Source organism: Bombus fervidus, chromosome 1, assembly GCF_041682495.2.
Source record: "Bombus fervidus isolate BK054 chromosome 1, iyBomFerv1, whole genome shotgun sequence".
Classification (NCBI taxonomy): domain Eukaryota; kingdom Metazoa; phylum Arthropoda; class Insecta; order Hymenoptera; family Apidae; genus Bombus; species Bombus fervidus.
This window is the reverse complement of record NC_091517.1, coordinates 12,400,031-12,657,155: the sequence shown is the minus strand read 5'-3', so window position 1 is coordinate 12,657,155 and position 257,125 is coordinate 12,400,031. Positions and strand designations below refer to the sequence as shown.

At 37.9% G+C, this 257,125-nt stretch overlaps 5 protein-coding genes and 1 long non-coding RNA gene across 17 annotated transcripts; 4 read left to right on the top strand and 2 right to left on the bottom strand.

Annotated features, from left to right (window-relative positions):
* The first annotated feature begins 82,268 nt into the window (after nucleotides 1-82,268).
* On the top strand, nucleotides 82,269-83,698 carry Pck (Claudin superfamily protein pickel). The gene is made up of 4 exons (XM_072002094.1): nucleotides 82,269-82,586; nucleotides 82,649-82,715; nucleotides 82,859-83,196; nucleotides 83,272-83,698. Exons 1-4 carry the CDS (start codon nucleotides 82,550-82,552, stop codon nucleotides 83,532-83,534), a joined length of 705 nt encoding a protein of 234 aa, XP_071858195.1. The 5' UTR covers nucleotides 82,269-82,549; the 3' UTR covers nucleotides 83,535-83,698.
* A 755-nt stretch (nucleotides 83,699-84,453) lies between these two features.
* Kdsr (3-ketodihydrosphingosine reductase) lies at nucleotides 84,454-87,178 on the top strand. The gene is made up of 4 exons (XM_072002068.1): nucleotides 84,454-84,913; nucleotides 85,114-85,543; nucleotides 85,620-85,861; nucleotides 85,933-87,178. Exons 1-4 carry the CDS (start codon nucleotides 84,797-84,799, stop codon nucleotides 86,143-86,145), a joined length of 1,002 nt encoding a protein of 333 aa, XP_071858169.1. The 5' UTR covers nucleotides 84,454-84,796; the 3' UTR covers nucleotides 86,146-87,178.
* A 190-nt stretch (nucleotides 87,179-87,368) lies between these two features.
* On the bottom strand, nucleotides 87,369-111,484 carry LOC139986622 (neurotrimin). Its single transcript, XM_072002080.1, has 5 exons — nucleotides 110,450-111,484; nucleotides 101,828-101,979; nucleotides 97,225-97,435; nucleotides 95,804-96,100; nucleotides 87,369-94,985 (listed from the first exon to the last, which is right to left on the bottom strand). The coding sequence occupies exons 1-5, from the start codon at nucleotides 110,517-110,519 to the stop codon at nucleotides 94,801-94,803; spliced, it is 915 nt and encodes a 304-aa protein (XP_071858181.1). The 5' UTR covers nucleotides 110,520-111,484; the 3' UTR covers nucleotides 87,369-94,800.
* Nucleotides 89,063-198,782, top strand: LOC141445772 (uncharacterized). Of its 8 annotated transcripts, none has more exons than XR_012453378.1 (5): nucleotides 89,063-89,541; nucleotides 89,911-90,127; nucleotides 90,230-90,366; nucleotides 196,688-196,872; nucleotides 198,161-198,782. XR_012453378.1 is itself a non-coding variant. In XM_074111747.1 (4 exons), exons 2-4 carry the CDS (start codon nucleotides 90,098-90,100, stop codon nucleotides 196,731-196,733), a joined length of 213 nt encoding a protein of 70 aa, XP_073967848.1. In that variant the 5' UTR covers nucleotides 89,063-89,541; nucleotides 89,911-90,097; the 3' UTR covers nucleotides 196,734-198,782. The 8 variants fall into 8 exon arrangements, 5 of the variants coding, with proteins under 5 accessions (XP_073967848.1, XP_073967851.1, XP_073967846.1 ...); XR_012453377.1 differs by lacking the exons at nucleotides 196,688-196,872; nucleotides 198,161-198,782 and adding exons at nucleotides 173,210-173,944; nucleotides 174,030-175,767; XM_074111747.1 differs by having other exon boundaries at nucleotides 196,688-198,782.
* Nucleotides 198,783-227,982: 29,200 nt separating this feature from the next.
* Nucleotides 227,983-230,005, top strand: LOC139986676 (uncharacterized). The gene is made up of 3 exons (XR_011799695.1): nucleotides 227,983-229,104; nucleotides 229,212-229,323; nucleotides 229,674-230,005. It is a non-coding gene; the product is annotated as an uncharacterized lncRNA (long non-coding RNA).
* Nucleotides 230,006-232,611: 2,606 nt separating this feature from the next.
* On the bottom strand, nucleotides 232,612-253,603 carry LOC139986459 (unconventional myosin-IXa). 5 transcript variants are annotated; one of them, XM_072001817.1, is made up of 15 exons: nucleotides 252,863-253,603; nucleotides 251,204-252,098; nucleotides 250,815-251,116; nucleotides 250,102-250,719; nucleotides 249,726-250,024; nucleotides 249,399-249,658; nucleotides 249,018-249,325; nucleotides 248,596-248,933; nucleotides 248,440-248,500; nucleotides 247,160-247,486; nucleotides 244,985-245,908; nucleotides 244,821-244,898; nucleotides 242,506-244,751; nucleotides 241,431-242,438; nucleotides 232,612-241,110 (listed from the first exon to the last, which is right to left on the bottom strand). In XM_072001817.1, exons 3-15 carry the CDS (start codon nucleotides 251,105-251,107, stop codon nucleotides 241,013-241,015), a joined length of 6,858 nt encoding a protein of 2,285 aa, XP_071857918.1. In that variant the 5' UTR covers nucleotides 251,108-251,116; nucleotides 251,204-252,098; nucleotides 252,863-253,603; the 3' UTR covers nucleotides 232,612-241,012. The 5 variants fall into 5 exon arrangements, with proteins under 5 accessions (XP_071857918.1, XP_071857926.1, XP_071857946.1 ...); XM_072001825.1 differs by having other exon boundaries at nucleotides 253,074-253,603; XM_072001845.1 differs by lacking the exon at nucleotides 247,160-247,486 and adding an exon at nucleotides 248,078-248,125 and having other exon boundaries at nucleotides 252,863-253,601.
* Nucleotides 253,604-257,125: the final 3,522 nt, after the last annotated feature.

The following is a 257,125-nucleotide window of genomic DNA, read 5'->3' as shown; positions in this document are numbered from 1 at the left end:
AACCACGTAGTCGTTCATAGATAATTTTTTCACTCGGTTCTCCCGCGTTGATTCGTTGGTGATGCGATCATTTTCTATTATTATCTTTGTAATATCGCAATCAAATGGAGGAAGCGGAAAGTGACATACAAAAAAGGAGAAAGAAAAGAGGGAAAAAGCAAAATCAAACACATGTCAGACGCGACAACCTGACCATCCTGTTTTTTAATTATTAAAACAAATATATTTTACAATTATTAATATATCATTACGATTATAATTATCATTACTATTAAGTTTATCGCTATCATTATAATATATATATTATATATATTATTATCATCACCGATATTATATAGTTATTAACTATGCATACAATTATCAATTAACGCCTGCGATTATTAAAACTATCGAGTAACGATTATAATTGTTCATGATAAGGACACGGATCCAAGCTACTTATCGAAATGCATATTTTATCCCGTAATATATTTTTGTCGGATGATTTTTTATATTTATATAATATATATACATATATATAATATATATTATATTATTATATTGTGAAAAGAAAAAAGAAAAAGGTAGAAAACGAAGCATTTTTGAGAAATAATCTTGTAACACGATGTCGCGAGTGCCCGGAGACGTTGGATGTCGTATTTTTTCATAATTTGCATCGCGGACATCCCCGTCGACTGCCAATCCTACTTCCAAAATTGTTTATTTTTATACGATGCGAATAGAAACTTATGTTGAAGTATCCTGTTCTTTTGATTAGAACGTGGCTGGACACGTCGTGTGCTTTTCCTTTGTATCAAATTCGATCTTGCGAATGATGTCGGTTATCCGCGATCTCTTCGACAAGAGGGAGAAAACGTAAGAGGAAAGAATAATAGAACGAAATCGATATTTCTGTGGTCTAAATGTAAGAAGTAATTCCTACGAAGCGGTATCCGATATTTTATTAAACGAGAAAAGAGTAGGAAGGGTTCGAAAGTGAGAAAAAAGAAAAAGAAAGAAAGTACGAAACGAAGAAAGCAACACGTACACATGCATTACACCTACTGGAAACGAGTTTAATAAAATGTTACGTGATTTTTATACATCGACTGTTAATTTCTCATTTTTTCTTTTCGTGTGTTTTGCGTTTCCCGAACCGTTCACAGTTGCGTTTCTCATTTCTCCTCTCTCATTCTTATTTTCTGTCCATATTTATCTTATTTCTGCGTTTGAAATCGTTTTTAAATAAGTGCATAGAATTAAATTGAACGTGGAAATTCACGATCACGATAATGTATCTATTATTTTTATTTATTTTATTTCCTTTCTTGCAATTTCCATCTGCGTTTGTCAGTTTCTCCTTTTTTCATTTCAGACTGTTTAAACGCACCGTTTCGAACTTTATTAATCATCCAAGTGCATTAAATCTCGGACATCGTTAATCATCACTGTCGAGGATAAGGGAATTGTGGTCACGTGGGTTCCGCATTCGATGACGCGGTGGGGTCGCGTGTCCGCATCTAATTAGAAAATCACATTAACCTTTCGTTGCTTCCGTCTATATTCTTCACAGTTGGTCGTTCATCTTGTGTACTTTCCAAACAGAATGTCAATTTTCAAACATCATTTATTAATCTACTGCCTCTAAAGAACGAAGAACGTCTACCTATTTATATCGTTTTCCTCAAACAATCTCAACCACCTCTGTTTAAGCTCCATTAATTACGTTCAGCCATTATCAGGTTAACATCATGAAAAAGTGAAGAAATCGCCGCGTGGCTTCTGACATGGTCGTCACGGTCCTGGGGGTTGCGTGTCCACGATTAATTAAAAATCGCACGTCAACCTTTCCTTTTTACCATTTAAAAGCCTAGTTGTTTCTAACGCGTAAAATCACCTACCAATTTTAACTTAATTAATCACAAATACGTATTTAATATCTTTCTCGATTTCTAAACTGAATTTCATCAAACTTTTATTTCTCTATGATCTTTTGATTTTAATAACTCTCTCTTAAGTTTTATCGATTATTTACACGTTCATATTAGTTTAAGTTTATCTTACGTTTGCGTATATTAACTTTGTGAGATAGCATCGTGGAGTGTAAAGATGCCGGTGCCACGTGGTATCCGTGTTGATCGCGTCGGTCCTGGGGGTCGCGTGTCCTCACCGACCAATGACCGGACGCACGGTACAGGAGCGTGCCGTGAAAATCTGGCCATGCCACCACGGCCCCCGGCGCGGTTCGGCCGCAAGGGCTGTTGCCCGTTGGGATGGCAACGTCGCATTGCAGCGTTGGGGCTGCGGTCGATGCCGCCGTCGTGACGGTGGCGGCATGTCAGGGTGCGAGGTTGCCGTTCTTCGACACGTTCGCTATCTTTTTCTTTCTTTCCTCATTCCGTTCCCTTCTCTGTATCTCAGTGTATCTTTCGTACAAAAAATCTCCGATTTGGAAGGACCAACATCGATCGTCTCCGATCTTTTCCTTTTTGTGTCGGGTGTAACGGGACAGGTCAGAAGGACAGGTAGCTCGAAACAACCGTACAGTCAGGATAAACCGTCGAAATCGAGAGTTATTAATAACCGTGTCTCGAAGCGGTGTGTTTGACCTCGGCGAGTTTGAAAGTAGGTAGCTTACACTCTGAAACGATGCCAAGGAGACTCGCTTACTCTATTCGTCACTCGTGTAATACATTTATTTTTTCCTGGTGGATCGGTTTTGGGTTTACATTGGTAACCCCGAACGTTACATTGGTTGCGAGAAAGAGAACGAGAAAAAGGAAAAGAGAAAGATAGAGAGAAAGAAAGAGAGAATCGTCTCGGTTGCTTTTACCTATCAGGCAGAGAAAAAGCTCGAGAGGGATCGATCTTTCTCTCAGTCTTCAATCTGTTGCTGCTAGCTTTTCTCGAAAGCTCTTCGACGCGGCTTCGATCCTTTGTTCAGGCAACAACCCTTTTCGTAACAACACACACGCCGGTTGCCAGTTCATTCTTCGGTCGAGCCACCGAGTTCGTTCGACAAAAACGAGACAGCACGGCTATACGCGCGCGTTCGAAGCCCCCCCGATGGCCGCGCCATTGTCCTAGCTCAGGGCCGGGTGCCTCGACGAACACGAGTAGACCACGCAGAAAGACCTGGCCGCAAAAATAGCCCGATTCATACAGGGTGAGTCGAACTCGGTGCGACGGTAGCTGCACTCTTCCGGCGAACTCGACCGGCTGCCGCGCCATGCCGCGCGACTCGCCCCTTCGCTCTGGCGTTTCCCTCTTTCTCACTTTGCAACCCTCGAGCTTCGACTTTCTGCTCTCTTTCCTTCTCTCTCTCTCTCTCTCTCTCTCTCTCTTTCGAGACAGCCTCCGTTGCTCCGCAGTAGATCGATAACGGCGACCATGCTCTCGCCTCTCGCACTCTGATATATGTAGAAGCCGGCACACGTTGCTGGAAAATCGCAGAGAACGCTGCCAGGGGTTGGAAGGAAAAGAGATGCATATAGAGGAGAGAAGGGAACGTGAGATATACGGTTCTAGCATCTCGAGGCCACTCTCTCAGGGCTGTAGACGGTTGTTCGCCGTGCCCAGATTTCTTACTCTTTTTGTCTATAAGTTTCCTTCGTCCATCTTCCCCCGAGATTCGGGATATCGTCGAATCGCTGAATTTCTTTCGAGGTCATGAGAAAAGCGGTTGAGCGTGACGTTGAGGTAACGGTCTCGTTACGTAAGGGGCGATGTATCCTCGTTGTTAGAAGCGCTATTAAGATTATGACGGGTTAATCTAACGAGATTATATGACGCGTGAAAATTCAGTACCGTGTTGTTTTATAATTAGACTACGGATGTTTCTGTAAATTCATACTTTTAGAATTTACTTGTTTCGTTAGATATTATAAGGTGTGCTATACTTTGGATATTTTATATATTCTCGCATACTAAATCTTCATATATTTGTGTCTTCTATAAACGCATAAACATCCAAAGACTGTTGGTAATCATGATGATAAGGTAGATTTCTGGTTGAATTACAATCTTGAGAATACATGACACCTGCTGTGTTTTCTTCTAACATAAAGCTATAAAATTGATACAGCATTTTTTATATAAAGTTGGAATAATGAAGCTTGTTCATATGAATTGTTTCATTCGCTTATAATGCAGTTTCATTTCACACATAGATATTTCATAAAGGTAGATTCACAACTATCGGTGATTATACTTTCCAGAGAGAGAGAGAGAGAGAGAGAAAGGGAGACAGAGAGAAAGAGAGAGAGAGAGGAAGAGAAAGGGAGAGAGAGAGAGAGAGAGAGAGAGAGAAAGAGAGGAAGAAAAAGGGAAGACAGAGAGAGAGAGAGAGAGAGAGAGAGAGAGAGGAAGAAAAAGGGAAGACAGAGAGAGAGAGAGAGAGAGAGAGAGAGAGAGAATACTCCCGTATGAATATACCAAACCGTTCTTTTCAACCGGTTTGCATTCAAGGGTCGAAGAAGAGCGTATATCGAATATCTAATATTAACCGACGAAAAAGAGGGGAAAATATATTGAATTTTTAATATTAAACAACAGAAAAGAAAGAAGGAATCTATATCTGGCTGTTAGACAGGGGTCGTGGTTGTATAAAAATTGGGTTTTTCATAGCGAAATTAAACGCAAAGTATTTTTATAGAATTAGCATTCTGTTAAACAATTCCCGTCTGCTATCTGCTGCTGTTATTTTTCTTTATTCACCAACAAGATTTATTCATCGAGTAGATTTTACACATTTTACTTCAAATGCGTCAACATGTGCCGTTTACTGGTCAGTATTTCATTATTTAATAGAAATTCCCAATAAATACAATAAGAACAACATATACTTTATGATAAACACCATGAACTTACCGAACAGCCGAATAGATCTTATAGCATCTCTCGATGGATCTCGATTTTTGTACATAGCTCGTTGCCACGAGGGTCATAGAACGGGGTAAAGATCCTTCGACCTCTGTATCCGTGTCAACCGTTCGTTCTCTCTTCTTCTTCTTCCTGCACGACAAATCTTCCCCATCTCCATCATCGGGACACGGGACCTCGTTAGAATGCAGACGCGTCCAGGAGTTTAAGCCTGGTTTTCAAGGTCGGTACTGGCGGGTCAGCGTCACGACGCGGTTCCACGGCGCTGATCTGAATCGTGCGACGATCCAGGGTGAAGCCTTAAAACGATCATGGCTCTCTCGTGGTGAAACCAATGATCGTGCCGCGATCTCTAAGATACCTTACAGCCGGATACACTTTTAACGTTTTAACTGCCACGCTTTATCGGTAGAACTTATTTTTATTGCGGACTCCGGTGCGCACGAGATTCTCTCTGCCGTTTGGAAAAGCAAATCGCGCGAGCGATATCGTGTTCACCTTTCACATGTTCCCGCGTTTCCACCTTTATTTTTTCAAACTATCGCGTGGCTTCGAATCGTTTCTCTTCTTCTTTATTGTCCTTTGGTCTATCTTGCTTTCAGTCGTTTTCATGTTCTTCTTACAAATGGATAGGAGAATTTTGTGCGTTAGTGGAGATAATATGAAATGACAGATGATGATAGTTTGGATATTTGGCAAGTAAGTTCGATGGAATTCGCGCAATTGGAGGAATTTCATTGGTTTTATTCTATCAATGAAGATTACTAGGTATTATAATTATTTTTTTTATTTACTGCGGAAACTCGTCCGTATATGGACATTCTGTCATTGACTATAAAAACTCGTCTATATATATCCATGTTGAAACTTATCTATTTATCTATGTTACTTCGTGTCTTTAATTTAATATCTTTCTACTAACGATTTCATAAAAGGTAACAATAAAATACACACAAACAATAAAGTTTGTTTCAATAAAAAATTGTCTTCTATTCTAAAATGGATAACTTCTAATAGGGAACGTGTAACAAGAAGGTCTATTGTTTATTTAATCGGATACTACAATTTAAAAAATGTACAAATCTGAATGAATATTGTATTCTCACAGCATCTTCGTTAGTTCACCCCATTCGATTTAACGATTCTCCAATTAATTCAAGCACTTCATAATTCTTCCTCCACTCGTTTCTCTTCTTTTTTCCATCTTTCACAATCTCCCTTCATATTTCCAACGCTTACTGGCGTCTCCCTTTTCACATCACTGTAGCCATTATCCACAACCAGTATATCGTTCCCTTACGTAACACTCGCTATACCGTGTCCTCTAATTCCTCCCTGTAAATCTCATTCCTTTCTCAACTCTCTCATTCAAATTACGATTCCTTTAATATTCCATCTCTCTTTGTTCTCCACATCTTCACATTCATTCGTTATAGATTTTGACGCGTCATTTTTCTCTTTCTTTCTTCGAGTTCTCCTTTAAGGGTGCGAAGTGTTCCACGACGACGACGACTCACAAAATACATATACGTATATATAGGTTGTAACTGTTTTGCGCGACTATAGTAAACGCTGCGTATTCCCTTCCTGCTCGCTCCTGCACACCGTTATTTCTCTCTTTCTATTCACCCTAGGTCCCTCTTTTCTTCTGTCGTTGTTCCTCTCCCACTTCTCTCGCTCTGTCCGTCGATTCTCTTTCTCGCTTCTCTTTCGGTCGATAGCTCGTGGGGGTGGTGGAGACGCGGCGACGCCCTGCCAGACCACCCCCTTACAACTTCCCCAGTGATTCTCAATCTCGATCAGACTGACGTTTTATCGGATCGACGTTCACATGGCGATACAAATAATTCCAAATATCGCGTACGTTTCACCTGAATGAAATATTCCTTTTCTCTCGTCTCGACCGTTCTTCGAAGATGGTTCTTTTCATTTTGAGAATGGGCTTGCTTCTTGCCTTTCTTGTGTCTTTTAGATTGTCCACGTGCACAAAACTATTATGTTCAGCGACTTTCTTATAATTAGATATAAATTCTCGTTTGGTTGGAAATCATGCGGGAGGAAAGTTTGAACGTCGTAGTTCGTTACTGAGCTAACGTGGACGCTCTCCGAAGCGAGCGTCTAATGGGGAACGTTTGTAAAACGTATCGATGTCTAGGGTGCATTTATTAGTTGAGAGCGTGAGGCTCGTCGCCAACAGTGGTTCTCATTTATTAGTAATTCATTTCAGGAAGTATGCGTTCGAGTAATCGTGATCGAATAATGCGTACGTTGATAACGTTGCATATATGTTAAAATATTTTTAAGTGGTTTCCGTATATTATAGTTTCTTTATGCTTTCGTTCAGTTGATTCGCAAAAGGGAAAATCAATCAAACTATGGAAATTTGGCGATTTAAACGGAACCAATGTCTTTCATGGGAATAATTAAAGATATTATAGGTGTCTTTTTGTATTTTTTGGTACTTCGATTTTTTTTTACCGATCATTGAATACTCATTTCGTAGTTTGACATCGCGTATTTACGGTTCTGTAAGTGTTTAACGATGTGCAATGTTTACGAAGCAAACGACCGAGCATTTTTTTTTTATGGCGCAGATGCTAGTGAACGTTGAACGAACGGAAAGAGGGTTGCCCACCCCCGTCCGCATCCACCCCACCGAAGATAAATCGATGCTTTTTTTCTGACTTGCCATAATTAATCTTCGTGTTGCACGGTTCGCGTGATCGACAGTGTTGATGAAACAATTCGAAAACAAGCCGCAGTTTCTTCGTCTGTCTCCTTCTTTAGAAATTTAATTTATAAAATTCTTGCGTAAGTTTAATCTTATATATGTTTATATTTTATACTTTTCATGTGTAATTTCATTTCAGTCTCAGTTTGACGTTCGACTCGTTTAAATTTCTCGCGTCCAACAATCGTTCGCCGAAACGAGTCGATTCATTCGTCATGAACCTGTCTGCACTCGTGACTGTGTGATTGTCCAAATTCCGTGAAAGAAAGAATAAGAAAAAGAAGAAAGGGAAGAGATATATATAGAGAAAGAAAGGTTTACTTATACAAGGAAGGAAAAAAAAAAGAAATATAAACGACTTAATCGAACGATAAGATCAGTGGGGATGGCGATCTTGATGATCCGTCTCGATCGATTTCGAACGTTTGAATATTCACGAGCATTATTAGGTATATTAGTTAGATCACGAATACGCGAACTCGTTTTTAATTGCGTAGAATTAATCGCAGGTGGTTCGGAGCCAAAAAAAAAAAAAAGAGAAAAATAAAACAAAACAGAGAAAATAAGAAATTCGTAAAAAATCGTAGCTGGCAGAGAGGCGTATGCCAGAGATATCTGAAAGGTGCGAGGGAAAAGAAGATGAAGAAGAATAAATTTAATATTAAGCAAATACATAAATATATTAAAAATGAATATATGAATATAAATATAAAGCAAATATATATATATATATTAAAAAAAATTACATATTATGTATGTAAATTATAAGGCGCGTATTACATAGATATTTATATATATATTATATATTATATATATATATTATTATTACATCATGATTATTATTATTATAATAGTATAGAGCCGTGACCTCTGGTGAAAACGAGGTGTTTTCTATTTTATTATGATAACGATCCTAGACGATAGAATACATTTTTGTCTATGCAACGTGTTTTCGTGAAAGATAGAGAGAGCGAGAGAGAGAGAGAGAGAGAGAGAGAGAGAGAGAAAGTGTGTGTATAAGATGCAAAAGAGAGGAACGTACGCATATATAAATATATATATCAAATAATTATATTTGTCGGAGTAATTAAACGAGATGGGACACACGAACACGAGCGTGTAGACGAAGAGACGCGTAATACCGTGCAATTGACACAAACAGATAATATAAACATGCACACACACACATCCATATACATACATACACGTGGGCAGTTGAAAAATGTACACATAAAACACGAGAACGAGGAAAAACACGCGCATTCACGTTTATATGTAACATGTATCGATTCAAGTGTATCTGTATATACATATTACATATATTATTATATACACATACTGCGTAAATAATCACAGTCGTTTGGAGAAGAGAGAAAGTGGCGTGGAGGATCGAGAAGGAGGACTTTAAAAAAACAAAACAAAAAAAAAATAGATGATGCGAAAACAAGAAGCGGAGAATATTTAAGAAGAGAAGAGAGACACGTGCGATATTAAGCATCGAGCAAATTAATCGAAACTCGAATGGCTCGGAAAGATGGTGGTGAAAAATGGGGAGAATGAGAGACACCGAGTACGTGATTTAAAAAAAAGAAAAGAAAAGAGTAATTAATTAATTTTATACTTTCTCGTGAACGTTGCGAAATGCTCAAACAAAACAAAACAAAGCATAAGAAAACAAATAAAATGACAAAAAAAAAAAAAAGAAGAGAGGAGAAGTAAGAGTGAAAAGGAGGAAACAGTAGTAGATCTTATCGATCGTGATTAACGAACTGGCGCGTATGGCTCATTTGAATGTTGGACATGTGATTCGCGTTGGGCTCAAATCGATCGGTCGAGGATCGTCGGTGTGCTCGAGGAGCGTTTCGACGAATGGCGCATGAATAAAGTAACAGAAGAGCGACAGGAATGAATAAATGAAACGTATAGGAGAACGAAACGATAACCGCGACGGCGGCAAGACCAAATTTAATAATTAACAAAGCTTCGTTCGGTGAAAGTTGCATTCAAACAAAGTTGCAACAAAGTTAGAGGAAAACCGATGATTTATCGTTTCAACGGCAATACATAAAGATGCAAAGTAGAAAGACGTATGTAACTGCAAATATATAAATGCGGAAATATGTCTCGTAAAAGTCTGTGAACAAAGAACGAAGGAATCGCGTGACTCTTGAACGAACGCGTTGCTAACGATCGTTCAGCTGTGATCGCCGAAATCTGTCGACACAACATACGCACAAAAGAAAACCTCCGCAGGCGAACGGTGAACGAGTGAGGTGATAACGGTGTTCCAAATCAAAGAGCGTACGATAGTTTATGATAGAAAGGGGTGGCTAAAGAAATTTTCGTCGAATCATTCCTGGGTACACCGATGATTCGAGATGTAGGTGAATAAAGGTGAATGAGGAGAAGGAAGACAGTCAGAGAGAAAGGAGAACGAAAGATGAAATAGAAGAAAAGAATTGAAGGATATGGTATGGTGGAATTAGACGCAGAAGAGAAGAAGGGAGGAAAGGAACGGAGGAGAAGATGAGAAAAAAAAATTATTAATACAAAAATATTAATACCTAAATGCCCGGTTTATTTTTATATTTATTTTTCGATCTATGAAACGTTATAAAAGTTTAAAAGTAATATTTAAATCTAAATATATATGACGATAAATATTATATACTTACGCTCTGTGTATGATATATAAATATATATATGATTATTAATTACTATGATTATTATTATTATGATTATGATTATTACTTATTGTAATGATAATAATAACAACAAAGAGAGCAAAAAAAGCAACACGAATAACGGATGATTAAACATTATCCAGGACTGTACCGTATTATTACTAAACGGTACGATGCCATGTGAGCAGATTGATATTAAAAAATGAAAGAAAAGAAAAAGACAAAAAAAAAAAAAAAGAAAAGAGGGGAAGAAGAAGAAATAACGCGTAACCTTCCCCATAAATGGAAACACATGCCCTGCTATACCACCCCCCCCCCGTAAAGACAAGTCTACCATTTCCCTTTATTGATTCGTAATAACCCCTGTAAATGCGTAAGTTCGTAAGAGACATCGACCCGCTCGTGTAACATTCCCGACATTAAGAAGAAAAAAAGAAAAGAAAACGAAAAGAAAATTGTACTGTAGAATTAAAGAATCCTAGTTGCTGTAAAACAAAATCATAAACATCTATATGTATGTGTATATATATATATTTATATATTTATGTATATATATATATACACACGTATAAACATATACATATATATATTTATATCAATGTAGCGTGGTTAATCTTTTAAAAGAAAGACGCGTATAGTGAGACATCATAGGTTTTTAATTCACGTAAAGACTATTAGGAGGACGTGTTTTCAGTGGTCGGTCAGTAGCATCATAGCAATAAGGAGGAAAAACAAAGGATTTATCGAATCAAAGAATCGAATCGAAATGAGATTCGTCCGATCCGTTAGGGAAAATCGACGGTTTTCTAATCGATATTAGTTTACAATACTATTGCAATAGCTCGACGATTCTCTCTGTTCACTTTAGATTAACCATATTTGGTTTATGATTAGAAATTTTAAATTGAAATTAACAATTTACATAAGATCTGTAGTTGGTCATTTCGCGGAAAGTTGCGATAAATTTCGCACATTCACAAGTTGATATTTTGAAATTTTCACTTCTATATTTCTAAGCTTCTCCAAGTTTCTAAATTTCAAACTTTTGTGAAAATTCACACGACTATAAATCCAAACTCGATATTCAAAATTGTAATACCAGCTCCGTCATCTTTTAAATTTTCCGTATCGCGAGCGTAACTTTCGATCTGTGAAAACCTTGTTCGTCCCAAATTTCGGCGATCTCGGTCGTGGAAAGTCCCGTGGGCCCACGCCGGGACACGCTCTTTTTCCCGATTCAGGAAAATCCTGTAGTCATTAGTCGGACGACGGTCGATCCGGCGATTACCGGGTCGTGGCCGGTTTCGCTGCACAACGAGCGTAGTCAGCCGTGAAACGAGCGGCGACGGATAGTCCCGATGGGAACACGATGGTGGAACGAGGCCGGAACGGCAGGAATTCGTTTACCGATAAATCCGTTCGTCGTTGCCAGAACTGGATGACGGCCGAATGGCTAACAAATCGCAGCATTCTCGGTATTCGGCACACACTTTTGCGCCACTCGACTCGATTTCCGTGCCGTGGTTCGCGTATCCTCCTAGCGGATCGAACGCTCCAACTGGCCCGCAACAACGAGGATTAAAGAAAAAAAAAAGAGGCGAATAAACCGAATGGAAGAAGAACATAGGATACGAGAGGAATGATTCGTTTCATTCACAAGAAGATGCTACTAGACTCAAGTGACCACGATGAAACGCCCCGTGCTATTCGATAATCCAGTGAAATAAAAATAAAAAGAGAAAAAATCGAAAAAAAAGAAAGGTAACGGAGAACGAAAGATGACGGTAACGGGGAAAAGGGAGAAAGGTAGTAAAGGGATAGAGAGGGAGGAAATATGCCACGTAACTGCCCAACGCTCCTATAGCCTAGTTACTTAAGTAAGACCGCGTGTACGACGAACGAGAGACACTGACAGATCCGTTATATTTCGTATTCGCTAATCGAGTGTGTAAGGGACAGAGGGTGAGAAGGTGGTGAGAGGAAAGTAGGGCAGCGCGATGGTCTCGCGGTGAACGGTGGCACGCGTCGACCTACCCTCGGTGCTGGAGGCGGAAAAAAAAAAGGAAAAAGAAAGAAATAGAGAGAATATGAAACGGAGGAAAACGAGGAAAATAAGGACAAACGGGGATGGCCGTTGGAAGTTGGAGGTAACGATGAATGGTGAAACGATAGAGGCATAAAGGAAGGAACAATGAGGGTGCATCGGCGTGTATGGCGGCGAACGGACGTTCAACCGGGATGAATCGCGACGCGGAACTTTTAGATCGGCACACGACTCTCCCCGAGTAACGTCGTGGCTCGCTATAGAGTAGAACTCGAGAGTTTTCATATTCCCGGATCGCTCGCTCGCTCGCTCACTCATTTTCGCACTCGACTACCTAATGAACGTAATGGCTAAACGTACGATCGATTTCGCGCAGGTATAAGGTGATATAAACACGTAAAATACATAGTATATATATATATATATATTTAACGTTATCTTGTATATATATATTTATTTACATACGTATATGATATATGGTACATGATTATATGATATTACGCGCATAGCTTTTCGACTGATTATCATAACGATAAAACACACTTTGAAGGGACGAGAAGTAGATACACACACACGTATACACACGTATGCACATATATGCACGCGAAAAGAGGCAGAACACATACGAGACAAGAGAAACACACCACCCTTGTACGCGTTTCGAGTGGAACGCAAACAAGTACACGTTTCATCCCCTTAAGGTCGGTCCTCCGTGTGTCGGTTGTGTCGCACGAAATCTCTTTTTTCTCTTTTTTTTTTTTTTTCGTTCGTCGTCGCGAGGGTGTTCCATGAGATCGAGATCCTTGCTTGTTGCTGTTGACTCACGATTAATCGGCGGATAAACGTATGCCAGGAAGCTGTTTGCGAAGTACGTGGAACTTCGTTCGCATCTACGTATGTCGGGGTATTGATTTTTCAGTCGGTAGTCGAGTATTTTAAGACGCGAAGAAAAGAGTAGAAACTTAGCGTGTAAACTTACGAAAAAGGGAGGTCGTTTTCGTTCTTGTCTCTGCGGAAATCTTAGTATTTTCGTCCGGATACGAATAATGGCAGGAAGCTTCGAATGTTTGGAAAAAAATGGGAATATACTGATTTAGAGCTGCAATGTTAGAGCATGTAGAGAATATAAATAACGTTCTAGGTTTCTTCCCATATCTCTGCTATTAAACTATCTACTTGATCGCTAATATTTAGTAGTATCTTTCGATTGATACCTGAAGTGGAAAATATGATTCTTTAAATAGAAGAACAATCTTAAAATTCAGTGCGTTCGATCAATTGCATGTCAAAGCAATCTTTTTTTTTCTGATTTTGCGATTAGCTATGTGTTTTTATTTTCTCCGATATTTAGAAAATATAATAAGTGTTATATAAATAATACAAGTAAGTATTAATAAGTTAGTTAGACAGACTAATAACTTTTATATTTACCAAATGCTATAAAGTCAACAGAAGATCAAGAGAAATAATTTATCAGATTTTCTTAATGTGATCTTCATTTATAATTAATAATGAGACTTTATCATAGTTTTATATAGACGAATTTAAATTACCAACTAAAAGTCTACCATTATAATCTATTAATTATACTGTATCTATAATTCTTCAGCGTAATACCCAGGTTATTTATTGAAAAATCAATCGAAGTGATGCGTGTTAAGAGCCCCATTTATCTGTAGGATATTTGCCATTTCAGCGTCAAACGCAGATGGCGATGATCGTTGGTGCCGCTCGAACAATTTCCGCGCATCCGGACCAATATTGAGAAGTATTATTCAAATAAGTTCCAATAGACGAAACGTTCGAATAACGACAATATATATTTTTCTAATAAAAAGTACCATCGATAGTGTGCGCCACACTCGACATTGCCAATTAACCCGTATACTAAGGCTTGAATGGAAGAATCGAGAGAAATTGATTAATTAAACCATTGTCTTCTTCGTGATATTAAATCACGATTCATATTATTGCATACAGTTTCTATATTGAAGGCCACAAGCGAAAAACATAATAAGACACATTTCTCATTTTTTTTTTTTTATAGACAAATATAGAAAAATATTAGTAATATTAGACATATAGACTAACTTACCACTATTCGTTGCTTACAAAATATAGTGGATTCGTTATTTATTTTCACAAACTTAAACCTTCGAATCTATGAAAATACTTCGTCAACATTTTTCATATCAGAATGTTCCTTTTTAGCCACTAAGTGATAGAAAAGTCAGAAAATTAAGAAAAATTGATTAGATTATTAGAAATAATATAATTTATGTTTTATTTATTTATATTATTTATATTATATATATATATATATATAAAATACTCAAAATATAATATCCTTTACAATCTTTAGTAAATAAAACAATTTTCTATGTAACTTCCACTTTTTCTTATCTATCATATTTCTGTATATCTTTATACTTATCATATTTTTCCCATGTGGTTTTCGATATAAATTCGAATTTATAGAATCGATGCATTAATGGGCGATTTAATGGTAAACTCGTTGAAAATGAACATCATACCTCACTGAACGTATGGTTTCCATGAGAATGGTATAATTTCAGCAGGATCTCGTTTATCCACAAATTATCGTTCGGCGGCACGCGTTTCGAGTGATTTTCATCAGGAGAACGGATTTTCACGATGCGCGCGGATTGGCTGCCGTTCGAGCGGCTCCAATTAGTCTCGCTGTTTAATGGTCGACGCCGGAGAGACTCTGTTTATTAATTGCCGTCTCGCTCGCCGCGATTTCTGCTTATATAAAAATCGAGGGGGCTATCGGATTATATTTTTACGCGAGTAAAATTGTTACGCGGTAAAAAAAAATCCCGTCGCAGGCTGATGGTTTATAAATCCGTTGCCGGCTCGTCGATCAATCGATCGAGCTCCTCGATTCTAATCTCTCCGTATCGTATTTTAATATGTATCGTAGGTGTTTTGAGAATAAAGTTTCAGTTTGTTTAGAAATAAATAGGCTGCCGCAAGGGTGTATCTTGAGGAATACGGTTATTTATAAAAATGGGAAACTTTGCGCAAATGGTGTTACACGTGGAAAAAATATCTGTAAATTAATATACTATATATAGCAACATTTTATATGTGAAATTTCAGTACTTGAGAATCAAAACATTTGAATATCGAAAGATAAAAAATGTAAAAGTTTAAGTATTTAAAAATTATGATATCTGAAGATTTGAGCACTTGAATATTAGAAAATTTAAAAATTGTAATAATTAAAAAAATGTTAGACTCTTTATCTGTCATTGCTTAGCTTGTCTTCTTCAAGCTATCAGTTTAATATTTATAATTATTTTATTAATAGCGGAGAAGCATTAAAGTAAAATTTACCAATTAACTCTCATTGTTGGAACCGTGTTTGCCAATTCATCAGTTTTCGATTCATCGGAAAATTCATTTTACCGAGCTTTTACACTGGAATTTGCCTGACCAAGGTTACGGAGAAGTCCCGAATCTGACGAATTTCCACAGGATTTCGAAACTAATTGACCGGCAGAGTCGGTTACAAAAGCTGGAGCTTGAAAATCTGCCGAGCTCCTAAATCTGCACCGGCAAAGAACTAAGAGGATTCTAGTTTCACCCCCGTAATATCGCCACACAAAGAATTTAATGCTATTATTTCTGCTACCGGTTATCATTTCCACCAGTCACGCCATTAAGGCATTCTCGCTCAAACTTTTTTACACAAGGTTCAACGTACTCTACCGATGAGGAGGATCTAACGAGCACCATTTCCGCAAAGTGTCGTCATTAATTTCGATCTAGATTCTCCTGCTTTTCGTCCAAGGTATTTCGACGTTGATATGATGGAATTCGAGTAAATTCACTGGCGGTTCTCTTAATAAGACGATAATTTGTGAAGGCCCGTCGACTTCAATCAAGATTATACGTCCCCAATCGTTATTTTCATAATTTTCTTAATTTTCATCGCCAAGTGTGCTTAAATCGTAATTCGAGCATAAATCACGATAAACCGAAGTTGAGATTTCATTTTGCCGCTTTAAAACATGGATTTTCAAAATGAAAAGTAATAACACAATGGGACAACATACCATACGTCGAGACATCGACGAACAAGGATCGACGAACTTTGCGACACGTTTCCCGGTAGACAGCACCGATTAAGGCCTAAGAAGAGAAAGACACCCACACATGCGCGTGCGGGCCGACACACGTATGGATACATAAATGACACAATAAAGAAAAGACGATGATGTAACGCTATCAATTATAACAGTACAGAGTATAACGATACATTCGAATAGGTACGCGCACACACATACACACATGCACATAAACACCCATAAACAGGCGTACACGCAACATACACACGTAAAAGCAGAATATAAGAAGTATATATAATAAAGAATATAAACATTAATGACATTTAATAAGCTAATAATCAACCATTTTTACATACGTTACATGGTGTCATCGTTTACCACTTATCTAACGAATTTCCCTTCATGAATGTTCCCTCTGTTCTCCCTTCATCCCTCCAGCCCTCTTTACCAATCCCAATTGACACGGAAAAGCGAGACTTTTCAGTCACCCACATCCTCGTCTGCCTAAAAGAAAAAAAGAAAAAAAAAAATAAAAAACCCTATATCGCCCGTCCTTTCCCACACACGCATCATTCTCCACGTGACGTTTTATTCATCGGCTAAGACGAGCCGAGACATTTTGCGTCTTCAATACGGAATTTCAAAGCAATAAAAGTAAAAATGAGACTACTTAGGAGTAGGCGAACCATGTATGAATGTTGTGTTTTACGTGAGAGGAGGGATGAAAAGGGGCGGAAAAAATGGTAATGGAGAAAGAAAACGATGAGAAGGAAAAGGTGGATAAAGAAAAGACGGAGAAGAGAAAAGAGAAGTGGAACGAAAGTCAGAGAAACAGGCAGATATTTCACTCAATTTGATCGTTTGACGGCGAGTGAATGATGCGTACCATTGCGGGTTGCCCACGTAGACGACGATCGACGTAGATCGCGCGCCTAAACGCGGAAAGGAATTCCTTGTTTTTTTTCCTTTCCTTTACCCCTCACCACCCCTCCCCAAACTTCCTGCCCCCCCTTTCCCCGTTTGTCGTTCCCTTCTCGTTTCCCCGTCGAAGCAATCGAAATCGCCCGATCTTCCACAGCGACCCTAATTCCCCGAGGCTCTCCGCGTTTCTCTCCACCGGATTGCGGCTACGCGGGACCGACGTCGATCTCGAATCGCGACGCAGATTGACGAACGTCGCGTGTTCTCTTGCTTCCAGCAGCTAACGATCCGCTCTATACGAACGGAATCCACGTTGGTTCACGTAGAATGGAACGCAGTGGAGATTTTCTTTACAGATCAGATTCACCCTCTTGGTATCCAATCACAAAAAAAAAAAAAAAAAAACGCGAGAATCCTTGAGAATGTCTCTGAATTCTTTAGTAAAGCTACGGGATAATTTGGTATTTGGATTCGTGAAGGCAGTTTAAAGGGATTGTAAAGGATTTTCTCGCATATGGGAGGAAATGTTAAACCTTGTTTAGACTAGTCAGGTTGTTTGAATTCAAATGGTTTAATTCTATATGGAGCTGCGGTGGCGCTTTATGTTAAAACGAACAAATTAAAATTTATGCGAGGATTGTATCTGTTACTCTTTTCAAATTTTCTCCGAGATTGTATAAAATGGTATAAAATTTTAAAGGTGGTATAAAATGGCTACAATTTATGGATGCTGTATTAAACTAGGTATAGAAGAAATTTTGTCATATGTACAGCGAACTACAAACGAGTCGATAAAAGAGCATGTTCTTTTTTTTAAGTGATTTTCTTTCACTATTACCGATATTTTAACGAGCTCCGTCTCCTTTGACATTAATTCAGACGACGTCAATTCAGCATTTGAAATCAGTTCGCTTGAATTCAAGCTATTTAATTTGAGCAAATTAAACTTTTATGAACACAAACTTGAATCGAGGTTACAATAGAACTCCATTTATTGGAATGAAATTTCAGGTAGTGTCTGACTAAATGTACTCTTATCGATCGAATCTATTTATCTATATAACGTAGAAAATTTCTGATCTTCTATTGTGTAAAGTGTGCGCTTTCCAATGACATCATATAAATAATTCTACTGTGCTTGAATTTAACCAACTTGATTAACCCGAACCAGACTTTAACACGATACATCGATCCCCAGATATTAAAAGCCATTTCCAGCACCATAATTCCGCGACAATCGATTCTACGTAGCCGCAATCTTCCTTATCTGGCCGTTCTTTCACACGCATACAAGATGTCTCGTCGTGCATCCCCTGTCAATTTCCGGTCGTACCGCGAAATAACCCCTATAGCGATCGAGTCTTTGGAGCTTCTTATGCTTCCCTCGAAAAACGATCTACTTCCTTTTAATATCATCGCCGTTTTGGAGGCGATAGGAATGCAAAGAGGGAGAATTTCGACGACTCGTTGGATGTCGTAGTTCCGTACGACTACTCTAGAACGTTCGTGTTCCGAGATATTTATACTTGAACAACATTCGTGTTCTAGAAATATCCGTATCGTGAAATGTCTTTGTTCGTCGTGATGCGTCTGTCTTTGTAACCGCGATTGCTCGCGAATATTCTTAATATATTCGTGTTCACGGAACATCCACGTTACCAGGATGTTCTCGAAAAATACTTACTTTCGATGAATGCATGAATCATCGAAAAACGTATACGCACGAAGAATATTCATGTTGCAAGGATATATCCACGCTCGAAGTTAATATTCGCCTACAAAGCGTATGTTCATGTTTAAATGATCAATTTCACTTTACCGAGATCTTGTCGTTTAAAAGATATACACACTCAAGTGGTGCATACATATGTATATCCACATTCCAAGGATACTGAGTTTCGAAAGAACATTCAGATTCCTAATATATGTTCTTTTAAACGATACCTAGGTTCGAGAGTCTCGTTTAAGAGATACCTAGGAGATACTTAGATCCGAGAACACAGTATTCTCGTTACAGGACGTTCTAGATGCCGCCGTATGGACGCCCGAGAGAAGTGGATTGCGACGCGGAGGCGATTGCGAACAATCGTGCGAGAGGTTAGGGAAAAATGCAGGTGTAAACCGCCGCAGGCAACGATAACAGAAAGACAATCGTGGACAGCGGCATCGTCATCGAACTAAATTGCTCCTCTCTTTCAGGATATATACATGTATACGTACATTGAACGTGTACGTATCTGCAGTGCTGAACAAAAGTAGTGGTACAGATTTTTATGTGAAACTCTGTGTAAACTGTGAAACCTGTAATTCTTCATTTAGAACTTAATTTAGAACTTTTCATTTAGAATTTAGATAGTTCTGTAGAACTATCGAGTCTATAAGTTTAAGTATATATCACAATTGATAGCGATAAGTAATAAGAGATGCATAATGAACTGTCTTTTTAACGATTATAAAGTCAATATTAAAATTTGCCTAGATTCACTTTGGTAAAGGGATAGAGTCGGAAAAATAATGATTCTAGAGTTTATGTAAAAACTAGAGGGAAAGCGATAGTAGTAGATAAAGTTAGAATATTTTAGTTTCTCGTAACAATTTTACAAAGGAATTGAAGAATTTCTTACAAATTTACGCAGCAGTTTACAAGGAAATCTGGTCTGTGCCAATACTGTTTGCTATTCAGCGATGATTGCGTTTGTCCGATACTTCCTGTTTTCGTCGAGAAGATCTGATCGCACACGCGTAACGCGGCTATAGACTGGAACTGGATAGATTACTATTATAACGATTGCCGTAATATTTTTATAATTTCTCGGGAAATAATGTCGGCGAAAAGAGAAAACGCGAGAAAAGAAAATGATTTAAAAAGTACGGATTCAAAATGAAAAAAAATGCAGAGAGAGAGAGAGAGAGAGAGAGAGGGAGAGAGGAAGAAAGAGAAGAAAGGAACGAAAGGAGATCGGAAAGAAGGAAAAATTGAAGGACGGAGAGAATTTTCGTGTGCACGTGTGCGCGTAAGAGGAAGGAAGAATGTGGAGAGAAAGAGAGAATTTGTATATTAGAAGCGTGAACGTACTTTACGTAATTATATGATGTATATTTAACGAGTAAGCCAAGAGCGAGGCATCGGGATATTTTGTAAAATTTCTTAGTGATCGATTTTCTCGCGAAGAGAGTTTAAACAAAATAAACAGAAAAAAGGAGATAAAAGAAAGAAGAAGACGAAGAAAAAACAGAAAATGCACACGTACACGTATATACACGTACATATACACGTACACGTAAAAAAAGAGAATAAGAAGAAAAGAAAACAAGGAGAACATTGAAACGAGTCGTCATAGGTACTTCGTAAAAAGTTGCATAAAATTGCATATCCTGCCTGTAATAACGTATATGTGTTAATTTGAATGATTGTGTCGTATATCGATTATATATTTATATATTGCTTTATGTATGTAGGATATATATATATATATGTATATTTATACATATATATATATAATAATAATAATAATAATATATTGAAAGAAAATATATATTATCTTCTACAATACGGTGTAATTTTTCATTTCGTTCGCCACGTCTGACTGATGCAATCTGTTTCTCTCAATACGTTTCCGACGCAATATCTTGTATCTAGTCGAAGTTTCTTCGCTCGTCGATTATTCGACACAACTCATCTACGATGTTAGTAATTCTGATGCAGTTAAATTTTGGGCTATTATCATATACTGAAGTATCGATTTTAGTAATCGAGCAAAACTTCCACCGCTGCCTGCGATGCATCGTTGACCGCCACAAGTGGATTCTACATGATCTATAACCACATTTTCATCACCAAATACGATTATCAGCTAAATGGAAGGGTTACATTTGGAAATATTTAACGTTGTCGATCGAATTTTACTCTGTGGTTCGATGGATATCTTAAAATAGAAAATAGATACTTTGTAGTGAGAAATATTTAAAAGCTTCCTGTATCTTTTATTTGATATAATGATTCCTTTTATAATTATTTTACAAATTAAGCGTATCTTTAACATCCTATCATATACTGCGTTTCGATATCAGCAGTGCGTAACAAAATTTACCTAGCAAGTATCGTAGCAAACGATTCTATTATTTCGATTAGCTAGAAAATAGAAATCGCTCGAAAGAATCGACATTGTGGTTGGCCAAGTTCATCAGACTGCAAACGCATCGAGATTACGTCTCGAAGTCGAAACGCGGTACGGCCGGACGATAAGCACGGCAAACACACGACGATAAAAGCATCGATACGACAATACGCGACACGGACGGTGTTTATAACACGTTCAGACAATTTTTTCCCCAAGAGAACTTCGTGGACGACCATATCAAAACTCTCTGTGATCAACAAAGACTGATCGTCCATTTCCGCTAAAAAAAGAAAAACGAAAAAAATTTAAGGAGAAAAAAAGAAAGAGAGGAAGACGAAATGGATTCGAGACCGATTTCGAGATGCCGTGGCGACGCACAATTTTTCGTAATGAGACGAGCACGAGCCTCGTGGCTCTATTTAACACGTAGCATTAATAGCAATTAATGAAGTAATTAGGAAGTCGAGAAGTAATGATAGCGTTTCGAAGAAGCTGCCTACGATTCTCTCTTTTTATCGATTTTCTTCGTCTCCTCTTCGGTTTCTTATCTTTATTTTTATCTTTCGCTGCCCTTGCTTGCGACTCTTGCTTCTCTCGATGGTTGTAACAAGAAAATGGGAGGGCGAGTGACAGACAGGGGGTTGAAGGATGAAACGATGAAAAGAAAGAGAACGAAAATTCGCCGCATACTTGGAACGTGTGTAACACGTAAACGTGAGAGAGGTTCGAAGCAAGTATTCTACTTTCGCGTAGAGAGATATTAAAATAGATACGTACTTGTCTAACGAAAGAGCCAAGATTTAAATAATTACGACATATTAAACGAAACTATACGAGTTTACAAATATATAAATATATATATATGATTATTAAAAAAAAAAGTATATATGTATATGAAGTGAAAAATGAATATACATATAATATATATAATATATATTTATGAAGAGATGGTATATATCGTAACATAAAAATACACTCGTTTATGTAACAGCGATTTATACATAAAATCGTACGTATATATAAAGAGAATATAACTTGTGTATAAATCTCTGTGATTATATATTACACAGGATGTCCTATTTTAATCTTTCCAATTATATGCCAAAGCATTGGTTATCGTGAAAAATGTTTCAAGTAAAATTGATTGTGTTTCAAGAGGTACAACTTGTCTAGATAGACAATTTATGTAGATGGACGTGCCATTGAAATTTCGCGCTGATTGTTGCCTTTTTAAGTGAAATTATATATTTTTTTCATACAATCGATACATTTTTAAATTCTCTGCAAAAATGTATTAGGTACCTCTGTCGAAAAATGTTTAGTTTAAAAGATATTTTAACTTTAATCTTGTAAAACTTATCGCATGAGAGACAAGGAAAAATAACGCAGTACTTTTATGATCATGTTCTTTTTGTCTTCCATACACTCAATTTGACGAAATTAACATTGAAATATCTTTTAAATTAAATGTTTTTAAATACAAGTACCTCAATACTTTTTTTTTTTGTAGACAATTAAAAACTGCATCGAACAGTGTATGAAAAATGTATAGCTCTATTTAAAAAAGCCAAGTTCGCCTTGAAATCTCAGAAACGCCTGACAAATCTCGTGGTCATCATAAGGTGTCCCTGTTGAAACATAACAAGTTTTATTCGAAATATTTTCTCCGGTAACGAATACTTTGAGAGATAATTACGTGGAAAGACTAACATGAGACATCCTTTATATTCATAACATAATACGTATAATTCGTACGAAGCGTAAAACTATAAAACATTAATACATTCCATAGATAATAGCGTACCCCTAATTCTCCGACTTTATTATGAAAGAACCTAAATATTGTATTTATAGAAACTGTGTATAGTATGTGGATTAACATGGACTCCGTTTGTTTCACGTGACACGATTTCATTCAATTTCACGAGGCATTTACTGCCTTCTGTTCCACAATTGGAACGATTCCGCTCGAGATCTCGGATCGCGAAGAAATCGTTCGTTCGACAATTTCCCACAACAGGTTCCCACCTCGCGAAACAACAAACGGCTCACGATCGAGGGAATTACGTGCAAAACGACAAAGCAAAACACGGAGAAAAGGTAGGAAAACTGAGCGGCATATAATTTAGCCTCGCGTAAAGGTTGGTCGATGGGTACGCTCGAATTAAGAGTTCTCGTCTCGTTCATTAGAAATTAAGAATCTTCGCTATTTTTACGAATTTAAAACGCAAGACTCGAAGACGCGCGCCGTTTCAACCCCATTTTGCAGCGTATTCCCTCGTATTTCGATCGTCGTGTCATATTTTATAATCCTGCATTAGTTTTACATTTTCTTATTCTTATTACTAAGTTGACGAATATGGAATTTCGTTTCCTCTAAATAAAGAAATCTGACGTGCTGTTAAGTTTCGTACTATCGTCAATTTGATAAATTTAATACGAAAAGGATTTATGACAAAAACATGAGAACTCCATTATCAGCTATTATGAATAGTCAGAACGTTCACACGATTTTCTTACGTTGGTTTAAGTTTGGAATGTGTGACGTGAATGCGACTGGAAATGTAAATTCAGCGTTTCGGAAATGTCTTGAAAATTTCTTCCGCTCCACTTGGATAAATTTTTAATTTTACATTATTTTAAGAAGAAGGCGCGGAGAAAGCGAAGAAAAGTTCTTGAAATTTAAAACTAAATTATTAAATCGTTGGTAAACTATATCGACTCATGTAGAAATTACTTTGATTTAAATACTACTATTTAAATACTAATATTTCGTCTCCACCAATCTAATATTTATCACTCGAAATTTTCATTATATTATTTTCTCCTCCTTTCGATTTTCATAAGATACTTCACCTTTTCGAAATTTTCATTTGGTTCGCGAAAAGCAAAGGCTCTGCTTTTACGGCGTTGTTCGAATCGATTTCAGTTGTTCGTTGATTTCCAATCTATCCACCACCATGCTCGTCTCCCGTATATCAGCATAAATCGTCCGAGAATCCTGGCGGACTACCATTGCCGCGACCAACCCCTCGAGCACACCCTCGTCGCGACCAGCCAGACGCATGAATCTTTCCTCTATTCGTTTATCTCACAGAAACGAACAGTAAGAATTCTTTTTCATGACACGACTTCGCTTCGTGCTGCAATTGGGTGTAATTCTAAATGCGGGAAAAAGAGGGAAAAATTGAGAGAAATATTTTTCCCCAGGCTAAAGGGTATAATGAAATCTTGTTTATCTATCAAAGCAAGATTCTGAAGAAATTATCTTCAGAGATATTGAGCTTTTAGGAATTTAATACAGCGATATAGAGACAAATTTGGTTTTGGAAGATATTTCAATGGGAATACGTGAAAACGAAAATCGATTTTCACTGAGTTGGTTCTACTTCATAAGGATCAAACAGTGAAATAATTCGTAAACGTAAAATTACTGTGAGAGGTAGATAAAGCAACTTATATATTGTTTTATTAACATAAAACGAATAAATGTTTTACAAAAGTCTATCATACAAATTAGTTATACGATAAGAATTTTCCTTATTTGAAAATTAAATATACATAACTTCGATTTAATTTGATAAAATCCTAGAATCAATAAAATGCTAACCAAATCTTTTAAGTTTAATTTTGTAATTACAATGTTACAAACAGCGTACGTTAACGTAAATTGACTGAAAAAGAATTGCAAAATTTCAAACAAATATCGTACTAATGCAACGTTGGCCCTTAATAAGTTAATAACAAAAAGGAAATCCGCGTAAACGTAATCGTGTTCGATTCCGGGATCGGTAAACATAGTCAGAATCGTCTGAAATCGCCGAAGGGAATGTAGGAATCGAATGAAACTTCTGGAACATGGTTGGGAACCACATAATCGAAGGGCCTGCATCCTCAGCGCGATCTGTTCGTCTCTGTTATAATACAGATTTGTATACGCGTGATAAATGTATTACGTCTACACATACACGTATATATATTTTCTCGAATCGTCAGTTCCTGAGTCCAAGAGAAAGAAAGAGAAATTGGAAAGGAAAAAGGGAGAAGAAAAGAAGAAAAGAAAATTCGAACGGGCGACTAAAGCTGGAGGGTCTGGTTTCTGAAAGGTTCTTTACCTGGTGGGTTTCTTCGCTTTTCAAGTTCCTTCATCTACCCGTTCATTCGCCTCGCGTTTGTTAATTCGTCGTTCATTACCGTTAACGAGAGGTTATCGCTTTTCAGAGCTTGCCATAGCAGTCTATCGCATCGGTTGAAGTGCATTCGAGAATCTTGCGCGTATCCAACTGCACGAAACGAAGAATCAAAAGTCTCCGTCGATTCTTTTTGCATACAGCAATTAGGTCGTTTTATAAAGTTTAACATTTTTCTGTTATTACAAATTTATTAAAATTCTTGGTATGAAATTTCGTGAACACGTTCTGAGTTCAATTATCAAACTATTTTATCATTTTCATTTGCAAACTAATTTCTTTATCTCTGAATTATAAAATGTCTGTGATCTAGAAACCCGTTAAAATGTTTTAATAAAAATTTCTCTTCCAGAACGTGGCAAACCATATTTGGCACGTCCTTATATCTCGAATTTGCAGATATTAAACGTGATATTAAATCTTCGTGATACAGAATTTGGTTAAAATTTTATGATAATTCTCCTGGAAACTCGAGAATCATTTTCGCATGCCTTTACGTGTAGAGCTTGTGGATAGATTGGACTAATATTCTCCGTTTCCACTGTTACTGCCGCAGTATTGTAATTGCTATTGGTTTATGCTTTTAGTTTCCATTCTTCCGTCGTTTTCATAATCTTCTAGAAATTTACACATATTGAAGACTAAATTTATAAAACAACTAACAATGTTTTTTTAATCCTTTAATCGAACCGTATTCGTGAAACTTTCAGCCTGTAATGTCGATCGGTACTTGTTATTCGAAGCTTTTAAAATGATTCCGTACGCCCATTGTGTAATTTGATTTCTTCCTGTAAATCCTATTTTTTTCTCTGTTTTGGTCGAACAATACGCGTACCGCACGAAAAAGTCGCAGATTGAGTTTCCAACGAAACAAACTTCCAGAGACTCGTAAAATTCGCATTTGTTTTTTATGGAAACAGGAGAAAGAGATTTGTAGACGCGCTCTAGCGAAAGCTGATTTAATTTCCTGGAGAATAGGAAAGCGTGCGAGAATATGAAATTCTGAGGATATGTATATAATAACAATTTTTGTGGGGTTGTCGAATGCACAATGTTACCAGCCATATAAATAGAATTCTCGAATTGATCTAGCAGCGATGAAGAGGCTAGAATGGCGAAAGTAGAGCGCGATGAGGACGCGAGAGATCGTGATTAATTTTTCTGTCTCGCGTACTCCAACTAGAAAGCAATTTTATTAATAATCATTTTGAAATTTTTCTCCGAAATTCGATATCACGTAGCAATAAGCTTAATTTACACTGCGTGTGATCTGATCGTTCAACCATAACCAAACATTTAAATAAAGATTATGCTCATCCGCGAACTCCATCGCGAGGAATCAATCCTTTTCTTCTTCCAGATCCACTCGTGAAATAGAATTAAAGGAGAAAATAATCGAGCCAGAGATACTTCGATTTTTTCATATTCCTCTGTACTCGTAAGCGTGAAACCTAGGAGGCTTCAATCCGTATTAAATTAATCGATTTTTGCTCAGCACCGTTAGGATCGATCGTATTATAAAATATGGTCGCTAGAAACAAAAAGAATAAGAAGAAACACACACACATACACACATACAAGAAGAAAAGTAAAAAAAAGAACAAATATAGGAGAGAGAATAGACGAAAGCAATGGCGCGCAGAGTACTTTGCCGTATCCGAGCTTCGCTTATCACCAACATTGGCTAATTAGCGAGCGCTAGCTGGACGGGAGTATTCTCCCGCGATTACGTCGAACTCACCCTCTTCCTGTTTCTCTTCGCCAGTTCAGAAAGAGCAACGATGTACACCTGCGATACACACGTGTGTGCGTACCTCTATATATGTATGTGCGTGTATGGATGTGTACACCTACGTATATATAGGATGCGTGTATAAAAGAGAGAAGCAGATAATGGTTGTACAAGATGGAAGCATAACGTACGTAACAAAACAAAGGTAATTAAATAACTGGACTGAGTGGTAGTAAACATCGGGAGAAAGCAACGAGAGTGAAAGGGATTGGAATGAGAGGAGAGAAGAAAATGAAAACACGCAAACGAATACTCGGAGAAATCGCAGTCACAAAGTCGGTGCCAAACGCAGAACGCGATTCTTAAATGTTTTAAAAGGAGAAAAGCGTTCGAAAAAGTGGTGATCATCGTAGAAACGCGGGGGCAAGCCGGCTCGCGGACACATGCACACATTTGCACGCACACGTACCAGCGAGAGTGAGACGCGATATCATAATCGAACACGCACACGCGACTGCGTTTTGCTCGCGCGTTCAACGAACCCCGTGAGAATCAAACGAGCAGTAGGTCTGGGGAGGAAAGTGGTCGGAAAACGTAGAGAATTCGTCGAGGAGGGAAGTTCGATGTTGAAACTGAAATTTTAACACTATTATTTTTCGGTAAATGTATAGGCAGTTACAATATTTAGATTCGAAAGTTTATGCTGTCGATACGAAAGGTTTGGCGTAGGAAGAAAAAATAATTGTATTTTTTGTATTTTTGAATGAGAATGTTCGAACAAAGTATTATGGGTTTCACATTATCGAATTTTCATCCCCGACGCTTCTATATCCATAGCCTAAATTAGCCGATCATCTTCGAGGAAGCGATCAATCGGTTTAACAGGTTGTCGTGAATTTTGCAATATGTATACTCCTAAACAAAAACCGAAAAATACATCTATATGATTATATACATATAAATCTATATAAAAATAAATAAATAAATATATATATATAATACGTACACATACTTTCGATACCTGTGTGTCCACGTTCTATCGTATCCGTTTTCGTAAAAAAATAAAAGAATGCAACACGCATACACGTACGTATCTATTCGCATATATACACGTTGCATACACGCGTATATGTATGCGTCTGTGTTTCCAAAACACACCGGCATAATTATACACACGATAATTGTTATCATCTAATACGTAATTATTATATATTATATATAGATCATATATATATTCTTATATATACATGTGGGTGTATATGCATAAAAGCAACCAAAAGAAAAAAACAAAAAAAAAAAGAAGAGAAGAAAGAACAAGAACGTGTGAATGAAAGAAAGCAAAGAAACAGAAACTGAAAAAGGAAAAGAAAAATAAATATGTATATACGAATGTGTTCGTGTGACGTGAATGTTTCTTTAATTTCATCGTGCAAATTCGTTCGTCTCAGCTATCACGAGTCCCTCGATGATCACGAGGATTGACGTTATCTACGATGACAATGTCATACGTACGCAGTCTCGAGCCGCGAGTTCGTACAACGCGTGTAACTGCATCCACAATTAAGCTCGATGAAACAATAACATCGATATTTGAGCCATTGGCGCATGCCGTGACCTTTGAACCGATGACACGTGGCACCGACCTCCAGGTGCAACCGCACTTGCTCGCAACTTCGCCAATGCACCTGTCGAGACCGGTGCATCGTATACACGAGCATACGTTGTGCAGGTCAGGAGCGTTTGGTGCCGAAACGTCAGCATTGGCCTATTAACACGTTCCGCGTGCTTTGGCCGAATTTTAACTCCTCACCGTGACCAATAAAATTAAAAATATTCTCCAAAATGTTTTCTTTTTTATTCGTTAAATAGATAGTTTGTTCTGGAGAAAAATAACTTTTTGTCAGAGAAGATGATAGGAATTTCAGTATTATTTAAGAATGTAATTATGTCTGATATACTTTAAAATAAGCTGGGAGCAATTACAATTGCTATACCTGCAATGTGAATATCATCACTTGGTAAAGGGTTAAGTTCCAGTGAACAAATTATATCAAAATATTTATTCAAACAAAAATTGGGCTTATATTAAATTCCTATTATTATCTTCTTCTTCTTAATTAAAGAAAATTTTACATTTTTAGAGGAACGCAGTGACTTTTGAAAGTTCATATGACGTGGAACGTGTTAAGAACGCGCGTTATTTTGTCGCACCGATAGAAAATTGATCGACTCAGTTTTCCTGCGTTTCGTTCAGAGAGAATTAAAATTCGAACTCGTAGATATCATTTCGAAATGTCAATCTGGCATGTCATATCGACGTGATTTGGGCGATATTCAATATAGCAGGAGTCGTTGGCATTTTATTCGGACTCGGTGGTTGATATTTTATTCCAAGTGTTCGAGACTATTACGTAGCTATTTTCGAAATGGAATATTGAAATCGCTTTTGTCCGCATTGTATTATTTTTTCGTTCGATGTATGAAATTTATTCTTTTCATTTCATATATTTACTTTTGCAAACGATAAAGCGAGAAGTTTGCGAAACTGCAAAAAGAAAATTTTTCCGAAGAAATAGAATTTCGAAATAGAAAAATATAGAGAGAAGAGCAAACATTTTTGTGTAACATATGGAACGTCTATCTGTGAATGTATTAGAGTCTTCATCTACCTAGTACAATCGTAACATAATTGCATCAAAATATATATCGTATGCCTGTAGTATAATTAACACAAAATTGAATGTATATTTATGCTCTTTCCTTGCACATCCTTTCGTTCGGAACAATGCTAGACATTCTTCAGAATATTTTCTTCACAATAGTACATCTGAGTAACGCAGAGGAAATACAAATAATTTCCCTTTACGAATTTAAGATCGTAATAATAATATTATTTTTTAAAACCACTGTCCATTTACTTAATTCAAATATTTACTTGCTTAATACTTACTTTACTGAAATACCGATTTTCATTACCAACTTTCTAAATTTTAAGACAACAAATATTCTATAAAATCCAGAATAATAATATCTGTCTTTTAAAGTACCTCGAGTACAAAACTACTTTGTTGAAGAGCAAACTCTATTCTAACCAAAGAGGACAGACATTCCATGTGTTACGCTCACATAGAATCTCTCTACGCTATATTTAATACTCTAAAACCAAACACACACGATTTCCATTAAATAGCGTGGACTTGTATGTCGTAACGTGATCAACGATTGAATACACCCTCATGATAGGCTCTTGTTACGAGCCATATACACGAAACGCATTTCGCATGCCCTAGAATGGGAGTGCTCGAATAAACGCTCTTCCATTTCGAGGGTTCGATCGTAAGGCGGAGTAGAAAGATTGCTTTTGATCGCGCGCTTCGAATTATACGTCTGGAGCCGATCAATTTTTTATTTATCGTCGTTGCTCGTATTCCAGTGCTCTATCGGTATTTTCCATCTGTAGTGGAAAGCACTTGCGCTTATTTATCTCTGAAAACTCGTCCAAGGGGCTGTGTGCGTGCCGTGTGCGATCGAATGCGATTTTACTTTTTATTAAAGAAAATTCTATGGTCTTGATTGTAAAAAGAAATTGGACTCAACCGCTGCTCGAGGATGGTGAACGCAGGTAGAAGGACGATATTACCCCGTTTTAAGGCCAACATTCACATCGCGAGTCTACACACGAGAAATCTATTTTTGCAATATTATCACCATTGTACCAGGCATCTCGACGAAAGGAGGTATACATCAGGGGCGGCGATCCCTTCGGAGAGTCACTCTGGGAGAGTACGTTGGATGGGGCGTTCACCCTCGTAGGATCCTCGAGCAGCAAAAGTCTGCGTCGAAATCGGGCCTGGACGTATTTCTAGCTCGATTCTAATCAGCTTGATTAACTTCTTATTTATATCGTTTTAGAAAAAGAATATTAACCAAGCTTATCCTCATCTATACTTTGAACAATGCCCTCCTTTTCTCATATTAAACTTGGGAAGGAGGAGGGTGGTTACTTATGTTTTTAAGAACATTGAAATAATGGTGTATCGTTTGCGAAGGAGTGTATTTCGCCGAGTTTTTCTTAATATTTCTATTATACATGTAACATTAAAACGTCACTTGCAACACATACGTCTTCCTTATTATCCTAAACGTGTAAAATTTCGTCTGAAATATTCTGTTGTATATTTATGAAAATTCATTTCTTATATGTCTGTCTTAAGAAATTGCATTAATATTTAAAGTTCATGTGATTCTATGTCAAACAAATTCACCGAAAGTTCATGGCAAATGTAGTCAAGTCTGTTCGGGTGAAGCACGTCGCGCAGATCGCGCGAGCGGTGGAGGCAGGTCAGTTCCGACGAGCAGCGCTCCTCTATCGATCACTTCCGGGCAAGAGGAAGAGCACTCGAGGCTCGTTACGCGGCAAGCCTGATTTTTTAATCAGCTTTAATCATTCGCCGACAGAAATCGTCAAAATCCCTTCGATCGAGGACGTGTTCTATTTCCACGAATCGATACGAAAACTTTCGTCGAAATCTTGCAACATCATTTTTGTTCGATATCAAGTTGCTGTTTTCATGTTATAAAATGATGGATGTAGAAATTAATTCGGTAGCTTTACATTGAATTAATTTCCTTTTACACTTGTCCTGCTTTACGAGAATATTTGAATATTTATATTTACATTTTATATTTATATTTTTCAGACTTGTTCCAAGTTCCTTGCGTGTCTAAGAATGTTAATGTAATTTCACCAAAGGTATCTACGCGTGTTCCAATACTTTCATGAATCTTTACATATTTTTCTCCAATTTTGGAATTTTAAAATACCTACCAATCCTGTCATACGTAAAACGCAATATAAATACGAGAGTGAGTCAAAAATCATTTTCTATTTGAAGAAAGTAGCGCTAATCCGAAAAAAGAGCCGATAAATAAATGATATAATCGAACAAAAGCAGCCAATTAATTTCTATCTAATACTTCGAATTCGAACGAAGGTATCCTCGATCGTCGAAGACATGAAAATCACGAGCATGAGTCATCGAACAATTGAACTTAATTGCTCGAAATATTTCAATTTGACTGTCGCGCTCGCCTGTGTCACGCGACGTTTCGCTAATTCGACGGTTTGGTTCTCCATCGAAGGGAATCGAGCGGGCGTCTCGACGTCTGGACGTTGCTCGTGGTGGAACTTGCGCGCGCGTGCCATCGTCCCGGTGACGGTTCGTCGTGCAAAACGTGTTCCACGAGACGGTTCGTCGCCGTCGTTAAAAAAGTTGTTATTTAAGCCATGCATGTGTACGTATGCTCGAGCGTGCATGAAGCATGGACAGGGCGCTTGACGATGATCAGTATGAGCAACGGTGGCGACTCGCGTATGCAAAACGTCCCATGCACGCGGTGTGTGTGCATTCCTTACAATTAAACATCAAAAGCTATCGAGATTGGAAAGGAAATGGAAGGAGTGTATGTGTGCATGACAATGAGGCTATAAGAATGCGTGTATGAGTGAGAAAAAGGCAAAGTGTAACACAGTTAATCCCAATCTATCAGGGTTTCATGTATGTCTAACGATACGGAAGAGGATAAGATAAATAAAAATGAATAAATATATAGATATATAATTGAAGAATAAATTTACATACATACATACGCACCCACTTATATATGTATATATATATTACAAAATATATTATATTAATAAATAATACCATATCTGATGAACGTCTGGTCGATATTCTTTCCTGTCTTTTTCTTCTTATTTGTATCGAAATTCGATATCGCCACTGTGAAAGCAGTATCACAGCCTCGGTGTTTTTATCGAGTTATTTATTATAGGGTTGCCGAGGAAATTATATTTTTTTTTTTTTTAGAATAATGCGGAGAAATAAACTTTGACTCGAAGAAAGTCTTTTATTGATAATCTTCAAACGGAGATATTATGTGCTCTTCAGTTTTAATTTATTTGCCTCTATTCTCCTTTCAATATAGTTATATAGTATTATAATTAAAAAATTGGCTTTTATTTATTCCTCGATTCCAATCAGAACTGAATCGACGATATTTATTGCTATCAATGATGAGAAAGAAGATCAGCAGCGAGAGCCACTGTTCGGGGTGCAACAAACTTACCGGTTGGCAGGGTTGAAGCACCCGCCACGGTGGCTGTTACATTTCAACCGTGGAGAACCACTGGCCCGGCGGATTCGGTGCAACAAACGACCTGCCAGACAGCGGGGGTTGCAGGACGACGTAGGAGGGTCGGTTGGAAGTACAGCGGGTAGTTTCGGAGGGATGAAGAGTGACTCTTTCCGTTTCTCTCCTACCAATGCTCAGTTCATCCCTCTCACTTATTCCGCATCTCCTATTTCCATCCCTCTCGTGGCTACCCTACCTTCTCTGTCTCTTCTGCATCTTCTCTTTCCCGATATATCAATGTCTCCCTTACACCCTCTCTCTGTCCAGAGTTTCTCTCGTTCTCCACTCCACGCTCTCCTCTGTTACTCTTTCTTTTCCATTCTGTGCACCTCGTCGTCCCACTTCCTCTTCCTATCATAGCCTGTCGCTCGCTCTCTCTCTCTCTCCCACCCCCTTCGATTCTGCATTTGTGTGCCCATTGCCGTCGGTGAACGCGAATCTCTGTCTAGTCTGCTAGAGCGGAGGTTTCGTCGTCATGACAACGAACCCAGGAAACCCAGCCACTCTCTCACACCCTCTCTCGTATCTTCCGCTTCTCTCTCTTCCCTGTTCTACCTCGTGCCCACGACCTCTGCATCCTACTCCCCGCCCCACCTCTCAGCTACACCGATTCTCTTCTCCCGCCCCCGACCGCGATATCACCACCACAATCAGCGGCCGCCTCCCATCTACGCTCTCTGTCTACGTCTCGCTCCGTGTAACCGTGTTTTCGCGTGTCTGTCCCTTATGTACGCAACCGTAGCGCTGGCGCGCGCGTGTTGCCCCCGTACACGACCTCCTCTACGTGAATGCAAGGGAACGACGTGGTCGCCGTCGTCCCGGCGATGTCGTGGTGTCGGTGTTCCACAAGGATGTGTGGGTTCGTCGCTGGCTAGGACCGTTGTGCGTGTGTACCGGTGTGCGCGCAACTCTGCAGACTGCCGCCCGGTTCATCCACCTCCTCCACATCCTGCTCCCAGGCTGCTGCACCCCCGCCCACGAAGTCTGGCGGAGGGTGGCCGGTGCACGCAACCCTGCGCTACGCCGGGTCGAATGTGCGTGCTCGAAGAACGAGACCCGGTGTCTACGCTACGGGGAAATATCGAGCGGATTGTCCGGCTGATCGCCACGAAAAATGCTTTCGACGGGGATCGAACTCAACACCGATCGAATCTGCTGGTTCAGGGAATGCGCTCGAGGATGCGATGCTTCGCGAAGGTCGTGGACCGCGACAGGTTGTTGACACTTCGCGGCGTAGATACCTTTTGCAAGGATCAGTTTGCTCGTTTGCTTTGCGATCGTGGGATTAAGGTGATTAAGAAATTGGTTGTTTGAAAGATTTTAGAACGATCCATTATCTTTGGAGATAAAGAAAACAGCATGTAATGAGACGGTATATTTTAATGATACAATTACCATAAAAAGTTATATACCCTCATTTTTCAACGAAACGCTTTCTTATCAAATTCTATATTTCACTTTTGTAATATCAAATTTCTGTGACCGTGTAAATGTTATAATAAATAAAATAGTGCAATTTTGTTCAACCATTATATGCGATCGTTAAAATTTTAATTGATTCGGTCGTTAATATAATAACATCGATTTAAATCATAGTAAACTCATCAGCCCAAATATTTGAACAATTGCGCTCTCAATTTATATAGAATTAAATTCCGTCAAATTACTAACTCAAGCTCTCATTTTGCCTATTTGACTTCGCCTTTGTAAAACTTAGTTTTACAAAAGATTGTACCATCGTAATGAATTAAGATTATTACCAAATTAATCCTATCATTTTAACCCACTTATTCTTCAATTACAAAAACCATCTGTAACCTACAACACCACAAATCCTTGCCAGTCGCGATTAATCTAAAAGAACGTTGCATGTCGCGTCTAAGCTGCGTGACTCACGTCTCGCAGAATTATATAATTTTCTGATCAGGCAGTCCGACCGGTGCCTAATCAGACTCCGCGACGAGGATACATTTACCACGGGGGTGGTTCACGTCTGCCGGAATCTCCCTCGTCTATCCATCGTGCAAGCCCCTCAACCTGTTTACACACAGTCGCCAGTCTCGTGGTGACGGTGCTGAGACCAGAGGGGTAGATCGGCATTGTTCGAGATTCCGCTCTTTTTATTTACGTTTCGCCGTTTCGTCGCGCTGCCCATTGAAATAATCGCAGAAAACTTTCGCATTGTCCGTTCCACGACTCTGCCGTCCCAGGACGATCGCGTCCCTTTTCGTTTCGCTGCTACCCTTTCCACCGTCTCTCTCGCTCTCGATACCAGTCCCACCCTTGTCGCGCGTCTCTTTCTGGCCTTCGATGTTTCTACCCCCTCCTATGATTCGCCATTCACCGACCTCCGTGCGGTTCATCCACCTTCGCTGCCGGGTTATCCGCGTCGCACTCGATGCTTCTGGCACTCTCTGTCTGTGTCGGTGAGTGCCCTCTCGAAAAGAGGGTGGCTCCGTCCTATTTTGCGGATCCGCATCCGAAAACCGCAGTTGTTCGAGAGGGTGAGAGGGAAGAGAAGAGAAGATGCAAGCTCCAGCTCCTTCTTTTCTATATGTATATATATGTACATGTACATATATATGCTTCTCTTTGGCCATCTTAAAGCTCACAGTATTTTCGTTCGTTTTCTTTGTCCACGTTTCTTTTAATACAGAGATATCCAGTATCGGTGATAACGTGCACATGGCCAATTATGTTTCATCTATAGCCGTACTGAATTCCCTTTGTTCGTTTGCATATGCCACCCGTGTATCGATTAGGGAACTAACGGCCGTATCCATACGCACGCTGCATGGATGCTACAATTCGATTATAATTATTATTTATATATCTGAAGGGAAAAGGACGTTTATTCTTGGGATGTTTTGGACAAGGAGCGTGAAAACATGAAAAAGGAACGGGTACTGTGAAGTGGATATATGACGGATCGCGCTTTATTTTGTTGGAACAAAGCTTCAGACGCGCGGATTTTGGGCGAATGCCAAGCAGCAATTTGTATGCCGGCCATTTTTGACGGGTTTTAGTGCAGTTTTAAGTAAGGAACCGTGTGTTTCCTTGCATGCGGTTGACGCCAATTTTTACACGAAACTTTAGACGTCAGCGCTGTTAGCAATAATATAGTTTTATAAATGTTATTTTGTTTAGCTCCGTAATAAGTACGATATTAAATTAATTGCTACGTATATGGTAGATATATGATACTGTTGAATACGATTTAACTCCTGTTAACTCTTGTTCGATGATACGTATACGCAACATTGCACTTCAGTAAATCGTTAATCAACTGAACGATAAATGTATTCATCTTTGATCAAATTGCTTTACCGAATCTTTCTCTGTACGATCATCCGAAAAAATAAATGTGTACTATTAGTAATTAATAATAAAAGAAACAATCTTTTTACGGATAAAGCAAAAATTCAGTTAACAATTTAAGCAATCATGGAAAATTTGCCATTTGTGATAGACCGGTGTAATTATGAAAGCAAACATTTTACATGCGCTTCCAATTCGATTAACAGGACCTTCTTGCACAATTACACTTCATTTCTTTATATTTAAAACTTCGTCAACTTATATCACTTACTCTTAAAAAACACATCTTTGTGTATAACAAATTGTTTAATCGTAAACTGACATTAAAGCTAGGAAATCAACGAAAATATACACATCATGCTTTTCCCTATAATCTTTAATTTTGAATTTTCAAGGAAAGATATATACGCGTAAACGAGCACCTAATGTAGAGGTCATCGCATTAGCTTACTACCCGAGGATATCGACAGTTCAGGTATGCTTGAGATTAATTAGCACGTGCACGAAATGCAGATCTGCCGTTAAAAGAGCTGCTAATCGTAACTGTGATTTAATATAAATGCATAAACCACCCCATCGCGACGTTCGCTGCGCAGTCGATGTTTTCGCGGTTAATTACCCGGGGAAACGCGTAAATTGACTGGTCAATCGCGTTTGATCCGCCGCGACTCGGTCATTCATCTCGTCCACTTTAATATTTCCAGGTATTGTCGACAGACGAGTTTCGTTTCGAAAATGTAAATGAAAGACGAATAACCGCCGCAGGCCGATCTAATTACGCTGTCGGGCGTTATTAAGTGGCGAGAACACACGCGACATTATATTCGCGGCGCATTGAAGCCCGACGCCCGTCGATAGATGTAATTAATAATCGTCACTATCAGCGTTTAATCGATTGATTTAATCGTGCGTATCGATGGAAACTTCGTTTTAGAGCGACGTACGTCTCCTTTCCTTTTCAATCGTTAATGAACACCGGAGGCCGTGTTTGTTGCATGCGTTCAAATCGATTTTCAATTATCGAAGTTAGCGATTTTAGAGAGAAAAGGCGTGTATTCCGATTTCTCGAGTTAACGAACTTTCATTTAACATCCGAGTGGTTCAAATGAAATTCAGTAATATTCGAAGACTTCAATTAAAAAATCAAATAACGAAAAATATATATAAAACATAAGAACTAATAAACGATTCACACAAAACGATTTCACGTCCCAATTCGTGTTTCCGTTCTTAATAAGCGTTCCATTCTATTAAGAAATTACTCAGCTCATCGATCGCCGATTCTCCGTGCGTTACACACGTAATTCCGGTATATTTCGGGAAGCAGCGCGGTTCGCAAATATCACGTGATACAATAGCCGGTGCGAGCGAATGCGAGATGAACGTTCGCGGTAACAGTTGTCGATATTATGTCTGCGAACGGGAACAACGGAGACAGGTAACATCGAGGCTGATAGAGTAACAAAGAGGAATATCAATGATAGAAGGAGGGAGAAGGAGACAACAGAATGGCAGTTAGTGGAAAAGTGATACGAAACGGTGAACCAGAGTAACAGAGAGAAAGAGACGTGTCCACTGTATGGAGAAGGAGGAAGAACGCTGGAAATTGAGAGAGAAAAGCCACTGGATGGAAGAGAGAGTGGCCACGCAGTGTCAGTATCCAGGCATTCGCCAGCATCCCCCGTATCCCTTTGCATCCTCCTTCAGCGGCAACCACCCCTCTTCCAGCTTCTGGTTGTTCCTCTTTCTCCCGTGCAGCGGCATCAGCAACGGCAACATCAGCCGACGGCGGCGTTACATGCGCAGCAACCTCCTTTTTCAACCATCGAACTAAAGGGAGCTTTCACGCTGGGCCCTCGGTTTACAGCACAGCCGCCTATGGGCTACATCGTCGCGCTCGCGGCCAGCCACCGAGTACGACGAACTGCCGGCTGCACTACGCGCTGTTCCAGGTGCAATATCGACCAGCGTTCGTTCCACCTTCGATCGCGACACCAGCGTGCCTTTGCCGCCTCTGACGCTTCGCGCCTCGCTGACGCGCGATCCCTGGCCGACGCGCTCCACGCAGTGTATTAACCCTTTGCGCTCGTGTTCGGCTCTGATACCGATACTAGTTAGAATTTGTTTTCAATTTTGTTTTTTTATTTTGCAAATAGTAGCGTGTATAAGTTTATTAAAAACTTAGTTGGTATATAGTTGAAGCATAGGCGAGAACAATAGCTTAAATTAGGGTCGAGGTAACTTAATGAATCTCAAAGTATTTAATTTTAATTATATCAATAGTACATACTGATAGTCTTCATCCCTTGAAACGCAGAACGCGTATTAAAGTAATTGCATTTGAGATTTGCTATTCTGTAAGTGTATTTAGAAATTGACTATCTTCGAATGCATTTATTCAGAGGTGTCATCGAATTTTTCTGTTGCGAAACTTAGGTATGCATCTGCCTGTACGTATAATACTTAAGACAATTCACTTGGAATATCATCTTTTCAAAAATTCATCAAAACGAAGCAAATGATAAAAATTGTCCATACGACCGCAAAATGGTATTCTTTCAAACGACAAATATCATTGACTTCTATTTAAATACCCATGATAATACCCATAAACGATTTTTACAAGCAAATAATATTCTAGTTAGGAATCCTTAAAGATGTAGCAAGTAAAAAAGAAATAAAAATATATTAGATAATAAAAAATAATCAAAATTATGTCTTTTTTCCAGCCAAATAGCCATTCTAAGACACAATGCACGGCGGGGAAGCTCAACGACTTGCTCTTCCAGAAGACGATCGAGTAAATCAGCCACCGAGTTCGAGTAAATCTTTGTCTCCATCGCGGTGTGGAAACGTAAGATCGCTGGTCAGCCAGGGTTATAAATGGCAAGTTCGTATTGAAGCGTGATTGCTTGAAAGAGAATGAGTTGGTTTCTTTGCTTTTCATTGTGTGTACTTTGTTGGGTGGAGGAGAGAATAAAATCACGTAGAAGAATAATATTGACTATTTGTGGTCAAATAAATGTTAGAAATACGACTGCAGCGGATGTTCACCCATAACGTGAAGGTTCATCGTTTTTTGAACTGTAAAAGTTGCTGGGTTAATTACGAAGTTCATTTTGATAGGCAGACCCCTTGGTTACTACGAAGGTAAATTATCTTAGTGTAATTGTCTTGATATTAAATCTGAATACTATTGCTATTCAAACGATCATAGCACTAGCATCGTAGTCGCAATTAATTCAATTTGTATCAGAAATGGTTCACAATCTTTCTTACTTAACATCGTGAACACATTAATTTTGTTACTCTTCGTAAAATGTGGTTTCCAATATCATCTTATTCTTCCGATCAAATAGAACGAAAGGAAATGAAAATTTGTTAACTAAGCTTGTTCAGAAAGAAATACACAAACCACGTCCGTAAATTTGTAGCTTATTGAGATCTACCAGATCCCTTGGATACTTTGTTCAACTCTTAAGCTGCCTCGACCGCCGCCCCAATAGCAAAGTCGTAGGTTCACCGTTCCGAACTTCAAATTGACTTTCGAACTTTGAGTGGAAAATGAAACGTTTCTGCATTTCGAAAGCTCCTAACCTGTACTTTTACGATACTTCCTCTTCTCAATATTCCCTGACCTGGCCGCTTTTCGATCATGCTTATTTCCACGTCAATATAGCAAGCTAGCTTATTATCTTACAGTCTCATATCTTTATAATTCCCATTGTTTACATAAAACTTACACTGATTAAATACTTTTCCAACCTGTTTAACTTGTCAGTCGTATTAATAATCGCTTGGACACAATAACATTTCTCTTTACACATCTCCTATTTAAATTTCCTTTGTAACAGGTATCAGCTCATTTCTATTAAAAGTAAATTCTATCATATTTACATGTATAAGATTTGATTGACGATGTACTAACTGAGCCTGATTTTTCTGCATTAACTTCATCAACTTCGACTCTATAATTATAGAAATTTGTAATTAATAGACTACCTATATATAGTATATATATTATAATTGTAGACAATATATATTATATATATTATAATTATAGATAATATATATATAGTGTAAAAAATGTTTAATATACTAAAAGATAAGATATCATAAGGAAATATTACGTTAAAAGCATAAGTCGTCTGTTACGAACACAATACCATGATGCCAACTGAAGACGTTTCGCAATTCGTCCACTATGCATTGAGATCGGTATAACCCAATAACGAACGTGTGTGAGAAACGTTTCAATCAATGGATACCAAGTCGTACAAAACAGCAACGAGTCTTTCTGTCCGTGAAATCGACGGAACATCGGCAGCCGTGAAACGTATTCCAGTAGAGAATGCTTGTTCGATGTTGCGGAAGGTATTTACGATGAATTGAACGTCGCATCTGTCAGCATGAAATATACTTCTGCCGTTGCGTACGAGTCTCGACAGGTGCTATAAACACGTTCCCCTTGGTTCAGGTGCGACGTGCATCGTTGTCGTTCCCTTGATCGCGATCATCATCAACCCGGACCGACGCGATGAGCTCTTACTTTGCTTCGCGAGGCCACAACCCGATTCAAGCAACAACATCGCCGATATTCCACCGATGATTTACGCTAATGCACTTGCCGCATAGTTTGACAGTATCGGATATACGCCCACCGGGAGTAATCTATGACTTTCTTAGTTCCAACGAGACGATACTACTGGGGATTTTGCGTGGTCGCCTACGAAACCCGGCTGAAATAATTTACACCGCGAATCGAGTTATTTTCTGTGGTTGAAAATCATTTCCGATTCTCAATGATGTGATGGATGTGATTTGCTTTTATATCTTTTATGGTGTATATTATTTTTATGTAATAAAGGAAATGATTTTCCTCTTTGACTAATAAACACGTAGATTAACCTTTTCTGAGATAAATGGTCTTTGGAAATGAACGTATCTGAAGAATTTAATGGGACGAGTATTTTGTTATCGGCTCTTTGTGTTTATTTAATGTTATCTTGTTCAGTAATTCTGTCAACGAAAATGAAATCTATGAATTTTTTATGTTATACGACACAGAAGACGAAATGTTATATCAAACTTACTGGAACTGTAATCTACGGTTTAGATGTCTTTCTTACATGATATTGTTCGAAAGAACTCAACTGAATGCCATTTCTTCTCCAAAATTCATAGATGAAAGGATATTATGATTTCACGTGTCAACAAGAGAATAATAATAAACGAACACATATTAAATCATCCTGTATATATATTTTTTGTATTCTATTTGAGTAACATGTGTCTGACCAATTCACTGAAATGGTTAATCTCCTTTGAAATATATATTCATCTGCTACCAATATGTCAATATAAATTTCTGTTAACGTAAAAGATATCACCAGTAGAAAGCAGGATTAAAAATTCAGCTGAAGTTAAATGTTTGTTGTTTCTCTTACTCGATTCGCATGGACATTGATTTAGGACTTTTCGAAGTTTCGTTTACAAAGCACCATACATCTTCGTTTAATTTTAAAAACCGGACCTTGCGATACCTACTCTGAGATTCAATCAGTAAGTTTACCTCAGAAATTTCGTTCTGTATATGTATGTTTTACTAACAACATAAAATTACACATCAGGAATTTGTTACATAAGAAACAGTGTTGCATTTCGAGGCAACGAAATTTCATAACGTTTTCGTAATGCTCGATGCTCGATATCCTGCTCCAAATAAAATAATCATAAGAAACGCCGCAAACCCGTTTCGATATCGGCGAAACAATAAAACTGGCGTCGTTCGGCCTGTCGTGGCTGTCGTTTTGTGTACAAAGAAACAGCAGAAATGCGAATAAAATTCTCGTGACTATCGTACGATTAATTTTTACCATTAATCCAAATACCTACTGCTTCTTTAACCTATCTAGAAAGCTATTACTGCAATTTTCCGATTTTTCCCCATAAGAGGTATAAAACTAAAAAAAAAAAAAAAAAAAAAGAAAGGAAAAAGCAAAGCAAAACAAGAAAAAACGTACGTGTTTTTTCCTCTGAATCTCAACATTCTGTCCTATCTCTGCTTCATAGCGTGGCTCACGATACACATATACTATTAATTATAAAGCGGTAAGTCTACCATCGCGACGACGAGCTCTCGACTTCGTTACAAAATTAATTATCCTCTTTTCTCGTATTCGCGGCGTTCTTATTTATAGCCTGGTAATTAAGCAACTCTCGTACAGGCTGAATTCGATGCTGCAGTCACGTAAGGGGTTAACATCGTCGTGCGAGACGCAATGTTTTCAACCCTTCGCTATCTTCCACCATCGGACCGTTCACCAAAGTCTACGTTTAGTGAAAACGTAGTGGATCACCGGCGTGAACCCTTGCGTCTCAACTCCTCCCCTATAGCGGAGCGTTCCAAGGGCAGACTGCTGAATATTTCAAGGGGCAATTTCAACCCTCGCCTCCGGCTACGTTCCCCGCGACAAAGACAATGAAATTAATAGGCGCTGCCTCTCGCCGATCGTCTTTCTTCCTTCGATTCGCAAACGCGTTTCTCCAGCGAGAAACCTTTTAGCAAATCGATAACTCGATACTCAAAAGGAACGAGGTTGGTCCCAGTGTGCGCTCTTTCTTTGTATGCCGAGGCTTAATTCGATCGGTCGATGATTCCCGAGCGAGCGCTTTATTTTCGACTGGCGACAAAGGTCGTTGCTTTGAGTGCAAAGCGACTTGTCAAAGAGGTTTCTGATGCTCGCGTTTCTTCCATCGATGAAGCTGCATGATGCTGACGAAGGAATCGAGCTTTGCGGTTGATAGCGAGAACATGTTTCGAGGTAAAGTGGCAATTAGTACGCACGGCAAATAGGAGACGCGTGTATTAGCGGTGTCTCTTGTGTCATTGCGATTCCTTCCCTCGAGATTCTAGCTTTCTGGGAAATTTAATCAAAACGTTCGGAGAATTCAGCGTTCGTAGCTTACCGTTGCGTGAAACGGCCTGGAAGAGGCTATTAATACAAAATATGTTCGGTTTACGTGTTAAAATGGAGTATTTCGATTAAGAGGGGAGGGTTGGTTGGAAAGTTTGCTTCGTCGAAATAATTGTCATTTGTCTCCGGAAATAACCCTGGAACTAATTACGACTTTCCGAACGCTGTTTACTTTCCCTGCTAATTAGTTCCATCCTCTTGCCAACGAGATTGGAATTCCGGGCAAATAGGCTAAAAAATAAATTAAGAACAGTTTTTGCCAGCCGAATCACTGCATGCAAAGAAGCTGCAGGGAAAGAACGTTAATTCTGCATAATTTAGCGGATGAGTAGTAAAAAATTGAGATTCGTGAAGGGACTGGTTGAATATTTTCCATCCGACCATTAAAAATCGCGCTAGTGTTAATACGTTTCGTATAAATGAGTTCAATAGGAGTGAGCAAAGCTCGAAACATTCGAATCGTTGGAAATTGACCGAATTTACATCGGTTGGCATTTGGGTTTCGCGAATATTAGATTTTGCAGCTGCAGCTATGCTACAAAGGTAATTAAATGGCGAGTTATTGAAGTATTAAACTTCTTGTATATCATGTGATGTTAGAGAAAAGTGAATTATCGTATAGACTAATGAAAGAATAGATATGAGCAAAGTTTATTGTAACTAAGAGTATCTATTACAAATTGTAGTATTTGAAATGAAGAACGTGATACTTTACTGAAGAATCTTATGTCTTTGTTTGCTACAGAATTCTAGTACACAATATGTTAAGTATGGTTAGAATATATTTCAGTATATGTATATAGATTTTATATTGCACCAGAATATTTGAACACTGAAATTTAAGAAAAAAGACGAAAATTATGCAGCGATATTATTATACGCACTTGAATATTTGTAGATGTTATAAAATAATTCTCAATGTAAATTTTAAAATATTAAATTAGAAGGATATTTAATATCATTCTGTTTCTGATTTCCGAGAAAAAGCACACTACAACATTGTTAATTACCAATTATTTCAAAGTGCTAAGGATCTGTGAATTTTAGTTCACGAAAGCGTATATTATACTAATTCCAGGAATTCTAGCTTGGTTGTATAAGAGCTCTCGGAACATTGTCAGTAAGTATTCTCTTTTAAATTTCAAAAACCTTGGGCCACGTTAAAAGCTTTGTCTCGGCCAATTAAGCAGTAGCGCATCAGCAACTCGCATATTTACATATTAATACCTGCAACTATAATTCAAAAGCGCAGTGTAACGTCCACGTGTCATGACTTCATTTATCAAAACAATTCTTAAAATAACATACACTATATTAACAAATTACAACTTTTACTTCGTCCTGTTTTTCTACAACACACAACAATTACGTTGATAATTTTCAACTTCTGCGAACACAAATATAGCAGTATCGTGTGAAACTTCCTCAGTATCGAGACCTAAAAAAACATAAACTAGGTGCGTCAATTATTATATCGATCCTCTTAGAAGCCGAACTGATCAACTTTACTTTTTATTAACTTCCTAATTTTATTACATAAGTGCATGAATAATATTCAGTTGTCAAAAAGACAAATGATTTATTTCCATAAGTTCATCGTATTAATAATGGTAAATTCTAATTTAAGTTTCCCCTATTTTTCTCTATATCAACAATTTTTACGAGTTTTCAAACACATTCGTTTCATCGATCAAAATTTTCATACTCTTATTACGTATTATGGTTTTACTTACATTTATATTAGATATCCTATTACGCCTTCTATGTTATTTGTTATTAACGATTCCATAAATTGCATTAAAATTTTTAGCTATTTAATTTCGTTACTATTCTTTTTCATAATATTTAGATCAAAAATTGTATAGTTACCAATATACATTTGAAGAGCACAGACGAAGAACGTGACAAATCACATTTTCTATTAATTTTATAATTCAGTAGATTTAAAATTAAGTATGTTATCAATTCATCTTATGAAACCAAAATTTTCTTTTCACTTTGCTTGGTTTTGTATCTTTACATTCTCTTCATAATTGAAACGATATTACTTGTCACGACGTTAAAATATTAAAAGATATTCAAATATTGAACACATCAAATCTTTCCCCCCTTTTTTTTTTTTACCGTTTTCCAATATTGTGAACTTTATCGTTCCACGAAAGTTCATGTCTGCCCTGCAATACTTACGAATTAAGTACGTATCTATAGGTGATTTTTGCGAATGTAGACGTCGAGCATCGAACATCGAACATCGGCGTGCAACGAAAGGCAACGTGTAGAACAACGCCGGACGTGTGTAGAAAAGGCAGGGACGTATAAGAAAACGTGATGGGAAAACAGCGTGTGAAATAACGCTGGTCGACTGGAGGAAGGGTTGCAGAAAGACCAGGGGTGCCGGTTGCAGCTAAGGGAGGTGGGGATAATAAGAAGCAGGTGGTGGCGCGTGCTCGTTTATACAGACGGCGCTCATGCCACGTGGGAGCGATGGGGGGACCGGAAAGAAGAGGGTGCCACGAGAGACAGAACGGAACGAAGAAAGAGAAGAGTGGAAGGAGAGAGACGTTGGCCACCAAGACGAGCACCAGAAACCGAATGGAAGAAGAAAACGACGTTGCTCGACGGCTGTGCCAGCGTATAATACACTTTTTCCCGCGTCGGCCGACGAAATTGAGCCACGAGCCGGTCCAACGTCGGCCACTCGCGTTTTCTTGCAACCGTCCTTCTTTCCTCGGTTCCACTCGTTCGGTCTGATTTCAGTCTACAGTCCGGTTTTTGCATGGGAGGAGATGGATGTAGCTTGGAATTGTTCTCGAATTGTTCTGCGATTTTTGATGGATAGAACGCGACGCAACGACTTTTCCAAGTTTTGATGAATTGATCGGATTCTTTGAAGTAAAAGTTCCACTTCTTTTATTTTTGTTGTTGTAAGTCAGTGTAGATTTTATACAGAAGCAACATTTATTTATAGATCGAAAAGCAGAGGAAAGGGATGGTGCAACAATGATGCTATTTCTTTACCTTCGATTCTGTTAGATATTGTTTGCATTATCCTCAGACGACAAATTTTAGGGAACTTAATTATTTGGTTTTGTAAGTTGATCGGTAGTCGCTAGACAGCGGGAGTTTATGCATTCATGGGAAATTTAAGAGTATAAAGGAATTATACAAAATTTACATAAGGACAGAAATGTGAAAAATATTCATTGTAAGATACTTGTTATAATACTCAGTAAACGAGACAAATTATTATGTGGCATTTATTTCTCTGTTTATGTTCATAAAAATATGAGTTTGCACAAACGTTTATAATTTGCACAAGTTATATGGAAATCGCACGTCTAACGTTAATCGTGTTCCTGTATAAAAGAAAAAAAAAATTGAAAAATTAACAAATAGAGAAATTGAGGGACTCGTGTATTCAAAAGATACAGCTATTATTCTCAGAGATTTCAGTTAACGTACAATCTGTTAATAGTAAAAGCTCGGTTTGTAAAGCTCTGATATTTCCTCAGCATGGGATGAATAGAAGCTGTTAAAAATTTACGACGAGAATGAAGCATATATGTTGATAAGCATACGTAACACCGCTGTTGAATAATGAAAAGCAACAGCGAAAGAATGACGGCGAGTCGAGTAGGATGATGCAAGGGAATTTAACGTGACACCTGCTTTTTACCCGCATGAGGTAGCCCGCGTTGTTCTTCCTGTCACGGTACTAAAAAGTAAAGAGGAAGGAACAAGTAGACGTCTTAAAAGAAAAACATAAATAAACGCAATCTATAATATCAAATCTAACTATTCGAAACATTTTATATCCTGTATAATTAGCATCTATCAATAATACTAACGCACCACCTGTAATGATTCCTAGTAATTATCAACCCAGAATCCAGTCTTCAGTCTGCAGTCTGAAATTCATCGATATCATAAACGAAACAAAGGCTCGATACAAGCTTCATTTTCAGTCGTCGATTAAAAATTCGCCCAAGAGCTTTGCCCGCGGCCATTTAGCGCAGTTCGTATCCGGTATTAAGAAATGAAGCGGGTACCACGCGTCAGCCGTGCCCCGTGCTGTCGAAGAAAAGCACACTAATAATAGTAATGAAAGAAGCAGAAGGTAGAGAGGGAGGTGGTGCAAGAAAAATGCAGCACCTGCCGGTGCACCCGCATGCAGGAGGCCAACGGTGTACCTCTTCTCGAGGAAAAAGAGAGAAGATCATCCAGATGAAAGAAGCCAGGAAGAGAAGAGAAAGAGAAGAGAAAGAGAGAGGAAGGTAGGCCTTCGAGCAGATAGGCGAATCCCTTTTGGATCCTCGAAACGGGTCCTGTCCGTCCAAAAAGGAACGAAGAAGAGCAGGTGTTGCGGCCGCCTGGCAGCTGCCTCCCACCTGGGACTCGCCACGATCTGGCTTTGCCTTTTCCGTTTGCCTTGTTGTTGTTGTTGTTGTTGTTGTTGTTGCTGCTGCTGTTGCTGTTACTGTATTACCCTTGTTGTTGTCGCTGTTACCGCAACATGGTTACGTTCGCGTTGGTTCACGTGTTACGTGCGTTACGTACTTAAAAGACGTGGTGTTCGAGCCACGTTTGCGCAAACCTTGTAATTCGGCCGCCACCTGGTTGATGTCGCTGGCCTGGCACGTCCTTAACCCTCCTCACGCACGAAATTTCTACCTCACGTCGGAAGTTACACGTGATCCAATTGCTTAACTGCATGGATAGAGGCGAACACGCGTTTAGACGGTGGATTTTAAGCAGGCACTTAGGAATGCAGATAAAAGTTGTTTGGAGCGGAAAGGGATTGATCGAGGTGTAGCACAGGTGTATATAGTTATATAAGATGGATAGACGTGAGGAAGGAATTAAACGATTTTCGTTGGAAGGGAAGGATTGCATAGTTGGCTACTAATTGGATACACGTGGTTTGGCGATATGAAGATTGAGGTGTGAAGCATATGGGTCTGGTATCTCTGGTTTTGGGATAGGTGGCACGGTGAGATGATCGTTTGAATAGGATTACGAGTAAGCCTTCAAGAGTGGATTCTCAAGCGAGGTAATATAGTTAACGAGTACAGAATTAGTTTGTTATATTAAATTGGAATAATTTTTGTCGATATCATTATTTTTATATTACCAATTATTTGATAATAATGTCGTTTCGAAGATCAACTGTAATTCGACGAAGGAAATTCTATTCTTCTAAAATATATATAAAATATATATATAAACTATGCAACATAATTTTTACCGATTTAACAATGTGAAAAGATTACTACCTCATCAAGGTGATAAAATTTTACGGTGTACGTCTTATTTCGCGTGTGTTGAGACTGAAGACAGTTATTTCGACGATAATAGCGTCGACGTGTCGTAAACATACCGCTGCCATTTTCACGCGCGAGATTCGCGTGAACGTCGCGACGTCTTAAGAAATGTTACGCAATGAAACGCGTCAAATTCGAATTTGACACGCGCTACGTTGTAAATCAGCTGGGATTTCAAGGTTCTTGGTGGTTTTTCAGCCAGACGACGCCCTGTAGCGTTCAAGAACGAACTTGAACCAAGAATCGATCCAACTAAATCGGTAAGCGAGAAACTTTGTCTGTTCGCTTTTCAATATTTCAGCGTGGACAACTTCATAAATTTTCCACGTTCGCTTGACCAACCGTGAACAAATTGCTATTCGTCCCCTCTGTCGTAGCGTTTCATTTTATTTTTCCATTCGTTTTCCAGGAAAAAAGTAACGGTTTTCTAATTTGTGGAGAAGTCGTATCGCGGTTTCGCGGCTAAAATTTCGATCGGTTTCCGGAATGTGTTTTAATGGGTGTGCGCCACCGCAATTCCAATCGGGCGATTCTTTTCGCCGGAAGTACCGAAACGAATGTCGGTTTGGCGGTGATCACGCGCCATGTAGTTTTTGTCAGCGTCCGCGAACGTCAAATTGATGAACCGTTATCGACGAATTCGCGCGACCAAATTATTCGTAATGAACGATCAAGATTCGCTCAATGTTTTCAAAACTACCGCGATATCGCGAAACTTTCGTTTGGGTAAACCCAAATGAAGCTGAAGAGCGAAAATTTGAATAGATACGATTTTTATGGAAATAAGCTTAATGCTTGTTACGCTGGTAATTGACTTAAGAGGATTTGTTTGTGGTTCAATGATACTCGTTCGTGTGGTAGTATGCATACGGGAGATAGATAAAAATATGTATAGATCAGAAATTCTTAACATGTATGATAAATTATATAATACATTTCAACCTTATGCGTAGTATGATTTTTTATTCTCATATTATCAACTACGTACTCTTTTTTTCAAGGATACTACCGTACTTTATAATAGCAGGCATTAATAACGATTCCTTTCCATTATAAAATTGCGAATGTTGTAAAGTTGGAAGAAGAATCGTGTAATGACCTTCAAACAATTCAAGGTCGGAAGAAACAACAACTCCAGTTGGCTGTTGATGTCATAAACTTTGCACGTGTCATGCAAACGAAGTACAGAATGAGATTCCCTGGCTCTTCTAAATTACTTCTACTCTCTGGCGAATTTCCCGATGTGAGATATTTAAAAGTATCTGTGCGTGCATATGCTCAACCTACTTCTTTTCCATTGCGTCGTCGCCGGTATTAAAACCGAAAAAGCAGTATTTTATTTGAACAAAACAAAATAAAAAGAAGGGACGAAAAAGCAAAGCCAACACCGAGCTAAACAATTTTACGAGACAATAAGAGAAATTTCTTTTTTTTTTTTTCTTCAAACGTTCGATCCTCGATAAAACAAGATGTAACTATTTCACATGTGCTTTGAGATATCCCATATATCCGCCGACACATTTAAATATTTGCCAGTATTTTACCCTCCCTGTCGGGTCCTCCTCCATCTCGTACGCGTTTACGCGACAGACAAGCTTTTTCTATGGTAAACGAGATCCTACACCGTTTACAAAACCTGTCGTCTCTCTTGTGCACGACGACGACGATGAAACAGCGTCGCCCATTCCGTTAGACAATGAGGGAAAAACGTTTCAACCGTCAGATCGTTACAATGCATTTTCATCTTCGTGCGATACATTTTTCATCGGCGTTATCGCCTCGAAAATCCTGTCCTATTGTTGATGCGCCATCTCACTTAGGCGGAAACGTAGCCGTCCCTCCCGAGAAATTCACCGATGCGCGCACTGGTTCACCATTTTGCCATTATACGTCGTCCATAAAACTGATGAAATCTCGTGACAGGACACTCTTCCATATCGTGCCGTTCAAACAAATATGCGTGTGCAGTGTGCATTGAAAGGTGACAATTAATCTCTCTCTGCTCGGGCTAACGGATTCGCTCACGGTCGTGAGATCGTGTAAATGTTATTAATTCTTGCCTGATCGATGAAATCCAGCTGCGTTTGATGTGGATGATTGTGTGTCTCTTAAAGCGCGTTTACATCGTCAAAAGAAACAACAAGAATTCTTCAGTGTTTCCGTACTTTATTTTAGATTGAGACACGCGCGGAAGAACATACGCGACTGAGAATTTGAAAATATATTTGAAATTAGAATTAGTTGTTTTTGATTGAAAATGATTCGTACGTTATCCTTTTATTCTTTCTCAGTTTTCTTTAATTACCAACTTTATCCGCTAATGACAGTATTCTACACCTGCTAGTCATTAGTAAGAAAATTGTCCTTTCTTTAACGTTGAATTAATGAAGTGATTTGGCGGAGGTTATAACGCCTTTTAAGTAATTTAAGCAAATTTTTGTATCCTATCAATTATGCAAATTTGGTACATTTGAATTTACCCATTTGGAGCAACTACGTGTTACAGATTGAAACATCTATATGGTTTTGTAATTTCACAAATAAAGTTTGGATTTTGTCTTGAAAGGAAGCGAATTAAATAAAACACACACCACATTATACATTAATGTCCTACAGGAAGATATCGAACCTAATCCTATAGAATTTTTACAGAACAATTTTCTATAGCATCCATGTGACCAACGCACCACCAGCATCGATGTGTCTTTGATCAGTTAAGTAATTACAATGGTAACAAGCTTTCGAAAAGCACTTTCAAAAAGACAAATTACGTACACGGAAGTTTCAAACTGTTCCTATACGCGTATAGTGTATGCGTTGCAACACAATTTCAACCTCAAATGGCCCGTGTACTCTCAGCGTGCGTAACACGTGTGGAAACTCGCCTTAACGGGCAACAATCCAGGAACTCGATACGCCATCGACGTCCCTGTGAATCGTATACAAAATCGCACGCTTCCGATTAATTCCTATAACCGCTAATTAAAAATATCCCTTCCCTTAAACTCAATTTTTATCCGACAGGATCTCAAAGTACAAGGAAGAACCGTACACTGGATAAGAAGAATGTTCGTATCGAAGGTTGAACGAGTCTGAATATGCATACTCGCGGACGTGGATATAAAAGTCCTTAATGTACTTTCGATGCTAGTAACAGCATGGAAAAGAAAAGACGCGGCTCTTCGAGAGGCTTCCTCTTAGCGTACGCTAAAGACACCACGATCCAGCTGCAACCTTCGCCAATCGAACACTATCTCCGTCGTATTTAATTTCTTCCCTTCCAAAGCTCCGTATACCTTATACGATTTTCATGTAAATGCGACTAGGTAATGAATAATATTTAGTGGCGCTCGGCAAAATAAATATTCATGTTTACGCGTGGCTCTTGTGCATCTATTTATGCGGGAGCGCCGGTTTGACGATGTTGTCCGTGCGCTGGCGTGGTCGCGCGCGCATACGCGCAATTATTATAGAGGATGACACACGGATCGTATCGAATATGCGTCGGGCCACATATACGTGTAACCAAGTATCGACATGGTGTATACGAGGACTTGTAACAACGGTGTTCTCGTGCACGTGCACACACAGCTCCGTCTGTTTGCGCGCGGATCTGCTTGCTCAGTGTTCATTTGCGTATCGATACGTTTACGCGAGCACACAGACCTGCACAGCAACTGCGTCCATGTGTACTTAAGACTGTATGAATAATTCTTGCGACTTCTAGCGTTATTTAGTAGAGACGTGTAAGCTTCGAATTCGTAGTGTCGTATAGTGCGTGTGTGTCTCCGATTGATCGGCGGATTTGCATTTATTGGCATTTGATAGGTTTTATATTTTAAAGACGATGTAAGCGACGGGTCGATTCAGGTAGAAGAACGAACAAGAAAAAGTTTGAACTGGATGGCTTAATTGGTCGAGGCGAAAGAGATACAGGTTTCAAATTTCTAACTAGATTGGTATATTGGTTTCTCTTTCGGTCTTATTTCTTTAGGAAAAAAGAAATGATTGGAAAGTTGTTGGAACATTAGCTTTTACGGACGGATAAATCGTATTTCTTCGTTTTATTTCCTTGTTTTTATTTGCTTGAGAAGGTTTCAAACTTTGTAATACAGAGTAACTTACAGATTATACAAGTATACAAATATTCATATCTTTTAGGTTTCATTTTTATCTCTCTACTATTGCTTCTGTTTTATCGCTTTATTGTTGTTTTTTTTTCAATGTAGTATATCATCAACAAGAGCGACATTATTGTAACAATGTTATTTACTGGATATCGCATTAACACGAAGAACTGTAATTTCATAAGGAAAGAGAATATTTTGGTTGCGAAAGACTAATTAATCACCTACAAAGTAAATCATAAAACAAAATTTGAAACTTCTACAAATTGATATATATATATGCTATAATTAAATAATACCATAATTGTGCATTTCTCTCGTTAATAAATTTATCTTATTTGATTAATGTTATTTACGTTTTATTCCTTGCTGTATTAATTACTACACGAGAATTTTACACGTAAAGCATTATATATTCCATGAATTATGAAAAATTTTAATAATCTATTTATTTTGAATCGTTCATAATTTATGAACCTTCAGATTGTTTGCAATCAAGCTTCCTGGCATATAAAGTTTCGATAACAGCGTATTTATCAAAGCCGCACCTTTGTAGCAAAGCGATATTACTATATATCGTGGAGCAAACTTTTCCATCGATATTAATAAATCACTGAATATTCTTTTACGCCGTCTCTTGCGAAAAATCAATTAAACACAAATAAATATTTCCATTTTAGTTGCAGCGGTCCACTTAAACTGATAACATTTAGGTATACTATCGTTCTGTAAAATACAGAGACTCACAAAAATATTCGAATACACATGAAAACCTTTTATGAATATATTTTATCAATGTATGTTATACGAAATATTTTGAAATTTCATTAAGGTTGTAATGGGACCCGATTACTACGGTTATATTGCTAAAATTTGGAACAGATCTGAAAATGCATATAAAAGCTACAAGATATTTAATATCAGTAATAAGTACATATTTTGTAGAGATCGCAAAAGCGTTTAAACAATCCAATTATTCGTCATGTTAATAAGCCTGAATATTAAATGGGATCATTTTCAATATTTACTCGATGTTTAAAATGGCTATTATATTATATAGTATACTAATTTTATATTAAAAGTATATTTATAGTAAATATCTTGCAATTTCTATGTACATTTTCATATGTTTCAAACTCTGCCAATATAATCACAACAGTCGTATCTAATTACAGCACCGATGAAATTATTTGTATAATATAACGAATCAAATGAATATATTTATATCACACATACGATACATACATAAAAATGTTCCGCGGTAAATATTCAAATACTTTCGTGAGCTATTGTACGCTATAAAATTATTCTATTACATAATGTAAACTGGGAAACTGATGAGCAGAAATTTAATCATGCAAGAAATTAACGACGTGATATAATATCAACATCCCATATTTGTTAATCAATTTTCCAAATTAACTTTCCTACGTTCATTTATGTAATTAATAAATATATAGTTGAACGTTGAAGAGTAAATGTGCTTTATGTTACGTTCTCAGCTTCTGTTCTACAAATCTTTGGCTCTTCGATAACAATCTGCTATAATGTAATAATGTCATATCCCAAAGATGAGCAGTAGAGGCCAGAAAGGCGAGATGCAGCCAGTCGGCTTCTAGAAAAGGTACGCGCAGTCGCGTGTAAATCTTTGGCGCGTGAACCGGTAGGGTTGTATTAATTATTTTGCGGGGAACGCTCGGTCCCCGGATACACAGACTTCGATTTATAGGAAACGGAGTAAGAGAGTTCCTATGTTTAGAATTTAATTAATGGGGCATGGTGTTGCACCGCGTGAGATATTAGCTCGATTGGAATATATATTTCCAGTTGCGTTTACATTGCCGCCACTCGTTTCGCTTTATAATTCCGTTATTCGATCTGACTTAAGACTGCATCGTTCGTTTCTTCAATTTGGCGATTTTAAATTTGGCGAAGTTAAAATATTTATTCCATATGGTAGTGGAAGTCCAATAGACAATAAACTCCAGGTTCTTAATTAATTTCCACGTACAAAACAAAAGATTACAATGCTGTCTGAAGAAAAACCTAGAGATCTATCTTCTTGTCAAATAGCTATTATGAAATTTGTATTTATTTGACAAATATAGAAAGGATTATAATTATCAATTCAGACGTAGCTAATATTTTAAAACATAGAAGTAAAATTTGCGAGAAGGTCATTTTATCTTATTTTATTATTTCTCTGGAAGTTTCTCATTTATTTCAAGCAAAGCAAAATGATTAAAATAAATTGATTTAAATAAAAGTCGCAAGACGAAACCAAACTGAAAATGGTAACATATATCAATAGCAGAAAATATAATCTAAAAACTGTGTTACCTGTTAACCCAGGTCATGTTTGATGAAAGATACACCAGACGTATCGAATAGGACTTGTAATATTCCTTTTTCTCTTTCCATGTTTTTTATTTTAATATATAAAAAATATCACCCACGAGAGTTTCCAGGTTTTGGTTACAAATCTTTTTTCCAACGTAATAATATACTTTCGTTCGGCAGATTTCTGCCATCCAGGGACGAAACTATGTTCCCGAATGTTTCGCTGGCTGATCGTTCCGACAGGCGGTCGAACTTCGTTTGTCGGGACGAAAAAGAAACAGGAAGAGGGAAGAGAAAGAAGAGATCGTTGAGGAAATGGGTTTCATGCTCCGCGAAATTCGAAACTGGCCTCGAGAAGGCGGCCACTAGTTTGTTTTCTTTTTTCATTGGGCTTATAGTTTTAATGGACTGTTCGTTTTGTATTCGAAGGCTTTGGTCCGACATCTAGATTTTAATAATTACCGACGTGCACTATCCTAACCTTCGACCGTGAAAAAGATCGTACCATAATCATAACTATAATGGGGTTTTACGTATTAGGTTATCCGAAAAGTCTCTTTCGTTTTATGGGGAAATAATAGACGCACAACGTTTTTTATTTTATATTATTTTGTCGAATCACGTACGATCAATTTTGTGCTGTTGAGATAAACACCACGACATTTCACAGACTTGATTTCACGTTTGTATGAAGGTGCACTGTTGTAAAAAACACGTTTGCGAAAGAAAGACACTTTTCGGACAACCTAATATTTGTGTCATAAACAGATTTCGTGACCATTGATTTGATAGAGTAATAATTATTACGAAATAGTGAAATTATTACTATGAGATGATTATTATATTATAAATCATACAGATACATTGTAAATGTATATAGTGATTACTAATTGCGTTATGTTACGAGATGTATGGCTGAGTGTGGATGGATAATTGTTGGATGTCAAGCAAATAATTCTAAATGTTTTGACAAAGGTTTGTTCGTGAAAATATATAGGGTGTTATTAGCCAGTTTGAAAAATATAGAACATCTTGAATTTTGATTAATTATTACTAATAAATATGTGTTTAATTATACGCATTTGAAATTTAAATATCTTGTAAAATATTTTGAGTTAACAAAGAATCACTGATAAATAAAATCGATCTCTTTCACGGGTTATATCTATTTGATTACGAAGTTTGTTAAATGTAAATGGTGAAATCAAAAATTTGTGGCATGTCTATTACGCTCAGGATTAATTGAAATCGCACGTAAACATACATACATTCGACAAACACTGAAAACTCCTGTTGCGAAAAGGAAATTCAAAAAATTAATTAAATACTATTGTAAATATATGTACATGCATACACATTCAATATATTTTTTCCTATAGAATTACGTCCGTTGGTTTGATAACATTCATATTAAAATACCATATTTCTATCTAAATACACACTGTTGCTGCGATAGCTGTATTGTTTTTTCTCCAAATTTTATAAATATCAATCTAAAACGATCGTTGCAATATCAATCTTTATATTTATTGTTCCCACGGCAGATCAAATAAATCATCGTAACCGGCAAAAATCGTTCCCTGTTCCAAGAAATAAAACAAAATAAAAATGTTCACACTCCGTTTTAGAAATTATTAAAAAAATATCAATCTACGGAACGTAAACTGCAGGAAGGAACGCTTGTGAAAGCAATTGGTGACAACTTTACGGTGTACTTAGAGTGTTACCGCACGAACCACGACTGTTGCTAAATTTTATCGACCGAACAGGAGCACGAGACGGCGTGTGAACGACGCTTCGAATAATCCGTGGAAGTTCAAACTTCGAGAAGTTGGTACGTTTCCCTTGGAGGCAAAATGAGGCGAACAAAGGGAACGAACGAAAACGATGCCCTCAGAAATTGTGGGTTCCTTCTTGTTGCTCGATTGAAGAAAGAGTCTGCCGCCACGGGAATACTGGCTGAGCCTCCGGCGACGAAGTCCTGTGGCTAAGACAAACCCGAAACTCTTCACGGGCTTCGTTGCTACTTCGAGGCTTTCTTCCAAATCCTGCGCAAACACGAGAAACATGCAGGCAACCGACATCGATTGGGATTAAACGGCGCATTAACCGCAGCTAATTTCGTTTGTTATTAAAATATTTCGTTTTCTTTGGTTTAGCATTTTTGTATAATTAATTGTGATTTCTTGTTTTTAACATTGAAAATTCTTATAATTTAAAAAAAAAAATAGTTTCCAAGATCTTTAGATCTTTGGTCTAAGGTCGTTTCGATGTTTCTAATATATTCTAACTAACGGAATAAAATTTTCGAATGCAGTGAAGCAAAAACGAGAAAAGCCGTAGACAAAACCTATAAACCCGAAACGTGACACCATAATTGTTTAAACCGGGCTCGTGCACATGCACCAAAGCGTGCATATACATGTACACCAAAGGATAGAAGAAAAAGTTCTATCTGTGCGCTATCCTGAATATTCGTCGTGTAAAATAAAAATAAGGTAAAAAGTAGTACAAAGTATTGAATAACAATACAAACATTTACATCTCTATAAATTACCAACACATTGTCTCGTCGATATACGGTAACTATTTTTTTATTTACACATAGCCTTGTTTTCGAATAAAGCGTTTTTTAAATCAACTTCTACCGTCCATTTTCATAATATTCAACTTTTGTTGACATACTCGTATGAGTGTACTTCCAAATGATGCAAAATTTAATATACTTGGACCTAATTAATTAGTACGTAAATGGCGCACTGAATACAATGCTGCGCAATTTTTATAGCCACTATATTTCATACAACACGAACCGAAAGCAACACGACTACTACATACATGCGATTCGGCCAGCTGCTGAAAGGGGTTATAAAACCAAAAATATCATTTACATCATGCCGCTACCAGGCAAAAAGAGAGACAAATATAAAAAAAAAGAACACCAAGTATGTTAAAATAAACGGCCGCGCGTAGAAGATAAGGATCGATGCTCGATCAAGCTGGTAACGATAAGACACGCAAAGGTTCGCCGGTAGACGCGTGGCCGCTTTCCTCCTCTTTCCAATCCCATGTCCTTGAAAATCGTCCGCATGGCGTACACGATGTGACCGCTGGCATTCGTCGTCGGTTCGCATCGTCGTCGGCGACGGTGTCGTCGTCGTTGCTCTCGCGTGCTTGCATGCCGGTGCATTCGCGCGAAACGTACAGACGGACGAACTCACGGACCCGGGTATACACCGTGTACACGCTTGTGTGCACACACGCGTACGAGAAACGCGGGCACGGACGAGCGCGAGGTAGGTGTACTCCACCTGCACCGCGTACGCGCGTTTATTATCCCATATCGATGCGTGTGCATGTGCGGATCGAGCGAGAGGCAGACGCACTGATGACTCGGAGGGAGAAAGAAAGGAGAGTAGAGAGGGAGAGGAAAGGGAGCGAGAGGAACCGTGAGAGGAATCGAGAGAGCAAGATCACGAGCGGGGTGGAGAGAGCGCATGGAAGGTTGGATCGTTCGCTGCCGGTAGCAACGACCCTGGATGCATCGACTCCTGGGGTTGTTGGGTGGTAAGGGTGGTGGATAGAGCGAGAGGAACTCGTTGGTAGGAACGGTAAGAGCAACGGAGAAGGGTGGACGTAGATAGCAGAGAGACTAGGGGAGTCACCCTTTGTCTTCTGTCTTTCTCTCACCCCTTAACTAACCCCACTGTGTCCAGAATCCGGTCTTTTTCTAGCTACCCTCTCCGTTCTCTCTGTTTCCCTTTCTCGCTTCCTCCCTGTCACACGTACGCACACCAATACACGGACTCTTGCCAATCTGCGTTACTCTCTCTGTTCCTCTCCGGTCGTCTCCCTCTCTGCCAGCTCTTCGGCTCTCCACGCTATTGATCCCGCAGCATCCACCGCGAAATAACGACGTACGCCCCTGTATGCTTCTCTTCTCTTTTCTCTTCGTTTTCGGCTTTCTTCTTTCTCTTTGCGCCCGTTCATCGGCCAATCTCATCGAGAACCAGATGAGGAACGAGTAACGAGCAACGTATCGTCGCGTGGTGGCTACCACCGACGCGACGCCGCGCTGTCTTCCCTCGCGCGATTCTCTTTCCCGAAGCTTCAAACATACAGGGAGGGAGTTTGCCGGTCGGACGGGAACACGTTGAACTCGACACGGTTTCGAGTCGTCTGCGAAAACGAGGAAAGTTCGGGACGTACGCGCGTTGCCTGGGTATTCCCGGTCGTCGACACGACCGCCGGTGTTCCCCGGGGATCCACGCTCCATAACCATGCTTCTCCGGAAACTGTCCGCTACTGATTCCGGCTCGCAATTTCCTAGATCAGACGGTTGGTTTCGCCAGCGAAATCTGCTGAAACGAGACTGACGTCGAAGGATGGAGGAATCGATGCTCCTCGATGCTTTATAGAGAATCGATATTCGCTTGGAAAAATAGATTGGCTGGTAATACGAGCGAATGTTTATGCATTTGATGTGAATTCAATCGTATAAGAATACACAGAATTTATGTAATATGCAAAACTATGCAAAATATCGAGAGGAAAATATTTGTTAGAATATTTAGAGAAGATATGAATCGTTATTTAAATTCCATTTCTTTGCTCCTTGTAAAAAATTTGAATTTATGGTCTGCTTTGTACATTTATAGCAACTAATATTTCGTCTTTTTTTTTAATTATGTAATAGTTTTAGATTCTGAAATTCAGACTAGAAATAGAAGGTATTAATAAATTTAAAAGCGTCATAACGATGGTGCAAAAAGTGTAATTGCAATGAGTTCTTCACAACTTCGCTTTATTTTCTCTCTCGCACATTTAATGAAAATTACGCTTCTGACAAATACTACAGATTAGCGGCGTCCCATGTGACGTGGAACATGTTTAAATATTTAGTTACACAACATGTTTGATTACAAGAAAATTGTACACTTCATTTTTAAGTAAACGAATACAACACGAATTTCTCCTTGAACGTCTGTTCGAATCATTGTATTGGACATTGAAATAAGATATCTTAAACGAAATGTTGATAATAATGGTTTGTAATGTAAATATCATAGTCATGGGACGATACGAAGAACTGTAACAATTAGTGACAAAGACAAGATCACTGATTGCTGGACTTTAATCTCATAATGAGGTTAAGTCTTTGTGGACGAAGCGGTACCTGTAGTACCTTACAATCAGGTTTGATTGGATGACACTTTATGTCATCTTCTGTCTCTACCGGCGAGTGAATCTCTGAGAAGTATTAACGCTTTTATCCGAATACTTCTGAAAGTGTACACTATCTTGAAACTAGGCACTCGAATGTTTAACTAATGTCACCGGCACTGTTCTCGAATTTTATTAAACCTTAAAAGGTCTAAAATGGAAAAAAGTCAATCTGAATTCATTTTCACCACAGTATAGTATATATTTTTGTACATTTATAAAAGTTCCATTAGCAGAAAGGAGAGGAATCAATGACGAAGCGTCGCTTAAGAATGGATATGAATAAGAATCTGAATTTGACTTGCAAATGTTAGACACATATGCTTCTATTCTCCTCGATATTTATCATATATCGATAAAATATTCTATGATATTTGCGCAGTTCATAAACGATTCATGCGTGATATTTATAGAGTAGAACTGCACTTAATGGAATGAAATCTTAATTAGTGCCTGACTAAATGCATTTTTACCGATTAAATCTACTTATCTAAACATGAATTCCTGATATGTAAACGGGAAATCACAGATAATGAGGAGAATCAATGAACTTCAATTATAGAAAAATATAAAACTTTGCTCTCTGATAAGTGCAGACGGCTGAAATTCTGCCGTAAAAATATAAATTGACCGTGACACTCTATATATAGCCTAATTTATCATAGTGTAATATAAATAATAAAATACAATAACATCTTTAAAATAATTGTCTTACAGTCACTCCCATTGAAGGAAGCAATTTATAAATTATTTTTCTGGACCAATACCATTTCTCATAATTTCTTCAGAAGCCATAAATTTCCGCGAAGAACTTTATAACCACGGCGTCGAAGTGAAATTAAGCGAACAGGAGATGCATTCCATTTCCAATGCCAAGGATACCGGAAAACTCTACTCATCAAATAACAAGCGCTCGTTCTCGAATTATTTAAAGCTCCTTTCCCACACACTCTTCCGCGTACCTCGAATCACACCCTCGAAGCGACGAGCGGAACATGCATCTCTTTGTCGATGACTACCGGCCGAGGTATAAATCAGCCGGACGCGTATCCTTTTCACCGCTCGGAGCGTTTACTTTGTAAATAGTTCGGCGCGAGGGAACGCGATCGAAAGGCGAGGAATGCCGCGTCTCACGTCTACCAGTCACGTCCGCGAGCTCATTATCCTAGCCTGATCGCCCGGTCGCCGTTGAATTCCCGGCAATATTTCTCGTTTGCCTCGCGTGGATGACGATAATCGTCGGTAATTTCTTCTATCCTCCCTGCGGCCTGTCCTGCCCGCCCAATAAGACGACCTTTTCACCAACACGTGTGTATAGGAGCGCATGTTTCTTCTGCTCACCTATTTATCCTGAAGAAGACGAATGTCGACCGACGTCGCGCACACGGATCTTCGAAACAAGGGTTGAAAAGGCAAAAGGGGAGGAGTACGATTTTCCGGAACGAATTCTCGCGGTCGAGCAAACGACAGTTTCGTGATTTCGTGGGCCAGCCACGATGCGGTTAGGCCGTTGTTGGACTGGCAGAGAAATGGAAAAAGAAACGTGGAAATAGCGGAACATCGAGAGAAATAAAACGAAGGAAGAAAGAGAAGAGAGCCAGCCGAGCGTGGAATAATTTTTGAGCCTCGGTCGACTACCCCGAGCCCGACCGTTGACAAATTAGCATAACAGGGAATCGACCCAACCGGCGGAGTCAACCCCCACTGGAAACCCCCTGCCAGGTCGTCTCAAGTGCTAGTTATATAGGCATCGGTGGAAGCCAACATCCGACATTTAACGTTCGAAACCGCGACAAAGGTTCCCGTTTGCACCAACCGACTTCGTTCGTGGCTGCCGCCAGACTCGGCGAATTGAATTATTTTAGGCCGGCATTTTGATCTTTGACGCTTATCGCCTGTCGATACTGGTTGGTCTGCGGATCTAGATTGCAGGATCTACCTCCGAGGCTACCGAGATCACAGACCGTTATGCAAGCTCTGAGAATCGACAGTTCTGTGATTTCTGCTTGTAAAGATGTTTAGTTAGGCAAAGCGGATAGAGTTTCTAGGATTAGGTAATGGAATAATGAAGTTTCGTGCTTTGCCTGCGGATAATATGTCATTTATTACCATGTCTAAATGTCGAGGAAATTATTATAATGGCTTGTTCAACGAAAGGTTGGACGTTTAAGTATTTGAACACTTACCATGGAAAAGATTAATGTCTGTATTGTATATGTTGTACGAAACATTTTGAAACTTCATTAGCACCGAACCGAGATTTTATTGGTAACATTTGAAGGCAATCTGAAGATGTATGTAGAAATTGTGAGATATTTATTGCAAACATATATTTAGTAAAAAATTCGTATACACATAACAAGCATTTGATATGGCCCTACGGAAGTATCGAAGTTTATTAACACTTTGACTGCCATGTTGGTCATATATGACCGGCCACGGTTTCTCCTGTGACGCCACGGTGGTCATTGGTGACTGGAGCGCTTGAACTTCTTACAATTGTAAAAATTGTATGAAAATTGACAGTTAGGGCATTTTGAATATAACCGATAAATTGAAGATACTTTAAAACAGAAAGTGCCCCATTGAACAATTAAACATTTATTAGAACATCAATAAAAAAAAAAAAAAATGAGAACAAATCTTGCATCTAACGGTGCACTGTGTTTGCATCCATATCTTTGAGGAGTAATCTACGAATATTATTATAAACACAGCTTAGAAAATAATCGTAAATGCTGCTTTATAATCATATATATAATTGAAGTCAGAAGTGTGCACATATCTTACTATTATACATAGAATGAGCAAATACTGTTTACTAATATCTTCTACACGTTTCAACAATATATTCTGCGCGTTTTGTTTACGATGAAAGAACGAATGCGGATGGTTTGTTAAAACAAACGAAGCCTTGTTATAATATGTCGCTATCAATTGTTACCAAGGCGCCACGGTGGTCACCCGTGGCCACCAATAAGATAAACGGTCCATTGGGGAAGAATGTTGTCTTACATCATCAATTTATTACTATTTTGCCATTATATGCTTTGAATAATAAAAATACTCCCGTGGCGTCCTGAGCGAAACATGTGATTTCGGCGTGGCAGTCAAAGTGTTAATATACTTGTATTAAATAGCTTGTAATTTCTGTATATATTTTCAGGTTCGTTTCAAACTTTACCAATTAATTATTATTATAAATAATTAATATCGCAAAGAAATTTGAAAAACTAATTTGTAAACATAACTTTCGAAGCTTCTGATAAAGATAAAATTCTACATCTAATTCTACTATAGAATTCTACAAAATGAAATAATCTGAATCGTGAATGAAAATTTTTTACGCTTAGGTTTCCTAGACCTTTATGCCATTTTGACGCGAAGTTTTGATCGCGACGCGAAAAGGATGTCATTTAATCGAAAAATCAACGATTCTTTCTACTATTCCCCTTTGGTGGAAAAAGCAACGCCACAAAGCGAGACCTACTTTTCCCAAGAACGATTCTACGTCACGCAGTTTTATTTTCGCGCATGCTTTTCTTTCGAGTTAGACCGACAAAAAGCGACAGCCGTTTTCAGGGTCGACCACGAACGATTCCGAGAGGGTAGCGACCCGAGGGGTTGAAGAACCCGCGTGGACCACCGCGTTGCGACCGATACTGCGCCACTCTGAGATCTTAATCTGCCGATTAGGTGGATGCGTTGTGAGAGCACGGCTGAAAATTAAATGAACGCGTCCATCAATAAAGTTGAAAGCACTCGCTAGGCTTAAATCAAGCGTAAGAAGATTTATAATTTAGTTTCGATATTATCGTTCGTTTTCTTCTTTTTTTTTTTTTTTTTTTAAATAACCGATATCCAAAATATAAACTGGATTGTATCTTAAGAGACTTTCACGATTCCTATGTTTGATGTTTATGCAAATTCAGGTTTTTACGTACACAGCTAAGCTAAGAAAAGAGTCCTTCCATCCTGTAAATATTACGAGCACCTTACTTATATAGATCGTCTACTCTGCATATTTAAATTTCCAATAAATATATAAAATGCAAATGAAAAATTGAAAATTCATAATGATAAATCAATCTCGGATTAATAGGTATTTTCTTTAGAAATATAAATATCATCAAATTCATTCTCGATTGAAATAAAAAAGTATATAAAGAAATAAAGGATATGTATCTCAATAGTGAAATTATTATATCGAAGATATTGACGAATTAATCGTCCGGTTAATTCGTTCTCATTTCAACACAAGAATTTAATTAACCTAAATGCCAAAAAGAATGTTCTCGCTTGTACATTTCCGTTATACGATCGAGAACATATTGTAGAGATAATGAAATATCTGGCGATAAATACCTAATTTCGAAAGAATGTTCGATTCTCGTACAAACGCTAAATCGTAGGAAAAATTTCAACAAGCAGAGTAGATTCATTATTGCCGGACATTGGAGCGCGGAGCGGTTCGAACATTTCGGTGAGCGTCATCCGTCCGTACAATTGCTACTCTACAAAGTGGTGACCCTCGTGCACAGGGCCGTAACTCTGTAAACAAACGTAGCACGCGCGATTAACGATATCGTGATCGTTGTGCGGCGTGCACGTCCGTTATTAAAACGGCCACCGTCCCTCCATTAACGTTTAATTACCAATGAATAATAATCGACTTTCCAGACGACTAGCCGGAGCACGGGGACCCATTCCATTTACCAGCCACCTTTGCAGTTGCCATTCGGGCCAGGTCCAAGCCAGAAGCTTTATCGGTCGCCGAAGGCCCACGCGCCATGCATCAAATCATAGCACGGCAAAGACGAGCCACGCCGCGGTAAACGGTGGGTCCAGGTGATTTGTGAGAGGTGGATAATGGTTATCCCGGGCCACGATGCTGCTCCGTACCCTCGTCGACGGTAGCTACGCCGATATCGGTGCCGATACCGGGCTGACGTGGTGGTGGCGGCGCGGCGATGGTAGTGGTGGTAGCACAGAATCAGTCGATGTCGGCGGTGCTGGGTATAGAGCAACACCAAACGAGGGTGGAAGAGAGAGAAGGTATCCGGGGACGAGGGAGAGAAGCTGGAGGAGAGTGAATCGTCGGAGGGCTGGTTGCAGGGACCGGCGGGCTCCTACGTATACCAGGGGTGTAGCCACCTCGGTGCACCGATGGGTGGATTCTCCGGCTCGGGTCAGTGCCCTCCCGTAACATTGAACCACCCTGCGGTGCAGTCAGGGCCGAGGCAGGTACGCATGCGTCCCCAGGACGCCCCTCTGACATCGCAACGTGCGCCACCCAGCCAACTTCCTACCCTCCGGTCTTCCCTGCCCCTCCTCATCCCTCGTCGCGATTTATCGCGAACGCATATACACGTACATATTACGTACACATCCATTATACCAGCGTACGGGCCGGCACGTCTCGGCGTTTTAATTTCTTCCACCGTCCCGGACACCCTCTTCCTTGCTGTCTCTCTTCGACTTTACTTCGTTTACTTAACGTCTTTCTCTATCTTTCTCTGCGTCTCACCTTTCGTTTCGTCCGCCCCCACGGTCTTTTGCTCGATCCTGTTTCTGTTTATCCATCGTTCTCGCTTCTTCGCCAAGGTTCCTGCGTACGTCTCCGTCTCGCCTCCTGTGTTTCACCCCATCTCGTGCTTGTACGTCGGTGTACTAGTACGGCGCAACGAGCGCCACTGCTTCTCTACGTCCTCGCATTTACATACGCCTCTTCCGTTTTGTTTTGTAGCATATAATCGAAACGGAGGAAGATCCCTCTTTTTGGCGATCGAACTTTGTGTCGAATTTCGTACAGGGTGTTCCGAGGTGCGCTGATCCCGTTGCGCAGATTCGACCAGCAGAAGTCACGCTCGGCCGTTGCACCTTGCCGCGTGACTGTCGCCGCGCGCGCGGACACCTGTGCCCGTTGTTGCGCATAGACAGGTGTACCGGCCGGCGGAGAGTTTGCTCGGACCCGATAGAAATCCCCGGGGCTGATAAACAAGGCGGCGCGCTCTCCTCGTCCAGGGAGAGGAGGAACGTGTGCCGGATCGGGCCACTGCCGGGCCGAGTTACGACACGACGAAAGCATTAAAAATTCCTGCTCTCCACTGTGCCGGGCAATCGATATTATCGGGGAGAATGTGAGCTGAACGCGACACGTGGGACTTTGTAAACAACGATATTTTGCCAGGTGGCGGCGATGTCTAAGGCACATCTAAGACATCACGACACGATGTTTCAACGTATCGAATGGTCGATGGTGAGAGAAGAAGGGACGACGAACGTGGATATATCGTCCTGAGAAATTTAGATGTTGGAAGCAATGGTGTCGTGGAGATTTTATTGGTTTCACGGTTTTATGGCTCTACTGTTTTAGAGAGATAGCTTGAGTTGATTTTTATGGGAGAAGGAAGTGCGTTGGGATTTGCAGTTCTCTTTGATTCTAGGGTCAGTCGAATGTCTTATTTTTTGATGATTATATAGATAATGTTCGCAAATTATTTTTTTCAGATACAAATCTAGAGATATTAATATTAATTCTTATTTTAACGTGTTGTGGAAGATCGAAGGGATAAAAGAATCCATTCAGTACGTTGTTGGTTGATCGTTTGTAATTTTCGAAATGCAAGTTCAAGGGTCTGCCAGTTATCACGCTACGTGAGTTATGTACGATAGTTTACAAGGTAGCCGGATATCATCTCCCGAGATACTTGTTTGCGAATTGTTTGCAAGTTCATCCAACTCTCGGTTGCGAAATTCGTCTATTAACACCTGCTAGGAAGATCAAAGTTTTGAATTCTAAATCTATAAATCTCCAAAGTTTATCAAATTTCTCTTGTCTTTTGCAATTTTCACCGTCATTTTCATCTCTTCCAACACTCAAACCCTGTTTTTGCTGTCGAATTGAAAAAAAAGATAGAGAAGAAACAAGACTTCCCAAGCGATAACTAAACGAAAGCAACTTCTTAACGCGAAACCAAGCGTTATTCAAAATTACGCTCTATTTACCAACAAAAACGTTCATCTTCAATTTATCCAGAATAATCAAATTTCCCGCCAGTGAAGTACCCGGTAAGAAATCGACGTTGGCGTGATCGAAACGGTTCCGGTTTCGTGGATCCGCACGGCGATCGGATGCTATCTTAATTATTGATTCAACGTGGTTGCTGAGGCCGCGATGTCTGGGAAATGAGCGCATGCGAATTATAGGCGGGGCTGCGAGGCCGACCACGAGTTACGCTGACTGAAACTAGCGGGGTTGAATTACGATTCATGTAAATCATCGCGCAGCCGGTTTTCGCGTATGGTTCGGCCCGTCCGCGGCTGGCGGAGAACATGTAAATAATTCGCGGCCATTAACGTTTCTCGTAATTTTTCCTCTCCGCTAAAGGGACATAAGTTTTGGTAATGTTACACCGGCGCGTGATTACAAGCCCTATACGGTTGAGTGTCCAGCGCGTCGTCCCCTAACGTAATACCTTGTCCTCAGGCATTTTTAACAATTAATTGCCAATTCTCTTTTCATCTCTCTCCTCGTCCAGAAAAACGAGGAAAGAAAAGATTCGAATCGTCGGATAGCGTGGTAATAATTTCGATCAAACGTATTACCGTGCGCTTTTGCAGATGATCTTACGGAAGACAGGTTTCCGTAATCAATTTATTTCAGACTCCAAACATGAAGTTCGTAGATGTTTGCTTTGAGCGATCAGCAATAGGATCAGTTTGTAAAATGCGTGTGCAGAGCGAAACTTGTTTGATAATCAAAGAGTTACTTACATTTTTTTTATGTTACGACGAATTTTATAGGTTTTATTACGTAGGAGTTTCGTAAGGTCTCGGAATGAAATCTATTTTGTTGTTTATTAGTCTACAATTTGGTATAAAATATTTATCTGCCGTATGTATCACGAGAGAAAAAAAATTGTTCGATTCTAGGTATTTAGGTGGATTTAAACTCGTATAACATAAATTCCGTATGCATGTAATAGGAATAAAAAATGTATGAAATAATTTTCGTCTTAGAAAATTACTTCTTTTAAGTATTTATGGGATGTTATAGTCAATGATTACTGACGATATTAAGTAGATATGCAGACGATATCAAACAGAAGGGAAACAATACAAAAAGGAGGGAAACTTTTATCGGTAAAGGGTAACGCCCCAATGTACAACGACCGCTGCAGCAGTGCCATGACCGATCAGTTCGATTTAATTCGAAACGCAAATCCATTAAAACACCGTGATCTGTTCTATACGAAACGAAATCTGTGATATTTAAATTCCGCTGTAAACTGATCGCATGCTCTACTACCATAATATCTATTCAACGATCCATCGCTTAATTAACAAATGCAGTACAAAATCGATATAAAATGAAAACAAGTATAAATCTCAACCGACACGAAAGCGATCAATTTTTGGAAAAGCCAAAATTTACAAGATTATTCAAAGTTTCAGCTTTTGCATCAAAATATCAATTTTATATTTCCATTCGTATCTTTACGAATTACAAATTTTTCAATAGCTTCTTTTTTCTTTTTTTTTTTTTAATGAAATTAACACATTTGTACAATATATTCGTAAATATCAATTTTAAGACTTTTCGCCACCATCGATCGAGGAAAAGGTTCGAAAAAGTCGTCAACAATTCCGAACGATCTTCTTTCCGAGCAAGTTAACAAATTGAATACTTCGAACACCCTTAAAGTCCACTTTAACAAGCACATTTAACCATCTACACTCCTGTGGAAGAGATGCTCGTCCGGATCATGACCTTCCCTTATTAGTTTAAGCGTTAAGTCTAACCTAATAACTTTCGAGCAACCTTCACGTTCCGTTTACGTTTTGTCTTGGTCGAAACGTCCGGGATCTGCCCGTTCGCTCGTCGATCGAGCGAAAACCGGCGAAACTTTTCCAGTGCAATGAACTCCGAGCTACTCCGCTACAGACGCGCCCTTAAGCAGAGGCACGGCCAACGTTGGGGTTCGTTTTCAACGATGTGACTAAAGTGGAGGCAATCACGCTACCGTTATAACGCTGCGTATATTTCAGTCGCGTAATACAGCGCAGAAATGAATTTGAATAGCTAATGATACACGAGCTCCAATTTGGAGGGTAAAACGTTGGGGCGTGGAGGGTAACCGTGTGGAGCAACGGGCTTTCGAAATTGTGGCTAACGCGGATTAGGACATACACATGGCTGGTATATCGGCTGTTTGTATTTTTACTTTGCTGCTGCTTGTTCGCCTATCGATCGAACGATCGTCTTAGAAGCCGCTTATGACCACGCAGACGGAAGTTACCAAAGATTTCTGAATATAGCGTTTTCACATCCGGGTCGTTTGTGGGCTGCATTCGAAATTTCTGAATAATTTCCGCAAGCTTTATGACCGAAGGTTGCCTCGTCGATAAATTGTTCGCAACGAATTTGGTAATTTATTTTCGTATAAATACGAAGCGAGATTGAAACTTATATGACACATGTTATGTAAGCATTTTGGTTATATAGATTATGTCATAATGGAAGATTGCAAGGTAGTGCTGAGTTTGGGATTTGTTGTAAGCTTTATGTATGCGAAGATTAATCATCTGTTTTGATAACTTTTGGAAAACTATATGGTTTAATTGTGTTTTAGAATATAAATTAAAACAATCTGATATGGTAATCGTGATCCGAGTTGAATTATACCATACTGAAATTACAATTATTTTAGCATCGAGTCCCTAAGCATGAATATGGCTTTTCTCAGAACCTCATAACTGTGTTTAAATAACGATACAATATCATTCCGCTAAAAAAAGAACAATAACACATTGATAGCGAAAACTAAAGTCGCAACTTAGATCTTAGGATTGTAAATCAGTTATAGATCACTAAGAAATCATTTTCCAAGTCTTAATACCATGGAATCATGAACTATCCCAAACTTTAGATACCAGATCCTACATTCCACATTCCAAATATCAAACGTTAGTCCTGAAGATCTGAAACTACAAATTTCAAACTCCGAATCACAAATATCAAGATCGAAAGCTTCAAATCTCAAGCTACCAGCTTGTGTATCTTTTTACGTTTCGTATATCTTATAAATCGTTATTTTATTACCTGCTATCTACTATAACTAGGTTTCAGATAAACCGAGATTTCACGATTATCATGTACAAAGTAAGTACGCCATACAGATTAAACGATACGGATATCGATGTGTCAATGTCGATTTTTCTGCGACCGTGGGAAGTATGTCCTTACACGCAATTGATGATATTTACTGTTTGATCAAAGCGTTTACGATATACGCAATGTTACTATAAATAGTCATACTATGATATTTATTTATCGATACAAATTTTTAACTTGTTTTCTGATATTACCACTGTATTCCGTATTTCATTATTTTAAGCGTGGGCTCGTTTGTTACAAACGTGCGTCTTCGATATTAATTTTTCCTAGATAGTCGTGTTTTTATATATATTGTTACACGTATTATTATATACAGCTATTGAGTTCTCCGGAAAGTTTCTTTCGTTTTATAATGGATGCACAACATTTTCCGTTTTATATTATTATTGAGATATGTATAATTTTATGTGCTAGACTAGATTGAACGAGTAGTAGTGATACATGTATGTGCATAACAGTGTATGGAAGTATGTGTGTACGCGGCGTCTCGAAAACAAGGGAATGTAAACTGTTTAGTCGGTTAACAGTCTGGTATGGAAGAAGGTGAGACGCGTGCAAGTGTGTATCGATGAATATCTTTGAAATCGTTTATAAAATAAATATATAACTATTCTAATATAAATTCTAAGTGTAAATTTAGTATTCCTATACAATTATTTCGACTATTAAGATCCAAAATTCTCAATAATTATTTTATCGAATTACGTATGATTCATTTTGTTTTATCAAGATAAAAATTACAATGTTCGACAAATTAGGTTTCATGTTTGTATAAAGATGCGTTGTTGCAAAAGACGTGTCTGTAAAAGAAAGACACTTTTCGGACAACCTAATACATGTACCATTACACAGTTATTTAACACTAGAACTACCACACCAGTCAAATTGTCTGGTTTTACAATTTTATTTTAAAATTCTTACTTCATGTTATATTTTTTTATAATGAATAACATAATGAATTTTATTTTATTTTTTATGTATTTAAACCGAAAATAATTTTGTATCAAGGCTACTTATACCAACACCAGCCAAAATGACTGGTGCTTGTCAAAGTGTAAAAGGGTTCTGCAATCTGTTTATCGAACCTCAATTAACCAGTTTCCTCGTTTTGTACAACTTCCCACACGTTTTTACAATTTTTACTGCGTATCATTCAATATGATGATATCAGTTATCAGAAAAATTCCGGATAGATCGCTAGATGCTAACACTAGAAATGCCACATCAGTCAAAATGACTGATTCTACAATTTTATAAATGTGTCAACCCCTGTTTAGGGATCATGGTCGCAGATGGATTAATAATACCAAAAATGTACCACATGACGTGGAATTGCTTCTGTAAGAAAGTAATAAATCAATAAATATATAAATATTCTATTATTACGTATTTTTTAAAGACCGGTCATTTTCACTGTTTTTGGTAGAAATAGCATCGTGTTAACTATCGGTAGTTCTACTGTTAATTGTCTCAGATTTGAAAAGTTCTACATTTTGATCGTTATACTTCTCGACTTTCCTATTAGATAATTTATTACTTTGTTATAAGGTGGCTTGTTATAATGCATTGCTTCGTCATAAGATTGCTTCCGCTCTTCGATACCTTTAAAACTCACACCTACGAAATATATCAACATTTGACTTCTTCCTTTTCTACTATCGATACCATTAACCACTAATAACATCCTCGCAATAATTTTCCATTAAAAGTAGCACGATTCTACGTCAGATCACTGTGTCGTACATCGTCCATCAGCCTAGCGATCGATCGAGAAGCAGTGTCCGTTACGCTGGTGATAAGCCTCGTTTCCGCCAACAGGTCGCCGGTGTCACGATCTTGGTAGAAACAAACCCAGTGTCGCGCATGGTATCGCTGAAATTTCAGCGGCAAGTTTGTTCCAAAAGCGTGAAACTTCGTTATAGTCAATTGATATTCCCGCGACGAATGCGCATCCGCCGGGAAAAGGAGTTCGTGGAACTCCAGCCTGGTGCACTGAACTCTCTCCCCCTGATTGTTCTCTGCAAAGCGTTGACGTATCTCGAAGTGGAAAAAGGGGGCGCATCGGTGGCGTGACGGTGCGCGGCGACGACACAGGGGAGAGAAATGGCCTCATTTCGCAGCTAGAACGACGTGCGTCGCTGCTTCCTCGCGGAACTCTGAATCCGCGCACTGCTACCGCGCAACGTTTGCCTCGTTGTAAAACGCGCTCGTCAGAATGCGGACCGATGATGTCGCAGAGAGCTCGACGGTCGACTGTAACTGGACTGCGGATTTTGACGCATTTATGAGAAGTTTTCATTATTCGTTCGATTTGGCAAATGGCGGGAGTTGCAGGGTTGTTACGCGGCATCTTTATTTTACAGGGGGAGATTCTGTATTGGTTGACTAGAAAAACAGAGGAATTAAGAGGAAAATAAAGTTAGAGTTTCAGTTTGATGGTTATGCGCGACAGGAGATTTGAGCTTCCACTTTCAGATCGATATCACGTATTTCACTAAAATTATGTAACCCTTCGTTGTGTCATTGACATATAAAACTAGAAAATATAAAATTAGAAAATCGGCGGATTCGAAATCGATACTTATCAGTATCATTATCGAAAATCAGATTTGGTTTGAAAATTGAAAATACGATATCGTAAAACTAGAGTCGTAGTTTTTGGCCAATAATGAAACGTATTGCTTTTTATTTCAGTCACATATCCTCTACGTGAATATTGGCCATGGAAATTTATTTTTAGCCGTTTAAACGATAATTGACGAGCTTCATCGCAAGCTTCATTAATAATCATTTCCTTACTTCTGATCGTTCGGGTTAGTAAGCAAATTACCGAACAAAATATCGGAAATTAAGAAACTTAGATAAAGGTATTAATTATTTGATATTGCTCGATATGATTTTCCTATAACTTCTTTTCATCGCGATTTTTAATCCACGTATTTCCTTTTAACATCGTCCTACGTACAAGATAGGTCACCGTAGATCTCTTTTCAGCGAAGTCAGAAAAAGATGTTATAGAAGAATATGAATTAAATTCCTGGAACCATGCATTCACGGAAGCAAAGCTTTTTTCTTCACATTGATCGAGCCATCTCGTTATTCTGTGTAAAAGAAATTTTAGATAAAAGAGAAGAAAAATAATATTTTCTAGAAAATATCGTTGCATCTGTGCTTTGGAACGCATACTATTTAATATCTCAAGTTTATTGAGATATATAAAACAGAATGCTGATGTCGATAAAGCACATATATATAATAGCATTTTGAGATTGCGTTGGAACCTATACAGTAGGATTCATAAACTTTAAATACTTAGTGTATGCGTTTCAACAATTTAAAAACCCTATTGTATGGATTCCAAGGATCTGAGGATCCTATCATGATTCCAATGATCACGAGATCCAAAGAAGTAAAAGAGTTCAACAACCTCGAAATACTAACGAAATCTACTAGATCAAAAATTTACTAATATCTTACCAAGTAATGTCATAATACTAAATTCGATAATCTTCATGGTATCATAAAAGATACTAATCTAACGATGATACACTTTTATATATACATTATCTAATAATTCATACACTTTAATAATATATCCTATACATTAGGTTGTCCGAAAAGTGTCCTTTTTTTACAGACACGTCTTTTACAACGACGCATCTTTATACAAACATGAAACCTAATCTGTCGAACGTTGTGATATTTATTTTGATAGAAGAAAATGAATCATACGTAATTTGATAAAATAATACAAAACGAAAAATGTTGTCGAAATAAAATGAAAGAAACTTTTCAGACGACCTGATATATATATGAGGTTATCAATAACAAATAAAAGTATGCGGAAATGTTGGTCAAAAAATATTAACAATCTAAATATCTAAAATAGTAAGGTTCTAATTATTTCGCCGTTCGACTAAAACGACTGGCACAAATTAAAGAAACTATATATTCTTGAATTGTGTTTCACGTAAAAAAGTTGCGGATGTTTTTCATATCCGTTGATTTTCTGGGGGAATCACTCTAGATGAATGCGTTCTACTCTTCCAAGAATTCCTTCGTTCCTAAAAAATACTCAGAACCGATGGCGTTTAACATGTTTTCAGCATGATCACGTCGTGAGAGTGCATCGATTCAATTGAATTAATTACGGCCGGAACGTACGGCTTAAAAATAACGAGCAACGTGTCGCAACGAAAATCAATACACGCTGATGGTGTGTCGGAGACGCGGTGGTGTATTAATAAGCCAGTTATAAATAATCTATAATCGTAAAAAGCAATGCACCGAATAGTTACAGATTAAAGACTATGGTGTTTTTATTTTTTCAAAAACGCAGCGATAGTTGCAATTGTAAAAGTGCTGCGACAATAGCACGTGTTTCACGCACGCCGGTTCTGAAAATGATTTCATGAGCGATCGTAAAACGCGAAAACGTCCTGCGTGGACAAGTAAATCATCCAACGTTGCACAGACGATATCGTTCGTTCGAACGTATAAATATATACGGTAATTATTCAAGAGACAAATCCATCTACGCAGATTTCCACTTAGAAATTTAGATATACCGACGAGATGAATATTTGTTCGCAAAGATAGCTCAGAGATTAGGAAATTCTAGTTACATTCGCGACTTAGCTGTAATTGCGCAGCAAGCTGCTACAATGGCTCTGTTCGAAGCAAGAAACAAGAGTATTTCGTTGCATTCATTCCTTATGCGGAATGTTGCCAACGATATTACGGGAATTTTCATTCATCTTGGTTGATAATAGTAATTCATGTCTTGTACTTGTTGTTTGCTGTTTATCATTTGTCTCGTAGTTGATTCGTTATTGAAAATTTCGCAGAATTTGTTTGCAAATAGACGTTATCCCAAGCTATTTTTTATGAGTAATTCTACATGATATTCGTAGTTTTAAGTTGTTCCCAATATTCGATTAGATCATAGCCTGTTGTACTCAAAAATAAGTTTTTGATTTATAGAAATTTATGATTGAACACGGAATTTATGATACTCACCTTTCGTTATATGTAACTAATATCATATATAATATCTATATAAAGAATATTGTGTAATGTTTTCAAACATATCTACGCTATTAGCAACAAACTATTAAGTATCGAAATGTATTATATTCTTCGAATCAAAACCAAGATCTTCGCAATACCAAAAAAAAAAAAAAAATAATTTCAGATAATAACACCAAGCTTCGATAAGACTAGGTGATTAGCATCCACGGTTTCGCAGTTTGCTGCGACATAATCCCATTCGATCTTTTCCATTTCTGTTGCCTTAATCCGCTCCAGACATTCAGGAGAAATCAGTCACTGGCGTTACACCGGTCTGCTTCTTAACCCTCCATTCATTATGTCGCATCCATCAAAACGCCCCGTTATAAATAAATAAACAAGCAACGTCGTGTCGCGTTTCCTCCGAACCACTCCCACGAAGTTGGCTGAAAGACTGCGAGAGCCACGGAAATATCAGGACAAGAGGAAGGGAGAGAAAGAGCGAGACCCATCGAATCCAACCCCACGTTGCCGCCACCCCCTTTCCACTCCCCCCTTTCATCCCCCTGCTGTTTCTGCATATCTTTCTTTCCTCGGTCGTAATATTCCGTGGAAGCTGGCGCGCACAATGTCTCGCAGACGGCGCTGGCATAATGTTCCCGGCCACGATAGCGATCCACCCCTTCGAGGTGGCGAGCACCAGCAGCAGCTAGAAGGCGTAGGAACGGCTCGGCTCGTTAAAAAGTCCGTTGGACCTCTCGTAACGGCCACGGGAACCAAGAGAAAACCGAGAAGAATGCATCGAGCCGAGCTGCACTTACTTACTTACGCGGCGTTGCACCCCTCGCTCTCCTTCTCTATCTCTCGTTCGAGTGACTTTTTCTTCTGGTGCTGCCACCGCATCGCTTCTCTCTCCGGCGGCTTCTCACCCCCTGCGGATGGCGGATGAAATCGTTAGCTGGGGTAATACACGCACAGGACGCTTCGATGCGCGTCCCTTTGACTCGCGCCACTCCTATAATTCAGTCGCGACGGGGCCGGTAAATGACTTTCTTTCGCTCGCTATCGGAAGCGTTTTACGTGGGATATTATTTCCTGGATATTAATGGGAACAAAGACCAGCCACGGCTTCTGCTTTCGCCTTCTATCTCGTCTCTCTTTCGCCCTTTCGATGGGTTGGTGCTTCGTTTACGGGATGTACGGACAGTACTTAAGATGATGTACGAGTCGGAGGGACTTCGCAGGGATGTAAATGTTCTTCAGATGGATGCGAATGAGAAACGTTTTCGATGGACTTGGGGACTGTGTCTTTTTATTACTGCGCTGATTTTCTTTTACTTTTGCTTTACTGTTTTACTAATAGCGAATGATAATTTGCGAGATGGATTTGGAATTAGTGTCACTTTGTTTGATTGTTTAGGTTTTAATTTTGATATAGAAAATGCGGGGATCAGCTGCGGAATCGATATTATAACAGTTACATGTGTATAATAATTTTGAATGAAGAAATATTTTGATTACGAATAATGCGATGGATAATGGTTTAAAACTTCTCTTTGCGTAATATTTTAAGAGAAACGTGTGATTTCTTTCAAGTATATTATGCGAGAAAAAAAGAAGGAATGTATCGTTATGCTTGGAACTTCAAGTTCTGGTAATACTTCATATAACTCGATCCATAATTTTATTCGTGACAAGAAAATTAATTTAAATAGTGGCTCGCTTTCTTTCAATTTTAAACACTCGTAAGAGTGATAAAAGATAAACCGATCCCGGGTTTTGAGCTGCCTTTTTAATTCATCGTCGTATATCATGCGATGAAAACTTCCCACCGTTTCACACCCTGAGGACACTTTAGGAAGCCTGTCATTATCTTTGATTTATTTTCATTAGCCAGCTCTTATATAAAGCTCACGCTAATAATTTTATACGAAGTTACGGTGCTTCGAGTAAAATGACCGCGGTGATATTGCAGATAATGTCTCAGCTACAATGACGTGAAACCACTTCGATGTTACTTTTCCTCGTAAAGCAACTGTTTCATCCCTTGACATTCACGGTCGTTCAATAAAAAAATAATTCATCCATAACCACGTAATTCTGTTTGATTCACTATCATTTTCCAACGCTTTTTTCCCTTTGTGTATAGATTGTTTTACAAAAATGACATCCTTACGTCACTCAGATACCGAGAAGATAAAATTACGTAGCATCCTTAAGAATTTTCATGGCGATACGAAATGACACGCTGTCCAACCATTGTGTGACTATATTTGCAAGCAGCTTTACACAGTTACTTGGCTTACACTTGTTACTCGGTTTGAAATTACGCGAACGCGATACGAACACGTGGAACTGCTTACCAGGGGAAAATAGATCGGCGGTCGCTTTTACCCGGCATTCTATAGATCCTGCCAGGATGTTCAAAGCTGCGTTTAAGCCTATAAGAGAGAGAACGTTCACTGAAATAGCACCGTGTTAACAATTTACGAGCTGCAGAGGGGTACAAATAGCATATATCCATCCATTAAAATTCTTTCGCGTTATACGATCCCATGAAATCGGTTTCGATATCTGAAGGCCAATGATTTTCGAAGAAACTCGCGATTTTCTATCTATCATTCTCAGTTTCTACTGTTAGACGAATTTGCATAAATTCTCGGAATATCATCCGCGATTATCGACAGGGGTGAACGAACGTTGGATAAGTACAATCTCATTTAAGAGAAACAGAAATATTCTCCCTTCCCTGAAACATCGTTATAATTCTATCTCGTAGAAGATTCTAATCGAACATCTTTTTGAATTCTTGAAAAAATATTACCACCTACAGCCGTAAGTACTGGCCGTGGCGTAAAAACAAAAAGAACAGAACCGCAAATGACAAGGGTGGTTTTCTTCCGTAGCTCGAAGACAGGAGGCCCAGCCACCGTAGTTGGGTTTCTTTTTTTTTTTTTTAACGTTCCAGGGAGCTGGTTCCGTGGAGAATCCACGAGTGTGACGAGCCTCCCTGGGACAGAGGGTGCCTCGGAGAGGTGGTGGGGCGGGAGTGAGGGTTGCCAACAGTGCAACGAATGGAGATCGATTCTGAGTCTGGGTCAGGCGAGGGCGTTCACCCCCCGGTGCAGCCCGGGAGACACGGAACCCAGGGTCGTAGCTAGGGTATCACAGGAGGGGTACTGATGCGGAGGCGGTGGCGAAGGACGGAGGGGAGGGGTGGGTCGCACGGGACACTCCCTTCTGGCGAGTGCAATGTACGCTTCTCTGTCCGAAATCGTACCAACGCTGCTCTACGATCCTCTCCTCGTGGCCCGGCTCCGTATCGGCTTTACCCGTTCCGTAAGCCGGAACCGATGCACACAGGCAGCTCACCACGAAAGGGACAAGGTTCGCGTCGCGAATTCACCGCAGGATGTTCTCCTGTGTCGAATTTTCCGCACGATCGAAACGTTTCGACGACGGAGAATCGCTGCTGGTGACCGCTTAAGATCCATTCCGGATTTTACGAGGGCGTCGAGAGTCGGAAACTAAGTTGCCTCACCTCGAGGATTAGCGACTCCCGGTGGACGTAGGTTCGTGTTTTCCGGTGTTTGCGGTCCTCCGTCCGTTTACGGACATCCAAGGGACACAGAGAGTTACATCGTAACGCTGTTAACGTCACGTAATTTTCACATGGCCACCCACGTTTGACGCAATACCAGGAGTCGTTGCGTAATAAACGGCCATTACGTCCGAAATATACTCGTGACAAATATAAAATTCTAGAGTATCGAGCGAACGATAATTTGTCGCGGTCTTGAAATAGCGCGCCGCCGTGCCGCGCCGCGCCGCCTGCGCCACGGTGGCCGACGAGCGACACTGGATATTTCTTTCATCAGAACGGGGAACATAATACCGAAAGGGGTTCATTGTTTGCCACGTCGTATTATTCCTTGTCTTTGTCCGACGTCGAGAGTTTCGTGCTCGATCGTCCGTTCGGAAGGCACGAAACACGATATCGAAGTCCATCGAACTGCTCCTTGTTGGCCGTGAGATAGCAGGATCGCGTTTACGCGATGATAAAAATGCGAATGACACGTTATTGAGTAAGAAAGTAACGAGTAAAGTGCAGGGACAACTTAATCCGTTTCCCTCTTAGGATATTGTAAACGATATTTTGAAATACATTCCTTCTTACGATTTTTGAAACGTTTTTCTTTGTTTCGTATTGTTTTATTATTCTAAAGGAATATCATATGTATGTTACCATGCGAAACAATAATTCATAACATGGCGATCTGCGAATGGCGTACAATGTGTTAAAGAACTAATATATTATGCTTTTGCGCAATACGTTCAAACATATAATGGATAATTTATATCGCAAAGCGTACGTTTACCTTCTGTGAAATAAGCATCAGTGACAATAAATTTCTATCCCGTATTAGTACAATACGTAATCATTTATATAACACATTACCTTACACTTTCGTTCGCCTCAAATATCACTTATTTATTATTATTTATAATACATTTAATTAACATATGTACAGACATACGTATATGTGTGTGTATATATATATATATATAAATTATATTTTATATATAATTTATAATTGTATATATATATATATATATACAAATATAAATTATGTATACATACAATACATACAATAATAATTTCCATTATTGTCCTTTAAATATAATTCACGTGGTTATATTATAAACAAAATTATAATACGATTACTTTAAAAAGAAGTCATATAAAATCGTAATCCAAGCTCCTTCATTAGTATAATTAACCTAAACATCTTTGCAAATCCGTCCTCTAAAGTTTGTTATTTTGCAGTTTGAAACGACAGTGGTTTACATTTAATCAGGTAGAAATTGCTAGGAGATAATGCGACTCATCCCTTTTCACGTTCGCGTCGTTCATATCCCAAGTGCAAAGAGGTTCTTCATACCTTCCGCTTTAACCTGACTACCAGGAGTGACTCCCAGGACGAGGTGAACGATCGACAGGGTGGTGGTACGTGACCTTTTGCTCGAAGGATAACGGCAAGGGTGAAGCGGGGACTTTGCCCCTCGGTAACGGGGGTGAATGCACGTACGACCCATCTACCCCCACCCCTTTCTACGAGCACCGAACTATTCAAGTTCCCGGGGTTGGCTAATTAATAATCTTTCCGGTCAATTCGCCATCGGTCGATAATACGCGAGTTAAGGAGAAAAAGTCAGATCATGCACAGACAACAGGCTAATTTTATTTCAACAACTTTCTTAAGTTGATCGTATTCTGTCGGAACCTATTTATATGCAACCCGCCCTGGAGCCGTGCACCGAGCGCAGGATCGATCCGCATTTCGGAAGCTTTTTCATCTCGACTACGGTTCTCATGCAATGCATTTAAGCTACCCGTTTGAATAATGACACACATATTCGGACATATATTTTATTATGATTTATGCTTCAGATTTTTCTCTTCGTTCAGCGAATATTTGCCAAGAAAGGAAAATAACGAACATTGATAAAAAATGTATTTCATTTTATGTGACAGTCTATATTAAAAACAGATATATTATAACTGATCTGTGTGTTTATGTTTGATGTCTCGTGTATAACAGTTACGTTTAGAGATGAATGAAACAAAGAAAGATCATTAATTTAGAAAAGTTACTAATTTTATTGTGAAAGATATCTTTATCAGTGGATTATGGTTATCTTGAGAGCAAAGAGGGAATACCAAAGAAGTTTCTAAAACGAACGCATGGAGCCACCTGTCAATAGATATCTAAGATAAACATACACGACTGCAATTTATATAATATAATAATTAACGATGTATAAACACAGATAAGAATGGTATAACATAAACTTTAGGATGTTGTAAAGTAGAACAGTGTATTGTTTCGTTACACCATCTAGATTCTCTCATACAATGTTACAATTTTTTCTTCACTTCCAACATAAAGATGGTACGAAATAAACTTATTGAACAATATAATATAGCTTTGTACAAAGTAGTGCAACAATGTAGGGTGCAAGCGATATATAGATTTACAATTTTATGGAATCCCATGTTCTGAAATACCGACCGTGTTGAAAATGAGAAGCTTTCTTATGCGCTTTACATTTTAGAGCGGTGAGTTTAAGAATTATATTCAATCATAAACGAGATATATAATAGATTTGATACGCGATACTATTGTTTGTCACAAGATTTTGGGAATCACCAAACCCTGAGATCATTTTTGCGTTACATGCGACGTTATCCATTCAGCGTAAGATAAAATTTATGACTGCAGTGTATACGAATGTACTTATATGACCGTGGATCTTGCTATAGCATGTCAGTATCAACTAATAATAAGTTATATTATTACCATTGTTGGCAGTACTGAAACAATGAAAGGTGTGGCAAGTTTACGATAAAGAGAATATTTTTGAAACTTATAAATAAACGATTTGTGACGTCTATATACTGATAACATCAACAATCGGCATGTCTGTTGATAAACAAGATTATCATCGTGCGTCAAGTAAGCAATATCATTTTTTAGACCTGCATTGCATTAAAAACATACATAATCTCTTTTTTCAGACGCGGTGGTACTTGGTGGAGTAATTACATATATTGCAGGTTTATTGTTGGTTATGGCATTTACTAGGTAATAATTTTCAAACATTAAAATTTGATACATATTATTAGTTCTTTTTATAAAAAAATACATGTCTTTAAATACTATTCAATACATAATAAACTTTCTTTATTTTTGTATATATCTTGATCGTTAAATCAATTTAATTTCAGCCCCTATTGGATTGAATCTTACCAAGAGACTTTCAGTAATTTTAAACATATGGGACTATGGGAATACTGTTTCGAACAGTTTAGATATCCATATTATCAGTTTGACAAACAATTTGATGGGTGTCACCACATTTTCTCAGAAGAATATTATGTGATCAGAGAATGGTTATTGCCAGGATGGTTAATGGTTGTGCAGACATTTGTTACTCTTTCTCTCTTACTCTCGTTCTTTGCGCAAGTTGTGATTGCATTGACCTTAGTCCGTTGGCCTTTAAAATTTGTGTTGAACTATGAATGGTTGCTTTCGGCTTTTGCTTTTGTGTGTTGTCTCACAGCAGGTAAATGGAAATTTTCAATAATACAACTTCACTACAGCAAAAAAGTTTGACTTTCAACTAATCTTTAAATTTTAGGAACCCTATTATTTTTAGCAGTATCAATATTTGGAGGGCAATGTTGGCGCAGAGACTGGTTGATGTACCCAAACTTTAACCATTTATCATGGTCATATGGTTTGGCAGTTGTTTCATTCATGTTTCACTGGTTAGCTTCGAGTTTGTTGTATCTAGATGCGAAAGCCGGTTATAGGTTGCGTAAGGAATCTCGCAATTTAGTAATGCAAATGCAGCCCAATCTACAAAGTCATCAAGGATTATCAAGAGGAGGATATATATAATCACCCGTTAAATCAATAGTATCCAAATAAGATTTATTTACAGAATGAGTTTCAAAATATTTTTGGTAACGTTAATTTTAAGTAAATACTTGTAGATCTGTTTTCTAACTCTTTTGTTTTATATGATATTGTTGTATAATTAAGTTTTCAGCGATAATATTTAATGCCGTCCATTTTCTACAAGAATCTGTATTTGTAGATTAAGAGAACTATTTTTACATTTCTATATATACAATATAAATATATATATAATTTTAAAATATGTTAGAAGTTACAAATGTCTAATAATACAACAAAATGACAGATTAAAAAATCACAAAAAATAACGTACCTCCGTAACTATTTTTTATTGCACAGATTTTATATCATATATATGTTTTAAAAGTACAATAAATATTTAATGTACAAATAAAGAAAAATATCAAAATGAAGCAATATCTTGTAAAAATATCTACGAGCTATTCTCAAATTAGAAATAACCACTAGTTTCTCTCGTAATTAAATCTGAAATTAAGGAAGACGATTCGAGGTATGTTTTATACGAAATATGTACATGAAACCATTGACTGAATACTTCGTCAATGGTATACTATGGAATTTGCTATGGATATTAAATTCCGTGAACATGGATCTGATATGATGTGGAAGCGACTTGACTTTTGGTCATATCATGGCTTTAGTATGTGGCGCCACTACCGTTTGACTGGTAGTACTTCACTCTTCTGTATTCCCCTTCGCAGTCATAGCACTCAACACTTTGACACTAATGGACACGACGTGGACTTCGTGACGTTGCGTGCGCGAAGAGGAATACTAGAGAGTAAAGTACACCGGTTGAACGATAGTCGCGCTACATATTAAAACCAGAATATAACTGCGATCAATTTGTTTCACGCGGCTTCATGCGACCTCGTATCCACAATGATACAATTATGAGAAATATTGACATCGTAAAATTATATATCCGGGGTACAAAGATTACGAATTACATGAGATTATAATCCGTCCGTATACAATTCTACATACAAACTTAACAAAGTCATGATGATAAATGAATGTTATCAGTTTTTTATTCATTTTTTACCGGCATATCAAGAGATATGACCGCTCCAAAGATTAATTTTACTGCAGAACGTAATATTTAATATAAACGAAAATATTTATATAAGCTGTTTTTTAATAATAGTAATACTTGAATGTATGAATTGGATTTGTTTTTCTTCAGGAGTTAACATTGTTAAAAGGTTCATAGAACAAAAATAATGGTAGTGATATTTAATGTAATATTAATAATTATAGTGTTACTAATTGCTGTTTCGTTTGTGAGATATTTCTTTTGGCGAAGACGACTAAGAGATGTTAATAAAAAGCATGTTGTTGTAAGTAATTAAAAGCTAATGTATACCTAACCCTTATTAAGATTTCTTATTTTTAAAATATTTTTAAAATGTAAATAAAATTACTTCAAATTTTATTTTAGTAATAAATTACACAATTGTATTCAAAATAATTATAACTGCATGATTTTATAAGTTTTAAATGTTTGCTTACAAAAATATTTGTTAATATTTTATGACAGGTGACTGGTGGATCAAGTGGTATAGGAAAATGTGTTGCAATTCTTGCTGCAAAGTGTGGAGCACATGTAACAATAATTGCAAGAGATGTTCATAAATTAGAAGTTGCAAGAAATGAAATCATTCATGCATGCAAAAACAAGGATGTTCAAAAAGTTGAATATCTATCTTTAGATATTGGTGAAGATTATAATGCTGTTGAAAAAGCTCTGAGTGATTTAGAAAGAACTATGGGACCAATATATATGTTGGTGAATTGTGCTGGAACTGCAATTTGTGGCAAAATAGAAGATACCTCTATAGCAGATCTACAGAAAATGATTAGTATTAATTTCTTAGGAACATATTATTGTATCAAAGCTGTTGTCCAAAGAATGAAAGCTTCTCAGGAAGGAATTATAGTATTAACTTCTTCTCAAGCTGCATTATTAGGTATTTTTCAAATGTCTCAATTAAATAGATTTACATTATATGATATATTTTTATATATGGTATTTCTACTTTTTAGGTATATTTGGTTATTCTGCATATTGTAGTACAAAATTTGCACTTCGCGGTTTGGCAGAAAGTATATCTATGGAATTAGCACCATATAATATTTCTGTAACTCTTAGTCTACCTCCAGATACTGATACTCCAGGTTTTGCTATAGAAGAATTATCTAAACCACTCGAAACAAAGCTTATATCTGAAACTAGTGCTCTTGTCAGTCCAGAAGTAGTAGCAAATAAACTTTTTAAAGATGCATTGGTAAGTGAAAGCAGGATTGCATATTAATTAAATTAGGAATGGATAATTAATAAAATAATAATATATTTCAGGCCGGGAAATTTTTCTCTACTGTCGGTATGGAAGGATTTATGTTAACTGTTTTATGTTCTGGAATGTCACCGTTTAATTCGATTAGAGAATTATTTCTGCAATCGATGCTAATGGGTATTTTTCGACTTGTAAGTGCCTGCTATCTTGTACATTTTCGAACAATCATTCAGAATTGTATGAAGACACGCGATAGAAACAAAAAATCTGAATAATGATTTTTCACAAGCCTATGCGTATATATATACGTATGATAGATACCGAATATGTATGACGATTCTCGTGAGACGCAGTATCGCGATACTCATTTTGTGTATCTTAGCAATCTCGGCCTCTTGGTCGGTTTCACACGCTGATATATATATTGCGATATGCGTATGATATATACTGAATATATGTATGTATGTTGTACATGTATCACAATGGAATCGCGATACTAATTTCGTGTATCCCAAAAACCTTGGCTGCTGGCGACACTTTGTAAAGTCGGTAGACAAAACAACAGAACATCGAAACAAATTGTGTCATTCACATGAAAGATTCGGTATCGTTTTGGTCCTATAAAATAGCACACCTTTTAATTTTTATATTCCTGTTTTCTTTCATAAACTAAATACATTCAAATTCGTTGCTTAATAATTTTTGAGTAATGGAGTTTTGTTATTATAGTACAAAAATACTTGAAAATCGACGCGATAAATAGATTGAAAAATTATGATAAATATGCATGAAAATTTTGTAATATTTTATGCTTCCTTTTTTGAGAGGGATATATTTTGTTTATTAATGTATTTTGAAGAAAATTGTGCCTACTTTCTCACAATATAGCTTTTTCAATTTGTAATACTTTTCTTATAAACATTTTTTATGCGTTTGTATCCACTTATTTATTTATATACTAAATCCTTTTCATTCCTTTTTTTCTTTTATCTCTTTTATATAACATCACATAGATGGGATCTCAAACTTGCATTTCTAAAATAAAATATCTTCGTTTAAAATATATGCTCGAGACGAGCTACTCTCAATTTCAATTAAAGAATAAACGAAACAAATGATCGACACAAAGAGACAAATGAAATCATATTTCATATCTCATACGCGCATCGCGACTCGTTTCATACGATTCGGCGATATATGTATCGTCGTGTGAAATCAATCTACATGTAAAAGAACTTATATAATAGAAATAATACACTGCATTTGTAACTTTTACGGTATATGCATAATAAACAAGCGACTATGGAAGATGTTGTTTTTGTGTATTCTCTCATCAATGTGATCAGTTCATCTACTAATTTGTTATATCAAGAATTATGAAGCTGTTATATTAATAAGTAAATCGTCTATTATAAATGTCTAAAGATAGAATGAAAATGTAAATAAGACAGGAAACATATCGATTGATTACACGGAAGTAAAAAGACACATTGCAATCGTTAACGGTTTGGCTTACTTTTATTTAGTATCCCGTAAGTTCATAGTATAATGTTCTTCATTAAGCTTTATGGTTCTTACACACATAGAACGGGACTGTTCTCCTCGTCCCTGCCGTCACGATATTTTGAAAAAACGGAAACGCTGAGACTTCGTGTGTAATGTATATTTCAGTGTGGACGATGCCCCATTGATGATAACGCTTGCATCTGGTCACTTTCCGATGCATTAAAAATGTCCTGCGCACCGATGTTTGAATATCTCTAATAATTCAATACCTCTTAAGTCTTCAGAAAAGAAAAAAATCCACACAAGCATCGGTCGATTCAGTTGTGATTTATGCCGGCGGGAGGGCAGCGTCCAACGTTTGAAACCGAGGTTGAACTTATGCAGAGAAATGGCGAATAACGAAGATGTGTCTCTCAGAATTGTAAATTGGTAATGATCGGTTTAACATTGATTTTATTATCTTTCTCTCCGGCTCTCTCACTCTCTTTCTCTCAACCCGATCATTTTCTTCACGCACACATAGCAGCTACGCGTTCGTACTTCCCGCTCGTCATCCTTCGTACATCCACGCAGTTTTTTCCTCGGCATCATCTCGCGGATTCGTTAAAGTCTATTCCGATTTATCCTAAAGCGCTCAAGGTGTACATTAGGGAATCTGCGAGACGAGGCTTAATTTGAGGGACATTTTATTATTTTCTTTATCTTCGAGTTCTGTTTTCATTTAATTTATTTACGTTTATTTTAAATCGATGTTCGCTTATTCGGGCGCTCGACAAACGCTTTCATCATTCATTTTCCTCTCCGTCGATTATCATTTTATCTCCTCGATATACCCTTCTTTTTCCTTCGATCGTTTACATCTTAAATCGATTGTACATTGCGTGTGGTTTAAATTGTTATCAGCTTCGTCGAACGTTCGAACCGGCAAACGGCACGCGTTAACGATTAATTAGACCCATTGCTACGTGTGATCTGTCGCGCATTGTAAACGTAACTATCGTTATGGGAGGTTTCTCTGAAAACTGAACACGTTCATGATAGATTGATCTTCTCCTGCCGCGATCGAGACTCCTGATAAATTAAATCTTTCACTTTTTCCATCGAACAGAAGTCATTCTATTATCTTGCAAGTTTGTTGAAACTTCGTTGTGTATTCTTGACGAACGAAGAACCGCGGATGTCAATGAATAGTCAGGAGCCTCAATGGCTACCTATTTATTAGTCGTGTAACAAGGAAAGCGCGACGAGTCGTATATTAATATATCGCCGATAATGAGGGATTGATAAAATCTTCTCCGTCCCGAGGGTTTCGATCGACGACTGTATACCTTTTATTTATTTCTAACCCTCTACAGCTAAAATTATTTTTTGCCTCATTTACAGTTCATCTATATACAGAATCAATTACTACATATATACGAAAGATATAAACACAATGGAATATAAAGTAAAACAATTGTGTACATATAAGTGCAATGATAGATTTGTGACAGATGTAGGTTTGTTAAGACAGGAAGAAAATTAAAATTAATACGGATGAAATCAAGAAAAATATAATCACGTTGTTAGATATCAAATAGATATATGATTATATGGAATTTTCCTACAATATGTACTTGCGTTTCATTTTAAAAATTATTTACAAAACGTCAAGATATGGTCGCAAACAAGTATAGCATACTTTACTGATAATAAGCGGTAGAGGGTTAAAATCACAATAACCATTCATGCACACTCTTCACTTCACGAAATCAATAACCTATTCACTATTTTGCAGGGAATTAGTTCACGCCGCATCAGTATACAATGTTCTTTTGACAAAATTTATTTTTTTATGAAATTGTCTTACCGGTAATCCAGTTTCCACCATTGATCACGACTTTTATCGTATAACGCACTAACAGCATTATTTTTAATGTTTATCCTTTTCTTCTTTTAATAATTGAATCGGCAATTATTTCACATGCGAAACTGACTTCCGGCTCGTTGGTTCCGATTTATTTTCGGTAGAATCGCATCGCCATCTGTTATTCGTATTACTTACTATCGAAAAAACTAACTTTGAGTATCTACGCGTAAGAGCACATCGACGAACTGTCAGGACGGTCAATCATCACACGAAAAAGGATCTTTCGATATTCGCGTACCGCGACTCTCGGGAACGGGTACGTATTTGTCGCTGAGGCGGATTTGATACATGTAGTTGATTTTTGATTATAAAGATAGTATAATTATTCTTTATCCAAAGAAAAACTAACTTTCTTCAACATTATATAATTCAGAAAGAATTGTGACGAAACATTAAATTAATGAACTATAGATTGGCAGTATAAATCTTGCTTATACATCAGTGGTTCTCTATCCATACTTTCGTCTACATTTCTATCTTCTTGATTGTAAAGAAGTATATATTTGAAATAAAATAGGAAAATCAAAAGCCTAAATTCGTATTTAAATTTAATATATCGGAATGTTATAAATCAATTTTGGGTTATATTTTAATCAAAGAACCACTGATATAAATTTGATTTCAGAATAAATATTTGACGCAAATAATCGACTGAAAATCTCGATTGACGTCACTAGGAATGAAGATCAATATCCGCCCAGCAAGCCATCGACAAAACCGAGAATACATAAGTATGTATACGTACTCAAGCCTACAAAGGCGAGCATCTTAAGAACAGAAAAATTCGCGACACTTAAGAGCTACTATAGACAATGGTACAAAAATTCAATGCTGCCTACGACGTTAGTATACCTTAGACAACGTTTTTATTTAAATTATCATTAATATAATCACCACCAGCGTCGTCATCATCATTTTTATCTCTCTCGTCTCCTCTTTGTTAGCAATATTATAATAAAGGGGCGACGAGGACGAGCGTGGAAATTACAACTTCCTTCTTCCACCTGGCGAGTGGAGGCCTCGGCTGTTGTAAGAAGAAAAAGGGTGCAGGAAGCTGGCAAGCTTTAATTGTGGCCTTCAGGTGAGCCCTATCTTTAGCCCTTTCTTTTTATCTTTCGTCACGAGCGGCCTCGCGAGGCGCGGGAAGAAGAAAGGGAAGAAACGTTACAAGAAGGATTGTTCCCGGTCGTCCCTTTTTATCTTAAAGTGCGTCATTCGACCAACGCCTTAGCGCGTCAGTCCAACGAACAACCCTTTTTTACTCCTCGCGTGTGTATGCATTTCTTTTTCTTTTACTTACCCATTCACGCTCCTTTTTCTCTCTTTCTCTCGTTCTCTCCTTCACTTTCATTTCCTTTCGTTTCTTCTTTGTCTCGCATGTACACACATCGACCCATACACTCACGCGCGCACGCACGCACACGCACACATACACGCTCTCTCTTACCTCCAATTTTTCATTCGTTTCTTTGCACTCATATATGACACGCGTGCAATTTTTCATGCACGTACTGTCACCAATTACCGCGAAAAATTCAATTATACACGTGTACGTTCACACCTGGTTATATTATGTCAGATAATATAATCCTTCATTTATATCCGTTAGTTCTTACGCTAGGCGTTAATTAGTGTTACATCTAGTCGCGTGTGGCCGGCCCGTGCTATCCAGAAACGCTACTGCACACAGTTGCGCTCCTTTTTTGTTGCTCGATGCACCGATGTGCCAGAAAAAGCATGCGCGACGGTGCTACCCTCTATTCCTTTCCTTCTATCTTTCCTATCTCTGCACTGTTGTCCGTTAATTTCTTTCTTCTTTCTCACTTCGTTTTCATCCTCTTCTGCTGTATTTATTTTTGCAAGCGTCTTCGTTTAATTGAGGATCTTTTGAGCATGTTATGCAATAGATTCTAATGAATTCGTGGAAATTGTACATAAATGTTCAAGGGTTATCGATCGAAGTAATAAACAGAAGTTGGTGATGGTGCGACTATCTATTACAAAATCCGCGTAATTTAAGAGAATCGAACGGTACGAGAATTCTCGATCGTGAATTCTATGTAGCTCTCACAATCAGCTGTTGCCTTCAAAGACGATCTGAACGAGCCGGTTAGCACGGGCGGCCAGACCCATTCGAATGCGTTTACGATCCGAAAAATTACACAGTAACGTTATTTATTTTTTTTCTTGTTTGTTTCTTTAATGTAACACGTACGGCATATCGTTAATTAACGTTATGTTATTTATATACTATGTATTTACAATCACATAAATCGTAGATATTCTAACGTATCGTTCGTCTCGTTCGACTAATCTCCTATCCTTCTTTCCAGTACCATCTATTCTTCGACTCACTCTCTCCCCCCAAAACCCTGGATTTCTTTCATTTTCTTCACGGTTATTATTCACAGTTATTCCCGATTATATTCCCCATAAAACGTTTTTGTTTTTTTCTCCTAACTTTAATCCCATGTTGTATCTTCTCGCTATTTCCCCCGTGTTATTTATTGCGCCACTCTTTTCTAGTTCGAGCTGAAACTTGTTCAATATTTTAACACCGTTGTGCAACGTATTCTCGCGCGTACACACATATACATATATATATCTATCTGTTCGTTTGTATATATATATTTATATATATATTTATATATAATATAAAAAACAGTATTTCCTAATGCTTGCGAGAAGAAAGCAAATTTATAGGACGCCTCAGGCGACCCAAAAAGCTGTCCGTCCGTATGTTTATACAGCCGAACATGCAGAACGAGAAAACGGTCTGGGTCTTTGTTAGCTATAGCGATCATCCTCGTTATTTCGTATCGATCTCCACTTCTTACTCCCCATTATTATCAATTGATTAATAATGTATGAATTGTATTTTATGGATTATGTACTCGAAGCAGATTAGAATATGCAAATTACGAGTTTTCTCATATTTATGGGTACCTTTATCGATCGACAATGTGGACCCTTCGATTCAAATATTTATAAAGAATTTTAAGAATTAATAAAAAAGGTGAAAGAAATCGTTTATACTGTTTATAATATTTGAATGTCGCGTTGCAGCTTGTATAATGAACGTGTAACGTATGTACGTTTTACGTGATAGCGTTTATTCGATAGAAATTATTGGTAATTTTATTTTTCTCGTGCGACCCATTCCGTTACGAAACTTGACACGCATGCACGGATATATAACACTTTTTTATTGGCTTGTGTTTATACTCAATGCGCTTCAAGTACCAAAATTTGTCACCGTGGATCGTCTCGAAGCAATCGGTACGTTTCATTTACGTCCTCTCTTTTTATTCGGTTTTCTTTGAGAAAAACGACCAGCGATAGTAATTATAGAACCAATCTCGTTGAACGTATTTTGAAATAGAACACTTTTGAATAATTCAGGCAGTGATATTTTTCGTCGTAGAATCGATAAATATGACAAGGACAAGAGTTACCTTTTCAGTCATCGAACATCAAACGATTTTAGGTTCGTGTAAAAATATTCAGGAACTTTGAGAAAGAAGAGTCGATCTCGTTGTATGATATAAATGGCTTCTTCTCAATTAGTGAAAATGATCTTAACTTTACGTCTTTAAGTAAAATACACATAAAGTTACGATATACGATCACAAGCAGTTTTTAAAATTAAACAATTCCTATTCGTTTGATCTTTCGGAGAAACTTTTCACTACATCGACTTGAGACATAAACAAACAAGCGTAATTACATTCCAAAAATTCTAATACTGCAATACTTCATCATTTTTCAGCTTCTGCAAATCTCATTTAATCTCGAATGATAATTGGCAATCGTAACGTTACTCTATTGCGTTTCGAGTTACATAGAGAAGCTTCTATATTTTTATTAATTACGCTTCTTGTTCGATGTATAGAATGGCCGTGAAACATCCTCGTAGCTTAGAAAAAGGATTAGGAAAAACGAGGAAATTATTTATACCTCATGCTGTCGGATGATTTCGACGGACCGTCTATCGGAGACGATCGTCGAGATGCATCTCTTTCTTTCGAGACGATCCCGAGTGCATGCGGTACACGGTCGAGTATAGACACATTTCGCTAATCGTCTCTCTAGTCGAATATAATTAATCACATCGCTTTTAAAAATTTCATCGAACAAGTTTCAATTCTATCGAGCGGCGCGGACGAAGTTGTCTGTCGGGATTCTACGATTTCCTTGCGCGTATTTTACTTTTTTGTTACCGCCCCCCTTTCAACCCTCCCAACCTCATCCCGTCGATCTATATCCAACCTCATTTCCCTTTTCTTTCTGGCAAAGTCACACTCGTTCGTCGTCGAGTTAATCTCGATGTGAAAGAAACTACGAAACCCTCCCGACAGAATCTCGCGATCGATCACGAAGACTTCGTTTGGCTTCCCGCGAGAATGACACGAAGATCGCGAAACACCTCTGACAATGACGGATAATGAATAAGAAGGGTGAAACTCGTCTCTCAAACTTACGTCTTAGTCGTCGTTTGTTTTCAGCTACAGGGGGGTTTTACACGATCCATTCTCACGATGGCATTTCGTTTAGGCAAATATGTACAATGATCACGTATGATGTTTAGCGATTAGTTAGAATGATTGTTTAGAACGATAGAGTTGCGTAAAACTTGAGGGTATAAAAGGTTTCTATATCGCGCGTGTTTGAAATACTTGGAAGATCGTGTATTTATATATAATTCCTATAAAAAATTCGTCTTCTCGTCCCGCTTTTGAAGGAGAGGAAGGGTAATTCGCAAGCTTCGTGTCGTTCGTTTTCTTACCGCGACCAAGTAACCACTTTTCGACCGCGTGAAGAACTCGCGCCGAATTCACGGGTACTCCCCCGAGATTAATTAACCTCTAATTGCTAACGGCCGGATCATACTATCTCGACATGCTAAACGCGTTCCTTCTCGCCCTTACACCTTCGAGCTTCCCTCGTACACAGAGTAAAATCGTCGTTGGGACACCCGCGATCGACGATTGTCACGTTCACGGATGCCTCGATCGCGCACGACCGTGATCACGATCGAGTCGTTCGGAAAGCGGACTCGATCCTTCGTTGTGAAGATTTCTCCCTCGAAACACAGTAGTTTTCGCTGTACGATCATTTGTTGGTTAATCGTTTAGAGAAAGGAAACCTGTCAGTTATGCGTGAACGACAATAAAAATCGATTATTTTACTAGCTGACTGAGAATTTCAAGATCTCCTTTGGCTTCCATGTCTCTTCGAAAGTAAAACGATACAGCAGCTTGCCAAAATGACGTAGGTTATTACGTTGAGTTGTTCGTATTATTTTCTCGTGGTTCTCTTCTCGCGGTTGCTCGCGTCCTTCGATCAACTTCTCTCCTTCTATCGTTCATCGGGTCACGAAGTCTTTCCGAAGAAGCCTCGCACGTACACTTTCTCTCGTCTCTTGTCGCTGGAACGTTCCTCGAGGCGCCTTCCAGGTCTCGTAGCAGGAGATAATCGATCATTTTTCGACATAGTCCTCTCATATCGTTTCTGATTATCGTTCTGGCGCGAAGTAAGATGGATTCTTCGAATAAAGGACCATGAGGATCAAAAGGGCGAGGACGAATAGGCGACTGCCGTGACTCGAATACAGCGTCACGATGCCCGCCAGCCACCATAGCGTCGGACAGCCACCCGGTGCCGAGCTGATCCCTCTTTGAATCGCGGCAGGATGCTCGCCTATATCAGAGAATCGATTTTTATATAGCTACTTTTATCACGACGGAAATATGACGTATTTAACAATTTTCTTTCTTTTAACGCGATCGTCTTTTTTCGCAGACGTGCAATCATAAAGAATTTGGAAAACTTCCTAGATAGGCAGATCGATATGCTCGTTTGCAGTTAGAAAATTGACCTTCTTTCTTGAAATTTGAAAAATATGAGACTTCGAAGAGTGTTTGAAACTTTTAATAAAGTTGAGAGTTTGAAATAGCATAGTAAGTTTAGTAGAATTTGTCTTTTTGACGTTTCCATTTTTACTTATGTTCGTACGAAATACTTTTACATTTCATTATACTTACAAAAATTAATTAATTTTAAAGACATTCGTAGTAAAGGCCAGATAAAGATTAATGAACCGTTTCTAATTTCGCGTTGTCTAAAGATTGTATTTTATGTCCGTTCCGTTTGTACTCGTGATTACATTTAAGAAGTTGACGAAGGATTAAATAGAAACTGTGTTAAATTATTAGCGAACTAATTTTGCCGAGTTAGTCTCTTTAACAAATGCAATTTGTATTTACCATTATATTTCGTTATAGAACTTTTTCAAATAGAGAGTATTAAGTTTCAAAGTAAATCTTTAAATCAGATTGATTTTAGCAAAGTAATATCGTTAGAACGTAAAAAATTTCCCTACAAACCTTCCCTGGTAAAGTTCCACGTTTACCAGGAATGATCTATTAAAAAGGAAAGGATGCTTTTTCGTTTCGTGTCACTGCAACGTAGAACGATCACGAAAGTAATTTAAGTTACTGAAACGCGAAAATGCTTACCATTTAACACGTGAAGCTGCACGCTCGCGCTGTCCAAACTACTCGGACTGCAGGTGTAATTGCCCGAGTCTTCCCGCCTCGCTTTATGGATCACGAGACTGCTGACCGTGTCGTGATCGATTCTCTTCGTCTGGATGTCGATTTTGTTTAATTGGTAATCCAGAACGCGATCACCCTCGTGGTACCAGAAAACGTAGAAAGGACCCTCAAGGGACTGCTTGATCACGCACCGTATGGCAACTGTGCTTCCGGTCTTCACGTACATGTCGCGATCGCCTATGATTTCGATCTTTGGCACTGGAAAATCGGTAGCCAATATTTATCTTCTCCTTACGATTTAATGAATGACAATGTAATGAAATAACATGGAATTCGAAATAATTATTTTTTCATCCTTCAGATCTTTTGTATTTCTATTATCAGATATAAAAATTGCTATAGGGAATAAATATTAATGATTCCCATATATAATGCCATTTTAGATACGACATTCGGATTACTTATTATATTTGACAACACTCTCTCGTGCTAAATTATGGAATGTCTAAACAAAAAACGAAACTAATTCAAGAATGTTGTACTAAAACATGTTCTGTACCTTAGCAAATATTTAAATGAAATTATGTGAAAAAATTATACGTTATAATAAATATTTAATATAATATCGTACATAGAGAGAGCATAACAGTTTTGTTAAAACATTGTTATGAATAATCTTTTCTTTGACAATTTCAACATAATAATAAAGAATATGTTTGTTTTCGCGATGGAAAGCTTTATTTCTGCTGATTATCGTATTATTAACGATAACCAACTACATATCGTGAGACACGGAACATGTTAATCAGAGAAAAATAGCAAGTGTATTTTGTACTCACGATACTTTAATCTTTTATTTAAATCTCTTCTACTTAAACAATATATTAAAGAATATTTCTCTACGGGGTTAATGCAAGTTGAGAAGTGGTGACTGCCGTGGGTCATCCGTGGCCCATGTGGCATCGAACGTGTTAAATGTAACGCAAGAAGGTGATCGAACGACAAAGAAAATTAATTACTAAATACACCGAGCGATTATTCGAGCGAACATTTTAGCGCCTCGCACGTACGAGTTACGTGAAAGAGAGAATGTCTGTATTTTACGCTCGTATAATTTTTTATCACGTCGATGGAACATGGTTCGCGAAGTGTTCCGTCGATCGATGACAGAGCTCTTCTCTGACAACATAAAAATAACACTGGCGTAGAATTGAACGACGATGGTCAATGGTTAATTTCTAAATGTACCGGAAATATCGATATGTCATTGAAAAAAGAAAGGATATTATATTATTTACACTTTCGATCGTATCTTACTAATTATCCATGTTAATATTGAAAAATATTGTTATTGTTATCAAAGAATGTTCACGCGATCTCACCGACGATGTTGAGCTTGATGATGTGACTCTTCTTCGGATCGGTCGAGATTTGGCACTCGTACTCGCCTTCGTCACGTGCCTGCACGTACTTAACCTGCAGGGTCCAGGTGTCCGACGCGTCTACGAAAAGCGCCTGGAACCTTTCGTCCGGGATAAACATTGTTCTATCTACCGAGAGGATATGCGAGTCCCTTCTTCTGATCCACGACACCTTTCATATTTGGGGAACAAACAGATTAATTTTAATAATATCATCAATATATTATATTCGTCTGTTATCGTCTCATTAATATTATGATACTATGGTTTGCTATAAATTCCGAAGCTCACAGTATTAATATTTCAATATAATTATTATTAACTCTATTTCAGACCAAGTTTAATTAACCCTAATTCAACTGTGTCCAGCTAGACTTTGCAATGTTAATGTTATATAAATAATATTAAGGATTTAATATTGAAGATTATATATGTTAATATTAAGGATTTGATGTGCCATGTAGATATAGGTATGTGCTATAAATCCAAAATTTTCCGTCCGAGATACGTGACCGAACTTTAGAAGCGTGTCCTACTTATTTTAAAGCTAACAATAGGTTTGTATAAATATGAAGCATTTTTTAGAAGAAATACATTTTTCTTGGAAGATATTTACGGTCCAGGGGAAGATAATATGATCTGAATTATTTCGTGTGACAACATACAGATTATTTTTCAACGCTGTAACATATCAACACACAAGGTGATAAACTTGCGAAGTGTTCTTACGAAACTTTGACACAGACGAAGAGTGTTTAAAACTTGTTTAGAACTCGGACAGAAAGAATTTTCCGAGTCATGTTTCTATGGTCTTTTTTCATCTTTAAAGTGACTAGAACATGGTTTGAAAGTTTGGTCACCTACTTCAGAATATTCTATATTCTTATATTTGAACCGAGATAGTGTGTACTTCTATTTTGTGTTTTTTTTTTTTTTTAATCTAAACGTGTAAAGCGTATAGCAACGCTTCTATTGTGTTTTAACATGCCAAAAGAATATAAGAAATTCTATCTGCATATCTTATTTAACTTCGTCTTTATATAATATCGATCTTTCTCTTTAACTTTTAGTTCTTTCTATATAAATTACAGCTAACATAAATATTCAAAAATTTAACTTTCTACAAGTTATTCGATATTCATTGATATCGAATATACATTTGTTTGACTACTTTAACACGAATAAAGTTCTTACGAAGGTTTTATACCTTCGCAATTTATATGTTTCGAAACTTGACAATCCTTCATGTTACACAGTATTACACTTTAAAACTTTTTATTACACTTTTTACGATTTCTCTCGTTTAAAAGTAGACACTCTGTAAAACAAGAAAGTAACTGTAATCGAAAAACGAACTTACATAAAATACTCTAACTTCTTTTATTGTCCTTGCATATTAGGTTCGGCCGTACTTTGCATCATAAACATGTACTTACAGTAAGCTCGGAAATTAACAAACAACGTAAACACTTCGTCCCACTTTTATTTATCAAACTAATAATATTTTAGCGAAACGAAGCAATTAATATTCATTAGCGATTGAAGGAAAATTGAAAAGCAGGAAATAGTAGTCGTATATGATCCCCCTCATCAATCCGAGCAGAGGAAAAATCCGCTCCAATTCGATGCTTTTTGCTCGGCATGGACGCATTGCGAGAATTATTAATCCCTTCTCCAATACGTAGCGTGGCTCTATTGTTAGATTTTTGGTCCGGAGCGCGGCCGTTTCTTCCACGTCGTGGCGAACAAAAAGCGAAATAAAGCAACAGACACGTTTCCAGTGACGAAGTGAAATTCAACCGTGTCTGGCTGAAAATTCGTGAGCTCCTCCCTGGACTGAATACAGGACAGAGAAACCAGGCTGCGAAAAAAGCGCGGAATACGCGAACCGGCCGAGATGGAAAAAGAACCCCTGGCACGACTTCTCGATCTCGCTCGATCAATCTTCTTTCCCTTGTCTAGGGTTAATTTATCGTGCGTCGAACGGTTTCGCGGACTTCCTTTCTTTTACCGTCGATTCCAGGCAGTTACACGAAAGAAAACCGTATTAGAAGTACATTCAATCTATCCGCGCGATAAGTATAGTCAGAAACAGGTCGATTCGCCGCACGTTACGCGATGTTTTCCCTCGATGTGACGTCGACTTACAATCGGGGAAAGGTTGTAATCTACAAAGTAGAGTAATTGCCTCTTTGTTCGTGTCTTGCGATCCAAAGATCGAGGATAGAGCTTACAATTCAAGCCACGCGCGAAAAATTTGCAAGCAGTATATACTCGGCTGCATCGATAGTAATCGGCGAAATGTAATCTCTTGGTGGGTTCCTGAAGCGCAATCGTTATCTGGGAAATTCCAAACCGAACGGAATTCGTTTATCTCGGCGAACGGCGTGCGTTGAAACCGAGGAGAACCAACCTTTCTATCTCTTTCTATTTCTCTCTGCCTTTTTCTCTGGCTCAATTACGATTGTCGTGCCATTAATTTCCAGGAAGAAAGCAATAAATTAGTAAATCCCGTTTCTAGCTTTGCGTTACGTTCCATCGATCGCCTTCCGGCTTTTCTGGAGTTTCTTTCGAAACTTTCACGGGACTTTTAACTTCGCCGATCTCCAGATACGAAAGGGATTTAATTGCATCGACATGAATCTCGAAATCCTTTCTTCGAATTTCGTCGACCATTCGGTTGCGCACCCAATTCCACGAACATGGACCGATTATCCTATTTTATTCTCTATTGCAATGCGATATATGAGGTGTCTTATAATTACAGATCGATTAAAGGACGAATGGATGAACGAATGTTTAGTATGCATAATTTGTTTAGTATACATATGTCCGTTTTTGTTCTATACTTTACTGTTAAGGTAAAATTTCAAAAAGTTAAGTTTTAGGAATTTATAGATAAGCAACTGTTCATATTTCGATTGTCTTAGCAGAAGCTGATAAAATTTCATGTAAAAATAGATCTTCTATTCTTTGATATATCTTCTCATTTCTGGTCAAAATAAATTGCATCACATTTATACTTACGAAGACTAAAATCAATCTACCTAAATTTCGATTTTAATATTATTAATAATTTTTAATTTTACCAAGTATACAAGTATACACTGTAGAAGTTAGCGAGTTAATTGTGAAAATGAAACAACATAATCTTCGAATAAGTATATAACACAATACAAAATGTTTTATCTAAACGACCAACGTACAAGAATTGGATTTTTAAATTAGTTAAAATGTAAGGCAAGATCGAACATGTGATATTGGACAAAAATATTCCACCTTCCGCCTGATTGATTTATAGCTCGGGTACGTCTCGTATATTTCCACTCACATTCCACCGAACGAAAGACGTGGAAACAAATGCAAAGTCACCGGCACGACCGTGTTCCGCAAATCGTCCGTAGAGAGTAATCGCTTTCAATCGTGTTTCTTGGTAGCGTGGTACAATGGTCGCCGACAGAAAGTCAGTGGTAAAGGTACGTTTAATTTTACGCGCGATAAATATCAAAAGAATAAAAGGGTAAGGGGGTATAAAGGGGTCGCGACTCTATGGGTTCGCGGCCCTTAAGTACGCAATCGGACGATTATACAAGGGTCGCGTGTCGGCAGACACTTAGTCCTGCCTGTTTCGACATACAAGTTTCGTTATTGCACACACCAATGAAGGTAAAATCTCACTAACGAGTGATACAGACCGCGCACAAAAACATTTACCACTCTGTCTTCTCGTCAGTCTGCCAAAAGAACCAGCCCCCTGTCACCGTTATCTGGGTTACTTCCATGTGGGGGCCATTTCTCTCTCTTCTTTTCTTCTTTATTCCCTTTCAATCTCTATCTTCCTCTCTTTCTCTCCCTCGCCTCTCTCTCTTTCGTGAATCGTAAAATTCACGCGGCTCGTATAATCCGCCCTAACGGCCGTGAACGCAGACAGATTAGACTTTTATAGTTTCGCATAAATTCCCACGCAGATAGAGTCAGGATGTGTATCGGGATCGGCGGTTTATCGCGGCCATTTCGATTATTGTAATAGCGCGAACCGGACGGTTTAGCGACGTGGAATATCGACGGAAACGGAGGACCGATAGTACAACTTTTTGATGGCGAATCAGCGGCTTCATGGAAACCAACGGCACGATACTATCGGTACACCACCGTCACCTCACAGAAAACTGGGTATTCGCGTGCAAATAAATTCGCTTTATCTGCGAGCAGGCGGCGTCGGTATCCGGTCGTGCTTTTTGCAAGGAACTGGGATGAGATAACGGTTTTCCCAAAGTTTCTCGCCGAAGTTGAATCGAAATTAAGGAATCCGTAATTTAGGGATTCGTAATTTCGACCGCGCACCATCCGCAATCGTTCACCTGTTCTGTCTGCCGCAACTACTTCTTTTTGTACTTGTTTTGAACGTTTGCAAACGTTCGTAGAACTTTCAGTAAATTCTGTCTGATCTTAAGATTCGTATATAACGAGAGTTACGCGAAGTTCCAAGTTTTAATTGGTAACGTTTTGTTGTATGGAAAGACATAAAGGGGAAAATGAGAATAATTAGGGGCAAAGGACTTACCGATTTATTACCAAGCTGTCGCACTTTGCACGGCAAGTAAGCATGACTTCCCAGTTGAGCCGTGATGTTCGTGGGGGTGTTTGAATCGAAGTACGGCCCCGTGTAAATCCCGTCGAACCTCTTCACTAACGAATGGGATCTTGTGCTCACCCCTGCAAGATTTCATCGATTTTCAGACGAAGACGTACGTACACAGGCTAAATGTATATTCTTCACAGGTTTAATCAAAAACTTAAATATAAAGTAGTAAAGAAGTTCCATTTTAATAAATCAATTTATTTAACTCAGGTATTTTAGATATGTTAAAATTGTATCCATGTTCTATTAGACGGAATGTTTAATCTTCCACGAATGTAAAATCAAATATAACATTTTTCATCTGTAGGATTTGAAAAATTAAACAGCCGAAGAACGTATTTCTTTTTTTTATATTGTATCTTATTGTATTGTATCTTAATATAAGTTTCGGTATTTATATTCTGCTCTTCATTTATTTTACGTAAGGTACGTAGAAAATCCATCTCTTTGATCGCTAATTTAAAATAACCGTTTCAAACTTAAAAATATCTTCCGTGTCATACTCGTCGTATTTTTACCAAAAATTGCTAAATTCACAGAATGCCACTGCAACACTCAACACCTTCTCTTTCCACATAATCTTTTTACAGGCACGAAACATTTGCACGAATCTCCGTCAAAGTTCGCTTTTAATCCGAACGTTTGTTACGTTTAAAAAGAATACATTAACACGGCAGCTAGACCGCGAGAGCTGGTTATTCTTGACGAATTTACATTGTACGGATAACGTTTCCATGATGGAATAATAAAAGGATCGCGATACTATACTGTATTTTGCATTCGTGACGTCCATGTACGATGCCACCCTGTCTCGTTTTCTCTCTGTGGCCGCATCTATGCTCCTTTTCCCTTTACCTTCCGGAATAAATCCTATCAGAGAGCTTCTACCAGGCCATCGTGCATCGAGGAAATGGATACTAATCCAGGGGATTCCGATCCTGGGTATCCAAAGTCGGATCAGCATTCGCCCCGGGAAAGCAACCGTGGGCTTCGTTCCAACGACCTTGAGGACCCACTTCCGGACTAGCGTTCGAAGGATAAAAGGAAACCCGTACTCGTTCATGCGTTGCACTGCGATATGGTATCGTATGTATTCTGTGTTTGGCTACGTTTATTTTTTCGAACGTATCTTCCGGAAATGTAGTCGGAAAATCAACGCATATTCAAAAATTACTAGGTTCGAGATACGGGTGCTTCGTCGAGAACGTTCGTGGAAAGCTTAGAACGATATCACGGCGCGTAGAAAATCCATGCGTCCCGTGTATCTGCGGGGATTGAAAGGAGCCTTTCGACTTATCGTCGACTGAAAGTCTCGAAAGTCCACACGAGAACATGCGAGAAACGTCGAAGTGGAAGAACTCGATAAAACAGCTATTCGATGGAACTTTCTTGCACTCGCTTCGCAAGATACCATTGGCAACTCGTCGCACGCTTAACAGAGGTTTATTCGTTTTTAACGCCGATGCCAAAACGACTCTGCAGGATGTTATGCAGGAATAGGGGAAATATTCGATGAATGTCGACGCATCGTGATAAAGAGTTTATGGTAACAATGAATTGTCTGAGACCGAGGTATCAATTCTTGCTGTAACTCACGAATTCATAGTTATTTATATGGCATCCGTAACGAGAAAAACAATTGGCCGACGCGGGGACTCGGATACGGTTCCTTCATTTATTGGACGACCGCTCTATTGATTGAGTTATTCAGGTCATCAACAACTTTTTCTTCCCGGTCTGCTGCTCGAAAATAGCTGCTATCGACGTATTACTTTTCACGTTTCCTTGCTGTATTTTTGATGCCCCGGTGACAAATCGTGGAACCTACATTTTGCTGCTCTAACTGGTATTATTGTTCTTTCCTTTGGTGTCATATTTCTTTTTATTTGCTTTTTATTTTTCCTATTTATTCTATTCTAGTAGAAGAGTAAAGATGTTGTAAGTTTATCGATTAATTAATAACATAATAGGACGATTTAGTTGCTTAGTAGCATAGTGACTATTCCTCCAGATGCAGTTTTGCTTCCAGCAAGTAGTGCCAGTCATTGCCGCATTACAAACAAAAAGTTCCGGGTCGGCCGCAAATGACGTCATTGCAGGGAACGTGTTAAGGGAGTATAAGGAGAACGCATTAACCGTATTGCTGTATTATTCAACATATTTTAAGCGGCCGAATGAAAGAATGGTAAAAGAAACTGATATCGTGTTCGTACTTTCTCTTTACGTTGGCGCTGCTCCGAACGAAGTAGAATGAGAATGTATTATGACAGCCGACGGAGTAGATAAGGAAGTTGACGATATATTTCAGTTACACTAATTTCTACATATTACGCCTAAGGACTGAATAACATTCCTTCGTCATTTTGGATATCTTGTAATGACAGAACGTTTTCGTTGATAAAAATATAAAGAAAGCATTTCTATATTTAATCGAGAACGAAGTAAAATGTTAATGTATCATGACAGTATACATAAGTATCTGTTATATATCTACTGATTTCTACAAATCATATAGAATACTTGAATAATGTTATTTCGATATTTTAGAAATTGTATAATAATAAAGCCCATTTGCTGTTAAAAATAAGAAAGTTGATTGGCATTAAAATTAGTTTTATAAAATTTATCGCTGATAGATGACATTAATATTAAAATTCCAAGGTAAATTTGAAAGACTAATGTCACTAGATATTGCAGATATTTATGCGAATTCGTATTTTTGTAAAAATACAATTAATGAAATAGAATTTACATAGACATTTGTTTCAGACATTAAACTATTTATTTAGTGTCTAAACTAATCGTCCACTTTCCTCTATTTTTGAATGTATGACTATAACATGCGTGACTTTCGAACGACTTATATATCATACAAATACTAATTTTACATTATCGTACAGATCGATGTTACTTATATGATAGAATTATATAGAAAAGGATTTAGTAAGATCAGAGACAAAACAGGATCAACGAGACACGGTGAATTATAGGAACTCCTGCGACGTTCGATCGATTGAAAACGCGGCATCGCGCAGAGCAGTGTCTGCAAAAATCGAACGTCCGCATTGGCAAATAACATCCGGCCAGATAAATCCACACCCTTTCAATAATACCGGTATTCATAACATTTAGAGTGCACGGATTATTGCATTATTGGCATCGCTTGATCGGGGTAAACGTTCGAGCGGTCGGGTCGAGTGTGTCAAACCGGGCTCATGTCGGCGCGCGCGCCCGAGCTTTCGCCAGTTGCATATATCGAAGGTCCGTGATATCCGCAATTGGCCGGTGCAATTCTGGCCTGATATTATACGACTACGTTTCAACGAATGCTTAGCTGCTCGCTACTTACGTCCCGTTACGGAAGCGTTTCGTCGTCTAGAGCGCATCCGGTTTTTAACAGCGAGGCGAAATGCACCGATGTGACGCATTACGTTGTCGACGAAATAGCTCCTATTTTCGAATGTGATTTTAAACACACGGAAGTTATCGTTTCTGCCACAATGGCTCGTACACAACCGCGACGAGAATACAGGGCATTAAACGACGTTCATCTTGCTCATCGTTGTTTGAAAACGATTCGAACTAACTTCGAGCGAGTCAAGCCGCCTGGGCACTCGGAGGATGAAGTTCCATTGACCACTCGAAAGAATGAGAAGCTTAAAGGAACGTCGCTAGAATCCCGAGAACAAAAATACCATCGCCGACATCGTGAACGATGGCTTTTCTAACCAATAGAAAACCAGTAAGAGGGAACTTGGTAACAGAGAAGCGTCCAAGTCGTGCGAACTCGATGATCGATCCATGAACGAGTCTATCAGATCGTATCCCGCTAATTCACGGTTTCGAACCGATATCCTTTTAACTGCATCTCGGGCAATCGTTGCACGCTCGATGAATCGATTTGCCAACGCGTTTCCGTTCAGACGGCGCAAATTGGATTGGCAATCAGTGCGCACCGATCCGGTATCGCGAACACTGGAGACGCGCACGACTATCCTCCTAGGACACTCGGTCCTCCGGACAAAAGAATTCTTCAGGAATGCAAAATATTGGGCGCAAGGGTTACGGTTCGAACTGGAATCCCGCAAAGCTGAGACTCGTCGTAAAGTGATTATAAGTAGACGTGAACGTAGCGTTACCGTGTGTCTCTGTTCTTTTTCTCAGAGTCGTTCTAAGCTGCGAGTTGAATTATTTCGACGTGCTCGGTGATTATCGTTCTCGACATTCCTGGAAATCATGTTTCACGCCAAGATTACAGAGAAAGAACAAAGGTGGGACGGGAGGTAGAGAGAAAAGCAGGAGAGAAAGAGGAACAAAGCGGTTGATTGTGTGGTTGGTGCAACGCGTCGCTTATGACCGTTCGTAAATTTCAGAGGGAATGAATCATTCACGAAGGCAAACAGAAGGGGGTTGAAGTTGTTAGCGATAGAGCTGTGCACTACACTGAATCGTAACACGAATTGCACGTCTGCAGGTGTAATTATATTTCTATCTCTGCTGCATTTATAAGGAATATGTAACTAAGAGTACGTGCGTATTTCTTTGAAAGAAGATGAGTATAATTATGAGAGATTTTTGAAGGAAGCGTACCGAAAGAAAAGGTTAAGTACAAAATGAAATTAATAAGCGTTTGTTCTTTAAACAAAAGAGATATAGTTACCACAGAAATGTACTTACATGAATTGTATATATATCGGGTGATGAAACTACATTTCTATTTTTGTTACGTTTTAAAAGAAAGAGTGCAGCTCAAAAGAGAAAGATTTTTTAAGTAAATATTTACAAGATAGAGACTGACAAAAATTATTTGTTTTAAAATAAAACGAATATAATGTTATGAGAGAAACTTTGAAGTTACAATAACATAGCAATCTATGATCAACAGTACTAAGCGTATATTTGCAGAAATATGTAATCATCCTCTTACCCATTACGAAGAGTATGTGATTACAAGAGAGGTTCTTGAAAGGTATATTCAGGATAGAAAGATGAATTGCAAACTGAAGATTAATAACTATTTGTTTTTCATACAAAGAGAAATAATCGCGCATAGAGAATCGAATCTGTAACAACACAGGAATCTACGATCAAAACTATTAAATGTTTTTGATCCATAAATTATGTTGTTTTAGAAAATAAATGGCCCAACGATACTGCTACATTTCAAATAACCTGGTAGATCTGAGAATTCATCGGTACTACGCCAACACAGAGAGGTTTGCATATTCCATAAATTTCCTTGAGTAATGTCGAATCTAGATTGTTTTGACATGAACGATGGTTATCCGTGAGAAATTTAAACGCGCGTGTCAAAACGAAACTCTCGGCAAAGTTATACATACGTTGTATCTTGTTTCGTCGTAATTACGATTGAGCGAAATTACGAATTAAACCGATATGTAATTAAAACATGTTTATGGTTTATCTGCGTGTCAACGTACTGATTAATGTTAATGCGCTTATCGTGCGTTTGAGCGCAAAGAGAACGATGCACCGATAGATTATTATTAACTGTGAACCATTATAAATGCGGATAGGTTTCGGTTGGATGTTGCGCAATCAAATGAAATGGTCCGTAAAAATAATAAAAGATAAAAAAGGAGGGAGAGAAAAAAGAAAAATACCTGAACCTACGTCGAAAGATGGGTGAAAGTAGAAATAAATTTCTTGGAAACAGAAAGAGGATTTCTGACAGATATTTCCCATGAGACGATAGAGCGCGGTCGATGCGGAAAATCGAGCATCGACGGGGTTGCGTTTTCGCCGCTTTATTAGAACTACACGTACAAGTGTTCGATGTAATTTTACGACGTCATCGGACACTAATCTCAGACATAAATCTGGATTCTCGGTTCCCTCGAAGATCGTTCTTCCTAGCCCTCCCAGTGAGGCTAACTCGATTTTCTGTCTTACTAGTTCATCAAACATTTACGTTCCACTACTTCCATCGTACATTTTCCACGCTGCACGCCGAGTTAATGGTTATCGTTCGATTGTCGCTTAAAACCGCCGATATTAAGCGAATAATTATTTACGTTCCCGGCGATATCGTCCGATTTGGTTCAATTCAGTTAACGGTATTCCGTTATTGTGAGTTTTCATAAAAAAAATTTCTCAAAAAAGTTCAGAGTTCAAGTTCAAAGTTACGATCTTTAATTATATAAGAAGAGAAATAACAACGAATGCTCGACATTTTCATCTTTTTTTATTTTCGATCGAACATATTTGCTTGCAATATCTCGAAGAATATTTTCCTCACTTTCTAGTGATTACTACGAACGATCAATCACCGATACGCGGTGCAAAACGCGTTAATAATTACATTTAATTTCACGTTGTTTGATAAAAATCTGTTTGAACAAGAGCAATGTAACGTATTAACGCAACACAGAGTTCATGAATAATGGAACCGAAACATCGTGTAAGATCTAACCCCGATACAGTTTAGACGAACAGACATCCGAGAAAGCGATTTCCTGTGGCGATGGTTGAAACACCGAAATTCTCATTCGGAGGTAACAACATTGGTTGGTTAATCATCCTGGGGTATAATCAGTGGCTGTGCTATGATTATGTTACGAGTGGAAAGTGCATAATGTATCCCGTCGATACGTACAATAGAAATTGTTTTCGTGTTGCGGATTCGAGTACGGTTGGGCGTGTAGACGAATCCAATTAAGAGTATGAGATGGGGATAGAAAACGACGTGGGCCAGAATACGATAAATTGTTTAACAAAATTACCGACTGTACGTTAGTTGCGTTAATGGCATCGATTTGTGCTCCGTTCGCAAGTTCTACGAGTGTCGTTTAGTTCGCGGTTTGGCAGCCTTTCGTGTGTGTTTCAACGGTTCCCGCTTTCTCTCTTACTCCGTCACGGTTCGTTCGATAACAGCCGCGTCGAAAGCGACGAATGGAACGTATTTATAAAGCGACCGACGCGGATAATGAACGACCCGATCGACAACAACTTGATGCCCACTTTGCATACTGAAATGTTTCCACGTTACATGCATCTACGTCGATCGATAAGAAAAAAGCACCGTCTGATACGGCCGTGCTTGATAAATCCTTTTTATCGGGCCCCTTCTCTTTTTTTTCTCCTGCAAGATACAAGAGTCCTGAGAAGAGTTCTTCAATACAAAGGAGAAATTATTGCAAGACCGACGAGGGTGCTGGCAGTCTCTGTATCAAGGGGAAACGGTATCCTGGAAGATCATTAAGATAAAACATGTCGAGGGTAGCGATCCGTGAATTAATGGACTATCCATTGAATCAGCAAAAAAAAAAAAAAAAAAAAGAAAAGAACTAACGCGAGGAGGGAAGAAGTAATTAACACGCTTATGGCGCGACTAACAGGGATTTTCATAAGAGTTACATAAGCCTCGAGATCGACGCTTCGCTGCTACGAAGATGTGGGTAATTGCACGGTTATCGCGGCATGACCTGTTTAAGAGACGGACCATCGACTATATTCTTTTGATACCGGCGTAACACCATAAACGGGAAGCAGTAAACGCGAATAGCGTTTTAACTGGTATAATTAAGTTTGAAGTTATTATTTTGTCGTCAGGAAGGCTATCAGGTGCAAACTGAGCAACATAGATACGAGCGGTATCACGCGATCGACTGCCACGATCTTCGTTCGCATTACTCGTCTGTGATGTTAAAGTCGGTACGATCGACAAACTATGAAAATCTTCATTGAAAAGTGTATATAAAAAGGAGCTAACCGTATCATCGCGATGCAGCCGCGCGAGAGATGAAATCGATAGACACGTCCCTGAACGACGTCAGAGCGAAGATGAGGGAACACGCTACCCTTCTGTCATCATCTCGCCCCCTAGTTCACGATGATGGAATCATCGAGTCGACACGGTGACCCGACAAGGATGACGAAGAATAAAAAAAATCTAGCGATCTAAGGGACAAAGGGAAGAATAGGGAAAATACAATACTGTCGCCGCGACAAACAAGGGTGGCGCTAGATACAGCCCTGGACCGGGTCCGGAAGCAGCCCCCTCCCTCCTCCTGTCTATGAGTCCTCCTTTTTCCCTCCACTCGCGTATCTCGATCCTCTCGCCGTCCATCGATCGCGAATACACACGATCAGCTGCCGAATTCTTCACGTTCGAGTCGGACCTACACGACACAGGTTTGTATGCACGCGTGCTAATTCACGTACGCACAGTTACACCCCAAAATCTGATCGATCCATCCGCAGTACAAGTCTTCAGTACAGCCCCGCCTGGCCCCTTTCCTCCCCCCTCGTCGTTCTCACGTCACGCGGCCCCCCTTATCACCCTGAAAAGACGCGCGTGTTGCTAGTCCATCAGTAATCCGAACCTAGGGTACGCGAGATTCATGATTACCAGAAACCACCTGGTTAGGTGATTTGCCAGCCATTCTATGATGCGACTACCAGACGTCAACGCGTGTACACTTTCCCGCGGGAATCTCGAAAGATCGATGCACGATCCGCGAGAGCTCGAACCCTCTTTCGAGAGCGAACGAACATATGTCACGCGGGTGAAATTGATCTTACCGGTGATGCCTAGGAGAATCCAGCACACGAGGCACAGGACGTAGTAATTCACGTAAGAGGATCTCCTCATGATGACGAAGACAGTGACGACGACGACGACGACGACGAGAACGACGACGCAGTTGCCTTCGACGGGTCCACTGACATCTCAAAACAACCAGCACACCAAAGATCGGTGCACCCTCTCACTCCTAACCCTCCGTCATCACTCTGTTCATCCTCCTTGACTCGATGCTACCAGACCTCGTGCATAGTACGATTCTCTATCACCCTCGACGTTTTTTTTTTTCTCTTTCGTTTGTCACGCACAATGCCTCTTATACGGATACACCACCGTGGTATCGGTGTCGCACTGATCACATATTATCTCCCAACTAGTCGTCGATTAGGCACGCCAATCCTGAACGATGTACCTCTTATACACCGTGTCGTGTTTGCTTAAGGCGACGTGGTACGTTTTCCTCAACGTGTGTGTTCAAAGGTTCTAGCACGTTTCCTCTCGACGGCGGACAACTGAAACGCGACGTCGTATACGCGAGGCTGTCACTACGGGGGCTTATACGTCGTCGCGTGATATGGCCCCTTTTCCGACCGATCCTTCAAACACGGCTAACTACGACCGAGTTTTGCGTACGGGTCGTCTGCGGTTCGTCGTCCCGGGCGAAGCTCTGAAACCGCCGGGCCTCCAGTGGCACTGCCCGCGCCCGCCCGGGGATTCCGCGCAGGCGTGCTCTTTCTCCTCTACTCTGCCGATCAGTCAGCCTCCTCCTTCCTCCAGGCCTCCTACTCTCGTCCCATCCTTGTCTCTTCTTACTCCATTCTCCTTCTCGATCTTCTTCTCTGATACTACTACTACCGCTACTACTACCACTACCGTCGTTGCCGTCGTCGTCGTCGTCGTTCTCGTCGTCGTCGTCGTCGTCGTTCTCGTCGTCGTCGTCGTCGTCGTCGTCGTCGACGACGTCGTCCTCCTCCTCGCTGTTCTCGTTGTGTCGTCGTCACCACTGCCACCGACAGTGCTACTGCTGCTCACCGTACTACTACCACTGATCAACGTGGCTCCTGCTACTGCTGCTTTTGCTGCTTCTGCTGCTTCTGTCGCTGTCCCGTTACTTCGTCATCTTCCACGCTTCTTCCTCTTTCCAACTTCTACGACGCCTTTCGTGCATCCTCTGAACAAATTTTACGCTTCTTACAATGTTAATCTTCGTATTCTCATCTCGACTCGACCGATCAGTATTACCCAGCTTGAAAGTAACAGGCTCCAAAAAGTTTTTGTTGGTTTTCTTTTACGAAGTCTCGGGGAGATTTGTAAATTTGCGGTTCGATTGACCAGGAGCGGTTTCGTTAGTTAGCGGCTTCGAGTTTAAACAAATTCTGACCGATTGGAAGCAACTCGGCTTGCTCCGTCCTCTACGACAGTCTTTTAATCAGCTTTCGCTTTGGCTTGCCTGGTCTCTTTCGGTGTTTACGATTCTTAATTTAGCCAGCTGATTACTGTTCCCTGACGCTTTTAATACCACCTCCGTTTCCATGTAGCTTCCTCTCGTTCCTTTTTAACGTGGCATCAGCCTCCCGCGGAAGTTCATAGTTTCTTAGCGTCGTTTTATCCTCAACGAGTTCTCCACGCTTTGTATCATCTTTAGTAGGGAGAAACTGAAGAAAACGATCCGTGGGATTGCGGCCGGCCTGCCTGTCTCTTATTCGATGGAATTTTATTTCATCGAAAATATCGCGCGGCTTGCCGCGTCTATTTCTTTTTTTGTCGCCGGTGAAGATTAACTGGTAGACGGCGTCCATGAAAAGCGCAATGAATCCTCCTTAGAATTCTTTCGACCTATTTTTCGCCCACAGTCGAGCTGTCGCTTCTTCTTTTCTTCCGTTTCTCTTCGACTCCCTGTGATTACCATTAGTTTCGCTGTTGTTATCTCTCTCTGTCGTTTTCGGGTCGCTTAGGATTATTGCATTTTTCTCCGGTAGCTCGGCTCGCGTTGTTCCGGGTTCTCGCTCCTCCGCCCATACCGATCTCCAGCTTCTTTCCGCGTTAATCTTATTCAATTGGGAAAACCGGATCGGCCCACGGTATTAGAGATACCTGGCTAGCGAAATTAATTGATCTTCATCGGCTAGAATTCGAGGGTACATACGTTTAAGGTCGATCGTGATTAATGGCCGGTCTTTCGGCCCAACGAGAGGATTTCGAATTAATTTCGTTCTAATAAAAGTCAGACTCTGTTCTCTATTCTTTCTATCTTCAATTACGCTCAGTCTCTTATTCGATTCTTCTTTTCTTTTCTCCTATTCGCCGCTCTCTTCTCTCCGATATTTCTTCTTTTCTTTTTCTTTCGATTCTTTCTCCGCTACTGCTCTCGCGTCGACTCTCTTCATTGTGCATTATCCGTGCAAGTTGGATTGCACCGACTGTTTTTTCTCAAAAACAAACGCGGAGAGACCTCACCAGCGTAGACTGATCATTCCGCCGCTCGGTCGGGTGGTTTATTTAGTCCCCGGCTTAATTATGACAAACATTACTTCGAGTTCAGCATTTTGAGCGTTTCTCCGTTGCCGGTTTTTCTCCCGTAAGCCCCGACTTTCTTTTTTGTCGCGGACAAATTGTGTGTCCTTTACGACGTTAACCTTATTCCCGGTAGACCGAAATGCTACATATTTCCTCGTAAAAGAAGTACTTTCGTTTCTTCCTCTTCCTCTTCCTTTTTTTTTACTTCTGCCCCTAGCACCAGCACCTCTATCTTCCTGCCCTTTGCTCGACGAAACATATTTTAAAAATGTCTTTCCTAAAGAAACGCCGTCGCGTATTCCCGCGAGAATGAAATATGCAACGGTGTATTACATTCCACTGCGTTGCATCGTGAAACGCAGAAGTGCTTTAATTGTTCGTCATCAACTTCATTTTAGATGCCTTCATCGCGACAGCTTAAACGAATACAATGAAAATTTAATCATCCAACTTTTACTTCGTACACTCGCTTCTGCCTGTTTCTTCCGGAAATGTTCTGCCCCTTGGAAATTATTCTTTGCCACCGAGTTAATTCTATATACCCAGGTTTGTTTAACTCCTCCGAATCTCCGGCCCTTCGACAAACTTCGTTTACTCAGAGATAAACATCTACCGCGGGCTAGCGTTGCAAACGTTACAGGTGCCTACGGTTGATGTTAATCCGGCTGACAGGAACGTGGGTCCCATTAGGGCCTGCGAAAAAAGAGCCGACCAACCCCGTTCCTTTCTCACTTTCATTGTCGTTGCCCGAACACCCCTCCGTTCTTTTATCTTTTTCCTTGGTTCTTTTTTTCCTTCGTTTTTCTCTACTCTCATCCCGTTCGTCTTGCGCTTTTCTACAATCTTTTGTAGCCCGCTGAAATTTTTACGCTTCTTTCATCCACCACGCCCGTGTGCTATAATTATTCGGCGAGAAAAGACACTCACCCTTTTATACGGTTTATTCTTATCATCCGCATAGTTGATTAACTCCACGTTTTTTGTGTCTATGCAATGATTCACGTTCAAACGAATACAGGATCCCGGTGTACGCTGCCGACTACGTAAAACTTTCCCGTTTGATATAATATTTCGTGCAGCGATACGACGCGTTCTTTCCAGCGTGTACGAACTACGCAAAAGAAAAAAGGCAAGAAAAAGGACGCTGGCTGTTGACTAAACGAGAAGAAATATTACGCGCGAACAACGCGATAGAGTCGGTGATCGTTTGCTTTAAATTATCGGTTATTTGCGAAACCGTTCGTTCGAGCGTGCGTCTCGGAACGCGCCCCGCGTAATTTTTCACCACGTCGGATGATTACACGATAATATGCGAATTCGCTTGGATCACGGTGAAACACGCGAGAGTCGAACGAGCGAGCGAACATAAGGGGTCCTTGTCCGACATCAGGACCGCCACTGTTTTCGACAAAAATGGATTGGAACCCAACGTTTACTCTCGTACCGTTTCTCGGTGGCAGGTCAACTTGACTTCTTCGACCTTTTCGGCTGCCACGCGACGAAATGTAACCGTGAAGACATTAACTTTCCAGATACGGCGGAGACCGTCCGATCAGAATTCGTAATTTCGAATAATCGACGACAGAAGGCGGCCTGCTCTGCTCGCCGGGGAAATTTAGAGCGGGTGTCCCGAATATGTAAGCTCTTTCGTTCCGTTTCCTTCGACGCGGCCCGTCGAGATTAACCTTCATCGTCGGAAGTAAGTTTTCGAATCTCGGTTAAGTTTCCGACGTCAAGGAATTTGCATGGTGCGGTAGACTGGCATTTAGTAAATTACGGAACTTTTCTCCGTAGACGATCTACCGTTATCTTTGTCTCGCACCACCTTTTCCCTTGTTCTTTCCTCTTTATCGATCTATTTCCCTTTCTGTCTTGCCCCCCGTCGCCACCCTCCCATCCACAGAGACTTATCCGACGTCGTTCTTTTAATTTTCCAGCCGTTTCTTTCACTTTCTTCTAGCCGCGCACTCCTTTTTTATCCATTTCTCTTGTATTTTTCATTCTTCCCTCGTCCATTCCTTTAGTAGAGTGCGTTGAGACATTCACGGGTAGAACCGTAATGCGGGCTAAGAGAAGGAAAAAACGTTTGATCAACGTGTGTCTAAGACGATGTTCTCCTGGTCGTGGTGATGTATGCCGTTTTTCTCCCATTTACCATACTTTCAACGATCTTCGTAAATATACACATGTACGCTACACAAAAAAGCTGCCGACACTTTCTCAACCTCGCGCAACTTCTTTTACATCGACGTTGTTACGCTCGTGTTTCTCCATTCACCAACTTCTTTTATAAATTCATTCGATCTGCCTTGTACCGCGAATCCAACAGAATCATTCGTGTCGAAAATAAAACTCAAACAGCAACTACGTAACATTCCGCGCTGAAGGAGTTTCAATTCAATTTTTAAACCCGCGAAGTAGTACGTATCTTCGAAGTTAGACCTCTCAACGTGCCGCGCGTTTCTTATCTCTTTCCTCTTCGTTCTTTCATTCTCGTTGTCTTCTCCTCTTAGTGCCATTTTCTATCCCTCCGCGTCTATCAATCCGCCACCTCCATTTCTCATTTTTATTCCATGCTTTTTTCAGCCATCGCACGCGCTCGCTCATTCTACCAATCTTCGTGGCTCGAACAATTTACCTTACGCTCAGCCAGGGATTTATTCCCCGAAGCGCGACGTCGCTAACTTTATGGAAACATCGCGCACGTCGTTCACGGATTCCTCTTTCGAGAGGCTCTCTCTTCAAGACGATGCGATGTGTAGAAAAAAACTGGCTCACCAGAGCTCAAATCGACTCGCCTCTTCACCTCCAGACGTCCCACGGTTGCGTGGCCAGTCCGCTGGAAAATCTGCCGCTTTTCAGCGACATCCTCGGTCGAGGGAACACGACTCTTCGGATTCCGTCTCGCGACGAGATTCGTGCGACGCATCGATAAAGATAAAGTTTGCCAGACGATAAAGTTCCGTCCGCGGCAAAAACACCCCTCTCGCCACCCCGTGGCTGGCTATTCATTTTCCTGGAGGGTTGCCGCGCGCTTTTTAACGCGCTGGGGTTGCGAGCTGCACTCCCCCGTTCGCCGCTGGTGCACCGTTGAAAAATATTAATATCGTCGCACTCCGCGCCGTGGAATACACCGGGGTTATCGACGCGGTTGATTCTTCTGTTCTCTGGCGTTTGAATGAGAAAGGGGGTTGCGAGCTCGCCGTGGAAATTAGTGGAGTGTCTGTCGAGTATATTTCGACGTGTATGGTTTAGGGAAATGCTGCTTTGGTTATTGTCAGCGCAGAGGATAGTTCGAATTGTTGATAATTTTGAAGAGAAAAGTAATGCGTCATTTTTCTTAGGAAAAATTTAATTTTTGGAGAGTTTAATAATATGATAAAGAAATGATAAAGAAGCGAGAATGAAGGATTTAAAAAGTAAACGGATCTGTAAGTTCGTGATAAATATGTAAGCTCGAGTGTACTATTTATCGTGATCAAATAGTATAGTATATTTCATAGCGTATATTATGGTTAAATCGTTATGAAATTTTTAATTATTTCGCAAATATGAAAAGAACGAAGCTTTTTTCAGAATAAAGTTATAACTACCAATTAAAGCTAATATTAGAAAACTAAAAGTGAAATTTCTCATGTTATTAATAACTCTATCCATCATTTCGTCTTACAGACAGCTTTTTTAAAAAGCTTCCCGATTATCTCTTTATCTTCAAGATTTTCTTCGTTTTTAACAACGATATTGACAATACACGCTTTCAATCCTTTTCTACGAAATAAATATTAATAATCACGTTATACAGAATAGCATTTAACATGTGAAATAGCTTGGTTGATATTTAAGGACTTGCCCGAGTCTTTCTTTGTTTTTATTGTTAAAAGCCTAATAAGATTATAAATGGAGTGAAATTATCAAACAGATATCGAGTTGGCGCATGTGAAAGAAATATCGTATCTTTCAATAAATTCAAAAATTTATTACATATGCTCGAAGTTTAAATTATCAAGCGTTTATCATGGAAGAAGAAATTTTCTGTAAATCACGTAGATATATTCAAAGATAAGGAGATTTATAACAAAGATATTAAAATGTCGTTATTGATCGTCGTAAATAATCAGAATATTCGTGTGATTTATACGAGACCAAAAAAGCTGTAAGAGACGAAATTTTGTTACATCTAAGTCTTAATAATTTTTGAATTTTACAACTGACTGAACTAGTGAATCTAAGATAATGAAACTATATAGCTAGTTTGTAATCACTTACATGAAATGTTTGACGTTTTCGAGAAGCTACTCACTCGTGGTTAGACGTTTATTCGTAGGAATAATATTTCGCGTGCATTAATCTAGCAATATTGGACAAATGGAATTGGTAGAATTGGTTATTTTACGACACTAATTGTTAATCTCGGCTACACGTCTATATTCCAAATTCATGCGATACCATCACGATGAAATACCACGTGAAAATAATCGAAATTTGAATTACATTGTGTGTTATCATTATGATAGGATGTAACTTGCATATTCATACAGAAGTTTGTTAACCGAAATCTCGATTTGTACCCTTATCTTCTAACATAGACTGCTATAGATTCACCACGAATTCGAACGTTAGTTTAAATTCTAACTTTAGTTTCAAAATTGAATAATCAGATAGCATATTACTAAAATATCTAAAGTATGGTACTCTACTATGTTAAATTTTATATGATATTGCGCCAATTAACGGTTAATAGGAATATTACGTAAACATCGAAAGATTACAAAGCAGCTACTTGATTGTCAAGAGCATTCAAAGAAGGTTTAATATAACAGCTAACTAAAATTCTGCAAACAGATTAGCCAATTACGCGAACAACTATGAACGACCAAAAACTCATCTACTTAAAGAAAATTCGCAAATTGAATAGCAAGTTAGTTCTCAAGGGTTATAATAAGCGCACGACGAAATATGATATAACAGGTGCAACCGTAACGAACTCGTGGTTTGTTACCCTCCTCCGTTGAGATTTATCATCAGGCGACGCAACAAACTGCTACTTTGATTCGTTTACGCTTTGATGCTTCACCGACTATAAGGAAGCGAAAACAAAAAAAAAAAAAAAGAAAAAAAAAACGGGGAAAAGAAAAGAAGAAATGGAAGGAAGAAGAAAAAGAAGGAGCAGAGATAGAAAGACAGAGAAACAGATATTCGGTAGACCTGTAAAGTGCAACAAAGCGATTGTAGATCAAAAGGAAGATCACAGTACGACATGTTCCGCGTTTCCTTTCAACTACCGGTGTTCGTGTACAAATTCCTGCCACTTTGTGCGTTTCTATCAACGGCACCGAAACCGCCACCTTGAAACTCCATCTGTTGAAACAACGAGCACGCCACTCGATTCGAAAACAGCAGACCCCGTGGATGGAAGCCAATATCCGGCGACGTTGTTTCGCGTGTGTTTTACACCGTTACACACCGGGGTAGTAGAGCTAGCTGCGTTTAAATAATTCTTGGCCACGCGTTTATACTCCGCTTCCCTCGCAATGCAGATGGGAAGGAGAAAAAAACACCGTCACCACTCAATGACTTGGATATACTATTTCGACAGAGTGAAACTTCTGTTTGAATACTCGTAACGCGTCGTTCAGCCTAAGAGTTCTTAAGTGCGGATGAAAACTACCCCTGAACGAGGTGAGAGACGAAAAGGGGGACGCGAAGCTAGAACGAGCCAGACGAAGAAAGCAGAGGAAGAAAGCAGAGGAAGAAGAAGAAAGAGTAAAAGAGGAAGAGGGGAAAAATGGATACACGCGATACGAGTATAAACGTCGCACGCAGCTACAGCTGCATCAGACTTCTCTGCATCTTTCTCATCGCGCACTCTTCGAAGCAAAGAAAGAGACCGAAAGAAAGAGAGAGAGAGATAGTTGCTCCGTCGTTGCTTTCCGCGCGTCTGCCTGCTTCACTTCGTCTCGCTGAATTTCTTTCGTTCCTTGCTACGTCTCGTCGATTGATAACACTGTCGCCCTCGACGGAAATATTCTTGTACGTTTATGGCTCATGCATATGTAAAATTTCAATGTCGCTGCACCCTCTCACCCCCCTGTTTTATTCCACCGTTGCTCTTTCTCGCCGCACTATCTTCGCCCTTCCCTCTGCGTTCGTTCCTTAATTCTATGCCAGACGGAATATACGCGCCGTAAAAACTGTCCGTTTGTTTTTACTGTTATACTCTTGTCGGAAGAGTTGCAGCCTGCGTACCGAATTTGCATCATAAATAAGGCATTTTGAATGGTAAGAATTTTTCTATTTTCCTACGAGATCGTAAAATCGCTCGGACGATGGAAAAAGCTGATCTTGTACTTTCTCGTTCCCCTTTTCTTTCTTTTTTCCTTTCTCGTCCTAGCTAACCTTCTGCGACCCGTATCTCTTCTATGATAATTCGCTGCTGAATAAGCGAACTGTATATCGTACCCCTTTTTTTCTCTCTTTCTTTGCTTTCTATCCTTTTTTCCTTTTACTGACCATGTTAATTCTAGGATGAACATCGATATGACTCGTCGTTTCATCGTTGTGGACAACGCAGTTATCACCGACGTTGTTTATTTTCGCGTAAAATAGTGCTTCTATCACGCGGTTTGATACATTCGCTAAATAGCGAGCACGAGTTCTTTTATTGCCACGTGATTACCGGTTGGACGGTTTCCAGAGCGGACTATATCGAAAGACTACATCTGTAGATGGAAACAGATAAATTGTTTCGATGCATATTATAGGAACGATGGATTCGCGATTCATCATGGCACGAGAACACGGACAGAAATATAGTTTACCATTGTCACGCGATGTTTCTCGTTACGATCCGACAAGACTGACGTTTCAAGATAACATAACGCCATTTAGTTGTACGGCCCGAATGTGTTAGTCGGACCGAATGGATTCTCTGCGCTCGAGTTAATGTCACGTTAAGAGCGTACTGTTGCAAATTTGGGTGTCAACAAACGCTACTGTGGAATGGAGACACTTTAATATTTGTGCGTTTGATCGGAACGTATATAGAATTGTTTACTTATAAAGTATAACAAAATTACTTCGTATTTACATGTGCGTACAAAGTGCATATTTCGTACTTTGCTATCGTTCTTAGAATATTTAGAGATTTTTATTTCTTTCAAATTCCAATTTCATGTATCATTGTCTTATTACAATTTTTAATGGAATATTTATAGGTTTAGTGTTCATATACTATTTTCGTGTTACTTTCAACTATCATAAAAATCTAAAACACGCTGTATGATATGCGTTTTCTTTTTTTCACGTATCTATTCAAGAAGATTTCGTTCAACTTGGCTCAGCTGTATTTTTAAAGTGGCGAGAAACAAATTCAATTTCATAAACAGAATGATTATTCAAATATTGAAGAAGATATCAAATGAAAGACGAGATGATAGATTGCCGCCATCAGCAGCATGACTAAGCGTTTATCAAAATTTTCATAGAAAATCTGCTGGTTCCACGAGAAGTCGATAAGGTGATCGTGAAAAGCTTTTCCACAGAGATATTTTACCTCGCGTAGAGTCGCTGCCGAGAACGAGAAATTCAAAGATTATTCCTAGGTAATCATTTTATCTGGTATCGCAGCCCGGCAGAAAACATCGCTATAGATTCATCAGACTTATATAAATAAGCCCTGCAATACGTTTAACTTAATAACGCTCGAGTTTATGTAACTTCATACATCTGGATTCCATGCTAGAACTTCCAAAGTATAAAACTTGTACCTCTGAGGTACAAGAAATAACAGGAGTAACAAGAAATTACAACGAAAGTCGTATGTAAAATTGCATAATGCAAGAGAAGAAACAGACCTCTCTTCATATACTTTACTTAAATTCTTCAAAATCCACTGACACAGGCCTGTAAAATTTAAACAGTTAATATAGAAATATAAACTAACTTACGAATGCACTTGAAATAGTACTTTTATGTCTTCTTGAAATTTCACCAGCTACGAGATATCTATGTACTGCAAGTACAACGTCCCGTTACAATTTTCTCTACAACATTTGTAATAAGAATATGTTCGTAAAAGGTGTGTGCAAGCGTCCAAATACACATGCAAGCTCATGTACGTATATCATATTAATACCTTAAAACTACTATGAAAAATGATAAATATATCATTCTGTTAGTTGCATCATTAAATTCAAATTCCTCGTACGAATTATCGAAACACGATTATTTTATAGTTTCGTTTTCTCGTAACATCGCTTTGCTCACTACGGAAGATTTCACAACGTTATTTTATTTACAGATGATCGAACCGAATACTCTGAATGCCTAACGAGCTAAAACCACACTATCGCTTTGCTTTGTATAAAAAAGAAGTGGGAACGAGTAAAAAAAAAATAGCCACCCTTTAAAACATTTTCACGCCAGCGTTGAGAAAGAAACTATCAGTCGTATATGACATCGAAGCTTTCAGAAAAAAAAAGAATGTTCCATTTTCACCGCGTCGCAACAACGTCGAAACACCGAAGCCGCGTTTTCCTGTCTCGCACCATCGGGGATCGGACCGGGGCAGAAACTACAACGGCCGAATCGTTGGAAGAACGGACAGAAACGATGGCGATATGGCAGAGCGTTGGCGGCGTGCGACCGTGATCTGGCAAAAACGTGAAACCATTACGGTAAAAGTGAACCGTTGGGAACCGCCGCCGGTTACCGGGAGTTAAACTCGATAATTTGACGCGACGAGCAATTTTCGTTTGCACGAGACGTCGACGCGACGGCCGGCTTTAACTTTTCCATGGATCGTCGCTGAGAGAAACTTTTCCCGTCCCTGGGATGGATAATTAAGAACGTTACGGTAACGTACGTGATTCGAAGATAATTGGATGCTGTGTGACGGGCACAGTGTTTTGATGCAGTCGTTTGCTACCCATTTTCAACCCCTTACACCCTTCTGTTACAACCTCGTTGCTCTCTATCCTTTTCTCCGCCTCGTTTCTTTTCTCTCTTTCTCTCTGTCTCTCTCTTTATCTTTGTCTCTGTCTTTGTCTTTGTCTTCACGCCATCACTGGCAACGTCCCGCCCCGGTTACCTATCCATTTCCGTGGAAAGTTAATTTGTAGAAACACGCCAGTGAAACACATAGAATAAATACGCCTCTCTGTTTAACGTGCCGCTCGTGCAGGCATGCTATATCAGTCTCGTTTGTCATGCACGAAGCAACAGCAACGACGTTATCGCGTTCGCGATTAATATCCCTCGACAAATTGAGGCGGCAGGCAAAAAAGAACACGGCCATCGGGAGAAGGAGGATTCGAGTGTGCGGATTGTTGTTCCGTTTTCGACGTGTTCGATTATTCCCGAACGAAATATTCGCTGATGACGCGAATTAAATTTCCTTTCGTCCAAGAATTATCCACGGGGTTTCGAATGGTACTTCGTTTATTGATTTTGTAATTATCAGCATCAAGGTTTCCTTGTTACACGAGTCGGATAATGGTAATCTATGGATCTATCGAACGTTTGTTTTCTACCCCGCTTGTTTTTCTAACGAGCTAGGTTTTTATGTCGGTTTCTGCTTCAATTTGAACATCGATAATATGATAGATAACTGTTTAGTATCGACGGTCTGTATCATTGATTAATCTAGTCCTCTGTTAAAAGCTATATTTCCGAGTTTAATTAATTACCAGAATAACGGTGATAGAAACGATCGCAATTCGCAATTGGGGGTTTTCAGTAAGCTTTTTTAAAAGATAACATTTATAACTGTTTGTATAAATTTTGTTTGATTAATAAACTAAATTTAACAAAATTATATTTTGGTGCAGTTTGGAATTAAACATTGGATATATCGGTCTCATTTTAAGAAGATTAACAAATTTATATCAAGATTATTTCAGCTGAACATTCTGAAAGGCTGTGTAAATTTTGAAACTCGAATACATCGTGTTTAAAATGTATCGCAGTTCACGTTCGAACAATTTTTTAGGCGAGCCTTTTAGCAGGTCTCGGGAATGGCGTTAGAAGGCGTTAAGCCTGAACAAGTGAATTTCTCTCGGTAGTTGCGCTCTTTCGTACTTTCGACAGGACGGATTCAAGAGGTCACGCGTAAATATCCAAATTCGACTGGATTGGACAGCAGCTTCTCCTCTATTTTCCCATTCGGTGCTCAATCAAAAAGCACTCCATCAGAATTCCCTTTGCCTCTGGCTCCTCGTAGCCGCCGCACGACAATTAACACAGTCGTTAGAAAGCAGTTCGTGGCCTCGATATCCGACTTTCTATGCTCACTCTTTCCTCGACGTTCCAGCGGCAGACATTCCTATCCCTATTGTACTTATTTTTTCAACGCTGAAAATGTCACTAGTATAGCCTGTAAGGCAAAACAATCGGGTCACTGTTACGACGCGTTTGTTGACGAGGAACAAGTGGTAGGAACGAAAAAGAAAAAAAAGCAAAGACAGAAGAAAAAGAAAGGGACGAGAAGAAAAGAAAAGAAAAGAAGGAAAAAAGATGCACAGGAAGCGAGCAAAGAGAAGGTCGTGGGAAAGGAAATAACGAAAGAGAAGAGAACACAGAAGAGAAATCATGATGGTAGAAAGGAAGACCGAGAGAGCGAGAGGAGCAAAGATTCAAAGCAGCACGGCCTTACTACGATAGAACCATTCTAATTGGGGCAGATGTTAATTAAGGCACGCTTAGGCGAAGGCGACGAGACGGCGACGATGTGGACGGGACTTTGTTCGTGAAAATAATGATCTTCCCATTATCTGCCACTGCCGTCTGTCCTCCCTTAACCATTGTCTTCTTCATCGTCCGCGTTATCGTCTTTATTGTTCCCTTCGATGCGAGTTCCTCTTCCTTCTTCGTCTTCTTTTATTTCTCCCTCCCCGTCGTCCTTCCTGATCCGCGAATGAATTTGCGGGGGTAAACGAATAGATCGTTCGAGAAGGAAATGAATTCACCGGGGCACGCGCCATCCTAATTTTTTTTAATTCCCCGGCGAAATTAAGAGAGGTCCGGGCAATTTAAATTCGATTGAACTTTCGTGCTGATCGTTCTCTTTCGCCTAGGGACGGACAGGGAGGGGTGTCGAAGGAGGATGCGCACCATCGACGATCTTTTGTGCCCGAGACCTATTCATCAAACCGCACCGGTATCAGGGGCTATCGTGTATCATCTTCCGTAAGCGGAAACGAAATTACCGTGCATTCCCTTCGGGGCCTTCGTACACCTGCATTACCGGAATCCAAGGCCGTAAACCGTGCAGCGACATTTGTCCTCGCGGCCGTCCCGCATTACCGTAAATTAATTTACAACTTCCTCTCGGCTTGGTTAATATCCGTGGTAGCCGTGCGTGTGATAGACCGATAAAGTCACCGGTAATTGGATGACGTACAAACGGTGCACTTCAACAAGTGTCATCCGATCTCTGAAAGCAACTCGGACGAGCGGAGCTAACGTCGTTGTCGACGCCGTGTCGTCGTTGTGCCCATCTGTCATCGGGATAATACGATTCGATTAGAAATATCGCTAACAACGTCGCAAGCCTCGCGACGCTGCGTCGAGGGGGGATGATTAATGAAAGGCACCATCTCCACACCCCCTCATCCCCTGCCAACCACTTCCTCTCCCACTTTTCTCTTTTTCTCCACCTCCGTCATCCACCTTTGCTGTGCCTCCTTTGATGGATGAAACTTCTCGACCTACGTAGAAAATACAATTTCAGTATACGCGCCACTGTCGTGATACCTGGCGATTTAACGAGACGCCCGGTGAGCTTGCGTTTCTTTTTCACAGGGCTCAACGCCATCATCATTAACGCTTGCTCGCGTGTGTACACGCGGAACCGCGTATGCGTGTACACCACGTTTAGAGACAGTCGCGACATTATACGCGGTGTAATTAACGAGAGCTCGACGCTTGCCCTACGATTCCGTTTGTCCTCTTTCCCGTTTTCCGTCTTTTCGCCCGTTTTCCTCGTTTCCCAACGTTTTCTCCCTATCCGCCCCTCTTTCTAGCGACCTCTGCGTGTTTCACCCCACCCCATCGCTTCTCCGCAACCATTCTCTCTCCTGTCTCGATCCCTTGGGGTAACGGTCGCGATTTTATTTTTCACGAGTGCCAAGTGCCGGTAATTGAAAGCGATTGCAGTGTACTTTCCTCGATATCGATTACCGCCCCGAGCGACTTTACACAATTTATCCTTGAACCAGTTCACCCCTGTGTTCCACGTGTTCGCGTTAATGAATGTCTTCCTAGTCCGATGCACGAGCCACCCCGAACGATTGCTATGTTGTCATACTTTCTTTATCGCGTAACCCTCTAAGCGACGGACGATATGCATCGAGGACTTCAAAGACAATCGTTCACACGATAAACTTATCCAGGTTTTTTTTTACCAAGAACTATGGCAACCTTGGCGACGCAAACGCGTCGACTTTTTCGAGACTTTGTTACTTTGTAGACAGCTCTGACATAGTTGTCGTACGACTTTCATTTGGTAATTCGTGTCTGGAGGAAAAGAGAGAAATTTTATAAAATATATGGCCAGGCGCCAATTAGGATTACAACTATTGAAGAGAAATATATATCATCTTAAGAGTATAATGAATGAATTATCCGAAGAAAAGTGAAATAGAAAATAATTATTATTATAAAATAAACCTTATTTCATATTTATATAAATTTCTTTCGCTTTAACCCTCTCCCTCATTTTTCTATGAACAGAGGCTCTCCTTGGTCAATAGCCAGATCTTGAAAACTTTAACTTTCGGTCCTATCTACAATAGAAAGTAAAACAGTTTCTAGAATGAAACTTAATAACCTGTCGCTTAGAGAAGTAGGTAGAGATATTAATTACATATAGCTTAACGACTGGAACAATGCGACTGAAATTATCGCGTTACCGAAGATGCTGGAAAACAATCTTGCCTAAAAATATTTCAACTGCGGCGACCAACTTTACTGCTCGCGATGCTGCCTCAGAGAATAAAACACAAGAAACCAAAAGGAAGTAAGAAAAAGAAGAAGGAGAGAAAATGTTAGGAGAACAATAGCTCGCAGCGTTGTACATCGTATAACGGCAGTACAAGACGGATTCTTTTATCCAGCACAAGCATCAAAAACTTCCTCTCGTGCAAATCCCTCCTCGGCACGATACTCCAATGAAGTCGTACATGTTCGTTTAAATTCCCTGCCTGGCAATCAGATCGTCGCTTTTTCACTGTCAGATCGCGTCATAGAGGAGGCCCATTTGGATAAAACACTATTTTCCTATTTATCTGAATTCGCGTTCATCTTCCATCATCTCTGTCGCGTTTTCCGTTCCTGTCTCTGCTTCAACCCCCTGGCGCGTTACAAAGGTACTTACACGATCCCGCGTTCCACCGACAGTGTATGCAGGTTGTTTGACGAGAGTCAGACAGGGGTGAAAGACGAGCAGGGGATAAATTTGAAGAGGCGAACTTTCTCGCGGGGTCGTGATAAATTTCGCAGTGCTGTCAGGCCAGGCACGGTTGATTAATCGCGGCATTCCGCGGCGTAACGGGCGCCGGCCGGCAGGGATGATCGCCGAGCTTTCCGACTTTTCGGATTCGTTTGTCGTTCCGGTTGTTCCCGTGGCAGGGTTGAACGCGCGGATTCAACGTGGGTGCTTAATTATACCGTGGCACGCGAACCTCTCGTTATAGCCACGTGCTCTCGAGCATGCAGACGGAAAAGCGTGGCGTGTCCCGGAGACAGGCCGTGGCTTGGCTAGCTTGTCGTTAAAACTCGACGAAACCGATGGCCGAATAGACCGCACTTAAACATCGTGAAAGATTAAGCCCGTTTGCCCAGTGTGTGGTGGACGACCACGTTTGCAGTGACCGACTAGCCGTTATCGGGACAGCCCCGTTTTGCTGGCACCGGTGCGTGCTACGAGTTTTCAATCCCTTTTGTGGCATACCGGCGTATCGATGTTCGCGGTTCATTGAAACGCGAAAGTCGACGCGAATTCGACTCGCCCTAAGATAAGGATGCCGTATTCTTGCCGCGAGGAATGCGTTCTTCTACGACGTTTATTGTTATTACATTCCTATAGGGTCAAGAATGGTAAAGATGGGGCGTGCTTCGTATGAAGAACGGAAAATGATGTATGTATATAGGTATATATGTATACGTTTTACGTAAAACGTGGGATGGAAGCACAGAGGGAGGCGAGTTTCGAAAGTTCAATCGATGGACGCTCGCCAGAATGAAAGATGATAGTTTCAGGCGTTTTGTAAATCGAGTTACGCTTCAAGTTTTAGCTTGCCGTTTATAAGAAGGGTAAGAAGACGCTTTGGTCATTCGTTGCCAGAGAGCGTCACATCGACCCTATCATTTTTGTTCTAATTTTAGCACGTCCACACGTCGCAATTACGTCGATTTTGCTAAATTATTGATCGATGCGCAGAACAGTCAGTCGCACGACGGTGGATTGAAAATAACCAGCAGACCTGTCTGCATTGTAACAATCACGCGTTTACATTAAATAAACTCTGCGAATCTGGTAAACGTACCTTTCATACACCTTTATTTTTATTGTTTCATCATCGAGGTTTGGTATTCTGAAACGCATTGTACGGCGTAATATGCCAACCTGACATTTTACAATCCGCATCGAAATTATTAAGGTAAAATTGAAAACGGACGATTGCGGGTATTACAGGTTCAAGTCGGCACGTCATTAGTTAGACATACCGTGTGAAATGTCTGGAACAAGTAGCAATTACTGACAATTAAGTGGACGCACGTTATTTTGATTTAATTCATGAATCCGTATTGTGGTGGAAACAATAACGTGTCGAAATCAGTTCGCACAATACTCCCCGTCACTTGGGTGAAGTATTCTATTACACGAACAATATGTTTCACTCTCCGATAAAATTATTTATAATCGTTCCAGTATTACGGAATGCGTCTGTGACAATAACAAAATAATCTGAACAGTACCTCGTTCTGTTGATAGTATTTCTTATATTGAGCTGATTTACATGTAACGTTGATCTTTAAAATAGTATTCATGCACGTTATTTAAAAATATCGAATATCTAATCAAAATAATTTCCGTACGATACTATGCATTTCTTCAGATCAACGATTCAATGATCAATCAATATCATGATTCCGGATTCAAAGAAATAGTTATCTCTGAAATGAAGAAAATTCCTCGAACGCTACATTCTTACAGAATCTTCGTTTCGAAACGGTTATTGTAAATTTTCCCGGATTATCAAATTATTTCCAATGGCATCTTTCAGAATCTTGTCATCATGACATTTAGTAGCCTTTCTTTTCGTTCATTTTTAATGAAAATTAATCAACCTTGAGTTCCACGAACTAACTTTTAACGAGAATATTTATACAATCTACTTCAAGTGGCAGATTTATTTTTCCAGCGATTCTTGCAATACTTTTTTCAAGTTCAAATTCATATGAAAAAATTACACGAGTATCCTATTCCTTTAATAAAGACTTGTTTGCAGTCGATACACGTGTATCGAAATTTAATTTAAGCGATATTGGCTCGTCAAATTTAAATTCTGGAGCATTCTCGTTTCATATGCACCAACCTGATAAATATATGCTCGCCGTAGGCTTTTTAGTAGCTCGATCTATTTGTCATTCTCTTTAAAGCTCTAGAGTATTTTATATCTGTTATTCTCTTTAAACCTCCACTAAATCCACGTATCGGATCCTTAAGACTATTCTCTCATATTCTCTAGATACCTAAGTATACACGCTCGTTGTCAATCATTCTGACACGTGCACATGTTCCTTGGACCCTGACTTTCTAAACATCACAGTCATTCCTAACGAGAACCCTCTTTACTTCAAGTTCATCATTCACAATATGTCAGTATCATCTTCTTGAGGGTTTAAGAAAATGAAATATTATATAAGTCAATGGCGAACTCGAATTTATAATTAACATTCCGTATAACATATATATAAAATTCAGTATAATATATTATATGATCTACAGATGAGTGTTGAAAAATATAGTATGTAACTTAGTGTACTAACAAATTCTAAATTAACTGTAACAGACTAGGGTAAGATAGGTTTAATTGGGTGAAACTACGTGTAAAGACATTTGACTTGTAACTAGCCAAATTTGCTTACAAACAATTTTTAAACAACCAGTAATTGAAAATAAATTATTTGACTGGTTGTTAGCGATGATATATTGCTAGCTCGACAGCCATTATTTCCTACGATTTTATTTTTAATAAAAGTGTAAAAGGTTTGACCAACTAATTATCTATTTCATAGTTACAATTGTTTTAATGTAGTAGTATAGGTTTAAGTATCTTCAAGCTGCCGATAAAAAGTGCTATATCATTGTTTTCTTATTATTTTGCTCGAATTATAATCTACCCTAATCATATCCCAAAAAATAAGGTGAAAATTCCTGATATTTTCATCAGCGATAAATTCTAATTCCAAAAATCATTCTCTGCTGACAACTGTTAACTGTTATGCAAATCTGTGTGTCGCATAAATCACAATCAACTTATGATACAAAGTTCGCCGAGAAAAATCCATTCGAACAATTAGTATAGTACGATATATTCATCAGAGTAAGAAAGAACTCGATATTTGAAAATGCCGGGATATCAAACTGAAAATTAGTTGGCTGCCACTGAGATCGTCGTCAATCTACAAATTTTTAGTCATAATCCTTCGAAAACACAATTTCAATGAATAATTGGTATCACTGCTTTCATTTTGTTACCGTACGTGCGTGAATTTTCATTTAATGATAGGATTCCATCGTTCTCGTGTACGTCGATATGCAACGTCCAAATTACATAAACTCTCATTTAATCTGTATCGAACGCAAATTGGACATTGTTGTTCCCGATATGCTATGACTCACGAAAATATTTGAGCATCTGCCATAGGAAATTTGTATGAATATATTACATGTGTTATAGAAACTTTTATGAACACATTACGTGCTTTATGCTTTTTGAAATTTCATTAGAAGTCTAATGAGACACCATCATCAGGATTATAGTCATGAAATCTGAAACCAATCTGAAAATGTATCATATATATCAGTGAGTGAATATTTATTGCAAACATACTCTTAACAAAAAATAGTATAAAATACAAGTTGCTTTATATAAACAAATAACTAATATTAAAAGCAATTCTCATTATATATTGAAACCTATGGATATAATGGATAACTGGACTGCTTAAATAATTTTATGATTTTTCTGAATTATTAAATGTTTGTAATAAATACATTGTGACTTCTATTATATATAGGCGCGTTTTCATTGATTCCTTTCAAATTTTATCAACGTGGTTATAATAGTTGTATCATATCCTTAGTATTATCCACATAGTATTAGGTCGAATAATAAATTTGCTCGTCTTTTACTAGGCCATGGATTTTGAAAAATATTATAAAAATTATTTGAAAAATATAAAAATACGTCTCTCTGAATCTTTTCATAGAAGATGCATTTATGAAAAAACGAAATAAGTTACTCTTTGGTTAGATAAATTTAATCATATTCGTTTAACAAAATACGAATGAATCTATTATATTCACATTTTTGTGAGCTACTGTATCCTTTCTAGGACATTGAAAACGCAGAAGTATTATGTATCTTTGGTACGTGAAGTACCAGTATTAATAAGAATTTGGTGGGAACTACGATAAGCCCCGGTACATAATGGAGAGTGGCACAGTTGCATCTCTAGGGATCTATACTAAATACATAGGTTCGATAATAGCAATGTATGGAGTAGCATGCGATTTGCGCTATATGGTGAAACCGACGTTAAGGGGGTAAAATCATTTCGGGACTATTCCTGTTGTTCACGATTCGATTGTGTGACCATATATCCCAAGATCACGTGCGTAAGTAAGTATGCATGAGTATGTATATAAACATGTGTTTGCGTGGGCAGATATACGCACATTTATGTATGAAAATGTAGAGCCAAATCAGATTATCCGAACAAGATTATATTCCGTGCAAGTGAAAATACATTGTTATACGGAAGACTTTAACGTTATTAGAGAGAGTTCAGTGTTTCTTGGCATAATATTCTAATTGTGTTAGCAGCTTATCTTAGATTTCTACGTAGCCCTAATAGCTATAATTTTATAAAGATCTAGATATAATTTCAAGATGGTTATTTACGGATCAAATACTGCGGATCTGTAAGATTCGTTGATCTAGAATTATGTCGAATTTCGTTGTTGAATTAAAGAAAATTTCTGTACTCTCATGTAAATATTTCGCTTTTCTATCTATAACGCTACAGTAGCTACAAAAAGTGCTGGCACCCGGCACATATTCTTATTTTTCAATGAAGCGCTTTTTGATCGAATCCTATATTTCATTTCTATAATATTAGATTTTTGCAGTCATATGAAAGTACTGCTACAGGATACGAAATGTGCTATACTATACTGCTGATACTGTAATATACTGTAAACTACGATGATGTGCAAATACACTTTGTGTCCATTATATGCCACAAATGACAAGTTATTCATAGCTACTCACGTTATCAGATATGTAAATAGATTACCATGTATACTTACATAGCACTTAATCTAATATATAGTAATAATAACATAGAAATAATACTATGTCATAAATAATACATAATAATAGTATCTCATATTATTAGACCTTAAAGACAGTTTCATGGTCATACAATTTATTTTAAATGTTATTAAAAATATAATAATATAGAAAAATACGAGCAATAAACAAGGCAAAGTAAGGTATATACTACTAATGTATGTATATATTGGCTTGTATCTTGAAATTTTGTTAGAAAAATGAAAAATATCGAATGGTTTTAATTCGATGGCCAGGAATTGTATAATCAAATACGAATTTCATCAGTGCTGTTAAGCCTGGTCTTGACCATTCAGAATTTCTCAGACATGATAAGGAACATCTTGGTACAGCAAGCTTCGATGCAAACACGATCCGAATTCATGGCTTTAGATATATATGTATATAGTCTCTTACTCATAGAACACGATACACACAGATGACTTCTGGATTCCTGATACGTATAGCAATGGATTGCTGATGGTTACTATAGGTTATACCGCGTATGTACGATGCGATATAGTTCATTCCTGGACTCTAGCAACTTATAGGATATTCTGGACTGCGACAAGCCGATTAACATGATTCAGCAGATATGAAATATGCGAAAGGAAGCCGTGATGGAGGCTGTGAAATACGACGGAAAATAATTCCGGGCATAAGAAACTTAAAATAAACAGTACTTGAACTCGGATAACGTGCTAAAAATATTTTCTCGTGCCGCTTTCAGATGGTACTTTTATTTTCCTATTTGCGTCGACAAAGGGGACTTGGATGCGTAGGCGGAGCTTTGTCGTCGAGCGAGCCGAACACAGAAAAACTTTAGAATTAAACAAAGTCGCGATGAAATTAAAACAATCCGGGTGCACGAACGTCAATAGAGATCAGAGAATAATGAACATAGATGTAAACTCATGTTAAATAAAGAGCGGGATAATTAGATTCACTGTACGTAGGATTATCGTACAAAACGACAGATAACGAATAGAAATTATTTGGCTTTAAAAAAGTTATCGAGTTAAAAATTTCATTGTACGTGTATCTAAAGTTTGTAACGACTTTAATTCGTGCTGCAGTGCTATTTTTTGTAGAACAGCATAATTAGTTAATAAATAATGAAACAAATAGGATTTATAATTGTTAAGCAAGATATAAATAATTTCACTTGCGGAAGAATATAAAAAATGAAAAGTTAAATAAACTAATGGAATTAAAGTAGATTCGTAAACAGCTGACACGAATTAGATAATTATAAATGTTGACTATAGTAAAAGATATGTAGTACTTCCAATGTCTTTCTTTTCCCTTATTTCTTTTTATTTCTAAATCCGAAAACCACCTAAAACTGAGAATTGTTCAAGGATTGTCTAAACGGCGAGATATTTTCACGAGTCAAGATTATGTAGGACCAAGGATTACATAATCCGAACCTAACGTTATTTCTAATCCTAATTCTACAATTAACACGAATCTCTAAACCACAGGGTTCGCACCGTGATTTTGTACCTTAGATATTTTTCATACATAGCAGACATGGACGATTTTGCAACCCTATCTATGTCAATGTTTCATAGGTCGTGGTTTTTTGATGATCGCATAGACACATTTCGGGGATCTCGGTGGTTGTCTTGCTTGAATAATTTTTAGATCTAGGTAGCTCCAAGGGTATTGACAGTCTCTGGATCTTAGTAATTTAGTAGCTTAGACGATCCCTGTGTTCTCAATGGATTTCAATCTGATTTCAGAACTCCAGCGATTTTATCTCCTCCGTAATTATAAAATAGATAATTTCAAATCTTTTCAAGCGTAAAATCATCTGTATATTATAGAAAAAATGTCTATAGAAAATGCAATATTATTAGCTCGTTATATAAACTTCGGAACAATAACATGATATTTATCCTTGTAGCGAACTACTTATTGCGAAATAAGCTGAAAAGCGTATTATGCCTCGTGAATTCTCAACTCGTTCATAATTGCAGCTATTAACGTTTCATTTTAATTCCACCGGTTCGAAAATAGTTCAACGTTTGTCGGGGATCATTAAGCCGGGGTGTAGAACAAACCGACCGCGGATTTAAATGTTCCAACGCCCTTCCTCCGTTCGCTCAAAATCTTGTGTACTTCAGCATTTGAAATTCCCCCGCATCAATTGTGCCAGTCTAAACGCGTTCAACAGCTCTCTCTCTCTCTCTCTCTCTTTCTCTCTCGACCATGGCCGTTTATTGCAGTTATTCAACTGAAAATCCACTATGTACTGTGTTACGCGCGGAATAATTCGCGTTGTTCTTGGCATCGTGAATCGGCGAAACGGTAAATTACTTGAAAACAGTTTCTGTTACGCGAAATGCCGAATTCCCAGTGCTCCCAGGTGTTTCCAAGGGTCTCCTAGACGTGGCACAGCCGCGATGCAAATATTTCTAAGTGTTTGGACGGCGTGACAAGTAAAAGTAAATCGGATTACACGAAAGCATTTGGAGATGTTAGCCAGTCGCTGTTCCTTTCTCTCTTCATCAGAATGGACGACCTGAATTTAGTAACTAACATCGTACGTAACGCGGTATCGTTTATTCGACGACCGGCGAGCGATTATACGCCGTTGTAACTGTCGGATCTATCCGATGATACGGCGATTTAATTAAAATCTTTATTAATTACCCGTATTACAGAACGATCCAGCTGGTATTATTTTCATATCGCGTGATCTTCGAACGTTCCGTTGTTCCCACTTCCGTTTTCTCTACGTACCATGGGAAACGGAGTTGTGGTTTTACGATTCCGAAAGTCGAAAGTTTTACGATTCTGGAAAATAAAAAACAATCGGTGGATAACAAACCGTGTACCGTAAAAAAATTCCAACCGAATCTCTCTCTCTCTCTCTCTTTTCCTATGGGACATTTTTTTTTAGAACCGATATGTTCGCTATAGAATGTGTATATGTATGTATGCATGCGTGTATATACAATGGTGGACAGAAGAATGTTTATAAAATAAGAAGTATAAGAAGGCATGATAATTTTACAAAATAAATTTATATCTAATAGAAATAATGAATAAATATATATTACAGAATAGATGATGGTTATTAACATGGGAAAAATGTTTAATAAAAAAAAGTTACTAAGACTCGTAGTATCCGAGTTTTAAACTTCCTTTCATTCGCTACTGTATGCGTAAATACGAAATTCCGTGGCAGGCAAGAACTGCGGATCGATCTTTTGATGCAATTATTTTCTTAATGATCGTGATACGTATTAAAAGAGTGAAAAAAAAAAAAAAAAAACGAAAAGTAGAGAAGAGAGGAAGTAATTGCATGGAGAAGTGGTGGAATTTTGCGAATGCGCAAGAAGGAGGAATTGTAAAGCCGTATGCAGTCTGTAATAGCATTCAATGGAGGAATAACGTTCGTTGCACAAAAGACCTTTGTTATGAAGCTGCATTCTCTAGTTTTTTCCAGATTTTCCTTGAGTTTTATTCGTTTCAATTGTGCGCCGAACCAGAAAAGCGTACGCATGATTCTTCCGATACGATATTCATGCATTACTTTTTCTACGTAATTTTCTTCGTACGTCATCCTTACTATAGAGTCGTGTTCAATCAGCCGTTACAAAGAAATCGTATTCTGTTGAAATATGATATCATCATGTATATAATAATACGAGTAAGGATATTATTACGAATACAGAAAATTTATAGTTAATATTCCGTTTCCCAGTAAAATATTGTTACGCGAAATAGGATACTCTTCAATTTTTTGTCCACTTTCATACAGACAGTTCTTCTCCCTTTGCCTTTGATATCGATAAGAGATCGCGTGTCATATTTCATTGGATCGAGGATCGGATAATTAAACATGCCAGCGAGATCGATGTTTTCCTTTCCACGTCAAACAAAACATAGCTTTATTAAAGTTTAAATCGAAATCTCGGCCGATCTCATTGGGGATTCGATGTTTTTTCTTTGGGATTTCCAACGAAATTCTGAATAAAACTGAATAACAATTTTACGAAATCTGATTAGCACGTTGACTGGCACGCTGGTTCCCGTGATTGCCTCTCCGCCATGGCAACGTTTCGAAATCCAATCTACTATGTATTGTACATAAAAATTTCGTCTATTTCTACTTTTTTTTCCCCTGTCGCGTTTCGTTTTTATGTATTTCTAGAAAAAGGGAAAAATTTTTTCCACCCGAAAAGAAATATTTTCTAAGTAGAGAAACGCTAAGAAAGAGAAAGAAAAATGTTCTTCCGGAATTTTCTATTACGAACAATGAACACTGTAAACGATAATGCAGTCGGTACAATATATGAGTTTGATAAAGTTGCTTATGGAACTATGTCACGGCGAATAATTTTATCGGCCAACTGATTTTGCACACAAACGTGAAATGATATTACGCTGGGAATTTCCATTACAAAGAACGAACACCAAAAACCCTGTTAACATGCGAAAAATGATATAGGTGTCCGGTATAGATACTCACTGAGGATCATTGTAAGGTACAATTTTATTCGCAATGAACCATACACGCATTCGCGTTACAATATTTTTTGTTCCTCTTATATAATTTTGTTGTCCACAATACACACACACACACACACACACACACACACACACACACACACACACACACACACACACACACACAAACATTAATATAAAACACGGGAATGTGAATATCGTAAATAAAGTTTACAGCCAGGGAAGCATCGTGATTTAAAGAAAAAAGATACGATTTATCTTTCGTTGTAATATATTAAAATTGTTATTGAACACCACTGAGTTTTCGCCATGGTGAACATTAACATTCGAATGAAACTAAATTACTATGATTTATTGGTGATGAACTACACACGCATTTACGTTGTAACGTTTCGTTTTGCTCTGTATAGGTATAACTTTATTGTACACGATATTTGCATATTAATATAAAATTTAAATATTGTAGATAAAATTTGCTATGGAAAAAGGCATCATGATTTAAAAAAATATATCATTTAATTTTTGTTGTTATATATTTTAAATTGTTATAGAGTTTCAGTAAGCTTTCGCTGTAATAAGAATTAAAATGAAACTAAATTACTATAATATATGTTAGCTGTGTACACATATTCGCGTTTTATACGATAAATGCGTGTACACCTAAAATACCAGAATTCCAATATCGTAAATAAAGCTTACAGTTAGACGAATTGCGATTTAAAACAAAAAATAAACCATTTATTTTTTTCCTTGTTATATTGTAAATTGTTGTAGCGCTCGATTCAGCTCCGTTATATTAAAATGAAATGAAAAAGTAGTTATTTATGATTTACTATGAAATTGTTATCGGTTTATTGCTACGAAATAAATATAACGCGCGAAGAGTTGTGAATTGTACGTATATACGTTTGATTACACGCGTTAACAAGGGTTACGTGCTTTTGCGTGTTCAACCAATTATCCCGAGTAATTCGGGCTTCGAATGTCTCTTGACGTGCGAAACATAACCTATTCCAGTAATTAATTGTAATTAATCGCCAATATCTATGTGACAAACCATCCTGGTTAGGTATCGGTTACCGAGATATCGAGACAGCACGTAAGTCGGACATCAAAGGAGCAAATGTAGGATTTGCTATTTAAACAGTATGAATCAAGACCCTAGAAGTGCGAAATACGCTATATACAAAAATTGGCACATTAGACAGACGAAATTATATAAGATTGGAAATTGATGCAAATTGAAAAGATTTGTAAACATAAAATTGGAAGCTGACAAGATAGATCGAATGAAATACAATTTATAAAATAGTTAGAAACGGGGAATTTGAAATCGATAAAGATCGAGTAAATTTTGAAATACGAGGTTTAAAATTAATTTGGATTGGGAGAGATCCTCGAATTGTAGAAATAATAAAAGTAGAAGAGATAATATAAGTCGAAACAGTTTAGAAACGATGAATTTTATACCGACGCAGAATGATTAAATTTATAAAGTTATGTATCTCATAATTGAAACTAGGGCAACTCGAAGAATTTAGACTACTAAATTGGTATAAATTCCTCGATACAAAGCCTTAGAGCGAGTTTCAAACTAAGATAGAGCAACATTCCGAAGATTGTCAATTCTCCCATATCAGATTGAAGCGAAAACATTTGAGAGAAAGTAATAAAAGATTTTAGATTGGTACATTCGAAATCGATAGGAACAGAAATGTAATAAAAATACAGTGGGCAAGTTTGATAGAAATTCGGTATCATCGAAATGGTCAAAAATATAAAATCCTAACTCGGCATGCAGCAAGCGAAAGCTGTGTCTCGGAAATTTAAATTTTGCTCGAATCAAAATATTGAATTTGCAAACAGGAATGGTACAATTGACGTAGTCTCGCAAACCAGTATACATGCCACATACCTAGAAACTTCTCGCTATACAAAATATTTTGAAATTTTATTAGCACGGTAATGAGATTTGACTGCCACGATTATATCGGACAAATATGTCTATGAAACTACAAGATACAAAGTATGTATTTGCAAAGTATATCAAAGCTCATAAAAGTATGTAAACAATCAATCGAGCTTCTCAGAGTCTTTCAGAAACCAGGCTGATAACTTCCACTTTTAATTATATTCATATTATAATCTTTTACTAATCTGTACGTTTGCAGTAAACGTCTTACAACTTCTATATACATTTTTGGATTGATTTTGAATTTTACCGATGTAATCATGACAGTCGTGTCCCGTAACGGAGTTAACGAAATTTCGTAATGTTTTACAAAACACACACAACATATAGATAAAAGTTTTCCATAACAAGTACCCAAATATTTTCACGAGCTACCCTACGATAGGTGCACGTAGAATCTTGAAACGAGCAACGAGATCAGAAGACACCGAGAGGCAGAGAAACTACGGAATATTCTCCTCGTGGAGAGACAATACAAACGAAACGCAACGAGAATTACCAGATAGAAAATTCGCAGCGTGACTCCTTAATCCGACGTCCAAGTTCACGTATGCAAATAATAGTACATGCCTGTGTTCCCTGGCTGTTTATGCTCGAAGGCAAACAAGTCGGTACACAAAGAGAGGCGTGTGTGCAGAGGTTCTGCGTCCCTGCAAGCACCAGACCGCTTTACACGTGCTAGTGCAAGCACGGCTAGCGTTTAGACCGAATCGAAATTGAAGCGCCGGAGGAGACTGATGCTGAAACAGATTGGATTTAGTTGAAACGCATATCGATCTATCATTACGCCATGGCCCGTTGGTTCGATGTCGTATAATTCTCGTTTTGATGGTAACGCGCGTTGCCCATAAGCTCATCCTGCGTCGTGTCGCCTAACTTTCGACAATAGGGATTATCACACTTGTGTCTTTCAACGCGAAAGTTATTTGTTATATTATACGATAGTTAATGTTCAACTGTTCCAAGTGATATGGGAAACAAGCGTGTCTCTATCGTATGTAACTTGATGACGATAGTTTTGTATACAACTTACGTGGAGTTGAATGCGGCTACGTTGTCCTCGAGCGTGTAGTGTTTCGTAATTTAGCGGGATTCTCTACCTGTTTGCCGAGGAATCCTGTAATTTCCACTGTAATTCATTTTACTGGCTTGGCCTGCAATGAGGTCCGACACAGGAATTTCTCTTATTATTTTCTTATTGTTAGCTGCGAATTATTGGGTACTACAGAGCATCGTTTTACCAATTTTTTGAAATACTTTGGGAGTGATAAATTACTTGGGAAATTTTATTTAATTCACGTGTATGTTTGTGTGTGTAGAGTTAATTATTAGTTTGCGAATTGGAGAAATTTCTAGATTCGAAGATTTTAGAATTGAATTTATTTTTCAATGGGACGTGATTCACGAATTGTAACCCCTTTTTCAAGATTAATAGACGAGTGTGTACGAGAACAACCATAACAGATACTTGGATTAGCGAGCTAGTTTCTCCTTAATCAGGATGCTTTGGTAGGACCCTACGCTGTACAGTTAATCGATCAAAGAAGCAGACCACTGAAAAGCTTTACATCTCGAAATGGTTTTGGTCGTTTTGAACCTTAAATCTAACTTTAGTAAATGTAACTTTTACACGATGCTTGGAAATAAAAAATTGTTATTTCTCTTATCCTTTTTCTATTTCTATGCTACCAAACGTAATTATGAACGCACACTGGCAACATACGATAAAGAGCGAGTATACTTATCGCGTTTTACTCGATTCTTTTTCCCAACATAAGGGCCACGCGTTTCAACATTTCGTTAATTTCCGCCTCGCCCAATATTTAGAGAAACTTGGAGCGTTTAAAACGCGCCTTTTTGCCGCTTGCTTCGTATCTACTGCTAGGATAACGTTGGTACGTGCAGCAGGGTGCAGTAGTTGGTAAGATATACGTAGGATTAAACCATTTCGACGTTAAGCCCGACGTCCAGCAATCAGATGTTCCGTTCTCACGTCCCGATCGCTAATCGCTCTCGTACTAATAGCGGAAAGCACTTCAACCCCGTCCCATCCCCTCTCTGTCACTCTCTCTCTCTCTCTCTTTCCACTACTTTTAACCCTTGCTGTTAAAATGAATCTAAAAAGAACCTTTTAGCGTCCATTTTACGTATCCGTGTTGTCGGGTACTTTCAACGAAAATCACATTCAGCTGTTGTGCTTTTTACCTACATTTTCCTCGCATTTTTCTTTATTTACTTTTACAAATAGTACATCACGCTTGACAAATGACGTTTCTTCTGCGAAGAAAAGATTGAAAACCTACCTACGTTTGCACTGAGTAAAAGTTATTATAAATATCAATTATTTTTGTTCTTCTATTCCCATAGTTCCTGTTCATTGAATTACGACAACGTACTGAAATTTTACTTTTGTAATTACGACGTGTCATATGGACACATAGTGTATCAGATAAATGGCAAACTGTATACTCGATTCCTATAATTTCTGTTCATTGAATTATAACGTACTGAAATTTTACTTTTGTAATTACGACGTGTCATATGGACACATAGTGTATCAGATAAATGGCAAACTGTATACTCAATTGTCCAAATTATTATCAAGTACGTAGACGATAATATATATAGCAATAATATATAATTTAATTTATTTCGTTCCTTGTTAAATCATATTAAAGAGTATTCCCGCGTTTTCATTCAATCAGGCAATTTACTTGATTCGAATGCCACTGAAAATAAAGCCTAGTCGTTGATATTTTGAATTTTGATATTGAATTTTTGGTTGAAGCCAATATGTTGATCACTGTATTATCCAAGTCGAAGACAAAAATTCAACATATTTAGCAAAACGATGACGACATAGTCAAATATATGATAATGCAGACAAAGGGAGGAAATACAAATAATTGGCATGTATGTGAATGACAGCTTAGTAGCCCATAGAATTTGCTATTAGCCCACGTGTCGCAATTTTACTAACAAAGTGAAAATTACTGAAAATTCTAAACGGTTCTAATTCGATGATTAAAGGCTTGAGACACCTTAGCACATTTACTAACAACGTCGAATTTATTTTACTAACGAACTGATGGAGGAGCAAGTAATAGTTTTGTCATAATATCATAAATATTTCAAATTCTTTCAATTTCATAAAATTCTAAAATCTAAGCGATGGAAATATCAACGAAAACAAATACCGAGCGATCCTCAAAATTTCTTTTTGGAATTTCTTTCGCAACTACATCTTTTAAAGAATTCTATAATGTTATAAATTGATAAAAAAAAAGTATTAGAAATAAAACTCTGCGTCAACGTTAATCTCGAAAACGTTAAAAGAAAAATCAGGTTCATTCGCTTCCTTTTTCTGTGAGTTGCTTCAGATAATTTATACACGATCTAAATGAACTCTCAAGAGCTTAAACGACGATGTTTCCGAACTGTACGTCCCTTTTGCAAATACCTTGTTAAAGTAGTAACAACTTTAATAACAATACCGTTGGGTGTATAATATACGCGCATCGGAATGTATGCAAACTGGGCTGGAATACAAATCAGACGCCAAGAGGTTTCGCCTGAAGTTTAAGAAGTTTGTCTCCCCGAATGAATAGCGTGTCGGATATCATAGATAAATGACTCGAGCCTGCATCGAGGCTAAGGAGGTTATTACGTTTCTCCAGTTATCAAGACTCGAATAATTCTTTCATTAAAGTTGAACTACATTACGCGCAGAGGAGAACTAACTTTCCTCATACGGACTATTCCTCGCCATTTTTGCAAATATAAAAAGCTTTATTCGCAAAGGCTATATCGCATCGTGCGACCTAAAACGTGTTAGTCATTTCTATTGTTTTAAACGACACGCTGCGAGTCTTCATTCTTTAATAGTGATTCGATCGAACCGTGGATTGAGTCGTTGGGATTATAAAGGCTGTTCAGTATTAAATGATAAAGTAAAAGGACCACTTTTGCGTCATAGAAGATGATCAAGTCGATGTTCAATTGAATCGACCAGACACTGTATTCCTCGAATGGCTGAAGTTGTGGTTGCTACGCGATGGATGCACTATATATCTTGCGTATAGCGTATCAGTGACACTCGATAAGATTTTTCCAAAACGATGGAAAGTGTCTTTTTGGTTTCTCTTTCGCGAATGATCAGATGAGTTTGTCTCTCATAGAATGATGAGTTTGTCTTGTTATTCTGTTATTTAATCATAAGTAGGTTCGAATGATCGATAATGATGCGATAAAATCATTCGATATTTTATTAAAATTTAGTAGAGTAGAAAGTGTATTATGTTTAAAATAAATGGAAGTGATCTTAAAATATAAAACGATTATTATTGGCACGTTATGGCCCCTTTGGTGCTATACAATTTTCCCGTAAGTACAGTTTACCTTATATTTTTAAAGATAAATAACGGGGATATTACAGGTGGACAATAGTTACTGTTTTATAGCGTATAAAAGGTTTCAAGTAAATTCTACTTGCGAAATATAATTTGGTATGACACGTTACTGAAATTTAAATCAACGTGTGGTCAGAATTGTGGCAAGTTGTTAAAAATACATTGAATTTTCTGGTTTAATGTGAAACGGTAACGTATTAATAGGCAGGATATTGCGAAAACGTTTCTTCATGTTTCTATAAATTTTTGTTAGTTTCGTACATAATGGAGAGCTTTCCAGGATAACAATGATGAAAGCGCGTTTTTTCCACAGGGCGATAACGAAGTTACACGGTAATTGAGATTTCCCTGGCACTTTCCACTGTTGACGTTTTCGTTTTTAAGCTTGTCACTCTATTGAATCTTCATGCGGAGTACTCTGCAAATTACTGTTACATTTGTCGATGTATTCCGCAGCTAAAAATAATACAGAAACGTCACGCGAAGATACGTTTATAAATGCTTGGTTAAAAAGTTGCAATAAAAGTATGAAACATAAAAGACCGATCCTTGATTTAATTTGATTTGATTGACTTTTAGAATCAAGAATATCAAGAAATATTTAGGGAATAATAAATTAATTGAGAAATTCGCCCATATCGAATTATATTTATTTTCACATGCCAAAGCGTTATCTGCTTTGTCAACGAAAGCTTAACGTGAATTATTATGAAATTAATTCGACAAACTATGCCAGTAATTAACGCATACTATAAACACTCGTTAATAATAAAACTTGTAAGGACGATCAATCAGACGGTAAGAAGAAAATTTTCCAAGACATCTATATAAGACACTCTCTATATATTCCAACAAAGTTACATTCGACAAACTGGAAATTCCGAAGCCGACAAAAAGCCAGCGCCATTAAACACAACGCTGTTACTAAATATACGCAACGCATACCGCCTGACCACTTGTACGAGCGGGTTAAAGATATGCAAATTTATGTATTCGCGACATGTAACACGTAAACCTCGTATACCAAGCAAGCTTGTTGAAATTCTCGTTCGCGTTGTTTTCGTTGTCATATCGTTCTCGTTTTTCGGTCGCGAAATTGGCGACGCTCGAGTGCGGTTTTTCTCTCCTATAATACATAGAATGGCGTCGATAACTTTGTCAAGATAGACGATTCGTTCGTGCGGCTTCTTTCAACAAAAGGAAAGACACGAAAGAAAAAGAGAAGGAGGGAAAAAGAAAGAAAAAGAGAAAGGTAAGGGTGGCATCTCGATGGTGCAACTATCCCGGTGAATCGACCCTTATCGTTTCGCGAAAAGCCACGTGATCGAATTTAGCCGAGATTGAAGCCGGCCGTGCACGGTCGTACGGGACTTCCGGTAATCCACTTTCCCTTAAACCGCAGCCACCCTTAAAGCAGGATAAATGGTTAGCATGGAGAAACCAGAACCCGAAGTAAATTCTCGAGAGTGCACCGCGGATTAGCTCTCGCGCTAACTACTTGTATTACAGGGAACAGTCCCGACGAAATTGGAATATATCCTCGGTTCCGCCTACTTCCTTTGACACACTAAATATTCTATTTCCAACTTAACGTTGTGTACGTTCTGCTGTCTTGGCCACCTGCAGCGATTAATAATCACCGTTGAATTCCAGGTGAAACTATCATGTCGTTTGCCGATGCTATCGAAGCGCCTTTGAAAGTATGTCAAGAATTGGACGCTATCCAATTATACTTTGGGCTGTATATTTCATTTAATTTAATTTCAATATACCGATCGAGAAACCCATCGAATTACAAATGCATTATAGTGTGCGTATACACGTATACATTGTAGAAGTTCAAACGAAGAATGTTTAAAGGCGCGAAAAGAAGCGGAGAAAAACTCCGGTACGAAACAAAAATTATTTGCGATCGAACACATTCTATAGATAGGGTGGAAGTTTCTAAATTTAAATGTGAACCTACGCGCTACAAATTTATTCACTTTTCTGAATGTTCTCGCAGAGGCGTAGGAATTTAATAATTTCAGCAGCGATGGACAGGAAACGAGACCATTTATCAGCTTAAAGGGAAGGATCAAGGTAGCCACTGTCTTACGTGATTCAAGAGATCTCAAGTTTAGGCTATCTAAGATTGGCTTATAATCGTGGTCAGTGATATTCGTTACACGTACAGCGTAGGAGATGTATTGGATCCTCGGATAAGTTTTCAACCTTTTCGAGGTCACGTTTTTGCTCAGAAACAACAGAAATTCAACACGAACGGAGAAATTCTAGCAAATAAGATGGCAGAAGATTATCGCAAGATGTTGGAATAAATTTTATAATATTTTATTAGAAAAGATTTCAGATTTATCCGACAATCTGAAACGCCATTCCAAAAATATATATGTAAGGTATAATTTTGTATTTTGTATTTTTGTATTCCGTGGGAGAATCACGTATTATTAAACCATTATATTAAGAATGTTTCTTCGAGCATAGAAATTATGATATAGATTAGTGGATAATGTTAGTGAATGTTGGCATGTACAGTATACATATTATTTTTTGACGTTATCGCGTGATACGTCTTGGAAAATGTTAGGAACGTTTCTTTGAATTTAAAACTAGGCTATAGATTAGATCAAAACGTAAGTGGGTGTTGGAATGTATTGTATAAAACACTAGGTATAATTAACCATGTTGCACGAGAATGTCCATAGTACTGACCGGAGTTATATCTCTTACTGGTTCAAAAAAGCGTGTCGAGTGATTTAAACGTGAATGTGCTAGGTGTGGTTCTGTTGCAGAGGTCTAATTGTCTAACTTTTTCGCATACGCGGTATGTGATGGAAAATTTAAACGAGATATTTCAAAATGTGTTTTATCGTATACTTTTGTTGAAACTTTGTAAAAGATATTCGTCTACTTTAGAGTTTAAATACAAATCGGAGTTTTAAAACTTGTTTAGAATCATCAATTAAAATCATCGTTAATGACATATAATTAATTTTATAGTATGAATTATAATAAAGTTTCCCTTTCTCAGAGCCATCAATTAATGTCACCACTAATAACCTGCAATTAATCTCATAGCACGATAGAAATATGAATTCTAATGAAATGATAGACATAATCTTGTATTTGCAAACTCCTCTATGATTTACGTTTATTTTCGTATTTATCGGAACTGTTTTGTTATTCTTATTCACGACATACGAAACAATTCTTCTCTGTAACACACACACATACACACACACACACACAAAACAGTGTAATATTATAAACAACGTGAAATTTTGTTGTAATGAAATACGAAGAAAAATGATCGAAACTTTTTAAGAATCAATTGTAAGATCTCATCATCAGAGTGCACGCGATTTAAAGCCGCTATTAGGAAGTCGAAATTCACGATGAGGATATTTTTGGTTTAAAATCAATTTGCTGGCGTTCCACAGGTTTTCATGTAAAACGCAGAGTGGTGTGCCAAATCCACACGACGTGCGGCAACATCGACGGTGCCTGGTACCTGATATGATTTCACCGCGCCTTCGCTCGGCCTGGGAAAATGAAATTTCCCCTCGCCTCATTTTCGTACGCGCCTATATTCCCGTTCTGGGTATGTGCGTTCGCCAGTCTGACTACGAGAAAGGTCGATGTCGTTGGCTGAAGTAAAACGTCAAATCGCATTTCGAAACATTTACATTGAGAATAGTAGTGATAGAATTAACTTTCCGGAAACTGTACAATTTCCAGCGAGCAAATAGCCGCACAGTACGTAATGCCATAAGTACTATATGTTTATGCGATATTATTGCCTTGTTGATAGCGTGTGTTTGATATTTATCGTCAGTCCTCGTTCGGACTCTTATTTCAGATAAAATGATTAGCTTCACTTTGTGTAGATCTCCAATTTCTCTATTTGGGTACGTAATTAATATTGAATAGTTAGTATTGGATTTTCAAAGAAACGACTACTTACTTTTATAAATTTAGTCATTGCGAGAACATAAATATGCGCAAATTCCAAAATTGTAACATTCTACACGCTTCTCTTTACTTTTCCATTCAATCGATGTGGCTTTTGTGCAGCTCATTTTGTGATTTGTTTATTAAACAAGTATCGCAATTTTATTGAAACAAAAAGTAGTAGAGGAAGATACTATAACAGGTAGGTATTTTACCTTTGAAATGAATCTCCTCTTCGTTAATTTTTCTACAGGTATTTGTTAGCTTAAGTATTCGTAGGCAAACTGGGTCGTGGATTAAGTAAACGAAAATTCACTTTTGTATTTCTTTCCATGCAACTTTGATTTTTAACGAAAGAATGATAAGTATTTAAATCATTGTATAATATAGTAGAGGTAATGATTTATATCTAAGAATTCTAGCAAATATTTTGAAAGCCACGAATCGTAAAATAGTTTTGGTTTCGACATAAACGACTAAGTTTGTCTACGGAGTATAGAAAAATATACGTCTGTCTATGGAGTGTTAATACTCCTTTGCAATGACCTTCCAATGCTTAAACTTTCCACGAAGAACAGTACTAATAATATTTATTAAAATAATTAGCGTTATTCGTACAGTTTCCATTAATCCCGAGAATTTCCATCAAATTAAATAAATCTCGACTAATGGAAAATTGACGAAAACATCTAGTTCAGTCCTCGCATACTTCTCTCCCCAAGAATTCAACGACCAACGAACTGGGAAGTTAAATCGTGCGCCCTATCTCGCAGCCCTTGAACAGAAATAACTAGCACAATTACCCAAACGTAAGTACTTAACCGATTAAAATCGGATAACGAAAAAAAAAAAAAAAAAAAAGAAAGGAAAGGGAAGGAAGCACTAGTCGAAATAACCGTGCCACCAATTACATCGTTGACTCCTTATTATCCGGAAGTAATCAGCCTATCGGTATCATCTGTGCAACCTGATCTGGAAGAGGGAAAAACGTGTGGCGAGAGAGGGGCGTGGTGGGTAGTAGGACACGGGGAAATCATTATTGCCGGCAATCACGCGAAGTTCACACTGCGCCGTTTGCACGAACACGCGCGGCGTTCCATCGGTGTTCAAAGCAACCCTCTTTCGCTTAACAAACGCTTTCATCGAGAACCACCACGAACCGCGACCAAGTGGCGGGAATTGAAGAAACCCTGGAAAGGAGGAGAGGCGAGAAAAAAGAAAAGAAAAGTAAGTGGAAAAATCACGCAGAGAAGTATGCAACGCAAGCTATACATGATACAGTGACGTGGAAAAATTTCCGGTCAGAATAAATCTTTAAGTTTATATTCGGAAAGCGATATTCGAAAGAATTTGAAATAACGTTGCGCGCAAGGATATGACAAGTAAAAGAAAATATAGAATAATAAGCAAACGCCGCTGTATAGTCGTATAATATTTTTTAAAAATTCTTTAAAATATCATCACTTTTGGAATATAAAACGAGAAATCTATTTGGCCAGAAACTGACACGCCACTGTGTATCTCGGCGTGTGCAAACGTTACTCGCTGTTGTTATGACACCGGTTGGTAGTCGTTGCGTCAACAATGTACCGCGTAATGCATCAGGGAATTAGAACGTTGCGCGGACAGAATCCTTCGTATCTTGTGTGCTTGTGTGCGCTCGAATTAAATCTGGCTGTGAATTCGCTTAAGAGTTCCGCGAATTTTCGCCCTTCCCTCGTCACGATTGGATCTCGCGTGGAATTTCATTCTCGAATATTTTTCCCTTTCCAAGTTCAGTTCGACATCTCCAACTTTCGAGAGCGTGTCTTCTGCCAGAGTAGGCACGATAATTCATTGTTCGAAACTGGATCATTTCGAAATATCGTTTGGGTTGTTGAGAATGTGCCACGGGAATGTAAACGTATTACGGAGATGTTTATAACGACAGCTGGGTAGGAAATTTTGGTATGTAAATTACACAATTGCTTTTTTCTTCATCGAAACTGATACGTATTCGTCGTAGATCTCTAAAAGAATTCACGCGTGCGTTTTAATCGCATGACTTTCTAAGAGGATATTTTTTCACGGACAGATAAACAGCTTTAATAAGAGCTCGAAGAATTAATGCTTTATTTTCGAAAGAATTCTCTTTAGAAAACTAAAGTTCTTGAAATAGAATCATCATTTATTCCAATGTGTTAAAGCGGAGCAAGGATTAAGAATGCTTTCTTTATAAGCTACAGCTACTTTGTGCCATAAAGAATTCAGTGACTCGTGCAACTTTTAAAACTGAAAACAACAACTGAAATTATTGTAATACGTAGAAAGAAATTTTCACTTAAATAATTATGGATCAAACATTGCAGATCCAGTGAGCCGATAAGCCGTTTATGTTTTGCAATTAATTAATTAATCAATGGATGCACCGATTAATGGCTGCTTTCCAAAACCGAAATCCTTAATCGCGACACGATTTTCCTTCGAGCTCGGCATTCCGCGAATGGTATCATAATTCTTTGCGCGTCATAGTGCAGCAATGAATCGCGTTTTCGAGAGTTGAAGCGTTTGTATGTCGGAGGTTCGTAAATATTGAAGAATATTCCTCTACGCTCTGGCGTGGTAAATGTTTTGAAAAAATATTTGCCCGGCGGATGGTTAGAACCGAAGGGAAACTAGGTAAAACGAAGCGACAGTTTCGTTAGAGGTTCGTGTGTGAAATGAGACCAATGGAGGATCGGGTCGTATTTTTGTAACGTGGAAATCGTTCGGCCAATCGTAAAAGCACACCTCTACACGAAAAATATGCCAAATGACGCTTCGAATAGAAATTTATTTGGTATATCACTTAGGCAATCGCAGTAAAATTAAGAACGATATCGATCGATTTGCTTCTATCGGCTGAGCACTAACGACAAGCGTTTTCTCTTCGATGAAAATACTCGACCGTATCTTTTCTCATTACTCAACCAAAGAGTATATAGGTCAGAGATGTTCCCATTGTCCACCCAGTTTACGTCGCTACGCTTTCACGAGGATTCCGCGTTAAACGGATGAAAATTCCAAGACGAGTTTCGAGTGATTTAAGAAGACCAGCCAATAGCTAAAGCGAGCAAATTGGTTCTCTGGATTGAGAGACAAACGTACGGATAGGGAAACCGATCGACGTGAGAAAACATCGTTTCTCGCTACCCTCTCGTCAACGAACGCACCTTTTTACACGCTGTGTCGTCGTTGGGCACTTTCTTCGATTTCTTTTTTCTTCTCGCCCTTTCCGACGTCGAAGCAATTTCGCGAGAAGATTATTCACTCGACGCTTTTAGTGTTTTAGTTGCGGTGAATAGCAGAAAACACGGAATAATTTAGCCTGACGAGAAAGTGCTTTCGCAGAATTCGATGTTTCACCCGTCAACAACATGGATACTTCGTTACTTACACGACGAGTCGATAATTTAACGTTACGACAGGAAAATTCTGTATTTATTTGTACAGTTTTATTTTAAATGTCATAAAGTTACGAGTGTTATAAAGGAGATAATAAAACGAACAAAATGTTTATCATCGGACAGCGACACGTCCGAATGTCTGTTTTATAAAAGCTACCGGTAGTTGGAAAACATGAATCATTAATATTTTAAATATTTTTGTCAGATCAATGAATTTGTTTTTATACGTTTACACTTTGTATCTTTATATTACATATTCCATCGCTTAGTTTCTGTATTTTATTACCAATATCCTTTGCGTCGCTTCTATCTGCTAAACAATCGCATTTATACCACTCTTATAACAAAAAATATAATGCATTAACACCAAGGTAAACATTCAAAATATAAAACGCAAAACCATAAAAGTCAGATGGAAAAGGAAACACGTGATAATGTATTCGCACGCTGAATAATCGGAAAATTAATACCAAAGTAAGAAGACAAACGCAAAATACAAAAGTACTTCATCTACTAGCCACAGACTAAACCAAAGTTTCAGAAAGGAAACCAGATGAAAAATAAAACAGGTGATTCTGGTCCACATCGCTATTATGTAATAATACACTGCTATACTTAATAATCAGGAAATTAATAGGAAAAGAAGGAAAAAACGAGAATCACGAAATACGAAAAGCACTCCTATTATCTAGAAAATAAACCAAAGGACCATAGAGGAAACGGGAATCAAAAAAGGAACATGTGGTTCCATTAAAAAAAGCAATCGCATCTGAAAAAAAGTAGCGTATCGTAGCTACAAAAACTAACGCCACCAAAAAGTAATACCTTCGCCACGTTTCCTCTATCGTTGTCCATAACAGAAACACGGGTTACGCAAACTACGTAACTCACCAGCGGTACACGTTGAAGCGTGCTCGTGCTTTTCCATCCTCTAATACGTTCGTAACTTTTATAGCAGTCGCTAACAACGGACTTACCACCGACCGCGTGAATATAAACGAGAGTACACATCGTACTCAGCAACCAAACAATGGAGAGAACCATCGACGAGTCGTTATCGTTCTAGACAGCGGTATTTTTGGCTAGAATGTTCGTTCGGCACCAACGATCGTACGCTGGATCGATAGTTATACACGCACGTTCAGAAGTATTAAGACACTCAGAGTAACTTAAGTCAGTTTGACAACTCAGTAAGATATTATCAGAGCCTTTAAGAATTATCGCTCCGTTTCGAGCGTTAAATTATAAAAGAGCAATACACTCAATATTGTGATAACAATTACACGAACTTTGTATAATAAAATGAATGATTTCCTTGTCTATATTTGTCGTATCTTCCGATCGGTATTTTTATCAATTTAAACATTTATATTGTTATTTGTATTTTTATTTGTTTTGTGTTCCATGCGTGTCACGAACGATTTCACATCGTGTCTTTCACACGCTGCTATGAAATAACGACTGTTATATTTTTAATCAATCGATGGAAAACAAAAATAGTTCGAAGATAATAAATTTTCTTCGGTTCTAACGTGATGGATAAGACATTTTAATGGAAAGCAGAATTACGATTCGCTATGTTATTGTAATTCTTGCAAATAGTTTTAGCCAATTTTAACGTACATGTATTATATCACGATACTGCATGAATACCAAATTTTCATCGATTAATCGTTTCCTTGATAGTGGGCATTAATTGACACGTTTCGTATGAAACCAGCAGGTGTTCTGATTCTATTGAACAGGACTGTACTACATAGAACACGGTCGCTGGTTTATCGTGGCGGGAATCGTGTCGTTTCTAATGATATTCGGCTATGATTCGGTAACATCTCCGTCCACGATGCAAATGCGGCGGAAGTGCACGGTAAAAAGCTTCGTTGTCCGCGTTCTCTTTTAGGCAGGCTATCCCGAGACGATTACCATGTTTGGCATGGCGCGAGTCAGCGACTCTTTTATCGCGACGTTCCCCAACACCGATTCCTCTGTAAAACATTTTCTCATAGGTTTTCACGTTTCGCGTGATATCCTCGTTCGGGATTTTCTTCCAGTTTTCGGCAAAGATTTTTCACCTACCCGGTCAACAGCACTTAAACCGCTTCTGATAATTCCTGATAAGCGGGGAAATAATTGCGTCGGGACGAGTCTTTAATCGGCGTGTCGATTGCTACGAAACGATCGCAAATTCGTCGGTAATCGCGTTATCGTTTTTAATTATTCCGAGCTTACCGTGGGGATTAACTCGTCTGCTATTGATCATTTTTCGTCTTTTATCAATATTCGTGAATACGTTGTTAGCGAATGCGAATTACATAACGCCGCGTTGTGATATGAAAATGGCGGATTTCAGCATGATGATACGAACGTTTAATTCGTTACGTTGTTACGTAATGTAGAGATGGCTTACGGATGGCGGAAGCTTATTTATTGTTTAAAAATATGAAATTGTTTATTTGACAAGGAAGGAAATCGGGTTGTTTTAATTAGCAAGCAGAAACGGACGTTTGAAATTTATATGTATGATGCAGAAAAGAAACGAATGAATTAAATGGTAATAAATATAATTTTGTCTATATTTGTCTGTTTCATAAGAATTTGCCATTCCTTTTCCTAAGTATTTCTTCAATGATTTTACAACAAATACGATATATCATTGCAACGTTCTTTCCTAATTGCATCTACATATGAAAATTCGTTTCCAAAACAATTGGGAATTCGTCGGTTCATAAATCACATTTTTGTAAAATCCAATTCTTATGCATCTTAGTTCAATTTTCTGTTCCTTGCCTTTGAGAATGGTTTCTGTATTGCAAGTCGGCCATGTAATCCAACAGCTGCTTATCTACGCTTTACCGTATCCAAGAATAATCCGGTTTCTCGAGTAATATTAAAACTTGCTTGAATTTCACTTTTGTTCTGAAATCTTCTGCTGTGGTTACTTTACACAGCATATTCCATATTATGAAAATTTGTATTCTTTAAAGCGGTAATCTCAGGGGATAAGTCTACACGTCCTAAAGTGACCACGAGAGATCTAATTTTTCCAATGTTTTTTATTTCTCATCCTCGATCATTCTTCCCGTGACACAAAACTGTCAATTCCACGTTGTTACATTTAAATTATGAATATACGTAATTCTACGCGATCACCAATAATTACAAATACTATGAGAAATTAATTATCTAATGAGAAATTATGGCTCTTACGATGAAATATAATTTTTGAAACCACTCGAAACGTATGGATTAAACAAAAAAAGAACAATCAAATAAGTCATCTCCTTCAAGTAGAATATAATTTTGTTGTATAGATATAATTTTGTGATTGATAAAGAACAGAGGAAATAAAGCGAAATAGCTGCGAATTAGAAAAAATGATATAGCGTTAGAGTGGCGTTACAGAAGTGATATATTTGGGTTATGTAATTATCGGAATTAGGTTTCAGATATACAGTTCAAAACTAGTTCAGGTACTAATTCTAGATAAGCATCGACTTTAGCCGAATATCTAATTCAAAACTGGCTCGGAATTAACTTAGGCATATGAAATTAATTTAAGCCTAAATTGGAGTGTTTAGCTAACTTAAGGTTTAGGGATCTAATTATAATGGGTAGTAGGAGTAAAGTATACACTTAACTTCGAATTAATTAAGATTCAGGTACTTAAACAAGAATATGCGTTGGATACCGCGAAGAGTCTGATAGGGAACATTGATTTTACTCAAACACGTAGTTATATCTAACAGACCTATTTTTCTCTCTCGTCGATGTATTGAAACGACTAATTAAAAGATCTTCTCCTTTTCTCGGTTATTCTATTCTTTGATTCAGTTCCAACGATTTGTCAGTTTCGAATTGTTCATTCAATCTATCTTTAACGAACTGTATTCATTTACTTTTCGTTCATCTACCTTTACTTCTGTTATAAATTTATAAATGCTATACATTTGGCATATCATAAATATTTATCAAATCTTTGACAATCGTCCCTTATAATTAATTACCTGCTAGAATATCAGAATTGACAACGTATTTAAAAAGATCAATGTCTGAATTATCGGGAATTGCAGAGTTTTTGACAGCTAGGGTTTAAAAGGCAACGTTCATCGCGATGGAAGTTTTACAAAGCGTTTGATTTTTAACCATATTATATCTGGGATATTGATTAAATAGAAAGAATAGACAGTAATTTCCGGAATTTTGCACAGAGCGGTTGGTTTGAAACCAATATCCGAAACATATCTTATATTCTATAGCATCGTGCAGCATATCGTACAGCGAATACATACATACATACATATATATATATATATATATATATATATATATATATATATATATAGCGAATAAAGTTAAAACAAAGAGCCATGTCAGAGGAAAAGGACCAATCCCGTAGCGATGTTGTTAAAAATTGAAACTGTAATACCATAATATCAATTGTAGAAAGAAGGTTATAGAACGTAGAAATAGGTATATACGTGTACATAATTTATTTCAGAAAGAAAATGAAACATTCGCAAGCAATTCGCGAACCTTTAACAAAGTACAATGCCATAATATCAAGAATTTCGTATAAAGTTCATCAACGTAATGTAGAAATGTTACTTCAGTAAGAAGAAAGAAACTCAACACGGTGGCCGTTTGTACGATAATTTTGCCAAAGCGTTTTACAAAATGAAGGAAAGAAAGAACGTAGTGTATTTCGTAAAAGCGACAGACATTTTCATATACGTTATAACAGTAACAGTGAATGCGCGTCATTGAGAGGAAAAGAAATCGTTTATCTTGAAAAGAACGGCAACCGAGCCGAGTAGAAGAATCGGAGTTGTGGCTTCGTTTAACGAAACTTGTAAAAACGCTGGTACAACGACGCCAGCACAAATTTACACGAAAATTCATGAAACTGGGAAATCCCTGGTATGCGGGCAGTAAAAGAATCTTTGAACACCTGCTACGTATTTGCATAAATGAAAAACTGGCGAAAGTTCTTTCCTCTGTAACCTGCAAGATAATAAATTTTATACAAGTTCCAACAATCGAGGAATAAAAAAATAATCCTTTAAATACCTCCGAGACCTCGCAAAGCACTTTGCAATAATTAGATTTAAGTCATTACAACGTTGCTTCGCTGTTAACTTTTAAACACACGCGTCAAATTATTATTTGATGCTTGCAGGTATATATTGTTTTAACATAGCGTTGTATAATGTAAAATAATAACAAGGAGGTAAGTAGATGATGAAATGAATTAAATAATTATTTTCAGCAATTAACAGTAAGAATGTTAAAGGATCATAATTTGTCAATGAAACTTATACAGTTCTTCGACCTTACAGCTTTTCAATCTTTCTTTTCATATTTTCTCAAACATTGGATTTATCACAATATTAAAATACAACATATCGTTAATTTCTATCGCTTAAATAAAATAAACATTTGCAAAACGCATCTCCATAAGTTTCTCTATTAAAGATAAATGTTTTCAAAGAAAATGAAGCTGAGCCACACGCATTTATAAATATTGTATCAGATTTGACGGTAAAAAGCTGCACTGGGTTATTTCCTCTTGCGCATAAAATTAAGCTCGCATCCTCGATGAAATTTAATCAAAATCCATAGAATATCATAAAAGTTTCACTGTAGCTCAACCATAGCACTCGGAGAAGGTTGACGCAGACGAGAGACCGGATAAGTCTTCTCGGTTGCGCGATTCAAAGGATCGTAAATTTTGCCCGATGTCGTCCTGCCTTAAGTTTTCCCCAGAGTTAGGGTAAGACGAGGTCCTCTGGTAGGCGAGAACTCGAATCCATCGATCAACCACTTTTCGTTGGAACTGTCTGGATCAAGGTGAAGTATCCTTTAGAGGGGAAGAAAAAAAGTAGGAATTCTTCACTCTAGTGAAATTCCAGTGGGAGGTGGGGGTGGGAGCCACCTATATGCTGAAGCAAAGGCGGAAAGAATTGTATGGAGAAGTCGCCTGAAATCCGGAATTTACTTTTAAATGTATTTCGGATTTTTCGCGATATCTTTGACGCTTGGAAATAGTTCCGATAGCAGTTGAATACGCGATACGGGAATTTGTATTTTCCATCTATTTCGAGCTTTACTTCTCTCGTTCTTTTAAATACGCAACGAAGGATACGTGGAAAGAAAAAAAGAACCGAATATGCTGCTGGTAGGAAAATTCTTTGAAATTATGATTACGAGAGAGAGAGAGAGAGAGAGAGAGAGAGAGAGAGAGAGAGAAATAATAGGATATAATATAATGGAAGTAAATTAAACAAGATTAAAATTAATGTCAGATTTCTCTCGTATATTACTATATTTCTTTCGCTATAAAACAAAGATATTCAGATAATAATTTATTCGGCCAAGCGGAATACGAAGCTAATTCATCGAAAAAACACCTTGTACAAAGAAACAGTATTTTTGAACATGTATTCTAGTTTACTTGTTACAAAAGATGAAACTGTCGTACAATAATGTTTGATTCTCGTAAATCGATGCTACTTACAACGTTGTCTCCAAGCATTCGGTAATCGTTTTATTTAATCTCTTCTAATATTATTCAAGATTATTCCTCGAACTAAATGATATCACACGATAGTAATAATAAGTTTAAAAATTAGAAATTACAAAAGACAGGAGGAAAAAACGAAACGCCATCAAACATCACTTGAAGCGTATACACACGGGACAACGTTTCAACACGAAGCCGCGTTTACGTCCGGTCGCGATAAACAAAATGTAATTTCGTCGTCGAAAATGTATACACGTACGGGGACGAATCGTTGCAAGTTATCGATGAAAAACGGCGTATTCCCAGGATGATTTGTTAGCGGGAATGGTTAGCGTGAGTGAGGTGCAATCCGTGCATTGTAAAGTAATGTTTACCAGCACGGTGGCTATTACCGCGATACCAGTTACCAATAGCCATGCGCGTATCGAGTATACACATGGTGCGAAAACATCGTGTTTCGGCAACTCGGTACACGGTTGGGTAAACATTGAAAATTATTTACCATAAAGCGAAGATTTTGTCCTGTTGAACGCGCGCGAACGAAGTACGGTGGGCGGTCGTGCGTAAAATCAACGTTTATTTCTTTTGACGTGGCCATCTTCCAGTCAGTTCCGCCGTGCGAGACTTCCGTGAAAAGAACAAAGGAGAAAGGACGACAGAAAGCAATAAGAAAAGGACAGCCACGATATATTCCGAACGAGGACACCAACGTCACTGACAGCAACACCGTGTGCACGTGAAAGTCTTTCACGGAAACTTCTCCCTTTAAACGGTCTTCTGGCCCTTTCCTTCTTAATCCCGAAGCGACCATGTTGAAAATTCGTTAGAACGGTAAGAGAGGACTCTTATACCTCGAGAAGAAGCCGTTCTTCGTAAATATTTCGCTCGATCGAAGTAAAGACTAATCGAAAAACGTTCCAGTGACAGATGGTTATTTAACAGCAGTTAGGGGTTGATCTCTCTATCTTCTCAGTTATCGGCAATTTTCAAAGATCATCGGTGTAAATTCGACTACGATCAACGGTAGAATAATTACGACAGGTTACGATTTCTTCATTTTCCCGGATGGAATTTATTTTACGTGGAGGTTTCATCCACGCGCGCGGAACGCTCTTAGGGGAAATGAAGATGGGACGCTTCCAAATTTTGCGCCTCGGGGTAGTTCAAGCGGCTTATCTCGTCAGTCTCGTTCGATGAAAACGACGCAGCAATCTTACAAACTTGTGGATTTTTTCTTATTTATTAGCTTTAACCGATCCCAGTTATAGCCTCGGTTATCTGCGAATCTACATTGTATATAGATATATTTGTGTCTTCGAAAGAAGTTTAACCCTTTGCAATGGGATTCGACATCAGTTTTTATCTCAGGAGCTCCTTTGTCGAATCCCACTCGACTTTCTTTCAGTCCTACTTTTTTTTTGTGAAACATGCGAAAGAAAACTAAGATTGCGTCCTGGAAATTGTTTCAAGATACATCATACACTTAAAAATTACAAAATACAACAATAGTGTGAATAAAACTGGTATTTAAGTGAATTTGTTTCTTCCTTTATTTATTTAAATTGTCATATTTTTTAGTTAAAGTAAATTTCAAACAAAACACTTGAAAGCGTTGGGAGCTGCTGGTAACGAAATTGAAATAAAATTCGGAATGCAAAGGGTTAATAGATTAATACTCCCGTAGTCTGTTTCTGGATAGATGCTTCTTAAAAGTCGCAGTTTTATAATCATATTTATATATAATTTCGAATTTTTAATGGAACGATTTAATGGAGTAATTGAATGTAAACAGCTGGTAGAAAATTTAGTCGATACTACTTTTACTGTTGAGTTATGTTTGTTGAGACTACATTTTCGTTATGATAGGAGAACAGGCTATTTTCAGGTTTCGTTGTAATCAAGTTGTTTATCTAGCGTTGGGATCGATGGAGCAACGTGACATTTTGAACAGTAACGGGGTTGATATTATCATTATTTTACAAGAAAATATTTTGGGAGCTGGATATACGGGTCATGAATAAAGAAAGCCGGTCGATACCGAGGTTGTTTCGTTCCATGGCGAAGTAACGTATGACTTCGAACGGTAGGATCACGGGTCTACAACCTTATTTTATGTTCATCAGGAAATAGGAAAAGCTAGTACGAACATAGTTTTACGGACATATTTACTTTCATTGGTTTACCGATGTGTGCCAATAACCTACTGGTATTCTGGAAAGAATAGTGTCATACTATACAAGCAACGATTGCCAAAGTTCTGTTACGTGAATGTTATATTTTCCATTTGGTATTAATTTTTATGTAAATTCTAATACTAAAAATTGAATCTTGATACTGAAAATATTTATTTGTGTAATTAAATCTTTTACCACGAATAAATTAATCTGTTATAAAGCTTTTTAGAACAGGATATAAAATGTACAACTTTAATACGCTCTTTAGGGATATAGGTATAATATATTTAAAAGTACAAATAGTATAATAAAGAAACAAATTATGTTGTGTGTTAGATCGTAATAATTTGATCTCATAGTTCTTTTGGTATCTAATAATCTAAAGCATACTTTGGTTAATTATTCTTACGTATTATAACAGAACAGGCTTTGTCATGGTGCGATTTAAAAAGCACGATAAGGTTTATGAAACGATCGATTTAATCTTTACTTTATAGTATTAATTATTGTATGTACGTAAGATAAACGTAAAATATTATACGACAAACCTATGCTTACAACGTTAGTTATAGAAGTAGTTTCTTAGATCAACCGTGTATGATAGTTTTTAATATTTATATCGTGTACAGAAGAAGACGCGATTTCTTAATTTTTTATTTACGTTTATTACGTCTCATCCATTTCACATATTTTCCATTAAACTTCGCGTCTACCTCTACTTCTATTTCGTTCAATAGTAAGAAACTGACATTCGTAAAAATTGATATTCGTATAAATTTTATTGAAATTCTTCACGATGAACGTCTTTACGGAATTTCCTTCATTTTATGAAGCTACTTGGCCTGGATATATTTTATTTTAAATAAATATGTTTTGCTATTAAATAAAAAATTACTCACGATTATTATAGTAATTCATAGTTATATATGTATTATTCAAATCGAAATACATTACGTGGCGTACCTTGATACGAGAAATAAGTAACAATACATTTGTTTGCTTATTTCACTGAAACTATTTCTTATCTAGCGTAAAACAACTACCGGCTGTATTTGCATAATTAGAATACACTATCAACATTTGTATATATAAACGAAAATATTAGCAACCTGTACTTTACCACGCTATGTACATCAGCAGCTTTACTCGTGTAAGCCATACAATGTAAAGAATTTTATTTACGTGTATGTAAATAATACATATTAGTATGAGAAGAACAAAGAAAGGGTAAAGAACAATGGCTCAGCTTGTGAAGATCCAGTAAATTCATCATTAATTCTCGAATATCTAATGCAATTATGTAAATTACTATTTCTAAGAAATATACAGCAGTAAAATAATCAAGGAATTACTGAAAATTAAAAAGATGATTTAACAGATCATAGAAAATGTGACGCACCGAACATCAAAGAGTAAATTCCACAAAGTCTGAACTTCAGGTTGTAAGAATGCCAGGATTATTACCTAGCGTTAGGAGTTCTTTTACCGAAGATTACCTGAGGTCTCAAGATCCCATAGCAGGACCTCTAACCTTGGCCCCCTAATCTTGAAACTTTACTAAAGTTGTATTTTCTTCTTGTATCGCACATCTTGTCTTATTTATTTATGTTTCTTTTTTCTTTCATTCAAAATGAATTTCTTTTGATTCCATCCGAATCGTCAATACGTTCAATCAGCCATTGATTCCTTTTGTATATTATTATCGCGTAATATCGTGACAAATACGAATACTTTAGAATACTTTATAAAAAACCATTCGAATATTTAATTCATATATTCCGCTAAAAATCAGTTAACTTCCCAAAAATGCATTCTAGTAAATCAATGAAATTACTATGAAAAACTACGAACTGATCGTTTTAATCACTTTAGTAATTCTAGCGTTAGAACAAAATTTACATGTCACATACTAGTCACGCGTTGTCCTCAAATGTACAATAACACTCCTACACATACATCACCTGCCAATTTAAAATATTGCACATTCGCTTTTAACAACTTCTCATTCATCATCGTTGATATCTGGCATTAACTTCGAAGTAATAAGGAAATTAGCAGCCAAAGATTCAGCGTAGGAACAACTGGAAACGTGATTGCAGACTTTTCGCTGATAGCGTATATCTCTAACGATCGAACCGTGGAACGTGTTTCCCGTGAAAAACATGCAGGTGGATTGCTGTTGTATGTTTCTCGGGGCGCTCTGGCCCGAATAACGCTTCCATCGACAGATCAATGGAATCCGAGGAAGAAGAGGCGGTATTTCGGAACAGCCTCATCTGGCCTCCTTTCTTTGACAGTGTCGGGCAAGAGATCGAGCAGAGGCTGCTTCCTTGCTCGAGGCTCGAAAAGCCTCTATCTAGGTCGGGTTTATCAGCTTGAATCTATCAATTACATAAAACAGCAGGATCTAGTGGCGCGCGCGTTTTATCTTGCACACGAATGCTTCGTTGGATATGAATGCTTTTCGGTAAACACCGAGTCGAGCAACGCTAAGCTGCGCCCTCACTGAAGCAACAACGAGGAGTCTTTCGTTCATGCTCCATGTTTCTTGAAAACTTGCTAATTGTTGGTCAATTCTTTTCCGTGTGTTTTCAAGTTTCTGTTACTAGTAACAATAGTTTCTGCTTGTTGTCTGTCAAATGACGAAGATCAAAGAGAAGCAAGAAACAGGCGGCAACACGTTGCGACTGAAACAAGTGCTTGTACAGTTTGACGACTGTCTCGACACATTTACGTATGGACAACTTATTGCTAGGGACAAACGTCGCTTTCAGACTGAACGTTCCTTTGACTATGTTGATTCAATGTGGACAAAATGTTTCTACAAGTTGACGTTTCAGCCGTCCAGAAGTCACAATAAACAATTCCATAAATTGAAAAGCAGAAAAAATTGGTGATATCGTAAACGCTATTTTCGAAATTCACTATTATTTCTGAAATTTCCTATTGTTCCTATCGTCCCGTTTTAACAAACGAGCTCAAGGAAGCAAGTAATTTATTTCTTTGCAAACCGAACATTAAAGTCGTCTTTATCTAATGGAATTGAGAAATTGACAAAAAGTGAAGTTGATCGATTTGGCTGGCGTAAAGCTGCGTCCTCGCTAAGACAACAACGAGCAACTTTTTGTTGCCTGCTGTTGCTTGTACGTTTCAAATAGTTCCACCAGAATCGTGAAGGAACACGGCGAAGTATCGGACAACAACTGGTAACAATTTCAAGAAACATAGAACCCCAACAGAAAGTTGCTCCGTTGTCACTTCAGTTAGGACGCGGCTTTACGCGATTTACAATAAGGTGGCACGTACTTGGCGGACGCTGGTTCGCGTGCTCGTGAAAAAATGCAGTGGGTGGACAGGCGGATAGAAGGTAGAAGGGGCAAAGGCTTGTTCCAAGAAATAAATAGGCTACAAACAGGGAAAGGGGATTACATTACACCGTCGAAGGGAAATTCCTGTGCCAGAGATAAACGTCCGAGACGCGTGTCTAATGCACCGTGCCGGAGCTTATCAAACCTCGCCGTCGTGTTATCGTGTATATACCTTTAAGGTATAAGTAGCACCATGCTGTGGACAGTTTACACTTTTTCACGTGGACACACGCAGCTGCAGCTCGCCAGCAGGTATTCGTGTCCACTGTTGTTTGCACAACCCGTGCAGTCGGATAAATTCTATCTCATAGCGTGATGTATTTTAGAATGTTCACTGTAATCGCAGCTTCCCCGGTATACAGACTAGATAGATGGTGCAGCGTGAAATTTACGTGACTCACGCCGCGGACGTGTATCGAGTTCTTAATCGTCGTTTTGGATCTCTTCGTTTCGATATTTTGCAGAATGCAAGATACAGTCTGTAGGGTGGTATCGATCTTATTTCAGATGTAGATGTGGAAGTTGACAATTGAAATTGAAATGCGAGTGTATATTTACATAAATTTTCCTTGGGACGTTACTAATTCAGCATCTATCAAGTTAAACGGTATCGTATCAAAAGAGTCGGTGACGATTTAGACCATACAACGCGTAATGTCTCTTTTCAAGCCAAACAATTCCTATAATAACGATTTTTTAAAATATTTTCTATTATTTATGAGATATTCTTGCGTTTTCAATTAAAGAAAAATTCGTTATGTATTATATTTCTACGCTTTACAAAAATGATCCTCAGCTGAAATGGGAAATGTATAGAATTTAAAGCTTTTTATGAAGTTTCATATTGTTTCACTCGTTAATTTTTTATTTGGGAATAAATTCTGTTCTTGACCGCCGTAATACATGGGTTCGGTATACACAAAATTAAATTAACGCTACACCATGGTTCTTGTTGGAAATCAGGACATTACAACGTGTAGCAATTTGTACGGTACTGCCTTCCACAAGTACAATAAATTTTTGCTAGCTGACACAACGGCGCGCACTTGTAACTATACTATACATTCCTAAAATACTCATCTCTGCTGCTTCTTGCTCCTGAACGCGAGGTTGTTTGGCCGTTAAGCCGAAAGAATTTTTAAGGTCAGGATATGAACTCCCTTTTTTTGAGAGATACTAAACTTCTCTGCTCTCATAACATTTCGAAAATACATCGCGTAAACGTATACTTCAGATACATAAATTTTGTCAAGTCATAAACTGAAATTTCAATTGTCAACTAATTTCAGATATAATTCTAGTTATCAGTAAATGCAATTTTTTTATCGACTCTCTTCAATTTTATCTAGATATATAGGAAACTTGTCAATAAACCTTTAATCTTCTTTTTATTCAAATAATCTTTTTTCAATAAATCTTTCTAACGAAGTTCCTGCTTCTCTTGTAATAATTTTCTAACAAAACAGAAGAGAATTAAACATTCCCTGGTATTATCATTAATCCAGATATGTCAGTCACCTTTTCAAAAGGATGATTAGAAAATAATTTTACTATCTTTTTTTTGCAATTTCTTAAATATCTATTGTTTGATCATACTGTATAATGTCCTTTGAAACACATAGCCATTTTTTACGACATTGATAACTTTTCAAAAATATAGCTTAAATATCAGATAATTCCAGATAATTACTTGGAAAAACATGTGAAAAAGATTCAAGTACATCCGGATTAAAAATAAAGGATATTTATATTCGAATATACAGATTTTCATAGGATATTTGTCCACAACCGCGTTGTATACCGCGTTCACAATGTTTACGTTACTAATTTATAAAACTTTTATCGATTTCGACCGTACAATAAAATCTCTCTGGCAGTATATTCGAAACTAATTTTACACGAAGAATAATACCAGTATCCCGACATGTTTGTAATTGCCGCGGGGCTACTGATTAATGTTTTAAACAATAAACCAAGGGAATGTATGCGCATGATCGCGAACTGATAGCAAATCCGTTCGCGGAAATTTCGTCGGTGATTATGCTTCATGAATTTCAATCGTGGCTCCAGATTAAGATCGTTCAAAATTGACCGGTGCAATTGGCCGAATCGACGAACGAACTTGGGACGATTTGCGTATTTATGACGTGCATATACAGTAACCCACATTGGGTTCAGCCAGTTGATGGTCGAAGGATTGACCCGGCGATCGTGTAAATTAAAATGCAGTGCATACCGGCCGCTTCTGCCGTCTACTTAAAATCCACGATAGAAGCACGATATACTAAATAACTTAAACGCGCGCCGCGAACGATCTTCTGCCAGTGAAAATGGCCGAATACGATTCGTTTCTCTGCTATCTCCGTTTTAAAGGAATGGTATTCAGCAGCAACGATAAAACGACGAGCGATGGTTATGTAAATTCGCTAGTTTATGATAGTTTAAAGCTGTATTTCGTCTCGTGATTCGTAATTTTCTTGAATCTTTTTCCCTTACAGATTAGTTTCCATACTGAGATTTGTGTTAGTTTTAACGGAGAAAAATGTTTATTTTCTATTAAGTATTCTGGTCTTCCTTTTGAATTAATTAATGTAAAATATTTACCGAAAACGATAACGAGGAATTTGCATAAGGTAGATTAACTTAGTTGCAGTTCTTGAATTTTGATGCCTGAAATCTACTCTTGATTTAACAAACAGAGAAATGCTTAATGTTTTGAGAAAGTGTCTAATGTAAAAATTTTAACGAGAAATGATACACGTCAGTGATAATTTTTTCATACGTTTCCTCGATATTAAGAGACATTTTTAACGATGAAAAAGATACATGTCGAGTACTGCAATATCCTACTACTCGAACGTTCGATTTTTATCGTAAAAAATAAAGATCTCTGAAAAAAAATGTGTGTTACATGATGCTTTAATGTAGAGAGATTTTAAACATCATCGAGAAGCAATTTTTAGCTTTGAATGTTTTTACAGTTTTTTAAAATTAATAGCGAATATTATTGAAAAGCTTTCTCGAAAAGCTCTGTTTCAAATAAACAAATGCGTAATTTTTCTCCCATATATATTACTCGAAAGTTTACACATTTATGAATAATATAAATATACGCAAAAATCTACGGAATATTGAAAGTGAAGTATTCGTTAAAATATTTAAGAGATAAAACAAATTGTTAGTTTTATCCATAAAAATATGAATTCCTATAAAGATCAACAATCCAGTTGCATTTCACTAAACCATATATCACTCACAATGATTTAAATATTTAATTCGTTAACTTCGAATCCACAGTTCCTCTGTGTCATAATTCTGTTTAACCAATTCCAGGATCTCTATTCAACGCGTATCCGCGAATACGAGCACGTTTGTAGCATTCTCCTCATCGCACAAATCAACCGTATTAAAAGGCCGAATAACGACGCGATGCGACGAACACGTTGGAGGAACGTTCGTCTTCTGTTTCCGCTATACGTACAAATCAAATTAAACAAAGGGCTAGTCGGCCTCGAAACCGCCGTTACACGGTCATTCAAAGCGGTCATGCTTATGAATCAAATTAAATAAAAGAGACGTGAATCGAGACACGAGAACTAATGCTGTTCCATAAAACCGAGGGCTGGCCGCTCGACCCGTTCAAAAACTCGTGAAATACGATTTGACTGTGGTGAATGGGCGATAGCGAGCGATATCGAGAAAGCTCGAGATCCTCCCGTTGAAGCTGGTCACACTAAAGTCGTGGAAATGCCGATAAATCGGCCAATCTGGCACCGAGACCCTATGTGGTACATCATGCCGTGTCCCACGATATTTCCTAGGAAAATCGGTGCCACTTTAACGTCTGTTCGGCTTACTCGCAACCGAGCGATTATGTGCGGCCCACCGCCTCCTAAACAGACGGAACTTTCTGCGTGTCACTCTTAATAGTACTATTTATTGCGGTAATAACCGGTGCTGGTGAAGCAAGGCCGCTTGCAGGCTGTCGTACACTAAGAATATCGGGGCGCAATCCTCTTATCTTAGGTACCGTTCGCGAAGAATAGCAGCCCGATATTAACACCTCGCTGGTCGTGTAACGTAAGAGAAAGAGGAACGACGTTATTTACCGGTCACGCTGTAATCGTATACCGTAATCAAAGACAGTTATGCTGTAATCTGTGCAACGTTTCAGAATACATAGCCATCAGGATATATAGCGGAGTATATGTATATACATATAAGAAAGCAGATTTCTGGTGTTAGCGAAGGGTTAGCAAGTTATTGCAGCATAGGCGGATCAACCGTTTCTCTTTTACCATTTCTTTACACGCGTCGTTTCTCGGATCAGGCGAGTTAATGGCATTGCCGAACCTATTATACGTTTTAGTGTTGCGATACGAAGTTGTGCAGTTGCGGAGTTTATTCACCGCATTCGGTGCTCGGGGGAAAAGCCAGCGCTTTGATGGCAGTTTATATATTCCAGCGAACGTACTTTATATTCCACTATAGATAGAAAATTTAATTAGAAAAAGTAAGAAAAAATGATAGTTTCAATAGGCCAAAAAGGTCTTTAAACAACGATAGAACGAATTTGAACGACGACTATCTAGCATTCTGATTTTCTTTTATATTCCAACAGCGTAGCAAACAATATTTTTCCGTAATAGTATCTTTATTTCTACCAACTATCATAGTATGACCGTGTTAGGATGAATGTGGCGAAGAAGGTTTATTCTCGAAGAGTACGGATACTCTGTTTCATATCACGATACTTTATCACGTTCCTTTTCAATATACGTCTCGGGAATATTACGGGTGTAAAGTTTTAGGACAGCAAAAGATATTGATCGGGAACGGAAAGTTTTTTGCAACTTTTTGAAACAGAAAAGGCGACACCTCCGAGGGAGGACAAGATTCGGAAGGTTCTGCTTGAGTGTATGATTTAGAGGTAGAAAGTTAAGATGACGCAGGGCTTGCGAAGTTCTCTAAAAACTTCTAAACGTCCCTAGTTACAACTTATGAAGAGTAACACTGTAAAGATTAATATTACCGGAGCTATCAATAGCTCTGAACTTTAACCGAGTAAAAATAATGTCGCTTCACATTTGTTTAGTCGACGTTAATAGTATAACAAGTTAACCTGCCGTGAACTTCATCGTAGATAATTTTACATGTCATCACGGCTAATAATCGCGGCCATAATTCAAACACACTTTGTCGCAGCGTTTCACGGCTCGATCCTTCAGGAATTTGCATCATCATCCTAGAATAGTAGTTTTTATCGCGAATTTCCTCCAATTATGGAGGTGTCCATCTTTGACAAGGGTCTTCTAAACTGGCAATGAATCAATCGCTGCAAAAACCGTTCACCTTCTCTTTTTATACGATCTTTTACCACCGTTCTTCTTTTCTATACGTTATCGAAGTACCCTTCGTTATCTGCAGTGCAGTCGAGAAAAAAAATAAGTGGACAGGTAATGGAAGTAGATATTAACGAAATTTAATCGAACTGATGCTAGTGTTATATATAATTCAATTTTATTCGTTATGGTCGTCCGAAAAGTTTCTTTCGTTTTATAAGGAAATAATGGATGCACAACTATTTCTCGTTTTATATTATTTTATCGAATTACGTATGATTCATTTTGTTTTATCAAGATAAAAATCACAGCGTTTGACAGATTAGGTTTCATGTTTGTATAAAGATGCGTTGTTGTAACGTTGTAATGCGTTGTTTGTTGTCTGTATAAGAAAGACACTTTTCGGACAACCTAATATGTCCTGATAGTATTGAGTTGTCAGATGAGTCTCAAGTTTGTCCTAGTATAAACTACAAACTTTCTTCTAACATCTTGTGGTAACACAATCAAATCAGATATGCACCATTCTCTATAGTAATCTTTTGCTATCTATCGCCAAGCGCCATTATTCCATCTACGTAGAATTTATATTGTTTCTGAGATAAGTTCGAGACTTGCGGACAACCCAATACGTAGACCATTTAGCGAATAATTGAAATTAATATTTATATTTATGTGTAAACATGCCATATTTAACGAATCTTCGTTGATACATATTTTCTGCATATTTGCATTTTTCTTACGCCTCCGTGCTTTCGTTTTCCACAATGTCGCGCGCTATTCTTTAATCGAGCATTGGCCGAATGGACAATAACTGTAAATCCAGACGATTAGACGCAGGAAAATTGCCTGGAAGGTAGTATGTGAGCCGGATATAACGAGACTTGTGTCGCCTTTTGCTATTCCGTTAGTGTGCCGACGCGAAAGAAATATAGAACGCACAGAAGTGTGTACACGCGAGGAAAGAACAAAGAACGTGTACGTAAACGTGAAAGAAGAACGTTCGTAAAATAGCGTTTCGTATTGCACGTAGATCCGGTTCGAAGAACTAGAAAATAATTTGTCCGCTGGTGTGCTACCTCATAATATGTGTACTGTTCTTCCTTGTGTGCAATTCCGTGTTAAGCTTAAAAGATGTGAAAATAGAATTGGGGATTTTGTGCTGGTGTCATGTGGTGTATAAACGTCGCTGCTACTTGTGTACTTTATTCTCTGATTTTCTAAATTGTACCGATTTGAAATACTATATCTATACAAGACATTAATTGAATGCAATATAATCTTATCAAAGATGGCCAATAAAGCAATTGACAGAAATAATATTTGTTTTGAACAAGTTCAAGTTAGCTGAATAGCCTTGATCCTTCGATAATACGTAATTAGAAAGTTATCAGAAAATATAAATAACGATGCGCCGTTATTTATGCTATAGAAACAGTTAAAAGAGGACAAATAGGAAATAATGCTTGATCGTAGCATAATCTAGGGTTCATAGGAATATTTGAATATGTGTTGAGGTTGACTGATAGAGGAACGAGTGGATGAATTTGTAATAGAAAAATATATTGAAATAAGAATAGCTATAAGTACAGGTATAGCGTATGCTGATCCAGATCCTCACTCTTACAGTGTTATAATACAATAAGATGAAATTATGATAGGAAGCACATTTATATATTTATAGCAAAGGACATTAGCAAAAAGTTAACCTTGGTGTGTAGCTCTAGCTGAAGGTTACAAGAAACAGCAATAGAAATCTACTTATAGCTCTTTTGTTTCCAGACCTTATAACCTCAAACAACATTTATATTCAAAGGCACAATAATATGGACCTCTCCTTATTTTGAATTTTTTTTCACTAAATGCTATTCTCTTCGTAACAGTTGTCTCCAGGTCACGGATATACAAAAGTAAAGATGTAGAGTTTTTATTGAAGTAATTACTTCAACGATATGAGTTCGTTCAAATTTAAAGGAGAACTTTTGCATATTAATATAAAAATTTGCATATTGTAATATTAACTATTTGACAGTAACTAGCGAGTTTAGTCATACGAGTTTATAATTTTTCATACGATTGCGTTGGAAACTAGTTAAATAAATGTGAGAATAGAGGCGGATAGATTCATCAATAAGACTGCCTAGCAAACTTGTGCGCGTTTGATGGAGAGATGTTCATTGAGAAACAGGGATCTATTTGAATAGATCTCGATGGTTAGGTAACGGAACTTGCGGGAAATAGAGATTCCGCGATGATGATGGAAACCCTCTGGTATCAAGTATATGATGTTCCAATAGTATGAAACAATGGTTTCTGGCATATGAAGTGCTATTGATGTTACTGATGACCGATGCTTTCTTGACTGAATGATTTCTGAATGGATCTCAGGGTGACGGTATTGATCGCTAGCATTCTACTAGTAGACACTGTTTACCAAAGGTACATTGCATTGATTAATAATTTCACGACCTAGCGAGTTAGCGTTAGTAGATGGTACTATCAACGTTAACGTTAACGTCAAAATAATAATAATAATTATACATTTTTATATCCATATATAAAATTATATTATACGCGTATTATTGCCAAGAACATCTTAACTTTTAATCAGCAACAGAATGATAGATTTATTAAAAAAGTTCGCAATATCTTCTTTTAAAATTTAATTTCTTCTACTATCAAATTTATCATTGTTATATAAGAGAATTTATTAATATTATTTGCGTGTACCTTGTGACCTATAGAATTTCACCAACGATATCGATATATTTCACCGTTTTAAAGTTCGAATGAAAGCTTCTACACCATTATCTGTCGATGAAGTTTCTAATCTGCAATTAAAACCAAGCCACGGAATCTTCCAAAAGAATGGTGCAAGGAATTAACAACAAAGACGTACTTACTCATCGGACACAACATAAAATGGCTACCATGATCGCGTTTGTGAAAGTTTGCTGCACGATGGGGCGTAACGTGTTCGAACCATTGAATAATGAATAGCAAACGAAATTGTTAAAAGTAGCTCGGCTCCTCTATTCGGTTTCAAGGCGGGCCGAGTAATTCACCGTATGAAGAGAGCAATTGAAAATAATGCGGCTGATGGACGCGGCTCACGAAAGCGGATCCGGCCAACGAGGGATACGAGTTACAAAACGAGTAACAATTTGATCGATAAGCATTCCGCACGGAAAGAAAAATCGTCGTATTCGTCATTGGAGTGTCTGCGCGAGTACGCTGCCGGCGATTTATGGATGTCGTCGTCCCGCTGTCGGAGCAGATTTTCCATTCGACAATTTTGTCGTTTTTAGCAAAGCAGAAAGAGTGATTGATCGATTTTTACGATTTAAACTATCTTATACCGATAATAACTACGACTACGAACGTTTATGCAAAATCCAGATTTTTATGGATACCAGCAAAGGAATGCATTCGGAATAGTGATTTGTTTCACTCACTAAATTTTATATCGTGTATAGTGGCTGCTCGATAATACAGTTGCGAATGATACTACGAAGAAATTGCGACGGTACTCGTAAAATGTGATAAACAGCGTCGTATAATATGGTATAAGTAGATAATTCTAACAGATTTGATTCTCTAGGGAAATTAATAATTGTAAAGGATATAATGGTTTACCTTTTATATCTGAACTGATTTATATTATAATTCATGTAGCTTGTGTAACACGGTCCCTGGTAATTAATTTACTTTGAATTTAGAAATTTATACATTTTCGTATATTATGTATCTATGTTCTGTCATATTTAATTTCGTATAAATGCAACAAACATCCGTAATTTAATAACAGCATACACGACTGACCAAAAAAGTCAATTAAAAATTCTGCTATTTTGCATAATGTTTTGGTTAAACATCTATCAAAATAGAGGAGCTTTCTCGGAATTGATAAAGATTATCGAATGATTCAATTTATATGCACCTGATAAATCATTCCTCATTTTTGGCCATTAATGTTACATATTTTTTTTTTTTATTATTTTCCAGACGATAATGATTAATTTATGAAATTCGATTACATTGCTATTCTTACATCTTTAATACTATTAAGATTTCCTTTTATAACATCTAATACATATCCTACAATTCGTTAAACGTTAATATTCTGTACGACAAGGCTATATAAATGGTTTCTGTAGATTTAGTCGAAGGAATTAATGGGTAGATGAGAACTTGTAACTAAGATAGCAGTTAATGGAAGGATTTCTAATCCTGGTAAGTAATAGAACAGTGAAATACGATATAACTTAAGATTATTATAAATTCTACCGGTTCTGGAAATAGCTGTCGATGTCGTATAGAATATTTATTAAATCGTTAAACAGACTATTAGTCTCGTCTGGAAGTTGAATTTCTATAAAAGCATTTGTCACGTTGATTTCCAAAGATCGGTGACCGATTATGATAAATATCGAACTTGTACAAATTGGAAATTCTTTCAACATCCAAACGTCTTCCTATCTAAGGCAGGATTTGCCAGATAAGCTTTACTGATGAGTTCAACTGGGAAATCCCGGACGAAAAGGAAACTTTCTTTCCTCTTTCGTTGCCATCAAATAGGAATTTTTCCACTTGCTCTTACAATTCGCCGAAAATAGAAATTCACATTTCAACGATAACGTGGCGTTACGTTTCGTATTGTTGTAATAAATAGAAAAGATTACGGCGTGAATAAAAACAGAGGAGCTGAAGCTACCGTACTTTGAAAACGTTATCTTCGTTACGATTCCTCCGTTTACTGGCGTTAATTGCAGCTTCGTAGTCGACGATCGTACAACTAATCGTAAGTTACTTGTATCTGGCGCAATATTAATTCTCCCATGTTCCCGATACTTGTTTATTATCGAGTGTAACGCGTTCTCGTTTACTTAATTGACCTGCTAATCGCTGTATTGATCACCGGTCGTTAAACGTTCTAACTTTATGCGCTGTATTTTATACGTGTATCGATACTATCGATACGTCATTTGTACGTCAACTTCGTTAAACCCTAATTATCGCTTTTTCGTCTCTCAACTTCTATTTTTCTACATTCCAACGATCAATCACCGTTTTACTCGATTATACGTGGAAACTGAATATTCGTTAATTTATGATGTATAATCACGTGAGCTGATGTGGGCTGCGGAATATAAATTTTTAGTTAGAACCCATTTGTTTAACATCGATATACGGTCGTTTCGAACCGCGTTTAATTGATTCATAGCGAATTGATTGCAAACTACTCGCTTTTTATTTCAGTTTTCTCACAATGTTCATTGCAAGACTCTCTCTATCTCTCTCAACAATTTTATTTCTCCAATTATTTTTCGATATTGATTAATAACGATAACGCGAGCTTCTCGATATGTCGTACACGATGCACTCGTTTTAAATCAATTGGCATACTAAGTTAACTAATCTAAAATTTCTATCTAAATATGCGTGCGTTTAAAACAGCGTAAATATTTTTCAATGAAATACATCTAATACTCCATACTACAATAGTATACCATCTAACGATAGAACGTCTGGAACCGAGAGCTAAACGGCAAACCTTCAAAAAGAATCTGGTTACTCCCCGCGAATCTCAATTTCTGATAAACGAACGATCTCGGTATAGTTCTTCACGGGAGCCAACAGCTTGGTTAAGCAGATACTTATTGCCGTATAGATCGTTCAGTTCGATCTTGGTACAATGCAAATCGCCCGAGCAGCTACTTTCGAGGCAATAAAAACGATCTTACCGATCCCGCGGAGCTCGCTAACGACCATCGCCAATTCTTTTCATCCATTCAATTTTTCTTCCCCACCGCTCCCGCGTCCACGGTAAATGAGACACGAATGATGTGAAGAGAGGTCGTTTGACCCATATCCGGGGCGAAGCTGCCGGTTAATGAGTTTCGGTACCGCGACGACAACGTCGAGTTCGCGTACGTTCCTTCAGCTCGTGCCACATTTTTCTCTTTTTTTTTTCTGCAGTGGCATCGACCGTCATGTCGATACGAATTTTAGTTATTTACGGCGTCGGGGTTCGGCAGTTACCTCGCCGGTGCTGGCATGATCGCCGCTTGAAATTCGCAAAGGCAAATGGACAGAGAAGTTATGATAAACGGGATCGTGCGAAGAATCGCGAGATACGCTGCGACGCTTCCACGGAAAACCGGGAACCGATGCTCTGAGATAATGTTGCGAGTGTCATGGTCTGACGTTGCTGTTTAAGCACCCTCGTCTCAAATCGATATGTATAGAGAGGACTTGTGCAGGGAAAAAGGAGAAGGAAGGCGCGGAGAGTAGGGACGCGACTGAGAAGTGTTGGGCAAAAAGAGCAGGTGAAGAAGAAAGGTAATGATAACGAGAGAAAGAGAGGAGCAGAATATAAAGAGAATAAGGGAAGAAAAAGTTGACGATAGATGAGCTATAAGGGGAAAGAAATAAGAGAAGAATGGAATAAAGAGCGGAATATATGAAATCATTTGTTGGAAGATAAACGATCTGTTGGATGATGCTCGTATCTAGAATTTGATTTCTACTCCAGTCTATCTGGTTCGGATAAGTTTAACCATATTGATCGGCCTGGTTGGTGAACGAGAAGGCAAATAGCGAAGCGTGATAACATCTGTACCGGAAGCCTCCGCAGTTGACGAATGTCGCGCGGAATACGCAACCTCGCCAAGTCAAGTATCGTGTTTTAAAGACAGAAGAAACTACATAAAGGTACTTTATCGAGAAGGAAGTTGATAACGAGTTCTCGTTTTCTTTATTATTTAATTGGAATTTTCTAATGGTTGTTAATTTGTAGCTACAGCCCCTCCTTAAATGTGACGATCCAATGGCGAGACAAAGCACGTATTACGGAATATCTGTTGAAACAACGGAAACTCTTAAAAGTGCCACAACCACATTTCACAGGTCAATTTTCTCTTATACATTACTTTAGCCTTCACGAAATGTCCACTCTCGCTTTTACCGCATGAGCGCACTCTAAACGAATCCTCCGACATCGTTTAAAGCTATACGTGCAAGACTGTAGACAATCTCAGACCAAATTTACCTTTACCCACTAAAATATTAAGCTGCCCTCTGTACAAAGTACTTACGAAGTTAATTAACTAATTCGAAACAACACTGCATTACGTATATACAAGTATTATCGCACATAAAAAATACATCGTTCCTTATTCTTCAGTGAAGAAAAACGCAAGTACGTAGAAGCAGTGAATTATTCGAGATTTTATATATCGTTCTTTGTTGTATTTTATGGTACGGCTATTTGTATATCAAGGTGGTTTTTAATACCAGAATCGGTAAAACTTTGTCTTCTTGAGAAGGATTCTTATCTATACGAGGGAAGATTATTACCATCATTTCAATGTGCACGAGCTGTAACGTTGGTACGCTATCACGTGACGTTTATTAAAGCATTACGGCATGCTTTATTTCATCTCCACGGTTAACCATGGTTTTTATCGAACCCTTCTATTCTCCCTTGTTCACGGTATGCAAATGAAGCTGACCGTTAATATCGTCCCGATAAAATCGTTAGATAGCACTGCATGGAGATTTACTCCCCGTTTTCGGTTCAAAGAGGTAAAAAGGGGCGATACGCGTCGTACATCCAAGGTACCTTCGACCTTGCTTAGTATAGGCACGCACTTGGGAAAAATAATTTGCACCAAGGTGTCGAACATAAATCCATCTTTATTGTCGTTATTTCGTAAGATATCGTAATACCGTGAGAGCTACGAAAAATAACGCGTAGATTATAGGCGTATTACTGGCGTAAAGTTTTATGGAAAGTTTTTGGTATATCGCTACGTATTTTACGTTTTCAATCGTCGCTTAAGGTGGCCTTTTTAACCGAGGGCAGAGCACCTTATGTTAACAGTATGATAAAATAAAGAATTCACAGAATGAAAGGTTTGGAAAATACAAATTATTTCTGCTTTGTCAAGATTTTTTCATTTCTGACAACAGATAGAAGATATATGTGCTTTTAGTTGTCTATAATAAATAAATATCGCTAGAACGAACATAATTGGTTCTGGAATTTTCTTCGCTATAGCATTTATCCGATCGTTTTAATACATATTGGAATATTGTATATAGAAATAATTCGTTCGCAGATCCAGTTTATATAAACGAATTATCGGAAAAATGACAAAGTAAGATTTATTGATTCGGTGTAGAACACTGTATTATTCCCAGAGCTTTCTTTTTAAATAATATTCACGATACAGAAGTATTTGAAGTTTTCAGGGAAAAATCGTTTTATAGAGAAAATGGCGAACATAAGGTGAGCTGAAAGCATATCTCGCACCATCATTTTACGCAACACATCCTCAAGCTTAATTTTCAGTTTATGAAGAGGATCTATCTTCAACGATACTCTATTACGAGCTTGTTAATTTAAATAACCTTATCGTGTAAATTATCGAACTTACTTTAGAAGCGATTAATACTTCGCCAACTAAAAGACCGTCTATAATAAAAATTCAAAGTAGGTAATAACATATAAACGACGACAAAGGCAGTAGATTTAATAATAAAACATTGCGCATATTAATTAAAAATTCTAATCGTAATCTGTCGTGTCCGCAATTAAATCGCAGAGCTTGTTAATTTAAATCTCAGTAGAAGCTAAATTTTAAAAACTAATTTTTGTTAATATTAACTAAGTTATTAAGAACGACTATTTTCCCTTTATTTAACACGAATAATACAGCATTTTAAAAAATATTAAATTTAATGCACGCCATAATAATTATTTATTTCTCCTGGTCTCGTCTCTAAATTTCAAGAATTAATTCTACCATTGTTAAAAACGCCTGCTTTTCCACTTGATACGAATAGCAACGTTACTCTGTACAATGTTAAATCTAATTCACACCATAATAAACTTCTCTTCCTCTTAATTTCCTTCCTTTCCTCTCTTTTCCTTATTAAATTACCAACACCTACGCTACCTTATTTTGCGCCCTGTATCGGTACCTACCCTATTCCGGACTCAAATTAACTTTCTCTCTCTCTCTCTCTCTCTCTGCTTCAGCCACTAATTCAGTCTGTTGACTTGCAGTTAGATATCAAAACCCTTACTTCCTTCTTTCCTATTTATTCTACTCGCAGAAAAACAGACGTTATCTCCCCGCCATTTTCTCCGCTAAGAACCTATCTGCAGAAACGTCGTATCCAAAAAAACATCCCTTCTTCGACTTTGTCCGACGAAACTGAAAATACACGATGGGAAGTTCGTGGAGATTTTCGAATCGTGCGGAGGAGCGAACGCACACCAATTAATGACGTTTCCCCGATCACTTGCCGGCGAGTTACGATCGAGGAGGGTTCGGAAAACTCATGCGGGTGAACTACCGTTAAACAGAAAGTAGAAGTCATTATCCACAAATTACCGAACACCCGAGGCTCGGTGCTCGTTTCAAGAGGCCACTAAAGCGGTATTAAAACTTTTTTATTTATGGATTTCTCCGGAAGAGTGTTTCTTGGCCCAAGGACCCCTTGCACAAGCTACACGGTCTGTTTAATTTAACATTTTAAGGCGCGTCGAATCAGCGCGCCGCGCCGACTGCACGGACGATTTTTGTTGTCTTTTTTAATGCATCATTAAACGCACACCGCCACGTTGATAAGAAGAAGAGAAGCTTGCGAACGGAAAACGGAAGTTGGAGCGTAATATTGCAACACTGCGTGGACGAGTGCATAGAGAGAGAATAAAAAGCAGAGTGGAGACTTAACCAAGTACGGAACGTTGCGATTTTATTGTATATGCACGTTTGCATAAATAATCCTCCATTTTCCACCTCTCTGTTTTTATCGAGAGATGTTCTCTCCCTTTTCCTTTATTCCTTGCTATTTCACAAATTTTTTTCCCTCCTCTCCTTTCACTCTTCTTTTGTAACGTTTTATCGTTAAGTTGATTTATCGTTCGTTTAATTTTCCAAACGAAGGCGACGGCAGTTTCTTTTCCATCCGACAAGTAAATACACGTACACAAGCAAACCAGGTGCTGGCTTTTGAACTATTTATGAACCTTAAAGACTTTAAGGCATATCTCGTAATACCTTGCGAGTGATAATTACACGGTTGCGAAATCTGTTAACGTGTATTAAATAAGCGTTAAAAAGAAAAAGAGTGAAAAGGTGACAAAATATTCTACACTGAAATTTTCTAAAGAAAATTCCGATACGATTGCATTGAAAACTGACCCCAATAGGAAAAGAAACGGAACAATATTGTAAGTGAGAAATCTTATTCTCGTTCTGTTTGACGGAAAGTTTAACGCGAGGTTGAAAGACGTTTTAACGCAGGGACCAAAAAGTATTCGCCATCTTGACACTAGCAAAACGGTTCATTAATTATCGACGGAAGTGCCAGGTTGTCTTTCGTCGACGAACCCCACGGCGAAAAATCGAATCGGACGCGCAACCAGCGACCTGTCAACGTCAACCGGCTGAATCACCAATAAAATACGAGCTGAGCTCGGAATAGCCAGAGGGTTCTTTCCTAACAACTGTACGGTTAACACGGGCCTCGCAGTAAAAGATAAAATAAAATAACTCTAGCGGCGAAGCGGATCCGTTGTTTCGTCATCGATACTCGGTTTCGTCGATGAAAATATCAATCGAGTGGTATACCATGGCGATTCTTCGTTGACTCGCTCCATCGAACTTCCTCCGGCTACCGTTGTATGTCTCTTTCTTCGCTCGAACAAGTAAAAGAGAAAAGACAGAAAAAGACGAGCAAAAGAAGGAACACGTTGATTTTGTAATAGTACGTGACCGACCTACGGTTAAATAGTCGCTCTAAAATCACCCTTTTCATACTGACCGGCTGGCCATCGATCCCATGTAAGCGAAAGGAATTAGGCCAACCGACGATGACATAGCCTCGTATCCCTCTCGATCATTCCTCGTATGCCGAGTAATTATTCGTGTATCGGCCAACTACTATCCTGTTCGAGTTCCAACCTTTCCACCCTTCGCTTGTCTCTCTCCTTCTCTTAGAGATAGAAAACCCATCTTACGACTTTCATAATCGTATTCACCTCGTAACTAGTCGCTGGCAACCAATGTAAATTTATCGTCCGAGGGACTCATGGTACGAAAACGTGACACGTGCTCGTTACTCTTCGCTTCCACGACACGTGCGTAAATCGTTACGCGCGGAAACGAAGCGAACGATCCGCGGCTCAACCATTTGTCGACGTCCTCATTGCGGTAAAGATGGAATTGCAGTTAGGCCGCTAGTCCTGCTATCCTCTAAACTGACTCCCTTCCTCGTTACTTGCTCTTTCACCACTCCCAGAATCCTCCTTCGCTATGGCTCCTTCGTAGAACTTGTATTCCCGTCACGGAAGCGAGGTCGCGAGTATTCTCGACACGGAAACGAAAGGTAACGATGTCTTTGCGGGAAACGACATCGACGTGATATCACACGTGATTCCCAGTGTAGCTACATGCGGTACATGCTATACGCCGAGGCTTCCTGCTGTTCTCACCTAAACTCGTATTCGGCCGAAGCGATACCAAAACTTGATACAATTTGCTTCCGTTGTGTTTGATCGATCCATTAATAAATAATCGAGCCCCTTCTCTCTGTCGTCCTGATATATCGTCGTACGATTCACTCGATTACGTTAATCACCGGATGGATGATTCGACTCGTTTCCTGATGGAGCAACGCGTGCTGGTTTCACCAATGGAACTGCCGAGGATAGGGAGAACCGTGTAGTCGTTTCAGGGTCCGAAATTGATAAGGACTTTGGACAGAGACAAAAGAAGGGACATTAGTTAAGGCCAGGAGGAAATCAGGTCGATTTTTATGGTTGCGTAGATGTTCGCTTGTGTTAACCCTTTTAGCGTGTTACTGTGACGAAAGACGTGGAAGGAATGCTGTGGAAAATGTGCTTTGCTTGTTTATCGTCCACATTAGTTGTCTGTTTCTAGTGAATTTTAATAATTGTTTCGGTTTTAGAACGATGGGAAATTTTAAGATGTCCAAATGCCCATTAAATACCATAAAAAATTGTTTTAAGTTGAAGCGAAACAAATCTATGCTTAAATTCCATTCCCTTCGATGTATTCGTAAAAATATAAATTTGCACAAATATTCGCAGTTGTTTAATAATATGACTTGGATATAATTTCCCTGTTACTCAATTTCTTATTACACGAGACTTATTAACGAGGCGGCTAATTCATCGAGAGTGTTTTTTGAAATCGATAAATCATTGTAAATGCTAAAAGTTGCTATTCCTTAAAGCATATTTGATAAGCGTATAAGGAGTATACCGAATGTATGTATAAAAAGCAATATGGTTGCTCTGATATCAATCCTCTGCAATATTAGATCTCGGAAGAAAGTCGTCGTATATTCCTTTTGATGGAAATAAACATGGAAAGCAAGTCACCTAGAAACGTTAAAAATGTCATCGGGCTCTTCGATCCGTTTTTCTGTTGCTATGGTTTACGACATTTCGATGTAAGACTTCGACCTTACGTTGTAATTTTTCACATTTACGAATCACGATCCTTCATTCCTATAATTTATTCCTTCTTTCTCATTACTCTACTTGGCAAGAAAAATTATATTTCTCTCCTGAGGGATTCGTGTAAACAGGTGTATCTCGAACCGGATGGATTTGCTAGCTGCAAATTTGATCCCTGTGCTGATGTTTCGACAGGAGTTGGCTCGCACAACATCTATATCCCCTATGGTGCGTGTTCCAGAGGGTTGACCACAGGGATAAGTTGTACAATCTCACGCATCAACACCTGGTCATCTGACAAATTCATGCAATGCTACTGTCTAAGATTTATCAAAACTGGTATGATACAAGCAACGTATAGTAAGAACTTTTCATTAGAAAATTGATCCTCGTTACCAACTATGATTTTTCGTTCGTATAACGCTAAATGCATACATTTTGCCGTGCGATCTCGCTACGATCATGTATCTCTCTTTGTTTCCCTGTTAAGAACAATAAGGACAGACATATGATCTGCGCGATATCGCACTTTAAAATTTCGTTCGTGGAGTCTCCGCATAATAATTCACGTTCAGATAAGTGGATTAAACTGCTAGAAATTCATCTCATTGGACATTAACTAGAATTTCGTTTAAATAAATGAAGCTCGCATAAATGGAGTTTTACTGCACAATGTTGAAACTAAATGAAGATGATGTTTGGCGAAATCTTTAATGAGATCGTATAAGGATTTTACCTCTATTACTTTATAATTCTTGTAATTAACTACTTTGTAATTAAAACACTTTTATAATTTCACAATAGAGAAATTTTCTGGAAGGGGGTCCCATAAGACAAAATGAATCGTTTATTTGTTCGAATTGATAATTATAATGACTTTTAAACAACTTTAATCTTTTTATTTTTCCCGAATAAACAAAATATTCATAAAACGCTTCAGCTATCCGACTATAAATTACACGTGGCGTCTATACATTTACCACAGACCTATTTTCTTTTTCAGAAAGCTCGTCAATTTCATAATTAATGGCCAATGGAAAATTATTAATTTTCCTTTGAGGCATCGTATTTATTCGGGCAAACGCAACACGCGATGTTCCACATCATTATTACGTAAAATCAATGTGGTATATTCGACCAATTACTAGGTATACACGTCGTCATTAAACACAATGATAGATAGCATCGAACCATCATTGTTACTAAATTACCTCGTTAAAATCGAATCGTTAAAATTTTATTTAAACCTCGACATTTGTTATCGTTATCAGTATGCTTTTGTTCCTGTTTCAACAAACGTTAGATCTGTTTATCCGCTTGGCGTATTCACTGTCTCGCTGTGTCGAAAATTAAACGGTGATCACACACGAGAATATTACAATGTACATGAATGTCGTATCTTTTACAGTAACTGTTAACATCGACGACAGAAGAACAAATATACACAATGTCTCTGATGGATAAACGAAGAGCGCGAGTTCAGGGGAACAGTTCATCGCCGAGCGATTACGAGCTGTCCATCGGCTTGAACGTCTAACACATTTATTGTAAAGGTGTATCGATAATCCCTTGACAAGGTTCGGCCGAGGCTGCATTTACCCCTGACAGCGTAGCACGTGACCTCTTGATCCCCCGAATCCCATTTTTCTTCCGTCGTTCCGCGTTCACCACCGTATCGCTTCATCTTTTTCTCTCAACAGCTGTTCCTGTCTTCCAGTTCTTTCTGCTCGTTCACGTAACTACCAGTCTTTTTAGTTACGGCAGTCAATCCTTCCGTAAATTTCCGGGAACGAGCAGAGACCGTTTCTATTCGCTCTTCGTTCGCTTTTCTATTTCTCTGTTTCTCGCTCTGTTAAAATCTTAATTCTTTGGAGTTTTTAATGATGTGGAAACTGTTGGTAATTACCTGATTCAGTTCTATTTCTTAGAGAATAAATGTATCCCTAGGAAGCAGGTTTTTACCTTTAGACAAATTAGAATTCGCTCTTTATATTTTTCTGTCTCCTTATCGAAATATTAATTATCTGCAGCTTTGTATGATATGCCAAGTGATGGTAGTTATTTGGCTGTTTCGTATTCTTGAGGTAAGTTTGAGTTCGTTTTTTCTATTTCTTTGCTCCTGTATTTTATTACAATTTTAATTCTTTAGAGCTTTGTATTATATGACGACTATCGCTGGTTCACTTTCTTCTGACTGAATCCTATTAATTGTCATTAACACTAGAACTACCACACAAGTCAAATTGGCTGGTTTTACAATTTTATTATAAAATTCCTACTTCATGTTATATCTTTTTTCCGCAATGATGTAATGACTTTCGCAACTAACTAAACTATAAAATAATTAATATATAATACTAATACTAAACTTAAACTAAACTAATACTAAAATAATACTAAACTATAGGATAACTAAAAGAATAATATAATGAATTTTATTTTGTGTTTATGTATTCAAACTCAAAATAATTTTGTATCAAGGCTACTTATACCAATACCAGTAAAAATTACTAGTACTTGTTAAAGTGTAAAAGGCTCCTACAATCTGTTTATCGAACCTCAATTAACCAGTTTCCTCGTTTTGTACAACCTCCCACAGGTTTTTAAAATGTTTACTGCGTATCATTTAATATGATAATATCAGTTATCAGGAAAATTCCGGATCGATCGCTAAATCGTCAGATACTAACATTAAAAATACCACATCAGTCAAAGTGACTCGTTCTACAATTTTATAAATGTGTCAACCCTCTTTATCCCTTTAGGGATCATGATCCCAGATGAATTAATAATACCAAAAATGTACTACATAACATGGAATTTCTTCTGTAAGAAAGTAATAAATCAATAAATATAAAAATATTCTATTATTACATATTTTTTAAAAACCAGATATTTTGACTGCTTTTGGTAGAAATAGCTTCGTGTTAACTATCGGTAGTTCTAGTGTTAATGTATTCGCTGCTATTAAAATATATCTTCCTCCCATATTATTTTCACCAGAAAAATCTTTATTAGAAATAATAATATCTGTTTAACACACTATTCGTTATTTTGTTCATCTTCTTTAATCAAATTAATTATAATTAGAATCTAATGAATTTATATTAATACAAGTGATGATTATCTAGTTCCTGTGATATGTTTTCCTCATGTCAACCGAATATTCGAAGAGCAATGGTCCCACCTCCCATTCATCTTTCATAAGGATATACAGAATTCTTGTTCCTGATGGGCACTTGGATTTTAATCAATCGGGAATTAGCAGATTCTCGAGAATTAGCAATGATTATGAATAATTGATTATCATGAGAATACCAACGCGATGCATGCCTCATCTGATTTAGGCAAAATTCAGGATAATGGTATCGATCGCTTTTGATAGTAGAACTTCAAATTGCATAAGTTTTCCACACATTGATCGCTATTTCTCTCAACAGTTGTTCCTGTCTTCCAATTCTTTCTGCTCGTTCACGCTAATTATATCCTATTGCACAATTATTTACTAGATATTATTTATTAATGATCAATATTAGCTAATTTACAAATTAAAAGCGATAGGTTGTAGATATTCAGCGAATAATTTTACAGATTTACTTCAAATAGTATAGTCACATGATTCATGATTTGTCGAGTTTTGTAAAACTTTCGTTACTACCGTTATAACTGTTATACAGGAGAATTTATTAATACCCGTAACCTGTAATTTGTCAGTTGTTAAATCTCGCTAAATTGAACATCAAACGCGTATTGAAATCTTAATCTAAAAAACAACGAAAGAATCGCAACTTCAATCAATACGTTAATTACTTCTAAAACTATTTCTCTCTACCGCATTTACTTACAACCAGCGTCGAACAATGGCAACGGATATCAGTTTAATTCCGATTTTCCTGTGTATTGTTTCGGCTTTACATAATTAATAACCATCGCGAGGCGCGATTTCGTATGCGATTTAATTTCCCATTGTATCGCGATCGTCGGGTTCCAATTACTGCGGTTCAATTTGTACAGGGTTTGCACGAAGAAAAAAGAAGAGAAAGGGTTTCTCCCTCGTCGATTCGATACACGCCGATGTCGACGGCGTGCATCGTTTGTTGTAACGCAATTTGCAGGCTACTTTTTTTTCGATAAAGATCGATTCATCGTACATGCGATTACCCGCGATATCGCGTAATCGTATTAACCAGGGCATCAGCGAGCGCGTCATTTATTGTAATAATGGCCGATATCGGTAATTTGCGATTGGATGCAATCAGGGAACGGGCCGCAGACCATCGTTTCTCTTGTACACGTGTTTATAAAGCGGCGACGTCTGTAACGGAAGAGAAACGATAATTCTCTCTGCAGCAAATTTCTGAATATGTACATATATTATAGAAGCTGTAGTTTGCGTAATACAATGACACACGGGGTATGCTTTAGCTTGACATCCGGTCTGATAATTCCAATTCAAAGTCGACACAGTCAGGTGCGTGACTGAGCGAGCCCTCCAAGTCTGAGGAGCTCTTCCTTCGCGAGGAAATTTACATAATCGATCAAGTACGTTCCAGCGGAGCAACGTCGGTCGTTTCACTTTGCCTCGAAGTATCCAACCGCTTTGCATGATCGCGAAAAAAGCGAGGCTTCCTTTGTATGCCATTCGCCGCATCCTCTTATCCTTCGTCATTCGCCTTCAATCCCCGTCTCGGTCGTTGCTCTCTATTTTCTCACCTAGTTTTCGCACTCCTTCACTCTTTTTACTTCGGACTACGTGCTCATTTCGTTTCTCGTACACATTTGTCTCGTTCAACCTTCGTGTCCTCCCTCCCCTCCATCGTTCCTCTTCTAATCCTTTATCTCTTTCCTTCCTCCACCTCACTAACAGAGCGAATCACTTATTCACTTTCCCGGTTATTTACCGTCTTTCGTATTTTCATTTGCCCTATCTCGAGTATTGGCTCACTCTGCTTTGTTAATCGTCCGAATTGCACAGACCATCGTTCCTTCTACTTTTTAGGAGTTTTATTCCTTGGTTAGCCTTTTAAGCCTAAATACACAGAATCGCGCTCAATGTCAATTAATTGTACATATGTATTTTCTACAGGATATACATTTCTCTCTTTATTTCTCTTCTCTTACAGTTCACAAATTTTTATTTCGGTCAAGATAAATTACCAATATTTCCAGGATATATCCGATCACGTTCGTAAAGCCTTGGATGATATTTACTTTTCTCATACCTCAACTACTTACTATCACTCGCACCTCGAATATTCAAAATTCATATTCGTCAAATTGACGCTCGTTTTTCACAAAACCCTGAACCGTATCATTTTTCATTTTATTTTATCAATTAATCCGTACATATTTGAAAACAGTTAAATGTATTAATTCCAAGTTGATTAAACAGCACATTAAATAGGACAGATATCTAATATGCCGCTGTCCTTCTTTTTTCGTATCCTCAAAACGTAATTTCCGTATCATTCATCTTATTTGTATCTGCCATCTACCCACCCGAGAACCTTCACTCATTTTCAGTAGCAGATAACAAACCCGACCCTCACGTTCCTACAGTCGCAACCATCTTAAAGAAAAAAATGCAACGCGCATCGCATGTTGCATTGCTTCGACCGCGGCCTTAAACATTTTCACGACTCCTCTAATTCTCCCCCACCAAACTATACGTTCTGCCTTCCTGTTTCGTTTGTCATGCTAACTTCAATTCAGACCTGTCCCACTTGTACGTTCCAGTTTGCGTATTTCTAAATTGTCCTGGCAATTACATCGTTATGTCTATACTGTTCAATTAAGCCTAGGCCAGACGAGGCAGCCAATTACGCAGGGTGGAGGATTTAATTGCGTCGGCCTGGCCAGCACGCTGCCTCCACGAGGGCAGGTATCACCACCGCCTCCGAGGCTGCCTCTCGCGATGAAGGTATTTTCGTGCCGCGTGGTGCACCGTGCCACGGCCGCGGCTTATACTGGAAGTTACAGTCAAACGCCGCCATACCGATGGTCAGACCGGTGATTCTCCCGCGGCAAAATTCACTGCCACGTATAATTGATGTGTGTATGCGACATGCATAGCTATGCCTACGGTCTCGGTGTTGATACAAATTGCAGAGAAACTTGGAATTATTGCCGTCGCCCGTGACACGAAAGGCTGGTAAAACATTTCAGTACGCCAATTACGCGTACATATGTAGCGAAATAAAATGTCTACTAGTACACACATAAAAACAAAAAACAAAAAAAAAAAGAAAAGGAAAAAGAGAGAGGGAGGAGAGGAAAAGGGTAGACGGGCAATTCACTCGCGTCGTTTTACGACAAACTCAAATTTAACGTAGCTTGTCGTGGCTTTTCGCATTTAATGCCGCTACCGTCACCATGGTCGCGACAACAATTATTTTGTTCGAGATAAATGGCAATCGCTACTATATTCGATCGTTTCATCTTCTCTCCTTTTTCGTAGCTCCTTTTATGAATTGTACAATATATAACGATGATTTAAAGTAAATAGATAACGTTGAGTTTCACCGCGTCGCGTTCTATTTGTCACGCGTACCTTCCTTCCCCTTTAGCTACGTACCATCTTTCTATTTTTTCGGCTTTTTCCCCTGTTTTCAGTATAACATACTAAATAAGGTTGCGTATAAATATTCTGCTTTAATTAAAGCGCCGTGTACACAAAGCGCGTCGCTGCGTGTAGAAAATAAAATGAAATCAACATTAATGCTTTCGCGAACGCACAATCTCGCATTCATTAGGACGTAAAGCCGAGCACAAATCTGAGACGGGGTGAGAGGTAAGGGAGGGAATGCTAGGAGAGAATGAGAGAGAAAGATAGGGAGGGAGGGGGGAAAAAGAACTCGAAACAGAGAGCCGGTTAAAATACAATTAGTACAGCATGGTTTCCAACAGGATGGCAGTCGGACTTATTGCTACAATCATTCTCCGGTTACGCAATATTGCTAAACACCAGACTCCGCAGCCAACGTGGTCGAAATGAAGCGCGTTCGTTATACTCCCGGAACGAACTAATAAAGCGAACCAACTATGAATTATTCCTATTCAATTCCCGTTTCGCTTAATTAATACGTAACCCAACTTTCATTGAACTTCCGTCCTTGGATCTCGCTTCTCCTTCGAAGACACGCGTTCCAGGATAGCACGTTACCTAACGTCACGACGTTATTCTACAACGATGCTACTGTCACAGGTCAAATTCTACTAACTATGCGATAAGTTAAAATTCCAAGCGCCTTATCACGTGTGATCCAGGTAGCATTCGGTTAGTCTGAATAAATCCGTACTAGCCTGAATATTAAAAAGTCTATCTTCGCGAACTGCAAATACTATTTTATTGTATAAATTGAGTGAAAATAAAGATCTCGATCTCCTGTTCGGAAATCGACAAGTTTTTTTTACGCTAAATACTCGTTCATCCTTCCTTATTTATCTGCTGCCCTCTTGGTGAAAATTTCAATTTTCCAAAGTTTTGAATGGCATAGAAAACTATTGGTAATTGTTCATCTGTATTTCCGAGTGAATAAATGCTCCCCTAGGGCGCAGTTCTATTTTTATACGAGTTCATATTTATCCTCTACTATTTCATCGTTCATCCCTTTTTGTTAAAATCCTCTCCTCTTAGAGCTTTGAATGATACAGCAACTATTATTAGTTACCTCGCTTGTGTACGTATTTCTGAATAATCGTTTGCCTAGAATACAGATCTTCAATCTTCCTATTTCTTTGTTTTTCTCTTTTAGTAAGATCTTAATTATTTAAATGCTCAATAATACGCCAACTATTTGTAATCGCTTCATTTGTCTCCGTTTCTCAGCAAATTCCACTAATCGTCATTAAGGTCGACAAGTATAAGTTATTCTCGTTCAATTTTCGTTTCGCCAATTTAGTACGTAATCCAGTTTTCATTGACATTTCCCTATGTTCTGTCTAGACATACGTCCCACGATTGCATTCGTTATCTAATAGCACGACGCTATTGCCTGATGGTATACATAGTATATACCACTATATGTATATATATAACATTTTCTTTTTTTTTCTTTTTACTATTTAATTTGTACTTTACAATTTTTTCAGCTGGACATTTGGTAAATTTTTCTAACTTAATTGCTAAATAACATGTGGATGGCTATCCCCAGCGGGATACCATCTTCGAGTTTGACTATTTTATTTCTTTAGTGAGGTCAGTGGGGTGTTATATATATACCGTAACAACCACGATTGGTCCTTCTTTTAAACGTGTTTCCTCGAAAAGTGTTTTCTCCTACATTCCTTGTAAATATCCACCGCTTTAAATTTCTTTTGCCGGCTCAGACCGCTTATCCAGCTAGCCGTGTCTCGGTATTCGTGTCGCGATACCCGTGTCCCGTGGAAGAAGCTTCCGTGCGAAAGGCGTCGGAATTCAGCCACTTAAGTATAGTTAACACGAGTAGGCGAGTTACGTATATCTATACGAGGCTAGATACAGTTACGTAGACTCGCGGCAGCTCAGACGACACCCGGGGAATCCTTATCCCTCTCGCTTCAGCATCCCTTTTCAGTTGCTCTGCCATCATCTGCACCCTTGTCTGCCGTCTGCCTTTCTCCAATGTTACGCGCGACTCTCTTGCTCTTAACGTTCTCTATCCTTTCTACGCCAGCCTGCAGTCGCCTCTCCCTTTCCCTCTTCACAACCACGGACAATCCCTAGTGAGCCACCGGCGCCTCTACTCTCGACGGCGCCCCGGGTCGTAATTAGTTTGTGGCTTCACCGGAGTCCGTCATCCCCCTACTTTAGCTCGGGTGGAAGAGGGACGACGTTGGCTGGCTTGTTCGCTGGCTGGCTGACTGGCTGGCTGGTTGCCCGCCTGGCCAATCTACGACGGCAGCTGGGAAAGAAACGGACGAGCGGAACGACCGCGACAACGAAGATGACGATGAGGTTATGCACGTTCGACGTCGCGAAGAAACGACGAGCGCTAAGAACGAGAAGAGCCTCGAGACGAACCTACGAGAGGGTACTGTCGTTGGAAAATTAATAAATGGATGGAGAAAGAGGGAGAAGGGAAGGAGGCTTGAGTAGCTCTCATGAAACGGTAGAGTTGTAAATATTAGGTAGTTCTGAAAGCTACGGAATTCAGCGGAGATTTTGGCGGGATTTATTGTATGCAATTAACCCTTTGATGTTAAACATTCGGAAAGGAATGTATGCTTGGTATATTGCATCTCGCATCCAATGAAAGGACGTTTTGTAGAAATGTTGTTCCTTTCCAACAAGAGGGACAAAAGGAAGTGCACGAGGACAATGATTCGTTTGTTGTGCTAGATGCGTAGTTGAAATCAGAAGTTTGAAAAGAAATAAGATACACAGACTGTGATATATATCTAAAATGACCGAAGACTTGAAGCTTACGTAGAGATTTCTTTTACTCTTTAAGTACTATAACGAGTATTTCGCAGTTTAATTGCGAAGATTTTAGCATCAAAGTTAGATACGTACTTTAGATATATGTATGTATATATGTATCTAAAAGCATAATAATCTAACACGTTATAAATATATGAATATATAAAAATATCCTGCATCTGTATTTTCTCGTTATATCTCAAATGTATAGCAAAATCTTTATAAAACGGGCAATTATCGGAACAAATGGAAAGTGCATTTAATTATTTATTCATTCGATGTTCTCGCGGATATTTTCGCGTTTGCGAGAGCTTCCTGCAAGTTTCGCGAAAGCAGTCGAATTGACCTGTACGCACAATTATATTTAAGTTTATCGATACATTCGCTCGTTTCCATCTGAAAACGTGTTATCAGAGTTAACCAATAGTTTCTCAAAAGCGTACTTTAAACCAACGATAAAAGCAACTAATTAAAACACAAAAGACCGAGTAACCAGCGGAATATCTAAACGATGCGGCACGCTCGATTTCCTCGCCCCAGCAAACCAGATTCGCCAATCGAACAAAAGGTTAACACCGGCTTTTAACTCTTTCGATCCCGTGCATTCTCGTGATTTGTCAAAGAGCCGTGTATCTCGCTATTTTAAATACAAATGAATCAAATTAGAAAACCAGGTCCCCATTAAAATCGCTCTAATTAAGTATCTCACGCGATCTGTCATCGATTTCTCGCGGCAACGGGGGTAACGAAGCAACCCTTTCGGCCACGTCTCCGTGTGCGTCACGCAATTTCCGTCATCGGCGTGTGTGTATGCACGATTATACACAACGGAACGCGATATCAGCCGCCAATCAATGCAACGTCGCGTCTCGTGTGCCTCGTAGGACGTAACAATAACCAGTGGCGCGACGCCTGTTCTCGTAATCAAGAAGGAAGAAAAATATTTCTAAGAACCCGGGGGGAATTCTCGAAGAAGCGTAAGATCGAACAAAGGTATCGACGGTTACCAATACCTCCCCAAGGAGACCCGGGCTAAATTGTTCCCGAAATGCAGCGTCTGTTACTTCAACGTTTTATTCCATCCTCCTTCCACCTTTCGGTCTTTCTTTTCGAGAGAGGACTTTCCTTCCGTTTCTCGTACATCCTCGTCCCGCTGATTCTGTGTGAGTTTAACGATTGTCATTCGGCTCCTACAGTTTAAGAGAGATGGGATAGCGTCGCCTGGCTTAGCTAAGCCCTTTGCTAGATACTTGGCGAGCCTCTCTTGCTCTTCGTCCGATGCCGCTCTATCTTAGATATAAACATGTCGCTCGTCGTGTATAGCTATTGTATCTTAACAACAAGATAGAGGATATCCGTGAATCTCTCTTTCAACCGTTTGTGTAATGATGATACATGGAACACCAAGTTACATAAGGTTGTACCTCCAAACGACGGTTTCTTCCTTCAAAATATAAGGAAAAGAGAGCTCGGTAAGACGTTGATAAATCTATTGTAACCTTCCGCTTCTGTAACTTTAAGAAGATGACTTTTAGGGTATATTTCTACACTTTCCCGATTAGGTATCACATAATTTTTCAAATTGAAGCTTTTGCATATTTCTGTGATGTTTTTACGTTGAACGGTAGGTAGATAAATTTGAAAATAAGAAAGGTATGTTCGAACTTGCCATGGTAATGCAGCGGATCGAATATTAATGGAACAACGGAAGATATCGATGTTACGTGAGATACCACTATTTTTGCATTAGATTCGCCTATCTCTTTTTTAACTGTTTTTGCTTCGTACCAACGACGTTAAAATAATTCCTCGAACAAGACAAGTTAAATACCTAGGACTCCACTTAGACACACAACTTACATGCAAGAAACATAGTAAATCAATTCTAGACAAAATGCGGATAAAAAGAAGACAGATGTACTGGCTAACTAGTCGAAACTCTAAATTCAGCATAGAAAATAAAATAAAATCTACAAAACGATAAAACCAATTTGGACGTACGGAATACCACTATGGGGGACAGCAGCAATGAACCACATAAATAAACTAGAGTTGCTACAATCGAAGATATTGAGAATAATAGTCAACGCCCCATGGTATGTCAGAAACGAAGATATACTCAAAGACTTAAAAACTAACGGTTAAAGAAGAGATCGGCAGGTACGCAGAAAAATACAAGGGAAGAACGGCAACACATCCAAACCTATTGGCTGCTCAAGCGAGCAAAACTCTCATAAAAAGAAGACTAAAAAGAAATAAAATAGTGAAACTGACCTCACTAAAGAAATAAAATAGTCAAACTCGAAGATTATATCCCGCTGGAGCTAGCCATCCACATGTTATTTAGCAATTAAGTTAGAAAAATTTACCAAATGTCCAGCTGGACAAATTGTAAAGTACAAATTAAATAATAAAAACAAAAAAAAAAAAAAACATTTTATATCCAAAGTTCCCATTCCTACGTTAGATTCGACAATATTTTCCTCTATTCTCGTTGAGCAACAACGGGTTCTGAACGTACACTAAGCATACAGAGGGTAGACATAGGTAGACGGAGATGTTGGCGAATGCGTGATAGTCGCACGACACCGAAGCACACCGGATCGTTCCCCGTGCAAAACAGGATGAAAGTTTGTCGCGTGGCAAGGAGCTAGGACAGGAGAGAGGAAACGAGCGGAAGGCTGAGTTTAGTAGGTAGCAGCGGCAGAGCCGGAGTTGGTTGGTACGGGGTTATATTCATGGCGACAGCGCCAGATGTGCAGTAACGCCGCTTGGACGTTGAACGTCCCGCTGCTTCCAGCAGGATATTTATTGTGCCTCGGACACGTTACTAGCTCCTTGCCGAACGAACGTGCTGGCACGTTCCTACCTTTGCTCCTCGCTGCCTGAATTCTTCGATACCCGTTCGATCTCCTTGCACGATTTGCACGGATTTCACGCTCGGAACGATTGACCGATGACGATCGTTCACGGACCCTTATATGGCCGAATTATTATACCGTTTTATCGAATGGTCCTCCATTTTAATTGAAATCGACGACAGACATCAATACAATAATAGCGTCGTTTATTCTCTGGCTCACGGTATTCACAGCTTTGAGGAAAATGGCTAAGGTATTCAGGGATACGAGTGGAAAACTTGAATAAAATCTTCCTTTCCGTAAATACGAAAAGTTTACACTTAGAAATTGTTAATTGTATATTATATAACCGTTGTTTAAAACAGTTCTTTTGTATCTTTATTGCGTAGCAGATCTAGGTATCTTGATTGTCTGTATTCAACGAACGTCCGCCATTGTTAATCTACTTATTCTTTTCTGATATGGTCGCTAAACATCGATATATTGAAATCAATTGTTACAAAAAGAAATATTTTTAATTAATATTTTAGTTAAAAAAAAAAGACATAACTGCTGTGCAGAGAACGAATAGCTTTTCAGACTTTAATCAGATCGAGCATTTTGATCTTTACAGTGAAAACTACAACCTCTTAATAAGTCCACTTCTCGACAAAACAAAATCGTATCACAGTCTATATCTGTTTTTACTTAAGACAACTTCCCAAACTTATCGACGATGTTCCTCGGTTTCGTTGTAGGGAATGTTCTGTATCTCCTCAAAGTATTTTCTCTTGAAGTGGTTTTAATGGTATTGGATGTTAATGTTCTGAAAAATCGCACGAGCTGTCCAGCTGTACTCTCTGATATCTCACGCTCGCGCCGTTATTTCATTGGCAAGAAAAAACTTTCTGCTTACTGTGTACAGATAATGAAAGTTATTCTTTCCTCTCGTAGTAGTTCCTAGAAACTATCGATCAATTCTTAAAAGCTGCTTTTTTGAAAGTGATGTGCTTGAAAAATGGAGAGAAATTTTGAACGTAGTGTCTTCTAGGGTGGTTTATCTTCCCTGTGATCTTAGTGGATTTACGATGCATGGTTCTTGACAATTGTTACCTGCCTTGTATAGAATCCGCTGGGAATATGTACAATGCTTGAATATAGAGTTTCTGTTGCAACGATGCCGTTTCCGCGAGTAAAATGATGCGGCAGAATAGTCAGTGTAACTATAAAATATTATTGGAAACCTCTTATCTTTACGATGTATACAATATTGCAACTGGGATACTAATTTTATGGAATTTGTAACAACGTTGCCTTTTGTTATTTGTCGATTTTACTTAAAATTGTCCATTGTTATTTACGTTACTCTATAATATCGCAGTTCGCGCTCCTTTTTCTCCTTTCCGCTTTATCTATCTTCAACTTTCATCCTTTTCGTACTATCATTACGTAATTGGTGCCTCAAAGAATTATCATTATATAAATTCATTTATATTTATGGATGGATAATCGATACTGCCCTGTTAAATTTTCTTTTACGATTAATTAAATATATCGAAGAAGATATTTGTTACGAATCAGGTACATTTGGTATTAAGAAAATTTAGACTAAAAATATTAAAATTATGTTATTGAACAACAAGAATAATTAGAACATTCGTGTTCTTCTCTTACGTGAATTCCAATTTAGACAAAGTGTCGTGAAAGTTGCTGGAAGTATAATGTTAACGTTTGTGGAGGGTCCATTCTCCAGTATAATGTATAAATTATTTTGTAAGATACAGTAACAGCACCATTGCAAGAATTTTTGAATTTTAAATTTAGGTAACATAATATTTTGAGGAGCCTACGTGTGGTTGCAGTTTCATTTTAAAAAATGACATTTAGTATTTACCCAACTTAACGTTCTTACAAAAATAATTAATGTTTTGATTAGATTAATAATATAATTTCAATATTTATATCTTGAAGCGTTTAAGAAGAAATTACGAAACATCGAAGCAGCGATCAAAGAACATTTCTTATTCTTTTATCATTATTCTTATATTTCAAGTTTATCGTAACTAATATTCATCGTGAAAGAACTCGTTCATCGTATTGTTTGCGTTATCGTTTACATTATATGTCACATCTGAACGTAATTGGCTGCGGGTGCTCGATCGGCATTATTCCGTGGCAGATTTATTTCTGTCGGTAGATTCAATCTGGTTTTCATACCCGCTCCATCAGGGACAGAAATTGCCGCGAACGCAATAATAATTCTATGAACGGTTCCGCAGTTATGCAGTCGAATCTATCGGGATGCGCATTTATTGTTGCCCGCGAGTGCTATCGCGATTCTGGTTTCCTCTAGTTCTGTTTTTCCACCTCCCTCTCTCTCTTTCCATCACTGTTTTTTTTTTTTTTTTATTTTTTCGTTTTCGTCCGACTAGTTCGATACAGATCGTTCGATCCATATTTTACAATATATTTCGACGCACAAACAAACGCTATTATTTTTTCTAGCCTCTCGAAATAATCGAGAACACGATTTTAAATTGCGTACAGATTTCTACATACTGTTTGTGAAATATTGTAAGATCGTGTAGAATTTTAACGTATGTATAACATGGAATTCTAGCTCGAGGCGTTACACGCTGTTGCATTTATCGAGTTTTCTAAACGTAACAGTTCTCTTTCCCTTCTTTTTATTGTTTTGGTTATTTTAACGTTAACATTGATGAGTATTATCAGACCGGTTATAAAGAAAATCGATTGCGAATTTTTCGACTTTTCCATCGATTTCTCTCCTTGTTGCGTTTTTGCTAGACGGTTAAACAAACGAATTACACGGAATATCTCGCACGAAACTTCTTGAAGTTTGATACCTGCAACCAACTCACCGGGAAGTTTTCACTACAGTTACAGGGAATTTGTTACGATTCTCGCGCTCTTTTCCCAGGAAATGAGGTAAACGTTAGGACAACTCTGCACGGTCAGTAGTTTACGACGCGTTTCGATTTACGACGGTGTCGCGAACTTCTTATTGCGGTTCTGGAAAAACTGCAAACACGCCGCTTCTTAACTCGCGCGGAATGACTATTTTAAAGTGACTCGCGTGATGATGTAGAAGGAAAATTGTTTCTGTACAAAATACTTTGAATATCTTTTCGTTTTACTATGATCTTTGCGTTGTGTGCAGAATTATAAAAATTATTATATTTGCAAAGAAAAGACAGCAAATATTAAAAAATAGATCTTACGGAGAATGTAGTCTTTTCTTTCGTTATTTAAGCGCATAAAAATTGTATTACCCTCTAGAAGATCTGTCTAAATATTTGTTGTTTGTAAAAGAAAAAATAGCTTGATTTTGCAAAAAAGATTAATCATTTTATCGTAAATTTGTAGCTTAAAAATTATATTTTTTTAATATCTCAGTTGTATGATTTTATTGACCTACATTCAATATGATTTAAATTATACCTCGAAACTGCAATTTTATGGCGTTCTACTTTAAATTTTCAATAATTGCGAGTCGAAAATTACGAATGATTTTTTTTTTTTTTTTTTGTTATTTTCTATAAACTTGTTTAACGTGGCCTGATGATTGAATAAAGTATTACGGGAAAAATCCATCTCAACGATACTGTATCAGAGTTTATTCGATTTGATTTCCTGTTTTACGTAATATTCACCCTCCCAGAATATATGTTCTCTTTATCTTTCAAAATAAATTTATTCTTTTATGTTTAATTTATATACTAGAAAATAACGTAGATAATCGAGTCTCCAATATCGATATCCTTGGTGACCACACAAGTTCCTCATCTCAAATTATTTTTTGTCTGAAACACTGTGATCCTAGAAACACTAGAATCCTCGAATTCTTTATACTTCAATTAATCTTGCCCTCGTTTTAATCGAATATCATAGAAAGGCTGATAACGTCCTAGACGATTGTTGATATAAAGTTGAAACGAAGAGAAATCACGCGTATCGATGATTCTTTGAGAAATACAATTCGGTGGAAAATGGTGGAGAAAACGCAATAGGGTTAATACACAGTTCGTAAAGCACGAATCGCGCATAAACGGTGAAATAAATCGATAGCCCATCAAACAGAAATTCGGCAAACCAACGGCAGAAGGATAGATGCTGGGATTGCTACATTCGACAGCACCGCTTTCAAGAAGTTTCGAATGCAAAGCTGAATACACAGGTGCGGTTTGACGCACTCGCTCGTAATCCGCATCTAACCCACTTTACACCTTCCTATGTAACTTCTGTTTCGAATCACGCATGCATAATCGCATGTTTAATAAGCTACGTCGATGGAGAAAAAAGAACTAAACCAATGCACAGCTCGTTGCTCGTTCGATTTTCTTTAAAGCGCGCTTTTCGTCCTCGTCGCGTTATTTCTACCATCTAACGCGGGTAGTAATCTATGCAAAACCTCGCCGACGATGGCAAATATGAAATTAATGTTTTCTCAGTTCGAACTCATTCGTAGAATAAATCTGAAAACGCATGCGATCGAATTGGAATTTATAAACAGCGAACAAATGGAGAAAAATGAGCATGCACGCGGTTAGAATCCACGTCGACTAACTCGAAAATTGGAATGTAGAGAAAAATGGTTGTATTACAAGCGTTATCTTTCAAATTTATCTGCAAACTTACTATTATTTACATTATCTCTTTACAATAAACGAATTTATGGTAGTCATTTGTTTTTTCAGAATTGAATGCCGATCCTCTACATGGACGATGAAATGGAGAAATTGATAGATGCAAGTTTACGAAACGAAACGGCGATCGTATCGTTGTGAAAATTTCTGTGCCGATATTACGGAATTTGTTTATGGCACACGATGCCATTGGGAAAGGAGAGTGCAGAGTTCTAGAAGCACGTAACACGTGTGAGGTATGTTCGGTTGACAGAGGTGAAGCTGTATAAATCAACCCTGTCAGGTTACGTACGAGGTATTTTGCTCTAACGACGAACGTATCCTACTGATCTTTACTCCGTAAATGTTATACGAGGCGAACGGACATGTTAGTTGCGTCAAATTTACTTATTACACGAAGGAATTTATCGTGATACGTAACTATAACATACGACAGTATTACGTTGGTCGAATTCATATCGATTTATTTTACGATCTCGGTGGAGCAATTTTAGCGAATCAAAAGATAAAGAAAAGACGAATAGAGCGATTAATTTAGCTATTTTCTTCTGAAATCAACAGCCTTCAATTATTCGGAATGCCACGGTATTATATAGGTAATACTTGTTTGCGCAAGCGAGTGTTAAAAAAGAAAGGCGGATAATTTATCGGGGGTGGGGACAAATAAAAGTATCGTATACATTCGGCGTTCGATAATAAAAACAAATTGATTCGCGTACGTATTCGCAGTCGAACATGCTTTATATCGTTTGGCCGATCACTTAATATTCCATGCACAAAACGAAATCGATTTACAAAAATTATCGCGCCACCGGTGAATAACCAACGAATGCAATGTATCTTTTCGCGTTATCGTTTCCGACGGTGGCGGTACACACGGTTTTCCACGGAACGATTTCAATTTCATGCAATAATTGGCATAAATGGCGCGAATATGGAAATGCATCGTTTTACGCGTAGCCCAAGTTTCGGCCAACTTGGGGAATAGTCGACGGGATAATGACTCCCACCCCATATAGAAAACTCAGTTCCCATCTATTCAACGTCTAGTTCTGGCGCGCGGAGAAAATTCAGGAAACACGCATTGCTTTGCATATATTAAAACTAAGTGTTCAAACGGCGTAGCCTGCATCGCGTTCGTGATATCATAAGTACATGCGGGGCGATGAATCGCTCGTTGGGTTCCGAGAACAAGTCTTCCGTGCCCGGCGAAGTCGTTTAAATTGTGTTATTGCGGCGCGATAAATTACAGACGTAGAAAGAGAGGGAGAGAGTAAGAAGAGGCCACGAACGCCACAAGGTGGGAAAAGAAATTTTTCGTAGAGAACGCGCGAAAACTTCTCTCTCACGGGCGGCGATAACTTTCAACGTTAGGAAAAGTACCGAGCCATCCACCGCCACTACCGCGCCGCGTCCTGAAATTTAACTTTCGTCCTGATCCACCTGAACCCTGTTTAATCTTCAGTTTACCTTACCTCGATCTCACGAGCCGCCGGTGAACGCCTCGACTTTTCCTTTTTGCAGAAATTTCTTATATCGCTTATGGAACTCTCGTTTCCTACATCTTACACGTAACACATCGGTCGGGCTGAATTCGTTTCGAAACTGGACGATCAAGCTTCGAGATGGCTACGTATTGTATGTGATAAATATGGTGGTGGATGTGTGTACGACGGTGGCTGAGGACTGGAATAGGATAACTGTGACTTTTCAGACGGTAATTTGTTAAGCTCCGGATCATATTTTTCTCGAGAACTTGTGCGTGGCTGGAATTTCTTAGGAAACTTTCTCCAGCAAGTTTTCGAGTTAGATTCCCTGAATGGTAATTAATAAATCGTTGGTATACGTGAGAGTAAGGATTAACGACTTGCGACTGCTTTTCTTTTAGCACTGAACGTGAAATATTGTTGTTTCAAGATTTAGATATTATAGCACGATATTGGCTACTAAAATCTATTCCATCGTTGATTGATCGTATTAAAGGAAAACGAATTTACTGTAAGTAGGAGAATAAATGTGCTAGATGTGGTCGAGTCGGTAACTGAATGACGATGTGTTTAAACACTGCTTTAAAAATATCTCGTTGTCAGCCGCCGTAAACAATGAGAATATTCGTGTGATATTTTTGCACGAATTTAAACTTGGTAAAAGCCTTTATAGTAAATATAAAAGACAGACATGTAAATGTTATGGCAGTTTAAAGTAAAGTGATGTTTCGTTAGAACATGAACCGAGAGGAAGCCTGGAGAATGTCATCGACGTTTGAGATAGTCAAGATATATTACTGGAAATAATTTACGATGAAAAGCAAGAGAAATAGCGTTTCAAGCGAAGGGAAACCATTTTACCATTAGGCAGATTAAAGAAATACGTCAAAGTAACGAAAATGGGCTGCAGAAGCTTAGACGAATGGAGATAACCTTGTTTGATTTCAAAGGAATAAACAGGATTCGTTTTTGAAAAGTATTATCGCTTGTGATGAAAAGTGGATTTTATTCAATTACTGAAAACGTTTGAGATAACATTTTGATAAAGATGAACATGCAAATTTCGTGCCAAAACGTTGTTTCGCACGGAAAGGAAAATAATCGTGACACAATATAGAAATAAAATCTTGTTAATATTAAAATCAATCTCTTAATTCGGTTAATATTCAATTCGTAAATTAAAATAATTACTAGTAAATCGGTATATTAAAGAGCAGTTTTATTAATTCATTATGACGAATTATAATGAATAATGAAACATCTCGAATACGAATTAAAATTAAATAGATTGTATAAAGTGGAATAAATTTGATCAAAATTACTAATTATTAATTATTATTGATATTATTATTGAAATTAAATAGCCGGACAAAATTATTCTTTGCGTATGAAATTTGAATATTTAGTTAAAAAATCGTGACAAGCTATTCTCTTGTAATATTCATCGTGCGTATCCTATTCGTTCCCTACAATCCGAGAGCGGAATATATCGTAAACAAACAGATGGAGTTAATAAAGAAATAACCATGCGTTGGCTAACAAATGGAAATTAAACCTGCTGTATTCCTCGTGCATATCGGGAATGATCATACGAAAATTCCAGGAATCAGAATATGAAATATAGTCATATCTCGTCTATATTCTTTTCACGCAAAAAATGTCCAAATTTGCAGTAGAAAATTTGTTAGCATAAAAATCATTTCAAAATGAGGGCGCTGTAAAGATAGTACCGCGAATATTTTCATAAAACTGAAGTTACACAATTAATTAGCAATTAAGAAGAAGATATAGAAAATACAATTTGGAAGATGTACAAAAGATATATATATATATATATATATATATATATATATATATATATATATATATATATATATAAACATACGCATTAATCTAGCAACAAAAATATAACATGCAACGTACCGCAGGAAAAACATAATGTCTTGCAGGGAACCCATTCAAAATCCACTTGTAGAACAACGACGTCTTTTAGCGTTTATCCGAGAAATTATTTCAAATTTTCTATTGAAGTTTAGACTACAAAGACTACTCGTCTTTGACTTGTCCAAAAAGACAATTTAGTTGCTAGAAAGACAAAGGCGTCATTACATTATTACTAGGATCGATTGAGGAGCTTTCTGACGATTACATTGTTATCAACTTTTTATCTTTTTTATACGATGGAAAGGACAAAGTGCTGTAAAAGCTGCTATATAATCATCGATTTAAACAGAGGAAATATTAAAAAACCAGAACTAAAATTTCCAGTGCTATAAAATGAAGCATAAAGTTTCTCAATCTCGTTTACCTCGAAGAACGAGCATGAGATAATTTGCAGATAATATTTTTCAATTTCGACCCTGGTATTAAGTTAGTCGAAGATCCCTACATTTCTCTATAGATCAGGTATTCCGGTGTCTTGTTCTGCACCCAATAAAGATCAATGTATCGTAAAGCCACGACATGCTAATACAGTCGGTAGTTCTGACGAATTTACAACCCTTCAGTCCACTTTCCCTAAAGTTCACCCAGTGTAATACTCTTGCGTAAGAAACTTGCAGGCCACGTACCGCGGTATAAGCCGATGTTGCAATACGGAAAACCTGTTCAACGATAACCATTTCGATCGTGTTATTTCTGTATGATTTGAAATTTGAAGCAGACACAAATGTTCCAACATCGGTAGCATAAATTGCTCGAGAGCGTACTTGGCGAATTTTCCTCCATAATTTATATGCTGATGTAGCAAAGAATTTCAAAAATATCAGGAGACAGCCAATTAGGTTAAGAGCAAGTAAGAGGAAGCTTTTATATCCGAAGTAAAGTCGCGACAAAACTACACAAATACTACTAGCTGTTTTCTCGTATTGCTCCTATCGTAGATAAGTACAATAATGTATCTGGTATGCTATATCGAGATTAAATTGTTGTAACCTTATGATAGGAACAAATTGTACGACAATAAGGAAACATATGAAATTTATGACGGCTCATCATTACGGAACGATACGTACTGTAATATTATTTTGTATAATTCATATGCTCATAAATAATACAATGTCACTCATTGTACAACAGCAAAATTGACTATAGTAGCTAGCACGTTGGGTAGTTAGGGAGTAGTTGAATTCATTGCACAATGCATACGCGTTGAACAAGAGTAATTGGACTCCCAGCGAATTTATCGAACGAAAATGCTAGAAAATAATGTATCATTTTCAACGTCGTGTTACAAATTTTAACAAACTACGGGCCAACGGATTTAAAATACTCCACAAACGTGACTGATATACGCATATCTTTTTAACGGAGATATAAAAATATAAAATATGTAGAAACCGCGAAACGACGTCGTAATATCGTAATATCTTTCATAGTCAGAACTCATAATCACCGAGTTCTACGATCTTCATCGCTCAAACACGAAGGATATTTGACTCTCCAAATTAATGAAACGTTAGATATTATCTCAAATAACAACGAAGATAAAGAAAAGAGTAAAGAGGATAAAAGATCTCGTCAATGAAAATTTCAAGATCGCCGAAATTACAGGCACATAGAGGTAGATTGAACGCCCAAGTTGTAGAAAAGAAGATGAGGTCTTACGACTATGACTACGCGTGAGGTTTCATGACCGAGATCTGTTCGAGTGGTGTCTTACTGGGCAACTTCCCACAAACAACTCGTAGATTCTTATTGGGCAAGATTCCACGACTTCCAGATCTCACTGGCCAAGGTCCATCGATTTCACAGTCTTACCGTGCAAGGTTCAACAGCTTCAGAATGGTCTGAGCCGATGATCTGCGACTGGGGTCACATCGAACGAATCAGTACGAGTCTGGTACGTTATAGAAGAGAATCTACGTAACTAATTACATAAGAATTTACATAAAAGTTGTATTGAACAAATTAGAATAAAAGGTACGTGAAAAAATACGTAACGTAAAGGACAAAAAGTCTTGATCAATAAATGTCCATAAAGTTGGCAAGAATGCACCGTTGTAAATTTATAAAGCTCCCGTGAAAAATCATCATTCTGACTACTCTCATAGTTTTAGCGTTAATGAACGATATCTAACTTGGAAATGCGTTTGATGTCTGATTAACACTTTGACTGCCACGTTGGTCATATATGACCGGCTATGATTTCTCTTGTAACGCCACGGTGGTAATTGGTAACCGGAGCGCTTGAACTTCTTACAATTGTAAAAATTGTATGAAAATTGACAGTTAGGGCATTTTGAATATAACCGATAAATAGAAGATACTTTGAAATAAAAAGTGCTCCATTGAACAATTAAACACTTTTATTAGAACATCAATAAAGAAAAAAAAAATGAGAACAAATCTTGCATCTAACGGTGCACTGCGTTTGCATCCATATCTTTGAGGGGTAATCTACGAATTTTATTATAAACACAGCTTAGAAAATAATCGTAAATGCTGCTTTATAATCATATATATAATTGAAATTAGAAGTGTGCACATACCTTATTATTACATATAGAATGAGCAAATACTGTTTACTAATATCTTCTACACGTTTCAACAATATATTTTGCACGTTTTGCTTACGACGAAATAACGAATGCGAATGTTTTGTTGAAATAAACGAAGCCGTGTTATAATATGTCGTTATCAACTGTTACCAAGACGTCACGGTGGTCACCCGTGATCACCAATAAGATAAACGGTCCATTGGGGGAGAATGTTGTCTTACATCATCAATTTATTATTATTCTGCCATTATATGCTTTGAATAATAAAAATACTCCCGTGGCATCCTGAGCGAAACATGTAATTTCGGCGTGGCAGTCAAAGTGTTAAATGAGATCCTCGAATCTAGATTCTACGACATTGTTCAAAGTCTCGAAGGTCCAACAGTTAAGTGCCACCGAGTCAACGCGTCGCCAACTAAAATAATATGACATCAATTGTAAAATCTAGTCGAGTATTGCGCGATTCTGACTTCTCATTAAGTAGAAACTTACGACTCCAGCATTTTATGGGCAAAATCTACAAATGCCAATGTTTATCAAAGTCCCACAATCTCAGAATTGCCCAAGGCAAAATCCCACAGATTTGGATGGTTGCGGATAAGATACTACGATTTTGGGATCTGTTCGGGCGAGATTTCACGATTCCGGAGATTTAGTGGGTGAGATCTTGCAAGCTCGGGATGGTCCGCGATCGTGTCTCACCGTGGTAGTGTCTAAGTAGGTGAGGTCCTATGACCCAAAGTTTGGCCGAGGTTTCACGACTTCGTTGTCTAGTCTGCTGGAGTTCTATGACTCTAAGTGTGTTCGAGGTAAGTCTTTTAACCTCATGGACATCGAGAATCAATTAGCGTCTAATATAAATTTATACGACGAATAGATGACACTTATATGATATAATATCAAATATATGGCAATCTATGCTTTTATGAAAACAGACACAGAAATAGAACCTAATAGGAGATTTATTTTATCTTTTAAGTATTACGAATGTACGTTACTCGGAATAATTTTGATATCTTTTACTCTTAAAATTTTATTCATTCTTGGAAAATCTTAATTGAAAAATTTCAGAAAATAATGCGTTTTTAACCCGTACTTTGTTCTACAACAAAGAATATACTACAAAATGACCTCTTCGTGGAGATCCAAATTGCTTCAACGTAAAACAGACTGCAATATTACTTGTAATTTTTCAATTGTAGTTCGAAATATGAATATCAACTTCGCGGACGCTTACCGACGTCTCCTCCAATTACTAACTTCACGACAATTGCACTTTTGTCGTAATGATAAAATAATATTAACAGAAGCAACGTCAAAGTATTCTTTGTGGGAGAGCAGGAGCGCCGTTTAACGCGTGCTACATATTGGTTGGTATAACGAGGAGAAGCTCTACCACGTGCCGCAACTTTATGGCACTTACAATGGCGGAACGATATTCATTAATCAGAATGTCTAACACGTGTTATCGAAACACTGCTAGTTTGCATTCGGAAAAGTTATTGCCAAACTAAATTTGGCGCTGCGTTCGGTCATGGCTATGGAAGGATAACGAGCAAGTTCGTGCCGAAAGTTTAGCTCCCGTGGACCGTATCAGCTCGACCGTATTAGTATTTCTAAACATAACGATCATGGTGTTGTTGGTCTTGCAGCTTGATTAACTCTTCGTTCGCCATAGTCTTCGCGGAACGTGGAAAATCTGACGACCCGAAGATTGTTTGGGATCGTCGAAGATAAAACGAACGGAAGAGCAACAGAGAAGCAAGGACAAAGCAGAGAATGATAAAAGATAAAAGAACCAGGTGAAAGGTAATGGAAAAAGGAGGAGGCAAATGAACCCTTCTTACTCTCTGATATTCAATTAATGTTTTTATATAGGAAGTGCGCTGCAGTCTGATAATTAGCGAAACTGGAGTAATTGGAAGCGAACGCTGAATGTATAATATTCAATGTGATATTATCGATATCGCGTCAGAATCGGCGATATTGGAATATATGTATATAATAAAAAATACAACTGATAATCGGATCGAGCGTTATTTTTTTCTCCATTCTTTTGTTTGCCTTTGTTGTTGCATTTTCTTTCTTTCTTTTTTGTTTTCTATGTTAGTTACTTCACCACAAGCGAAAAAAATGATTAAATTTTATTAAATTGCATGACGTAGTGGTATTCGGGTTTATAGGGGAATAAAAGAATGGCGGTTAACTCTGTTTCGCCGCGAAATTGGCTATTCTAGATTACCAGAAAGGAAGTTTTTCCATAACGGCGTACTGTTGCTCGCCTTTATTGCCTCGGAAACCAAAATGTAACTTTCGAAAATTGAATGCGGACGCGAATTCTTATTGTATTCGCGTAAAGATTTACTAAAAACGGTCGGTGCAACAGATGTTCTCGCGCTGCAAAGTTCCGCTGCTGGTACATACATTTGTACGCTCGAATACGAGGAAAATCGGGAAGTTTTACGGATATCGTAACACGGGCCGAAAAACACTCGTTAGAACATATTTTTTAGGCAGATTACGTAAATACAGAGATTTAGGGGTTTCCTGTGGTGGAGACGTAACTGGAAATTTAATGATGCTGAAAAACTGAAAACTGTACGGCGCTTGCTACTCGACGAAAATTGTCGAGAAACATCGAGGAAAATTATTTCCCCAATTACTTGGTATTGTCTCTCGAATTATTTGATGTACTCTATAATATCCTCGAATAAACTCCCGGCAGCACAAGTTTCGAAACATAAAATAGGTTAAACTTCGTAGGAGCGAGGTAGATTTTATCAATAACGAGGTTTGTTGGTTCAAGACTAGGGCTTATCAATTCTGAAACAAGACTATGTTGGTCTTAAAGGTTTCTGATGATGAACCAAACCGATCTTTGTTTCCTAAACTAACCTGAAAGTAAGTCGAAATACGAGGAACGTTGAATTCAATATTAAATGTCCTTCAGTATACAATATAGCACTATTTTTATACTTACTATTTTATACTATACTTTTTATACTTACTATTGTATGATATAAACTACGAATCGAAATACATAGACAAAAAACATTTACTGCGTAGTTCCTACAAAATGCTAGATAATTAACTAATTCATATATTCCCAGATAATTCTTAAAATATGTATGTATGCACAAATGCTCTTAATCACACCGATAAATCACTATAACAAACTTTCGAAACATATAACGAACCAAACTACCGTAAAACAGCAACTTCCTGATACTACACCCCCATACTCTACTCGTGTCGTACTGGAAAAGTTAACATCAGCTACGAAATAACAACAAAATCGCACGGGATAAAAATACTACCGTGGGCGTCGGTTAATCAATTTAATAGCCGACAGCTAGTCTTAACACAATAGAAAACCATCGTGGATTAATAAATAATCCATCTTTTCCTCCACATCGTTGTATAAACATTTTTTTCAGAGATTCGCTATTTCTATAAAAATCACCTCTAAATATCCATACGTAGTGTTTTAGTAAATGTAAGACATAAAAATGTTGAATGCAAAAGTTGTACTTTGTTCTAGCTCAAATCGTAATTAATACCAATTACAATGGCTGCAAAAGATATTTGCACACGTCTTCACTATCCGATGAAAGGATGTTTTATCAGATTCTATATTTCGCGTTCATAGTATCAATTTTTATAGTCATATGAAAATGTTACCAACGAATGCTGATAAAGTATTTAAGTGCCAGGGGTCTTTGAAGAAACAGAGTCGAAAAATCCCAAACAGCGCGATAGCGCTTGTCTCAATCCATTGCGAAGAGAAACAAGCGACGCAATAGCGCTCGTCATATTTGTTATTTTTATGAAATATATCTATATTATTATATATGCGATACTATTAGTTTATAAATATTTCAAGTTTTGTTCAATAAAAATTATTGAGAAGATAACAATGAAATACAAAAGTCGCCGCCAGTCATCCGTAGCGTTCAAATGTACTGGGACTTTTCGATATAAAATCTAAACAGCGCGATCGCGCTGCTTACGACTCAAACGGTTAATATACCATGTCATATACAATTAATACCGCAAGAAATAGCGTCACGCAAAATTCTTTTCATAGTGTCTGTAAATGATCACTTCGTGAAGTCGCCATAAAGCAAGTCCAGCGTAGCTATCCAGCGTTGAACAAAAATATATTTGTATTCCTGAAGATACAGATATAACGAACCTCGACCAGATTTCTTTCCACAAAATTCCTCGATTTTTTAAAAATTCTAAATCTCTACGAACCACCTAAAAAGATCTTGCAAAAAATCCAAAAAATTTCGAACAAAAGATTTGACTAGAACACAGGCGTACGGACTCTCCGACTGACCGATGACAAGAATAATAAGAAGCTAGGGAAGACGGCGAAAGAAGGGAAAAAACAGGGAGAAACAAAAAGAAGGTTGGCTTTCATGAACCACAGAAGCTTGAGTGCGCTGCTCGGTGGCGAGCGAGTGGCGTGTGTTGGTATGACCCACCCTGTTCGGGAAACGTGTCGAGAGGGATGGCAAGGGTCGGAGTTATATCGGGTTTCCACCACCTCCGGGCGAACTCCGCTTCGATGCCCGCGTCGTAAACAAGCCGGACAGACCACACGAACACACGAGGAGCAACGTGACGCTGGAAGACGATGCTCAGAGCGGAAAAGAGAAGATGAGAAGAAATAAGAAAGCGGGTAAAAAAGAAAAGGACACGGAGAAAAGTAAGTAGTAGAAACGTTTTGCAACCGAGCTACTTTCTCCTCCTTCTTTTCCCTTTCTTCGTATTGCGTTGCGTTTTGCCCTGACGTAGCCGGTTTACCCGGACTCGACGTTTCTCCTCTGCTTTTCTCCAGCCCTCGGCGACCGCTCGTATATCGCGATAAATAAATCATGGAAATTTATTTACCGAATTATTGCGACGCGCTGAATTCGAATACGTTCGGAGAAGGTGGAAGATGTTCCGCTTCGGTGGAGGATAAAACGTACGGGGATAACGCCTGCGAGAAACGGGGAGAAAATGGTGATATAGGAAGATCTTTTGTATGGGAGTTAAGTTACTTTATGGTACCAGATTTAGGAGGTTTTTTTTTCATGGAATGAAGGGTTGTTTGATTTCAAAGGTCGTATTCTGGTATTTGGGTAAATCTTATTTATGGTATTCGGTGGTACAAGTGGATTTTTTCCACACAGCAGATAAATATAGGAAATAATACATAATGGTCGTATTAGTGTAAGAGATTTTTTTATATGTACAGTCACTGCTTCTTTTTCATGTGAATATGCTCGACGTAATATTTTATACGTCTTTGAAAATTGTTTGTTGACTTTAGAATTTTCTTCTAATATGTTAGAAAACGCTTCGTTTTTGTTAACAAAACATATCTTTGTATCTGTAGCCGTATCTGAGCTAGCTTTTATGGGGTCGAACTTTGGAAGGTGATTTCATCCCTTAAACATGAGTTACCGCAGATAGAAATATACGTATCTGCTACTTTTGCCTCTTCTTCAAGCCTATAAAGTTTCATCCAAATCAAAGCCGGATGTGACCCTTCCTTGAAGGTGAAATTACGTTGCTATGCTGTCACAAAGTAATAGCTACGTATTTCATATTGAACGAAGAAAGGCGAAAATGGCGTAGAGAATTTGATCCAACGTCGGCTTTCTTCTGTTTTGAACTAAGTATGATAACTTATAATAATATTCAGAAACGTATAGAATTTTTTCTTTTCTTATTCGACTTCAATTTTATTCCAATTTCTTAAACTAAGTATTTTGTCACCCGTACCATTTTTCCTCGTATTTGATAAACAATTTAGCGGCAGCTGGTAAGGTAAGAAAGTAGTAGAGGTAAGAAATATCGTAAACTCAGTGGAAGTTATCGGCGTTAAGATAGCCGTGGCAGAATAGTAAATTAGGTTTCAAGATCAGCCGATTTTATTTCCTCGGACTTCCATTCTCTGGATCGCATCGATGTGACCATGTACACGGAAAAGATTGGACATTTTCGGATAGTAAATCAAAGAATAATCGAGCCGTTCAAAGCAGCAAAAGTCAGAGTCATTAACCAAAGCTCGTGCATCCGTAATTCGACGGAGGTTGTGGAAATAAGAGCAACGCATACAGCTATTTCTAAGTTAATGAAACGAATAAACCGTGACCATCTGTCCCTGTTTAATCCAGTGCCTCGTAAAATGGTGCGGATAAAATACGAACGCGAGAACGTTTACGAAAATTCCTAATACCTTCCAGACAGGCGATTACTTTAACAGGGTTTCGTAAATAAAAATGAAAATCACTGAAACAGGCTAAATCTCTAATAAGCTAATTTACGTTAATTTTAATTCTGCACGTTGCTTCGCGAAACACTTTATTACAATCACTATTAATATTTCAAAACTAATCTATGCCGATTGGCTGGCATTTCGCCTATACAGAGAACTGTATTCCAAGTCGTAACTCGTCTCAGTTAGTAACTGCACACGTATATCCGAGAAGCATATCTTATAAACATAAATACGAATCGCGTAAAGTAAGAATGTTCCTGCATGTCTAAACGTATAACGGTCTGTTTGTTTAATACTTTGACTGCCACAGTTGGTCATATATGACCGGCCATGGCTTCTCCTGTGACGCTACGGTGGTCATTGGTGACCAGAGCGCTTGAACTTCTTACAAGTGTAAAAATTGTATGAAAATTGACAGTTAGGGTATTTTAAATATAACCGATAAATAGAAGATACTTTGAAACAAAAAGTGCCCTCTTGAACAATTAAACACTTTTATTGGAACATCAATAAAAAAAAAAAAAAAAAAAAATGAGAACAGATCTTGCATCTAACGGTGCACTGTGTTTGAATCCATATCTTTGAGGGGTAATCTACGAATATTATTATAAACACAACTTAGAAAATAATCGTAAATACTGCTTTATAATCATATATATAATTGAAGTTAGAAGTGAGCACATACCTTATTATTACATATAGAATGAGCAATTACTGTTTACTAATACCTTTTACACATTTCAACAATACATATATATATTTATATACAATATATATATATATATTTTGCACGTTTTGCTTACGACGAAATAACGAATGCGAATGGTTTGTTGAAATAAACGAAGCCGTGTTATAATATGTCGCTATCAACTGTTATCAAGACGTCACGGTGATCACCCGTGACCACCAATAAGATAAACGGTCCATTGGGGAAGAATGTTGTCTTACATCATCAATTTATTATTATTTTGCCATTATATGCTTTGAATAATAAAAATACTCCCGTGGCATCCTGAGCGAAACATGTAGTCAAAGTGTTAAACTTTGGATTACTTAATTTATTATTTGCTTAGATAAGGTGTCGAAAGATAATGTAATCTATCTCGAAATTTTCCATTTCTTCAAATGAAATATACCTAGGACTGCTTCGTCGTATCATCCTCTTTTCTATCAATAATTATCTCGTATCAACGTTAAGGTGAATAAATGTTTTAATTTGCATTTCTTCAATCTATATGTCACCCTCAAATACCAAAAATAAATAATTTTAACTATTTATATTCATCCTTCTATATGCTAAATGGTCATCTAGTCATAAATAAATAAGTAGACAAGTAAATACAAAACTGACGTCATCCCCTTCCTATTTAGAAAAATATTTGTAGAACAGAGGTTCTACACCTCGTATCTACAATTTTAGTCCCGGTCAGTGCACACACGATCTTTAATACGACTACCGACACGAAGAGGAAAGGCAGAGCATATAGGAAACGAGACATTTTGCGGAGAATTCTAACCTCGGCGACTTTCCACGGAATTACTTGGCGGCCGTGCACGTAATTGTTAACGGTGCTGGCTGTTTTCACGGAAGGGAAATAGGATTGAGTTTACCTTTGACGTACAAACAGAGCTTTCAACGGATTTTAATCACATACGCCGTGTCGGCTTCCATGGAAGCGGATGTGTGTCTTTTTTCTTCGTTTCTCTTGTTTTATACGCTGTTCCGTGCTCGCCTTGGAACAACATGTTTGCTTGCAGGCTTACACGTCGGCCGTTTTTACGCGTGTCCAATTTCTACGCGGTTCTGCCTGTCGAATCCGATACCGGGGAACCTTGTTGGACGCGATAGCTGCATCGAAGGAAATACGTAAACGGAAAAATATATTAGAATCGCTGGAACGAATAATTTCTCACGTTTCAACGGTCGTATTGGTTTTATATACAATTTACTGAAAGGTATCAACGAGATGGAATTACCGAGGTAAGCGAGTCAAGCGAACATATTTCGATCATGACAACGATAGCGATTTTTCAAAACGTCTGAACGTTATTCTAAGACGAATCGCAATAATACACCAAGGACAATTCTAGGAGAAAAGGCAATTCTGCACGTCGTTTTCAACCGTACGATGGTTGCATGCAAAACAGATTTAAAACTGGATACGAGTTCATTTCTGCTGAAACACCGGAATCGGAGAGTTTCATTCCCTTTGTTTCTCGTTGACCATATTTGTCCTTTTCTCGTTTCCTTCTGTATCTTCTTCGCCTTTTCTTTTTTCTTTACCTTTTTCCCTTAGCTGCTTTTCCTCCTTATCTTTTTCTTTTCCTTCTCTTCTTTCTCATTTTCCTCCTTCCCAGTTATTCTATAAATCGAACATTGCGAAACGATCTCAGCTATTCTTTTACAAATAGACGAAAAGAATTTTCAAGTTTTATGTTGATCCTAGGGATTAACTGAAGCGTTAGTCTATCCAATCATAAAAGAAGCTGAATTTCATTTTTAGAATTCACTTATTGTTTCGGCGGTGAAGCGTGATCTCAAACGAAGACAATATGCATTCATAATGATAATGTTCATATAATATAACATTATTTAGGTATTTCTCAACGTTTGGTTTCACACACGAAATATTCCACTATATCTGAATTAAAGAGTACTGATTTATATTTCTATATGTGTTCATGCCAAATGTTCGTGCTAACTATTCACACGCATTTACGTTACATATAGTCAAAACATATATTAATGTATAACAACGTTTGCTAATTTCAGTTGACTTACCGTGTATTAACCCGGTACATATTAATGTAACTGCATATTATTCCGTAGCCACGCTTTGTTGATACAATGTTTTCAATCTGAACATGTATTAACGTGTGTAATTTCAAATTACACGTGTAAACTATTTCAATGCGTCTGCATGTTTGTCCTCATGTTTTAATACGTGTATACATTTTAATAGAAATAAATATACTTCTCTGTTATCTATAGATCAATGATTAAAAAATACATCTCTTCTACTTCGAAGCACTATAAACACAGAACAAGTTCGAAATTCCTATTTCGAGTAATAGACATTACAACTTAAATTACGTAAAATTTGATGCACAGAAACTACTTGTAATTCTCAATATTCCATATTCTATTTGGCTTATTTTAGCTAAAAGTACGAATACTAACGTAAGTTTGTTCATTGCCTTATCCAAAAACAGACGAAAAGTTTTCAATTACTAATTTACAAAAGAACACCTGTAATAGATTAACCGAGTGTTCGTGTCCTGATTTAGAAACCGAGGCAAATTTAATCAGAATCGCGAACAAAATCATCCGAACATAAATTAATCACAAGGTGAATGAGATATGACGAGGTCTTTTTGTTGTCAAAAACACGGAAGGATCGAATAAATTAAGCGAGGAGAAATTTCATTCCACGCGTATTTCATTGTATTTAACGAAAAGTGATAGCATCCGGTGAGAAGTTCAATTCTCCCAAGCTCCATTGTAACAAGTATTTGTACGTTTCTGGAAAGTGCCGACAGTTCGAGGGGCTGAAGAAAGACCGCCGCCAGGTGGAAGAAATTGCGGCACGAGCAATTTGCGAACATTATCCGAACGGAGGTACGAAGACGTTTGGCAGCGAACGGGAAGGACATTCTTTCGAATTACACCACCGCCGTTGTCGGGTGCCAACGGCGAAATTACATTATCACGGAATTGCATGGTCCCGGGACGAAAACCGGATGCGATGAATACGAATTCACTTGTACGTATCATTGAGAAGAAACAATTATCAAAATACGAGGGAAAAAAGCAGAAAACTAATGTTAGACCTAAATACGTAGCAAGTGGATTCGACTATTAGCAAACTATATGACGGTAGTTACAAAAAGTATTTGTATGTAACGTTATTTTTCAAGGAAACTTTTTTTAATTAAGTAGCACATTTCATCCTTGTAGCATTAAATTTCTATAATCAATCATATTATACCAGAGTAGTACTTAATACTTAGTAGTACTTATAAAACTTAATATACTTGGACTTAATTAATTAGTATATAAATACTGTAATAAATATAATGGTGTACAAATACTTTTTATAACCACCGTAGATTCGAATTACTCAGAAGGTTTTAGAAACGAAGAAAAAATACTTTCAAATAGATTCGATCTCTGCGTGAGTACTGTGAAAAATGATAAAAGTACTCACAAGAAGAATTGAACATTGGACAAACAGATTCGAAACTTGATCAGCATCTTATTAGAAATTCCCCATTTTCTTTTAAAATCATTTTTGTTGCTTATCATTCGCTATTGTAATTTTCTACAAAGCATTGTAAATCAGATATTATTTCTAAATAGTTATAAAAACAAGCAGTAAAATAGAGTGTATAGATCGTATAACGATTTTCTGATTCTCGTGACTCGATTAGTACTTGTTACAAACTATCGATCCTTTCTAATATCAAAGTAAGTGGATTTTCGAAACTTGCGGGTACTCGTTCTCAGATTCGAAACCAGCTTACGAAAGTCGAATATTTCACAAATTTAGTGAACGAACCATTGTATGTTATGAGTACTATACAAATCTTATGACGCGAACGTATGGATTTGATTCGGATTTGTAAGTGAACAGGCTGAACTTGATCCCATCGCTAGAAAGGACAAACTAGAGCAGATCATTCGAAGAGAAGGAAAAATACAACAGAAGGAGCCAGAGAGAAATAACAGAAGAAAGAACGAAAGATGGAAGAAAAGCTTTCTCCGAGTGAGAAACTTTCGCTGTCTATTGAAACACACGACTGTTCAAAAATTTAGCCAGACCTAGAAAAAGCGTAGCGAACTCGTCCCTTCTGCAGGGCATGAGCAAGCCCTGTCTCCGACAGCTGTCGCGTAAACGTCTACTTTGAAATAGTAGCGACCCTAGTCGACGGGAAGACTTAGATACGCGGGGGCAAAATTCTTGAAGTTCGACTTTAATGGCGGCGACCCCATTTTGAAATAGACCGTCTATTAGCGAGGTCTTAATATTTCAAGAGTTTTACGGAATTTTTAAAGAAGTGGTTCAGCCTCGCTAGCATCATCTAACGTTACATTAACGTTACGAGCCGACTTACATTTTTCTAGAGCCACGTATAGAATGTACGTACCCACCGAAAAGTCAAATAAATTTTATTTCATCGTGACTCAACGAATTCCTTGGTTTGTACTTTTATTTCTTTGTTTTTTTTTTTTTTTTTTTTGCATTTACCAGTATGCAATGTCTAGCAACAAACGAAACAGCTAAAGACTAATAATTCTTGGATATATGTGTTTGCAAATAAAATCTTTGCTTGCGATGTTTGCTCGCGAGTTGCCAGCTTGTTGAAGCAAAAGTAATTGATATGGATTGCTAGGAAATCTCTTGTATACCTAGGCAGATTCTATGCTGTAGGAGTTTTCGAAGGATAGAATAAATTATAGCGTTGTAAGGCAGTTTAGCATGCTAAGAATAGCTTTAAAATGTACACATAAATATAAGTTTAATACAAATAAATACAGTAAGTAATTCTCATTTATTCAGTTTAACAACGAAAACGATTTATCGATTTAACGATAGTTCTCGTAATCAGTACTCGATAGTAACCCATTCTAATAACCACGAATTCTCTGTTCGTCTATTTTAGAATCTCCTTTATACAATTCAGGCATTCTCGTGTCTTATTCGATTACGTTCCTTTCAAATCTTGGACAACAATGTATTCTTCTTTCATTCTAATTTCGAGCAGTAGATTATGGATCTTTCACATCTGAAATTCACTCGCTTGCAATAAACATTAATACTAAATTCTTATCTCCGCGGTATTTTATTCTTGCAATTGCTGCGATAGAATTTATCTTTCATTAATTATAGAAACTTAAAAGCGATAAAGTTCCAAATATAAATATAACCGAGGTCGGAAACGTCATTGTAAGCAAGACGCTCGAAGTCGAACATAATTTTCCATGTATTTCTGTACGTAAATCGCGAATTGAAGTTCCCTCTTTGATCTCAGTGTGCGAAGGTCGATTCGATAAGCTCGTAGCCGTGAAAGACAGAATCTTGACAAATCGGCTGTACCATGTATGTACGCAGGCAAGCGAACCTTTAAGAGCACTCTCTACTTTTATGGCAAAGCTCTTAAGAGTACATAAACAGAGAAATCATTCGTGCTGCAGTTAGTGTGCCGCTTATGTACGTTCGCATTAAAATCTCTCTGCCTTTCCGGTCGGTGGCCTTTCCATTAAAGAGAAATCTTGCTATGGTCGAAAGAAGCGAATAGGTCCGTTTCATATCCGGGGATATATTAAACACGAAGCGATTAGAGAGAATCGATCGCGCAAAGAACTCATTTTCTTTTCTCAAAAGCACACACACACACAATATTTAGCTAGCAGCTTTTTACCGACAACTACCTTATACTACAATTCCTGCGTTGCTCTTTCAGCATTTTCTTCAAATTCCACTAGCGTTTCATGAAAATCAACATTTTCTTACATTGATTCGATATTCTTTCTCCGTTCTATTGTGAGGGGAAGAAAGAATCACATAATGCGCTTGTTAGCTTCTTACAACGTAGGTAATATTTTCTCAACGTCTTTGCTGGTACGAACGAACCATTAAGAACTTGTGACTTTCACGGCCTGCTCCTACGCTGCTACGACTATTCCAGACTTAATATCTACAAATAATAGAATCTCCTTTGACAAAACTGACATCGTAGCAGTCTAAGAATCGCTAAGTCTGTTGCAGCCTAAGTGTTCCACTTGAAGATGCAAGAAATCCCTGTTTTTTGGCTCTTCTTCTGTAGGGAAATAAAAAAGCATAGAAACAATATCAATAGAAATGGGGAACACTGCCATTAACTTCTCAGCTAAGTAAAAAGCACTTGATTGGTAATCAACGACCCATGATGTGAACAAAAATTATGCAGAAAGAGAAGTTTCAAAATTGGTACACTATGATGTATCAGACATATTTTCTTCAATGTTGATAACGGTCCATTTTTAAAGCATATATTATATCTATTCGTTGCTCTCACCAAATATAACTACATTTTCTAAAATTACAATTTTTTTTTATAACCTTCTATCGTCCAGATACGAATTCAAAAAATTATCTATGATGCCGAAGAATTACTCCTGCAAAATCCAGGATACCATAATTTAATTCGAACGCCAATACCCCAACTACAGCACCGTCTATATTAACATAATTTAGACATCCAGTGAAACAGTGTTCGCGACTGCATCAACCGGAAAGACGCTCTCCCGTTCTCAATAAGTGACACTTTTCTACGGTACTACAAATCGGTGAGCACGTACGCAGAGCGAATTTTCGAACGCGAATCAATATGGTATGCATCCGTAAAGTAGGACATACTTCCCGATGCATTTGCCGGTGTTCTCGTCGCCGTGCCGGTTACGGTAAACACATCGATGTGGTTAAATCGACGAGGTACCGAACGGCGTAGCTTCGCTCGAAACGTCCACACAGTAGGTTCGGAAGGTATAGCAAAGGTAGGAAAGAAGATCCACGGCCAGGAACGAATTTATTCAACGACGTTTGTCACTTGGTTCGATCGATCGTGGCTTAAGGTAAAACCTTAGAGCGCGGCAAGGCAGAGCATCGTTTGTGTTCGAGCAGATTTATAGCGTTATCGAGCAGAGGTTTTCCACGGGATTCGAAGTCTCGAAAGACGTCGATCCGGCCACCACTACTCTCGACCGGGACCTTATCCCGATTCTTCTTATATCCCACTTTACCTGACTGCACCGCGCTACTCTCGTCATCGTGGACGCATCGGGCCGGCTCGATGTCGACATCGATTTTCTCATAAGAGTACGGTGAAACTGATACTCGAGCTCTCCGGAGTATCCCCAAGCCCTTGAATCTCTTAAAAAGTACTTCCTACCTGACCGATCTTCTTCCACTTGTCCTTGGAACGGGACGCTCAGTGGGTCGTTGCAGATCTCGGCCACCGTTTCGTTTCACCGTATGCGGAGTTTTGTTCGATCTTCGGCTTTCTCTTCGTCGCCACGATTTCTCTTTAACGCTACTTTCAAACGTTTCATTTTCTGCAAAAATTGCGACGAACATCAATGTGCAATTTTTTCAATTCCTATGAAATTCTAGATACTAATATGGATCGAAATACAGTGATGGATTATTGGCAGCTTGATACGTCGAATGTTTGATACTAGAAAGATCTTGGATTCCGGGTTTTTGTGAAATTTTGAATATCTACGTGAATTAAAAGTGTATCGGGTCACTGAGGAATTTTATACCTCGAAGTTCGATTCTAAGCAAATCGTCAACCTTTGTATCATAAATTAGACATCGCTAAACAATACTTGTATTCGATAAGGCTGCGGACATTTATTTTCACTCATTAGAGTATGATATGATATTTGCATTTTTATTTTCATATAAAATATGAATTTGCATAAATATACGCAGTCTATTGATAAATCTGAATATTTTTTATTTGAACACGGTCGCTGGGTACGTCCCGTATCGGTGTCGACATGTATTTTTATGATACGCGTAACGATGCTGACTCGAATGCGAAATATAAATAAAAATCAGATTTTGTAAGCAACTTTCAACGTGTGCAAAATTTTGCGATGTGCAAATAAAATTCCATATGAAACTTATTCGTAAGCATATAACGTGAATCAACAGAAATATATAATCAATAGAATAAAACGGAACAAAATCGACGGTAAACGTTTAAAGCAAATAATTTGTGGCTTTGTGATTCAAGAGTTTGCTTAAGATTCCAGTTACGTGGAACTCTGTACGATTACACGTTTATATATCGGATAAAAGTTGCGAAATTTGTTCGATGTAATATATTCGACTTTTCGAATCAACTAATAATTACCATAAGAATTTACGACTTGAAAACCGATAAGAAAAGTTTATCGAGTCCAGTTCATTAACGTTGTTTCAAAAGTACAATCTTTCCTGTCTTCTTCTCAGCCATTGAAGTAATACAATTTGAACTGTTTGAAGTTGCTCGGTGAATCACATCGGAATTTCTTCTAAACGAGGACAATAAGGTTGCCAACAGATTTAAACAATTTTCTACTCCTTTACAATACGTCAAATGGATAACAAGAAGTTAATTTTCATTTCGTTATAAAGATTTGATCTGAACTTTTCAATACTTTTTTTTTAATATTTCTCAACAAAATAACATTTTAAGTATATTTATTCAATATCCTATCAGAAAGAAAGTTAAAGAATGTTACTAGTAATATTTATATATATATTACCTAATATATAGGAAATAATATATAGGATATAGTAATTTCTGTATCAGAAATTTTTTACTATCTAACACATTTAGGAACCAAACTAATCAACTTCATTTCCTCCGAAAAATTTCTTAATCATAATATCAATTGAATGTTAATTTACTTCTTCAGAAATGGAAACATTAACTCGAAAGATTTAATCTTGCATGGAGCTGGTGAAACATGAATTTTGTTTCTGTATAGTACAGATACCACAGTTATTCATCGCTTCTGTCAAATAAAATTCTATTTTATAAAATTATGGCGCTTACATATGTCTCTCTCTCTCTCTCTCTTTCTCTCTCTTTCTCTCTCTCTCTATATGCTGGTATTGTATATTGAAACTTCCTGTTGCCCGCTGCTGTATATTTATCAGTCGTCTTGTACGTAACAGTTTTCGTATTCCGCCGCAGACTATAATAAGCAGAAAAATAAATGTTGAGTCGATGTTGTGTTGCTAGTTCTTGCAAGTAACTGCTTTTGATGCGCATACGAACAGCAAGTATAAATCCCTGATTGAGAATCGGACTAAGCACGTCAGCAAGCGACTCTGGAAACCCAATGCAGTAACGTCGAGTTCATGATTCCCAAGACGTGCAGAACAAACTATTTTGCGGACTCGAGATAAATCACGCCCAAGACTTTGTTGTAAGAAACTTGGGGTTGCTAGATTTTGAATTTGTACCAATATAACAAGGTCTCTACTCGTTCGTTTCTCGATCCTTCTTATAGCTCCTGGCAAATATCTTATATTGTGTCGTAACATAGAAGAAAGGCAATCGGTTAAGAACAGTATTCGCAAAAAAATACCCGCTACGATATTAAAAATTCATATAATTTGTCTATTTTACAAATTCGAATCTTTATGTTCTGTTCTTATTTTGTTTCTAAGTATTTTCGTGACGTTGCTATATTTCTGATCTGACAATAATAATAGGATGACATTTCTCCAATATTGTTGACTAAATTAGTCCAGAAATTTAGAAGTCGAGTTTCATGTTTTATTAGAAATTGCTTTATACGTCAAATATAAAATCGAGTTAGTAATCGTCGTACCAATTAAAATTAATGGAAATATCATATCAAATTGTACATAAAAGTTAAGTGTAGAAAATGTAAAATGAAGAATAAAGCGGGTTTATTCCAAAATAAATTTTCGCTTTCAATTTTTTATATTCTAAAAGATGTATTTTATGTATTGTATCTGTACCGGCGTGCAGCAAAAATAGTGTCTTCGTTAATTTACAGAGTGATATTGCTCTGAAATATTTTTGTTTCTCACTTAAATGGAAACTTTCGTAATCTAAAAATTAAGAAATAAATAGCAAAAGCAACGTCAATTTCAATTAGGCCGGTTTTGTCTCCTCTATACGTAGATATACGATATTTATTTTTAAGGGAAATGCCACGGAGATCTGATGTCTCTAAATATAAAAATTATATCCAGCAAATTGGCGATCTAAATGACGAGTTAATCAGAAAACTGTCAAAATAGTAGAAATGACCAATTAAAAATTCTACACAGAAACTTTCTAGATATTCATTATTTACAAGAATGTATTTTTCGAAGATTTACATAATGTTTAGAACGATGTATGGATATTGGTTTGTAGCTTTTCATACGTTTCATATATTTAAATATTTTTCCAATCCCGTCTCTTCGACACAAATTTTACATTTTCATCGTAATCCTAGTATTAATGATTACCGTACGTTCTCAAATTATTCGCGCATTTTTTCCAATTCGCCCGCTATCGATCCACTTCGATGAAAAAGAAAAATTGTTTCTAAACGGAAATGTGTACACGCATTCGTTCTACGATCAATCGTTTCTCGGTTATTCGAGTTTGATTCCCGGATTGACCTCCTTCCATGCTCAACTTACATATATTTCCTTACGAGCTTCCGTTTAATTGAACAAATACTATCTCGGTCGAATACCGATGCGGATAACATTTCCCTTCGTCTCCGCTGTCAAGCTGGGACTTTTCCCTTTTTTCAATTACCTTTCGGGGGCTTCGGAGACGGATAACATTTCAAATACTGATCACTTCCCTTGCGTTATCAATTACAATGGTTGCCGGGGGAATACCCTCAAGTACCGGCCTCCGTTATCTTACTGCTGTTGTTCCTCGAGTTTATTATACCATAAGGCGTTCCCGTAAAACATCTTGGGACAATTCGCGCGATATTTGTTTGGTACTTTAGCAAGCGCGATGTTCGAAACAATTACGGGACCACATTTCTGGACAATTTAGAGGAACAAGCCGAATGTCGGGGATGAAGAAACTGCTATTAGTAGAATGGTATATGTGATATATTGTGGTAATGCAGCAGCGTAGTAATATAGCATTACGATAATATAGGATGGCCTGGCAACGGAGAAGAATGTGATCCCTTGTGCGAGAGTAAGTCAAAAGTGGAGAGTTATCTAATAACTTGAAATTATTCCCATGAAATTGCTTTTCACCAAAAGGTCAGGCTTATTGATTTTTGCAGCGAGATAATAGTACGCCACGGATAATAGATAGTTTGAATAATGTGGATTATTGTTAGATTTATGAAATACCTTCATCACGAGTATTTTATATAATTTTCCGTTGACGATGCTTCGCAGAAAAAATTAGACACACATATTCAGATACGTGAAGCTCAGATGTATGTACGATCCCATCTCGTATAATATAAATGTGCTATCATAGTCATATATCGTTATATTATTTTCGTAATGATAATATACGTAGGATGCCTTTTAAACATTGAAAGTTCCAAGTACCAAAGTACCAAACAGTAAGCCCTGATAGCCCAATTTCAGCCACGATAATATTAACCAAACATCGTACGAACTAACCATCTTCCGTTAACAAGGGGAAATCTATTATAAATAATTTAAATTTCTTATTAGAAGAAATTTTGTACAAAAAAAATTGGAAAGAGGGAAAACAAGCGAGATCTGGAATCTTTGTGACCGAAGACAAATAGCCGATAAAAGGATCCCGGAAATAGGCGATCTACTGATGGACGCTCGACGACGCGACGATCTAATTTGGCTGGCAGAAGGCGGTATTAAGCGGGGGCCCGAGGACTGTCGGTAATTAATTCATCGACGCAATGCTGGTCCTCGGTAGAAAGTCTGAAGGATCCAACAGTCGATTCTCGGCTGTTTGCTTTTATCCTTGTCGCCCGACACCGATCCTCTCGTCTTCTTCTCGCCAACCTACGCCTCTTTTCCTCACGGACCATCGGCAAAGTTCGTTCGCAGAGTTTAACCAGGGCTCCGCTATCGACCTGGCGAGCAACCTCGGCGTCTGCGTCGATGTCTGCGTCGCGCAGACGCCCCGACACGGGCCGGGTTCCCTCCAATCGATTTCAGATTTTCTAGCATAACGAGGCCGACTGCTGCCCAAAAATTCCTCTACGCGCACCTTCCTTCTCTGTCTCGTCTTCTCCGCCAGGGCTGTCAACCCCTTTCACTCTATTTCTCTCGCCTGTTTCTTGCACTTTCGCCCCTGCCCCTCCTTCTCACCTCTCCCCCTCCTTTTATGCTGCCGCTCTGGCTTTTCTACGGGGCCACGAAAGTGGCCCCTGCCGATCGATTTTCGATACGGATAATTGTGGATCCAACGTCCAACGTCTATTGAAAGTTTCGTTTTCTCGCTCTCCTTTTTTCTTCTCTTCTCTTATCCACTCTAGTTCTTTTCCTTTCTTTCACCTGCTTTCTTCTTTCTCGTTGTCACGCTCGCGGATTGTTCGCGCATAATCCGAGTTCGATTCTTTGACGAAAGTCCGATTCATCGGGATGCTCTTTCTTCGATTGATTTCCACGAAACTTTGCCCAGCTTTTTTTTCTTCCTCGAGGCGTTGCTCCGAAAGGTGACTAAGAGCGAATTGTTCTCTGATACTGGTAATCGAGAGCGCCAGATTGCGCTTCGAACTAGTTATTCCGTTAACAATTACCATCGTCTGGCTCTTAGTAATTAGCTTTTTAATTCGATCAACATTCTCGTCACGCGTTTAAATAAATTTAGATGGCGTTTGATATTTTCTGGTTAGCAATAGGTTCCCTCGTAAAGAGCAAGACAAAGGCATCCGGCCAATCGTAGGAATTATGTCGACGGTGCAAAGGCGGACTGGAACGAACGAGTCGAAATAAAAAGGCAGAGGGTCAGTGGGTTTCGAGTATCAGAAAAATCTTTTCGATCGTCCCTTCGCGTCGCTCGCCGTGTCCCTCGCTTCGTGTTTCAAGAAGATAGTAGAAACGTTCCGATTATGGTCAGACGTGTACCGCATATATTCTCTAGTCTTTCAACGGTAAAACGATCGCTATCGTTTCTCTTTTACCTCTATCATGATCTTGACACGTTTCATCCTAACTGCTATCGACGATAGAGAAGGTGGATGCATTTGAAAAGTGTCACGGGACTTTTTTCATTTCGCAAACTACGGCACCCGGCTGAATTTGTAATACAAGACAAGTCGATACTAGATGGCTCCTCCTAACTCGTCAATCAGGAACGCAATGACCCATTCATGTCGACAATTTCTCACATTTCTGAACGCAACTTCTTTGCTTTTTTCTTCTTACCCTCTTCCTCTACTTCTCTGTGAAAGTTACGGGTTTCTGTAGCAAGTTACTTGGCGCGTTTCGTCAATTTCTCCTTCGTAACGTTCACGCGCTACAACGTGCCCGATAGCTCGCGAGACTCGCGTAAATATTAAAAAGCCTTTCGAATCCGCCGGTAACAAATATCACGCTAGAATTTTAATTTTCAATATTGCCCCGAAATTTCAGACGCGCCATCCGTTCGTCTCCGATATCGTATCTCACTCCGTGCATGTTTATGCATTTTTATTTGCATCCAAGTTACCGGTGTATTCAGGGTTAAAATTTCGTAGCCGTCACCTCTCCGAGGATCTACTCCACCCTCTCTCTCTCTCTCTCTCCCACTCCCTGGATGCATCTCTCTGTGCCATTGCGAGAACACGCTTAACCCGGCCGAGCCGCGCAATGGAAATTCTGATTGCGATCAATCAGCTTCCGCTGCTTCAGATCTTCTGCTACTGGGAGGAATAATAAAGCTGACGTCCGCCAAATGCGTCTCTGACCTCCTTTGTACTTCCATCATTGTTTTCCACCGGAAAGCACTCGTCTGTTTTGCCCTATTGCCGATGCGGAACGAACGCACCGTGGGAAGCTTGTTACACGAATATCTTGTGCCCTTTCCTTGGTTATGGATTACAAGTGGCTCGGCTTGAATCTCCATCGAAATCAAGGGTCGTTCTTCGTTTCGTCCCTTTCTCTATATAATCTTACTCGAAGGAGGGATACTTAACCAAATCGATCGTTCATTTTTATTGACTGCCCGGTAGCAGATACGACGAATGAGCATCAGAAGCCACGGAGAACGAAGAGACGAACAGGATGGAAATTCAATTTGATTCGATTAGCGGAACCAAAGTGGAAGGGTAGGGAGAGAGAGAGAGAGAAACAATTGTGGCCGTAGTTCGAATTCTCGAGTGACCCTATCTACTCTGGATGATCACGACCCGAGATTTCGATAGTCATTCGATACCAGCCATTTAGACGGTTCTCGATGCTTCCAGTTTTCCTGTAATGATAGATACGAGCGCGGCTAGAGGCCGATTCTCATCGAGAATTTTCCACGTCCGGGGACAGACGGTTCTGTGAGAGGAATGCAATGTTTATCGACAACGTCGAGAGACTCTTATTATATTTTGACGCGCGAGAGACCGAGCTTAGTCAAGTGAAAATGACGTTAATTAATAATATCGACGGGATGGATAAAAGAATTTCTCTTTCCGATTATAGCGATGGTTTTAAAAAGGGGCAATTAAAATCATTTTTTTCTCATTATGGTAAAGAAAAAAGAAGAAAAAACACGTCACGGTTGATGTTCGGTCTTGTTTTAAAGCTTTCCCCGCAGCGATCCTTTAGCAACGTCCAATTTTATCAAATTAGAGACCACTTTGAGAACGAAGACGCGACCTCCGGCCACGAGTTTCTGTTTGACTTCTATTTAAACCTCCAGAGAGTTCGTCCACCCTTTGGCCATTACCGTGGCCGCAGTGTATCCTTTTAATAATCCACCGTGTATAGTTTCGCTGTTGATACTGGCACGATTTCGCAGTTAACGATAAATATCTGATACGCCGCGATGGAGAACAGCGTCGCTGAATATTTCGCGTAACGCTTATTCACCGAATAATAAGCTTATTTGCCGAAACGAATGCTTTCTGGCTGAATAATTGGACTGACCTACTTCAAAGGGATCGCTAATGACGTAAAGATATTATCTTATTCGCGCGGAACCAAGTAAATACAACCACTACGGCTCATCTCCTTCAATCTCGGAACGGTTTACTTTTTGGTTCAGGATTTCGATCCCCTTGTACTACGTGTTCTTTACTTTAGAAACACTTGCATAATGTTCTCAGAAGGTTACCGATATTTACAGCATATGGGTTTCCACTAAACTCAACTCGGATATTTGAACGAATCTGAATAATTCGAATGCCGGGCCGCGTACTCTGATTATTTGAAAAAGCTTGACAAGATTGGATCCATATGAATAATTTAAGCGGTTTCAAAGCTCGACTGGCTCGCTTCTGCTGAAGCTACTCGAATTAAAACAATCAGTCGAGTCCCTTTGTAGTACATTTGCACAGTATGAAGTTTTAATGTACGAAATATGTCTACGCAATATATATTCGATTAATTTAACTCTTTTGCAGTATAGCACGAGAATTAGTGAGATTAAATTTCACATTTTTCTTTTTTAAATTATTATAGATACCGGAGGTATTACAATTTGTTTCTTATGAAAGAAATTTCGAAAATGTATATTCGGTGCTTGATATAAAAACTGCAAAAAAAATCTTGGTATGCAGAAATAATCTTCTAAAGCGTTCGCTGTCAATTCTCCAATTTTATTTTACTATACGTACCTGCGAGAGAAAACGATTTCTTAGAGTAACGATACGAATCAACATGCTGCTGTGCCTGAAGAATGAAAACTCATTATCCATAACACCAATAAGCATTCTCGTTATCACTTCAAATCTTTCAACTGTTCCAAAACCGATCGAGCATATCGGAGAATTCATGTTATTCGTTTCATCTCGAATAATCTGAATATAAGCAAATTTCCAATCACACGGACCAATCATTCAAATATGAAATTATCCTGTGCTTATTCGAATATTCAAAGTATTAGCGCGATAATCGAGTGTCGTTCAGTTTGAATTTCAAATATCTAGACAGTTCTATAACAGCGTTCGCTTTCCACCTCTGTCATACGTTCTCACGGATAGAGTATCATGCTACATGAAACCTGTACGGCGAAAAAGGAGTATCAATTTCATTTAATTAAACTCATTTAAACGTAAATGAAAAGCGTTCCCGTTCGCGCGGCCGTCCGGGATTCTATTTGAGCACCATAATCAAAGGAGTTAATTGACTTCGCCGCGAAGCCAGTAACTTCTCGTCTTCTTCCGACTTCGAATCGTATCGACAGGATATCGATCCTTTTATTCCTTTCGAACGGAATAAATCAGAAAAGTGTATTACGTTCTGACGCATGATAGCCCTAGGCCCCAGAATTCGTAAACCCTATGGGTCACTCCATAAATCAACCCCTTCGAGTATGCCAAACCATCACCCTCTACAATAAAACTCATTTCTTGCGAATCAATATTTCATCCGCTGCTCAAATCCTTTAATTCAATGATCGAACAGCTTTCTGGGAAAAGCATACGTAAGACAAAATAACGAATTGCGTTCAGATTGCGACTTTTAACATGCATATACGTTACACCTAATTAAGTAGAATTAAAGCAATATGAGAAGAATAAGTACAAGTTCTTGGTAAAAGTAAGCATTCGTGTTATCAAAAACAGTTGCATATTTTCATTAATTGCAGAAACAATCGTTTCGATTAGTTTAGCCAGGACACGTTTAAATCGATAATTTCTATATTTTATATTTACATATTTTACATTTGTATTGATAATTCTGTATGTACCAAGGAAATAAAAATTCTATAATGATTCGACCATTTGATTAAAAAACACGCTCCACTCCTGTGTATATTTACCATTGACCTATAGATCTCTTTTTCAGGAAGCTTTTCAATTATTTCCTTCATTGATTCTAAATTGATCAATCACGCTACACTATGACGCACGTATATATAAATACTTCGCTAAGTCAATAAGAGTTAGATTTTGTACTAAATTCAACTTCGACTTTATCTCGATTAAACTGCAATCCTATTTTGTGTGTCAACGTTGAAACAGCGAACAAAGCTGGTCTTAAGGAATACATATTAGCACAAACCGTGCACAATATCAATCAGTTTCGACGAAACTCTGCTACATCCGAGTGTAACAATGACAATGGGTCAGTCGGTCAAACTTACAACTTGTCATCAGCCACGTTCATCCAGTGTTTTCGAAGACAGTTAACTAGGCAAGAAGTTTGTCGGTTACTGACGTTTCCGATCGTTTCGGATTTTATAGAGCTAGAGGTCGTAACCAAGGCTCAAACGTTGGCTGATTTCCACCATTTAAGCCTCTCTTCTTCCTCGCAAAATTAGTTAACGCCTCTGAAAAACATGACCAAGAGTATTGCCTTTCGAAGCGAACTTGGAAAACAAGCTTGTATCGGTTCACCCGTACAGAAGCCATAAAAGGAACGAGTTCTGACGCAAGACGTTAATCAACTGACTGGTGAAGGATTTGCTGTCATTCATCTTGTTTATCGTCTATTGCTGAAAATCCATTGTCGATATATGTATGTATAACGTAATCGATAGAAGAATACGAAGATGAATAAGCGTGAAATATAGCAACTGTAAAATATAATATAAAGATATCGGTGAAACTAAATGCAAAATAAAATGGAATAAAAATGTTTTGATGTATCGTTTCGATATATTGATGTCTTGAAAAAAAAAAAAAAAAAGAAAAAGGAAAAGAAGATAATTGATCTATGGGGAACGAGTTTAGGGAGATTCTGTTGCATAAAGATAAATATTATACGAAATAAAAATACGAGTGTCGATATGATCTCATTTGGATACATATCGGCCTGTTTCCCAACCGTCTTCCTAGTTATACATAAATATTGATTTTCTCGAGCAATCGAGAACGCTCAATGCGGCCGTATGTAACCTCGAAAGGTCCTTGACATTTTTACGTGCTTCAAGAATATAGATACTAATTGCGGTGAGCGAAAGTATTGTTACAGACATGTTAGGATCGCTCATGAAAAAGTCAACGCATGACATAATCTATCCATATTATTTCATTTATGTATATGTCATAGCCTAATACCTTCAACAGAGATACATGAATCGTACGTATAAGAAATATAGAAATGAAATGTTGATGGGAAATAAATGATTGATTGGAATAAGACCGTGTTCGCTATGTAATTATCGTAGCGATTAGCGATTACTTTTTAATAATTTCGATATTGCGAGTAAGATGAAATTATCTGGAATAACGTTTGAAATGTATTCGGGATGAAATTATGAATTTTAATATCTTTAAATAAATTTCTCCCTTAATAAAGAGTTTCACCGGTACGCGCCATAACGTTCGCTTTTGTTTTAACGAATTATTACGAGGTAATTAATTAAATTCAATGATACGTTTCTGTTACTTTCTGCCTATTATTCAAACTTCTTCCTAGATTAACATTACGCTTTTAAATATTCAGACGATTAATTACAGCGGACAAACTTTCCTAGGAAAATTATGAAAATCAACATCTTCGAAAAATACGTTGTTTTAAGCTTCGAATCTATTGCGAATAAAATAAACGAGCTTCTAAGTTTCATAGTAAACGAAAAATGTTACACGAATGAATTACACTGATTCAGCTCTGATATGTCTGACTACGACTTATGAAAGTATCTGCGCACATTAAATACGAAGTATTAAATATGAAAATTATAAAACAGCTTTAATACATTTACTCTTTTCATTTACTCTAAATATTAATGTAATATCCATGACATTAATACCGATTAAATTAAGCTAAAGATTAATACGATATCAAGCAACGCCGACGAGTCATCAATCATGGTCAGGAGGCAGGTCCGTACTGCAAAGGTTTAAATTGTGAACGTCGATCGGTCATTTATTTTCCACTGCTCTAATATTATAAAAACTATTCCGATACGACCGAATTGTAATTCGTTCAGTGCACAAACATGTCTGGCGAAGGACTCGGATCTGAACGGAACAGATTCGATGTCTTCGCCACATCGATCGCCGTACCACGACAGAATACATATACACGATGTCGAGGTATTAAATCTCCATTGTCCAGCGCGCCGTCGATACTTCTGAATTACGCTCGACTGGCTGTTCGCACGTCACCATTTGCAAAGCATAAATTCGCTTTGATTCGCGGACGATTCACGACACGTCGAGCACATCCGGAAACCGCTGTGTGCTTTCACCCTTTTCCACGCCACGTTCCACTCTCGCCAGACGCACCGAGAGCCACGGCCAATCACGAGGGACAGAGCAATTTGTTCAGCAAATTAGGTTAAATCTGAATCTTGGTGGTCTCGTTTCCCCGCGGCCTCTTGCCATCGATTATCCACGCACACACGCGCCTCTTCTGCCGGAAGAAGGGGACACAAAGGATGAAACGGGAACGCCGCATGTCTAACCGAACGGAAAGTGGAGAAAAATTGCGGGCAAATCACTTTGAGTATATGTTACAAATGATGCCGTAATAGGTCGGATTTTTATGTAAGAAACTCGTTTGGCAAATCGAGTAATCTCGTAAAAAAGTGGAGAAAATTGATGAAATTATATAAGATAAGCGTGGATGCTTTGCAATTGGAAAGGTATTGCGCCGGTTGTCTAACTATCGTAATTATACGTAAATACAATATTTTCCTTTGATCTGAGTTTCATATTAAATTTTTTAATGGAGCATGTTGTGTTTTTTCAGCAATTAAGAAGAGTAATTATTACGTGAATTTTAATATATAGGAATTGATATTAAAGGAAACCATGAAGCCTGCTTGGGAACCAGAGAGTAATTTACGACTGAAATATCCAAGGTAAATATTAAACGCAGAACAGTTGATAGGAATCGCGGATATGAGCTTCGTGTACGAAAAACAGAGAATAAAATCATATCAAATTCATACAAATTAAATATAGCATATAAATTTATACGACATAAGTATATAATAACGAAATACGGTAGCACCGTTATTTTCATGCATAACATAATTCAGCGTATTTTAATCATCATCGACGTTAAAAGTCTGTTTATATTTCGAAATTGTTTAATATCCAAATAAATTAACTGATTAATTATTCCGACGTTTAATTAAATGATTTATCGTTATTATATGACAACGCGTTATTGACGGCAAAAAATGGATTGTACGGAATGATGTTGCAGGTTAATAACGTCTGTCAATATCGATAAATGGGTAAAAATGGATTTGACCGTATTTTCTTCTTTATTTCATAAAAGCGTTTAAATGTTTATGTATATATGTAATCTTGATAATACAAACTCTACATTGTATCATGAAAGGAGCTGTCGTAAAATAAATGATCACTCTAAACTATTTAGAACCATCTTTCCGAACATGAGATTATACAGATCCTTCTTTTTCTTTTTCAAGAAGTATATAAATAATTGACAATCAAAATTTCGACTCATTTGTAGAAACATTGCATGTACACCGATGCCCCTCGAGTCTTAAATAAATTATCTATAGCGGCAAACTACTGCAAAACTTACAGAATTTTTTTAACTTTAAAATTTCCAATTTTCCCTGCTCACAAATCCTCTATGTACATAGATGTTTTTCAAATTCTAAATAGTTTATTTACAGCAGCATAATTTTCCCTAATTTCTAATCTGCCCCGGTATTTCGTAATTTCCAATTTTCCTCTCTCGATAGTCCCTAATTTCAAAGCTTCCTTTGCCTGGTATATATTTCGTAACCTCCAATTTTCTCTTCTCAACAATATCGCTCCCTTTCAACCCTCGTATTATTGTTTCCCTTGCATATTTTCGCACCGGCGTTATCTCGATCCTTTCCAGCACGTATGTGCTTCTCGTCAGAAATCCATATTCCATAATCAACCTTACGTCAGGCCACAGAGACGAGAAAAAAAAGCAATGCCATCGGCGAAGGAACTGAAAACCGTTGTCATCGGTCGGCGAGCAAAAAGGATCATCGTCTTCGTACGTGGCTTCGAAGAAAAGAAGCATACGTGGGCACAAGGGAAGAAACGGTGCACGTACTCGGGATAGAAGAAGCGGTGTCGGCCATTTATCGGTAGGATTTACTGTTCTACGTCCCTCCTCTCTACCGATTGTCCGTGAATTCGAACGGTTATATCACTGGAATTTCATTTCTGTCCGACCGCGGGACATTACCGTCCGTTTGCTCTGTCCCACGAGTTGTGAGAGATTTTCCTGTCCGCCACCCTCATAATTTCCCCTCTCCGCCGTCTCTGCCATCCTTCAAGGACCACCGAGATACCTCAAAACGACGTACTTAATAGCCGGTGAAAGAACAATCGTATATATTTGCGGAAGAATGCAAATCATCCTCGATATGAACGAAATCAATCATCACGGTTTGATTTAAATTTTTCATCGCTAAGGAACTAACAGGATGTTCCGAGTTTTAAGCAAACCAAACACTGTTCTGTACTAACTAGACGAGTTTTTATAAGCGATGGTATCGAGGGACGAATGGTCTTTTTGAACCGTTCAACTTGGACTTTAAGCGACGAAGTTTTATTCCTTGTTGGTATAATCGCGGAATCGACGGCAGTTCCTTAGTTTTATTAATGCTGCGAGCAGCTTTGTTAAAACTTGAGAGCGGACGGGCTCTTTGTAGAGTACACCGAGTGTAACGGAGAGATTACCCTGACACAGTTGCGTTAAAAATCACATCGAAATTTTTCATTCTCTACCGTTTTAATTCAAAAGTATAAGCGTTGGCAAAAAGATATTTGCGTTACATAAATAACGATAGACAATTATTACGCACCTAATTCCGTTGAAATTTTTTTTTAATTTTTTTTTAAATTGTACAAGTTCGACTTTTGGAATTATTCGAATATGATGTTCCTAACAAAATTCTGGTTACCTAATTCACTTTTCCGATAGATGCCCAACTTCCGCATACCACGAGTTCAATACAGCATCAAGCCGCGAAGGTCTGGCCAGTTTGCCTATCATAGGGGATAATTAATCCGGCAAATCATTGGCCAATTGCAATTGCCAATGCGACCACGTTAATTAACGATCTACGGTTAATAGATGGACTGCAAGCAAGTGCATTGCGTAAAACGTTGGTTTGCCGAACATTTTCGGCAAGTATTATTCCATTGACAATTATCACATGCATGCAAGCTTGTGCATGTACGGGCATGAACGGAATCTCCTATTTTCATGGGAGAGGTCAACGCCGAAGCCACGTACCAATAATAATATTGCAGTCTATGACGATGCTCATTACGAACCCGATATAGTGCACACAAAGTCAGGTACCGCAGAAGTAAAACTAGACGTTCTGGTAAAAATGTCTCATACAACAAAGAAAAAAAGAAACTATCGTAATTACGATCGTAAAGGATAACAGGAGCTGTAGCAATCGGTTTCAATCTCTTGCCCACCTTTTACCTATTTTCTTCTAACGCCCACGAAAATTAACACGGACCTCCTGTATCGTGCAAATCCTTTGCTACTTTCACGATTAAGAACCGTTACATGCGCTTTCACTCGCAGATTTTCAAGTCGAACTTAACATGTTTATACACGTATAAATATATCTATGTGAAATATAAAAATATATAAAATAGTGTACGAAAATGTGATCCAATTACTTTTATGAACGGAAGCTTCACATTAACACGGACAAATAGCTACGAGATTTATCCGAATTTCATCTGGATGAAAGTCAAGGAAGTCGTTGACCTTAACTTTGAGATCTTAGCGTACGGCTTCTAACAGACTCAAGGTTTCATCGATATCAAAGTTTTATACATAGAATCCAATAACTATGCGGTGCACGTGTACGGATTTAAAGGATTGCTTATATTCTTATAACTTCAGTGCTCTGGTATAACAGTCTAATATATAGTTCCAAGAACCTTAAAAAAAATTTTTTTTTTTAATTTTAATTTTTCAATTTTATAACAATAAGATGATCTGCCTTAATAAATGCTTCTCTTCGATTTATTAAAAGAAAGAAAATAATATGAAATTTAATCTCCGTTGAAACTGCATCTTTTTACCGTAAAATTCGCTGCTTTTTTTGGGTAGGAAATATCGAGTGAAACATTTGCGAGGATTAGACAAAAACGTGACATTAGGTATAAGGTAGATACTTATTATTTACTGTCAGGTATACTGTACATAATATTTCTTTTGCCTTACAAATATTATATAAAATTACAGTCGATCACGGAGAGTAACCTCGCACACAGTCTCACGGACGCACTGATATACCAACACGCACGGCAGGCGACACGTACACCCGCACACATGCACACTACACGCGAAATACTCTAGCTCACATACCAAGTAGACGTTATTACAGATTCGCGGATCAACTCGCCAAACCTTCCTCCTAAATTTACGTACAGATACGTGCACGTTATAGCTAACTTGCCTTGTAATATCAGAACACGTGCATCCCTCGCGTCCTCCCGCGATCTCTTCCCCTCGTTGGTTCACGCGTTTTCACTCCCCTTCGATCAAATTTTGCCTCGTGTTATCATCGTTGTTTGCTAAATGACAAAATTTGGAAACAGATATTTTGCACAATTTGTACCGCGGTTTCTCGAAACACAATGAGGATAATCGTACTAAAATCATTTACAAACAAAAGAGTCTGAAAATAGAGAATCAAGTTACATGTAACGCGCGCCACGTTAAATTTGAATTTTGATCGTTGATTCTTAATTTGTTCCTTATCTTGGTTTTTCAGGCCAAAAACAACCAGAAAGAGTTTAACTCACACATCGCCCGATACCTCTAGTTTCACGAAAGACAACCTAACGGGAGAGAAAAAAAGAAGAAAAAAGAAGAAAGGAAACTCGTGGAAAATTACGTTTTCTAGTAAATCCGAACCGTATAGAGAGAAGAACAAGTGCTATCCACTCGGCAGACACGTAACATAACCGTTCTATCGCGTTCCCGGCGAATACTACGTGGGACAACCGGAACAAAGAGACAGAAAGAACCAAGGCACGGGTATAAGGTAGAAAAAAAGCGAAAGAAACACGTTCGTTGTCCCTCTCAACGAGTGGTACTATCGTCGTCGTGTGAGTTAACGGCGAAAAAAGACTGGTATTTCAAGCGTGTACGAGACGCGCTCAGGACTCTTTTTCGCGTTTATTGTCAGCTTCTATGGGTTGTGCTTGATAGAAAGAAAGAAAGAGAGAGACGGTAGAAGGTTGAACAAGGTGTCGCGCGTTACGTGCATCACCGTGTTTCGATCGTTCGTTGCGTTCTTCGTTCCCGTAGCGGCGGCGGCTATTTGGCTCGTTTCACGGCGCTTCGTTCGCTAATCCCTGATCTGATTAGGGCGCGAAAACACGCGATCGAGTGTAAACGAGAGGAAAAAAAAAGGTCTATCTCCTCGATAGAGATTTCTTCGATGGTCTGTAAAAAGAACCGGATAGACGCAATGAAAGGAAAGCCGGAAACTCGCGGGATCAAAGAGGAGAGCGCTGTTTCGTGGATCGTCGCGCAATTATCCGCACGCGCGGCCAGAGAAACGTTCCTTCTTGGTACACGCTCGAAGGTTCCCATTGAATCTATCGAAACTGTCGTACAATCGTCCGGGTTCCATGTGTCCGGAACGACCGTTATGGGTGCAAGTTTTTCGCTTCGGGACCGGAAACTTGCGCCATAGAGAGACCCGTTACGAGTTACATCGAGGGAAGTTCGAGTTGCGAGAAGAAACGTCTGCAAGACGCGTATTCCGATTCATGGTGTCACAGTCGTAACGGAGAGTTCTGCGATACGCGTTATCCGTCCTTAAGGTCGAGTGGCTTTCCTCGTGGCGGATTTCCGCTCTTCGCGTATTCGTCTCTCTGACAGTACCGACTGATCGTTTCCCTGGAAGTCTTGCGTGATTCTGTAAACTCAATTCGACCTTATCTTCGACACCCACCCACGCACACACGCGCGTTTAGTAAGCGCGACGCATCGCACCCTTGCAACACACGCAGCCAGGCAACGATAGATAGCGGATAACAAACAGATAGCGGAAGGATGAACGCGCGAAAGAAGGTCTGATCATAGCGCTACGATACGCTACCTATGGAAAATCGCGACGGTGGCCTCGTTTTTTGGCCACGCTGGATGGACGTACAGGAGGATAAAGGGAATCGAAAGGACTGAGAGAAGTACGCGCTGAATGAGAGCGAGTGGAAAGAGAAAGGTGAGCGTGGCAGGATCGTGAAGTCGCTGAGAAAATCGTTCCGATGGAAAAGAACGGAGATTTTCAACGGACCTTGTGACCTCATGAACGAAGAGAAAAAAAATTGAAACTATGCCGATCGCCGTAAATGTCTCCGTTCTCTTCGATCCTTCGCGTGCCTATTGTTATTTTTATACAGATATATATAGATATATATATATGTGTATATATATATATGTGTGTGTGTGTGTGTTTATACGCGCATTTTATTCGGTTTCCGAAGCGTTTTTGGAAAACGCGCGATTTCGCACCGACACATGCACGTGACGGTATATCGACTCGCGATGTTCGAACCGAGCGACGTAGGAACGAGCCGCTTATCGAAATTCTTTTTCACGCACACCTACACAATTTCTGCACACGTACTTCTACGTATTTATATATATATATATATATATAATCATATATTTATATATGTATATGTATATCGTCCTTCGTCTGCGACACACCATCATGCCTGTTCTCTCTAACTCATTCTACGTTTATCACACGTGCACGCTCACTATTTTGTTCGAAGAAAAATAACAGGTATGTATATTATACATATATATATACACACATACATATAATATATGTATATATACGTATAAATACAATGAACGGAGTATCCAAGTACGTCGCACAAACATCTTCCTTCGTAGAAGGGAACTACGAACCGGCGCATCCAACGTCAACACATCTTTCTTCTATCTAAGCAACGATCTGCTAAAACGAAAGATCAGAATTCGATACATCGAACGATCGACTAACTTCCTCTTAACAGAAATGGAGATAACAGGGAGGAAGAGAGAGAGAGAGAGAGAGAAAGAAAGCACGACGAAATTGGATACTCCGATCGCGCGATCGTGATCTTAGATTTTACGCCAAGACACAAATGGGAAGAGCCTTTCAATATCCACGTTTCGGTGTATAATCGTTGAACATTGGATGATTCCATTCCTTCGTTCCCCCTCAGCCCTCGATCGATACCAGACACCTCGAATTTCGCAGTTTCGACAACCCTCGTCGACTCTCCTCGACCACCTTCCACGACGTCGTTCGCGCTGTATTTCGTGCATTTTTTATTCTCACGCACGATGCTCGTAAAACGAAAAAATCGACCACGTGTATACTGCAGGTACTTGGCGCGAAAGTACGCCCTCACGTTGGCGACGATCGTTCGACGAATGGTTCGCAAACGATCGTCGTCAAGATCGGTACGGGTGAACGATAAATTACAGGTTTCCTCGAAAACAGAGTCGAATCGCTGTCGCATTTGTAATTGTAATAAGCGTATTTCGTAGAATTGGGCCAAAAACTAGAACGATACTTTCTCCTGTTGTCTCCGTAGTTATTTAAGCGATCTCAATTCATCGTTTTACTTAGCATCGTGTTCGATCGAGCTTTTATTTCTTTAGAAGAGATGGAGGAGTAAAGTCGATGCGAGTTTAGATTCTGGTGATCGTGCTTTAATCGTTGGACCAACTCGAGCGAGTATGATCCGTGAAACATGGTGAATCAAGATCTCGAAGACAAAAATATAGAATGGAGTATGATGAGAATCGTCGTCGGCGTAGCCGCACGCGATGAAGCTAATTAGGACTTTTAGGGGCGATATTGTCATGAAGAGTTCCGTTTACTCGCGCTATCTTATCGCCTATTTACAACGCAGGGCGGCCCAACGCAGGGCGGCCCAACGCGGGGCGGCCCAACGCACGGCAGAGTGAAAATCCTATACGAATCGATCTTATTCGCTCTTCGACACGACCGATCGCGTTTCCTTCTATATTTAATCGACAACTCGATTGTGAATCGGACACGATTTATTAAACGTTATTGCATCGATAACGCTGATTCCTTGGAGAAAGCAATTTTCATCGATTATTCGACGCTAGACGGATTTCGAATACGTAAAATTTTCGCTCCATCTCGAAACGGAGGGTCGTGGAGAAAATTGCCGGTGTCGCGACCCATATGTCGGTTCTTTTTCGTTCTCGTTCGCTTTTCTCCCTTCACGATCGAGATAGATGATACGTTTTGTGCGCTTGATACTAGTACGAAACACCTTTCCTTTTTTTTTTTTTTTTTTTTACACAGTAGAAGCGTAATGCGTTTGCGTAAATCGATCATTTACAGATACTTTTTTTTATAACGATTAGTTCTTACTCGTTACGCGGTTAAAAAGACTACTCAGCTGCGCCACGGTGAAATCACTAACACGATTTACAAGCTCTAGATCAAACCGTGGCTGGCTTTACTAATGATAAATTTTTCGAAAAGATGAAAAACAGAAAATGTTCCTTACGGGCGAAAGAGCCGACGATTCAACAACCGATCTCGATAAAAGAGACAACAGACTAGCCGAAACGAAAATCAACCTACTTTCTTTTTCTTTTAGTCAACTTTTTGCTTCGAGAACGCACGATCAAACAACAAACGGACTTGTCCAAAACCTTTACAACACACTTTACACACTGAAATTAACAGTAACGTTTTCAGCATAAAGAACGTTTAACGTTAACCAACGTGTGTTCTCATCGTGAGCACGTCCATTATCGATAAAAGGGAAGTACCGGAGAAAACGTTTGATCGTATTCGAAACGTTTCACAATCGCAAAGAAATAAAATACGGCAGTTAAGGTGGCAAAAAAATTGACAAAATTATACGATTCGGTAATTACTTCGCGAATTCTCCGTCCCATTTAATTGATATTTACTGTGAAATTGATTACGAACTATTAAGCCGCTAACATTCTAAAGCTTTAATAAGTATCATTTAAGAAATAATTGAAGAAAATTGTGCTGGTATCAAGTACAAGATTGCTAAGAAACCCTGAATCGATATTTGAGAGGAACCCCATGGGACGGAAAAGAACGAGTTTCGCTGTGTACGTGAGGCGTATCGTAGGTAAAAGGGTGAATAATACTGATTAAGATAAAGGAACCTTTTGCATAATAACGCGTATGTTTATCGATCGATAATGTACGCGCTCGTGCATACAAATCCGTATACTCTTGCACGATACTTTCACGATGATTAAAGAACACAAGGCGCGTCGAACGAAGAATTGTTTCGACATCGAGGAAGAGACCGATCGAATAGAATTCGTTCGAATGGCCGTGGCCAACGTCACAGATGTCACGAACTCGAGAAAATGCAATAACATTTCAACGTTAAAAGACAGGCTACTACTGCAATCTGCGTAGTAGAACAAAACGTACGTCACAACGATCCTATCCTAATCAGTGTAAAAATCGATCAACCGTAAAACGAAAGATCTCACGCTCGTTCGGCTTGAGCGTTAAAAAAGAACGACGCGCGAAACATGAACATGGACATTTAAAAGAGTTGAAGTCGCTAATCGATCATTCTAAAACGAACGTGACACGAATTACGTAGATTTCGCGAGTCGATGAAAGAAAAGAAGAAGAAGAAGAAGAAGAAAAAGAAGAAAAAAGATAAGAAGAAATTGCAACGTTTTGGAAAGAAAAGAAGTCGCGTGCCCTTTTCCGAATTTCCCGGTTTTAATGCTAACTGTTACTTGGATAAAAGTCACGCGCGATCTGATGTAAATCAACGCGAAATGATTCGATTCGACCGTTCAAATCGCTCCATAACGCGTTCCTAAAACATATTTCTACAACTTGGAACATGTATGTATGCCGCATAAATATTTCCCCACTTCTTTTCCGCGAGCAAGATCCTTTCTCTGTCGTGGCCGATCGTTCGACGAGATTTACAGCGAGCTAACGAAATATCGATAAAATCGTGGGGGCATAGGTGAAAAAAGAAAGGAATTTCGACTTTTTTAAAAAAAGTAATAAAAAGTAAAGTAATCGAGTGCATGTTATTCTAAAATATTCTTAATTTCCCGAAACAGAGAGATGGAGGGAAGGAGGGAGGGAGGGGAAAGAGGGGGGGGGGTATGACTTTGGTAATTCGATGAATACAAGCATAACTGAAATATGAAATTGGTGGGAAATTGATACGCTTTGTCGTCGAATTAAAATTAAAATAGCACGATGGAATTTTCAATTAAATGCAAAATAAAAAAAGCTAGATAAATTAGAGATGTTGGAATAAAAATAATGTTTCTTTCTTCCTATTTTTGTTTTTACTTTTTGCGAAACACGACCTCGAAATATTTTGTCCCGACGTCTCGCTCGAATAACTTCACGACTCTTTCGATTGTTAGATATTCGAGTCTGACACGAGGACGCACGACAGAAAAACAGACCAACTGTACGCTATAGCGGTGTATTAAAAAAAAGGGGGAGATGAGCATAAAGAAAGCGGAAACTTAAAAAAAAAAAAAAAAAAAAAAAAGAAAGAGAAGAGAGAAAAAAATAAAAGAAGAAAAAAGGCACTGGACGACAGGGAAACTAAAACGAAATCGTAATAAATCTCAAGTAAAAAAAACCGTCTGCTCAGTCCGGTGCATACAAAAAAAGTCTTTGTATATACATAAGTATTCCTGTATACAAATGTTTTCTACGTATATGTGTAATCCGTGTATCTATGTAATATCTATACATTAGTACGTATTCGCTCAAACGCGTTTATGTATATAAAGGAGTCTCCCTGTATGAAAAAGGTAGCCTAGGTAAAAACTGATACGAAAGTACATAATTGGCAGGCCGTATGTATGTTTGCGTTTTTTGTATTTTATCAACGGTATATAGGCGTGTATAAACCCTACACGGCATATATCGACAATAGAAATAATCTTGGTAACGACTCTCGTAAAGATAACAATAATAACAGATTATTACGAGATATTCATTATCGTATATATCGGGTGACTCGAGAAGTTTACGCCGCATTATATTTACCTAAAATGGTTCTACTTGTACGGGTATGTTTAGGCATTATCCAAAACGAATCGCTATTCTGGCGAAAAAAATTCGAATTGCACTCTATGAAAAGTACTTTTTAACGAGTAAACAAATTTATTTAATAATATCGCGAATATATCGCAAAGTAATATCAAGAGAGATTTTAATGGAAGATTAGAAAAGATCATTAATGTTTAATATGTCTCTGCCAGAAAGAAAAAAAGGAGGAGGAAATAAAGGAAAAACAAAAGAAGCTGTAGAAGAAATTGGTTGATTACGCTTTTCATAGCGTCCAAAGATACGATTAAAATATTGATCGGAACAACGGTATAAAAATTGGCACGAACTTCTCGGATAACCTAATAATATATGTACAAGCTACAATTTGGTTTCCTCTTTCCCTCTTTCCGCGTGATTCGAATCACTTGCTTGAAGCAGCGATTCGATAACTATCTATTGCATCGCGTGCGCGAGTATTCTATGTAAAAAAACAAAGTTAACGGAATATGTCTGGCAAAAACAAAATCTGACGAGGTGACCCGTTATCACTTCTTTTCAAGCCATCGATCAATGATATTGTTCTATACACCGTCTTTTCCATCATCCTTTTCCCATTATTCTGCTAACGGAACAATACGAATACCTTCGTTTCTAAACCTGCGGTTGTCAAAAAACTCGGCATAAACTTGCGCCTTTTCTATTAAAAAAAAAAAAAAAACAAAAGTAGTTATTATCGTGTTGATTCACGCAACAGTCTATAAAATCTGTAAGAAGAGCGAAGAACAAGGATAAATTGTTTTCAAACGAACCGATAAAAAACTTTAAGCAGGAGAATTTAAATGCGACTAAACATTTGTAACAACAACCGATAATCCTTGTCTAGTTTTCCGTTTTTCTTGACAAGATAACTATCTAACTCCTCGCGTCGATGGTACAGAGAAATGAAACATGATGTATCAAAATGAAGAGATATTATAGAATACCTACAAAATGTAAATGTTCTGCTTCGATGGAGCTTTCAAGATATCTAGCCTGATTGACACAGTCTTCGATAAAAGGAATGCATTCCAGGAGAAAAATAGTTTATAAAATGAATATTTAATACATTTCACGTGAAGCTATATATTCGCGTAATTTGTTAAACATTCTTTAGAAACCCCCGAAAGCTTTGCGACACAGTGGAAAAAATAATATATATATATATATATATATATATAAAGTATGTATATATATATATATGTGTATGTGTAATGTTTGATCGAATTATCAGCTGAACTTCGTGTGGAACAAATTACTAGACCTACCTAATATCGTGTTTACTACTTATTTAAATTACTAGCGGCTTGCCGATGAGACCAGAAGTAAGACTCGTCGATTCGCTGCCGTCAGTCAACGCTTCACAGCGTGTGTCATGTTGCTACACTTGACGATCATCATTCTTCGTGGTAAAGTTTATCGTGGATGGTCATACCATTACCATGTCTTCATCAACACTGATGATCGTCGGAAATGCATTGTCTGCGGAACTTTGCCTCTGGATAGGTCTTTTTCTTACGAGTCCGTCTATTGACAGACATAAAACAAAAACCATAAATTATAATGATTTAACTTAAGAGAAAAGAATCTAACTTTAATCAGTGCTGCTTGCATCTATGTTTCAAAATATCATAAATCTTCTTTAATTTGTCCTTGTTATCATAATATAAAAGATAATGATTTATATCATATTATTTGAAAAGTATATATTAGAACATGCGACTAAATCTTTTCTTTCTTACACTGTATACACGTGCGCACAGGCAAAAATGAACTTCTTTTTCTGGACGCATACGTGCATAAACAGTATTCGAAAGATCGAAATTAACGAAATCATAACAATTTACCGGCAGAAGATGGAAGAAGATCGTCAAGAGATCCATCGTCCAAGTCTGTGGCAGATAGAAGTAGGTCATCGTCTGAAGAAGCTCTCGTTAGGCTGGGAAGAGTTGAAGTTAGTAGGGCCTTTTCCTTTTGGATTTCTTGTATATGATCGACGAGAAGCGCCTCCTCTTCATCGCCTCGATCTCTCTCACGATCTGTAGTAACACATCTGGCAGTCACACTTGGGGTCGCCGCATTTAATTCCTCTGGGCTGAAGATTTTCGAAGATCGTAAACTGGATAAACGATAAGTCGCCGTGTGACAAGCGGATTCGAGTGTATTTATGTCGGCTAAAGTTGCTCGCACGACCCTCAATTTCTCTTGTACGATCGTTTCGACGCAACAAGTCTGCCTGCCAACATCTTGTAAAGAATCTTGCGCGGGCAACGTCCTATTCGTCCTCAGAATGCACGGCGCGAAGACTATTGCTAGGGCTGACGGAGACATTCGATTGTCGACTTCATGAAGCGCTACTCTAGCTAGATGAACGATCAGTCGTTCCATCAAATCGAAGTTTGGCTTCGGCAGCTTCTTCAAAATTGCAAATAGCGTACTGATTCGATCCCGAGGATCCGTTAAGTTCGCAGCGTGCAGAAAATCATCGTAATACTCGAAGGTGAGGAGAGGCTCTGGCATATCTCGAAAGAAACTTTTCAATACTGCTGCAAGCACGTGTACTTGATAATTCTCAAAGTCCACTTTCTCTAGATCACCTTCGTCCATTTTCACTTTTAATTCCTTCACTTTGGAACTGACACCGCTCTTTCGATATATACCTTCCGTATACAGACCATGCATCTCTATGGTTGTAATTAACCGATCTACCACTATTGGTACTTTACCGTCACCACAATCCAATTTATACAACGGTACACCGAATATTTTCCGTGAGTTCATTTCGTGCGACGCTTCCTTTCCACATTCTGCCGATGCTTTTATATAACACTTTTTGTGGCACGTTAACTTACAATCTAAACATAAAAGTATAAATATGAATAAATAAATGCTATAAAAAGAGGGAGAAATATGCATACTTACTCTGACAGACAAGTCCTCGCTCGATAGGCCACATAAAGAAAGACGTACACACTTCACAAGCTGTAGGGATGTTTATAATAGTTAACTGGAACATATGATTACCATGACGTATTGGTTCTTCATGTTTTCTTTTTTTTTCTTTCTTACGCTTGCTTTTACTCTGTTTCTCCAGTGCTTCTGTTTTGACTAGCGTCATAAATTCATTCATGAATCCTCTAAATGCATTTACTCCCATCGTCACGGGAAAATCTTCACTGGTATTTTCTTGTTTGCAGACTGTTTCTATTACGTGCAAAAAGTTCGCAATTAAGTCAGTGTATTTGATGTTGCCTTCCACACCTTGCTGAATAGCAACGCTGTAAGTGATCACTAGGTCGTCTTTAAATTTACGCAAAGCCTGCTTAAATACACGATCGACTTCGCTTGGTTTCTTGCCTCCCTCTTGTCCTTCCATTACGTATATCTTCTTCGTAATAAAATCTTGCATGAGAGCTAACTCTTTCGCGTCGGATATAATCTTATCGGTACTGTCAGAAAACGCGGATGTACCGGTTAAGCTGAATTTCGATACCACTACTTGTTTCGAGGCATCATAAGGCGTTCGTGGTGGTTTCCTGTGTTTTCGCCTACCTGGAGTGTTCGCTAATATACACGGCATTTTAAGTACTCCGCCATTCTGAATACATTTGACATGGTATAATTGTTTACAGTCAATACATTTGTACCCCTGTGTTACGAACGCATCCATCTTTTCGTGGCAACATACGCACACGTCGTCTTTGGCAAACCTTGCTACTTTTCTAAAACAATGACCGGCTAACGTGAAAAGATTGCCTTTCCATTCTAATAGATCCATTCCAGGTGCGAGTTTTAGGTCATTGGGACTTGTATCAGTTCCAGGTTTGTCTTCGCTAAGTCCTGATATTTTAGTTGCTGGGTCCGAATTTCTTCTCCTCAGCTCTAGTGTTGTTATAGCATTGGATCTCATACGCTTTCCAGGTTGTTGTGTCTTCAATGCAGCTTCATTTTTGTTTACAGGCCAATCTGTTATCGACCTGGATGGTGTATCATGCGGACTATCTTTCCGAGGCCTTATAGTTGTTGCTTTATGTAGGTCACTCTCTTTGATCGTACCCAGAAATAGACTTTTGGTTTCTCCACTGTTGGTTTCTGATACACTCTCGCCCATAGATCGGCACTGAACTTCCCGAGTGGGACGATTTCTTCTGGCACTTCTGACAGGCACATCGGGTTCGCATTTTTCCTTTGGTTTCGAATTTTTCTCCTTGGGGGAAGTTCCTTTCAACAAGGGACTTTTTAAAGCATTTTCATCATTCATAGCATCTAATTTCATAGATGTATCTCCTTCCGAGTTTTGCCTTCTCAAGTAACTAAAATCTTTCATTTCTTTACTGTGGCCATAACCATGATCACGTCTGATAGGTGAAACTGGGACGCTTTCAATCCGCTCGCTCGGTACGCTATTATCACTTAATCGACGTTGTTCTCTACCTGATGAACTATCCATATGAATAAAACGGTCACTATCCAATTTCACATTATAATTCGATGCTTCGTTTGGTTTGTCTTGTTGCACTTGCTCGAACATGTTATCCGCTATACTTTTATATTGAGAAACGTTTGGAGAACGCGTCAAGGTTGATTTTTGAGGACCAGACAGTAAATAATCACTATAATTAATGGACGAAGAAAAGTCTGCTCGGCGACGCCAGACATCTGAATTTGGACTATGCGTTAGACTCATGTTAGATTGATGGTATGTAATTTCTCGTGGACTTGGAAATGATGGAGTTGTGTTAAAAACAGGCGGAGCACTTTGTACTGTACTCGGGATTTCTGTATCAGTTTCTCCATCGCTATATCCCGTCGATGAACTGTCTGCTCGTTTATTAACAGACGACAATCTGCTCGAAGCATTTACTAAGTTTGTATTTGCGGCAACTACTGGAGATTGATCACAGCGTTTCGTTCTAGTGCTCGGTACCGGTTTGCCATAAGAATTGTCTTGAGATTCAGAACTGTTGCTCACTTGAGATTCATAGCTTCTTAAACTAGTCAAACTTTCCAAGCTGCTTTTACGCTCGTTAAATTCATCCGAAGGAAAAGAATCCGTGTTTCTTAAGATCGAGCTAGATTCTTGCAATATTCTTGTATTTGGTATAATTTTACGCTTTGAATATGACATACTCGTATCAACTGCACTATCTCGAAGTACATTATCCATTCTACAATTAACACATATTATTGTAGCTAAGTATCAAAAGTTTTAATGTAAAAAATAGATATTTATTTACCTTGCTGACGTAAGACGATTCTGAGACTCCGTTTTACGAATCGTATTAAATTCCAACAAGCCCTGATCCGTGAGTGACCTGTAAATTAAATACAAGCATTAATAATAATATAAGAACTTGTAAATATACATATTATAGTTTTAACCTCTTTTGCAAGTACTTACTCTTCGCTATTCCTGAGCCTAGGATATATCTTACTGTTATCATAAACAAGCTCTCCTTGATTTTGAGTTTCTTTATACTCTCCGATTTTATCAACAAGCAATTTTTTCTGTTTTTTTAATTCTGCGAAAGTCTTCCTCGCTCTATTACCGCGAACATGAGCTTGAAACGTAATTACACAAGACTTAAGTTTCTTAAACCAACTATGCTGTTTATATGCCCTCCAAGCAGATTGGATGTGAGTGACAGCCTCGATTCTAGTGCGTAAAGAATGTGCAAATCTTTGGGCAATGACCATCCTCCAAAATGACTGTATTTGCACAACTGCATTTTTCAATCTAAGGAATTTCCTTCTTTCTAAACACGCACGGAACCATTTTTGTATAGTTGTAATGCTTGTAATGATTTGTTGGTGTAATTCAATGTCTAGTTTAATTTTTTCTGATTCTCTAAGAAACACTTTAGTTGTTCCAAGTTGATAATTATCTCTATTTAAATTTAGTGTCAATAGAAAATCTCTAACGTCAGATTGGGAACTTAATAAACCCTTAGGTAATAACATTCTATACAATTGAATAAATTCTTCATATGTTAATCTGACGTTAAATCCAGCTTGTCTTATTCTGACTGTTTCTAACATTCCTGTATATCTTAACTGTCGTTGCACTGTTTCTTCATCGAACTCATTTGGTACCTTGTTGGCATTGCTTTTAATGCATCTAATGAAGAAAGGGTTTGCTTGGTTTAACGTATCCATAAGACTATGCAGACTTTGTTGAAATTGTGCAGATACTGTCATAGGCTGCTTTCTTGCTTTTCCAGGTCCTGAGCCATAACTTTGCGTTCTTCCAGCAAGTGTTTTTACAGTTTGTAGATTTTTTAGACCCTTCTTACCCCGTTCTCTTGGTCGAAATGATTTATTTTTCCTGTAAAAGTATTAAATTTTAATGTGTTATTATTGAAAATTATTTCATGAATTCCTTTTCCTATTTTTTAATTTCTTATCAAAATAAAAAATATACATAAATTATACGTTTAAATTTTAAAGGATATTAGTATTATTTCAGAATTATTTATATATTTTGATATTTCTTTCTTCTAAATTAGTATTAAATATCCTGACATAGAAAAACAGGAAAAGGAGAATTTATGATTCCTATAATGACATGTATGGCATTGCAAATAGTAACAATTAATTATTACAAACGTACTATGAAAGAGAGATAGCAAACATTTAGCAGAATGTCATTAAAATTTATATGACTAGATTATGACAGCAAGTATAGAGAAGCATACAATATTAAGATTAATTGTGTACAAAAGTAGTTATCTGCAGATTTAGAAGTTTTTAGAAATTCTTAATAATATAAGGAAATATAGTTTGATAATTGTGCACTAAATAAATACATGGATTAATATGAACTATTAGTGTTAATGATAAGCAATTTGCATTCTTTACGAACTACTAACTTTATGAGTTATGGTTTTCATTAGTACATAAATGTATTCTTATAAAAAATTTGCAATTCGTTAAATTCATTAAAAAATGTTATCGTGCAATTAATTGTAATTAATTGCTAGCAAGAAAGGATATGTTTATAATATTGGGAGCTTAATGCTATAGGATCTTTTTGAATTGAATATATATGCTGTATCAACCAGCATGTAATGTAAATTAACCCATTCTTAATTTGTATAGAAATTGAATTGAAATAAATGCATTATCGATTTTTAAACATTTCTTAATTAAGTTTATTGTAGTGGATAAATGGGTCAATTTAAATATTATTAATTCAAAAAGTAAAAAAACTACTATTGTGAAATTAACATGCATTAATTGTAACTAAGATTATGAACAAATAAATCATTAAAATGTGATGACTAAAAGACGACCGGCGATAATGATCGTGAATATTATGGTACATCAAATAGAATGATTTTGATGACCTCTAAAAAATATGTGAAAGCTTCATAAAATAATGAATACTTGTAGAAAGCTGTGTATGACTGCATGGGAAGACCATTAATGTCCTATTGAAATGCTATTACCTATGCACAAAGAAATCCTTCACCCAGAATTACTATAGAGCACACACTACCTTTATTGTAGAGCAGTGAATTTTTGTAGCTTAAATATTACAATGTTATGGAATATTAAATAGATGCTGTTTACATACATGACTATTTGATTAGCGCGTTCCATGACGTTTGCTTCGTCTTTTGGAAGCACCCTCTCTAGCGGGTTATGAGTATCCCGTCTGAGTTTATTATTACTATGAGGCTGGTCTTCCCTGCCCCTTATTAAATAACCCTTCATCGTGGTTACATTTGTCGGGTGTTGCGTTTGATTAATGTTTCGAGATTGTGGCCACGACAATCGGTTGTTGTTTACATTGTCGTTGTTTTCGAGTTGTATAGAAGATAATGTGGTAATGGGTATAGTTGATGGTATGCAGACACTGCGCTGCTTCTGATAGCTTGGTGGACGATTATGTTTGTGCAAACTGAAAAAGTCTCTCATGCTTAGTTTCTTTTTTTAGTAGTTTTATGTATTTAAATAGCAACCATATATTGTTCAATATCAGTATTTAATTTAAACTTTTAAAATTTGCTTGCTGGTGACTTTAGGAAGAAAATGATTTCATTGAAAACAATCTGTTTCACGAGTGATGAAATAATGCGAATTTTAATGATTGGCATGAATTGTATAAATAAAAAATTATTATTGAATTGTTAATCATGCTTACGAATAATAGCAAGTAAAGTAATATATTTTAAATGACAGAATGTAACTGTATTACGATAGTTATGAAGATTGCACTCTAATCACATTTAATACAAAAAGTGCACACAGAAAACTCTAAACAATTTCTCACACATAAGATTGGAAAAATTATATGGATTTACAAGCTGTTTATAACTTGCCATCTCTACTTTGTATTATTATAAATCGAGTGAATTTGTATTTTAAGCTTTGCTAGTACACTTTTGCTGTAAAGCTAAAGATAAACATTGTAAATCCATAAGACATCTTAGCATAAAAAAAGGTAATGTTTGCCAAAATGACACATACAGTGGATCAAAAGACCACTTACGCGATTCGGTTAATAGTTAGATTGACGGTCGACAACGTCACAAGATGGCTACAGGGACAAAAGACATGTGGCCAATGTAAATATAATTAACGTTTGCTTCAATTATAAACACATAGGAACCTCTTCAGCTTGATGCAAATATTATCAACGCACAACGTAGATTTATATTTTGTAGGGTGAGATAATATGCAGATAAAACATATTCAAAAACAAGCGCAATAACATTGCCATTTGTTTATCACGATCATTATTATATAACTAATAAATATTGCTCTATATTATGAGTATACAAGCACTCAAATATTTCGTCACCCTTTACGAGAGTAAAGATTATATAAAATTAGACATGAAAATTATGATACCTTATTAAATTCTCGTTCGGTGTCCTATACCTGTTTTGTATAGATGTTTTTGTACCATCAGCTAGAATAAAAAGAAAATAACTCCATATTATTAGCACGAAGAATTTAAATATAAATAAAAGAATATTCCATATCATTAAAAAAAAAATACTGTACCTCGACCATGTCTATGAGCTCGACCAGCTTCTTGGAAAGCAAAATGAGCGCGAAAAAATGCTCGAAGTATTGCCCATCTAAATACCGCAACCGGATCTGCACCCACTAATTCTCGAACAAAAGCAAGGGAAGAATTCTTCAATACACCAACAACACCATCGGGTCGCATTAAATCCAGATTCTTTTCTCTCATATTAGCAGCTTGGTACTTAACAGATCCTGCATAATGACGTACAACAAAGGCTGCTTCGCGTCGTTGTGGTGCTTCATAAAATGGATTGTCTTTATGTACTGTATTAAATTTTTGTAGCAGTGTCTCATTCGTTGCACCCGGAAAGCTGCGATAAAAAAAAATTTAATTGAAGGAAAATGCGAGATATTACTTGTGTTTTTAAAGAATAAAGCCAATCCTAAATACTAACTTGCATTGATCATCTAAAAGACAAAGGAGGCCATTCGGTTTCCCTTCTATTAAATTTAAACAACCTGAATTATCACTGTAGCCTATGTCTGTCCATCTAATCCCCTGTTTTCTATACTCTCGTTGTTCATATTGGAAAACATGCTGATTGAAATAATGTTGTAGTTGTTCATTAGCATAATTTATACATAACTGTTCGAAGCTATTGCACATTTTAAAGTCTTCAAAACCAAAGATATCTAATACACCTATGCTATTGCCTTGATGATCCCTGAGGGTATCTTTCTTTGAAAGTAAAGCATGATTCACCTACCAACAACAAAATATTATCTTATAATTTTTCAAAAGACAAATTTCAAACCTTAAAACCATAATATCTTACCTGAAGCACAATCCAATCAAATAGAGCTCCATATAAACACTTGGCCATAGCATCTCGTGCCGCAATTGCTTCTGGAAGCCTATAGTTAATAACTAATGTTTCTCCAGACGCTCTTGCACGTTTAGCAGTAAGCGCAGCCAAAAGAGTTTCTTGTTTTACTCGAAGAAGTTCAGATATCAATGCAACCACTTCAGGATTTTTAACTCCCACAGCTTCGTCGTGATGGTGATAAGATTTTCTAGGCTGAAACTCCACATTACCTAAAATAATGTCATCCATGTCATTAGATTCTGTCATAAAAAATCATTAAAATAATTTATTAATCACCGAGTAAAAGAACAGCTGACAGAACTGCAAACAATCGTCTCTGCTTTTCTGGCGTAAATCCAACCATTTCCATAGACTGTTTCAACCTTGAAAATTCGTGTCGTTCATCAACATTTTCTAGTCCATAACAGCCACTTTTATTTAAATAATTGTAACGGTCGCAACTTTCTAAATGCAAAAGTTGCTTTTCTTGTTCACTTGCACCAGCCAAAAGATAATAAAATACATGATAATTTCTTTCATTTCTTCCTTGAGAAACTATTCTTGATTTTTCCAAAAGATATTTTTGTACGACCGCCCTAAAGATAATTTTATCATAGTCTTTAATAATGATAAAACTATATAATCTTCTACATCTTATGTATAAGAACCTTACCCATGGACCATTCCATTTTCTTTATAATTCACTTGGATAAATTTACCAAAACGACTACTATTGTTGTTATGTGCAGTTTTTGCATTTCCAAATGCTTCTAGTACTGGACCAGCACTGAGTATTGTCTGTTCAACACCACTACCATGAGAACCTTTCTGACTAAGTGCTGTCAAATGATGCAGTAGAAAATTAGTTGACTCTGTTTTACCCGAGCCACTCTCACCACTAATAACAATGCACTGATTTCTTTTTTCTTTAAGCATACAATGATAAGCTGCATCAGCTATGGCAAATATATGTGGAGGTATATCTGGCCCCAACCTTCTATTTTGATAGAGTTTTACATATTTTGGATTGTAAATAGGGTAAAATTTAAACGGATTCAAGGCAATTAATATGCTGCCAACATATGTATATATGTTTCCAGCTAAAAACCTAGCCCGAAGGTTGTCCAATAGAGTTTGTTCATTAAGATCTGGAAGTTGACATAGATCTGGATACTCCTTATCTCGTGGTTGATATAGGAATCTATTAAAATAGTCCTTGAGGAGTTGTGGATCCATGGGAAACCTACTATCTGACCACAAATAATCTGGTTGTTTTTTGCGCAAGTAAAACCTAAAAATAATAAAGAAGTTAGTCTAACACATACATATTTCCTTATATAAAGATAATATTTATATAGTTATGACATTTTAAACAAATATATTTACCTGTAGTATTCTTGTTGCGCTGCATTTTTTGGCCATAATAACATAAGTGCCACAGGGCACTCACATGGCCCAAGTCTTCTTTCTTTACATTCTTGCCCAACAGAGTTTCCTACTACTTCTGCTAACTCATAACCATTTGAAACAGATGCATCAACTAATCCAAGTCTCTCTATAATACACTCCACTATCTCAGCTGAGGAAGTTTGTTTTGTAGCTTTAATTGAAAGTGCTTCATATTCTGGGCTCCATTCACCCACAAATACTTGCACTACCCCCGAGATACAACTGTCCATTTTTTAACCCTATAAAATTAAAAATATTCAATTTTAAGCCTACATCTATGCATATTATTATTGATTTTATTACTTTGTGTTCATATGCTATTTTACCTTGTTTTATATAGGGTTAACAAATTTGTCCTCTATCATCCAGGCAAAATTTCAAATGTATTGTTTCTTCTTCTTTTTGTTTCTCAATTATGTACAACCACTGATGTAAACGTTTAAAATAATTTTTATACATTTTGTTTAAAAATAATCAGTTACAGTTTCGCTAATTTATTTACAGGTAATTTTTACATTAATTTAAATTTGTCAAATGCACTCAAAATTACCCAATATTCATAAACTAAAAGACTTTATTTATATACATATATATCATGTCAAATCTTAATCATGTATTGGTTCAACAAAATAAAAGTTTGTATTTTTTCTTTCATTGCAGTACATAACATACAGAAATAATTAAAGTGCTTCCAAACTTCTCTTGAAGGTCGCATTTAATTTTACCATATTATTTCATCAATAGTACAGAATACCACAAAGTATTGTAATCATAAATTAATATACCCTTTCTTTTTGTATAATAAAACAGATTCATTAAAATTATTCTATTGTTTCTTTGTTTTGTTTTAAATTTATATATTCAGTCAATTTTATAGAATCCTGTTGATTTTGTTCTTCAATAATTAAAGTATTTTGAATTTATAGGATGATGTGTTTAATTCAGATATCATGTATTTAACACTGAATGTCCAGCAAAACCTTTCTGATAGCCATTATATTTTATCATGACATTTACTGTATAGTTGCAAAGAGTGTAGGTGTGCTATTGTTGGCAGGCAGTAACTCAGTATCTCCACTGAGACAATAATCCAAGGTTTTCAATGTTTTGTAAACATCCTCATGCCATTTGAGTATTTTAATACACTTATTGTAAAAGATTACAGATGTATTTGCATTTGTACGTATTATAAAACTTTTGTGCGTTAAAGAAGTATCTTATCTGAAAAAAAAAAATGTATGACACATAAATATTTTACATCAAGTATTTGTTGCATTGTATAAATAATGTCATTGTTGTATTTCTCTATTACACGAATTTACTTGACTCAAACAATTTCATAATGCAAGAATATTTTATTTTCTTTTTATATTTAATTTTACATATAAATACAAATTATCTATCAAATCCACAATAAAATGTGAATTCCAGGTAATATTGTTCTAACCTTAAAACAAAAATGTTATATCTATACGTCTCTCTGTTACTTTAAAATCCCAATCCCTTTTTTGTTTTTTCTCTATGAATTTGTGTTCACCGAATTTAAAAATATCTCTCTAAATCTTTTCGTCATTGCTGGCAATTTTTCAGTTAAACAGTAGCGGCTTTATCTCGACACAAAAAGAAGGAACAGTGTAAAATAATATTCTAAATAATCTCGAGTGAACGGTAATCGTAACACATCGATCATTCGTTGGATACACAAAGGATTGCGAAAAACGACATACGTTCCCGAGATACCGATTGCCTCGGACCTGACGGCTGACATTCGCAGGAAAACCGTCTTCCGACGCCGATTGGCGGGTCATGGACCACACCACCAATCAGCAACGATCTGCGAGTGTGAACGTCAACAGAGTAAACCGGGCTTAAATTCATCAAGAATTTCTCGTCCACGCATGACACTTACTGATTGTTACATATCATCGTTAAAGAATGTAATGAAAACATGCAAGTCTATTCAAGGAATATGCTGCTTTTGTTACCTCCTTTGCTGATAACAAGACGCTCGGTGTGACACATTCTTACATTCTTATAAATCATCAAAACCTTCGCATTCTTGGGCATGCTATCGCGGATTGGAAATTTCACTGTAAACGCATTGCCGTCTGTTTTCACGATTTCGAATTTCCTTCTTTTTTTGTTCGTTTATTTAAAATATATCCCCTTTTCTTATAAACCGTCACAGAAACGTACTATCGGGAGAACGATATGATACAGCTGTGGCTCTCGCGCACTCGACGTACACTGTTTTTCTGTTTTCTCGCACCTAGAGAACACACGTACAATACGGGCGGATTGACACTTCAGTAAACAAGGTCTACTGTCACCGATACTCCTGCGTTAGTTCAGTTGTCGCCGGTTCTGCTGAAAATTACACTAATATTCGTGAATAATCGTGTTCTTGGATTGATAATACCGATGACACGGATGATGGGCCCTTGCCCAGTTTATCGTCCTTCGTCTCCTCTCGGGATCCTGCGTCCCGATACGTCCACCATTTCGATTTTTCCGATCACGTGGTACGCACCGTTCGCTTTGATTGGCTTATTTCACAGAACCACGTGACTATTCACTGAAGCACAAACTACGGTTCACGGGTATATAAACAGGTCTCAACATTCGTTAGAGAAAACCGTCTGTCTTTTGAATTGAAAAAGATTGAGGCAGAGGGCAAGGAAAGGTCTTGTTCTGCGAAATAGACAAAGATGAATACAACGTATCTGTCTTTGCTGAAACATTTATAGTACCTATATATATGTATATATGTGTCACACATGCGCAGAACGAAACTTTTCCTTACCCTCCATGTTGATTTTATTTAACTCAAACGACGGATGGTTTTATCAATGCTTCCACTATGGAAACTCCAACCTGTTTATATGACCGCGCTATATATACATAAGATCATATACATAGGTATACAGGTCTGGACAACCGTAGTTTGGCGTGGTCTGGACACTCCTATATTGAAAGCATAGAGACAAGTGTCCGCCAAATGAAGACAAAGAAATCAATATGGCGTCGATATCAGATATTGTTTTACACATGCGCAAGATATTGCGGTTCTTTTGAAATATAATTAAAATTCACTAGCTAATTATTTTTTATTATTAATACAATTATAATAAATCCAATCTATGCTGCAAATACCTTAGTAACGAGTGTTGTTATAATCGAAGTATTTACTGAGGAGGATATATAACTTTTGTATGCAAAGGCGAAATTCTTACGTTACACTCAAATATTCTTGCTCCTATGTTTTCGGTATAGAAATGTCCAGATCTGTTTGTATGATCTGGTTTAAACACGGAATAAACCTTTTTCCTTTGTATTAGAAATAGTTAAAAGAAAAATACATTTAATCTCAGTTTGTAATCTAAAATAGATTTAAAGTAAAATAGCAATTTTCCAATAAAATACAAAACATTTAATGCCGCAAATTGGCGTAAAAACTATAAAGCAAGGTTTTTTAATGGAGATCGAAATGTAACAAACACCTAATATGAAAGTTTGTCTTGAAATTTTATAAATAATTGTAAATAATTGTCATTATAAATTAATTAAAATTTAATTTCAAAAGAGTAGTTCAATCCTCCCGTAGAAGACCTTCCGATTTTAAAAGTGGAAAATCAAATGTGATAAATGTAAGAAGAAGACTGAACAACATAAAAAGAAACGACCCTTTACAGTTGGAATTCTTATAAAAAATATTTGTATAAAATATATTTGCCAATTACAACAGATACACCAGCCAATAAAGTTACTACTACAGTTAAATCTTTTCCAAACCAGGCGACAATAATGGCAGAGAAGAGATTAATGTATAAAATAAATGAGAAGAAATTTTAAAGCTCCACTATAGTTGCCTAATATACCATTATTTGGCGGTGTAGTCATATAAAGTATATCATTTTAATATTTCGCTCTTTTTATCTTTTTCTCTGTATTTGATGGACTTACAATTTTAGTTGGGTTTCGAATCACCAGAAATAAATAAGACCATCAGAAACGCTAAAAATAAGCACAATACAACTACTAATAAATCAAGTTTCAGAGGCAATCGTGCCGTGAGCAACTGAAAATTCGAAACCTGGCTTATTCGGTCACGAATACAAGCCTTAGTCAATCTAGCCAGCGCGACTCTAGTATTAAGAAATAAAATTTGTAAAATATAGGGATAAACATTTATGATTTGTCGCGCGAATCAACAGGTGAGCGGTTTTTGAGAGCTATAAGCTATAAGCATCATGTTTCAGGTTTAAAAAAAAATTCTTATATTGGTATTAAATATTTCGTTGGCCTTTTCTTCTAACAATTAGTTCATTAATGTTATTAATGAAGAAATTTTTACGATAAAGTTGGAGGAAAATCGGAAACGGAAATATCTTTTTATATCTGGTAGATTAATATCGGTAAAGTATGAAATTTGAAAGGAATTGGTAAGATAGCTTTCATTTCTGTTGTTTAATTATGTTTAAATCACGGTCATATAAACAGATCCGGACCATGGTCGTATACATAATATTACCGGGTATTACATAGGCACGAGTGGTCCAGACCTGTTTATATGACCGTGGCACAAACTTCCATTGAGAAGAAAGTTGTATTTGGAGCTATTTGTTGATTATTTCGTGGAGCACTTCATACAGAATATTCTGCATTATTCTAACATTAACTAAGGACAGGATAAACGTGACATTAAATGCGATTTTATGTCTTAGATTCTGATATACCGACCTGGAAAAAATAAGGCTGTTTTTTACGCCCTCTATGATTCGCTATAGCAAACGTAGGAATTATGTACATAAACAGGCTTGATATGCAATCCTCTTTGGTATCCTACGTTTTGGTGTACATCTGACTCATTTGCCATTTTTGTGTCACATGCGACATTATCGATTCTATATAGTAGCTGTTTGAATTATAAAACTAATAGAAAGTCTTCTAGAAAATTATAAATAATATATGAAAAGGATATTCTACAATCGCTACAAAGGAAGTATAGAATTTTATACTTATACATACCTCTGCCCCAGAAAATCGCAATACAATTTATGGATAACTCAAATAGACAAATTACACCCAATAAAAAGAGCAAGAGACCAACAAAATAAACAGAAATATCAACAAAACCTTGCTTCTGTGGATAAGTATATCGATCAAATACATCAACCTTCATAAATATGCTAAAATTAAGGATTAAGTCTTACGTGATGCTTTCTTACGCGATATTTTACATCTTACACAATGTCTTCTGCTATCTTGCAATATCCCACAGCGTCCCATGATAAATATTACTTCTTGCCTAATTTTGAAATTTTTGAAAGAATTTTGGAAAGATATACACATTATAAAAGATTATATGTATACAAAATGTGTATATGTGCTGTATATGTAGAATATAATTATATATATTTGTATATGCAATAGACTATACAATGGACTATACAATGGACTACAGCAGAATTTGCGCAGTTCTTAGATTGATATCATTTTTCAAATAGTAGTATTCGGAAAAATTAATACTCGTATCGCTTTTTTAATATGTAGTAATATTTCAAAATATTAATATTTGAAAAACGGGATTCCAATTACATTTAATACAAAATTTTGTTTCATTATAATATAATGCATAATCTGTTAGAAAGAATTGAATTACTTACATAAAAATTTCAAATTTTTCACGAATTATAGAATTTCATATGAAAATAAGTATCAAGAACATGCAATATCAGAATATTAATAGGACATAATACATACCCAAGTCATCTGCATTCTATAGGAATAAGAATTAAGATTTGAAATAGCTCTATTTCGCGCGGCGTCATATTGAAAGGTCATATTGAAGTAATCACAGAAAGTCCGTTATAAATATAGAAAATTTAATACACATCGGCATGTCATTGCTTCAAAATGATAATAATCACAGTTTGTGGTCATTTATTTTGTGATTTTGGGATTATATTATTCTAGTGCTTGAGGCTAATCACGAAAATTTTCATATTTTTATCGCATTTTTATTTAAAGAGAAACAGTAGTTTAACTATACCCTAAATATAGTTAGCAATAAAACGACTAGTCCGCAATATGTTAACATAATTTATAGTAATTTATGATATTTTCATATAAATAGGTGGATATCGAAATAAATTGCAAGAAAATTCGAATATCCGGGCACTGATTGAACGTAATACGTTCCTGAACCAAGCGCAACCTGGTGGTAAATTTTGAAATTAATTTGAAAT

Bases quoted from the DNA above. Each gene is read 5' to 3' on its own strand.
- Kdsr (XM_072002068.1), top strand. From the start codon at position 84,797: ATGGTAGTGATATTTAATGTAATATTAATAATTATAGTGTTACTAATT. The intron at 85,544-85,619 runs GTATTTTTCAAA...TCTACTTTTTAG, and splicing joins TTCTCAAGCTGCATTATTAG to GTATATTTGGTTATTCTGCA. The intron at 85,862-85,932 runs GTAAGTGAAAGC...AATATATTTCAG, and splicing joins AACTTTTTAAAGATGCATTG to GCCGGGAAATTTTTCTCTAC.
- Pck (XM_072002094.1), top strand. From the start codon at position 82,550: ATGTCTGTTGATAAACAAGATTATCATCGTGCGTCAA. The intron at 82,587-82,648 runs GTAAGCAATATC...CTCTTTTTTCAG, and splicing joins AGATTATCATCGTGCGTCAA to ACGCGGTGGTACTTGGTGGA. The intron at 83,197-83,271 runs GTAAATGGAAAT...TTTAAATTTTAG, and splicing joins TGTGTGTTGTCTCACAGCAG to GAACCCTATTATTTTTAGCA.
- LOC139986622 (XM_072002080.1), bottom strand. From the start codon at position 110,519: ATGAGGAGATCCTCTTACGTGAATTACTACGTCCTGTGCCTCGTGTGC. The intron at 101,980-110,449 runs GTAAGATCAATT...GAAATCTTGCAG, and splicing joins GATTCTCCTAGGCATCACCG to GGGTGAGCACAAGATCCCAT. The intron at 96,101-97,224 runs GTGAGATCGCGT...CCGATTTTCCAG, and splicing joins CATCAAGCTCAACATCGTCG to TGCCAAAGATCGAAATCATA.
- LOC141445772 (XM_074111745.1), top strand. From the start codon at position 90,098: ATGGTACAAAAATTCAATGCTGCCTACGAC. The intron at 90,128-90,229 runs GTTAGTATACCT...CCTCTTTGTTAG, and splicing joins AATTCAATGCTGCCTACGAC to CAATATTATAATAAAGGGGC. The intron at 90,367-145,890 runs GTGAGCCCTATC...GGCGTTCCACAG, and splicing joins GCTTTAATTGTGGCCTTCAG to GTTTTCATGTAAAACGCAGA.
- LOC139986459 (XM_072001817.1), bottom strand. From the start codon at position 251,107: ATGGACAGTTGTATCTCGGGGGTAGTGCAAGTATTTGTGGGTGAATGG. The intron at 249,659-249,725 runs GTGATTAATAAA...ACATTATTTTAG, and splicing joins GTCAGCTGTTCTTTTACTCG to GTAATGTGGAGTTTCAGCCT. The intron at 242,439-242,505 runs GTAAGTATGCAT...TTTTATGTTTAG, and splicing joins GCGAGGACTTGTCTGTCAGA to ATTGTAAGTTAACGTGCCAC.